At 44.4% G+C, this 288,358-nt stretch overlaps 1 protein-coding gene across 6 annotated transcripts; it reads right to left on the bottom strand.

The window, feature by feature from the left end:
* Nucleotides 1-50,073: 50,073 nt before the first annotated feature.
* On the bottom strand, nt 50,074-282,182 carry ZBTB46 (zinc finger and BTB domain containing 46). 6 transcript variants are annotated; one of them, XM_069243263.1, is made up of 8 exons: nt 281,989-282,182; nt 251,547-251,661; nt 238,577-239,536; nt 138,118-138,204; nt 118,575-118,723; nt 118,340-118,544; nt 79,166-79,341; nt 50,074-57,793 (listed from the first exon to the last, which is right to left on the bottom strand). In XM_069243263.1, exons 2-8 carry the CDS (start codon nt 251,620-251,622, stop codon nt 57,395-57,397), a joined length of 2,052 nt encoding a protein of 683 aa, XP_069099364.1. In that variant the 5' UTR covers nt 251,623-251,661; nt 281,989-282,182; the 3' UTR covers nt 50,074-57,394. The 6 variants fall into 6 exon arrangements, with proteins under 6 accessions (XP_069099364.1, XP_069099365.1, XP_069099362.1 ...); XM_069243264.1 differs by having other exon boundaries at nt 118,340-118,723; XM_069243261.1 differs by having other exon boundaries at nt 118,340-118,723; nt 281,930-282,181.
* Between the last annotated feature and the right edge of the window lie 6,176 nt (nt 282,183-288,358).

Below are 288,358 nucleotides of genomic sequence, written 5' to 3'. Positions count from 1 at the left end.
AGCACTTATTGTGCCTTCCTGAGTGTGGAAAAGTAAAACATGTCTCCCAGCTTGCACCCACAGAATGGCAGAGCAACTTTAAACTGATAACCTGAATTTGCCATTTAAATTCATCACAAGTCCAGACCTTCCTATTTAATATCTAGAACCCCCTCCCTAAAGTAGGCCTATTGAGCCCTACTGCAGGGCGCAGTAAGGTAAAAGGTTCAACATATTTTTTTAGTGCCCTGAGAGTAAAACCCTCAAATTGTAATTATTAAGGTGGAAAGGATAGTAGCCCCATTGACGAGTACAGATTTACACGCTGACAACTCAGATGTGCTAACGTCTGAATGGGATTACTAAACTTGATTATTCAAGGTATCAAAGAAATCATTACATTAAACCCGACTTAATGCCCATGTTGAACTTAATGTAACTTTTGAGTAAAAGGCAACTAAAGAAATGTGCCACTCTGTTGTCCAGGTTTTCCAGTGGTATCTCACAGATGCAGGCCACAAGACAGCCATTTGCCCTTCTGGGGAGAAGTGTAAATGATTCCCAGGAAAGAAGGAAGTCACACAAGGTGTGATACCAAAAGGTGAGCTTCAAAGGGGAAGCTGCCTTTGAAGGGTAAATGGTGGACACATGTCAGAAGAGTTGCTCTTTTGTTCTGGTAGAGTGGTTGGCATCAGGGACACAGAGGGGAAAACAATTGCCAAACCAGTTTCCTGTGGCCTCTAGGGTGAGCTACAAAGCTCCACATACTGAGAGAAGGGCTCTGCCTTCTTGGTGGTGTTCACAATAGTGCATCCTGGGATATCTCGATGCCACACTTTACAGGAAGTCAGCATCAGGTGGGAGGGAACCTGGTAGCCCATTGGCTAGTAGTTAACACTTCTCTGGAGAGCACAGTATGAGCATAAATGTGGCACCCCTGGTACCCAGAACTCTGATCACTTTCTGCACTTTAGGGAAGACCAAAGGAGGGCTCCCCTGCTGTTCTCTAGACTCAGGAAAGAGAGGTTACACCCAGTGCTTTAAATGGTCCGGTACTGATTACCTGCACCTCTTTATTTTTAGAGGGAGAGTACCTGCACTTCTCAAGAAAAACGTAATACTTTTAATTGGAGAGTACCAGCACTTCTCAGAAACAAACAGGTACTCTGATACAGAGTACCTGCACTTCTATTTTTCCATTTCAAGCACTGGTTGCACCAAATACTGGACTGCACCTACTGCTCCTGAGCAAGCAAAGAGAGATCTGTGTCTGTATTGCCTTGCTGAGGAATAGTTGTCCCTGAGCTCCAGACAGAAGAGGTGAACTCCAAGGGTCAGCTGGCTCACCTCCTGTTACAGCTCCAGGGCCACAAAATCTGAAGAAGCCACTTTGGCCAAGTTCGTAACCACAATCACTTGTTTGCCACTGACCACCAAAGTGCAGCCCTGGAGACCAAACTCCGATGCTCAAAAGTTGAATCTGAGTCTGCTGGATCTAGGAGGGTCATTGGGGTGCAGTTCGGTTGCCCATTACAGACCCTCATCAACTGGGTCAGCATCCTTCAGCGTCTTCAGCATCCTGTATCCCTTGCATCAGGATCACTCCGTTGCTGTCTATGGCAGTTTGCCATAATCAATCAATCAATCAATGCATTTATAGAGCGCGCTACTCACCCGAGAGGGTCTCAAGGCGCTGGGGGGGGGTTACTGCGGCTCGAAAAGCTAAGTCTTGAGGCGCTTCCTGAAGGCGAGATGGTCCTGGGTAGTTCTTAGGTGTGCGGGGAGGGAGTTCCATGCTTTGGCTGCCAGGTAGGTGAAGGATTTTCCTCCTGCGGTGGTTCTGCGGATACATGGGACGGTGGCAAGGGCGAGACTGGCTGAGCGAAGCTGACGGGTGGGCGTGTAGAACGAGAGGCGGCTGCTGAGGTATTCGGGGCCCATGTTGTGGAGAGCTTTGTGTGCGTGGGTGAGGAGCCTGAAGGTGATCCTCTTGTTGATGGGGAGCCAGTGCAGGTGTTTCAGGTGGGCGGATATGTGGCTATGGCGAGGGATGTCGAGGATGAGGCGTGCGGGGGCGTTCTGTATGTGTTGAAGACGTTTCTGTAGCTTTGCGGTGGTCCCTGCGTATATTGTGTTTCCATAGTCCAGACGGCTTGTGACAAGGGCATGGGTAACTGTCTTTCTGGTTTCGGCGGGGATCCATCGAAAGATTTTTCAGAGCATGCGTAGGGTGTTGAAGCATGACGACGAGACGGCGTTGACTTGCTTGGTCATAGTGAGGAGGGGGTCCAGGATGAATCCGAGGTTGCGTGCGTGGTCTGAGGGGATTGGTGCGGTGCCCAGAGTCGTGGGCCATCAGGAGTCGTCCCAGGCGGAAGGGGATTGTCCGAGGATGAGGACCTCCGTCTTTTCTGAGTTCAGCTTTAGGCGGCTGAGCTTCATCCATTCCGCAACGTCTTTCATTCCTTCCTGTAGGTTGATTTTGGCGGTGGTTGGGTCTTTGGTGAGGGAGAGTATCAGCTGGGTGTCGTCGGCGTAGGAGATGATGTTGATGTTGTGTTTGCGTGCGATGTCGGCGAGGGGGCTCATGTAGATATTGAAGAGGGTTGGGCTGAGCGAGGAACCTTGGGGTACGCCGCAGATGATCTCGGTGGGTTCTGAGCGGAAGGGCAGGAGGTAGACTCTTTGGGTTCTGTCGGAGAGGAACAAGATGATCCAGTCAAGGGCCTGTCCTAGGATTCCAGTGGAGCGGAGGCAGGTTATTAGGGTGCGATGGCACACGGTGTCGAAGGCAGCCGAGAGGTCCAGGAGGATGAGGGCGGTTGTTTCTCCGTTGTCCATCAGAGTTCTGATGTCGTCTGTGACTGCGATGAGGGCGGTTTCTGTGCTGTGGTTGGCCCGAAATCCTGATTGGGAAGGGTCGAGCGAGTTGCTAGCTTCAAGAAAATTGGTCAGCTGCTTGTTGACGGTCTTCTTGATGACCTTGGCCGGGAAGGGGAGAAGAGAGATGGGGCGGAAGTTCTTCAGGTCATTGGGGTCAGCCGTGTGTTTTTTCAGGAGGGCGTTGACTTCCGCGTGTTTCCAGCTCTCGGGGAAGATGAGAACGAGCTGTTGATGATGCTCCGGAGATAGGGGGCGATGATGGAGTCGGCTTTGTTGAAGATGTGATGGGGGCACAGGTCCGAGGGGGAGCCGGAGTGGATGGTGATTCTGGTCTCCTCAGAGCTGATGGGGGTCCAGGCGTTGAGTGTAGTGGTTTGGACTGTTGGTTCTGTGGTGGGCGGCGGGGTCTGGGGTCCGAAGCTGTCGTGTAGGTCTGCGATCTTTCGGTGGAAGAACGTAGCGAGGGAGTTGCAGAGTTCTTGTGAGGGCGTGATGACGTTGGCGCTGGGGTTGGAGAGCTCTTTGACGATGTTGAAGAGTTCTTTGCTGTTGTGGGTGTTCTTGTCTAGTCGCTCTTTGAATGATGTCCTTTTGGTGGAGCGGATTAGCTGGTGGTGTTCATGGGTGGCGATCTTGAGGGCTGACATGTTTTCTGTGGTGCGTTCTCTGAGCCAGGGTCCATAGACCCTGGAACCGGGCTGGAGACTGCTTTGATTGAAAGGTAACTGTCCTGCTATATTATACTGGCCCCTTTGACTTGCTGCCTGCCACAGGTGGTTGTCCAGGGTGGCCCACAGTAGCAAAACACAATTTCTCAAAAGTTTTCCAAAGTAACTGCAGTAGTTGCCAATGCTTGTTTACATCTTGAGTGAAAAGCTGTGATTCATATCTCTGTAACCCTCTGGTGGACTCTGTGTTTGTTTTGGTGTCTACAAATGAATAAAAATAAGATCTATTTTTCTAAATTGCTGTCAGATTTTCTATTTTCTCTGTATCATGTTTAATTCTTATTCAATTGTGTTGGTGCTTCTAAATGCTTTGCCCTTCTTCCTCTGTTCAGGGGAGGACGTGGGAGTGAGTGCAACATGGAGAGGGGTGCAGAAATGCACACATGCGACAGTGAGCAACACGGAGTGCAGGGAAAGAGAAGTAGACAAGGGAGACATCTGGAAAACACATGCACTTTCATGGAGTTAACCAAAAGGAAAGAAGTAGTGCTTGTAAAGTAAGCAGTGGAATGACAGACGTCAGCCCACCAAAAGACATGGTAAAGAGGCTCCACTCCATGGGGCAGAAGATCAAGAAGCTGTGTCATAAATAGGTAGCAGAAAAATGAAAGTGACAAGAAAGACAACTAATGGTAAGCTGTGGGTGAGCTCGATGCCCCTGTATGTTCTTGTTAAGCACAGAATATGAATTTTGCAACAAGGCAGCTGCACTGTCTGGTAGGCTCAACCGAAAAACATATGTTCTGTAGGCGAAGAGGAAACCGCAGATCTAGTACCTTATGTCGTTTAGTGGTAATAGCTGTGTTTGGTGCCTCATAATTAATATAGATATATCAGCATTGCTAAACACCTATAAATACATATGTTGCAACATACAAACCACACCCTCAAAAAGAGAGGGCCTGGGGAATAAAGTCCCCTCTGTCTCTCCCACACCCTCTAACAGGCCTGTGCTCTTGTTCTTACCAGGCATTCTTCTTTAGAGACTTTTTGTAGAACTGATGCCTTCTTTGCACAGAATATTGGCCCATATTTATACTTTTTGATGCAAATCAGCGCTAGCGCTGATTTGCGTCAAAAAGTTTACCGCCGGCTAACGCCAATCCAACGCACCAGCCGGGCGCCTTATTTATGGAATGGCGTTAGCCGGCGCTGCAGCCTGGTTAGTTTAAAAATAAATGGCTCTAACCGGGCAGCTGAGGCATAGGGAAGACTGGGGGTTGTGCGTCAAAAAATGGTACAAGTCAGGTTAGAGTCAAAAATATTGGCTCTAACCTGACTTGTGCCATTTTTTGACACACAACCCCCATGGAAATGACTCCTGTCTTAGCAAAGACAGGAGTCATGCCCCCCTGTTCAATGGCCATGCCCAGGGGACTCCTGTCCCCTGGGCATGGCCATTGGGCACAGTGACATGTAGGGGGGCCCAAGTTAGGCCCCCCATGCCACTAAAACAAATAAAAAAAATATACTTACCTGCAGTCACCATGGGAGGGTTCCCCCCATCCATGAGTGTCCTCCAGGGGTGGGCTAGGGTGGGAAAGGGTTTCCCTAGGAGCAGGGAAGGGCACCTGTGGACTGCTTCCATGGTCAGAGACCATGGAAATGAGCCCACAGGTCCCTTAACGCCTGCCCTCACTCAGGTGTTAAAAAATTATGCATATCCGGCTGGGCGCCATTTTTTAAGGCCCGACTCCTCCCGTGCGTCAAAATGATGCGGGAGTATGAAAAAGGCGCACATGCCTTAGAGTAATTTTTTGGACGGGAACGGGAAAGGTTCTGGTGCAGTACATCTGTGACAGGAAAGAGGATGGCATATGGGTGGTCACAGTTAAAGGCCCTTTCAAAATTCAAGTTTTTATTAATAAAGACTGTCCAGCCTGGCAGCATCTGAGGGAAAAGCTCCCAAAAATGTTGTGAGGGAGAGATAGCAAAGACTAACGGATCTGATTGCTGCTAATACTGTGAAGCTTGTAAGGACGGCGCTAAATTTGTGGCCCCTTTGCATCATTGTGCTGGGAGAAGGTAAAACTATAAAAAATCGATATGTTGAAACGCAGCCAAAAATACACATGTTGAGCCATATTTACTAATTTTTCTCGCAGCAACCAAAGTTTCTGCTCTCCGTGGCGTAAAAATCAGAGAGGGCAGCACCATATCTACTACTATATGATGCCCTATCTCTCTCTCCCCCCTATGCTGGGGTACATTAGGCTACCTTTTACTCCGCACACACCCTTGCACTTTAGTGCAAGGGTATGTGCTTGATGTCTTGCATAAGTTTTATACTGGAAGGGTACGCTTCCAGTACAAAATACTATGTCTAGACATAGTTTAAACTCTTCCAAGTTTGTATGTGTGCTTACAGTACAGCACCCATGCGGTTTGAAGAGTTTAGAGAAAAGAAAACTTTTCTCTAATGTGAAACTAGCCTCAACAAGGTGTACATTTTTGTTTCAAAGCCTGTCTGTACATGTTAGTTGTTAGGTCTTTGCAACAAAAACCATGGGTGGCCAGATGGGAAGCAAACGTGATACACCCAGTACACCCCCATTCTTTAGCACAGGGGTCTCCAACCTTTTCTGTGACAAGAGCTACTTCTGTTCAATGAAAATCATCCCGAACTACTAACATTATTGGTATTGTAATAGCAACCACATAGACAATAGTTCACTAGTAGCTACTACGTGCAAGATTATTCGCAGTGATAACCTCAGTGCATCAGGAAGGGTTGCCAGAAATAATGTAATAAAAGGCTTTGTCAATTTGGAATGCCTCTACAAGGGTAAGACATATCAGCTATATCTGCAATAGCCCTAGCACCAAGATACTATTCGTACGTTTCCTCGGTGTCATCTATTTTATCACTCAAATATCTTGAAATATATTTTGGAAGTACAGCAATTTGTCGTCAAACATCAGCCTATCATTTCTGAAAATACACATTTTTGTCTTGAATACACACTTTTCAGTTTGGGAATGGATACATATATAGCCCAAGTAACAGCTTCTAATTTAGTAGGCTGGGCTACACACGAGAGCTAAGCAGCTGCAGAATTACCAGTAGCACACAAGCTACTCTTTGGAGATGCCCTGCTTTAGCATATATCGCTACTTTGTTACTTTAGGGCTACTTTCCAGTGCAAAACGAGTTTTACCACTCTACTCTACTCCATTCCACACTAGTCTACTACGCTTCCCTCTACGTCACTCTACTCTGCCACCTCACTCTAGGCCACTTCATGCAACAACACTCAACTGTACTATACAACAGTGTTTTAAAACTAACTTTTGATAATAGGTGCAAGGTCAGACACAATGTAGCGGAAACATGCTCCCCAGCTGTGCAGCGGTCCGCTGCAGAGACAGACTGGCTATTAGCTCAGTCTGGTAAATGTCATATTGGTAAGTGTTTACATTCTTCCTTGTTATAATCTGTAAATGTAAATATCTTTCGAAAACTATTGTGCAGGACACCTGTGGTACAGCTCCTGTCTTCCTGTCACTAGTGATTTAAACAATCAGGCACTGCCAAGTACCGGGTACATGCACTTCTTCAATTTGAAACGGAGAGTACCAGCACTTTTCAGCAGAGGTCCAATACTTACAATGAGAGAGTACTATTACTTCTCGTTCATAATTAGGTACACTTGGATAGTGAGTACCTGGACTTTGATATTTCCATTTCAAGCACTACAGGCGCCCTGTAAACAAACCCTGGCCCATCACAGCCCTTCTGCTTTGTCCATGTTCAGTAAGCCGGGTCGCCTGAAGGTCATCCGACTGGGCCATTGGAGGAGTCCTTTCCCTCCTGGACTACTATTGGACAATACAGGGGGTGTGGCAACAGACCAGCGAACCTAAACCATAAGGCTTCACTTACAGCTACATTGTAATGCCCTTTAAAAGTGCAAACTCTTAACACTATTTAACCTTCAGCCTTACAGACCGCAGTAGATGCTTCTTGCTTTGCAAGATCAGCAAACCTCCACAGAAATCTAGGCACTGAGATGTTAGAGGACCATCACTGCAAACTCAATGAGAAATTCTACAAAGGATTAGATCAAAAGGAAAACCCACTGATCGAGAAACTTACTGACATTTCTGCAAACCCTTTTGACCGCTATCCTCGGCACATCAGAGCTGACCATGTGAAACAACTTCATCTGTGACGAAGTGTCACACATCAATAAGTAAACAAAATGGCGACAAACATTCAAAATGAATGTGGCGTAATGAGGCTACGGCCTCTCTATCCAAGATACACCGCTGTCAGAAGGAATCAGATAGCCAGAGAAGAAGACGACTATTTAATGTGCCAGGTACTGCCATTTTGCACCTTTAAAAGAGGATAAACATGTGAAACTATAACTTCTGCATATTTTCCCCATTTTAATATCATGAATACTGGTTGCAGTAACGCAGTTACTGAAAAAGTAGTGTTACCACGAGGTAGTTTAACCAAAAGTCCTGGATTTACCAGGACAGTCCCGGTTTTTTAACAGCTGTCCTGGCAGATTTCCGCAAATTTGGTTCATGTCCCGGATTTTAGAGAGGGTCGACTGAAAACTGTGCCAAACACTTTTTTATGTGTTACGAAGAAGGCTAGTTAACAGCAGTTATAAGTAAACAATGTTATTAAGAATGACATTGTATTTCTGTACTTAGTTCCTGTTCTGTGTTGCTGAGGGCTGTCATTCTTTCCCAGGTCTTTGATGTAAAATTGTCGTCCTTCCTCTATTTTTGCACAACGTCCCTGTTTTTGGGTGCATTATCCGGTCACCCTGCCACGAGGGCCCGTGTATTGTTTTCCGTGCAGGGCACGCCCGCGTTTCACCTTTGACTATCATTTGCTGACGAGGTACCCTCGTTGGGTTTCAGAAACCTGCTGTGTGGTTTTGCCCACTTCCCACCGAGCACCGGGACTGCAGGGGCGTCCGGATCTGGTTACACTTCCCGGGTGCTCATGTGTCTCGCGCGGGGACACCCTGCGGTCGGACCAGTTTTCTTTTCAGCTTCCAAACAATCTATTGTACGCCCAGCCAGCCCCGGCCTGCCTGCTTTCTATGGGTCGCTTTGTCTGCTTGTACCATGGGGGCGACGCGCGGGGGAGGGCAAAAAATCCCCTTTATTTCCATCCGCCTCCCTTCTCATGGGCCTTCCGAGGCTTGTCTGATAACATCTGCAGTGTTCCTGCCTTGCTGGGGAAACCAGGCCTGCAGATGCTCCCCTCGCCCTCGCTCCTGGTGCTCTGGTGTTTACAGCCAGGCAATAATGTCTAGAAAATCAAATAGGTAATTTACCCCCTCCCCCCAGAATGTGATGATAACCCTTGTACCGCAAGTAGCTTAGAGACATCCTTTGGCGATTAGCCCCCTCCCCCCCACCCCTTGAAGGGAGTGAGGTGGGGGCAGACGGTTGGGGGGGGGGCACCACTTGCAGGGGCTTGCTTCCCATACGCCCCTCGTAAAAAAGCTGAGGTAAATCCGATTTATGTATAGGAACTATTTTGACAACAGAATTTTCTAAACAGGGAACTGGCGTCCCTAGGACAACAGGGGTAGTCGAACCCAGGCCCAGAAATAGGAAGGCCGGCTACACCCCAATTATACCTGCCTTTTGTTAACCGACCCCGGTGCAGGAGTCAAATATCTTTACTTGCTTTATGGCCATGATATCCTTGCAACACATTTGATTCGTTACACAAAGACTATGATTGGATCTAGGGTGGCCAGATTTTAAAAACGAAAAACCAGGGTATTTCAAGACCCCCTAAGTAGAACTCATATTTTGCTTTCAGGGGCCCAGAGTGACTTAATTGACACCACTCGCCAACAAAGAAAAAAAAGCTGAAAATGAGGGGATTAAATGGAACTTTTACAGATAATATTGTACGTGTTTGCTAAATTGCATTATACTAGGGGTTGCCCTGTACAGCCCTGCCAACCTGCAAAAAAAACCAAGCATTTGCAATGCAACGGGTCTCGCGTTTGCTCATGTTAGAGCTGATAGCGTTGTAAACTCCTAACCTGACTTTTCGCCTATCGGCAAAAGTGCATTTATGTACTTAACCTGAAAAAGTGCAATTAACTGTGTAAAGCGCTCAACTTCTGCCAAGCGAAATCGCACTAGGAAAAGTCAACAGCTTGATCTATCGGGTGGAGGTGGTTCTGGGGTGGGGCAGGCAGTGGTGAATAATGGGATGTTTCTAAAAAAAAGCGCAATGAAGTGCCCAGCAAACAGCAGGGGACGGGGGGGGGGGGATGTTGTGACCTAGCTGTCAGGGAAGATGGCCACATGGGTTTTAAGCTCTGACAGTTAGCCACATAACGATGGTATGCTTGCGCCTCACCCAGGCTCTCCTGAGTCCGGGTGCAGATTGTGGAGTCCTGGAGACATGCAGTGCTGAGAAAGGGGGCGAAAGGGCAAAGGAAGCACAGTGGCCGTGAAGTGGGCACCGTGCTGGGCATCCACAGTCTTAAATAAATAAATATAAAAATAACATTACACGAAGAGTGTACATAAATAAAAAAAAACATTACATCTGTGAAGAGTGTGCCACGACGGAAGTGATCGATTACATTGAAGCAGGGAGGCCGTGCTAAGTGGGAAGTGCTGGCTGGATGTCAAACTTGCGTTAGATTTTGACTGGAGCGTGTCTCTCGCCATTCGGAATATGAAAATGAGCCAGACCGAAGGAAAAATAGTATGCCGACAAACACATACATTAAAGATCAGAGTAAGCTTACATGTAACTACAGTAGTCTCCTTGGGAGGAAACGAAGCAATGAAAGGAGAGACCAATACGAGTAAAAGACCAGTAAAAAAAACACATTTATGAGGGGCACTACAAAGAACCAGTTAAAAGCAACAGGCAGCAATGGGTGTGCACTTATTCCACAGAATAGGTAACAGCATGTCTCGAAGACACAGTACATGCGCTGCCCAGGCGAGACCTAAAAAGAGCTGGAAAGCCATTCTGAGCAGTGCTTCCCAACTGTCTTTCCTGCTAACGTGTGATTTCGGCTCCTCACTGGGTGACTGTGTGAAGGGAGCCGAAATCGAGTGGCACCGTGTGAGTTGGCAAGTCTGTAACACACAAAAACTTGTCACCCTCCCTGTTCAACCAACCCTCACTGAATACCAGAATATAGGCTAAATTCATTGAAGTCTACAAGAAGAGATGGTGAGAAACTGTGATTGTCTGGCAATTCTGACCTGTTTGATCCTTGTTTAAGCAATCCCACTAATTGGAGTGTTTTCTGCAGAAACCAAACTGCATGTCAGGCCATAAGTGCTGTTGAGCAAACCAATGTGTGGCAGATTAACTGACTACTAAGTGAGATATGACATGCTCAGGATCAGTGTCAAGCGGCTGAGCCAGCAAAGGCCAGAAAACTGTATCAGATGAATAAGACACAATTAGCCTAAAACTGCTGTGTTAGGTGGCAGCCAGGATGTCCATATTCTATCTGAAGTTCCCTAAGATTGTAGTCCTTCTCCCTTCCCAAATGCCACATCTAAAATTTAGCCTATACCACTATTAGTAGATGAGACAAGGGTAAGTAATCCAGGCAGACAGACCAAGTAGACGTTCAAAAATAATAGTTATTACCTGCCTTATTTTCCCATATACACAGATATCAACACATTAGTCTTAGTCTTGTGATTAAATAAACGGTTATATTTACACTTTTATGCATTACGTTAAACTGTTGGATTATTTACTTAGTTGGATGCTTATTATTAGTAAGGGAATATTATTTTATTTGAATTGTGAGTTTAATGGTGTACTGAATGTGTTTGAAAAATAAAAAAAAGTTACTCGAGGGCAGTTCTGTAAAGAGCTACCGGTTCCACCAGGATGTGAATCTAGAACTTAAAATACTCATTCGAGTTAATAACTCATGGGGCATGTAAGGAATCTTTCACCATGAGATATGATGTGCATTCCTTGCATTTGCAGAAGATTTCAAAGGAGGTTAAGGGAACCAATGGGCAGCCTGCGAACTGACACAGTATACCAATGGTCTTCTGGGGGATTACTCAATCACATGAAGGAAAAGGGCTTTAGATTTTCACATACCATCTTCAAAAGAGGTATTTCAGACTGGTGGAGGCACCTAGTTGTTTTTCTAGATTTAGAGTCTGTGTTCGCTTGTTGTCAACACTGGGAACTTCCAGTGTCCGTGATCAATGTTCGTTCCACTACTATCATGGTATTGTACAGTAAATGTATACAACCATGCCTTTTTAAAACGCACAAAATCTGTTGCAATTTGGTATTATAGATAAACAGATAGATACATTCTGATGAATGTTAACATTCATTCTAAATGGTGTTATATCACAAAATTGTATTTTAAATTATTGGTTTACAAAAATGTTGGATACAGAATATAAACAAGTGTAATAGCACGTGTACAGACCCTGATTAAATCAAATTAAGCTTGCTAAATTTATACCTACCTGTATTACTTACTTTCCTGATATTGTAGTAGATGATACTGATGATATTTATCTTCAAGTTATGTAGAATGTGGAGTTAAAGCGATTGAATCTGTACTTATATATACGTACACTCAAGGTGTCCTGGTAGTCAATATTCAAAAAATTGTTTTTATAAAACTGTGGTGCACACACAGTTTTTATTTAACACTGTTCTCGATAGAACAACCAAGTATAAAAGAAAAATTACTTTAAAAAACCCTTGCTTCATGTAATAAAATGTAGTTAGGCTACATCAAAGGCTGTCTTGAAGGAATAATCCTGTAACTGATAGCCCCATCAAACGAACTCTGAGATACTTTTTATTTTCACCATGAATGTTGTGAAGGCTAACCCTGTAAATTATCCAAGAGGCTCAGTGAAACAGTAGGACCCTAGTTCTCTTCACATAACACCTCCAGGAAGGGAACCTATGGAGGGGGCTTATTGGACACTAAATGGTGGCTGGAATAACCCACCTTATTTCATGTGTTCCATCAGGGGCCCCTTGACGATGGAAATTAGAAAAGTAACTACAATGTGTGTAGGAGGGTGATCAGCCTGGTTTAAGTTTGTGCACGAAGGATCTTGCAGTATCAAACTTTGTGAACAGCAGCATTGAAGTGCGTTCCCTTCTTTCAAAACAGGCCATTCAAATTTAATCACCAGACCCTTCCGGGTTTCTCAGCTCGCTCTTTTTGTTTCAAAAGAACAAAAAGTTCAGACTGGTCATAAATCTAAAACATTTCCACCGGTTTGTCGTGTATCGACATTTCAAAATGGAAACAATTCTACATTTGAGGGACATTCTCCTCCCCTTAGATTTTATGGTTCGTTTAGATCTTCAGGATGCGTTCCTTTCCGTCCCCATTCATACAAGTCACCAAAAGTATCTTCAATTTCAATGACTTGGTCAAACTTACCAGTTTTCTTCCCTTCTGTTTGGCCTATCATCAGCACCCTGGTGCTTTACAAAGCTGACAAAACCGATAACGACGCATCTCAGGTCTTTGGGCATCAGGCTTTTAATTTATCTGGACGATATCCTTATCTTACATCAGAACCGGGACATTCTTCAATCCCATTTACAAACAACTTGTTCCCTTCTTTCCCTGTTAGGTTTTCTAATCAACGAAGAAAAGTCAAGCATTATTCCCTCTCAAAGGATAGATTTCCTGGAGTTCGAAATGGATTCCTCCTCTTCCACTCTCCATCTTCCTCAACAAAAAGGTGCATTCCATCAAATCGGATATTCTAAGAACTGTCCGCAAGTCTCAGATTTCTCTAAGGACTCTGGCCAGAATAGTGGGTCTCTTGTCCTCTTCGATTCAAGCCATATTTCCCGGCCCATTGCATTATCGAGCACTCCAAAGGCTAAAAATTCGCCATCTCAAGAAAGGTCTTTCCTATTTGGAAATGATCATTCTCGATCAAGAATCCCACCTAGAACTCCAATGGTGGATAGACCATTTAGATGCTTGGAACGGCAGAGCTATCTTTCCATCAGCCCCAGATCTTGTGTTAGAGTCCGATGCAAGCCTGACAGGTTGGGGCGCCCGCTGTGGTCCAATCTCGACTGGAGGTACATGGTCGTTAGAGGAGTCAAGATTGCACATCAATTATTTAGAGATGCTTGCGGGCTCCTTTGCAATCAAGAGCCTGGCAAAAGACAGAGTGCAGTGTACCATCCTCCTCCGGATGGACAATGTTTCGGCTGTCCATTACATAAACCATCTAGGAGGAAGCAGATCAAAGCCGTTAGCAGACCTAGCAAAAAGGCTATGGGAATTTTGTCTTCGCAACAAGATATCTCTCGCTGCAGAATACCTCCCGGGATCTCTCAATCAGACGGCGGATTGGCATTCCCACTTGCTCAGGGATTACAGCAATTACCATTTTTGGGGCTCATTCTGCTAGGGGAGCTATGGCTTCCAAAGCTTTCGGAGTTGGTTCTAGGTTAGAGGACATTCTGAGATCAGCCGGCTGGTCCAATGATAATGTTTTCAGGACACTTTATTGTAAACCAGTTCATACTGCAACTTCAGTAGTGATTAATATGCTTTATAACAGGATAATATGAGCCCCCGTTCATGACATAAAATGTAGATTTTCCTAGTATATTATGACGGAAAGTCTTAATTTTATTAAAGACACGGAGGCGAGTATTATCCCACCTCAACAAGGAGAATTTTCTGATTCTGTCTTGTTTTTTCCCTCCCTCACAGCAACCTCCACTCCGTCTCAATCTTCTACATGATCGGAGGATGGTTCTGTCGGACCCAGGCGTCTCTTCTGGACAATCGCCTCCTTACCAGCGGAGTCCCTCTACTACCTGCCGAATGTATTCTTCACTCCGTATTTGTCTGGACTTAATTCAATATATCTGTTCATTAACTTTAGCAGTTGCAATAATTCTAGCTATTTTTCCGGTATTTTCTTGCACTCGCTAGCCTTCTCGCATTAAGAAATAGGAATGGTCGCAGTCAAGCTTAGTGATTACATACCTCCTATCGTTTTGATTGGTGCTTCAATGGTTAAGTTTTTGTCTCCCATTGGCTTTCTGTGTTCAAGCCTTATGGGAGTTGTAGTTTCTTGACTGCTGCTGTTTGAATTAAAGCAAGTTAGAGAAAGCATAATACTCGCCTCCGTGTCTTTAATAAAATTAAGACTTTCCGTCATAATATACTAGGAAAATCTACATTATACTTGAATATTCAGACAGTAGTGATCTATAATGATACCAGAGATGAAAAATGAGACAGTTACTAGAGGGAGTTATTTTACATCTTGAAGAATTTTCTTGACTCACATGATGTATCTTACTCAGTCATCTACTGTTGGGTCCTGAACTCTTATTTATTTACTTTTTTCCTCTTTTTCTTTCTTTTGGGTGACAACCAGTAGGAGTGTTTAGTCTTCTCTCTCGGACACCGGAAATATGCCCACAACATCCCTGTTTAAGGCTGGATATGAATTTGCTGCTGCCTGGTGTCACCTTCTAACCGTAGCCGTTGGAGGCTAGGTTGATTCTGATCCTCAGAGGCGACAAAGGATGGTGCTCTAGATGTTGACTTCCTCAGAGCTGAGTGAGTTTTATGGGTTGATAGCGCTGAGCTGGAGTTCGGCACCAAAGTCTTCTGCACTGAGATCAGCTTCAAAGGCCGTTGTGAGAGCAAAGCTGAAGAGTATAATGAGGTGAAAGGGCATGTCTTGGAGCCGTGCTTCGACTCCCAGCGGTGTACACCCATCGGCTCCAACCTGGTATCTAGGTGTCAACCATCGCTGAGAGGCAGCAGTGGATTGGAGGCCTGCGAGCTTATGCTTGACCCTTTCGAAGGCAATGTTCGGCTCCCAAGTCGTTTTGAGAGATGGAAGGCGAGGCAACGGTACTCACTGCAGCCATCTTGGTAGAAGGACGCTGGGTGGGTGGAGGGTCAGCGACGTTGGAATCAGAGTCTTCTTCCAGCTCCAAAAGATGGATCTCTACTGTGGAAGCCTACAGTGTTAGACCTGTAAGCTTTTTGGCGGGTCTCCCCTGTCTCTTTGCCTTCTGACCTCCTGTTTTTATGGTATACTGGACTCCGTTTTTGCTGGTTTATTGTCTCTGCGCACTTTACCACAGTTGATCAGTGATAAAGTGCAAGTACTTTCTATGTAAATTGTATTGGTGATTGGTTTATCCATGATTGGCATATCTGATTTACTAGTAAGTCCCTAGTAAAGTGCACTAGAGGTGCCCAAAGCCTGTAAATCAAATGCTACTAGTGGGCCTGCAGCACTGATTGAGCCACCCACATGAGCAGCTCTGTAAACATGTCTCAGGTCTGCCAGTGCAGTGTCTGTGTGTGCGGGCTTGCACTGCCAATTCGACCTGGCAAGAGTACCCACTTGCCATGCCCAAACCTTCCCTTTTAGAACATGTAAAGCACCCCTAAGGTTGGCCCTAGGTAGCCCCAAGGGCAGGGGCAGGATGCAGTGTATGGCAAAGGTGGGACATGTACTGATGTGTTTTACATGTCCTAACAGTGAAATACTGCCAAATTCGTTTTTCACTGTTGCAAGGCTTATATCTCTCATAGGTTAACATGGGGGTCTGCCTTTAGATAATCTAAAAGTGCAGTTTCCCTTTGAGAGCAGATGGAAATGTGGGGTTTGGGGTCTCTGAACTCACAATTGAAAAATACATCTTTTAATGAAGGTGGTTTTTAGATTGTTAGTTTGAAAATGCCACTTTTAGACAGTAGGCATTTTCTTGCTTAAACCATTCTGTAACTCTGCCTGTTTGTGGATTCCGTTCCTGGGTCAGTTTGACAGTTGGGCTATTTACATCTCTCCTCTAGACAGTGAGACAAAGGGAGTTGGTGTGTAGCCTGCATATCCTGATGAACCATCTGAGCAAGAGTGGAGGAAGGAGTGGTCACTTACACCTGAAAGGGCTGTGCCTGCTCTCACACAATGCTGTCTCCGATCCCATGGACTGTATCTGGGGCCAGGCCTAGACAAGGCAGGATCTTGTGAACAACAAAGACTTTCCTTTGAAGTATGCATAATTCAAAGGCGGAAACGGGTATAAGTAGTGGACCCAAAACCCCAGACTTTTAGAATCTTTCTGGAACATATAAAACACACTAGTACATGTCCTACCTTAAACATACACTGCACCCTGGGGATACCTTAGGGGTGCCTGACATGTAGTAGAAGGGAAGGTTTAGGCCTGGCAAGTGGGTACACTTGCCAAGTCGAATTGGCAGTTTAGAACTGCACACACAGACACTGCAGTGGCAGGTCTGGGCCATGTTTACAGGGCTACTAATGTGGGTGGCACAACCAGTGCTGCAGGCCCACCAGTAGCATTTGATTTACAGGCCCTGGGTACCTCTAGTGCACTTTACCAGTAAATCAAATATGCCATTCATGGATAAACCAATCAACAGTACACTTAACACAGAGAGCATATACACTTGAGCACTGGCTAGCAGTGGTAAAGTGCCCAGAGTCCTGAAGGCAACAAATACATGTCAGAAAAATAGGAGGAAGGAGGCAAAAAGACTGGGGATGACCCTGCAAAAAGGGCCATTTCCAACAGAGTAGACCTTGCCTCCTGTTGGAAGTCTCGGGGACACCAGAGACTTCAGTTTCCTCGACATAACAGCACTGGGAACTGAGGCCCATATTTATACTTTTTTATCGCCGCATTTGCGTTGTTTTTTGATGCAAAATTGGCGCAAACTTACAAAATACAATTGTATTTTGTAAGTTTGCACCGTTTTGCGTAAAAAAAATGACACAAATGCGGCGCTAAAAAAAGTATAAATATGGGCCTGAGTATTTTGTGCTGTTCAAGGAGAAAAACCATTGCGACACCGTCAACCATGCCGCTGGCCTGCACTGTGACCTGCCGACTTGGCAAGGAGTCGTACTGCCCTGCTTCGCACCGCAACCCTGTTCTTTCCGACACTGCCACTGAGCCGCTGCTTGCAACATGACCTGTGGGCCCCACACTGCTGCAGCGCCTTGCTCACACCGCAGCCTGGGCAACTCCAACTATGCCACTCCTGCTGACACCGGTGGCGCGGTCTGCAACGTGGCCTGTGGGTACTGCCCGTGAGGAGCATGAAGCACCTTCCCGTCCTCCAGAGCAGCCCCGGTCCACCAACGGCAGCACCATCAACTTCAGTGTCGTCAACAGGCGTCCCTGTCTGCACGTGACCTGTAGACACCATCCTGAGCCGTTCCATGCCACACCACCGACTTCGGCATACCGGCGACAGCCCTTCAGCAACGATGACGCCGCTGCCTGCACCGTGGCCTGGTGACACTGCACGCCACACTTCACATTGCAGCCCTGGTCTCGCCGACACCGCTGGACACCGTCACTGAGCCGCTGCCTGCACCGTGACCTGGAGGCACCGCTCGCCGCATTGTCCCGCTTTGCACTGCAGCCCCGACGCCATCCATGCCAGCGCTCCTGACTTCATCAGCCCAGATCTGCAAAGGGCCTGATGACTCCCACACCAACTCTGGAACCGACACCGCGACGCAGACGATGCCGTTCTCCGGAGCTCACCGGGAGGATCACCACGCCCTGCAAATCCAAAGGTACAGTTTGTGGGTCTTCCCAATACCATAGCTGGCCCACGATGCTGGTCCAGCCTGAACTGTTGGTTTTGTTGATCACAACACTGTGATAGCCCCAGGTGGAGCTATCGACTTAAAGGAACTGTATTTTTAAGTTAAAGCTTGCAAAATTCATATCTTTATTACTATATGTTGGATTTTTATCATATTCGGTCTTGTTTTATATAGATAAATATTGGCTATTTTTCTAAAGCTGGTGTGGTGTCCGTTTGTAGTGTTTTCACTTATTACTGTGTGCTATGTGCAGATGCTTTACACTTTGCTTCTGAGATAAGCCTGACTGCTTGTGCCAAGCTACCAAGTGGGTGAGCAGGGGTTATCTGAACGGGTATCTCCCTTAACCTGACTAGAGTGAAGGTCCCTACTTGGCAGTCGGTTTGCACCCTGTCCAACTAGAGACCCCATTTCTAACATATGGCTATTGCACAACAGTTTCCTGCTCCCCGAACAGGTCTGGTGTGTCTTCTGAAGATCAGTGCGCTATGGATGCTGACACAAAGTGAAGATCCCAATGGTATTGAAGTGTCTTTTTATTATGGAAGGCAAGGCACGCTGAGCAAGAGTATTCTTGAGGGTCTGGGGTACTTTGCTTGACACTTCAAGCAGTATCGGAATGGATTTTTTTTTTCCATTATGGATGCATTACCTGATGTCAAGTAATGGAAGGAAGCCTAAAGGGACCATGCCTCATACGGGGCGACAAAGTAGTTAACTGTGGAGGGAAAGGAGAGGCAATTCAAATGCTAGGAATCGATAAGGATGCACTGTTTCTTCAACCGATGAGGTAGATGGAGCCGAACTAGCCCAGTGAGAACACCATGTGGCATTGAAACAGAGCACAAGGGAACAAGTTTGAATCTAATGGCAGAAAAAAAACAATCTAACACTGGAGCCGTTGCCCATGCACATTACCGGCAATAGGTGTAGCCACAGTACTTCGCTATTGGCCCCTGATCTTGCTGTGCCTCCTCTGCTTCTTTTATGACTTCATTATTCAGCGGTCTTAGCTCCTCAATGGAAACATGTTGCGACTGCATCATTGTGTAATGTGCCCACCTTTGTTATTCTTGCACCTCAAGTGTTCTGCAGAGGAACTCTTTGCATGCCTTACAGCCTGTGACTTATAGTCCTTAGGCAGACACAGATTGCTTATTCCATACCCGACCTTTTGTACAAGTTTGTGGTAGCAATTTGGTCAAAATATAAAAGGGGCATTTTCCATCCCTATCAACTACGATAGCTGGCCCAGAGATGCACTCCACTTGCCCAGTGAACTAGGCATGTCCCAGCTATGCATTCTCCGACCACGTAGTCGTAGCCCAAGTGGGGGGAAAAAGATTTTGGGTGGTATCGGTTCTTCTTCAGGGTTCACAGCAGTTGTGGTATTTCTTGTTTCTGGTGATATTATGAGTAACTTTTGGTGTTTTTCTCTGACTGTTCAGCAATCATGACCAAAACCTGTTGACCGTGCTTCTGAATCCAGCAGTAGAAAAACAATCTGAAGGCAGCCCCAGAGGCACTGTGGATGTGCATTTGGGCCCGTATTTATACTCCGTTTGCGCCGAATTAGCGTCGTTTTTTTCGACGCAAATTCGGCGCAAAACGAACGCCATATTTATACTTTGGCGTTAGACGCGTCTAGCACCAAAGTATGGGCAAATAGCGTCATTTTTTTGCGTGAACGCCTTCCTTGCGTTAATGAGATGCAAGGAAGGCGTTCCCGTCTAAAAAAATGACGGCGACGCAAATGCGTCGTATTTATACTCCCGGGCAAAAATCACGCCCGGGAGTTGGCGGGTCAAAAAACCCCGCATTTGCGCCACAATTTAACGCCTGGGTCAGGGTAGGCGTTAAGGGGCCTGTGGGCTCAAAATGAGCCCACAGGTGCCCTCCCCTGCCCCCAGGGACCCCCCCTGCCACCCCTGCCCACCCCAGGAGGACACCCAAGGATGGAGGGACCCACCCCAGGGACATTCAGGTAAGTTCAGGTAAGTATCATTTTTTATATTTTTAAATTTTTTTTGGTGGCATAGGGGGGCCTGATTTGTGCCCCCCTACATGCCACTATGCCCAATGACCATGCCCAGGGGACATAAGTCCCCTGGGCATGGCCATTGGGCAAGGGGGCATGACTCCTGTCTTTACTAAGACAGGAGTCATTTAAATGGCGTCTGGGCGTCGAAAATAATGGCGCAAATCGGGTTGAGGCGATTTTTTTGCCTCAACCTGACTTGCCCCAGTTTAAGACGCCCTAACGCCATTTTCCCCCTACGCCGGCGCTGCCTGGTCTACGTGGTTTTTTTCCACGCACACCAGGCAGCGCCGGTCTGCTAGCGCCGGCTAACGCCATTCCATAAATACGGCGCCCGCATGGCGCTTCAGAATGGCGTTAGACGGCGCTAAATTTTTTGACGCTAAACTGCGTTAGCGCAGTTTAGCGTCAAAAAGTATAAATATGGGCCTTGGTATCATAGGGGAAGACTGAACTAAAATACTAGTTTATGCCCAAAGGGAAAAAAAAATGAAAAAAAGGGAACAATTCCAGGACCAACCACTATATATCAGAATAATGCACAATATGTGAAACTGTAGAACGTTCACAATGCAAAACACCAGACCGCGAACCTTCGATATGAAGCACATATACAACAGTGCAAATACTGTAAATCTGCCAACCTCAATTTACATGTGTTTGTTTTTATGGTATCACAGGATGTTCGCATTGCAAACCTGTAGGTATCTTTACACAAGCCTCAAGGGAAGAAGGCTGCTGTGGTTGTTATTTTTCTAGGACACGCTTTGACCACACCAAAGAGAGGTCTTTTAGAAGGATAGTGGGTGATACCGGCGCAATCCGGCAGTTTCTAGTTTTGATAAAGATAGGGATTAACAAAGAGAAAAAAAATAGGTCTGACTAGCAAGAATTCTTTGTTCTGTTAAAGTGAGCTTCAAACATCTCACTGCGTAAAGATATTTCCACAAAAGTCGTCAGATGCATAATAAAGTTTAGCAACATGACTTTTTAGTTCAAGTGCAATTCAGTGGGTAATTTTGTTCTTAAGAGAAAACCACCTTTTATATCAAACATATCTTTGTGAACTACGGTTCATTTACAGCAAAGGCTGGTATCTCACTGACCTTTCTCACCAATGTTAGCACCAATAAAAGTTTTCTGAGATAAATATTTTATAAGCTTCAAAAGAAGAGCTGGATCCATGATGCAGTAATAGTAATGAATACAAAAGAGAAGAGATGGATTGTGGATTTTCTTTTCTGGACAGGGTGTATTAATGAATCGATTTAACTCTTTGTGTCACCTAATGGAATGCAAGTTGTGCTGTCTCGTCTAGTATGAAATCACTGCTAGATAGACTCTGATTATATTCTGCTAGGCCAAGAGGTATGTAAATATTTTGCAGGATTTAATTGATAAAGAGTTCATACTCTTTGATCAATAAAGGGTTCAGACCTTTGCGCATGCCCCAATGCCAAACCGTTCCACTTCAAGTATCAGTTTTCCATATGGAACGTGCCCTGGTTGCTCTTGGAATTAGGATCTCTAGACATTCCTGAAAACTGCAGATGCATTGTAAGGGCCTAATTACGAGTGTGGCGGTCCTAGGACCACCAGACCTGCAGTGGCAGTTGGACCACAGGTGCTGTGGCAGTCCGACTGCCACATTACGACCCTGGCAGTCCGACCGCCGTCTCTGCTGAGATTGGTGATCCCAAAGGGCTGACGGCGGGTGCAGGTTGCAATCAGCCAGGGCGGTGCTGCACGTAGCACCACCCTGTGGATTACAACCTGGTTCTCTGCCAGCCCTTTCATGGCAGTTTTACCATGAAAAGGCTGACAGAGAACAGGTACAGGGGGCCATGGGCAGTGCAGCAGTTCTCCTGCCCAGCACCCTCGTAAAGCGCACTCTCTGCTGTGCAGTCTGTCAGTCTACTCACATATTCTACAGGTTCATCAGCCCATCATGTCTGGCCCAATCTAGAGTTGCTTAGACGTTTTTGGAGCTCTTTTTTGAATTTTTAAAAGCATGCAGCTAATCCGAGGAAGTGTAGACAAATATTCTGTACTGTGGTATAGAAAACATTTGCTTACCACCAATCAGATTTTTGGCATACCACCACCTGCTAGCATTTGGTGTTCGTTCTGACATCAAATTAAAATCCGGAATGATGGGCATGATTTATGGCTTATAGTGCAATGAAAAATGTCCACCCTCCGTAAAAAAAGACAAGAAGGGTGATAATAATCAACCCAATTTCAATCTGGTACTGAAGGCAGGCAAATAACATGTTCTCTATTCCTGAACAATTTTAGTTGTTCATAAGCAACTCAGGTGTGAAAAAACAGGCTTTTGCAGGTTTGCCCCATTTTGGACTAATATCTGCTGAGAGTACACTGAGGCCTGCTGTCCAGACCTCAGTGACAATGTTCTTTCCTTTTCAAAATAGGATGTTTAATTGGGTGAACCCAAGTGGCATGTGCTGACTTACTTATAAGTCCCTAGTATCGGGCATGTAAGGCTGGCTGGCCACACAAGAGCTGCAGCACTGGTTGTGCCACCTTGTGTGACAAAGTGAATACATGACTCAACTGCCACTGCAGACTGAAGAGACTGTGCATGCACTGCACGCCTGACTTTGCCATTACCACTAATGTCAAAGTGCACAAGTCCCTTTACTGTGTGTGTGTATATATATATATATATATATATATATATATATATATATATATATATATACACACATATATAGACTCTCAGGCAGGCCTATGAGCTCTAAGGCAAGAACCTGTATATTGTTAGGTTAGACACATATTTGATATGTCTGTACAGCAAAACCCTAAAGTGTTGGTGTTTGCTGAGGACAGTTAAGTAGTCTTATAAGGTAATTGCAGGGTAACGGTTAGCACACCAGAGCGCCTGACTCCTAACAAAGGCTACCTAACCATGTCATGTAAGATATCAAATTAAAGGGGACATTAATTGTGTCTCAATTGTGCAGTCGACATTTATGTCAAATTCAATGTTGGCCACTTTTGCTAAAAGTTGCCACTCTTTGACCCAGCTGGCTCAGTGACTTTGCAGAGGAACTGGGACTGAGACAGCCGGCCTGGGGAGACGTGTGATCGACTTCCAGGCCAGGATCAAAGGTTGTTGCTGTGCTGTAGGTGTAACCCCTCCTCTCACAGGATAGGCTGCAAAGGGTGTTAGGTCTGCATCACCAGCCATTTGGCCCCTGCATAGAGAACACTGTGGGTTTCCAAAGGTCCGAGGCCGGAGTCGACCCCACTCACTTGTGGACTCGAGCATCTGGAGCATCCATGGAGCATCTTTAAGCCTGTATCCCTCTGCATCAGGGCCACTCCATAGTAGTCAAAAGGGTTGGCTTGTAAAGTGTGGAACTCGCTCCTGAAACACTCTGGTGGCCAGGTACCTGTCCAAAGAATTCTTTTAGACCTGCCTGACCACTGTCCTGTTGGATGTGGTCACCCACCCTGGGCGAGAGTCGCCGAACTCAGTGTTACATCTCTTACAAACTTTTCAAAAGTTTTGACTAGCCAATGCTTGTTTGCAGTTGATAAAGTTTTTAAATGCTTAGAGTCATATCTCCAGAACCCTCTGGTGGATTTTAGTCATCAAGGACTCTAAAAATTAATAAAAATATCCTCTATTTTTAAATAAATTGTTGTTGTGTCTCTTTCCCGTGTGGCTTTCTTATTCTGTTATTTGGTGTTGTTAAATTCTTTTCACATTGTTTGTTCCTTGGCCAAGACTTATTGCTCTGTACCAAAGGGTTGCACTTATGTTAAGTATATAACTCTGACCGGACCCAAAGAAACAAATGTGAGTGTACTGCATGATAAGGCTCCAACCCTATCATATAGTACACCCATTTCCTAACAGCAGGTTGAAGATGACAGTTGCACAGAAGGAGCTGATGATATGGCACCTCATTTAAGAGTAGGTGGCAAAAACACTGGGGACACAGAATATGGGCAAACCCCTTGGACACTTCCATCTTACATCAAGTACCACATTTTGCAAATTGAAACTAACGTGCCAACTAGGTAGCCACTGATGATGAAGCATGCCTGAAGTGAGGGTTGTCATCCTTTTCTTTTTCTTTTTACCTTGAATGAACAATGAGGATATAGCTTGGACTGGGTTACGGAGTGCCTAATGACAACTAACAAACTCTCATATCCGCGGCTCAAATGAACTAATATTAATACTAAAACTGTACTCATTATTTCCAGATACTAATCCATCACTAATTCTTGTTGGGTTCCAGAGTAGCGTGCTACTCACCGAAAAGCGATTCGATGCCTCGTCAGGGGTAGTAAGCGCTATATAAATACGATTACAATACAATATGTTCAATGTACCAGGCCCATACCACTGCTACGTAAGCCTTACACTCAAGGCTGTAGTGGTTGTATCATCCCTTTCGTGCAGGGAAGAAGCTTTCAGTTGCCAATCATACAAGTGCGAGTTCATTTGAATTACAGAGCAGCAGAGGTGGACTGAAGATTTTGTAGAAATAAAAAAAATGTAGAGGGGACAAATTTACTGCGGAAAATAAGAGCCTTAAATGTGTCATTCATCATAAAATGCAGGTAACAGCAATGGTTGGGACAATCTGGAAAGCTGACACAAGCCCCAGAGAGATCCAATGAGGATTGAAAATTGCCTTAATACACCTACAGCATTATAGAATGACCATCTTGAAAACCTGTTTAACCGAGAGTAGGAGTCATTTTCAAAGGTCTCAGAATAATTGCAAACAAACTTGTTTGTCTTCAAAAGAAAGTATTTAAAATAAAATCCTTTTGTCTCTTTAAAACATCAGAACCTCCTCTATCACTTCCTTTACCGGTATACCTAGAATTTATTCTTTAACAGAACAAACATGCAGGTTGTCTCCTTTCTTGCAGGCCAGGGGAGTGTTTTGAGAGTTTGAGACAAACGCCATTTTAAATGACGTCCCACACCCACCTGAGTAGAGGTAACGTCCGGCCAAGCACCCTCATTAAATGTGTTATGTTCTTTTAAAGTGTGAACCTTGCCAAAAGCTATTGGAAGCTGTCCAGTAGTGATGTGTGCCTGTATAGTAAGTTTTGTCTTGGTTCAAAACTTAACAAATATGGCAGAATCGGCTATCAAATGTGTGGTATCTCTGAAGCAAGCAAGGTAAGCCAGGACTGAAGCTGGATTTTATTTAGTTTGGTAGAAAAAAAATAAATTCTGTCTGACAGGTGCTGAATTGAGACTTGCATTTGCCATCCCAGTCCCAACTATTTGAAGGCAACCTTGCAGCCAAGAAATGTCGACTTGTGATGACATTGTAATATAAAGCCATAGAATGGATCAAACTTACTCCCACTGTGGAAGTTGAGGAGGCAGTGAAGTAGTGTAGGTCATGCCTGCCCAGATTAGTCATGTGATTTTAGCAGGTGGTCCACCTAATATATCTCTGTGCCACATAACATCGTGATAACATTACACATTTTTCTCTAGTATTCTCCACCAGGGGAACCATTTGTTTTATAGTTATGTATATATTTGTGTGGAATTTTGTAATCCATTTCTCCTGTTAAATATTGGTTTTCTTTGGTACAGAACTACTGTAGGACATATATTCCCAATCAATTTTAAAGTTTAAGTCTTATCACACTAAAACTTTAAATGTATAGTTTGGTTACTCAATGTACTTTTCAATCTTTATATTCAGAGTGCCAACCATTTACAAAATTAATCTAATTTGATGAGTATTTTAACGGTATGATATCTTTGCATTATAATTTATCTGATGACTATACCTTACTAACTCACAATAATTATTTTATAAACTGTGCAGTGCCAGCACTCTCCTTATTTCTTTATTTGTTCTCGATTTCTCATATTCCTTAATCTTTCATCTAGTTAATCATCCAAAAATATACTTTTTTAACAGACGGCTATATCTACACACCTTTAACTAGATACAAACTATGTATATATGTACTATTACCTTTTTCAATAATCAGCACAATTATCAGGGTTCTTTTGCTTTCACTTGTTCTTCTATATTTTGACCTTGCAAGACAGGGTGCACTTTTGAGTGGTCCTCACTGATACTCTCTTCCTTGAACTTGAATAATCCTTTTTCTGATTTACTCTTACTATTTACAGCCTTGAAAAAGCCCAAGGTGAATGCACCACATGGGGTGAAACAGGTGTCAGCTGTTCACTTATGTTATCTTCAGTACAATTACGAGCTTGGAATCAATAAACAGACTTGAACACAATACCAAAATCTGATGGAATATTGCCTGTCTGTGATTAACATTCTCAGCAAAAACTTTCTTTAAAGAAATGACCTAAGAGAGTTTTCAACTCTTGTATTTCTTGAGGTTTATTTACTCTGGGGAAAACTGGTCCAAACCCCCACTTGATCACCCACAGTCTAATCTTATACTTCAGGACATTAATTATTGGAAGGGACCATTGGACCTTGACTATTTATATCAGCCGGTCCACCTAATAGAAAGCCAGATGGTCAGGGGTTCACTGCCAAGATCTTCAGTAGCCTTGCTGACAGTTCTTCTGATATTGTTGGAATAAAAAAGTACTATGTTGAGACTGACAGTGTGTGACTGTCCTCTAGGAGTATGATGTGCATATCGTGTTTGTAGTGAGATTAATGATCTAGAAGATCTTGTGCCCATCTTGATGCTTCATCCCCAAGTTCAACAATTAATGGCCATTAAACTGCTTCTCAAAATTCTGGTCTATACTCGTAGCTCATCATAATGTTGGAAGACAGTAGCATTTGTATTTTAGTGCAGCAAATGTTTCCTTTTGGTTTTCAGCTTTCCCTTGTTCTGCTGGTAACACAAACATAAACTTTGGTATGTCATGCCAAATATGTCACCATATAGCCCCAGTATCACAGTGACATTTTCCACACTAGCATAAGTCACTTTGAAGACTTTCACCTTTTCCCCATTTCATGTCCACTTTGCTGCCTTCCAAAACAGCAAAGGAGGGCGGAGGCTGAGTTTGATGTAGGGAAGGAAGGAACCTCTTCATGGGCGATAGGTTGCATGGCTGGATTTTTGAATGGACATCTTGCGTCATCTCCTTTGCAGTATCCTTATGGAGAATATCAATGGAATATCTCACATATACCTCTTCATCAAACCTCCTCTCTCTAGAATGAAAAGGAAAATGTTACCTGGAACTATTGGTTTGCTGCCTATAATGCTGTAGCTGTATGTTCTGTGCACACTCTCCACCCCCCCCCCCGTCACCTAGGATTGGGCTCAGAACGTTACAAGCGGATTTTGATTTTCAGAAGGACCTTTCAGTTTCTAGGTGACTTGTGATACCTTTCCCTGAAACGTACAAAGCACCAGGACATTCCACCTCAGATTGTATTTTTCCCCTCAGGAATAGTTATATGTGCAGTGAAATGTCGTAATCTCAGTGTACTGCCATTTCTACAGTACATGTAAGGTAAATGATACCCTGTAAGCATTTGTTGTAGTGCTGTAGATTCACATGCTTTGCATATGCCAGTCATGTAGTGATGGGCTCAGATGTTTGCAGGTTGTTTTTCTTTGAAGGAATCTTTCGAGTCACAAGGGTTATAGTAACTCTTCCCTTAGTTGGCAATATGTAAGGGTATTGACTGCATGTTACTGGTTTTCGCAAAGCGGATGAGAGTAGCATGGAGTGGCGAGAAAACACAATATGGTGCACATGAGGATTGCAAAACGAAGCTAGTTAATAAAGGAAGAGATTTGTGATTAGAGCTGCACGCTTCAAGGGAGGAGGGCAGGCACATCTGAATCTATAGCAAACGCTACAAATAGAAACCTATCTTAGTTACATTTGTTATTTGTAGCATGTGTTGCCGTAGATACAGATGCTCTGCATAGACTGTAAAGCAGTAAACCCCTACAAGCAGTGCCTATTGGGTGGATGATGCAGATGTCTGAAATAAGGTCCTTAAGGCTGTCTGGCCAACCAAATCCTGTTGCCTGGCTAGGATATCTACAAACTAATACTTATATGTCACCAAAAGCCTATGGTTGCTACCTTCTTGCATGTAGAGTGTGCCCCAGATATGATAGGGAGGGCTCGTTTGACTTTGTGATAGCATGTCTGGATGCATTTGACTATCCATCTGGCAATGCCCAGTTTGGATATAGGGTGGAGCATATGAGGTTTAGCAACAGCTATAGACAAGCGGCCTCCCTTGTGTATAACCTTGTTCCTACAAATGTAATACATGGGAGTGTGTTCAACACCTAGGTGCATATTTATACAAACTACTAACACAGTTTTGCAGCAAAAGGTTTAGCTTGCGCCATATTTATGGAATGGTGCAAGCAAGTGCAAAGGGTGAGCTAGCTTTAAAGAAAATTACGTTAGCCGGGTAGTGCTGGCGGTGTGGGAGAAGGGGGTTTTGCACCAAAAATTGACATTAGGCTGGTTAGAGTAAAAAAAAAAAAAGATCACTCTAACCAGCCTCGCATCATTTTCTAACTCAAAACCATCCATACCACATGACTTCTGTTAAAAAAAGACAGGAGTCATGCCCACCACCCCAATGGCCAGCATAGGGGACCGGTTGCATGGCACCCTGTGCCATGCAGGGTGCCCAAGTTGGGCCCCCAATGGCACTTTATTAAAAAAAAAAATTACTTACCTATACTCACCCTACTTACCTGGGATAGGGTCCCCCATCCTCCGGTGTCCCTCTGGTCTGGGTGGCGGTGTTCCTGGGGCTTGAGGAGGGCACCTGTGGACCCATTCCATGGTGCTTAACCATGGAAATTGTCCACAGGTCCCTTAACGCCTGATCTGACCCAGGCGTTAAATAAGCAAGCTTTGCACCATGATTTAGCCCCTCCTCTCACCCGTGTGTCATTTTAGCACAGTGAGATAAATATGGGGCTAGCACCATTTTTAAAATGGGAACGACTACCTTGCATCTCATTGATGCAAGGTAGGTTCATGCATCTAAAAAATAGTGCAAACTTCAATATTTTGATGTTAGACTGGTCTAACGTCAAAATATAAATATGGAGTTCATTTTGCTCCAAATTTGCATAAAAAAGTGACGCAAATTTGGCACAAATGGGGTATAAATATGCCCCTAAGTACCAGAGAGAGGCCTACACATCTCGAGTTTAGTTGGGGCGGAAAGACTGTGAGCTCTGTGGTTGGTACAGATGAAAAGGGAAAACCACCTTGGGGAGGAACTTAATTTTAGTTCTAAGTTCTACCCTATCATATGAACCGGAAAGAAGCAAACTTGGAGCGTAAGGGCCTGTAGCTTACTAATATGCCTAAGAGAGGTTATGGCAACAAGGAAGGCAACTTTCCATAGGAGGTACTGGAGAGTGTAAGGGTACCAAGGGAGGCCCCAGAAGTCTGGTGAGGACTATGTTAAGATTCGATTCTAGGGCAGGGGGAACCCTGGGAGTGGTGACGCCTTTGAGGCCTTCTATGAATGCTTTTGCAAGGGGTGTGTGAAAAAGGAAGCAGTGTTCCTTAGTTTGCATAAAGGCAGCTATAGCAGTTGAATGTAACCATACTGAAGTGCAGGTCAGGCCAGATTTTTAGAGATAAAGTAAGTAGCATATGGTGTCCTGGACTGAAGTATTAGGAGGGAATAGGTGTTTGGTGATGCAGTAATGGACACATTTCTTTGATTTTGCTGCACAGCAGGCTTGAGTGGTAGGCTTTTGTAAAGAGACAAAACTGTGGTTAATGCCTAATATTCGCAAATCCGTACATGAAATGAATGACTAGTAAATCCAAAATCACTGAAGTTCTTGTGGGTGCCGAACCTGGTAATAATACCCAACCACCACGGGTATTCAGTGCACTGATCAAAAGAGATTTTGAACTGTGCTGGAAAGTATTTTGAAAAATGGTGCCAGGGCACTCCAGAAAGCAGTCCGAACAACATATTCCAAAGTGGAAATAAGAGTCCAAAGTTCAATCAAGGTTATTTTCCAAACTGGGTAGGCTTTAATTCCTTGCGAGTATATACATTCCACAAAGAGCCAACAAGTTTTTTGGACTTTTTCAAGGTGAAATAGTGCATATATGAGATTAACATGTATAATGTTGAAAAATCAGGTAATCCAAGGGTATCCTGTAGTGGTCCAAAGTGGGGTGTTCAAGTTTGTTATGATGCAGTGACCGATAGGGAAGGTCGTTATGACGTCATGTGATTTAAATTAGGTTTTGCAGACAAAGACCAGGATAAGCCCATCAAAAACCATATCACAGTATCGGTCAAAGTGCTTGGACGTTTCGGGAGATGTTTGAGTGGTAGGCTTGCAAGATTCTCGTAAGATGCCCATGTATGCCTGCTGAAGACACAAGTAAGCAAACTCTAGGATCAAATGTGATTGAGCTGCTTGATGTAAAGATGCCTGATTTAAGCTTGGCACCTGGTGAGAAGTTCTGGCATGTTGGGGAGCTTCTCTTGGGGGCTGATTGACATCTTGAGGAGTGATGAATACTAAATGTACTGGAGCAGGACTTGTGGGTGGAGTTTCCTCTCATGGACTTATTGGTGTGTCCTGCGCTGCCATCAACTGGATGTGGTAATGGAACACTCAATGTTAGGTGGTCTGTACCAGGAGAGGGAGAGGAGGGGAGAAGGATGAGGAGGGTAGGAGTAAGACAGAAGGAGGAGGATTGAGAGAGAGAGAGGGATAGGAGGAGGAGGAGGAGGAGCAGGAGCAGGAGCAGACACTGTTTCAGGAGATAATACCTAGTCATGTTATCCATCCTGATGACTTCTTTGCCCTGAATAAGCAGAAGGGAGGCTTTGATAGCAACGAGTACAGCTAGAAGCTCAAGACAGTTGATAAGGGGCAGCTGGTAAAGAGGCCCACTCTCCCTGGACTGTAGCATTGCCAAGATACGCTCCCCAGCTGGCTTGAGAGGCATCCGTGGTAATGGTGATTTGCAAAAAGGGTCCAGAAAGGCCTGCCCTGCAACATGCTAGTTCTGTTTCACCACTGCAGAGAGCGATAAGCAATGACTTTTCTAATACTAGATTCTCCATTTGACCCTTCATCTGTGACCACTGGGCTGACAGACCTGGGGTACTGTGGCAATGCCACAGTACCCCAGGTACTTCAAATCTAGAAGACACCTTACATTTTGAGATTGTGAGATGGTACTATGGCTGGAAAAGGCATGTGCAGCTGATAAGCCAAGACCCTTGGTAAGCTTTGACCATGACAACATTCAGTACTATCCCCAGGAGGTGGGAGTTGGTGGGATTTATGGTAAACCCAAGGCTTTGAAGGAGTGAAATGGTTGCCTTGTTGTGTCCTAGGCACTGGCACGCGCTCTAGATCAGCCAAATGTCTAGGTCAGAAAAGACATGAACCCAACCTCCTCCCCCCCCCACCCCCCCCAATTCTTAAGTGGGCAGTGTCAACTGCCAGGCACTTAGAGAAGAACCTTGAGGCAGGTGATGCTGAATGGGGGTACTCTGATCTGATAATGATGATCACTTACTATGAAGAGTGGGTAGCGCTGGTGGACAGGATGAATGGGAATTTGAAAGTAGGCACTCTTGTGGTCAAGTGCTGCCATGAAGTCGCCTTGTTGAAGCAGAGGAATGACATCCTGCAAGATTACCATTTGGAACAGTTCAGAAAGGATATATTAGTTCGAGGCTGGAGGTACAGAATGGGCCCAAGGGAGCTGCCCTTCTTGGAGGTGAGGAAGTAAAGGGAGTAAATCTCTGTCAGCGCTGATGATGGGGCACTGGTTTTGTAGCCCATTTTTTAAGGAGCTCTTGGACCTTTTCCTCCAGAAGGTCGAGATGTTCTCCGATGAGGGTATGGTTGCGCGGTGGGATTTTGGGAGGAGTCATGAGAAGTTCTAGGCAGTAGCTGCTTTGAACCACTGCTCAGATCCACTTGTCTGATACAATTTCCTGCCAACGAGGAAATACATTTTGCAGTCTGCCCCAAACAGGTGCTGTCCGATCTGGGGGAGGTGGGGAGAGTCAGTGTTTGGAGCTCAAAGCACCTTTGCCAGACAACCAAGCACCTGTGGGCACCCCTGGTGTATCCTCTTTGTACCTGTTTGTGTTAGGACTGCTGCTGCATCAGAAAGAAGGGGGTAGTGTCCAAGAAAATGGCCTTGAAGCCTGCCCTATACTGGTATCCCTGCAAGGAGATTCAAGGGGATGAGGTCTAAAGGGCACCCATGGCTTTGGCAGTGTTAGTGTCAATCTTTTCTAGCATCTGGTCGACCTGCAGACCGAAGCATGGCATCTGATGATGACACTAGTGTTGATCCCTCAAGAGGCAGTGTTGGCAGCATCTAGGGCAAAGTGGATAGAGGCAATGGATCAGTCTTTCCCTTTGCCACTAACTCCAATTCTCTCTTCCTGAACTCTTTGGGGAGATGCTTCACTAACCCCTGCATTTCGCCCTATTGTGCCATCCATCTTTGGCGAGGGGGCAGACAAAGTTTGCTATTCTCAAGTGGGTGGTGGTATCAACCAACATCCTCTTCCCAGCAGCATACAGCTTTTTTGCTCTCCTTTTCAGGCAAGGGAGCATAGCCCATGGCCGGGCGCACAATGTACCACAAGGGGGAGAGTGTGTTTTTTTTTTTTTTTTTTTAAGTGGAAGGTAAAAGTGGACCCCTGATGTAAGCTGGATAGTTTAAGGAGGGTTTAGATATTTTTTTTTTCTCTCTCTCTCTCTTTGAAAGTGTATGTGGCTGACATCAACATACCCTTTAGCAAAGGGAAGAACTGTACAGTCGTCTTTGACCTAGACCAAGAAATCATCTCCCCTGTGGAGAACATGCATATGCACCTTGTGAAAGGTGTCCGTCCTTTACATCACCTTGTGATGCACCATGGTGCGACCTGGGGGCTGATGCCCTTACAGGATAGTGATCCAGATCATGATCTCACATGGTATTGACATTATAGTCGTCCCGCGAGTAGCTGGTGGGCACCAGAGTTAACATTGCATCACAGGATCTGTGGGGTGGCAGGTGTTGCCTTCCCCTTGGGATCCGTAATGGGGACGAAATGTGGAGATGGAGACAAAGGAGGTAGTAGTGGTTACACAGAAGGAGAAGGAGGGAAGAGAAGGCACATGTGGAAGGAGGCTAGTGCTCCTGTATTTGCCTCTTTTATGCTTGGGGGTTGAGGGAGGATTCAAAGCAAGATTAACCTCAAAGGTCAGTTTCCTCTTCCAAAGCAAATTCTCAGTGGGCGTAGGAGGCAGTTTCATGTGGATCTTCCCCATCTGGGGATGGATGAACAGTCAGTTTGGCTTCATATCTAGCTCCTCCCAAACCTGCTGAAAGACAGGCTGCTCAGAGTTGTTAGGAGTCTGCTGTTGAAGAGATTTTCAACACCAATGGTGTCCTCGACATCAACAGAGTCTTTAGACACAAAAGGATATTTGGAGACTATGGTGGCTTCGAAGACGGGTCTGGTCTCATTGCTGGCATCGAGAGGGCCTTTGGCCTCAAAGGCCTGTGGAATATGTTCAGGCTTGATGGCTATGAAAGGTCTGTGACTACTGAAGGGAGCATTGCAGGCCCTGAGGCCTTTGCTCGGTGACACCTAGAGCTGAAAGGCTACGCAGGTCCGGAAGGCTGTGGTGGAGTAGATGGACTCGATGCTGATGTCCTGGGGGGCAGTTTTCTCCCCCAACTTGAAGCCTTTTTTGGAGGCCTGGTGAGTGCTTGGGTGCCTACCATACCCACAATCCTCATTGAGGAGTTTGGGAACCTGAGTGTGGTGGCAAGAGGAGCCTCCTGGCCTTCTTCCTCTGTGTTGGAGTCGGAACAGAAAACCACTTTTGGCCAGTAAGGCAAGATGCTCAAAGAGCTGGGTCTTCGCCCTCTTTGATGTCTGTCAAGGGATATTCCCTGAAGAAGTCGAGAGCCTAGTTGGAGGCTTGCCACTGCATCCACTGAATAGGACATCTCTCCTGTTGAGTCCAAAGAGTTTTCTTTGAGGAGGTCAGATAGGCCTCACACAGACTCATTGTGGTCAGGGGAGAGGAGGAGGTTTAACATCTTGGCAGTTAGTCCACAGGAACTTTGCATGGCATTGAGGATGATCCTGGAAGGACGTTCATTCCATCACCCTGTGTGCATTCAAGAATTTGCCAAGGACATTGTCAACATCGAGGTGCATGTGGGCCATAAGAGGCCCTGACAGGAGTTCATTGTGGTTGGTTGCCAGGAAAAGTCACAGAGCAGCACAGGTGACGAAGGGTCTAAACCTCAAACCCCAACCAACTCTCCCAACTCCCTGAAGAAAGAACTTGAAATGTAGTGCTTCCATAGACAATTCACATCACTCAATTACAAAGTGGTCGCCGAAATTCAGTTAATGACTTATCCAGTAATGGAAGTTCTCAATTTTCCAGTCCTTGAAGCCGAACTACTAGACCAATGTGCAGTGATAACAGATCAATTTATGCACATTTTAACCAGATGGCTAAAAGTAAACAATATTCGAGGTGAAGTCTGTGTCCTGGTGCATTGTGGACTTAAGAGGAGGTGTGAAACGCCTTCAAACAAAAACCTGTAATGTCTGAGCCCTGCATTGGATGGCCAAAGTGTGCATAGATTGTGATCAACAGTTACACATTCTCCCACATATATAGGTCCTGTGACCATAAGGATTCATCAGGCTCATCACCCTCACTGCAATTAGCTCTCTTCTTCCCATCCATCAGTCAGTCTGAAAGAAGGTTCTTTCAAAATCTGAGTTGGTGTAAGAGGCAATATTCAAAGGCATGATGGACAGATCAATTGATCATACAGTGGAATGGCGGACATAATAATCATTCCACTACATGTGGAACTACAAAATTATAGTTGGAGCTGGTTTTGTCATCAACTGACAAAGTATGATGGCTGTCTGGGTGGCATTCAAGATGATGGTTGTCAAGAGTGAATTGCTCATTAATAATTGATAAGATGGTGGAGTGCTTGGTGAACTACTAAAGTGATATTATTTATGATAATTTCTGAGTTGAACAAGAGTGCAGTCAAAAAAACGAACAGTGGAAAAGGCATATTTAGTTGAGGGATAAGTACTTTACAGGGCAGAATTAGAGGATGCTACAGTCAATGTAGTGCCCAATTGTATTTTTAGCAGGCAACCGCATTTCAGTGCATTTTAAAAAGGCACAGATGGTTTTGCATTCGGGAAGCGATGAATGCTCAATGAGGAGGTCAGGGGTAATTTTCTAGACTTTGCCAATTTTAGCTCCTGTTTCTTGATGACTTTGGAGGAAAGAGAGATGCACCATGCATCGGCTCCTAAACTGCAGCACTTTGTAAGGAGGAATCTAGGGCAGATTTACTATTCTTTCAAGCAAAGCAGCTAGGAAAGGGCAGAAATGCTCGGTACTTACAAAGATGTTGAACATTTCTGCTCTCTCCCAGCGTAGGCACACTATATGCTGCCTAGTGCTAAAGCATGCACCCTTGCACCTTAGTGCAAGGGTATCTGCGTTACAGGCAGGATTGGTTTTGTGGTTTTGCACAAAAACAGTCCGTACAGGCATATTTTTCTATGTGTGCTGCAGAATGCAGGATATGCGGAAAGAAGAATTAATGAGGAGAAATAAAGATATTTCTCCTTGTTACACCTCTGTTGGGTAGGTGCATCATTTTGGTGAAAACCCAGGTTTACAAGTCTTTGTAAATCTCAGTCTGAGTCAAAATACACGGATGGGTGCATGGGAACACCCATGCTCCACTCATGTAATGCCTACCCAACGCATAGTAACACAATGCAGCGCTATGGGCTGCGTTACTTTGTATTTACTGAACCTTGCAAAGCCACGCAAAGTGGCTTCATGTGGCTTAGTAAATCCAATTAAGGACTTGCGTCACACAAGGAGAAAGCAAGTCCTAAGTAAATCTGACCCCTAATTTCTTCCTGTCAGACAATATTTGCACAGAGGGCAGTGCAAATGTTAATAGCGGTGGCTTTTGAGTGGAGTGCAGACAAAATAAACATTGCACCTAAGTAACATCAGCAATGATTTTCTTAGAACCACGAGTCTGTCCCGAGGTTAAAGTTGTTTTTAAAATATTTTGCTGGGTAAAGTAGACACGGTGGAGACGAAGATGAAAGTGATTGATTAAACAACTTCACTGAGGGTTCAACATCCAGAGACTTGAACTCAGGCAAGGCAGTGATTCCCCCAGAACGTTAAAAAAAAAAAAAAAAAAAAAAAATACAAGGACAGGGGGGGTGGGGGGGGTACGGGGGTGGCGGAACCCACCAAGAACCGAAAAAAGGTTCCACAAATGTCCTCATCTGTAATTTTGGAGTTAAAAGTCCTTCTCGCCATACCTGAGAATAATGGGTGTGGATTTTATTCAGAAGGAGCAGGGCTGTCACAGCCTTTTCAATGGATGTGCAGTAGAATATTTAAGCAATGGAGGCCACTGTGCAGCGTAGCTTGGTGCCTCTCCACCTCACTGGTCTCATGGTGTAATGCTAAAAAGAGTTTTTTTTTTCTTTTTCTGTCAGCGTTGTTTTAATATTTACTAGCAAGGTTTCTGATCGCTATGAAAGGAATTAATTCAATCGTGCAGTATGTGAAAGATCCAAAACTGAAGAACAACATATTTATTGCATCACTAAACATACCTTTCCTGCCACCAACTAATCTGGATCTCATGCTGGGTGGAGAGGAAAGACAGCTACATTCGAGGTGGTGAATTAAACCATGCTCAAGCTGGAATGTTATTTACGTGGCTGGAAGAGGTGCGTCTTCTCCTGCTTCTGAATGCCACAAAGATTTGACATGGACTGTCATGGGATGCTGCTTAATTTTATCAATCTTGATTAATCAAGGGGGGAGGCTTGCCTAAGAGATGGTGGTCTTCGTTCACGTTAGAATATTCTCAGTACATGCAAGTGATCCTTCACGTAAGGCCCTATTCCAAGATATGCCATCTACCTACAGGGCTATACAAGCACCCATGTTTGACATGAAGCCATTAAAACATCTGTTGTTTATGTGGAAGACTTCCTTCCACCAGTGAACCAATGACACCGAATTACATTTTAAGGTGTTGCTTTTAGGTGGCGTAATCCAAGAAGCACTGGTGCCACTGAACACTGGGTGTTTCTGCAATCTTTAATCAGTCAGTCAGGGAATTTGTAAAGCGCACTACTCACCCGTGAGGGTCTCAAGGTGCTGAGGGGGTGGTGGTGGTGTTCGAACAACTTGTCTTGAGAAGTCTCCTGAAGGTAAGGAGGTCCTTTGTCTGACGTAGGTGGGTGGGAACAGTGTTCCATGTCGTGGCGGTGAGGTGTGAGAATGATCTGCTGCCGGTGGTTATTCTGCAGATGTGTGGAACAGTGGCGAAATCGGCGGAGCTGTCGGAGTGTAAAAGAGCCATCTGTTGAGGTATTCTGGTCCAGTGTTGTGCAGTGCCTTGTGAGCATGGCTGAGGAGTTTGAAGGTGATTCTCTTGTTGATGGGGAGCCAATGCAGGTTTCTCAGGTGGCCTGAGCTATGGCAGTGGCCGGGGATGTCCAGGATGAGGCGTGCAGAGGCGATCTGGAAGCGTTCCAGCCTTTTCTGGAGTTTGGCCATGGTTCCTGCATAGAAGGCATTGCCGTAGTCCAGTCTGCTGCTTACAAGGGCTTGGGTGACTGTTCTTTTGGTTTCTGTGGGGATCCATTTGTAGATCTTTTGGAGCATGCAGAGGGTGTTGAAGCTGGAGGAGGAGATGGCGTTGACTTGCTGGGTCAGATAGTGAGGAGTCCAGGATGAATCCCAGGTTGCGTGTGTAGTCAGTGGGTGGGTGTCGGACCGATTCCCAGTGTGGCAGGCCTCAGGAGTCATCCCATGCGGAGGGGGTGGAGCCGAAGATGAGGACCTCAGTCTTGTTGCAATTCAGTTTAAGTCACCTGTTCTTCATCCATTAAGCTATGGCCTTCATTCTTTTGTGGAGGTTGGTCTTGGTGCGGTCCTTGGTGAGGGAGAGGATCAGATGGGTGTCATTGGCATATGAGATGATGTTGAGGTTGTGAGATCGGGAGATGATAGCGAGCGGAGCCATGTAGATGTTGAAGAGGTTCGGGCTGAGGGACGAACCCTGTGGTACGCCGCAGATGACTTTGGTGGCTTCAGAGTGGAATGGAGGGAGGAGGACTCTCTGAGTACCGCCGGTGAGAAAGGAGGTGATCCAGTCCAGGGATCTGTCACAGATTCCTGCATTGCTGAGGCGTGTGCATAGGGTGTGGTGGCAGACAGTGTCGAACATGGTTGAGAGGTCCAGGAGGTTGAGGGCTGCGGTTTTGCCATTGTCCAGTATGGTGCGGATGTCGTCTGTGGTGGCGATGAGAGCAGTTTTGGTGCTGTGTTTGCTGAAGAATCCAGATTGGGAAGGGTCCAGAGTGCTGTTCTCCTCGAGGAAACAGGTCAGTTGTTTGTTGACCATTCTCTATGACTTTTGCCGGGAAGGGGAGCAGGAAGGTGGGTCAGAAGTTCTTGAGATCCTTTGGGTCCGCCTTAGGTTTTTTGAGGAGGGCGTTGATCTCAGCCTGTTTCCAGCTCTACGGGAATGTGGCAGATTTGAAGGAACTGTTGATGATCTTCCGGAGTTGGGGTGCAATGATGGAGCTTGCTTTGTTGAGGATGTGGTGAGAGGAGGGGTTGGATGGTGAGCCGGAGTGGATGGTGTTCATGATAATGATGGTGTCGTTAATGTGGGTCCAGGAGAGCAGGAGGCTGGTGGGTGGGGAGTCTGTGGGTGACGGCGGGGGTCTGAGTGCTGAAGCTGTCATGGATGTCTGCGATCTTGCAGTGGAAGTAGGTTGCTAGAGAGTCGCAGAGGTCTTGTGATGGAAGGATGTTGTTGGAGTTGGGGTTAGAGAGTTCCTTTACGATGTTGAAGAGCTCCTTGTGGCTGTGTGCATTGTTGTTGTATTCTTTGAAGGTGGTTCTCTTGGCGGTTCGGACGAGTTGGTGGTGTCTGCGGATGGCGTTTTTGAAGGCTGTGTGGTTGTCCAGAGTCTGATCTTGGCGCCACTTCTTTTTGAGTCTTCAGCATGTTTGCTAAGATTCTTGGAGGCCGGCGGTAAAACAGAAGTCCTTTCTGTCGGTGCATCTGTTGGAAGGATTTTTTATGGGGGCGAGAGTGTTGGCATAGTCAATCCATTGCCTGAAGTTGCGGGCAGCTGTGTTAGTGTCGGTAGTGTTGATGGGTGGGTTCGGGGAAAGGGTAGTGATTAGTTGGTCTTCGGTGACCTTGTTCCATCTGCGGTGTGTGATCCGTTGTGGGTGATGGTGTGTTGTGGGTTTCTTGAACGAGAAGTGGATGCAGCTGTGGTCTGTCCAGTGGAGTTCAGTGGTGTGGCTGAAGGAGACGTGTTTTCTGGCAGAGAAAAGTGGCTCGACTGTGTGTCCTGCAGAGTGGGTGGGTGTTGTGACGAGCTGTTTGAGGCCGAGGTTGGAGAGGTTGTCGAGCAGGGTGATGGCGTTGTTATCGTTGGTGTTCTCGAGGTGGAAGTTTAAGTCTAAGTAGTATGTAGTCTGTGGTTGTGAGAGCGTGCGTGTTGATGACGGCGGTGATGGAGTCGCTGAACTACTGTCGGGGCTTGAGGGGGTCTGTGAACGAGGGTCCCTCGGAGGGTGGTGTTTGGGTCAGAGTGGATCTGGAGGTGCCGGTGTTCGGCGGTGCTGAAGGTGTCTTCGGTGCTGGTCGTGATACTGAGGGTATTATTGTGGACGATGGCAATGCCTCCTCCTGGTTTGTTGGAGCAGTCTCTGCGGGTGATCTTGTAACCGTCCGGGATGGCTATGGCGATGTCTGGGGCTGAGGAGGGGGTTCATCGAGGTCTCGCTCAGGAAGGCGACGTCTGGGGAAGCGGAGTCGAGTAGATTCCATAGTTCGACGGGATGTTTGTGGACAAGCTGGTGTTGAGAAGGCTGCATCTGAGATGGTTGTGTCCTGCCTTGGTGGGTGGGTTGTTGGCAAGGAGGGTGGTGAAGGTGCAGTTCTGGCAGGATAAAGGTCGGGTGATCTGTGGGGTGGCTTGATGGCAGGCGGGTGAACGACCAGTGTTGAGGGCGCTGAGAGTGGCATTGTCGTAATGAAGACGGGTGTGGCGGCGGTGAGGGGGGAGAGAGCCAGGGGGTTTCGGCACTAGGCGCAGTCCAGGCGCAGATGGGCTTGCCTTTGGTGTGCCCGCTGCCGCACTGCGGCCGCCATTAAGTAGGGAGGGGGGGAAAGGAGAGGACAGCTGGGAGGCGGGAGTGAAAACGGCATGAAAAAAGGGGCAGGCCCGCCATTTTGTTGTTGTGAGGTTGTGTAAGAAAAATAGGTTTATCACCAAAAATGTTAAACATGAAACAGACTCATGGCGGAATCCAAAAGAGATGAACAAGAGGAAAAGGATCCAGTGGGCATAGATGAGAGAAACATGGCGGCCAGCTAACCACGTCGGTTGCAAGTCATCTACCTCTCTGGGGCAACACATCACTATGGGAGCCCCACACCTCGGCCTACCTGTGGGGAGCCTCCTGACATCGGTGGGACCGGCTTGCTATTTTGTGGATGGGTTTGCTGACCCTGGTATTAGTGGAGTCCCCCTCTGTGAGGACGGAAACCTCACTGCCCCTGCTGCTGTGGTCCCAGGCAGCTCTTCGGCTCTGGTGAGGAAAGAATGCCTCGGCCAGGCTGGGCTTCTGGGTAAACACGCGCAGAGTCAGCACAAGCTGCCCGCGATTCTCTGAAATCGCTCCTTTTTCACACATTGCTGCTTATTTTAGTTTCCAGGCGCAGGATACTCTGGGTTTACGGGCTGTCCGGAAACATTTTCATATGACCCCAAAACGAATACCGGGGCTTGGATCCAGGACAAGGCAGCAAGGACAAGGGCCAGGGAAATTGCTGGCAATTAATTCTGTTTTAAATTCAACTGCAGAAGTCCCTGGTCCAGTAATTTCCAAAACCCAAGTGTTAACTAGTCTTGGCGAAAGGAGCAGACAGGTAGGACTTCCAACCTGTCTAGATTGCAACACGAGGATCGGGATTTCAACCACAGCAGTCAAGGCTTTTTAATAACATCTAAGAACGGAGATGAATTTGGGCCTGCGGTGGGGCCACCCACTGAGTAAGTAAAAAATTACACCCTCACTTAGATCCTTTTTTAAGATTCACAAGAGTCCAGGGTATACTAGGCAGTCCAATGCACAAAATATGACAACTCCCCTAATAAATATGGAACTTATCTCGCCACCCCAGCCAAATGTCTTGGGAGGAACAGGCTCTGTACAGTTTAAGCTCAAGGGCTCAGTCAGAGCTCATTCTTCGAAAGTGGAAGGGGCCTCCACTTCAACAGATGAGGCAGATAGTCTACAACTCTCCACTAGCATTACTGACTCTATACTACAGTCATTGTGGGACGAGATGAGAAATACATTTGCAATATCTGAGTCCAACCAACCAAGCAAAAATTCAGAGGGTCTGTGATAATCTAGACATAAAAATAACCTGCTTAACAGAAAGGCTAGGTGCCATGGAGGCTTCTTTGGGGCTATTACAGGAAGAAGTGGAAACGAATAAGAATGAAATGCAGGCATTAAAGCATAACAAAAAAGAACTATATGAGAAGCTGTAATACCTGGAAAATAACGGTAGGCTGAACAATTTAAGATTACTGAATATTCCGGAAGGGGTTTCAGGTGAAAAAATTAAGAAGTTTTTTATAATTCTAATTAAGGAGCAGATCCCCTCTGTGGCCCATATTAATTTGGACCTAGAGATACAGAGAGTTCATCATGACCCCTTTAGAAGAAATTCTAAAAGAGAAAAACCCAGGACAAACCTTGTTAATTTTGATTCATACTCCGTAAAAGAGCAGATCCTCACAGAAGCCCTTAAGGTGAAATTCTTTAAACATGAGGGTTTGTCTTTTAACATACGATCAGACATTTCCAGGACTACTCAAAACCGGCAGTGGTAACTTGGGAAGTTCATTCAGGAACTCAAATCATTAGGTGCTACCACACAGTAGAAGTTCCCGCCACCTTGAGAGTAATGTGGAGATATAAGTGCGAAATGTGAGGGATCTCCAAGAGGTTGCAAGATTAGTAGAACAGATTAAGGCAGCAAACTAATTGCCCCAGAGAGGCGGGGCTCTAGGGTAGGATGGACTACCCAGTTCAGTTAAAGGGAGGGTTCCCCTGGGGAAGGGAGGTAATTTGGTTGGGGGGGGGGGGGAGATTCACTTATTAGGATGAGTAGATTAAGTTTGCACAGGGTGGGAAACATATGGGAAAAAAATTAAGAAAAAAAACAGAGTCCTCAGCCTTGATGATTCCTTGGGCGGGAAGCAATCACTAGGAACTGGAGTAGGATGAAGGGGTCTGGAGCTGATCATAGATTAAAAATACTCTCTTGGAATGTAAACAGTCTTAGGGTAGGAAGCAGGAGAAGGAACATTTTCTAATTCTTGAGGCTTTCAGATAACCTGATCATCTTTTTACAAGAAACACATCTAAGACAGAAGGAGTGGAAGGAAATCATTAAGGGACAAAGATGGATTAACCAGTTTGCTTGTACAAATCAAAATTGTAATGTGAAGGGGTGGCAATCACAGTAAAGAATTCAACTCAGGGCCATCTGGGGGATGTTATGGTAGATTCCAGGGGTAGGTGGCTGTTTGAAAATATTAGGCCATATGGTACTGAGTACACCTTAGTGTCTTACTACGGGCCAAAATACGGATGACGAGACCCGCTTATGGACCTTTATAAACAATTGGCAGTGACCAGGAACCCGATTATTCTAGGCGGGGACTTTAACGTCCTGCTAAATACTACCTTAGACAGAGCCACCACTAGACCCATGACCAGGGCAAGGTAAGGCGTTTACCTTTTGAAACAAGAAATATGGGCATGCCCCAAGAATTGTTTTTTATTTTTTATAAATGCTAGGCTTCGAAACAGGCTAGTAAATGTTACTTATCAGCCGAGCCATCTTTCAGATCACTTGGCAGTACACGTGGAACTTCTTTGTCTGGCTTGTCTGTATGTACTAGATGGACCCTTGATAGGACTCTTCTGGGAGAGCAGGAGATCATAATGCTTCTAAAAAAAATGACACTACGGAATTCTTTGAGGTATTTAAGGGCTTGGCCCCAATAAGTATTATTTAAGACACGTATAAGGCTTTTATTCGTGGGAAATTAATTAGCTATGCTGCACTTAGATGGAAGTGATGTAAAACTAGAATGGAGAAGCTGGAGGGAAGGATCGGTAAATTACAAGTTCTTCTTGATGTATGTAGCCAGCCTATAGAGCAAGTGGTCCTGCAGAAGTGGATCTGGGAGGTCAAAAGCTCTCTCAAGGAATTTCTAGAGGGAATTGTGAGAAATAAATGGGAAGCCAGTAAATTGGTGCATCATGAATACAGTGAAGGTTGTGGGAAGTTATTAGCAAGGAAGGTTAGGACAGAGTGCAAGAAATGTGATTAAGGGAATAGTTAATGAGACTGTTGAGCACAGTGCAGAAGACATGGAGATTGAGAGGGCTTTTATTAGTTTCTTTCAAGATCTTTATAAGGGCGACATACCTGCTTCTGAGGAGGAAATTGATAATTGGTTGAGGGAAGATAAACTCCCCAGGTTAGATCACTATACGAGTATAATCCTCAATCAGCAGATTAAGCTAGTAGAATTAGATAAACGTATCACTGGCTTGAAGAAGGGAAAGGATCTGGGCCTGGATGGCATAGCAGCTGAGCTGTACAAGGTTCTAAAAGAGGAACTTACCCTAGTCCAAGCTCATCTGATGAATTCCACATTTGTGTAGGCTTCTTCGATTCCATTCTCCTGGAATTTAGCTATTATAACCTTAATTTTAAAACCACAGAAAGACCCAAGGAGATGCGAACCATACAGACCTATCTCACTGCTTAATAATGATTATAAAATCTTTGTCCAACATCTTGGCCAGCAATTGTGCAAAGTGATTGGTAGGCTGGTCCATGACAGTCAGAAAGGCTTTATAAGAGGGAGACATATAGGGGAACCAATTCATGACCTGGTCTCTGTAATTGATGTCGCAACAACTACTAACTCTCCTCTGTCCATAATGACTGTTGATACCACAAAGGCCTTTGACAGAATAAGCTGGCCTTTTCTACAAGCAGTAATTAATCAGAACAACTTAGGAGACAATATTCTTACAGCTATTAAGACAACTTATAGGTCTCCCATGGCTAGAATTCTCATCAACTGTAACCTTTTGCTGCATTTTCAGATACAAAGAGGTACTTGACAGGGATGTCCACTTTCTCCTCTCCAATTTATATATTGAACCACTTGCTAGGAGGAACAGGCAAGACAAGATGATACATCCTTTTAAGCATCAAGGTTGGGTTAAAAAGCAAGCCATCTATACGGATGATTTACTAATTTATATGCAAGATTTTCAAAGTTCTTCCTTAGTAATTTCAGAAATTGTAAATGACTTTGGGATGGTTTCAGGTTACTCAGTCAATGTTGATAGGTCTGAGCTCATGACCTGGAATGGTCCACCGGATAATCCCTTAGAAAAGGAAATTCCATACCTAGGAGTTCAGGTGGTGAAGAACTTGGGAGATATGGCTCAGCTCAGGTAAACTTTACAAATCTCTTAAAGGAAACAAAGAGACTTATTCATCAATGGTCGCTCCTCCGGCTTAGCATTCTCGGGAAAAATAACTTAATAAAAATGATGACACTACCTAAATTTACCTTTGTATTTAATGCCTTTATACTTCAAGGTTGACTGGTTTCAAAAGCTCCATGGTGATATATTGAGCTTCATCTGGTCACACAAAACCCCAATAATTGCTTGGAAAAAACTGCGTAAGAAGAAGCTAGATGCGGGGGGTGCACTTCCAGGTTTTCAGTTACATTGCTGGGCCTTTCAGCTGAAGAACATGAGATTATTGTTATCGAAGGATTACACATCCCCCGATTGTGGGCATGAACAGAAGACTTCCAGGAGCAGGGCTCTTACTTCCTCTTCAAATTTGGTCATCCAAGGTACTACAAAAAAGTTAGGTTGTAAGTCCTAAACGCAGCCTGCAGGACATGGTTCTAGGTGAGGGGGGAAACTAGGAATTCCCTATTATAGTGAGATGGCCCCGATATGGAACTCCCCCGGCACCCTGGCTTGCCTGAAGGACACCTTGGCAACTCCACTAACAGATGCGGGTGTTATACGATGGGGTCAATTAGTCACGGGGTTCTGTGATCTCCTGGGACTCTTTATTGAGATGCACCAATGCCAGACTATCCAGGTTTAAATACTTACAAATGAAAAGCTGGTTACAAGAAGAATCTGAGGTTGGATTTAGTACAGACTGGGAAAATGAAATAATAGATATGTGGGCATTAAAGAAGGTGGTATCAAGATGGTATTGGTCACTGGTTCAAGCAGAAGATGCCTCTCTCCCATTTCCCAAAGTTGTTTGGAATTTGGACCTGCCGCCCTCCAACCTTTCGCAAGTATCAATGCGTATACTTTGGTTGACTGAAGTCTGCACCCCCTGAGAAGGAACCATTTGTTTACTATGTACAGGGCTTACTGGGAACCGAGAAAACAGGCAAAACTAGGAGGTCTGAGAACAAATTCTTGCTTGAAGTGAGTCCTGGAAGGTGCAGATGGTATACACTTCTGGTGGCAGTGTCCGGAAATCCAGACTTTTTGGCACAAAGTGGTTAACACAGTTTCAATCATAATGAAAAGAGGAATAGAGGTCAACTTATTAATGGTTATATTGGGTCTGCAAGAGGGGGTTGGGACGCAGCCAGGTAATGAAGTGGGAAAGCACCAGGCGCATCTTATTTTTTATTTGGTCCTAATAGCGCACAGGGAGATTTGTATTAAATGGTTATCTAAGTCTCCTCCTACCCATACAGCATGGTTACTCGCAGCTAAAAGAATCGTTAACTTAGATTGCATCAACGGTGCAGAGAGAATATCTTAGAATATGGGAACCTTTTTATCTTTCTATTTAGCTAGGTTTCCTGTTCCTAGCCCAGTAGACAACAAATCTGTTCTGATAATTGAGTACATGATTGTCCAATGATTAAGAAATAAGGTCCAAGGAGGAAGTGTGGGTAAGGGATTGATCTCGCCCTTTTACTTCGCTTTTCTTGTTGGTGGAGTTTAGCTATCTGGGGCTAAGCCCATGGCGGAGGTGTAAGCCGTAGCTCGGATATAAGCTTGATACCTCCAGCCTTACTAAAAATGAGGACTAAAAAAAAAAAAAAAAAAAAAAAAAAGATCCTGATCTTCTGCCCAAGTAGGAAATTATTGGATTTAGAGTTTGGCCGCTTATTCATTGCACCAAATTAACATATCAAAACCACAGGTATATTTACTTGAATAGTGCTTTATACCTACACAGACAATTTTAAGAAACTTATACCTACAGACAATTTTAAGAAACAATCAGTTGCAATTCTTGCATGATCAGCAGTTATCCCTATCATGGCAAACTTCTTGAAAGCCAGTTACAAACATTGACACTTCAGCTCCAGGTTGATATTGGCCGCCTTTTAATGTTGTCACATCGCAATACACATGCTCAGGAAGTGAGGCACTATAAAGGAATGCAAGGGGCATACTTGTGCATTGAACTGCATCTTTGCAGAAGTGAGCGCGAGGACCAGTAACTCTGTTTCACCCTTTGTCATCTACAGTTTTTTGCCTTATCTTACCCAGACACCACGATACATTCTACTTAGCACCCACAGCTCCAGCGCCCATTACCAGAAGTCCCTGACAGTCCTCTTAGAGCAGGTCCATGACGAAGCTCATAACCCAAAAGCTGGACATCATAAATGGAGGGTGGGTGTGCAGGCAACATCTCAGCTGCAGAGGGGTGAGGGCTTGATACTCTGGTTTCAGATCTCTGCTTCACATCTCACCATGTCATTCACACTTGAAGAGCACAGGAGCAGAAAGTCAGGTGCCACAGCTTGTACTAACAGCAGTGCTTGGCACACACTGTTGAAACAACACCAGAAGCTAGCAGACTGTGAAATTCAGCACATAAGCGGACATAAGTGGTTTTGCAAATTGTCAAAGACCTGGCTGCTTTGACTTATGGTGCAATGTGGATGTGAATCTGTATTAACTGTGAAATAATGAAGGTTTGTGAATTTTATTGCTTTAATGAGCAATTACAGCATAAACATACATGTTGTGCCAAATATCAACTGGATTACTAATATCTGGTTAATAGCATGGTCCCCATTACAACCTAACAACTCTACACTGTGGATCGAGTGACAATTACTTTACTCAAGTATTTATTACATACCTATTAATTTCCTATGACCATGCTTACCCGTCGTCATAGTGACAGTCAAGGGCTCCATGTGTATAAGGCAGCCACAAACAGCTCCTAGGGGCACACTTTACTCTCAACGAAGCCAATGCGGGCAAGCAATTCAAAGAACAGTAAAGAAGTAGAGAACAGGGATCATGCTAAATAGGGTTGACACAATGAAGACTACACAAAATATGATACAGTGGAATGCTTGAACTAATCTTTACTACTCTTTACTTAAACTGCATCCCTATCCATCAATTATTTTAGCTGCCATGCATGCAAGACCAGTTTTGGCCTACTTGGGCCTCTTCGGTTGGGTACAACTTGGTTCTGGTGGTAAAGTGAACACAAGACCCACGCCAGGTCATACCTGTCCCACTTATGTTGTCGCAATGAAGAAGCACAAAAGTGATAGATGGAAAGCTGGAACTAATCTCAGACATAGGAAATTACTCAGGCCCTACACAGTCCAATTTGTTTTTTTCCACCATGCTACCTCAGATTAGACTCAGTCATATGCAAAACCGCATTGATCTTGCACCAACAGGAATAGTCCAGCCCGAACATAACACAAGCAATGCAAGCCAGGTTTCAACCTGTTTGGGCCTCTTCAGTTGTGTGCACAGGACCTGCATCTGAGCATACCTGTCACATTTAGGGCATCACAGTAGAGAATACAAAAAAGCAACAGACGGCAATCTTAAATTAATCTCCACTACTGGTATGATGGGTATACCCAAACGTGGGTCATGTGCTCCCTGTGCCATAGGACACAAGCTTTACCTCACAGACAAGATCTAAGTAGGTCGAAACCTCTCTGGGTTGCTAGTGTTTGCATCCAGAGGGGATCTGACCTGGCTGTTCAGACTGAACTTTTGCTATTAGAGCAGGGCCACAACTGATTTGCACAGAGCAGGTCTCGTTACAGAATGTCACAGAGTGAAAAACAATTGTCTACAATGTAACCCCAAGCAATCGTCAGTGGCTGAGACTCATTCAAGCATTCTTTCCATCACCTCCGCAAACATGGTTGACGGGCACAAAGATTCAGTTAAGCACAGCCATGGTTATGAGCAGATCAATTCATTCAGGGTTTAAAATTCACAGTGGGACTGGATGTAGAGTGTCTGGTTGGATGAGGCTCAAAGGCCCGACATGAAGCACATGTCTGTTGATCAAGGGGGTGCAGAGACATGGACAGCTTACCAGACATACAGCACTACCAACATCACATATAAACCAGTAACTCTTCCCTGTCTGGTTAGTGCTACAGAAAGGGGGTGTCTCCATTTTCAAGTGCTTTAAGACTTGGGAACTAACCAAGTCCTAGGGCAGCGACAACCACCTGGTTGCTGATTGTGCAATGGCTAATTTAACATAGGCCAGTATTACCAGGACCTCTAGGACAGGACATATAGAAGAGTTTGTCTGTACAGTAATTATGGCAATAGTCCAGAGAAATTAATGATAGTGTGAGACGCCAGCTGTGCAAGCAGATGCATTAGCCACCGTCACAGTGTAAACATAGATACCAATTAAATGTAGCATTGAGTAGCAGGTGACACCTGACTCGCCCCTTGGTAGACACCGCATTACCCTTGGTACTTGCTGGTTTCAGCCAGTGGCATCAATAGAATGTAAGCAGTCCAGTTTCATACTTTTGTCCAGTGCTTGCCCTTTTTCATAGCCACTCAGCAGCAAATCAGAAACTGCTGAGGGCGTAAGGGTAATATACAGTCATTGTGGAATCGAAGGCTGCTCTATGTTACCTCGGGCAGTGGTGAATCGATGCCCATGAGTTAAGACAGATGCATTGGATTGCAGTTGCAATTGTATAGTAATTCATACTTCTGTAGATGTACTAAGGCGAATTTGCAGATGGGTAGCATGCAACTCTGGGCTTGTGCTGAGATTTAAGTGTGTTACGCTGGTTTGGCCTATGAGGTAGTGTTTCAGTATGGCGCAGGAGAACTGGAGACATGCTTTTACCATGTTTTTTGCTGTTGCACCCTGGAGTGTAGTGAATCAAAAGGAGTGATGGGAGATTGGGCTTACTTGCGAGCATATGAACAAATCCAATGCATACCTATGGATTTGCTAGGCCTTCCTGTGACCATGCTTACCCCTAGTCATCTTAGTGATATACGCATGGAAACCCTTGACTAAGGCTGCTCCCAAAGGGTCCCAGGTGGCACACTTGATCTCAACAACGTAAATGAGGGCAAGCAATTAAGTAGAGAACAGTAGATATAAATGAGTTTAAAAAAAAAAAAAAACCAAATACTGGGCATCGGTCTTGCCCCAAACATAATCACAGCTACCATGTGCCGTACGCAACATAGACCCATGCTTACCTCACTTCAATTTGCACAGTGGTCTTAGAATTTCTGAACACAGGGCAGGTACACCCAATGGGTGTAGCTACAGCATCTAGTAGTAGGAAACAGACCAGCACTATGTTTTAGCAGCAAACTCCCGATTTATTGAAACTGATTGATTTGCGAGTATACTGAAGCTAGTCCCACCACATAAAGTAATTAGATTCGACAGGCAGGCCTTTGGCGTGCCCCAGGCAAACGAGGAAACTGTGCGATCCACTAGAAAAGAAGAAAAAAAACGTGTACAACATTTACAGAAAACCAGAACAACAGCCAACTTTCTCCCACATGATTTGTCATTAGTAAAATCTCTTCCTCTGCCCGCCACCCCAACCCCTCGAATATTAAACACATCTCCAATACAAACACAGGTTCATAATAATATAAAGTCAGTATAATATAGAATATTCCCAGCAAAAAAGTTGTTTTCCCAACAACGTCTTCCAAAAGTCTTTTTCGTAGGAGGATTTGAAAACGTGTTAAAGAAAATAAATAATATATTTATATATTTATATATAATATATGAAAGCATACACACAGCACTCTTACTGAGCATTAAATCGAAATAAAAAGTACAAAAAGGCAGATGTCAGAAACAACAACAGAAAAAAATCTAAAAAAGGACAAAACCATTAGTTATGGCTTTCTTAAGATTTGCACATCACAAAGTGAGAAAAGTTAGCCTTTTCGAAATATTGGAAACAAATTCCAGTTTTTGCATTTTCATGTACATATTTTTTTTTTGCATTTTTAGCTGTTGTGAAAGTGAGGTGTGCGGATCGTGAAAAAGTCGCGAGGGTTGCTGATTAGACAGAGTGCAGGACACAGCTCTCCAAGACACTTGCTTCAAAATTGAGAAGTCAAGTTCTGCACTTTTTTGGTTGAATAAGTCCAAGTCGCACAGAATTAGTGTGAAAACTAAAGCGACAGACAACCCCAACAAAGGAAAAAAACGTTTGCACTGGTGACGTCACAATGTCTTTCACTGCATTTTCTTCAATGGCAATAAGTTTTTAATGCATTGCTAAGATACTTGGGTTTTTAGATGCTTCAATGAAAGTTTTCCTTCCCCGACTGAGTAGCACTCTGTGCAACTACCTCAACAGAATGAATGGATGAATCAAAACCTGCATCTTGAGGTTACGCCCAGATTTCTATGCAATGAAACCTGCAGCACAGTGAGCTGTCTTTGCAATGATTGCAAGTGCACTATGTACTCTGGTTGATCTAGGGGAAGTACAACTTGTGTGTCAAATGTTTTGAAGGTACCTCTTTTCCTTTCACAAAACACAGCCTGCTCACGTGTGTCTTCCTGGCTCAATCAGCCCCAGGCACACGTCTCACTCCATAACCAAGAGCCTCCATGCAGGGGGCCCGATCATTTATCCATAAGAACGGGGAGGCAGTGTCTGAATTCTCAAAGTCCATTCACAACTGGGAACAAGCATGCTTTCCACGCAATGTTTAATGCAGGGTTAACCCTGAATCCAGTGCCCAAGACCAACAAATTTTTGATAGCCTTATAGAAAAGTGGTTGTCTACTTTTATGGGCACTAAGGACTGAATTGCTTGTAGGCACTTGTGTGAGTTTGAGCGAGTGCATTTAATACCCAAGACAAATGGCAGATCCAAGACACCAAAACTCGAAGCTTCCCAGTTCCTGACTTCGTGCATCCATCATGCTGCTTTACAACATAGGAAGGTCCTACGTTCTGTTCACTCAGTCCTTAATTTGAGTTCAGACTGCCTATAAGAGGGGCGCTAAGTGTCAACTGTGTAGTGTTTGTTTAAATTGGAAACTACACTCAGGCTCACTCATTCTCCTCAAGAAGATGACAAATATGTGGTTATCTTCTGAGTCGGAGCGGAGTCACAGTGGGTGAACAGCCTATATGGCAACCAGGACAATTTCCTCTCAAACCTGCGCCTCTGAAAACCACGATGAGCTGGCTTGTGGGGAAACCTCTCCACACCCTGATGGCCAGTCCACCTCCAGAGCCGAAGTACAAACAACAGGTGGTAACTCCAAGATGCACGTGAGCCCTGGCATTTCTTAGTTGATTTCCAAACTATAAACACCGGAAACCCTGATGAGAGGGTTAGGGCGCTCAACAGCCAGAAGAGTGGAGTGTCTTAAACATGAACACTCTTGTTCTCAAATTATTCAAAACGGCACAACTATGTGAGTAGAAAGGGGAACAATAAGTATTCTTTAAGGCATAACAAAAAATTATGTCCTCAGCCTAACTGGTGCTTGCAACAACTGATTTGCCAGAAATGCCAAAGATGGGGCTGATTTCGCCATTCACTGACCAAAGAGAAAGCTTCTGAAAGGTCTCAATGTTCAAATCACGAGACACATTACACAAAGGCTCTTTATGACGAAATGTGACATCTGCACAACATACAACACCTTACAACAAAATACCTTTCAGTGTGTGCCATTGTTGAGGTCCCTTAGTCGACGTCTCCTTAGTTGCTCTCTCTCTTCAGCACTAACCAAGAGTACTTCATGTTTGGCCAGATAGTCCACTATCTAGAAGTGTCCACTCCACAAAAACGAACTGTGTTTTATAGCTCTTCATACTGTAACTGATGCTGTGATAAATACCAGTTATTGCTACTGCCCTTTATAAAGATACTATTACCAAGCTTGCAAAGATGACCCACAAGTTTCCCGAGGTCATTATCAACCACTTAAGTCACTCAGCCACTTTGCCAAATAAGTGTTTTTTATTTGTTAACTATAATGGATTACATTGATAGAGCAATACCGTGTAACAGGAGTGCACGTCTAGATCTCCTTACCTCCAAACCATCTTTGGGATCACCAATTAAGCCACACATGAGGTCAATTATGACAAAATGTTCTTGTTAGTGGTTGCCTAGCACACTTAGGTAATAACTGCTATTGGCAATCTGCATTACCGAAAGTGTTTTGCAGCTACCAGCATTAATTTATTCAACTAAAAAAGACATGGGAGACCTAAATCAATCAAACCGAAACGTATATAAACAAAGCTTCGGTGCCAGATTCCATTCAACAGGACTGTCCTGAAACAAAACTTTGTTTATATCTTAATGACACTTTTTCAGAGGTCTCCACCATCATGTGTTCAATGCTGGCGGCTTCTCACAGCTGTTGGATGCTCTAAAGCCAGCCATCTTGGTCACCTTGGGTCCCTGTGGACCGGCCTTTCAGTGCACAAGTTCCTTGAACAATGATTTGAAAATGACTATCCGCTAAGAGCAGACAGGTTCCAGTGGTTGAAGGTTTCCTGAACGATTAATAAAAAAAACCTTCAACCACTTACCTACGATGGTAAAAGAAAGTGACAGCTTGATTGGTTCAATGAAGATTTCCTCTTTGATTAGCGATGCCAATGTCCCTTGAATAAATGTTTGATTTGTTTTCTGCACAATAATTAGAAGAGATCTTAATAAAATTACAAATATGTTTAAGATAACAAATCATTTTAAGGAAGTGCTAGGTATAGCTAGCTACAGTTATATTGGTAACAATGACTGATGATGTGCTACTGCAGACCTCACTGAAGAGAGAATCGGACACCTTTAATAGTCAATATTTCCGCTCCCTGTATGGAAGAGAAGTCCTGGGGTTCTTCAGTTTGACAACCTTCCCACAAACCTGCAAAGCACTTACAAAACTCGTCATCTGTGAAAGAGGTATACGATATTCATATCTAGGTAATGATTTATGTAAATTATAAAGCTATCTACGCCTGGAAAGTAATCTTGGTCTTCGCTGAAAGACAACCATGGGAATTCTTCAGCCTATCATCAACAAATCCCTACCAAAGTCAGTCACTCACTGTCAAAAAGAGACTGATAAAATATAGAGAGTAAACCAAAATAAAGCAGAGCACCACATAAAACACAACAGAAAAGAGGTTTGCCTAACAAGTGTCTCTTTAAAAGCTACAGCTCCATCATGCCTGAAAAATCTCACGCTGAATAGAGGAAGGCAGGTTCTTGTTGGGGGTGAAGAATGGAATGTCTAAAAAATTAAACTTTTTTGCTTTTTTCCAAATGTAATTACTATGCCTATAAATGTCAGGAAACAACTCTCTTTTGAATTCTCCCTAAATGACTTTCTGATGCATTGTGTGTAATGTGGAGGTCACTTTCCCGTGGAACCATGTAATCTCTTGAAACTTGTCACTTGGGTCTTCTTCAGGCGCTTTAGAGCAAACGCTCCCGCAGGTCCAGGTGTGCACATCACAGATTACTCACAATGCACCTCGGACCTTCTAATCAACATAGTCTTTTTACGTCTTAGCCTGGAGAATTACAAAAGAGCCATGAAAAAAATAACATTTAAATCAATATATACAATATACACGAACAAATGATTTTAAAATTAAACTAGGTTACAGAGGTCCGATCAGTGATTCGTAAAGGCAGACTTCTAGGAGTACAGGTTACAGTTCAATACATAATACACAGGAGCAGGATAGGGCGAGGGGAGAGGGAAGGGAAAACTTTAAAAAGTACTGAACTTTAAATGCATTTGTCTAAAAACAAGTGTGCAGGATAAATAAGAGAACAGAAGAGCTAAAGCAAGTACAAGAGATAAGCATGGAGGATCTGCAGGACTACAGACGGGCAGTAGCATCTGAGAGCTGTTGCAAGCTTGGACACTAAGAAATGATTGTGTTCTGCGCATGGAAAAAAACAGGCTTAAGTTGAAAAGATTTCAATACAGCTATTAGGATTTTTAAACACGCTAAAATTAAGAAAACAAAACAAGCTTTCATCATTAAAAAAAATCCTTTCTAAACTCCAGCTAAGTTTTGTTTGCACAGTTTGGCTTGGAAACGATGAATTCTCCTTAAAGATCAGCACCTTGGTCCCCAAAGGAGACCGTACAAAAGTAAGATATTTCCTCCGGTCAGTAGAAGAAAGTTTGCGGAGGATGGGACAGACCCTTATTTTCTTGCAGAAGCTCTAGCCACAACTGAGCTACCCAATTTGAAAGTTCAAACGACTAAGTCAGCTATCAACACCTTTAACCAGCTCCTCCAGAAAGCAGTACAATGCTTTTGGTAGTACAGAACAACAAACTTCCACTACTAGTCTGGAGCTCCTAGTCAATGGGTCTTTGCAAAGCAATAGGATTCTGTGGTCTTAATGCGAGCTGAGGACCCATGCACAAAATTTACCATCCATATCTTCAACCATTAGGGTCCTACTAAATCACTACAATTCCAGGAAATCAAGATTCCCAGGGTCAATAAAAGCAGCTTGTAGGAACAATAAATATATATATTTAATTCATTGGTTGTCACTGTTAGTTAAGGCATGATTGCACTCTGTTCTATTGCCTCCCTGTTTATTGTTCAAATCACCGGTCATCAGTCTTCATTAATTCATTCAAAGCAATCCTATTTCTTGGGGGCGAAGTGGGAAGGATCTCACACTCAGGTTTCTTAACATGAAACTGGCAGGATGCAACCCTGCCTGAAGGCTGTAAGGTACAGATCATTTTACCCTATGTGGATAACATGACAGCAAGTCATAAGGAGGAGCAAGCGCGTCTTTGGAGAAATAATGTGATTCACAACCAAGTGAAACAGTCAAGCTCTTTTCTTCTACCACCCAGGGGTCCTGTTCACCAGTGTCTCTTGGTCTGGTTAGGTTTTAATATTGAACAAAGACATTATTATGTTTGAAGAAATGGCCTGGCAGAATGAAGCAAAAAGCAGTTCAGATCTCTTCACCTAAGTCCAGAAGAGACATGATGAACACAGACAACTTTTTGTCGATCTGTTCAGGAGTGTTCCGAGACAATGCTCAGTGCTCATAGTTCAGCTTCATTTCTGGTTAAATGAAACCAGTATCACGTCAATCAAACACACTCTTCTAGGAGGGATAAAAATGACTAACAGCCAAACATGCCACAGAGTCTAACCACAGAGAATCTAGGTCACTAGCTCATCAAGAACAGTAGGAACCCCCTTCTAATCCAAAAGTTGCAACCACGCACAGTTTTCCGTGGAAGAATGACTGAACCCTACTGCAAATGCCAGATTAAAAGTCGATGCACAGAAAATCGATTAGCATTCCGAGAGCAGCAGAACACTGATGGACTGCTTCTGCCTGAAGCTCAAGGGATAAAGACACATACCTCCGCTAACTGGAGCACTACAGGCTTACAGCTTGTGACATTGCACGTGGAGTGCCACTAACACACCCAAAATTAATAGGAAAGGGAGAGGAGGAAAGTGAGCCCAAAGCGGGCTGCAAACCCTATAAAAGTTTTAGGTGGTCTGGGTAGTTATAACTTTGGATGACACAATGAAGCACTGCTACTGGTCCCAATCACAGAACAACAATGTACTTATTCCTCATCAACAGAAAGAACAAGGTCTTCCCAGATAGTCATGCCTGTAACTAAAAGTGATCCTGCGAAGAGCTGGATTTCAGTTCCGATGTACAGTCTCTACTAAGACTTTACCTTGCTGCATTGATTAGAAAAAGACTGCAATCATTTAATTAAATCTTCTGATTTCATTTACTGGCACACTTAGACTCACTGGCACTGGGCCCGTGACTTCTCACCACCACCACCCTCCTCCCCCTTTGCGCACTACCAACAAGAATGTATGCCTCCACATCTCTCAGACTGACCTGTAGCTATCTCAGTGAGATATTCACAAGGCACAGCTCCTATAAACAGGGGTTGTTGCAGTGTGTGACTGATAATCCAACCTCCAGATTGGGACCCAAACGAGCAAAGACTCCTCCTAAAACACTCAAAAGACAAACTGGTTGCCTTTTCGCGCGCACAGCCTCGAACACAAAAAATAAATAAATAAAAATAAGATGATTCAATTTCATAGACGCTTTTGAGCCAGTGACGGGGACAGGCGTTGGACAGAGGAATCATGCCTCCATCCCTGCAACCTAATCACTGGTGCTGCAGTACACTCAAGTGTACCTAGCCCAATGCTGTTGGGCACACCCTATCCCACTGCCTCACTACAACATGAGCTGGAATCATTCAATTAAAAATGAAACACAATATGATGCGTCCCCAATATGCTAACGAATTAGGAGCTCACGCTCACCACAAATACTCAGTGCTTATACTTTCACACACTTTGGGGACTATTTGCATAAATCTAACCGGCCTCCACCTGAGCAGGCAGTGTGCAACCAATCAGATAATGGGTTGGGGGAGAGTTGGAGGGAAATAAGAGCCATTGCGAAGGGAGCCCCTCACCATTTTCTTCATGGAACAGGAAAGCTTATGTTTTGTTTTAAAACAAAAAAAAAAAAATCCATCAAGACTATTTTACTCGTCTGTACACTGACAACGACAAGGCTACCTTGTTTCTCTGTCTTCCATGGCGCCCCTTAGCTACTCTAGCCCAGCTCCCTAGGTGATCCAGGTAAAATCCTTATCGTTGTCCCCAGAGTTTTCGTGTTCCTGTTGAGAATCGTCCTTGTCGTCCTCAATGATGATATCATCTTGGGAAATCTCAACGTCGTCCTTCCACTTGATGTCGTCATCATCGTCATCGTCGTCCCCAATGATTTCCTCATCCCCATCCTCTTTCATATCATCTGTGTACTCGAGGTAGCTTCCCTCTCCTGGATACATCTCATCCGGGGAGCCCTCCTCTCCATTCTGATCCATGTGGCCAGGCATTCCCCGTCCAGAACAGTCCAGGCAAACACCGTGGCGCCGAGAGCCGTGCTTGATGCCCACGCTGGCTGCAGACATGAACACTCTGCTACACACCTTGCACACATACTTCTTGTCTTTGCTGTGGACCTACAAAAGATTAACACAAAACGTTATAGCAGCAAATTATATTCTAGCACAGCCAGCAGTACAGCACAAATGCTTCCCAAATCCCTTTTTTCCCGTTACTGCCATGATGCAGATTATTTCCATGTCTCCCATTCCAGCCATAGCAATCAACCATGATGTATAGACAAATGTACCACATATAATAAGAGTTTGACTTTGTAGCATAAAATGCATACGTGTAAAAAAACCTTACATCACAGGAACCTGTGAATAACGGAAACGATTTCATGGATCCCTATGAAATATTGGTTTCAGCCAGCCTAAACCACTCAGAACTCTGCCACTGACCACTGTTTAATCAAAATTCTATTCAGAAAAAAACCCAAACATTATAATTCCTATCAGTGCTCATTATTAGTTGTAGCTCGCATAAAACACATTTAACTAACTCTCCCTGCAGACAAAACGTGTTTTTTTTAGAAAGCTGAGGGTATTTTTCTTAAACCTCTACATTCCTAACTGCATACTTTTTCAATTCATTTTAGTACAGTGAACCAAACAGTGTTTTCCAATATTTTACTTACAGCTTTCAAGAAACACTTCCCTATTTGAACAAATATGCCTCTTTTCAAAATGACCGGCTTCAAAATAAGTATGTAGTATACAAAGATAAAATACACATCGGTTGCATGTATAATATGGCCCAATATTACCATCAGACATCTGCAAATAAATCAGCTTTGTGGTTTATGATGTTACCAGAACTCCTCAATGGCAATACAAGACTGAGTTCTTTCAAATAACTAAAACTTGCACCCTGCGGTAACTATAACTTGCACCTTCGCCAGTGCAGGGGATGTGCAGATCCTGTGCTCCACAAGAAAACCTTTTGGGCAATTTCTTGCCTATGAGGGGTCCCTCACAGACCCCTTTATCAGTCCCAGGTGGTCAGGGTACCCCTACTCTGTCCCCTTTTATCAGTTTCAACTTCAGATTTTTCTTCACAGGAACAGATTCGATGGACATAATTTCCCAGGTTGCAGCCAGCCAATCACGCCATTGCTGCTGGCGCATGGATCCGCCACAGTGGATCTGCGTCTCTAGATAGAGATAGAGATCTAGATAGAGATCTTTTCTTGAATAGCTCCAGAAATACTAAACAGGTTTACAGCAAATTACAAAAAAAAGGGCTTTCTGGGCCAAGATCTAGCTTGCTGTCAAATATGGTGTAGTTATGTTCTGTGATTCGGGCTGTATTCCTGTCTAAACTCCCTATGGGAAATTGTATGTGGAAAATGTGTTTTGCCCTCCCTCCCCATTCTTTCCCAGCCCCCGCTTGACAAATCGCCCCCAAAAGTTTGCAAACAGCAGCTGAAGTGGCTAGCACACTAGCTTTGAAAATCGTGTGAAGGTTTGTTAAATGGCGCCAAAGTAATTAGCAAAACAAATACTTTTCCTATGGAATATAGGTCATAACTATAACTACCTACTGGGGACCGCCAGTAGGAGAATGAATATATATATCCTCCTCGGCTGGTGCCTGTGTCAGGGATGGACCATTTCCCTGCAATTAATTCCTTTCAAAAGTAATTCCCAGCACTCCAAAAGACTTTGTATCAATATTTATTCTTCTTCAGAACAACCATCCTCATCACCAACGCATTTCGACTATTACAGTCTTGATGACGTCAAGTGAGTGCGCTATGCTGCCTATATATAGGTACTTCCAATCTCTGCCATTAAGCAGTATTCTGGGAAATGTAGTGCAACTAAACAAAATACAACCTAAATACACCTGAACACATAACAGTTAACATACCACTTTTGCAGTACCCAATATCTTTCAACAGACATTGATATTCATAGTCCCTTTCCCCATGAATATTCAGTAATATACCTGTTAAAGAAACCATAAAGGAAACAATAAAAGCCCCATTTAGCCAGTGCCCCCCCACCCCCTCCTTTATGAAACAGTTATGCATCACCAGTGTCTGGGAAGTTCGAAGTGTTGAGAATCTCACCCATCTACCCCGCAGCCATTTTTCGGGCATCTGATCATGCCAGATAGTACTCAAAGTGTCACCAATATTCATTAAGAGAGAACACCAATGGTGCTATCGCTGCCTGTGCCTGGGTCACTTCGGCATCGGTGAAACTGATCCCTGGAGTCCGACAATCCACCAGTGTCCATAAGGGTGCCATCTGGACGGACCACAATCCTTTCTGTCAGGTTGGAGGCCTTGTGGTCCCGTACAAGTTTCTTCCATTTTTTACAGCTGGGCTGACTGTCTCACCGAGCTTGCACCCAGACCATCTTTCTGCACAGTCTCTTGGGTCAAACCTCCTGTTAATGTGTTGAGCCATTCACAAGCTGTACCTGGGGTGAAGATGAATAGGACTTTCCCTTCATAGACTACCCTCAGATTCATTGGAAACAGACTAGATTATAGGTTGAGGTTCTGCAAACGTTTCTTGACTCCCAGAAACAATTTCCTTTGAGTCATTACCTTTTGGGTGTACTTTGGGAACTTTGAGATTGGATGTCCCTCAAATTGAAGGGGGCCATGGACACGTACCTGCTGTAGTATGGCATCCCGATCCCTGAAGTGAAATAGGTGGGGAATGAGTTCTCGCGGAGGAGCACCCAGACGGGGCAGAGGGACCAATGCCCACTGGGCTCGCTCAACCGTGAAGAACTTGGAAACCTTCTGAGGGAGCAGGGTGCTAGTAATCCAGTCTTCTAAAAATAGTTCAGCTGACGGACCGTCTGCTTTTTCTGAAAATTCTACAAAGCAGAGATTATTTCTCCTGGACCTTCCCTCCAAGTCCTCTATACGTTCCTCCATGCACACCGTAGGCTGCTGTAATGATGACACCCTTTCTAGTAACTGATACTTCCTGTTGCAGCACGGCTACATTGTCCTCTGTGCTGTGACCCAATAAACCACTTTCCGGACATCCATTAGCAGTATATTGACATCTATGCCACTGAGTCAATTTTAGTAGCCAGTTTCGCGCAGGCGCTATTAATGGCCGTTATCACATCAGATAGCAATGGGGCTGGTTCTGTGGCATCAGTGTGTCTAGCCTCAAAGTCTTTAGGCTCCCCTGTCTTAGTTATAGCACCCGGGGCACCAGCTGAGTATAATAATCAATTTTATTGGACTGACCGGGATGTGATGTCTTACCTTTCCCCATGATTGCGGCTGCAAGGTTGTGTGAGTGTCACTTCAAGCCCTGTATCTTTCCTCAAAGGCCCCTGCTCAAGAGTTCTTCCCTATAGGAGATAAGGTTCCACGGTCATGATCATCCCCACAGCTGCGCAAGGGGTTAAGTAGATAGGGTCTGGCAGGGAATGCAGAGACCATCCTCCAGGATCATCACCATTACTGCCACATAAGGGTCATACATGGGTGCCAGGCATCGGGTGTCCAACACCATTCCTAATCCCCTACCCCCTCCCACCATAGATCCAGCATAAGAGAGACAGTACCTGCCAAAGGGGAGTTACCATAAAGTTCCGGGGGCAGAAGATTATTGTCCTGTGTGGTGGTTTATTCTTACTGTAGAACTGGCCTGGATATTAAAACATTGAATCCCCAGTGGGGGACCAGAGGGTGATGCAGGCTCCAACAGTCCACCTCCCAGGACTTTGAGCCTCAAGACCGCACCACCCTCAGGGATACTCCAGGTAAAACAGCAGGCCAAGCGCCCCCAGGGCAGGCGGCCTAGAGCCGTGGTCCGATGCAGCACCAACACAGCACACCAACAGCCCTAGGAGGTCTCTCCTTCGCTCCTGCACTGAATCCAGTCACTCTCGCAGAGCAGGGAAGCAGCCAGCTCAGCAGGATCCCACTGGTGCTCCTCCAACGTTGCCCTGCTCCCTCCCACTCGGTCAGCCAGAGAGAGCTCAGGCTCAAATTGCCTCGCCTGCCGATACCAACCCAAGTACAGGGGCAGATAAACGGGATTTTATGAGGCGCAGTCAGAAGCTTGGTAAAAAGCGAGTAGCCAGTCATCTTGGTTGGCCATGCCACCTGTTCATCTTAGGTTACAGCTGCAGCTTGCACCATGTGATTGGCCACGGTGTCATCAGGGTAAGAGGCACTTACTGGATAGCATTCCAAACCAGATCACCTGAGGAGGAAGGGGGGGTCCCATTATAGTTAGCTGAGGGATCATCAGTGGGACCTGAGGCCTGAGTATAGGGGTCAAAAGAAACCAAAGGGTAGCATATGTCTGAATAAGAAAGAGGACCTCTGTGGCAACTCTGGTGGTGGCAGTGGAAGTTATGTGTATGGACATGGTTGTTGTGAGGGAGGTGAGGTCGTCAAGGGGGACTTTGTGGCAGAGGAAAGAGACTGACGGCTCTGTACTTCTGCTTTTTTTTATGCTGGTTCGGGGAGGGAGCTTTGGGAGAAGGTTACCCCTTGTAGGGCAATCTCCTCTTTCAAAGAAGAGCCTGAAGGCACCAGTGGAGGTGGTGTTGCTGAGATTTTGCCCATAACTGGGTGGATTAACAGGCTCTTCTAGCTGTCATCGAGTTCCTGTTGATTATTTTGAGTATCATGGCTCCAACATCCTCTGGTCAAAGCATCAACAGGGGCCTCGAGGTCTGCATCAGTTTGATAAAGGTTTCAGCGTCTAATAGAGTTTAGCAGTTTGAGCAGAACCTTACGGGTATGGAGAGCCTTCTGTGTTTGTTTTCACTGGGAACCAATTGGTGTTCTGTGCCTTTGGAGCGGGGTCTGGGTTGATGGGGTCAATTCCCATCGGGGAAGGCTTGCTCGGTTTGCGCCCATGCCCAATGTACTCAAACAAGAGTAGTCATGCCACAATGTGTTAATCTAGGGACTTCCCCAGAGAAAAACAACTTGCAAACCAACGTCCAAGCCAAACACTACTTGGCAGGAGTATGCCGAGCAATAACATCTACAGCCACACAAGCAATGCCGATCCTGGGACACAGTTGTTTTCCTGTGGCTAATCTCATGTGGTTGGATGTTGCACGCCTCCTGTCCCTTAATATAAATATTTTGCCACTGGGGATGGGTTGCCTGGGGCCTGAAGGCCAACCCTACACTGCACTAACAAAGACTGTGCGTGTTATGAGGTTGGTAGGCTTCTGGTGGGTTTGCGCAAACATGTTGTCTGATTAGTCTAGAAAGGAGCGTTCATTTTCGAAGAAGAAAGCGGTTTTGGGTGGTATGGAAGGCAATAAGCATTCCCATTAAGAATGCCATAAACTATTTATGAGAACAAAGATTTCTTTTTAAACCAGTCATCATTTGCTGTGCCTTTAACGATGGACAGTCTAAGTCTGTCTGCCCTAACAGCATGTAAAGTAGCACCCAATGGGTGAAATACTCATATACCAGTATTTGAATCTGTACCATACACAAAAAAATCGTAAATTTTTGTTTAGTCTTTCAAAAGCTGCCCTGATATTGTGTGTATTTTTTTCAGTAAAGGCTAGACGCTTGATTATGATTAACTTTTGATCCGTGCGAGCTAGATTTTTTAAAAATTGTTGTTGATATATCCGAAGATTTTGTAGTAGCTATACTATATTATGTGGCAAATAAAATGAATCCATAACTTTGTAGAAAGGCCATGGTAAAGACGGAAATTTTAGAAATTAGCTTTTAACAGGATTGTTTTTTTTTTTTTTTTTTTTTAATAAATAAATAAATATGTTCTTCCTGTTAAAGACTTCTAAACTCCAGCAAGCGGAGTATTCAGGTGGAGTTTTAGGAGGCCCTTGGCTAGAAAACAGCAACAACCTGGTTAGAATAAGTATATTGTCTTTGGGGAAATGTTCATAGCTCTATGCTTGCAGAAGGCACATGGGGTTCTGGAGAATTCGGCTTGACGACCTGAAGAACTATCACGTGCACTCTTTCATGTTTTTCACTCTTACACAATGTGTGGTAATGAAGAACATATTGTGTACCAAGGTCCACTCCCAAATTTCCATGGTGCAGCGGCAGAGAAGATGGTTCTGGCTAGACTGGTGCAGCGTGGCAGAGAAGATTAATACAGCCCTTCCTGGATTGCTGACTGAAAGTCTTTGAAAGCCTGGAAAGGGGGACAACAAATACAGTGCATCATCTCTCCTCTTGACTAAGACTATACTGCTGCAAAGGCTGCCACAAAAAAAGGAATTTGGTGGCATCCACTTTTTTAATTATTTTAGTCGAGAACACAATGCCCTCCCATGTGGTTATTTTTCTACAACAAAACTGTGCAAGGACTTGGAGGACAAAAGAGTGAGTGGATTAGTAGCTCGACTCCCAGAAGGTGAGCAAGATTACTTTTATGTAACAACCAGTTGCCATCGCTGGTCCTTTCTATGGGATTCACAGGATTGGTAGAACATAGAGGTGTAAATCAAAAAGTCCATGCATTAAATGTTTTTATGACCAAGTTGCCAGCATCGGTTTTTAAAATTCCCAAATCAGAGAAAAGCATTGATCTAAGCCATCTCTTGAGGGACATTTACTCAATATCAGTCGTCTGAGGAAGTCTCTGATGAAGCATAGTTCTATCCAGGACACCATGAAATAGGGACTGAACCAATACTTCAGGGTTGAATCAGGAATAAAAGAGCTAGACTGGTCACTACAAAAGCCTGCTGAGAGCAGACTAATCAATGTTTGAAGTAGTAAAGTAGTAAATAAGAAATGGGGATATTTTGCATTTTTGTTTTGTCCAATTTCAAACGAAACTGGCCGAGGAACAAAAAACTATATGCCAAAGTAAAGACGGGCAAAGACAAAACAATCAGAAGTGAAAATGAAGCATATTTCAATCCAACAATTCCTAGTAGAAGGCAAAGGGTGAGTCATTAATGACTGTTAGAAAGATAAAAGAACTGCCACCATTTTACAGGAATTCCCACAACTTCGACGAGGATCCAACAAGCACCTCTCCCAACATGTCTTTCCCTTTCTCATACAATTTTACACCATTGCGAACATGTGCAGCTCGTTGAAAGCGCCACAATCCAGATGTTTGGGCGTTTACCTGCCTATGGTAATGTCAATGTCCCTGAACGGTAAAAGACAAACATGATCTGCCCTCTGAGCACCGACTGGCGCACTCCTCAAGTCGAATTGGCTGATGTAGTCACAGACAAGACTAAAAGTGCACCTTTGGCAGAACTCCCTACTACAGTAGTGCTGCGATTGTATATTCGCAACTGGATAATGCATAACCTGCGCTTAATTCGACACTGTAGTGCCTTTCAGTAGTCTGGACCCCCATCACCTTATCGAGGGACCTGGATGTCACAAGTGACAACGTAATTCTGAGAGATAAGTTAACATGCCAAATTTACAAATAGCAGAACGCCTTTATCTGCAGCTCAAGAGTACATGAATTAAAGATACTCGAAAAAGACAACCTTCCTCGCCCAAGCACATCTAAAAGATTCTGGGAGACAGCTCACGGAACAAAGACTTCTTCTGCAGCATCGCTAACCCTATTTCTGGAGCAATTAAAAACCAGAGGCATAAGAGGATGCTAGTCGTGGGGTGCGTGTGGGGAGATTATAAGGTCTAGAAGAGGGAGCAAGGGGTCGGTGCATGGATGTGCCCACAGAGCACTTCAGATTTAACCCCAAAGGGGTATAATAGTGGGGCTTGTGAAGAAACAGGCAGCGGCAGGACCAGATGGCCAGGCGGTCACATGAGAAGACAAACGCTTCAGGATGGGAAAGAACGGGGAGCACGGCTTTGGTGCCATGGCAACAGATAACATAAGCCCCTTTGGATCACTCTAGTTTAAGTAATTTGGGCTAATTGCCCGCCTTGAACTGAAACACCCCCTTTTGGCAAGCTGAGAAATGACAACGGCATCTGTGGCCCTGGCAGACAGGCGCCTGCCAGCTGATGCATAATCACTGCCCAAGAAGGGGCAGGGACTGAAGGAGGGGTTCACATGATGTTACACATTGACTGAATATGACCTACTAGTCGCTAAGAGAATCCCTTCGCATCTTGAAGGACAAGCAGCTGAAATATCAAGCGAGTAAACAGTGCCCTTTGGTGGAATCCCTCCGGGGAGGCAGAGCATCCAAGCCACTCCACAGAGGGTGTAAGAAGGGGTGCCATTACTACTCGTGCCACAGGCAGTATAAAGATGCACGGAGGACAACACAAACCCAACCCTCCCCCTTAAGTGATCGCCTCTGCAGAGAAGTCGGTCAGAAACTGCACCCTAAAGCACATTTACCATCCTCTAGGCACGCGAAAGGGGCATTCCCCTATTCAAAGATTGGACTGGACTGGATGGTTGGAAGTTCCGCAGGGTTTTAAGGAGACGACAGGGTGCCGGGCCTGTTGATGTGTAAGGGGAGGCGAGGAGTGGAGGGCAGTGCAGAAAATCAGAGGGCAGTGCAGAAAATCAAAGGGTAGTGGACACCACTAGAGTCTGTCGTGACCACATAAAGTGGTAGGGAAAGAATGCTGAAGGGGGCCATAACTGTGATAAACGGTTCACAAGGCTGTTTACACGAGAACTTGCAAACTGTTTTGCGAACTGCATAATCGGTGTTAATGTTAATTTCTTCGGGGGAGTGGTGGATAGTTCGTGCCATTAAATACAAGGTTTGCAATTCGATGTAAACAGGAAGTATCGGAACTGACCGAGAAAAAAAAAAACAAGGGTCCTTTTACCGACAGTGTAAGTAGGTCGCTAAAAGGAAACGGTCACTGCTGTTAACCACAGCTTTTATGTGGAAGACAGAGCAACTATGAGTAACCTGTAAACAGTGAACTGATGGGTGCGAACATCAAGCCGCAGGGCCTGCAGGACACAGCCACGAGGCGGCGGAAGCTCGTCCCCCGGCGACCCGGAATTCCACCCGAGGGGAACCGAGAGGACCTCCGGGGCCCGGACACCGCGGGGGCCCGACTCCGGGGGGGGACAAGGCCCCGGGCATAAGAAACAGCACAGGCCTGCTCCCTGGGAATGGCGGGGCGGGGGAATGACCCGTACGACTTAAGAGGCCGGGTATCAGGGGCGTGGAAAAGCAGACGACGCCCTCAGATGATGCACAGGCCCGGTGAACACCGGCAGCAGGGGGCCCGCCCCGCGGGAAAGGAGAAGGCCTCAGCCCGCGCGGCCCCGGGGTCTGCGTCGGAGACCGCGGCCTACGGAAGTGAGAAGCGCTCGCCCCGTGGGATCGAGAGGCCTCACCTCAACGACTTCAAAGCCGGGCGGGTCGTGGGAGACTCCGGTCTGTGGAAGTGAAAAGGCCTTGGTCAAAAAAAAAAAGCACAATGCAAAACGCACATGCAAACGAGAGGCCTCAGACTGTAGTCTGTAGTACATCATAGACTCGGCCTCAAAGCACTCGTCCTCCGGGAATGAGAGGCCACAACTGCTCGACAGCAGCAGCCTGGTCGGACAGGGCCGCGCTCTCCTCGGCTGCACACAATATAGGAACCAACAGTTGGCTCTGATAAATCACTCCATTTGGTCAACTGGAGAAAAACGTGTTTGGTCGACAACGAAGGGCGCCCCGCAGGCCTGCCTGAAAACCGAGGGCAGAACATCGCAACGGGGCGAGAAAATGGAAGTTTATTCGGCTGGGCAAAAGGATGCCATCTCAGAATAAACATGCCTTTCCTTGAACCTCGTATTGTTTACAGGAGTTTGACTTTTTTTGGCCACTGAATCCTCTCATCACTAATTTTAACAGTTCAACAAGTCCTTATCACTGGTCCGTGCACACGGCCTCCTCATTTTCCATGCAAATCCACATACAAGTGCGTTGATCCCCTTTATTCGAATGGTAGAGTTGGTGGCAGAGCAGCCCTCCTTACTAATGGAGAAATGAATAGCACACGCAGCCCCATAAGGCTCTGGACACAAAGAGGTCTGTCCTCTAGTCTCAGTCCCATGCCTTTTCTGCTGCAATATCAAGTTGGACAACAGGCTGGATTCGGGGTGGGTGCAGTTCTCTCTCCCAATGGAGATCCGAATGGCACAGGCAGCCACCAAGGTTCTCGACCCAACGAGGTCTGTCCTGCAGTTGCAATCACCCCTAGAGTGTGTGTCGTCTGCCGCATTGTCCAAGCCAGACAGCGAACCGGAATTATCCACTACTACAGAAGACACGAGGGCCAGAAAGCTAAAGGTTTGCCCCACTGCATCCGTGTTATCGAGAGAACCATTAGCATCGCAAATTAACGTGCAAAGTCTCCTTCCTGCGCCATTCTTCGCAACATCTCTGCCCTGCAGTGGATACGGAAATGCACTGGATGGAAGGTTGTAAATGTGTATTGATTGCAGCCCTTCTGCTCTCTCAGGTCCACATTTCCGGAGCAGCCAACAGCACCCTCGGACTGCAGCAAAAGGAGACTACTCAGTGCAGAAGGACGATGAAGGTAACAAGAGCCGTACAGAGCCTCTCCTCATTATTTTGAAATGTTTAGCCCAGAGCACATCCCAGGGAACAGTCAAGGTTGGGAAAATTGATCCCAGCAGACAAATCCATGGGGTTATGAAAACGAAGCAAATAGGAATCAGGACTCAGTCTACCTGGGGCTGAGGCGCCAACAGCAGCAAACCGCCCCCTCCTTCTCTACAGGGACAACAAACATAACAAGATCCTGACACGTACAATGAAGGGTATTAAAGCACTGTGCTAGGAAAGGCTGCCAGGGTAACATGGCCACAGGATCCGTTGGCTTCAAAACCACCACCTATCAACTATAGGACCATGCAGCTAACGGGCACAGGGACAAGGTAGTGGGAATGAATCCAACACTACATTCAAACAAGATTATTATTTTTTTTTAATTAAAAGACGTGATGTCAATGTCTCCCAAAACTACTACCTAAAATATGTGAAACAAAGGTTATTCGGCAACCAATATCACACCAGGACAGGGACAGATGGCATCTTGCAAGTGATGCAATCTGTTGCATACCTTCAACACTCCAAATCTCGATTAGATCCTCACCTCATACATTTCCGCTTGGAACAATGCTGCACTGTATAGTCTTGCAATGTCCTTTGCTGAGAAACTGTTCAGGCCCTGTGTCACTGCTTATCTTTTTCTTTTCTAACATCCTGCTTTAGACTAGAGAAGATGAGGGCTACAAAATAATGGTGAGAGTTCTGTAGTATTGGGCAGGTAGATGTGGAAGAGAGTATAGCCTGGAAAAACCATCTTAAAACAGCCCTTCATCACGGATTCTGCAGCTAGATATTTTTCTATTTATTTTCAATGCATGGAAACATGTGTCAGTTGCCCCTGCTTCATACACACTTTAGCCAAGCACAGCGAGGCCCTCTGCCAACTCTCAGTGGGAAGCTTATACTTGCGAAGCATGTCTTCTGGCAGTGAGCTGCTGGGGTTGAATGTCCTCTTTCTTTGACTGCGGGCAGCAGTGGTTGGTCGCAGCACCAAGTCTCCAGCCAATAGCTGCATCGAAACGTCTGCAAGTGATCAACCCTTTTAGCATATGATCTTAGCACTGCAAGAGTAAGCCACTGGCCCTTGCCTACGGCATGCTCTAAATCACACGCTAACACAAAACGTCCTACATATGGCCATATTTCTCTTTTGAATAATAAAACAAAAATATATGGTTTGCAGTCTGTTGTCAATAGCACTGTTCTAGATTATGTCATCAACAATATCCTAAAAGAAGTCCATTTAACTGGCCATGAGTGAGGTCATCTGCGAGGTCATAAGCAGTGCAACAGGCAACAAATCCCTCAGTTGAAGGTCATGCACAATGTTGGTTAGACAAGACAGCTATAGCCCATCAAACTCTAATGTTTTTTAGGATCCTGTGCTGGATTCACAAATCCTGACAGCACTAAGGTCTGCGGGACCCTGCTGTGAGCATCTAGAATTTGTAAATTCTGCAATAAAGTCTTGCAACAAAACACATTTTTTAAATATTAATTTTAATGCTAGAAGTGTCTCGTCTTAAGGGCTGCCCCAAAGGGCTTGGGAGTCATGGTAGGCTCACCTACTGCATATATACCCTTCCAGCCAACATGGCGCTCAGTACACCATGCTGGGAACACTGCTTCAGAAATAAATCGTTCTATGACAGCCAGCAATCAAAGCATGGTGAATTTCTGAATCCGAAGAGAAAAAAATGGTGTGCCTTTATTTTTTGACAAATTCACGAATTGTGGAGAATACGCAGATTAAAACTGTAGACAGTGCTAAAACTTCATACCCAGATGGAACACTTTTTCTAACACAAATTTCTTGGAAACCACTAAAGAGATTTAAACCAAGCCAAGCAAAGACAATTCCTTGTGTAAAACTCTCCTTTTAGGTCTATAGTTTGGTGTAATTGCGTTAAACCATGTTTTTCTGTATCAGTGAGCAAAGAATACTAGGGGGTATAAGATCTAAAGTGTTACTTTTTGAACCCTTCCCAGTTTTGTTTTTTGGCCCAGTTTGACGATCTGAAGAAAATTTGCAATGAAGAATTCAACACAGATTAATTTTACTATGGACAAATTTTATGCAGATTCGTCAAATGGCCCCAAAGTTATTTAGAAAACAAAATATGTCTTTTTAATAGAAACTCTGACCTAACCACAATTGCACGTGTGTGTGTGTGTGTGTATATCATACTGAGCAACAACAATCAGCTGCAGAATGTTTATATTTAACTTCAATAATCTCAAACAAACCAGATGTCCGATGACAAGTGAATTACGGGGTTCATAATTTTTTTTCTGGTAGTTCAAGTTCAAAATGTTTTATGATAGTGGTTCTTAATATATGGTCTTAGGACCACACAACTAAATAATATTACAACTGATATATTCAAGTTGGGGCTTGGCCAAGATGACGGTGATGTCAGATGCTCTGTGAAGAGCTCTGCTGTAGGTCCCACATGAACAATGCATTATTCTGTAAATCTGATGGTGAACAGAGCTGTATTCCCCCCTGCCCAAAAAGCAGTGAGATACACTACAGGTGGACAGTCGATAATCGAGACCCCCGATCCCGCACGGACTCTGCTTGGGGTGAGGAGGAACCGATGATGGAGCGGCCTGCCACGAGGTGAGAGCAGCGGCCATTCAGCCAAGACTCGCACGTCGCCTCCGACTGGAGTTCCGGCGGCACTCGAGGAGAGGGCCAGTTGCCGCATCACCTAAGTAATCACCCCCAGCGCAGGCTGACCGGCAGACTCAACGGCTCTATGCAGCAGTATGGTGGAGTGAACCGCACTGCGGGTGAAAGGGCCCTCCCTTAAGCGCCCCTGGGGCGAGAGAATCACCCCTCCCCCAAACAGAGGCTGGGGGAAAACAGGCCTGCCCCAGGGGCCCAGTGCAGGCAAGGCTGTGGACACCTGGACCTCAGGGGAAAAGAGGTACGTTACACAACAGCGAGCAGCAGAGAAGACCCATGCTGAGGTCTGGGATCCGGATGGCAGGTGTGGGCGCTCAGGCCTTTCTAGGAGCTCCCCCTAAAGAACGAAGGGTCTTGAGGGGCGCAGAGGGGGGAAGGCGAGCATAGAGAGAGGCAACACTAAGGGCTCTGTTCCAAGACAAGGAAGCAGACCCAGTGTCCACAAAGAGAAGTCGCCCTTTTGTTCCCTCTTCTCCCTAATGACTTACATAGTATGGACCTGCAGGGGGTTGGGATCGGAGGCACCTGAAATAAGAGCGGACCACAAATAATGTGCAAGGGACATCTGGCCTGCCAGAGAAAACACCAAACAGAATTCCCAACAATGGGACATGTACCCTGGAAGAGAGGGGAGGAGACCAAGGAGAGCCTGCGGCTCCTAGAGTGCATAAAGGAGGCACGCAGTGACCCCCTACAGAGCAGCATGGCGTGGTGGCGTAGCCATCCACCTCGTGCCTACAATCCAACAAGTAGGGACAGGGACCTGACACTTTGTGGAAGACCGACATCTAAGGAGAACTATCACAACAGCGGACTCAACTGTGGTAGGTCGCACTCACCTTTTCTCTCTTTCGCATGTTCGGAGGGGTACCGGATCATGCTTCGCAAAGATATCAGCACCAACTGCGTCAACCTATGAGCGTTTTACTGAACATCCAGACACCATGACAAAAGACAAGGACCAACGCCCACACCGCCAGGGAAAACTAGACAAATATGCCAGAGTGGTTTCCTCAGTTACAAGTGAAGAGGGGCAACCACTTGTAAAGACCGGTTCTGATAATGCTGCATGGGTACAGGTCATGTAATCCTCACGGGCGGCCTTGGAGGGTTTGATTGGCGAAGTCCTATCAAAATTCTCTCTCCTCCAGCAAGACCTTAGAAATGTTGCTGAGAGAGTGACAACAACAGAAACAAAAATATCGAAATTTGAAGACAGTGCACACCCTCAGAAAAGAGGTCACAGAGGTCTGTGCTCTCAACAAAGACGTGATGTGGTGACTCTAAGATGCGGAAACCAGAGCCAGGAGAAACAATCTATGTTTTGTGGGATTCCCAAAGGGAGCAGAAGGCTCAAACACAGTTAAGTTCCTGGGAGAATGGCTTATCAAATGTTCCCTAAGGAGAGGTTCTCGCCCTGTTTTGTGATAAAACACGCTCACTGCGCATTGAGCAACAAGCCAGCACCTGGAGCCCCACCAAGACCAGTGATAGTGCAGTTTTTAAATGATCAAGACAGGAACCTAATCCTATCTGACGCCAGGAAACTGAAAGAGGTGCATTATGAAAACTTGCTGATACAAATCTTTCCTGATTACACACAGGCGGTTCCATGCCAAAGGTGCACCTTTGATTCAGTAAAAGCCAAACTGTGCACACTCCAACTGCAATACATGCTCCTCTTCCCAGCCAAACTGAAAGTCCTTTTCCAAGGCAAGGCTTATTTCTTCCAAACTTCATACAAAGCCTGGGAGTGGCTTGAAGAGAGATCGCGGCTGACCAACAGTGAAACGAAGAGGAAAGCTGTCAGGGGGAGGTGTTCACCCTGAAACACAACGGCCACCCCAAAATAAGGAACACAACTCTTAAAAATGCTGCAGGCCTTCTAAACGACACAAATATCGGTCCACGGCGCAACTGGTCACGCAATCCTCAGGCTCTATGGCTGCCATGAAGAGAAGTAAAGCGACTTGCCTACAAGCTCTGCTGATATGTGATACACCAAGAACCGAAGAGACACAGATTCCAGACTCACTGCACCCTCTGGCATCAGCGATAGCTCGAATGGAAGGAGCCGCAGACCAGGAAATGTCACAGTCCACCGGAAATTAACTTGCTTGAGGGAGGTCAACGCCATTCGGTGTCAAACAATTGATTTTCTGGCACTGAACTAGAATAACCAGCACCCCTGCCCCACCAGCAGCATCTGCTCGATCCACAGACACTGCACAAACATTAACTACACCAAGCATCAAACTGCTGCCCTTTGGAGTTCTGAATTTTCTAGAAGTTGATATAAGCTTTAAGTTGTGGTAATTAGGAATAGGTAAGATGGGCATACAGACCTCTGCCGAGAACAGAGAGGGGGTGTTGGGGCTAAAATGTTTGAGGGTTACACCAAGTTCAGGGGGATTGAGACAGTGATTGCACAACACGCATTGCAACATTATGGGATCTCATGAAGCTATCCACATCAGAGAAGTGTCTGCACAGAACTATAGATTCCAGGTACACATAGCTAATGGGTGAGAAGAGTAGGTACACTATGTTGTTCTGGAATGTCAATGGACTAGGCAACAAAATTAAACGGGGCTGATAGCGACGTATATCAAAAGACATAACCCGGACATAGTCTTCCACCAGGAATACCATCTCAAGGGTCCACACTGTAGCTTTATTGGTGGAGGTGTATACTCTGTGGTAGCGCATGCAGGCTTCACCTCCGGGTCAAGAGGAGTAGTGATCTTGCTCAGGAAAACCCCCCAGTTCCAGATAACTAGAACCTGGAGAGACCCCACCGGAACATTCATAGTGGTCCAAGGACGATGGGGTAGGCAAGAGAAGACATTAGTAAGCGCCCCACCGTAGCTCCAGCAACAGACTTACACTCAGGTGGCAGAGATCCTGCTTGAATCTAACTCGCCCATTCATTTAATAGGGTTGCCTTTAATGTCGTTAGTCCAGAACAGGACCGCTCACAATATACAGCACCTTCCACGTGGGTAACTCTCTTAACCAATATGGCGGCCTCACTAGGTCGGACTGATCTCTGGTGCCGCCAGCATGAGTGTAAACAGTTCTCATACTTCTCCAGGGCCCATAGGGACTTCTCAAGACTGGATTATATCCTGGCTCCGGCAAGGGAAGTGGCTGTCATGGATGAGGCAGAATATAGCAAGAGGCTGTCGGTCACTCCCTTCTGTGGCTGCGATCAGAGCCCGGTCCCATAAAGAGAGGTTTTGCTGGAGACTGGAATCCTGGGAGTTAAAGGACCTGGAGGTAGCTTAGGTAGTGAGGGCTGAGACCAAATTATACATTAAGGAAAATAAAGACTCTATGACTTCTGCAGTTAAGATCTGAGGGGGCATGTATGGCAGCTCTCAGGGACAGGGCCCAAAATATCATAGCACATATACAAAATGAGAGGTTACAAGTGGAAGTAACGGAACAACTGCTCCACCTAGAAAAAAGCCCTAGGGCTACAGTGAACCCACATATCCAGCGTAAAATCATGCTCCTGAGAAGAAAGTGCTGCACAGTAGTGCAGCAAGAGGCAAAATACCAAGACTTGGTGATGCAACACTGCCTATATGAGGCACGGGATAGAGCAGGCAGTCTGTTAGTCTGGTTGGGGAAACGCAAAATGGAGGTGCGCTGGATGCATAACATTGAGGGGAGCACTGGCACTTGTCACAATACGGACTTTGAGATTGCTAATGAATTTGAAGAGTTATACAAGGAACTTTATCGCGTACATACATGTTTTTAATTGAGAATTACTTGGAAGAGATACCCCTGCCTCGCCTGTCGACAGAAGACTGGGACTCCCTAGAAAAAGAAAAAGACCTGTCTGAAGTGAAAGTGCCCATTGACGCAATGCAGACATGTAAGACACCTGGGCGAATGGTCTTCCCATAGTACTCCTTAAGAAAAAAATGAATATTCTTAGGCACTAACTTCTCAGAATGTTTCAGGAGGCCAAACAGAAAGGCACGCTCCCATGGGACTTGTGCAGGGCCACAATAGCTGTGATTCCAAAGGCCAGAAAGCCCCCATGGAATGTAATTCCTACCGTCCGATCTCACTTTTGAATATCGAGACGAAGATCCTTGCGAAGGGACTAGCCACACGCTTAGTGGCAGTCATACCATCTCTAATTCACCAGGACCAGACGGGGCCTTATGCCCAAGAGATCGATGAGGTTTAATCTTCGTAGCTTAATGCCTGGATTCATGCTGTATGGAAGTGGGAGGAATCACAAAAACTGATAGCCTTAGACACCTAGAAAGCATTTGATACGATCCATTGGCCATTCATGATGAACCACTGGTCAAGTTTGGATTTGGACCAGTGCTTAGAGAATGAATTGCATAGTTTTATACATACTACACAGCTGTAGTCCGTGTGAACAGGAGACAGTGAATGGAATTTCACATAGCGAGAGGTAAACGCCAAGGGTGCACCCTTTCACCATTGCTGTTCGCCCTCACAATTGAACCACTAGCCTGTGTTATCTGCTCACATTCAGATATTTTGGGCTTTCATGTACAAGAGGGGACAGGGGAAGGTGAAAACATACTACTCTATGCAGATGACATCCTCCTGTATGTCCCCAGTCCAAGAACAACACTGCCCTAGATTCTAGCTACATTTGAGGAATACAAGACCTACTCAGGCTACAGAATGAACTATGCCAAGTTGAGTCTTTAGCAAGTGGGAGGCTTCCACAAGCAGCTAGAACCTCCAAATAACCTACGAATAGTTAAAGAAGGGTTCACTTACCTGGGAATCTATGCAACACTCACCATGATAGATGTAGAGAACAAAATGTCCTGAGGGTCTTGGCTGAACTCCATAAAGACGTAGAACAATGGGGGAAACTCCACTTAACATTTTTTGGCATAGCAGCTATGTACAAAATGATGATCTTACCGAAATTATTATACTCCCTCCATATCACCTACATGCGAATATCCGAGGATGTCCTTGATAAAATAGACGGGGAAGTCCGTACATTCCTATGGGGTGGTAAACATCCCAGAATATCCCTGCAGATGCTGCAATGCAGTCCTTACAATGGGGGGATGGGGGGGGAGGCGGGGGGGGGGGGGGGGGAAATCGCTTTGCCGTATATTAAAGCGTATTATTGAGCAGCGCACTTTATTGGGGTCAATGACTGGGAATAAACACCTGGGGGCTAACCTACATACCGTTAGAGAGGATCAATTCACGAGCAAATCCCACTTACATTTCCTGTATGGCAGAAAAGGGCCACAGACACTCTTATTGCCAACTCAACCGACGACAGAGGCCTGGAACAGAGCAGTGAGAGATCGGTTGGCATGCGAAGCTCACATGAGAAACCCCGTTGTGGGAGGGTTCTTACTTGAGAGAATTGGGGAAACTCCAGGGATTCAAGGCGTGGGACTGCAGGCATCTCTAGACTGGTGGAATAAGAGAAGGGATACTCAAGATCTTCACCACCCTACAGGAGGAATATCACCTTTCGCATACAAAACAATACCAACACACATAGTTGGTACACGTCTGGCAGGTAGAGAACCTAGAAATAATCGATCTTTCAGACTATGCCTGCTGGAAGGTAAACTCCTTATGGGACAGATTGAGGAGAAAGCAATTTCATGGACATACAAAACCAGGAATATTATCACGCCTGACATGCTACAATACTCGAGAGTGAGGTGAGAGGAAGACCTGGGATCCCTAGACGACATTGACTGGGTGGCTGCACTTATGCACCCACGCGAAGTGGCCATACACATCCGGCTACGACTCATTCAATTAAAAATCCTACATAGGATCTATTATCGCAGGGCACGACTTCACATAATTGACAGGGCCCAATCGCTGACTTGTGTAAGTTGCGGGACGAACAGGGGCACTTTCATGCATACTTTGTGGACATGCCCTCATATTCAAATGCATTGGTCCAGTATTCCGGGAGAACTCGGGAAGGTACTCGAAGTGCAGATCCCAGCTGATCCCCGGTATGTGTTACTGGGCATTTCAACGGATGTAGACTTGCCGTGCCCTAAGCTTCTCTTTAGTAGCCAACACCTGGTTGTGGCCAGGAGGGACATGGCATAACACTGGGGGCACCTGAGGCCCCCTCACACTGAAGCAATGGCGGTCAGGGATGGACCTGTTCATGATGGCAGAGAAACTAACCTATCAAGCCCGCGGTTGGGCAAGGAAATTTATCAAGAAATAAGGTCCCGGGAGGGAATTTTATTGGCTACAGGACACGCAAGACTAAGTTGATAGATACGCTTTATATAAATACTGGGACTCTGAGCTGTTGGTGCGATGGACGTGGCTGCCTTGTTAACACAGCACCCAGTTCACATGACAGACGAATAAGCCATACCTGTAAGACCTTCCTCTGTAAAGCTTTGACATGTTTTTGCTCTTACTGTCTTTCTGCCCTACGGGGTATGTTGTTTTGTTCCAATAAAATGTAAATAAATAGATTTACAAATAAAGAAATTAAGTATGCACAAAAAAGCACAATTGAAAATCTGAAAACTTTTTCTATAATTTGTGAATAAAAGTAAACGTTACACTATTTGAGCATAACTGCAGAATGTGCAACTAGAAAACCTGGAACCAATCCCGCCTTTCCCCAGTTTACCAATCTTTGTGATCCTAGGCAAGTATTTTATTTCATCCTGTCTGCTTTTTCTACATTATTGCATAAGAGAACAACTTGAAACACTTTAGCTCAGGATGTGCGGTATACAAAAACCTCTTTTGAGTTTGGTTACTATCTCTTTAATCTTGCTCCATGTATAACAAGAATGTAGGTCACATATATGGTGCCCATGACAACTTACTTGCCTCTTAGTTCACTGATGGCATTGTCAGTAGGGTAGAGAGAGGCATGGATGTTTCTAAGTTGATCTTTAAAAACTATCACTTTTAATAAATGCCGCTCAAAACAGTAATATATTAAGATGTACTAAACGCTTCTGCATGTTAGACATACCTTTTAAAAAAAAAATAATAATTTGAAGAGATTTTTACCATAAATGTTATGCGGTGTGTGTTAAACAATTTACATGCCAAATATTGTCATGGATTGGTTCAGGTACAATTTCCCTCAGCCAACTCAGACCCTTGGCTTCAGTTCAGGTCTCGCCATTATTTGTTTGCTTGCCTTCTTCTAACTTGAACTGCATGAAAACCAAATAGACTAGATGTGTACATGTGATCTGTAGTTTCTCTAGAAGTGCTTCTAGCTGCAGACTTATGGCATCTGGCTCTTGGTTGGATGGCACTTCCGCTGCATGTCACCACTTGAGGCTTACAATGAAAGGGCAGACTACGCAAACAACCCTTGCCTACCTCCCTGGGGTCAGGGATGCTCTGCAGTTGGTATTTAGAGGTGGGTGATCCATAGAAGCTCAAGCCTATAATAAGCTTTCAAGTGGCTTCACCCTCTACCCAAGATGAGGCCTTAAAGCCAGAGGTGGCAATTTTGGAACGGGGGAACCACGTTTGAGTCTCTGCACTGGCTCAACATCCTGTGATTCTGCGCAAATCACTTAATCTCTCTGTGCCTATAAAAATGAATGTGATCTTGTGTAATGTAACTGGGGCTGAGGTAAGGCTCTCTAATCCCTTTGGGTAGAGTTTGTGCTATATAAAAAGTGCACAAAGGTAAAAACGAAGTGGTAATATAAAGGCAAGACAGGTGGTTGATCTATACAAATTGCAATCAGAAAACCTGCATAAAACTCAACATTCCTGCTTAAAATGTGAGATGTTGGGCAAATATTTTACTTCACCAAAACTCCTTATTCTTCATTATGCCGTATGAAAGCACTTGCAAATCAGTGAGTTCAGAATTCCAGTTGTACAAAAACCTACAGTGTTAGATTAAATATTCTGTCATAATGTTGATCTATAATAATCTGGACCACGTACAGGGTTTACATGACAACTACCTTCCCACTTATTTTAGTAATAATGATTTATGTTTAAAAAACATAACTTTTCAGTCCAGTGCTATACTGTGACGTAGTAATGTCAAAGCTTCTACATGTTAAAGAAATACACTTTTTTTAAAACTTTGAAGAGGCTTTATCATATATTATGTCTTGTTTGCTGTAGGATTTACAAAGCAAACGTTTTCAGGGCTTGAGTTGTGCACGGGTTCCAAGAGCCGAAACGGACCCTTAGTTCTGGGGCTCCCAGTTAATTTGGGGCTCATCCACCTCTGTCGGTATTAAGGGGGAGCCCATAAGCTTACCAGGGTGTGCCGCTTCATGTGCTCGCGCCGGGTGAACTTCTTGCCGCAGATCTCACACGGGTAGGGCCTCTCGCCCGTGTGCGAGCGCATGTGCCTCTTCAAGATGCACTGGTGCATGGCAGAGAAGCTGCAGTACGGGCACCTGAACTTCTTCCGGATCACCGTGAACTCGTTTACTGAAAAATAAAGCAGGAGATACAGGTCAACAGGGCTGCATTAACTCGATCGTATGCACAGGTAACACAACTGTCTTCATACAGGAAATGTCCTAAACAACGTGGACGTTTACCACGCAGGCATAACAACGCTTGAGGGAACAACTGCCTTTTTCTGAGCCTTGATCACACGTGCCAAACTACGCATATGCGTGGTTAAAGCACAGAAAAAGGCAGAGTGGATCGAGAGAGGACCCAGTGAGTTAAGTGGGGCTGGAGCAGGGTTGGATGGGGGGTATTTCTTTCCTTTTTTTTTTTTTTTTTTTAAAGGGCAGGGTATTTGAGGAACTTTAGTTTTTAGGGCTTAGGGTGGGTGGGGAGGACTGAGTAGTTATTTTTTTAGGGGCATGGTGGAGAGTTTGGGTATAAAAAAAAAAAAAAAAAAAAAAAACATTTTTCAGGGTTTTTCTGGGTTTCGGGGGGGGATTATTTTTCAGGGGTGGGGCGCGGTTTAGGGAACGGCCAGAGGAGTGGAGGAAGGATCGGGAGAGGACATGGTGAGATAAGTTGGGTTGGAGCAGCGTTTGGTGTAGTTGTTAGTGGTGGGGGTGGATTTAGGCTTAGGGTGGGTGGGGGGGTGAGGGTACTTTATTAGGGGGGAAGGTTTTAGGGCTCAGGGCGGTTGCAGGTGTTGGGGTAGTTTAGTTTTTGCGGGTGGGTCAGGGCTGCTTTTTTTTTTAGGGCAGGTGGGGTTATGGAGGTAGTTTAGTTTTTAGGGGCAGGGTTAGGGGATTGAGGTAGGGTGTTTTTTTTTTTTTTTTTTTTTTTTTTTAGAGCTTAGGGTGGGGTGATCGGGGTAGTTTAGTTATCGGGTGGGGAAAGGTTTTAGGGCTCAGGGCTGGTGGGGATGGCGAGGTAGTTTAGTTTTTAGGTGCAGGGGTAGCTTTTTTTTTTAGGGCTTAGGGTGGGTGGTGGCGTCAAGGTAGTTGGGTTATTAGGGGTGGGGAAGGTTTTACGACTCAGGGTGGGTGGGGGTGTTGGGGTAGTTTAGTTTTTAGGGGTGAGGTGGGTGGGTGTTGGGATAGTTTTTTTTTTTTCCAGGACTCCGGGTGGGTGAGGTCGGGTAGTTTTTTTTAGGGCTTAGGGCGGGTGGGGGGGGGGTCAGGGTAGTTCAGTTATTAGGGGTGGGGAAGGTTTTAGGGCTCAGGGTGGGTGGGGGTGTCGAGGTACCTTACTTATTAGGGGTGTGGATAGTTTTGGGCCTCAGGGAGTACTTTTTCAGGTTGAGAGGAGGGGTTGTATGACAGAATCACGCATGCCCTTTCCACGTATGCCTTTACTAAGCATGCTTATTTATTACAGCTATTACTATAAGGGCAGTCCCCGCAGACAGAGCGAGTTCTGCACAACTCTTGAATTCACTAGTTAGAACAGGGGTCTTTAATCTAAGGGGGCCTCAAGTGATTCCAGGGGAGGCACTAGACTCTGGCCAAACAAAGCATTATTCTGATAATGGGGCTTTGTTTTAAGCCGAAAAAATGAGGAGCAGTAAAGCGCTCTGTAATGGGCCATCACTAACATCTTTTGTCATTTACATCCAAGCTGGGAGTATGTGTCAAAAGGGAAGGAACTCAAAATACTCTTCAACCCGCCCGCCAAACACACACCAACACACTTCTAAGTCTACACATATTTAAACATTGCCAATTTAATAGAATTGTGAAAAACTCGTAGGGATGCCCAATATTGTTTTCACCACGAGTCGGGTTCGGGGGTGGGGCGGGGGCACAGCATTACAAAGTGTTAGGGCTCAGTCACAGGTGTAGCAGGAAGAGCTGCACAGGCTACACCTTGAAATCCCTGACACAATTTGAAAGGACCTATCTTGACAAAGAACTCTGCTTCTCTGTTCACAAAAGGGTTTTAGAACCTTACAAATGCAGACTCACATTCAAAAAACAACTGTAAAAGTTTGTCATCAGAGTGGATGATATTTGCAAATTGGCTTGAAGAGAACAGGGAAACTGTGCTATAAAAAGCCTGAGCCATACCAACTGGGTGTTCACTAGTAGGATGTAAAACCCAAATAATCACTGGCAAAACCAATATAGGTCTGGTATTTGGCTGCTAGCCTTTTGCGGATGAAAGGACAACTGAATGACATAATAAAATAACAATAAATGAAGAGGACTGGCTAAAATCTTCAAGTACCGTATTTTCCACACCATTAGGCGCACCGGATTATAAGGCACAGTCTCAATTAAGGGATCTATTTCTGTACTTAACCCATACATAAGGCGCACCGTATTATAAGGCACATACTAAAACATACGGTCTACAAAAAAAAGGTGTTCATAGTGTTGTAAAAAGGTAACGGAAGCAAAACAGTGAGTTTAGTTGATCTTTATTCTACTATTTAACAATACACTCACATTATTTTTTAATCAATCTTCTCCCACAAATCCATCAAAGTCCTCATCTTCTGTGTCTGAATTGAACAGCTGGGCAATTTCGCCATCAAACATGCCGGGTTCTCTCTCATCATTGTCGGAGTCAGTTTCGTTGCCAGGTGGCTGTTCAGCAATGATGCCGGCTTTCGCGAAAGCTCGGACAACAGTTAAAGCAGATACCTTAGCCCAGGCATCCACAATACATTCACATATGGTGGCGTAACTCGCCCGGCGCTGCCTCCCAGTCTTAGTAAAGGTGTGTTTACCGTCTGTCATCCATTGCTCCCACGCTGTTCGCAACTTCACTTTGCACGCCCTGTTTACACCAACGTCCAGCGGTTGGAGTTCTTTTGTTAGTCCTCCAGGAATGATGGCAAGCTCCGAATTCATTTGCTTCACTTGGTTTTTCACAGAAGCAGTAAGATGGGAACGCATGGAGTCGCAGATCAACAGGGACGGTGATTCGTGGAAAAAACCATCCGGTCTCTTTACATACACCTCTCTCAGCCACTCTCTCATTTTCTCCTCGTCCATCCAGCCCTTTTGATTTGCCTTAACGATGATTCCAGCTGGAAACTTTTCTTTTGACAGCGTCTTCCTCTTAAAAATGACCATAGGTGGTAGTTTCTGTCCATTACTGTGGCAACCAAGAACAACAGTGAAAGCAGACTTCTCATGCCCCGTTGTGCGTATCGATACCATGCTGGTCCCCCTTTTCTCCACAGTATGGTTCACGGGGATGTCAAAAGTGAGGGGGACCTCGTCCATGTTGGTGATGTGGTTGGGCTAGATCTTTTTGTCGGTAATCTTGTTACTGCAGTAGGTGCGGAAGATGGGCAGCTTTTCTTTGTAATCCGCTGGCAGTTGCTGCGCCACGGTAGTTCTTGCGCTGATGGAGAGATGACGCCTTTTCATAAAACAAAAGCACCAAGACGGACCTCCTTGAAAGTGTTCGATCTTCATGTCTTGTGCTATTGTTGTTGCCTTCAGTCGAATGGTGACTGTAGTGACGCTTCTCCCGGCTGTTCTTTGTTCAATAATCCATTGTTCAAGTTGGTCTTCTAACTGTGGCCACCTCGATTTGTTCCCGCGGAAACTGTTTCGTCTTCTTAACTTGGCGCGGTTAATTTTCTTGCTTCCTCCACTTCCGAACCATAGATTCATTGATGTTGAATACTTTTGCAGCTGCTCTATTCCCATTTACAACCGCGTAACCGTGAGCCTGTAGTTTGAAATGTGCCTCGTAAGCATGTCTCTTCACTGGTGCCATTTTGGGGGGGTCCTTAGACAAACAAATGTGGTTTTGCAACATACCGGTAGTCAACCTACCGGAGGAGTGGAGAAGGTAAACGTACGTACTGTACGTATTACATAATGTTCTCTGATTAGTTTATCGCTGCCAGCTTACGTATTACGTCCCTGTGTCAGCGAAAAATGGTCCGACAGTCAATTAAGCAAAGCGCTTACCAAAGTCGCACAACAACATTTTGACAGATTTTGGAACTCAGTGCACACATAAAGCGCACCGGATTATAAGACGCACGGGCAATTTTTGAGAAAATTTAAGGCTCTTAGGTGCGCCTTATAGTGCGGAAAATACGGTAGCTAAATCTACAGTGTAAATGCGTGGTCTTAACAAGCATATGTTTTGGCACAGGTCACCTCGTTGAAACTGCAGTGTCCCATCTGCGCTGCTCCTCCCCTCAGTTTTATGAAGGCTAGGTCCCGCCTTTTTTCTCAACGCCCTAGTTTACTCTAGCCCACAAAGACGGAGTGGCTAATCAAAATCAGCCCCAGCAAAAATGCTAAAATCAGTCCTGCCTGGTCTCCTTGAGCAATATCCATACATCCATCCCTCCCTCCCTCCCCTTGGTCACTTCCCCTCTTCTCTTTCTGTAAGTATCCCCAATGCCCTCTGCAATTAACCTTGGGGTGCTGGCGAAAGTGACAGAGGCACAAGGAGTGGCTCTGGGCCTTCAAAAGCAGCTTCCAGCCCACAGGGGAAATGTCCGGCCCTGCTACCCCATCAGCTGTAAGCCACAGGAGTGGTCTTTTGTACTCCATCTGCAATCTGAAGTAGCTGCCCCTCTAATAGGATTTGCCTCCCTCTTACTTCGAAGTGGTCTTCTTACGGATTTAGGTGAGGTATTTATAAAACAGCTGTTTTCCGAGCCTCAATCCCTGTTTTAGCTCCCAGATGACTTCACAGGCCCCTGGGTTGTCTCCTCCTCCATTTAGGATAATCCAAGCCGGTTTTAGTTCTGAAAACTTTGGTGTGTCAATCTCAGGCCGTCCTTGGATAGCAACTGTCGAGTTTCTCTGTCTATCAGACCCTTCTCAATCTCACTTTTGTTTCACCCATTCCTTCCATAAACACACAGGTGTGACTGTATTGTCATCAGGTGTATTGTAGTTTCTATAGTTAGCCATGGTGAAACAGATAATCAGTAGTTGTTGTGAGGGAGGCCAATAACACCATTGGATGCCCTATGTGAATTAGAAAGGGTACCTTTGCTCAGAACAGATAATGTAGTACGTCGTCCAGTTTACAAGCTTTTATTCTGAAGCGACCTTCTATAAGGGGCAGAGCTAACATGATGAACAGAGATGCTTCCAAGCAGTAAAGACCAATGATCCCTTCTAGCGTTCTGCATTTTCACTTCAATTTATCCAGAACCGACCCCAGCATTTGAAATTATTTATATCTACTCTGAAACTCAATTGTGTCCATAATGCCTCACTGTTACCTTCCACTTGCAGTAGCACTTTTTTTTTACGGTCAGAATGTCACCCAAATTTGTATCCCCATCTATTCCTGCCGTGAGCTACGTTGATCCTCCTCCGGCAGGTAAACACGTCACCTTGCATACCACACAACATGCGGTATTCTCACCTTCTCTTTAGCCACACCCTAGGATCAAAAACTAGGCCTCTATACACCCATTATTCCTTATTTCCAGGGCCAAGGCTAACAGCAGAAGAGAAGGAACAAAACTGTTGCCACTGCAAAGTGAAATAAATGAGATCTAGATCGATTTACAATTGTTTAAATGAGCCATCTACAGAGCAATGAAAAGAAGAGGTAATGCACTTTGATGGTTGCACACAGGACTAAATTATGGCTTTTTTTGAGGGAGATATGAAAAGATATTATATTTTCTTTCGCTGTAGACCTGCTGGTCATGGGTTTTCGCCCAGAAACAGATCTTCTGTTCACTATATAGATAAAACCACAGGGATTTCCACACTTTAGCTGTGAAGAAGCTTTACGCTAGGAGTATGTGTTGAAATCAGGCGACTAAGACATGTGTAATCAAGGCGCGGGTGCGCAATTATCTGAAAGAAAATAAATATGCAAAAATAGGGCCTTTCCACAGCCAGTAACAGAAAATCATTGGTAAAACCAAGAGGGATTGCCTTTTGCATCCACTGGCTTTGCTGATATTTGTTGCAAATACTGTTCAGCAGCGGCAAAAAAACAAAATGCAAAGTTGAGATGATGCAGCTGTTGTTGCCAATCATGGCATTGCACAGGCGCCATATCCCCTTTTCTTTTAATTGATTGGTCTTAGATGGCAGACACCACGTACTTCAGTAAATAAAAAAATAATGCTAACCATGCATAGTGTTTTTGATGCAGTGGAGCTCCCTTCAGTAAATCCCAGCCGCTGGACCTTCCAAATACAAAAAGTGAACAAAAAAAACACCTGAAATGATTGTAAGGGTGGGTGAGCAAAGAAGAATGGGTTGGAGAGAGGCAGGAAGAACATACAATTAAAATAAAGTCAGGTGTGAGGGGGGAAGTGAGAGGGACAAACATCACAAAAAGCAACAGGAGCGCACAAGGCAGCGGGTGTTTGCAGAGGGAAGCCGCACAAGACGTCACAAGGGAGGGTGCTGGAAAACATGTAAAGTCAAGAATTGCTGAAAGAAAAAGAAAAGAAAATAGTTCCCTAAACATGAACAATAGAAGCATACAAGCCATTCAAACAAAAGTTTGGTAAAGATGCTCCTGGGAGGAACCAACAAAAGAAGACTAAGGCAAGTCAACCAATAAGAAGTAAGCAAATGACAATGATCAGTTTGCACTGCCTGGTAGCCAAGACCTAAAAATATTTGAATACTGAGCTATGCACTTGATCTTCGTAGATAAGCTCATCAGACCATAATAGAATTAACGAGCAGGATAAATGGACACAAATATTTTCATTTTCCTCCCAGAGAGTTAATAACAAAAAATATCCCAATAGCACAAAATAAGGTTACAAAGAAAACAATAAAATGAATTCCTTGGGTGTGGACGTCGGCCAGTGGCCGATGCCAGCACTACCTCCCTGGTGCGGGTCACGACAAGTGGCCGTCACCAGAGAGGGGGATAAAAAAAATATATATGTATTTTTAAAAAAAACAAGAGACACAGAAGATCTTCCGTGTCTCCCCCCACCCGCCTCTTTGTGACGTCACGGCCGCTTCCTGCTCCAGTGGGGAAAACGGGCCTCCCCAAAGTTCAGGAAGGCCTCGTTTGAAAGAGGAGATTCCCCCCCTTTCAAGCAAGGCCTTCTTGAAACCCCACTAGACCCTAGTGATTTCACTTGGAGTGGGGCGGTCAGCCCCCTCAGAAAACGTGTGTGGTTTCCCTGTGGGCTGCGATCGGCCCCCAGGAAAATCACACCCACATATAAAAGTGATCAATATACATCTTCAAAGCAACGCACATTCTCCAACTGATGCTTTTCAACTGCAGCTTTTAGGCAGCAATAAAAAAAGTAAAGTAAGTCTTGTGATTATGTTTTTGCTACAAAAGGATCTGACTTTTGTCTAGTGGCAGTTTTTATGCCTTAAAGTAGAAGGTTTATATGCCTACTGCAATGATCAAATCTGTATTTTATGTGAACAGCCGAGTGGACTAGTAAAGCCAGCCATTACCTGCACTATAATACAAATGAAATGTATGTGTTAGGGGGGCCATGGAGAGATGGAGGGCACTTTTGCTGGGTGGTAGTGAGGGAATCTGAGGAGGTGGTCAAGGGAGCTGGCGTACCAATAATGATTATTGGACTGGGCGCTAAAGACTGTGACGATTGGTATGTAACAAGGTGAAGTTAATAGTGTGTCTTTTTTTTTTTAGTGTCTTGAGATAACATGTTGATTGAGGGAAGAAGCGAAGGTAAGGTGACCTCTACTGTTGCAAGTATCACACACATACCCACCAGCAATTTTGTAACTGTCTACGTAGGCTTGTGCTCTAGAGGGTCAGTTTAGCCAGTAGCGGAGATGGCATCTCGTTGGATGACTGCTGATCATGCCCTAACATGGGTTACAGAGGACAGCTCTGACATAGGATCAGAGACTGAGACAGCAGATACTGAGACAGCATCTGAGGGATAGGACAATGGTGCAGACCCTGGGACTGTTTTTTCAGTCGTCTGAGTCCCATTTGATAACTCCTCTTTCAGTGATTCTGAAGGAGGTGATGAGGACAGTCCTGCTGTCCCTTCGCCAGCACAGTCTGTGCAGCGAGACAATAGCAGGTTAGCCCAACTCAGAGAGCAGGTGCATGAGGCGGCAAGCACAGAGAGAGTGCTCACTTGGGAGCTTCCCAATTTAGTTCAGCCCCAAATTCCACTGCCCAAATCGTATTGTGGAGACATGAAAATTATCTACCACAAAACAACCTGTTTTTTTAAGTTAGGCACCTGCGTTTTTGGTCCTGGGCTTGGAGGTCATGTAGGGAAACCTACCAAACCCAGACATTTCTGGAAACTAGACACCCAGGGGATTCCACAGAGGTGTGACTTGTGTGGATTCCCCAAAGTTTTTTTTTTACCCAGAATACCCTGCAAAGGTGAAATGTTGAATAAAAACTCTATTTTTTCTTGCATTTCTGTCACACAAACTACAGGAATATGCTGGGATCCACAAAATTCCTACCACCCAGTGTTTCCCCACCTGTCCTGATAAAAAAAGCTACCCCACTTGAGAGCCTGTACCACAGAATTCAGAGTTATGCAAATAACCACTGCTTCGCAACACCTTACGCCCATTTTGGAAATACAAAGGTTTCCTTGATACCTATTTTTCACTCTTTATATTTCACCGAATGAATTGCTGTATACCCGGTATACAATAAAACCCCACTGCAAGGTGCAGCTCATTTATTGGCTCTGGGTACCTAGGGTTTTTGATTAACCTACAAGCCCTACACATATCCCCGCAACCAGAAGAGTCCAGCAGACGTAATGATATATTGCTTTCAAAAATCTGCCATAGCTGGAAAAAGTTCTAGAAGAAAAAGTTATAGAAGAAAACGTGACAGAAATGGCTCTTTGTTTTTTTTTTTTACCTCGATTTCAATATTATTTTATTTTAGCCGTTACTTTCTGGTGGAAGACCTTGAAGGATGTACACAAATGACCCCTTGCTGAATTCAGAATTTTGTCTACTTTTCAGAAATGTTTAGCTGTCCGGGATCCAGTATTGGTTTCACACCCATTTCTGTCACTAACTGGAAGAAGGCTGAAAGCAGACAAATATAGTAAAAATGGGGTTTGTCCCAGTAAAACGCCAAAATTGTGTTAAAAAATACGGTTTCCTGCTTGAAGTATGCCTGTTCCCTAAAGCTGGGAGGGTGGTGATTTTAGCACCACAAACCTTTTGTTGATGCCATTTTCAGGGGAAAAAGCACATGCTTTCATCTGCAGCCCTTTTTTCCAATTTTCTGAAAAAAAAACGAAATTATAACTGTATTTTGGCTAATTTCTTAGTCTTCCTCCAGGTGAACCCACAAACTCTGGGCACCTTTAGAATCCATAGGATGTTGGAAAAATAGGACACACATTTGGCATGGATAACTTATGTGGACAAAAAGTTATGAAGGCCTAAGCGCGAGCTACCCCAAATAGCCAAAAAAGGGCTCACCACTTTGGGGGACAGCAGCAGCTGAGGGGTTAAGAGACACTGCACCAACCTTAATTAGGACCACAAGTAACAGAATACCACAACCGTTAAACCAAAACTCTGTCCCAATTTAAAAATTTAAAAAGCATGTACACACAGCAGAAGAAGCCTCTTTTTGCAAAATTCCACTTAACTCCTTATATGGCTTCATCTGTAATTATTTTTAATTTAACAAAAATACATCAAAGGATTACATGCATCGGGCAGGAACAGCACCAGGATAACCTTTGTGTAGCGCCTCCAGGACTCCATCCCAAACTTATAGACCAGTCCCGCAGAAGGAGGTTGCAAAGCACAAAGCTCTTCTCACCCCTCATCAACAAGTTCCTTTAGGGCACGTCCACATAAAGCCCTGCTCAACTTAGGGAGAGGGTATTTAACTAAGCTTGGGAAAGGAATCTCTTCTGCTTGTGATATAACATCCCGCGAAAAATCCCACTCTAGGGACTACTTTCCAGCATACTGCCGGGTGAGCACCCCAGACTCTCTGGCCCTCAACAACCATTACTTTCCAGTGGGTATGGTAATCCGAATCCAGACGTTTACCTTGATTTTCAACCATAGAAGAAACTGTAAACTAAGTCACAGACCATCTATAGAATGCAAGACAACTCAAACTGCACTGTCTGTCTCTTATGGTGCGTCTTGCCCCATATATTCTTTATCCGCTTGAAAATTCAGTTCCCAAGATGGAAAGTAAGCTCAGTAGTACTAGCGAAGGCCTCAACTGACAAAGTGGGCAAACTGAGAGGACTTCAGTAAAGGTATAGTAATGTTTCCTTATTACTAGGCATGCCTCCCATTCATTTCAAGCCTATGGGCAGATATCCCCAAGTAAATTAACAAACAGCAGAAATCAAGGTCGAGCTTCAAGCTAAGAAGATTTCCAAGTGCTCCTGGGGCATGTTAGCCATTAGCACTAAAGCTAGCCTCCAGACAATAATGCTTTTAGATGGCATGATGTGGAGCCCAAGAGGCTGCTGATGTCACAAACAAGGGACACAAGTTTCCTAATACATACAGTTAATAATAGAGATGAAAGTTAGAGGATGGGATGTGCGGGATGACAACAGCCATTGTCATTCATTAACGGAATATATGCTTCTAGTTTGCACTAATCCCAAATCTGGAAATAGTATCATGTGAAGGCTTGGTGAACTGCAATCGGAGGTCAACTCAGATTTACATGTACTGCTTGGTAGATAGAAAGGACATACGTTTTACAGGCTCTGCTAATGATCCATATCCTTGATTTAGTGCAATTGGAGATTACTACCACAGTGACATAATATTTTGCCCCAGGCAAATCATGAATTATATATAGTGAATGGCTATCCATCTTGAGGAACAGTCACAACCTGTGTCAGGGTGAACCCTCAAAGTCATTAACATCACCGGAGCTCAATTCTGTTGTAGCTATGGCATAGAGCAGACCAGCTTAATTTAGGACAATCTGTAAAGTATTTATACAGTATCAAAACAGTCAAAGTTGAAATGCAAAACAATAAACAAAATGCAAATCAAATTAGAACAAAGGAGTAAAATGTATAAACAATGACACCAAAATGTAAAAAAAATCCAATAAGGTGGGGGACAAGAGATATGAAGTTTTAAAGCTTTATGCAGTAATGGTTCAAAAAGTGATAAGTGCCAATGAAAGTTTATGGATGCAGTGGACTGGGACCTGGGTACAGCTTCAGGATTACCAAAATGGAACCAAGTTGGTCCTGGCCAAAGATTTTACTTTCTAGCATTAGTCCGTCAAAACCCAATCCATCACGGAACCACACTTCCAAAGCCATCCAGGACTTCAGGGGAGGCACTTAGAGACTTAGAGTGTCCAACAAGTGTCACAGCAGAGTTCAGTTACCACTGATCAGCTGAGCATTTACAGGAAAGGTCTCTTGCAGCTTTATCTCTGCGGCTTGAAGAGGAGGTCAAGCCTTATGACCCCTGGAGTCCACTTCTTTGTCCTGAGTACAATAAGAGCAGGTCTAGGCCTTCAGGGATGATCTCAGGTCACAGACAGCAGGATCAGTCCTCTTCTGATCTACTTCAGGACCAGAGTGTTTTAAAGTGGGTAGAAATTTCACATATTGTCTAGCATGAACTAGTAGATTGAAATGACGTCTGGGCACACCCTAACCGATGGGGTAGAAGTTCCCAGCGCCAACTCTACACATTTTGGGCATTCGAGATGACAAAAGCCCTCTGCTAAATAAAACTTGGACGCTGAGTACTGGGTTGTTTGTGTATAGAGTATTCTATGGTAATCTTAGAGCCCTCCCACATCTAAAAACCAAAATCCAGTCTGAAGCAGCTACGACATCCACAATAAATCCCAAGACAGAAATCTGGTGGGTCAAAGCAGGTCCATCAGCAACCAGACAATGGGTACTCAAGAACCACAAATTGCTTTTGCATCATGTTTACATTCAAGTGCACCTTCAGTGTTATAAAGGTAGCAAACCGGTCAAGCAGGATTTGACACTGAAACAGGAATTTACACTAAAGTAAAAAAAGATGCTAAAAGCCCCCCCCTTACATGTACTTCTAGGTTCAGAGGAGTCATCTTGGCCTAGTCAGATCAGCCTACTGAATAGCTCTTGGCAGGAACATCACACCTATACAAATGCTAATTCCCGTCTGGCAGAAGTGGAAAAGCAAATGCACATTTAGACTCCAGGAACTTCTGGCATGGAAAGTTAACTTTTAAAAAGTTACTTTTTCTTCATTTTTATTAGAAGTCTGAGGACACGAGTTAATTTGATTTCCAATAACTATTAAAAATAGTTTATTATTTTTGTAGCTAGTCTTATTCTTGAATTAGGATTTTAATCTGTATTCTGGTCTCCTACATGGTCAGCTAGGCTCACCACAGTGATAATTAGCTTTTACGCATCAGTCACAGTAAGAGCATGTTAATATTACGTTTATACATGTCCTACCTTCAAATATCATGCACCCTGCCTTGTGGGTGACAAGGCCTACATAGATGTGACTTTTTAATATTTAAAATGGAGGATTTGACTTTCCAAAAGGGTTTAATTTTAGATGTCAACTTGCAGATTTTACACTGCTACGGACAGGCTGCACTTCAGGCCTGAAGTCATGCTTGCACTGCCACTGTAGAGGATAGCACAATAGGTGATGCAGTCCACTGGGGGCATTCACCTCCCAAGCCCAGGGTACACATTGTACCATATATTATGGACGTATGGCAAGTTAAATATACCAATTTGGAGTATGCCAGTTCAACCATGTTAAACAGGGGAGCAAATGAACTTTACTATTGGTTAGCAGTGGTAAAGTGCACAGAGTTCTAAAGCCACCACACATACAGGATACAGTGAAGCCAAAAAATCTGGGGTAACCATGCAGGTAAGGGCAGCTTTTCTTACATACAAGACATCTAAAAGAGGATATACTGAGTTCAGGACCTAAAAGCGCCTAGCTATTTGAGGTCGCGGAATCTCAAAAAGAAACCACCAAGCCCACAAAACCAGCTTCCAAAACTCAGGGCTAGGATGTTCTGGAAGCTTCTGGCACATAGCAAGCCTCAGTTGACTTTTCTGGCAAAGACGGTTACTCATCAGCAAAAAATAAATACCAAATCCTCTCTTCTCTAACATGTGGGAGCTGGAAATGTTCCATTCTCACCATGTTTACCTCTCTGAAACAGCTACCCAGCAGTGTACAATAGGACGCATTCAGACACTCAACCCTCTGTGTGCACACTCACAAGTACCACATGTATAAAGCTGTATATATGTCAGCCCTGTGAGATGAAGAACCTCGAGGAGAACACGTTAATTTTATAAATGTATGAAAAGAGCGAAACATCAACCGGGCATTTACGAATCGGGCCTCGAGGTCCTGGGCAGCACGCGGCCACAGAAACTATAGACACCTCTTTAAACCTGTCAAAGATCTAAGGAGAAAAAAAGTGAACCATTATGTTTCTTTATACAGACACATGAACATTTTAAACTTTCGGGGAACTTGAAATTTAAGAGCACCGAAAAGAGAATGGCAAACCAGGAAAGCAAAGATGGCAGTTTTTAGTCTTACACTACCGATTTTTCTTAAATCGGTCACAGTTTTCAAAGTTCACTGAAGGGCGCAGACTAAGCTTTTTAAACCTCAGCGACACTGGCTTTTTAATTCCCAACCGTTTTAAAAATAAGTTCTTGGCAATGCCCTGTGGACAGATGGGGCACTTTCTGAAGAGAAAAAAAAGAATGAGAAATCGTGTGTTCAAACGTTTTAATAAAAAAATATATATTTTCAGTTGAGCATGTTTTTACATTGTGTGTGACAATGCTGGTGAAAAGGTAGCAAGAAAGGATTACTTTCTTTACATAATATGCACAGCAAAGGAACAACTGAATGTGACGAGCAATGTGAGTATATTTTTCTGTTTTTCAGGTATAAAATGGTCCCTCGTGTATTCGAACGGAATTACTTCCTGGAAAGCTGAAAAATACCTTAAAGAGCCAATAACATGAGGACAGCGACACTGCTCCTTTGTAGCCAAAGCCCACTTGGTGTACTTTTTAAAGCAGTGGTGACAATACGCAAGAGTGCAGAGGCAAGGTCAAGCCAGGTCTCAAAAGTGATCGCGTCCCAGTGGCAGTAACACATGTCTACTAAACTTCGAGTTGTCTGATGTTGGCCTGCGATTTACTGGTGCTCAACATGTGCCAGAGGCCTGGAAACATGTTTCCATCTTTAGGGATTTCACTTAGTGGGGACAGGCACATTTCATAAATCAATTTTTAGGAAGACACAAAATCCCACCTCCATGTGCTCGTATATCTCAAGGGCAACAATTAACTAAAGTCCACCAAAAAAAAGTCAGTATGGCATCTGTAGTGTAGAGAAGCACTCGGGTTTAATGAAAATAAGTAACACACTAGTCTTAAACGTATTCAATGAAGTACGGAGGCTCCCGGGGCAATGGAAGAAGCACCTAACTGCACACGGATGACCTAAAAAGCAGAGCTCTGGGTTATCCGCATCAAGCTTAAATACTGACATCTCTTTCTTCACTATCTTCAGTTTGCCAGAGACAATGGACTGCACGTAGAGAAACCTTTAGGCTCATACAAACAACAGGATTAAACAACTGCTGAAGAGACTTAAAAAGCGTAATAGGTGCAATTCAAAATCAACCAACTGATAGCCCGTAGAAAAAGCACTTCAAATGGGTAGCTGCTGTCAGGTACGTAGTAATTGTGCTTCCTAAATTTGAAAGGGCGATTACCTGCACTTCTCAGCATCGGTACAATACCTATAAATGGGAGATCACCAGGCCTTGAAAAAAATGAAAAATGTTACCAGACGTGCAGGTCTACTGACACGAATAATGTACTCAACATAAATGTTAAGCGCTTGACCAATAAACTCATCTCAAATTGTGTAATCCTAGGCAAATGTTTTACTTCACTGAGTTGCGTTTTGCTTCATTATCACAAATGAGACCACCTTCATATGTGAGCTTAGAAGCATATCTGCTGTACACAAAATTATATTTGATTTAGGAGACTAAACATTTCTCCATGTACAATAAAAATATAGCCCACATTTAGGATACACATGACATCTGACTTGCCTCGTCATCAGGGCTGGGGGCAGGAATGCTTCTCAGTTCATTCTCAAAAACCCACTCTGAATAAATAGATTATTAAATAATGATGTTGTGGCTCCCAGTCATTTGCAGACAGACATTCCATTGGAACTGCCGTAAAATTGCCACTTACATGTACTTTTACTAATAAAACGACATACTATACAAACAATGTGTGGAAATCGGGTTTCAGCAAATATTTATTATTTGCACATCACTGAGTAAAATATCACCAAGTAAAGATTTGTTTTGATCCTATTAACCCCTTCGCTGCCAGGCCTTTTCCCTCTCAGGTGCCAGGCCTTTTTTTGGCTATTTGGGGCAGTTCGCGCTTAGGCCCTCATAACTGTTAGTCCACATAAGCTACCCACACCAAATTTGTGTCCTTTTTTTTCCCCAACATCCTAGGGATTCTAGAGGTACCCAGTTTGTGGGTTCCCCTGGAGGAGATCGAGAAATTAGCCAAAATACAAAGAAAATTTCGTTTTTTGTAATAAAGAAGAAAAAAAAAGAAGAGGGAAAAAGGGCTGCAGAAGAAAGCTTGTGTTTTTTCCCCTGCTAAAAATGGCATCAACAAAGGGCTTGCGGTGCTAAAATCACCATCTTCCCAGCTTTCAGGAACAGGCAGACTTGAATCAGAAAACCTTTTTCAACACAAATTTGGCATTTTACTGAGCCATACCTCATTTTTACTATTTTTTTCTGCTTTTAGCCTCCTTCCAGTTAGTGACAGAAATGAGTGTGAAACCAATGCTGGTTTCCGGACATCTACACATTTCTGAAAAGTAGACAAAATGCGGAATTCAGCAAGGGGTCATTTGTGTAGATCCTACAAGGTTTTCCAACAATAAATAACAGCTGAAATGATAAATATTGTAATTGAGGTGAAAAAAAGCCATTTTTCTCCATGTTTTATTCTACTTTTTCCTGCGATGTCAGATTTTCAAAAGCAATATACTGTTACGTCTGCTGGACTCTTCTGGTTGCGGGGATATATAGGGCTTGTAGATTCATCAAGAACCCTAGGTACTCAGAGCCAATAAATGAGCTGCACCTTGCAATGGGTTTTTATTCTATACCGGGTAAAAAGCAATTCATTTGGTGAAATATAAAGAGTGAAAAATAGGTATCAAGGAAACCTTTATATTTCCAAAATGGACACAATGTAAGCTGTTGAGAAGCAGTGGTTATTTGTACATCTCTGAATTCTGAGGTCCCCCATAGCATGTGAATTACAGGGCATTTCTCAAATAGACGTGTTTTTTTTACACTCTTACATTTGGAAGTAAAAAATGTTTGAGAACGACAAGAGGCAATAACACTTGTTCTGCTATTCTGTGTTCCCCCAAGTCTCCCAATAAAAAGGGCAACGCAACATGGACACATCACATTTTTACACTGAAATCGGACGTGTTTTTTTTTTTTTTTTTTAACAAAGTGCCTAGCTGTGGATTTTGGTCTCTAACTCAGCCAAACCTGTGCATTTATGAAAACTAGACATCTAGGGGAATCCAGGATGGGGTTCTCACTAGGTTCTGTTACCCAGAATCCTTTGCAAACCTTAAAATCTGGCAAAAAAAAACTTTTCTTCTCACTTTTCGGTGATAGAAAGTTCTGCAATCTGAAGGGAGCCACAAACTTCCTTCTACCCAGCGTACCCCAGGTCTCCCGATAAAAATGGTACCTCACTTGTGTGGTAGGCATAGTGCCTGCGACAGGAAATGCCCCAAAACACTATGCGGACACATCAAAATGATCAAATACAAAACTACCTGTTTTTTTGGAGGGTGGGGGTTGGAACACCTGCGTGTTTGGTCCTGGGCTCAGCAGCCAGCTAGGGAGACCTACCAAACCCAAACATTTCTGAAAACTAGACACCCAAGGGAGTCCAGGGAGGTGTGACTTTCGTGGATCCCCCAGTGTTTTCTCACACAGAATCCTCAAGTTTAGCTAAAAAAAAAAAAATATATAATTTTGCCCACATTTCTGTGTGGGATCACGGCACTGTGACAAATTTCCTACCACCCGTCTCCCGGTAATAATGATACTTCACTCGTGTAGGTGGGCCAAGTGCCTGTGACAGGGAAGAGCCAAAAACAGGTCGAAAATGAGGGAGAACCAAAGTGAGTCCAAAAGGGCAGTTTGAAAAAAAACGTTCTTAGGCTGACAAGTGGGGCAGAATTTTTATCGATATAGATGCAACAATGCTGGGTGGTAGGAATTTTGTGGGTTCATGCAAATTCTGGAAGTTTCCATCCCAAAAATGTGGGAAAAATGTGTGATTTCAGGCAAAGTTAAAGGTTTGCAGGGCATTGTGGGTAAGAAAATGGTGCGGGCATGTGAAGCACGCCTCCCTGGACTTACCCAGATGTTTAGTCTTTAGAAGTGTCTAGGTCTCGTAGATTTTTCTACATGGCAGCGTCCCAAAGTCCAAAAAGGGCAGCCCTCACCATTCCAAGTGGGACAATTTTGAGTTAACAAGCTCTCATGACCCAAATGTAAAACTGAAACACAAAATAATCAAATTTCCTCTTGCTTGCCGACATAAGATGTTTTAGTGTGCGGGGAGAGAGCTGAAAGATTGTTACCCCCTTCAGTTGGGGTGGGGGCATAACCATGTCCATACTGGTTGCCACCACCACACTATTATTTTTTTTGTAATCCCTGCCATCTAGTAGGCTTTCTGCCCCGACGCCACCCCAGGGGAGTGGATCAGGGGTAATTGCCCTATCTGCCCATCGGTGGGCAGAGCAACTTTGTTTCCATTTTTCAGGGTGGGGCGGATGGCCATACCCCAGTTTATAAAAAAAAAAAAAATCTTCCCTGGTCTCTGGTGGGCTTTCTGCCCCCCCTTGGGGGCAGATGGGCCTTTCAAAAATAGGTCAATCTGCCCCCAAGGGAAGCACAAATAGCCAACAGTAATGTGCCCCCCCAGGGGAGCGACCCTTGCCTAAGGTGTCACTGCCCTTGCGTGAAACTGATGTAAAAAAAAAAACATCCTTTAACTTCGCAGTGAGAGAAAGAAAAGTAAACACCAGTCTTCAAAATAAAAGACAGAAGCTGACATTTGACCTCTGTCTTTGAAGGCACAAACTTGACAAGATAAACACAAGATTTAAAGGCATCTTTATTGCTCATTCACTTTCTGAATGAACGGACGAGTTCTCTCCCAGACCAGGCCAGAAGGCCTAAAAAAAATACCTTGCCCTAAAAAATGTCTCTCCATAATGATTTCTCAAGGCCTGAACACGTACTCTAGGACATCAAATACAACGAGGGGAAGCCTAAGGAAGATGATTAATAAAAAGTAAGCAAATATGAGTGGCAATGATACTAACCAATGATAAGCAATGTGCGCCCACTAAGCCCACTGTAAGATAACAATAGGTGTTGCAATTTTTTTTTTTTTTAAAACAGTACAAGCACTCTCGTAGGCAAAACCTAAAAAGAGAGAAGAAAAAAAATAAACAAACTGCCCTTCATGTAACTCATCAATACAAACATTTGGGCTGGTGAGTCAGAAATCCAAGTGCTTCCTGTACTAGACAACTTTTACACTCATGAAGTGCATTACATATTTAGTTAGCATTTGTAATGTGCAATTTGCAAAGTAGACAAAGGCTACTTCAGAGGGTGGAACAAAGGGGAGCGTGTGGAGGACAATGGGAGGAGCAATGGCAGAGATTGAATAGAGACACTGGAGTCCATTGAAAGAGGTTTAGTTCCTAAAGCTTACCAAGGCCCCAATGACTAGAAAGGGATTTAATGGGAACAGGTTTGTATCTTCTCAGGGAGCCAGGAGCTGGCGCCACAGGATGGAAGCTTGCACTGTGTAGCCGCGCACTTAGTCTCAAATAACAGACAAGCAACACAGCCAAAGTCATAAATACAGTTATGAAGCAACATCTAAAACTACCATTAATACACCATTTAGGTTGGCTAAGCAACATTAATCTGCTGTGTCTCTCAATAACCTCATGGCTAGCACTGTAAGCACCCATCACTAATGACAATTAACCCATGCCTACAGCCGCTCTCAAGCTTCTACCTTTGTTTCCATAGTGTAGGTGTAGAAGACTGAGCATGGCTGTGATAATCTTTGCAAGCAAGTGGTGATCCCCAAAACAGATTAATGGCCTTGTACTAATGTACCAATCTGCAAAGTCGGACTTCAAGGTCGAACAGTGTTTTATTGTAGCTTTGTGTAAAACTCTTTTGTAATTACATCTGAAGTATCTAAATAAATATGATGGCCAGAACAGCAGGCTGTGATATCTACCACTTCCTGCACCAAGAACATGTACCACCATGAAAGAAAGTACACTTGAAAAGTTAATAGGTCTGGTGTTTGCACGGTGGTACGAGATTATATATTTTGCTGTACAAACGGCAAAAGACAGTTTTCTAGCTTGGCATGGATGGCACTGTGCCAATCCTATGCTTAACAACTTCGCTAGAAAAGCAGAATTTAAGGTGAGCAAATTTGGAGTGTCACTGGTGTTACAGGGTGCTCTTTACTGGAGCTGCTCTCCACCTAAACTTGAGAAGTACCCAGACTGCTCTCTTCTGGCTTGCATAATTTATGCATCACTGTAACCCTAAAAGGGTTTTGTTTTGACTTAAACTGGGTGCTCCCTTATGTCTGGACAAAGCTAAACCTCTCTGAAGAGATGTAACATCAAAACACCTGTCGGGGGTTGCTTTGGCCGATATTTTACCAGTTTAAAGCTGTAATACTGTACCTGGAGTAGTGAAAGGCTTTTATCATTTTACAGCTTGGCACTGGGCCAATCATATGCTTAATAAATTTTGCTAGACAAACACAGTTGAGGTGAGCAAATTTAGAGTGTTGCAGCATGCTCTTTACTGGAGCTGCTCTCGACCTGGGATGGGAGTGTGAGTGTGAGTGTTACCCGAAATATCGAGGCTCAAAAGTGGCGGTCTTCACATGGTATCGGGAATCCCATTAACATATAACCAATATTTCCTTGTAAATATAAAGGAAAAGTCAAAACACCAACGGATAGTTGCAAAATTATATTGACAATAACAGAAAAATGTTCCTCCAAACGCGTTTCAGCCGTAGCCTTGTTCACGGATGGTGGAGGGCTTAATACAAAATGTATAAATACAAAATACCTAAACATAAAAGAAGGACTCAAAACACACAATATACACACAATAGTTTGAAATGGTAGGCGCCATTTTGGAAGGGTTCCTATAACTCAATAGGTACAAGTAAGTGCTAGAAAACAATCAGTAATCCTTTCACAGTTTTGATCCATTACAAATATCATAACAATTTATAATCCAAAATCTAGTTATAATTCAATGTTTCCAAAATCCATATTCAATATTGATAATAATTAACTAGATCAAAACAAAGACATAGCCCATATCACAATCCATCACTATTGTTGGTATGATGTTTCCCACCAAAATGTATATTTTGAGTCCATCAACCCCCACAAAAATAAAAGAAAATATCTTTATAAACACCTGAATACCTTCTATTTACACCAAACATTAGAGAAGCTCGATGACCTTATAAAAAAGAAAAAGGCAGAAAAAAGTATTTAACTTACAAGATGTGTGTTCATCTATTCACTTAAATTCAAACCACTTGGGGAGAGAGCCATAAAATTAATTATGTACTTAGATTCAAAAATGCGTAACATTTTCTGTCTGTCACCTCCCCGAGAATTTAATCTAAACTGATCACACACCAAGTAATTTAGTAATCTTTCATCCCCTTGATGCATCACATGAACGTGTCGTGCTACAGGGTAACTACAGTCAAAATTCCGGATGGCTCTGACATGTTCCAAAATCCTCTTTTTCGCCTTGTGTATCGTACTTCCCACGTATATCTTATCACATGGGCATCTCAAGCAGTATAAACAAAAGTCTGCAATGCATGTAAAAAATCATTTGATCTCATAATCTCTATGTCCATTACCCAATCTTACATTTTTACAATCCTTGCTGTATTTGCATGCCTTACATTGTTGGCAGCAGTAAAAGCCCGTGACTGTACATCTCACAGTGTCACAATTATTATTACTCATCACCAAGTTACAACTGAGATTATCCCGTAACGATCTGCCACTACGATATGTCACTGATGGGGCATTGCACACAAAAATGTGTAGGTCTGGATCAGTCTGTAAAATATGCCAACTTTTAGTAAATGCCTTCCTCAAATTGTACGCTTGATTGGAATAGGTCATAACAAACCTAATTTTCTCATCATTAGTAGTAAGATGTTGTGTTAGATATAATATATCTGATATCAAACATCCGTCAATCTTCTTTACAGCCTGCATGATGACACTATTGCTATAGCCTCTTTCTTTAAATCATGTACACATGATATTACATTCCTGCTGGTATTTCTCATCCAAACTACAGATACGTCTTGCTCTCAATAGCTCACCGTATGGAATACTCTCAATCAGATTTGGCGGGTGAGCACTCATAGCATTTAATAAGCTGTTCCCTGCTGTTGGTTTCCTGTATAATCTGGTATGCACCATACCATATTCAACATCTAAAAACTGATTAGATGTACTGCTATGCTGCTCACTTAGTTTCAGATTGTACTCATTATTATTTAAATTAGCCACAAAATTCAGTGCTGATTCAGCATCACCTTTCCAGATGATAAAAATATCATCTATATACTGGCACCATAACATAACTGTCCTCATAGTCTGCTATATCAGATGCCACCTGTTCCTCCCACCAGCCCATGAAAAGGTTAGCATAGCTGGGAGCAAAACATGTACCCACAGCAGTCCCTTGGACTTGCCTGTATATTTGGTCATCAAATAGAAAGAAGTTGTGCGTAAGACAATACCAGATCATATCACAGATCATGTCACTATGCAATAAATATGATATAGATCTTGCTCTCAAATAATGTTTAACCGCTTTTAGGCCTGGATGCATGTATATAAACTAGTGACATCAAAAACAGGAAGTCATCCTCCCATCCCAAACCGTCCAACATTTTCAAAAAATTGTGTAGTATCCTTCACATAAGAGTGTACATTTTCCACAAAGGGCCTGAGAAAAAAATCTATATATCTTGAAGTATTCTCAAGTAATGATCCCATTGCTGACACGATCGGCCTGCCAGGTGGATTTTGTTTATTTTTGTGTAGCTTGGGTAAAAGGTAAAGGACCGGAGTTTTCGGATGATCACATTTAAGAAACTGGTATTCGTCCCATTCCAATAAACCCCTATCTCTCCAATGAGCCAATAGACCATGATACTGTATAGTAGATATTTTAAACTCCAGCTGATTGGCTTGAGTGTAGCATTTAGAATCATTCAATTGGTGTTCTCCTTCACATAAATACTGACTTGTTCAGGAAAACTACATTGCCCCCCTTATCTGATTCACAAATAACAATGCTGGAGTCATTCTTTAAACTATCCAGCGCCCGTTTCTATGAGATCGAAAGATTATCATACTTTATGTTCTTCAAACTGTATCTCATTTTCTTGAATTGATTTATCATATCTCTTTCAAAAACTTGAATAGCTTCACTCTGAACAGTTGGCAAGAAAATAGATTTAGGCTTAAGTGGACTGGGACATGAAATATCGATCTCTATACCCAAATTGTCTAAATTTACAAATGGATCATCATGCGCAATTGTATCATCATCTAACATAGATATTGTATGTAATAAATCAATATCTGAAATGCACAATTTACTGATGTTATCTGTTTCTGTCAGAGCAGTTTCTCCTGTCACTTTGTTTTTATACCATTTTTTCAATTTTAATTTCCTTACAAAGTGAAAAAGGTCAATCCGAGTCTGAACATAGTCAAAATTATTAGTCGGACAGAAGGATAAGCCTAAGGCTAGGAGACTTTCTTCCTCCTTAGTCAATACTCTATTACACAGGTTCACCACAGTCATTGTGGTGCTTTGCGTGCTCTCATTGTCATTCCTGTTGTTATAGGACCTTCTTTTCTTTCTTCGAACCTTCGCTGCACGATTCCTCTTCCTCTCTGTCCTCGTCCCCTGCCCCTGGGTTGAAAAAAATATTTTCTCTGTTCTGTCCTTCCTGGGTTTAAGAGGCGGAACTGCTTCAAAAAATTCGATCTGCTCACACTCGTATCCACATCACAATTCTTCCCTAAAGGAATATCGAATAATGAGTACAATCTGAAACTATGTAAGCAGCATAGTAGTACATCTATTCAGTTTTTAGATGTTGAGGTGAATGTAGAAAATGGTATGGTGCATACCAGATTATACAGGAAACCAACAACAAGGAACAGCTTATTAAATGCTACGAGTGCTCAACCACCTAATCTGATTGAGAGTATTCCATATGGTGAGCTATTGAGAGCGAGACGTATCTGTAGTTCGGATGAGAAATACCAGCAGGAATGTAAGATCATGTGTACAAGATTTAAAGAAAGAGGCTATAGCAATAGTGTCATCATGCAGGCTGTAAAGAAGATTGAGGGATGTTCGAGATCAGATATATTATATTGAAGACAACATCTTACTACTAATGATGAGAAAATTTGGTTTGTTACGACCTATTCCAATCAAGCGTACAATTTGAGCAAGGCACTTACTAAAAGTTGCCATATTTTACAGACTGATCTACTTGTTTCTGCCTTTTTCTTTTTGATAAGGTCATCGAGCTTCTCTAATGTTTGGTGTAAATACAAGGTATTCAGGTGTTTATAAAGATTTTTTCTTTTATTTTTGGGGGGTTGATGGACTCAAATTATACATTTTGGTGGGAAACATCACAACAATAGTGATGGATTGTAATATGGACTATGTCTTTGTTTTGATCTAGTTAATTATCAATATTGAATATGGATTTTGGAAACATTGAATTATAATTAGATTTTGGATTATAAATTGTTATGATATTTGGAATGGATCAAAACTGTGAAGGGATTACTGATTGATTGTTTTCTAGCACTTACTTGTACCTATTGAGTTATAGGAACCCTTCCAAAATGGCGCCCACCATTTCAAACTATTGTGTGTATATTGTGTGTTTTGAGTCCTTCTTTTATGTTTAGGTATTTTGTATTTATACATGTTGTATTAAGCACTCCACCATCCGTGAACAAGGCTACGTCTGAAACGCGTTGGGAGGAACACTTTTCTGTTATTGTCAATATAATTTAGCAACTATCTGTTGGTGTCTTGACTTTTCCTTTATATCTACAAGGAAATATTGGTTATATATATATATATATATATATATATATATATATATATATATATATATATATATATATATATATATATACACACATACACACACATTTATAGCCTATGCCTCGCTCAATGCAGCATCTGTGAATAGTTAGCAAAATTTATAAAACATCTCCCAGTAAGAAAAGAAGTTAACACTGTACTTCCTCAACAACTGATAGCTGTGGATAACGTTTTATTAGCACTGGGAATGCAGGCTAGGTTTAAAACAAGCACAGTGAGACTTAACTTCACAGCGATGTACTCCAAAATTAAAAATATACTGATGTGAATATGCCTTAAGAAGCAGGTGCAAAGAACTTGCAAACTACTACTGGTTCTTCCTATTCCTTCATTGACGAATATAATACTTAGAATCTAGGTCCCACGCCCTTGCCTCTCTTAGCCAAAAGGGCGACATCTAAGTACCAGCTCAAATCCTAACTATGTCTGGTTTTAAAGAGAGAAGGTGTAGTCATTTCAAAACTTGTGTATACTGAATTAGCATTGCCTTTATAAGCCACTAATCAATGGAGGGTGGTCAGGTTTTCCAGTGTGCAAACTATAATGCAGGTGAAGAGGTGTTGGTCAGAGTAAACAGCATTTTCTTGCCATTAGAGTGGGTGGTCGTCTCGTGTTGGTCCATGATCAATTTTTTTAAGGGGGAACCTGGTGGAACAATGGAGCACTAAAGCTGTTGAGGTGCCCAGGAAGTAGGTTTCTTGCACAACTATTGAATACTAGAAGAGAAATATCTGGAGCATTAAAGAGGATCAACATGGCCAGGGCATATTCATGAAGGTGCTTTTTCAGACACTCTTTTCAACCAAAATCCCTGGCAGAAGATGCATGTCAGCATCAGATGCAAGCACAAATCCTAGAGATGAGCCTCAACATCTGGTCCCTCTCCGTCTACCTTCCCTGTTGATTTTCCATCTAAGTATGAAGAAAAATAAAGCAGAGGAATACAGTAATAATCTTTAAATCCCGTAGTGTGGACCTTTACCTATTTCTAACGTTGCCAAGGACAAAAACAGTCCACTGAAACTTGCTTGCAATAGTCAATGAAAGGGGACTTATGAGCTAGCCTCAAATTTCTAAGCATAGAATTCATGGTTGAGTGGGTTGGGCAAACACAAAATGCCTCAGCCGAAGGCAAACACACTGGTCAAAAACAAAAATGTAATAGCCAACTTTATGTGGCAAATACTGTGGGGTGGGTGGGAGTTGGTAGGGTTGCCACAGCTCTTTTGATGCCCACAGTATTTCAAAAGAAGTAGCCCTCACTTTAAACAAACAGGGACTTTACTACCAATCAGATCAAGCTGAAATATAGGCAAATGTTGGCTGACACAAATTCAGTTACAGAAGACTACAAAAGATTTCAAATAGTCACACCTGCAACACAGATCTCCATAGTGCCTGCTTTAAGCTTCTGTTGCATTCCACAAGATAGCGTTACTACAGTGAGCTTTCAGCCTCTCACGCAGGATGCTAACCCTATTCTTGTAAAATGGAATGGCTAACCCACTTCATTGAATTTCTCCACGTCCATTTTTCTCTATAGTGTCAGTTGAACTGCAGACTTAAATTAAGCTGAATTTTCATACCATCTCCTTATTTGCGGACACTGTACTGCCTATCAGATGATAGCCCTGTATGAGGGAGGTAGCAGGCCGACCAAGGGAAATTACCTGAACGCTTGTGCAACTAATAAGTGCAATAGGGGATGGTAATTTGCAATAGGATTCAAATAGTACATCCAAATAAAAACATTTGATGAACAAGCCAAATAGCTAAATAAATTGCACTGGTTCATGGACAATACCATTTAAAACTTACCAATGGTGAGATAATTAGGTCTGAATGGGAGCCAATGAAGCTGCCAGAGCAGAAAAGGTTGATTATGAAAAAAAAAAAAAAAGATCAGGTCGCTGCTGAAGGATCTGTGCACAAGCTGCCATATCAACTAGAACCCAGTGGTCCTGGGGTCTCTGCAGAAAGAGGGTGGGAAGGGTTGGAGGATCTGCTCTAACTTGGAATGCAATATGGAAGCATGTGTTAACCACTGTACAATAGTGACTGAGCATCCAATACAATAAAAGGCACATGAAGCTTCTACCAAAGCAAGGCAATTTGCCTGTAATCAAGAACACAAGGCATCTCACTCATTTGCCACCCAAGCCTCCGTGTTTTCAGCATAGCTGAGGAAGGCAGGTCCCAGCATGGGAGAGGGCACATGTGCCATTATGACATTGTGGTAAGACTAAGGCAGCCACAATTGAACGCTCTTCCCCTCCACAGATATGAAAAGTTGTGCTGCTCAAAGTTCTGCTTATCTGACCTATTTTGAGTATTTCCAGGCCACCTTTGACTCGTTGGAATGGGAAATTCTAGGCCCAAAATGAAATTGAAGAAGATCCCAGCTACTCTTCTGGGGATATTAAAAGAATTTCTTAAGAAAAATTTATCAGAATTGAGGAAGCCACAGAATACAGGTATCTAGGCGTGGTCTTTAATAAATCATTGATGTGATCTTCCCATTCTGATTCATTAAAGACACAAGCAATACTGACCATGGACGGCTTAAGAATATTCAAACATTTTTATGGTGGACCCTCGTTCCACACAGCAGTAGTAGCTTACAAAGCACTGATCCCGCTCCAAGTCCTACATGGAGTAGAAGTGCTGGGTTTATGTAATGTTTTAGACTGGGATAAGTTAGAAGGCCGTTGTGTAAAAAAAACAGTTCTCTCTCCCTAAATGTACAATGGCTCCAGCTATTAAGATTGAGGCTGGGCTACAATCCTTGTCCATTATTATAGTGATATTCACATTAAGGTTCTGGAGCAAACTGGTAACATCCAAATAACTCAAAATAGACACTTTATTTAAGTGCTCCCAATTCTCTTAATTTATTCTAAGGAGGAACTATCTGAATCGGGCAGGATAGAGTCAAGAGAAAGAAATCTCCAGTACCTCAGGTCCAAGACCACAGCTGCAGAACTTTCGGAAGTTGGGGAAGCCAACATGTCCTTTCCTTAGCTTCACAACCTCCCAAACTACCAAACACATAGCACCATTTTTAAATCCTTCACCAGAGTTTCTGGTGAGGTATCAACAGATGGAGGAGTCCCGCGGTCACTGCCGCGGAAGACGTGGCAGAGGCAGTGGAGCAGTTCACGATTTCATAGACGAGTAAAGTTGGTGCCAGGCTCTGGGAGTACAGGAAACTAGTTTCTCTCACATAAACTACCACCAGCTGGTGACGTAAGATGGGCAACTGCGAGAAAGAGGGTAGGAATGTGTGATATACTGTCGATCGGGGGGAGGTCGGTCAAAGCGTGCCAGAAGTTGCATCAGAGCATTCACACAGTCCTAGACCATGACAACATGTGTTTATCGAAAAGGTGGCAGAACAACACAGCTCAAAGATGCATTTGTTTGTCACGCATTCGTTAAGTTTACAAATACATGGCTCTCGTGCAAAAAAAAAAAAAACCTGTAGGGGGATGGGAGCTCACTCTGAAGCAAGATTATATAACATGAACCTCAGTAGGGCTCAGCAACCCAGAAAATACTTTTTTAGGGAATTATTTTTGTAGTAATTGCTCAGACCACTGTAAGAAGCAAAATGGAAGTCTCTCGAAACTGGGTCTCTCAGCTCAAGAAGCCCAATAAATGAGGACAAGGAAACTGAGAAGGTGCAATTCTGTTGCTGTAAGCCAAATGCTGTAGAAGCTCAGATGATTATTAAAATACAAAATAATCAAGGAATATCTACAAAAACGGTACAATCAAGATACAGAGACGCAATGGAAACTCGAGAAATGCTCAATATATACCTATTCAATAACATCAAGGAGAAAAGGGAGAATTTCCCAAACATAAAAAACGGACATCTAATGTATGGCAAGAATGGGGTGGAAAGTTAACAACAAGATGGTCACAGTAAAGTGAACTGGGTCACATGCAACAGACTAAACGGAACAGCAATCAGACCCTCGAGGCAAATCAAATGAAATGGCCTGCCTAGACATCATGGACTAGACAATGACAAGTATCTTACCCATCAAAGTATAATGCAACCCACTATAGAACCAGCAGCCCTAACTAAAGAAAAAAGAAAAAAATGAAGTCAGACCAACTAGAGAAGAACCTAGTCCTTTATAAAATCAGGAGCCACAGCAGGACCAAGGTAGCAAAAAAAAAAAAAAAAAAACTGTGGTCTGGCAAGCCAGCCAGATGCAGTATGCAGAATACGTGCATGGGCACCTAACAAACCAAACTAAACATATGATTTCAGAATGGTCTACCCACAGAGTCTAAGGTAGTAGCCACGAGCATGTGTAGTGACAGCATGGACACACAAAAGTGCTTCAGAAGGTAACATCCCTTCAACCATACCCCTTGAGCAAACCCTAGAGGAGAATGAACACTTGGGAACAGCATCATCTCTATCGCCAACAACTCAAGCAACTCACAGGCCTAATGGTTACCAAGAGAAGGTCAAAGCCCCAAATTCCAGTAACCAACATCAAAACTACTACCCATTTAGGTGTAGAATGGGAAAGTATGCCACCAAGTTTGACAAATAAGGACAAAAAGCATTAGCAATGCCACCAGGTCTGGCTTATACCTGAAAGTGCCTCTTCAGTCACTGATAAATTTAAACACTCGAAAAGTAGTCAGGCACGCACTGTTACTAATCTTTGAAGTCATGCATAATTTCAACCACCGCTTACTCATTCTAGATTTCACCCACCCGCATTACAACAGACAGACAAACTCAAGAAGCATATGCAAAGTAAATTGAAAGAATACAAGTAGAAAAAAGAAAACATGTCACCTACTAAACTTGGTGAGCATATGACATGCAATATGTAACAAGCATCTGCAATTCAATGGGTCTCGCGTTTGCTCGAGTTAGAGCTATTAGCGCTGTAAATTCCTAACTGGACTTCTCTTGCTACATAAAAACAGCTGCCATAAGCAAGTGAATTGAAAGCGCCATGGCCGCCATGAGGATGAACGCAAGAGTTATTGGCTCCCTGTGTGAATGTCAAGAAAGGATCGCGGATGGGATGAAAGGCAAACTGAAACCGGAGGAGGGGCCATCACACGCTGTAACAGGAAAGTGTGACGTAGTTGTAGCTGGCATTGTTCCCGCATGCAAGGAGCAGTTAAAAATGATGCTCCCTGCATGCAGGAGCAATTTTTTCTTCTGTTTGAGGAAACAGATGAAAAGTCTGCTCCCGCTGGACAGGAGCATTTTACCCGACCACGCCCACTGGGAGCGGACTTACTGTTGGCTTGGTGGATGCTGTCAAATCGCTACCATTAAGCAGGAGCAAACAGTTATGTCCCGAGAGTGGACACCTTTTGACATAAGGAGCCTGCGGGAGGGGGGGTCCCCAGGGCCGTTAGAGAGGGGGTAGCACAACCGCCCTTCATACTTTTAAAGTGCACAGGCTGGGCCTGTGGAGGTGGTGGACACTGGGGCCGAAAGCAGCCCAGGAAGGGGGTGAACCCCCCCCCCCCCACCCACCCCCATCCCTTCTGAAAATTGGCATTGTCGTGGGGAGGTGGAGTTCCCTGGGGCCCTAGACGGCCCAAGGGAGCGGCAGATCGCTTGCTCGCTCCATTTTACAAAATACTTGTCTACAAGCTTTAACAGAATTTAATGCCAGCCCACAATTAAAGGCCTATTTGCTTCATAATTTGCTTTTCACATAAATAAGGCAGGTCTTTGCCTGTGTCATAAAATGTCAAGGCCTAACCTTGAAGATTGGCTAGGAGCCACACACAAGTCAGTCCTGCTGTATTGAGCATACGTTTTCCCACAAGGCAGAAAGAGCACTACAAGCACTATTTCCCAGGAGAAGGACACCACTTACATCCACCAAACCCGCACTCAAGACATTCAAAATTTAAGCTGAGAGAAAGCCACTCTCTCCCTCTCAGTAGTGCTTCCAATAGCTCTTCCTGTTCAACACGAAGAGGCTTGCACCTGTTATGCTATCAAGCCAGACCTGAAAACTGCCCATCACCTTTTCAGAAGGACCCAAGGGTGCTTAAGCCCTGCAGGCTTTATTAAATGGACAGTTCAAGGAAAAGGGGCACAAAATAAAGTAAGCAACGTTAACATTATTACTGGTAACTGAAAGAAAGTCACATTAAAAAAAGACTTGCAAAACTCACGGCATAAGAACAGAAAACAAATGCCCATTCACAATTTTCAAAGAAACCAGTTTTGGAGATGAATCAATCACAATTCTAGATGAGCTTCTACCCTGAGGTTATAAAATCATCCCGAAGAATGGGGAGAGAAGATACTATTCACCAGGCTTCTCCAACGAGTAGCTCGTGTGCTACTGGTAGCTCTCCAGCTACCTGTAAGTAGCTCTCCTGGGTGCAGCCCAGTAAATTAAGCTGAAAGATTTTGCTTGGTTGAATGAATGAAAAATATATATATATATATATATATATATATATATATATATATATATATATATATATATATATATATATATATATATATTTTTTTTTTTAATTTAAAACTGTATTTCGAGTGTTTGAAACAAAATTGCTGAATTTCCACAATATGTTTAAAGCTATTTGAGTGATAAAAATCTAACGGTGTTGGGGAGAGTTCTTATTAATATTAACTAGGTTCTAGTGGTAGTGCAGCAATGGCTGTTCTGTGTTACACATGTGAAGGAATTCCACATTGACAAAGCATTTATCACAGCACTGCTAGCACCCATGGCTGAGGTGATCACAGCTCATAATCTTGTATATGGTGTCCACAAATGTCATCTTGACTTATGTGGTTACTATTACATCTCTAATCATTTTAGTAGCTCTGGAGGATTTTCATTGAACATAAGTAACTCATTCCAGAAAAAGTTGGAGACCCCCGATATACACTAATAAAGTGCACCATCATAGAAGCCAGCTGCTGCACCCATTTCCTTCATCTTAGATTTAGAGACCAAGCTGCAATATTTCCTTGCTGGACAAAATCCTCAGGTTGGTTCTACACCTAGAAACAATGGGTCATTAAAGATTACCAATATAGGATTTTAAATTGTGCACATTTAGTCCCAAGAACAAACTGGGAGCAGATTATATAGTAAACATGGGAGCAGTGGGCTTGAACTGTTTCCCTGCTAGGCCCCTTTCCCCTTTGGCACCTAGGCCTCCAAAACATTTTGCCTGCATAAACTATCCACGAAAATCCTTAGTAAATGGAACCCAGGGTTTGTGGATTCCGCTGGAATGGACTGAGAAATTAGCCAAAATATAGCTACATTGTGTTTTTTTGGTGGGGGTGGGGGGAGGATGGGAAAAGGGTGGTGCAGAAAAAAGTGTCTTTTTTCCTGCAAATTACATCAATGAAAGATTTGCTGTGTTAAAACTATAATCTTCCCAGCTTTCAAGAACAGGTAGGCGTAATTCATGAAACCAATTTTTTTTTAATCACAAATTTGGCATTTTATTGGGAGATGTCAATTTTTTCCCCATTTGTTGTGCTTTTCAACATCCTTCCAGTCTGTGAAGGAGACAGGTGTGAATCCCAAGAAGGTTCCCAGAAAGCTATACATTTCTGAAAAAAAGACAAAATTCTGAATTCAGCAGTGGGTCATTTATGTAGATACTTAAAGGTCTTCCCAAAGAAACTAAGTGTTGAAATAAAATATTGAGAATTACCAGGACAAAACAACCACTTGTGAGGTTTTCATTTGTAACTTTGTCACGACGGCCAATTTACAAAAAGCAATATACCATTACATCTACTAGACCCCTCTGGTTGAGGGGCTATATAGGGTTTGAAGGTTTTCCAAGAACTCGAGGCACCCAGAGACAATAACTGTGCTGCACCTTACAATGGTTTTTCACTGTGTACCAGGTACAAAGTGATTCACATGGTAAAATATAAAGAGTGAAAAGCAAGTATTAAGGAAACCTATGTGTTTCCCAAATGAGCACAAGAAATGCATTTAAAAATAAGTTGTAATTTGCACATCTCTGAATCTGTGGGTACCCATACTAGCATGTGAATTAGAGGGGATTTCCCTTTTTTTTCTTTCACAGTGGCTTACAATGGAAGGCACAAATGCAGAGAAATACAATTGGTAATAACACTTTTTTTTTACTATTCTGTTTTCCCCTAAGTTTCCTGATAACAATAGGCCCACACTTGTGTGGGTTAGGCTAGTACCCGCAATAGGAAAGGTCCCAAAAAGCAACACTGACATCAAATTTTTCCACTGAAAACAGACCCTTTTTTGGAATGTGCCTACGTGTGGATTTTGGGCTCTAGTTCAGCCCACACCTATGGAAAACGCTAAGGAAACCTAGCAAACCTCTGCATTTTTTTTTTTTAAACTAGGCACTTAGGGGAATCCAGGATAGGGTGACTTGTGTGGCTCTCATCAGATTGTTTTACTCAGAATACCTTGCAAACCTCAAACTTTGACCCAAAAAAACCAAACATTTTCCTCACATTTCTGTGATGGAAAGTTCCGGAATCTGCAGGGAGCCACACATTTCCTTCCATCTAGCATTCCCTTAAGTCTTCAGCTAAAATCAGCTCACTTGTGTGGGTAGGCTTAGTGCCCGCTGCAGGAAACAGCCCAAAACGCAACATGGAATGCATCACATGTTTTCACTCAACACTGACCCTTTTTGCAATGTACCTAGCTGTTGAATTTTGGCCCTAGCTCAGCCGACACCTAGGGAAACCTAGCAAACCTGTACATTTTTTAAAACTAGACATCCAGGTGAATCCGGGGTGGAGTTACTTGGGTGTATCCCATGAGATTGTTAACCCACAATGCCCTGCTAACCTCAAATGTTGCCTGAAATCATACATTTTCCCTACTTTTCTATGATGGTACGTTCTGGAATCTGCAGAAATCCACAAAATTCCTACTGCCCAGCATTGACCCCTATGTGCCGATAAAATCACTAGTCCACTTGTGTGGTTGGAGCTAGTGCCTGCAACAGGAACGGACCAAACCAAGTGCAATGGGAGCCCTTGCATGGGGACTTACACACCCTTGCAGTGGTAAACTCAACAAATATCCAACATTTTTGCACAGAAATTTATTAACAGAATGCAACACACAGAATCAGGCAGGTAAACTTTTCTCTCAGTTTAAAGAAAGACTAGCACATTAAACCACTCTCAAAAGTTATTAGTTAGTCTTGGAAACTGGGAAGGAACTCGGAGTTATGGAACAGGACAACACATGTTGCAGTCCAAGGGACTTATTCAACAGGATGGGTCAAGTAGGTTAAACATTTGCCACTGATACATGCACAATCTTCAGATCATAATGCCGAATCCTGTTAAAGCTAGTTCAGATCTTTGTCTGTTCTAAGTGAACTTAATTTCATTAATTTGGGTATATACCTGCTATTATTTACAGAGATGATAAATGATTTATAAAAATCAATTACTATTTCATGCAAAAAATGTCTATCTACGAAGCTCCAGCCAGGAAGTTCTGATCAGCCACTGCATAGCTCATTTGCTACTTTAAGTTAAGAAGAAAAACACACGGTCAAGAGCTCTAAACGCCCTGGTCTACAGGAATGCGAGCTCAAACTTGTCATCTACTCTTCGGGAAACCACTGAAAAATAAACAGTGTATGACAAAGATTGCATACACCAACATTCGTGGGTTAACGCCATATGAAGACTAGCCGTGTGCTAGTGATAAAAACCACCTACATCCCAGACGCTATTACTACTGCATCCACCAACAACCCTCATCCCAGGAAATCAGCATGAATTCAGGAAAAGCAGTTTCTAATCGTTGTTTTACCTCTAGTTAAATAAGCTACCAAGCTATTACAAGGGATTCGATATAATACAATACACGCACTTGCCACTGAAATGCGATCTGTCTGGCATGCTGCATATCCGTGCATATCCGTGCATGCTGGCAATTACATAACTGCTAAATAAAAACGAAACCTTCAAACTTCATCGCATTGCGGACTGACACCACTAAATCCACCCAAGCACCTTCATCTTCAGTCAGACATACATACATACATACCATTTTTTAAAAATATATAATTTAATTGTATTTTCTCAAACAAAAGAACTGCATAGTATCTGTTGTAACATGCTGCAATATTACACTATTTAATTTAATACTCATTGATGTTCATACATAAAACAATCCAATTTTTACTCTGTTAGAACTGGAGAAATGAAAGAGTCCAACAATTTTTACAAAGAGACCAGTGAACCCAAAACGGACTTAAATCTACTGAAATTATCATCTGACGTCAACAGTACACATGCGGGCATTCAAAAGGGGATATTTCAGATTATGTAAGTGAACCACACATGCTCAATAAGAACATTCATTACTGGTGATACAAGACATTTTGTAATTAACATAGCAAGTAAGAATTTGCTTGTCTGCATGGACGAACAGCAAAAGACATTCAGAATTTGTACAGTTACAGTGATGCCTCCATGAAACGCATGCAGAACTGAGAGATAGCGTAGGAGCCTAGGATACCGTTGCACACAAGCCAACAAATTCAGAATGATCATACTTGTGTAGGGAAATGCAGTAATAAATTTACAACCAACTATGAAGCCATACGCAATACCAGTTATTTTAGAAAAGCAGCATATAATTTCAAATTTCTAGTAGGTGGCACGTTTTCTAACCGCATTGGATGGGTACTGCTCAATGATAACACAAAGTGTTGCATAGTATTACAAAGAGCCAGCCAAAGAGATGGTACAGCCACGAGGCAGGCAAGGCGACAGTCTCAACTTCACAGCTTTCTCAATCAAAAACCGGAGGAGAAGAACAGCACAAACATACATTTTCGTGCATGGTGTTCACGTTTTGTGTCTGATGAGCTGAACACTGTAAAGAAGATGGATTACTTGGACCAAACATGCTGTCTAGGCAGAACCCTTCCTCTCTGGCAGTCTGCCTTTGGGTCCCTAATTCCCATAGTGGTAACCTTCATCAGTTCCCTATATCAGTATAGAAGGGATTCACAGATGCCAGAGTAGTAGATGGATCATACTGGGAATAGCACAGCCTGTCAACTAAAAGTAGCTGGAGTCGCCATTATGGTCACTTGGACTCACTCTGGGGTCCTGGGTCTCTTATTTCCAAGTTGAAGTAAGATCGGGAACACCGAGGAGGAAAACACCAGCACAGGCTGCCATTTTTTTTAAGCAAATGCATTTCTTGAATCCTCTTAACCAAACAGTGCAACCCCTCAAGGAGCATTCGAGTTTTAAATGACCACTGACCGCGTGAATTATTACTCACACAGCAAGCCTGTATATGCAGCCAACATGAGCATCCAAGAATAATGCAATGTAAGCCACTATGGCCCTGGCAACATGTTCACGGATATTCAACAGAAGTGAAACAGACCGTGACGAATTTGGCATCTGTGGTTTTCCACCTTAAGAGATAAGAATGCAGATTGAGGATTCTGCCCAGACAGAAACAAAGGGCATGCTGGAGATGATGCATCGCATTTACAAGGAGGGAGAGCATGCAAAGAGGCTGACCTAAGTCTCCGTGATCAGATGAACATGCCTGGGATGAAAGCTGGGTAAGTAGCACATCTTCGATCCAACAGAAGCCTATGCGGTTCAGAAGCACTTAAGGCATGCCACTCATTTGGCACCTCGCAAAAAGGAAGACATTCAAGAGGCTTTTTTACCTAAGAGTACTTTTATGTCAAAAGGAGCCACCAGTTTGTATTCTTGCACATCTGGCAAAAGGACAATAATAAATTGCTTTTATGTATCATTAATATAGCAATTTGAGATTTCAATGACTTTAAATGATAGATGCTACTATTACCCAATATAGTAGTAAACTATTTTTTGATCTGACATATGGAATCCTGAGCTAGTCAGGCCAGGATTTAAAGGCGCTGTCTGCAGATCACACAGATGCCTGCAGCAAATGCCTAATTCGCTGAGGCCTCTTTTTGACATATTAAAGTAGAATGTGCACAATACACCAAGAAAGCCTACTTTAAGCAGAGGTAAACTATACTTCCCACAATATGCTACGCATGGCCTAAACAACGCCTACTATATGCCACCATATGAAAGAGACAACAGAATGCTCTGCCTCAATCCAGACCCGTCACTGCTGTCTGCACATCCATCTCACTTTTGATCCCCTCCATTTCTCAGCTTACCTCTAGCAATCAGTTTCCTTCTAATTGCTCTCACGCTACAGTGTCTGCCAGGTGACACCAACTTTTTCAGGCACTACTTTTATCTTTTTGTTTACGAACTTCACGAGGGTGCATGTATTTTTCAGCTGGTTCCTTTGTGCGATTCTTTTCTCCCCGTGCTGCTCTCTCTCGCCCTTGCGTACTTGTGCTATTTTCTTGCTTGTGCGCTTCTTCCTCCTTGTAAGCCCACTTTGCATGCGCTCTCTCACCCCCAGCCCACGTATTCCTTACCCCAGCTGCTTTGTCCCACCTTGCTTCTGAGTCTCCCGCCCGTCTCACTTCACCCCTGCCCCTCCCACAGAGTTTTAAGCTAATGTGCTCAAAACGTACTGGCTATGCTAATGCTTGTTTAGGATTTTCATTCCTCTCCCTTCTCAATTTCTCCCTTCGCACATAATGTCTTTGCTCCCATCTACTTCCTCTTACCCAACCTGTCTACTCACATCCTGTCTCAAACCATCCTTACCACCTCCTTATCTCCCTTTGTGTCTACCCGGAATTTCTTCATCCCATTTTTCATCAATCCCTCTTACCCTATCCAATTGTTTATTTCCCTTTCAATAGTTTTCATATTCTTTCACTTTGTCTATTTTCTTTTTTACCTGTTCTTCGTTTCTTTCTGTAATTATCCGTTTATATTTACATCGTCATCTTATATGTTCTATCTACCTCCATTTAACACGTTCCCATGTTTTTTTTTTAACCTACTAATCCATTTCCTCCTCCACTATTTTGGTTTTCAATGTCTTTACCTTTTCAGTTTTCACTTTTTCAGTGGTATACGTTATACCGAAATCCCTCTGTCTACTTTGCAGCTTCTTTATGCTTCTATTACCATAATTTGATACTTTACATTTTCCTCATTTTTATGTTCTGCTTTCTCTTTTAGGTCTCACAATTTTTCATTTTTAATCCATAGTTTGCTTCCTCTTCATTTTCTTTCCATTTACCCCTTTCGTCTTCCAATTTCTTTTTCTCCTCTGACTTTCATTGGAACTCCCTAGTCCCCTTTTTGTCTGTTCACTGTCCATTTCTTTCTCGGTCCTTCACTTGTTATTTCACCCTTTATTTCCATACTCCTATGTTACTTGATTTGCTTTCCTTTGTTTTTCCAATCCTTTGCTTCTCTTTTCTATCATTATCTTAATCTTTTACTTCATCCCTTACTTCCTTTCCTGTATATTGACTATCTCCCCTCTGGATGGCTGACTATCTTCTCCAGGTGGTGTGTGGATACTTGCATCTGGAGTGCTCTCACACTATGGGCACTTTATCAGTGCACGCCACATGGATGGAGAAACTACCTCAATCCTACAGTGCAGTGCCACTCTGGGACCACTATGACAGACACCGATCCAGGCCCAACAGTACACCTGAGGTATGAGAAGGTTTGGTTCCTTTTTGAAGATATTACGGTTAAGGGGAAAGTTACTCTCCTAGATTACGGATGCTTCTTTACTGACAAGTATATCTGATGTCTGAAACAAGTTGCTGGGTGTCCTCACATTACCAGAGGAAACCAGCTCACGCACTCTTGGTCAAAGAGGAAAACCACATGTGAAGAGAAGGGACAATGGATAGGATGCCTCATTTACTCAAAGGCAGGTAGGTGTTCAGCACCAGGCCTGGGTGCTGAACAGCTTTACTTCCCCACTGGCTGGTCGTCTTCTTTTTAATGAAACCCAACACCTCCAGCAGTACACGGTCAATGTGGTATGCATATACTTTGACACTTAACAGTTCTATAATGACACTTTGCACTGAAGGCACACAGACCACAGGAGTGTACAGGATGGCTGGTATCACCCAAGATAGGAAGACACTAAGGACAGGTAGTTGCTAACAATTGTAACATGAACTGTGGACCTTGCAGCATTACCTGCCTGCGATGAAGAAACCGATTAAAAGGCCATACACTGCTTGAAATACAGAGAAAGAGATTGGTCACGTGTGTTGGGGAATAAAAATCGTTGAGCAAGAAAGAAAACAGTAGGTTCCAGTTAAGACCTAACACCAGGAAAAAGGAGAACTGAAGATGCATCCAGAAATGAGAAAATGGGGTATGAAGACATAAGAAGCATGAATGACAGCGACCACTATTTTGGTTATAGTGTTTTAATTTACACCAGCAGGATCTGGTCCCGCGACTAGGTGGCTGGGTGAACACGAATAAGCATTTTTTAATTATTTTTTTTAACGTTTTCAGTGGGGTTCTTCTATTTCGAGAAGCAAAAACATTTGCAAAACAAATGTGAAAAGCTTGGCTTTCATTCCAGTGGTATCTTGGATTCTGACTTCTTCAAACAATTGTAGACAAGAATTGAAATGACTGGATTTTATAGTTTTAAAAATCCAATAGTGTTCTTAGCATATTTGATAAGTGGATAAAAGAACAACACAGTGAAAATCAGTTTTATCTCTACAATGTGGTCATCAATGCCAACACAAAAAAAACTCTCATAAGTAGGGCACATGAACTTACGTGACAGAGAGTGGGTTCCCTTGGGCAGGTACTCGAAAAGCATGGAGCTGTCATCGGCCAGCATTTCTGCTTTTAGAGACAGCAGGCTGTTTTTGCTCATGAGCGCCGCCCGCAGGTTGGCAGCAGACATTGCGTGCGGCCGAACCTCATGCGACCGAAGCTCATGTGGGCGAACCTCGTGTGGGCGAACCTCGTGTGGGCGAACCTCGTGTGGGCGAACCTCGTGTGGGCGAACCTCTTCCTTCTCCAGGCCTAGCGTTTGCGTCAGGTAGGTTGGCTCTCCTCCCACAAGCACCTCTTCTGCTGTAGCGTACACATCAGCCCGCTCCTCTCGACTATCTGAGCTGCCAGGTTCGATGACTGTCACATCATCATTATCATTACCTACAGGAAAGGAGCAGAAAGGAAGGTTAGGCAGCAGAAATCCCCTCATCCACAATAAAAGCAGGCTTAGGAAGGCAACACTTAACTTTCTGACCTTTAGCTCTCCTAGTGGCACATAGACGCCCTAAAAACACACATGAAACATCCTAGTCCACAAAAAGCTGCCCACCAAATCTTCAACTGCCAAGGCTGGCCCCACCCTAAAGACAAAATCTTTCACACTAGGAATGTCATCCTTTCACAGTGGAGAGGGTGGTGGCCAGAATAGCTGCCAAGTGGCCTGATGTCTAGTGTGGCACCTTCAGTTGGCTCTGACATTTTTAAGTTTGAAATTTGAAGTTCAGTTTTTTTTTTTTTTAAATCAATTTTATTGATTTTGTAATACATCGGGTCACAAACACAGCAAGATCACAGTCACCACCGCTCAAGTATACAAGTAATGTAAGATTCAATACTGCATCATGAATGAGTCTATAGGATAGCCAATTACACAATACATGGTACAGAAGACACCACAGGGGCCCATCAGTCTCGCCCCAACATGTGTTCCAAATTTTGCCAAGTTTAGCACGGTTTCCCCAGGCCTCAGACACCTGCTTCTCCTGCTGAGCACACCAATCCACTCCACGGTGCTACTGAGCTATCGTAGGAGGATCAGAACTTTTCCAACAGGGTGTTATGCCTCTTTTCGCCACCATGAAAGCCGTATCAAGTAGGATACTGTCCATCTGTGTATCTCCCACAGCCTCAAGCACTCCCAACAGCGAGGAAAGGTCAACTGCCAATCCCAATAACACAATAGCTTTGCAAACACTGCTTCCCAGTATTGCTGTATATTAGGACAGGACCAGACCATATTAAAGAAACTTGCAGGTTCATAGGAGCAACAGAAGCACCCTGGGTGTCCCAGGAGACCTGGCTTAAGTAGCCAGTCTGTAGTAAGATATGCATAGTGGAGGTAGTATGTCTGAAGTTGGGAGGATATCAATGATTCTGGGGGGAGTTCAATGCATCTCTCCAGTCGCTGTCCTCTAAAGGACCCAAGCCAGCCCTCCCATCAAAGTCTGAGGTGATTCATCATGACTGGGGTGTTAATGCTAAGCGTGTGAAATCTGGGAGATGCCCCCTTTCCCGAGCTCACCCATTATGGTCTTTGCCTCCAGAAGACTGAACTAAGGGAGGTATATGCCCTGCTTTATGTGTGTATTCAGCGTGCTGCATAGCTGCAAGTGTTTGTGGAACAGGGTCTTGGATAGTGCATAGGCAACGTAGCAGCCTTGGAAGGAGTGCATATGTATACCTGACCAGACATCTCCCAGGTGTGTAATGCCGATACCATCCCAAAGACCAAGGCCCTCCAAGGATGCCATCTCCCTCAGCCACAAGCCCTGCCACAACAGAGTTTGTTGCGGGTCACGTTCCATTCTATATGGCGCAGTGCAGCCCTCCAACCGAGGAAAACTATCTGGGTCGCTTCTGGTAGTGTAGTCGCGACAGTATCACCATGCTGCATAGCCATTATCTGTGGGAACCCCATCATAGTAAGTTCGACTCTGTAAGCCTGGTCAGACCTCCCCCCCCCCGCCAACCCCCTCCCCCCCGCCAGTAAGAATCATTTATTACTAGAATCTGGGATGCCAGAAAATACAAATATAGATTGATCATGTCATGGCCTCCGTCATATGGTGGATGTTGACACTGTGTAGGCCAAGGGCAGTCTAGATTTGTGGCACAGGAAGGTAAGGGCCGTTGAGTCCCATTCCTGAAACCAGTGTGGGGGTAGCAGCAGTGGAATAGTTTGAAAAAGGTACAAAAACCTTGGCAGCATCTTCATTTTATGGAGAGCTATTTTGTCCACTACATTCAATGGCAGAGACTAAGATCCATTTTGACCCGCCTGGTCAGGGGAGTAATGTTAAGTGACCAGGTTAGTTCAGGGTGTAACGCCACTTGGATACCCAAATTGCAAAAGCTTAAGCAGTGTACAGGTATAGTAGTCTACCAAAACATGCAACAACGTGAGGATGATCGTGGCATAAGGATCAAATTGGCGGGACTAATATGCCATCCAAAGGCTTCGGCAAAGATTTGTAAAACTTGAAGACTGCGAGGATCGCTGGTCCGGAGATCTGAAAGATACAGGAGGACATCATCAGCGTATAGCGCGACACAGTCTTCGGGATGGTGTCCCATTCCCACCCACTAACCTGCGCATTGCACCGAAAAAGTTGGGCACGAGGATCAATCACTTGCGCAAACAACAGGGGTGACCAGAGGGCAGCCCTGTCTGGTCCCCCTAGGCATGGGAAACACATTCAAGACCACCCAGTTAATTTGTACTTGGGCAGTGGGATTAGATTATTGTATGCGTATGAAAGTTCGGAAGCGGGGACCGATTCCGACCTTCTGCAGGACACGCCCATTCCACCATATAGAAGACTTTCTCAAAATCAAAAAAGAGTAAAGCCAATGGGGAGGGAGGAGTCAAACACGTTGTGACCTCGCTCATTTGCCTCTTATTCCTATATATACAGTGGCTCACAGTTCGTGTGTCAGCAGGGGGATGGGGTGGTGTGAACAGTCTGTCACGCACCCCTGGTCATGCCGGCTTTCTACCTCCGTCTTGCTCTAGTTGGCCACAGGAGGATCTCCTGGCTTGTGCGCACCTCGATCGCAGGCAATGGGGTGAGTGTCCCGGACGTTTTCACTAGGCTCGTGCGTCCCAATCAAGGCTGGATAACTAGCTCCGCTATGCCCCCATTTTGAGCACAGGCTTGGCGGTCGCGATGCCTCTTGACTCCCTGAGATAAGCCTCTGCATTTCTGGCTGCGCCAGCGGCTGAAGAGGAAGGAGTACTGGATCTGCGAACCAGGGAGTTTTGTAGAAAACAGTGGCGGGCAGCAGATGACCGAGGGCTTGGAGCACTCAGAGTGAGACTGCCATCTTGACACCCCAACCCAAAAAATCGAAGTTTAGTTGTTAACGTTAAAATATAGAATATCAAACATTCCATAATGGGAGGTGATGCTACTGACTAATAAGTGAGGACTTTTTGAAGGTGTTTTATTTAGTTCAAAGGGGGATCTTTAACCACCCACCACATACAGCTCTAGTATTCAATTAACTAGCTAATAAGGAATCCATCAGCACTTGTCAACTATTTATCACACAGTCATACATGACAAAATGTCACTGGACAGCAAAAGCTGGCGGGTGGGGGATTTCAGAGGGTATTTTAATAGTAACCCTGCTTTTGGGGGGGGGGGGATTAGGAGCAGATGTATATAAGATTTGTTGCGTATGCTTCCACTGATTTAGGATTTTCAAATTGAGGTCGACTTCCATCTGATGAGATATCCTCGGGGGAGTGAGGGGGGGTTTCGGGGGTGATTCAGTCTTAAACCTTCTCTAAAACAGCAGCAAGGTTTTTAATTCCCTGACTTCACTACATGTTGCAGCATTCCTGAATATTTTTCCTGAAACAGTTAAAAAGTTTTTTTATTTTTTTATTTCAACAATTACTTGAGTAATTTGTTTGGGATTGGAATGTAATCTTATTTCACAGTTTACGATATGTTTAGAATTTTCAGTCTGGATTCCTGAAAATTAAAAGATTTATATTATTCTTGTTGAACATTTAATTTGAAATTGGATTATTGTACAGTACTTCATGTATCATTTTTGACAAGAATGATCTGTTTAGTATATTCAATTAGATGCATTCAAACGAAATGAAGGTTGGATTGAAAGCTAGCCTCTGAAACATCTGCTCCACAGCTCGGTTAATTAACTGAAGGCATGACAAGGCGGCACCTTCTCCTGGTCACCCAAGCAGTTTCACTGTGGTCTGCCATGGCTTTAATGTCCTACTCACAATCCCGAATGCTAAATACTGATGTGCTTCCGCCTCACTGAACTCGCAAAAGGCAAAAGGAGGTAACACAAAAGTTTAAGTGTATACAACATCGTGGCTATGACTAAAGATCTGAATGAGGGATTAACCATAAAATTAAGCATCATTGCATAGTGTATAAGCAATAGTAAAATTAAGCATCATTGCATAGTGTAGAAGCAATAGTTAAAAGTGCTAACCATTAACAAAAGAACAAAGCATGGGTTAGGGATGATTGAGCTATAGAAGCAAGGCTACAAGGAGGTATTAAATTAAGCTGGGGCAAGAACCCAATATCCTCAACAGAAAGGATCTAGCATACATCTTTACTAAAGTGATTCCTGGAAAAGAGCCTTGACACTTTTTAAATGCAGAGACTGGACAATTCTAAATAAAGTGTTTCTATCTGATACTTGCAATATAAAAATAAAAGTAGATGTTGTAATACATACTACAGACTTGGCTTTGTTTGTTATTTTAACACTTTATGGAAGTATCCAAACAATACCTTCACAAGGCAGGTATTCCCTGAAAGGCGGGCTTCCCTATGAGAGGAAGATGTGTTTAAAATGCAAGCAACAACTATCTGCAGGAAATAAGTGGGCAGCCGTGCGAGACCTTGATGTGACTTTGTCCACACAAACAAACAAAAAATGCAAACACACAAAATATAGCCTTAGGGATAAGTAGCACCAATAACTGTTAGCTAATTAGAGAAATGAAATGTTACATGCATTAAAGAGTGCACTTGTTTGAGCAGGATATGCGCACAGGGGTAGGAAATAAACTTAGCCGATCATCTACTGGGTCTCCTACAAAGACTTCGGCTTGTTATAAGGGCTTTGCAACAAGGTACACCGCCACAGTGGCAAAACGTCCAGCTTTGTGGGTGAAGTAGGTTCACTCCTGCAAACATTCTTCTGTCTGCACTTGAACATAACCAAAAAAAGAAATAAAGGGTTTTGTGACCAAACCATAAGCTCGCAGGTCTCTCCTTCCCTTATAAATTATTCCAGCTCTTCAAAAGTAAACATTAATGTTTTCACACCTTCCGAGGGACGGTGCATTTGGTGAGCGCCTATTTTAACATGCCTACATCTAGTTTGTGTACTGAGGTTATTCTCAGTATGCAAATCTAACCTCCTTTGCTCCGATTTTAAGCTTTAGGTACATTTAGGTTGTGAAACGCGGCATCATAGTCGTACTTGCCAGCCTGTTGGTTCATGAATGGGGTTAATTTGGAAACGCTGATGCAGGTTTCCAATAAAGGCGACTCTACCGAAGCTTAGAGGGTGGGGAAACACCCCAGTCAAAGACGGGCGAGAGGACAGGCATGTCCGGTGCACTGAGAATTTTCTCTTGAACCACACCGTGCGCCCCTTTATTCACACCCAGAAGTGGCATCGCAGGGTTCACATACTATCACCTGTCCTTTGGTATGTTTTGTCCTTTAAAAATCTAAAGTTCATCACTGCCACAAAATGTTTAACTGGAAACTGAATAAAATTTCAGTTTGCCTAGGAGTCCTCCGCCTGCTGAGTCTTCGGATCTTTTTCCGGTGAACTGAAGAGACGCTCCTTGAGAAACAATGCCATATAACCGGATGATTCCCATAACCCCTGTTAGATTGCTCATGCTAATTTAGCATCAATTTCCTGAAGCAGTTTCACTGTGTTCCTGTTCATTTATTCTCTGCTTCGGATCTTACTCGTCTGCTTCTCTACTGTTTAGTCCAATACCTTCTGTTATTCATTCTTATGGTTCCTTCCCTCCCTGATAAAACTGCCTTTAATTTGATGATATGTTCATAATGACCTTTGTTCAGAAAGTGCCACAGCTCTTCGACGGACCTTCCTTTTGTACTTTTCCATCAAGATGCACTGGGGTGAGACCTCAAAGCTGGATGGTGGAACCAAGCCTGGACTCAGCAGCCAGCACTCCTTGTTACCTTAGTTATCCATGTTTGTTTAATTGAGAGTTGATGCTGTTCAGCCAATTTAAGATTTGATGTTTTCAACTTATACTGTACATATATGTTTATCTAGGTAGTCCGAGCTTAAGATTTTACAGTACGTGTCACAGGCAAGGCAGGAGTGATTTTCTACCAAGCTGCAATTTGGTTTTCAACTTTTAGGAATTTGTGAGGGTTAAGCTTTGCCTTGATGCCTCGCTACCCATCCTCTCATTAATTGTATTTCCTCAGTTTAGCATATACCCCATATGTCCCTTCTCAACCATATTGTCTACTGTGCAAAGATACAAATCAGCTTCACCGTAACACTTGTAAATTAACCAAAAGAACGAGTTACTTACCTTCGGTAACAAATTTTCTGGTGGATACATTAGCTACCTGTGGATTCCTCACCTAATGAATACTCCCATGGCGCCAGCATTCGACGGAAATCTTCTTCCTAGCTTCTGCACGTCGACAAGGACGTCACATTTGCCCACGCGACGCCGTCTGACGTCATATAGGCAATAAGAAGTCCTCGCCGACGTGCCAACGTCAGTACCAACATTTTTTACGTGCCTGAGAACAATAATCTAATGTGATGAAAGACAATAGCAACATCTCATAACATTGTAAACCACACATCATTGCAAGAAGATGGCTATAAATTTAATATATATAATAATTATTATTATTATTAAATAAATAAATATGTACAGTAATGAAAATGTCACTTACCCAGTGTACATCTGTTCGTGGCATCAGTCGCAGTAGATTCGCATGTTCTGCAATAGCTCGCCATCTGGTGTTGGGCCGGAGTGTTACAAGTTGTTTTTCTTCGAAGAAGTGTTTCGAGTCACGGGACCGAGTGACTCCTCCTTTTGTCTCCATTGCGCATGGGCGTCGACTCCATCTTCGATTGTTTTTCCCCGCAGAGGGTGAGGTAGGAGTTGAATTGTAGTAATAGTGCCCATGCAATGGAGTGACTAAGTATGCACTTATTTAAGGTTGAGATGATACATATATAAATAATTGAAGGTAACTTCCAAACTGCTACAGGCTCCCGGGGAGGCGGGTGGGCACATGCGAATCTACTGCGACTGATGCCACGAACAGATGTACACTGGGTAAGTGACATTTTCAGTTCGATGGCATCTGTCGCTGTAGATACGCATGTTCTGCAATAGACTAGTAAGCAGTTATTTCCCCAAAAGCGGTGGATCAGCCTGTAGGAGTGGAAGTAGTCTGAAATAATGTCCTTAATACAGCTTGACCTACTGTGGCTTGTTGTGCGGATAACACGTCTACACAGTAATGCTTGGTGAATGTGTGAGGCGTAGACCATGTGGCTGCCTTACATATTTCTTGCATTGGGATGTTTCCTAGAAAGGCCATGGTAGCACCTTTCTTTCTGGTTGAGTGTGCCCTTGGTGTAATGGGCAGCTGTCGTTTAGCTTTAAGGTAGCAGATTTGGATGCATTTAACTATCCATCTGGCTATACCTTGTTTTGAAATTGGGTTTCCTGCATGAGGTTTTTGAAATGCAATAAAGAGTTGTTTAGTCTTTCTGATGTTCTTTGTTCTGTCAATGTAATACATTAATGCTCTTTTGACATCTAATGTATGTAGTGCCCTTTCAGCTACGGTATCTGGCTGTGGAAAGAACACCGGAAGTTCCACTGTTTGATTTAGATGGAACGGTGAAATAACCTTTGGCAAAAATTTAGGATTGGTCCTTAGGACGACTTTATTTTTGTGTAGTTGTATAAAAGGTTCCTGTATAGTAAACGCCTGAATCTCGCTTACTCTTCTCAGGGAAGTAATGGCGATGAGAAATGCCACCTTCCAGGTTAGGAACTGTATGTCGCAGGAGTGCATGGGTTCAAAAGGTGGACCCATAAGTCTAGTTAGGACAACATTTAGGTTCCATGAAGGAACAGGTAGTGTTCTTGGCGGTATAATTCTCCTAAGGCCCTCCATGAATGCTTTAATGACTGGTATTTTATATAGGGAAGTTGAATAGGTAGTCTGCAGGTATGCAGATATTGCTGCAAGGTGAATCTTAATGGAAGAGAAAGCTAGGTTAGATTTTTGTAAGTGAAGCAAGTAACCCACTACATGTTCTGGAGTTGTGTGTAATGGTTGTATTTGATTAATATGGCAGTAGCAAACAAACCTCTTCCATTTACTTGCATAGCAGTGCCTGGTGGATGGCCTTCTTGCTTGTTTTATGACTTCCATACATTCTTGGGTAAGTTGTAAGTGCCCGAATTCTAGGATTTCAGGAGCCAGATTGCTAGATTCAGCGATGCTGGATCTGGGTGTCTGATCTTTTGGTTGTGCTGTGTCAACAGATCTGGCCTGTTGGGCAATTTGATGCAGGGTACCACTGATAGGTCTAGCAGCGTTGTGTACCAGGGTTGCCTTGCCCAAGTTGGTGCTATCAATATGAGTTTGAGTTTGCTTTGACTGAGTTTGTTTACCAGGTAAGGAAGGAGAGGGAGAGGAGGAAAAGCGTAAGCAAATATCCCTGACCAGTTCATCCATAGGGCATTGCCTTGGGATTGTTTGTGTGGGTATCTGGATGCGAAGTTTTGGCATTTTGCGTTCTCCCTTGTCGCAAACAAGTCTATCTGAGGTGTTCCCCAGAGTTTGAAATAAGTGTTCAGTATTTGGGGGTGAATTTCCCATTCGTGGACCTGTTGGTGATCTCGAGAGAGATTGTCTGCGAGTTGATTTTGTATCCCTGGTATAAACTGTGCAATTAGGCGAATTTGGTTGTGAATTGCCCAATGCCAAATTTTTTGTGCTAACAGGCTTAACTGCGTGGAGTGCGTCCCTCCCTGCTTGTTTAGATAATACATTGTTGTCATGTTGTCTGTTTTGACGAGAATGTATTTGTGAACTATTATTGGTTGGAAAGCTTTTAGTGCTTGAAAAACTGCAAGAAGTTCTAGGTGATTGATATGCAGTTTTGTTTGATGTACGTTCCATTGTCCTTGTATGCTGTGTTGATCGAGGTGTGCTCCCCACCCTGTCATGGAAGCATCTGTTGTTATTACGTATTGTGGCACTGGGTCTTGGAAAGGCCGCCCCTTGTTTAAATTTATGTTGTTCCACCACAGAAGCGAGAGGTAAGTTTGGCGGTCTATTAACACCAGATCTAGAAGGTGACCCTGTGCTTGAGACCACTGTGATGCTAGGCATTGTTGTAAGGGCCTCATGTGCAGTCTTGCGTTTGGGACAATGGCTATGCATGATGACATCATGCCTAGGAGTTGTAATACCATCTTTGCTTGTATCTTTTGTGTTGGATACATGCGTTGTATGATGGTGTTGAAATTTTGAATTCTTTGTGGACTTGGAGTGGCTACTCCTTTTGATGTGTCTATTATGGCTCCCAGGTATTGTTGTACCTTGCGTGGCAGAATTTTGGATTTTGTGAAATTGACGGTGAACCCTAGTTTGAAGAGGGTTTGTATGATATGATTTGTGTGATTTGAGCACTCTATTAACGAATGGGCCTTGATTAGCCAGTCGTCTAGATATGGGAACACATGTATTTGCTGTCTTCTGATGTGTGCAGCGACTACCGCTAGACATTTGGTAAAGACTCTTGGTGCTGTTGTTAATCCGAAAGGCAGTACCTTGAATTGGTAATGTATTCCTTTGAATACAAACCTTAGGTATTTCCTGTGCGATGGGTGTATTGGTATATGGAAATAAGCATCCTTGAGGTCTAAAGTTGCCATGTAGTCGTGCAGCTTTAGCAATGGCAATACTTCTTGTAGTGTGACCATGTGGAAGTGGTCTGATTTGATGAAAGTGTTGACTACTCTGAGGTCTAGGATTGGTCTCAGTGTTTTGTCCTTCTTTGGTATCAGAAAGTACAGTGAGTAAACTCCTGTGTTTATTTGTGTGTTTGGCACTAATTCGATTGCATTCTTTTGCAATAGTGCCTGCACTTCTATCTCTAGGAGATTGGAATGGTGTGTTGTTAAATTTTGTGCTTTTGGTGGTATGTTTGGAGGGAACTGTAGAAATTCTATGCAGTAACCATGTTGGATAATTGCTAGAACCCAAGTGTCTGTAGTGATTTTCTCCCATGCTCTGTAATAATGACCTATTCGTCCCCCCACTGGTGTTGTGTGGAGGGGGTGAGTGACATGTGAGTCACTGTTTAGTAGTAGGGGTTTTGGGGCTTTGGAATCTTCCTCTATTTCTAGGGAATTGCCCTCCTCTATATTGTCCCCGAAAACCTCCTCTATACTGTCCTTGGTAACTGGACGGTGTGGCTTGTGAGGTGCTGGCTTGTGTGCTTTGACCCCGAAACCCCCCTCGAAAGGGCGTTTTACGGAATGAGCTGTAATTCCCTCTGCTCTGCGGGGAGTAGAGTGCGCCCATGGCTTTGGCAGTGTCCGTATCTTTTTTGAGTTTCTCAATCGCTGTGTCCACTTCTGGACCGAACAGTTCTTTTTCATTAAAAGGCATATTGAGAACTGCTTGTTGAATCTCTGGTTTAAATCCAGACGTTCGGAGCCATGCATGCCTTCTGATAGTTATAGATGTATTAATTGTCCGTGCAGCTGTATCTGCAGCGTCCATGGAGGAGCGGATCTGGTTGTTGGAGATGGCCTGTCCCTCCTCAACCACTTGTTTTGCCCTAATTTGGAAGTCTTTGGGCAGATGTTCAATGAGATGTTGCATCTCGTCCCAGTGGGCTCTGTCATAGCGCGCAAGTAGTGCCTGGGAGTTCGCGATGCGCCACTGGTTTGCAGCTTGTGCTGCGACTCTCTTACCAGCTGCATCAAACTTGCGGCTTTCTTTATCTGGGGGTGGTGCATCTCCAGATGTGTGAGAGTTGGCCCTTTTTCTAGCTGCTCCTACAACAACAGAGTCTGGTGGCAGCTGTGTTGTGATGAAAGCCGGGTCCGTAGGAGGCGGCTTATACTTTTTTTCCACCCTTGGTGTGATTGCCCTACTTTTGACCGGGTCCTTAAATATGTCTTTTGCGTGCCGGAGCATACCAGGGAGCATAGGCAGGCTTTGGTAGGAGCTGTGGGTGGAGGAGAGTGTGTTGAACAAGAAATCATCCTCGACCTGTTCTGAGTGGAGGCTTACGTTGTGAAATTGTGCTGCTCTAGCCACCACCTGAGAGTACGCGGTGCGGTCTTCTGGTGGAGATGGTTTTGTAGGGTATGCCTCTGGGCTGTTATCTGACACTGGGGCGTCGTATAGGTCCCATGCGTCCTGGTCTTGGTCACCCTGGCTCATGGTGGTGTGAGCTGGGGAGTGTGATGGCGTTTGTGCTGGTGAAACGTTAATCACGGGCGGAGGAGAGGGTGGTGGTGTAACTCTTTTCACCACTTTTGGTTGTGGTGCTTGTTCCGTCTGGAACTCCAACCTTCTCTTTCTCCTAATGGGGGGAAGGGTGCTTATTTTTCCTGTCCCCTGCTGAATGAAGATACGCTTTTGCGTATGGTCCGCATCAGTTGCTTGTAGCTCTTCCTCAAACCTATGCTTCTGCATTTGGGAGGTTAGCGAGTGCTCTTCTGTATAAGAGCCTGAAGCTGGGTCGCTTGCAGTTTGTTTCGGCATCGAAACTTTGTCTGCGTGTTTTTTCGGCTCCGAGGTGACTTTTTTCCTTTTCGGGGCCTAAACCTCTCGGCGTCGATCTGTTTCGGTGCCGCTGTCTCGGCGTCGAGCCGTGTCCACACCGGCATCTCGGTGTCGAGGCTTGTCTCCAGCACTTTCTCGGTCCCGAGAAGGCTGCGTGCCGGTGTCTCGACCGGAGTCGGACGATCTCGGCACCGTTTGGGCCTTTTTCGGTGCCGACGGTCGGTCACCGATTTTATGGGTTGAGCCATGGCCTGGTGGCAGTGGCGTCCCCTGGGCCTTGTAAATGTTTCTTTGTGTGGTTTTCGACGTTTTACTCACGGTTTGTGTATCGTCGAATCCTTCGGAGTCTGAGTCTTGGATCGAGAAGGTACCTTCCTCTTCCTGTTCCTCGAACTCCCGTCGGGCTGTCGGTGCGGACGCCATTTGAAGTCTTCTGGCTCGACGGTCTCGGAGTGTTTTTCGGGACCGGAACGCACGACAGGCCTCGCAGGTGTCTTCGCTGTGCTCAGGTGACAGGCACAGGTTGCAGACCAAGTGTTGGTCTGTGTAGGGGTATTTATTGTGGCATTTGGGGCAGAAACGGAAAGGGGTCCGTTCCATCGGCGTTCCTCAGCACGCGGTCGGGCCGACCAGGCCCCGACGGAGGATCGAAAAACTACCCCGAAGGGCACCGGAGCTCTTCGATCTTCGATGCGGTGTTGAATGTAAGTACGCCGATCCCGAACGCAACAATACCGACGAAAATCTTCCGAAATTAACTATTTTTTCTGTTCCGAAACTCGGAGCGACAGGAACACGTCCGAACCCGATGGCGGAAAAAAAAACAATCGAAGATGGAGTCGACGCCCATGCGCAATGGAGACAAAAGGAGGAGTCACTCGGTCCCGTGACTCGAAACACTTCTTCGAAGAAAAACAACTTGTAACACTCCGGCCCAACACCAGATGGCGAGCTATTGCAGAACATGCGTATCTACAGCGACAGATGCCATCGAACATATATATATATATACAAATATATATATATATATATATAAATATATACACATATAAACATATACATATGCCCATATATACATAATCTATTGTAGCCCTCAGGACCAAAAGGAGCACACTCAAGAATTACTTGGTGAGACCAGAGAGGCAACGGGGAGGCGGGTGAGACCGTGAGGAATCCACAGGTAGCTAATGTATCCACCAGAAAAGTCGTTACCGAAGGTAAGTAACTCGTTCTTCTGATGGATACAACTACCTGTGGATTCCTCACCGAATGAATAGAGTCCCAAAGCAGTACCGCTCTCGGTGGTGGGTGCCTATATGGTCAAACCAAGAAATCCTGCAGCACTGACCGTGCAAAATGGCCGTCCCTTCTGACCTCTGAGTCCAAGCAGTAATGCCTTGCAAAAGTGTGAAGGGACGACCAAGTTGCGGCCTTGCAGATGTCAACCACAGGAGCACCTCTAGCCAAGGCCGAAGTGGCCGACTTAGCCCTGATGGAATGAGCTCTAATACCATCAGGAGGATCCTTCTTTGCTAAAGAGTAACACATTTTAATGCAAAGAACAACCCACCTGGAGAGTGTTCTCTTGTGGACTGCCTTTCCTCTCGCCCACGTATCCGATGAAAAGCTGATCCTCCAGCCTGAAATCCTTCGTTCTGTCTATGTAGAAGCTTAACGCCCTCTTTGGGTCCAAGCGATGTAGTCTCTCTTCTTCCTTTGAAGGATGAGGCGGAGGATAAAACGTGGACAGAGTAATTGTCTGGGCCAAATGGAAAGGTGAAACAACCTTCGGGAGGAAAGCAGCCTTGGTCCTCAACACCACCTTACCCCCGTAAAAAGTTGTATAAGGGGGTTTCACTGACAAAGCCTGCAACTCACTCACTCTCCTTGCAGATGTTATAGCAACCAGGAAGACTGTCTTAAGAACTAACAATCTTAAGGGGCAAGAATGCATAGGTTCAAAAGGAGACCCCATAAGGAAAGTTAAGACCAAGGACAAATCCCATTGAGGCATAACAAAAGGATTTGGAGGATATTTATTCATAAGGCCCTTTAAGAATCTAAGTACTATAGGAGATTTAAATAACGAAGGTTGGTCTGGAAGACAAATGAAGGCTGACAAGGCAGACAAGTAACCTTTAATAGTAGCCACTGCACAACCCCTCTGTGCTAAAGACAAAGCAAATGATAAAACATCTGACAAATGAGCATGTAAGGGATCAATCTGTCTCTCTCCACACCATACCACAAATTTAGACCACCTATTAGCATAGATAGATTTAATGGAGTGTCGCCTGGCCGCTAAGATAACATCCACTACATCAGGCGGGAGAGAGAAGGAACTCAGGTTGCCCGCTCAATCTCCAGGCATGTAGGTGCAGACTCTGGAGGTTGGGGTGTAAAACCTGCCCCTGCGACTGCGAGAGGAGGTCTGCCCTGAGAGGGAGACAGAGCGGAGGGCACAGTGAGAGTTGGAGAAGGTCGGAGTACCACACCCTCCTTGGCCAATCCGGAGCGATTAAGATTACTTGGGCCCGGTCTTGGCGAATTTTCCTCAACACTCGAGGAATCAAGGGTATGGGGGGGGAAACGCGTAAAGCAACTGGTCGCACCAGGTTCTCTGAAACGTGTCCCCCAAAGCTCTCTGCACCGGATACTGGAGGCTGCAGAATAACGGACAGTGCGAGTTCTCCTGGGTGGCAAACAGATCTATCCGAGGAAACCCCCACAACTGAAGATTAGACGGACTTGATCTGGATGGAGACGCCACTCGTGGTCGGCCGAGAAATGGCAACTGAGACTGTCCGCACGAACATTCAAGACTCCGGCCAGATGATTTGCTAGCAAGCAAATCTGATGGTCCATTGCCCAGGACCATAGTCTAAGAGCTTCTCTGCAGAGAAGGTATGACCCCACTCCTCCCTGTTTGTTTATATACCACATCTCGGTAGTATTGTCCGTCAGGACCTGAACCGACTGACCGCGAAGGGATGGGAGGAAGGCCTTGAGAGCCAGACGTACAGCCCGTAACTCTAACAGATTGATATGAAACATCTGTTCCTCTGGAGACCAAAGCCCTTTGATTTCCAGGTCCCCCAGATGAGCTCCCCATCCTAGAGTGGAAGCATCCGTTATGACCGTGGTCACTGGTGGAGGCTGCGTGAACGGCCTTCCCCGGGAAAGATTGTCGTCCGCAATCCACCACTTCAAATCCGTGGCAGCATCCCTGGAGATCCTGACAGAACCTTCGAGATCCCCTCTGTGTTGAGACCACTGCCTTCGGAGGCACCACTGAAGAGCCCTCATGTGCCAGCGAGCATGCGTGACCAACAGTATGCAGGAGGCAAACAGACCGAGCAGACGAAGGACCTTGAGGACTGGAATGACCGCTCCACTTTGAAACATTGGAACCAACTCCTGAATATATTGAATCCGCTGTGGCGGAGGAAAGGCTCGATCCAATGTTGTATCCAGTACTGCCCCTATGAACAGGAGGCAGTGAGGGCTATAGGTGAGATTTGGGCACGTTCACCGAAAAGCCCAGGTCGAACAACAACTGAGTCGTCAACTGCAGATGATGCAGCGCAAGCTCCGGAGTCTTGGCTTTTATCAACCAGTCGTCCAAGTAAGGGAATACTGCTATCCCCTTCCTTCTGAGCTCTGCCGCAACCACCGACATCACCTTCGTGAAGACTCGAGGTGCTGAAGTAAGACCAAACGGGAGGACCGCAAACTGATAGTGCTGCGACCCCACCACAAACCGGAGATACTTCCTGTGCGACTTAAGAATCGGGATATGAAAATAAGCATCCTGCAAGTCGACCAACACCATCCAGTCTCCCTTGTTCAATGCCAAAAGCACCTGAGCTAGGGTCAGCATCTTGAACTTTTCCTGTTTGAGGAACCAATTCAAAATCCTCAGGTCCAGGATTGGTCTCAACCGACCATCCTTTTTGGGAATCAGGAAGCACCTGGAATAACAACCTTGACCCTTCTCCTGCTCTGGAACCAACTCCACTGCACCCTTTGAAAGGAGGACTTGAACCTCCTGTTCTAACAACAGGAGGTGTTCTTCTGAACAATAAGATGGGCGGGGCGGGATTGGGGGAGGAAACTCCCGAAAGGGAAGGGTGTAGCCTTTTCCCACAATGCTGGTAACCCTGATGTGATGACCCCCGACTTGTGAAGAAAATGCAGTAACCGTCCCCCTACAGGAGAGGAGTGAGTGGGAATTGGTGGAAGCCTAAGGCTGCTTCCCCTGCTGCACCCCTCCAGAGGAAGAGGCAGAGTGCTGCTGAGAGGCTTCTCTGGTAGGACCCTACCCCTCCCTCTAAATGATCTAAAGGTGAGAGAGGAGGTAGGTTGTTGGAATCTCCCCCGAAAGGAAGAGGAGGATGAGCCACGACCAAATCCTCGAAACCTCCTAAAAAACCTGGAGGAGGCAGAAGAAGCGGCTTGCAGTCCTAACGACTTGGCCGTGGCCCTACTCTCTTTAAACCTCTCCAAGGCCGAATCTGCTTTGGCACCAAAAAGCTTGTGTTGCAGCAGCCTGAGCATCAGACACGAGATTCAAGAGTCCTTGAGGAAGCTCTGTATGCAATGATGTTATCTCGTCCATAAGAGCATAGATGTACCGCCCCAAGATACACGTAGCGTTAGTGGACTTTAACGCCATGCTACAGGACGAAAACACTTTCTTCGACTGGGAGTCCAACTTTTTGGAGTCTCTGTCCCCCGGCACTGTTGGAAAAGATCCAGGCGCAGATCTAGCAGAACAGGAAGCCTGGACCACCAAGCCCTCCGGCGTAGGGTGTCTGGAAAGAAAGCCAGGGTCAGATGGTGCAGCCCGATACCTCCTGGCCACCGACCTATTAACAGCTAAGGAAGATACCGGCTTCTTCCAGACCTCCAATACCGGTTCAAGCAGAGCCTCGTTAAATGGCAAGAGGCTCTGCCGATGTAGAGGCCTGATGTAAGACCTCAGTTAGTAAATTCTGTTTCGCCTCAGCCACCGGCAAAGGCAGTTCGAGGAAGTTAGCCGCCTTCCTTATTACAGCATGAAAAGTGGCTGCCTCCTCAGTATACTCCCTTGGAGATGACAAGTCCCACTCAGGGGAAGTATCAAGGCCACTAGCTGTATCCAGTCCATGAAGACCCTCGCTAGAATCTTCAATTTCCCCTTCCTCCAGAACTCGTTGATATTCCTGTTCCTCCAAGAGGCGGAGAGCACGTCTCCTCGAATGTAACCTCTCCTCAATACACAGCGTCGACATGGCGTCTGCAGAAGTCAAGGAACGACGCCGATCACCGGATCCGTCCAACGCCATGTCAGGCGCCACGGGAAGCTTCGACGCCGAGCCAGGCGCCGGACGAAGAGAGGTGCATCTCGGAGTCTCAGATGGTCCTGCCGGGGTCACTGGCCGATAACCCCGAAGCCGATGGAGCCGAAACCTCCGGGGCCGAAACCTCTGGAGCCACCGGAGCCGACACCGGCGTCGAGCCCACATTTCCCAAGGGGAGAAAGGGCATGAAGGGTGCTGGCCGTATCAGCGCCGGAGCACCCAAGCTGAAAGCCAACAGGCCCGAAGGACCAGTCGGAGCACTGCCTGGAGCCATCTGCTGGAATATGGTAAACATTGCATTAAAAAATGCAGTATTATCGGCTCCAGGAGCCGGGAAAGCCGGATACTGGGGTGCCTGGATCGAAGGTGACCCCGACCTCGACGTCTGAGACGTCGGAGAGAACACCTAAGGCTGTGGCATCTCAATCACTGAAGACGTCTGCCCAGGCAAAGCCGGAGAGGGCAACAGCGTCGATGGATGAGGAGTGACTGTGGGACTGACCTCCCAAGTCTTCCGACGCCGAGCCGATGGCGACCTCGATCGAGACCTCTCCTTGCTCGAATGGCGCCGTGAGTCCCGACGGGAGTCTCAATGACGTCGATGCGACTTCGGCGAGGAGGATTTCCTATGATGTTTCTTCTCCTTTCTTTTCGACTTCGCCATAAAGAGTTTGCCTTCTCTCTCCTTCAGGGCTTTCGGATTCATGTGTTGACATGAATCACACGTGGCCACGTCGTGGTCTGAACTTAAGCACCACAAGCAGTCCGAATGTGGGTCAGTAACTGACATCTTGCCCCCACACTCCCGACAGGGCTTGAAACCAGACTTCCTCTGAGACATAGTAACCTCAGAGAAAAAGACAGGCAGCAGAAAAAACACACTGTAACCGAAAGGCAACAGTAGCTCCCTCGAAGATAACCGTTTCGAATGGCACGGAAAAAAGGGAACGGACGTCGGCGAGGACTTCTTATTGCCTATATGACGTCAGACGGCGTCGCGTGGGCAAATGTGACGTCCTCGTCGACGTGCAGAAGCTAGGAAGAAGATTTCCGTCGAATGCTGGCGCCATGGGAGTATTCATTCGGTGAGGAATCCACAGGTAGTTGTATCCATCAGAAATGCTTGTTTAAATGTTGTCAATTAATATGTTGCTGACTTTATACTTTGAATGCGTGTTGTAGAACACTGAAGTCCGGTTTAGTAGAGTAAGTGCTATATTAGTGCTATATTACCTAATAAATAAAATGTAGAAACAAACCATGCAACTGAGAGCTTTAACTGACAGATGAGGGCCTGACCTACCAATGTGTGGCATTCAAAGAGGGGAATTAAAACCCCAGTGTGACGGTGATGTAGGAAGATATCATCCTTTGCTTTAACAAGCTTTTTTCATGCCATATGGCTCTGGTCAATATGAAGGCTGTGAAAGGAGTGGTGCTCCAATCACTGCAAACGAGAAGGCAACAAAGTAGCCAACGAGGGTGAACCAGGGTAGCGTTAAGGGTGGCAAAGCCAATTACTGGATCTAAGGCTAAGAGGCCTGGCTTTTACAGGTGATCAGTTAGGCCAACAGAAAGTGGATTATGACAGTGGGATGATGGCGTGATGCTGGCCGAACTTGCTTTAGAACAATCCGAAATTATAGCCAGAGGCACTGGTAAAAAAAAATGGCAGGGGGATCAATTTTTATAACAGTATCACTGTATAACAGTAGCCTTAAGAGAGCAGCAGTGAACACATAATAATCACAATGGCTCAAATATCTCAGCAGCAAATAAAGGCCATGCAAGACTTGAGTAAGTTGATTGACTGATTAGAACTCCTATGTTTAGGAAGAACTTTCATCTGCAGATGGAACTGAAAGCGGGGGGGGGGAGGGGGGGGATTTCCCACAACCAACAGAAACTTCATAGAACAGATTTTCAGCGTATTTTGAGATCAAGGTAATAAAGCATTAACCTTTAAAGCTGCTATCACAATGGTTGTCTAATGTCTATTGCTCAGGGGTCTTTCCCCATTAGATTGTATCATCAACATTCTAAAATCAGGGTGCCCAATGTAGGGCCAGGATTAGAATATACACAGTAGAAATAACTTAGCTGTTACCCTGAAAACCTGGCATGAATCCAGTCCTCCTGGACCTACACTGAACGTCGCTGCCACAGATGAGGGTTGCTCCAGCAAGCCTCTTCTCTAATGAAATCAGCCATGCACGGCTGAAAAGACGACACTCACCTCTGCAAAATGTTCCCTCTCTCCTGCCTGGTTCAACCACCATCCGGGCATGCCCTTCCTAAATCCCACCCTCTGATTTCATTCAAGTAAGAGGAGAGTCACCCAAACCGATAAACACAACAAAAAGACAAATGTGTTCTCTTATCAATGTCTCCAGCAGACTGGTACATTTAAAGCATCAAAGCACCCACTACATCACTTCATTTGAGGGAAACCTGAACACAGACACTCTAGAGGGGGCTGAAAGCACCCAGTAATCCCCGAGTTGTTAATGTACCAAGTAACAACCTCTCAAAAAATATCACTCACAAATTCGGAGTAGCGTGCATTTACGGATGATGTACATCTACTTACTTGGGTTTAGTCTGTCCACGTTTGAGATCGTAGGAGAGGCGTGAAGAGGGCTCAGGGCGGGAAAACCTGCTCTCAACTGGCCGGTTCCTAGGAAGAGACAGAAGGCACAATCACGATGTTAGAACTGAAAAGGCACTGTAAGCACCGGAAAAGGTGGCAGGCAGGATAAAGCTATAAACGCATCATGGACCCTCAATAGTGTAATAGCTGATGGGAGCTCAAACTGAGGACCAGGTGAGCAGTTTCTATAAGCGCCATTAAAGCAAACAGTTTGTCTGAGGATTTTGTGGTGGCTGCCCTCTCAGCTCACAACCATCTCAGAACTCACAGCATGTAGCCACCTCATCTCACAGCTATCACAATACACAAGGCTCCTATCAATTGTAAAACTCAAGTATGGTGCACACTCTGCTCACTTTCACAAGACTCGAAGCACACTACACCATCAAACACAGACATGAAGGTGAGAGGTGCCCTCAGATCACAACTGTTGTAACATGCAACACTCCAAGCACAGCTCACCTTTAGGTCACAACGTTTGAATGACTGTACACACCACTGCAAAACCCAAAGTAATGCAACCGTGCGGTGACAACTGTTACAAAACCAAAGCCACAAGGCATCATTGTCTCCCTACCATGGCAACACAAGATGTACCCCTAACTCGCAACCGTTGACACCTGAAGCATTACACACGCTCAGCCACACCAACACAAAAACCTTGATGCACCCCAGTTCACAAACAACGCAGGAGCATGCCACACCCTCACCTCACAATCAAACCGTGATACACCCTCCGTTCATAAACATCACATCACCAGGAGAATGATGCACTCTCAGCTCACAGCAACACCCAAACCATGATGCACCCCAGGAGCATAAGACACCCTCACCTCACAACCAAACCATGATACAACCCCTGTTCATAAACATCACAACAACAGGAGCATGATGCACCCTCAGCTCACAGCAACACCCAAATCATGATGCACCTCAGTTCATAAACAGCGCAGGAGCATGAGACACCCTCACAACCAAACCATGATACACCCTCAACTCAAAGGCCATTGCAATAGCAGCAGCATGACAAACCCTCAGCTCACAACCACTGCAACACCAGATGCATGCCGCGCCCTCAGCTCACAAACACTGCAACACCGGATGCATGCCGCGCCCTCAGCTCACAACCACTGCAACACCGGATGCATGCCGCGCCCTCAGCTCACAACCACTGCAACACCAGATGCATGCCGCGCCCTCAGCTCGCAAACACTGCAACACCAGATGCATGCCGCGCCCTCAGCTCGCAAACACTGCAACACCAGATGCATGCCGCGCCCTCAGCTCGCAACCACTGCAACACCAGATGCATGCCACGCCCTCAGCTCACAACCACTGCAACACCAGATGCATGCCGCGCCCTCAGTTCACAGCCACTGCAACACCAGATGCATGCCGCACCCTCAGCTCACAACCACTGCAACACCAGATGCATGCCGCACCCTCAGCTCACAACCACTGCAACACCAGATGCATGCCGCACCCTCAGCTCACAGCCACTGCAACACCAGATGCATGCCGCACCCTCAGCTCACAACCACTGCAACACCAGAAGCATGCCGCACCCTCAGCTCACAACCACTGCAACACCAGAAGCAGGCAACAACCCATCTTTTCATGATTTCTCTATTTTATTTAAACAGATTTACAGTGCTCATTACTGCGAGGAGCACTGATGCAGCAAACACCGTGAATAAGGTCGGTGGCACAATTTCCAAAAAAGGGACACGAACTCTTAAGATGATTCAGCAACTATGCAAATAGCTATTTAGGACCGTAACATTGATCAACCACATTTTTTTAATCTATAACCATCACCTACGTAACGGGATTAAAGAGTAGATGTGATTTGCGCTTGTCTGCTTAGCAAAAGACAATACATACATAGAACAAATGAGGCTCAACTTGCTCTACCTTCTTGTAAAGCAAACTCCCTTCGCCACTGGAGATTTTCAATTTACCTAATTAGATTCTTTTTAGCCAGTACCTTGCTCCCCCGTGTTGCTTTAGCTAAATGCAATTTTATGCCTCCCTAGCAGAAGATCCCCAGGGTGCGCACACCCTTTTCAAACGAGCCCTCTCCAACCCTCCCTGGGTGCCTCGCCCTTCAGTGTTCACTCCCTCCTCCCAATTAACCTTGCTCTATTTTCACCAGCGCTCAAGGTTGGCATCGCTCTCACTACTCCTACCTCGTGGCCGAGCCACCACCTACCCGGCCAAAGCCCTGAGATAAAACCGGCACGGCATCGGAAGCGGGCCTAAGGGGAATGGTTTCTCAACCTCTTGCCCTGCACTGACATTTTCAAAGAATTGTGAATTGAAAATGATGAGCAAAAGAAAGGGACATATGCAAAGGACAACGGGCAGGTGAAAGAGGAGGCCAGAAAGAAGTAATGAAAGAGCAAGGGAGCTGGGACGGAAGCAGCAATGTGGGTAGGATAAGGGATAACCACATACAAATACTAGTTACAAGATACTAAAAACGGCAATATTTGAAACCAGGAAAGACTAAAAAAAATTAAAAAAAATAAAAAAAAAACACACACACCACTGGTGCTTATTTTCCCTTTTAGTTGCATTGAAGAGGAGGCAATTTTAGGAGGGAGACAAAAGTACTTTTTGGCTTACAAAACATGGAGACTTCTGCCCGAATCAGGAGCGCTGACATCAATGGATGACGTACCCCCAAAATGCACACAATTATAATAATTTTGATGGTTGTCTGTGTCCCTTTCCACATGAGAACGTGTCTAGAAAGTCCAGAGTCTAATCCCTGGAGAATGGTTTCTTGGGAGCACCAGTTAAGTGCAGCCTGGATGGAAGACCTGCTTAGGCTCAGCAGTACCAGTTGGGCCAGAGTGCTTGGTGCTCTTTTTACACACCCTCTGGCATTAGCTGTGCACCAAGGACTATGGGAGCCATACAGGAGAGCGAGTGAGCTGCAACAGTATTTGACGGAGGGGGATTGTGTGGTTTTCCTGGCCTTCATCTTCATGCTCAGAGCAACCATGAAGTAACAAAGGAGACCACTGAGAATAATATGGACCCAAACGTGGCAGCCACACCTGTAGGGAACTGGGAGCGGGTGATCAACTCCTGATGCAGCTACTCCTGGTGTCAGGGGTTAGCAAGCCCCATTTGTACACCTTGGAGTTCACAGAGTGTGAGACTGCCAGGGGAGAATCCGCAGGGGATATGTCCTGAGGATAAACACAGCTCCAGAAAAGACTCCCGGCAGGTTTGAGGGAAGAATATAACCATGTGAATAAGCTGCTGCTTATTGCTGATGGAATGTAACCAGGCTTGTGGTCTTTGCACTGCAAATATGAGCTTAAAACAGATCTAGAAAGAAGCAAAATAATTGGACTAAGCAGTCACAAGACTAAAGAGAAATTAAGGAAAAAAAAGTCGAACCAAACAAAAAGTTCCTGACTCAGACCCGAAGGCCAATGTACGTAACCGGCATGGGCATGCATTCACACAGGCGACAGAGCACCCTACTAATGACCTAAACTAGAGTACTGAGTTACTAATGAGTAAAGTTCCATATTAAAACAGCCAATAAAAGGACGGGATACTGTAAGTTGGGAATGTAAAAGAGCCATATCATAAGAGTACCCTCCCTACAAAACTCTCAGTCATGGACCTTTGGCAGAAGGCCTCATGTTCTAAGTAACAACTCAACTATAAGAAACCGGTCATACATTTTCAAAGCAACTCACTCATCCTCGATTAGGAAAATGAAAATGTCACTTACCCAGTGTACATCTGTTCGTGGCATCAGTCGCTGAGATTCACATGGTATGCATGAGCTCGCCATCTGGTGTTGGGTCGGAGTGTTACAAGTTGTTTTTCTTCGAAGAAGTGTTTTCGAGTCACGGGGCCGAGTGACTCCACCTTCTGTGCTCATTGCGCATGGGCGTCGACTCCATCTTCGATTGTTTTCCCCGCAGAGGGTGAGGTAGGAGTTGTACTATAGTAATAGTGCCCGCGCAATGAAAAATGTAAGTATGTATCTATTAAAGGATTAAGTAATATATATACAAATGTACAAAATTGAAGGTAACTTCTGAACTGCTACAGGCCTCCGGGGAGGTGGGTGGGTCCATGTGAATCTCAGCGACTGATGCCACGAACAGATGTACACTGGGTAAGTGACATTTTCAGTTCGATGGCATCTGTCGCTGTAGATACACATGGTATGCATAGACTAGTAAGCAGTTAGTTCCCCATAAGCGGTGGTTTAGCCTGTAGGAGTAGAAGTTGTCTGAAATAGAGTTCTTAATACAGCTTGACCTACTGTAGCTTGTTGTGCGGATAGCACATCTATACAGTAGTGTTTGGTGAATGTGTGAGGCGTAGACCAAGTGGCTGCCTTACATATTTCTTGCATTGGGATGTTTCCTAAAAAGGCCATTGAAGCACCTTTTTTTCCTTGTTGAATGTGCCCTGGGAGTAATGGGCAGTTGTCTTTTTGCTTTAAGGTAGCAGATTTGGATGCATTTAACTATCCATCTGGCTATACCTTGTTTTGATATTGGGTTACCTGCATGAGGTTTTTGGAATGCAATAAATAGCTGTTTAGTTTTTCTGATGTTCTTCGTTCTGTCAATGTAGTACATTAATGCTCTTTTGACATCTAATGTATGTAGTGCTCTTTCAGCCACAGAATCTGGCTGTGGGAAGAATACTGGTAGTTCTACCGTTTGATTTAGATGGAATGGAGAAATAACTTTTGGTAAAAATTTTGGATTAGGTCGTAGGACGACCTTATTTTTATGTATTTGTATAAAAGGCTCTTGTGTTGTGAACGCTTGAATTTCACTTACTCTTCTTAGAGATGTAATGGCGATGAGAAAGGCAACTTTCCAGGTGAGGAATTGTATTCCGCAAGAGTGCATGGGTTCGAAAGGTGGGCCCATGAGTCTTGTTAGAACCACGTTTAGGTTCCATGAAGGAACAGGTGGTGTTCTTGGTGGTATAATTCTTTTAAGCCCTTCTATGAATGCTTTGATAACTGGTATCCTATACAAGGAAGTTGAATATGTAGTTTGCAGGTATGCAGATATTGCTGCAAGATGTATTTTAATAGAAGAGAAGGCTAGCTTTGCTTTTTGTAAATGGAGCAAGTAATTTACTATATGTTTTGGAGTTGCCTCTAGTGGTTGTATCTGATTATGATGGCAGTACCAAACAAATCTTTTCCACTTACTTGCGTAGCAGTGTCTAGTGGATGGCCTTCTGGCCTGCTTTATGACTTCCATACACTCTTGGCTAAGTTGTAAGTGTCCGAATTCTAGGATTTCAGGAGCCAGATTGCTAGATTCAGCGATGCTGGGTCCGGGTGTCTGATCTGTTGGTTGTGTTGCGTTAACAGATCTGGTTTGTTGGGCAGTTTGATGTGTGGTACTACAGACAGATCTAGCAGTGTTGTGTACCAGGGTTGTCTTGCCCACGTTGGTGCTATTAAAATGAGTTTGAGTTTGTTTTGACTCAATTTGTTTACTAGGTAAGGAAGGAGAGGGAGAGGAGGAAAAGCGTAAGCAAATATTCCTGACCAGTTCATCCATAGGGCATTGCCTTGGGATTGCTTGTGTGGGTATCTGGACGCGAAGTTTTGGCATTTTGCGTTCTCTTTTGTTGCAAATAAGTCTATTTGTGGTGTTCCCCAGAGTGTGAAGTAGGTGTTCAGAATTTGTGGGTGGATTTCCCATTCGTGGACTTGCTGGTGATCTCGAGAGAGATTGTCTGCCATCTGATTCTGGATCCCCGGAATAAACTGTGCTATTAGACCAATTTGATGGTGGATTGCCCACTTCCATATTTGTTGAGCTAACAAGCTTAACTGCGTGGAATGTGTTCCTCCTTGTTTGTTTAGATAATACATCGTTGTCATGTTGTCTGTTTTGACAAGGATGTATTTGTGGGTTATGATTGGTTGGAAAGCTTTTAGTGCTTGAAAAACTGCTAATAATTCTAGATGATTTATATGCAGTTTTGTTTGATGTATGTTCCATTGTCCTCTTATGTTGTGTTGATTGAGATGTGCTCCCCACCCTGTCATGGAAGCATCTGTTGTTATTACGTACTGTGGCACTGGGTCTTTGAAAGGCCGCCCTATGTTTAAATTTATACTGTTCCACCATAGAAGCGATAGGTAAGTTTGGCGGTCTAGCAACACCAGATCTAGAAGGTGACCCTGTGCTTGAGACCACTGTGAGGCTAGGCACTGTTGTAAGGGCCTCATGTGCAGTCTTGCGTTTGGGACAATGGCTATGCATGAGGACATCATGCCTAGGAGCTGTAGTATTGTTCTTGCTTGTATTGTTTGGTTTGGAGACATGTGTTGAATGACCCTGTTGAAATTGTGGATCCTTTGTGGAGTTGGCGTTGCTACTCCTTTTGTCGTGTGTATTATGGCTCCTAGATATTGCTGTACTTTGCTTGGCAGAATGTTTGATTTTGCAAAGTTGACGGTGAACCCTAGATTGTAGAGGGTTTGTATGACTTGATTTGTGTGGTTTGAGCATTGTGTGAGCGAACTGGTTTTGATTAGCCAGTCGTCTAGATACGGGAACACATGTATTTGCTGCCTTCTGATGTGTGCAGCGACTACTGCTAGGCATTTTGTGAATACTCTTGGAGCGGTTGTTAAACCAAAAGGCAATACTTTGAATTGGTAATGTATTCCTTTGAATACAAACCTTAGATATTTCCTGTGTGATTGATGTATTGGTATATGGAAATATGCGTCCTTGAGGTCTAGGGTTGTCATGTAGTCGTGTTTTCTGAGCAATGGTAACACTTCTTGTAGTGTGACCATGTGAAAGTGGTCTGATTTGATGAATGTGTTTACTACCCTGAGGTCTAGAATTGGTCTCAGTGTTTCGTCCTTTTTTGGTATTTTCTATGGCTGTGTCGACCTCCGGACCGAACAGAAGTTTCTCGTTTACTGGCATGTTAAGCACTGCCTGCTGAATTTCTGGCTTGAATCCAGACGTTCTGAGCCATGCGTGCCTACGGATGGTAACCGACGTATTAATGGTTCTTGCGGCCGTGTCTGCTGCATCCATGGAGGAGCGTATTTGATTGTTGGAAATGTTTTGACCCTCCTCAACAACCTGTTTTGCTCTTTTTTGCAGATCTTTTGGGAGATGTTCAATGAGATGCTGCATCTCATCCCAGTGGGCTCTGTCGTATCGCGCTAGCAGCGCTTGTGAATTTGCGATGCGCCACTGGTTTGCTGCTTGGACAGCAACCCTCTTCCCGGCTGCATCGAACTTCCTACTTTCTTTATCTGGGGGAGGTGCATCCCCAGAAGTGTGTGAGTTTGCCCGTTTTCTGGCAGCCCCTACCACCACAGAGTCTGGTGGCAGCTGAGAGGTGATGAATACGGGGTCCGTAGGAGGCGCCTTATACTTTTTGTCCACCCTAGGCGTCACTGCCCTACTTTTAACTGGCTCCTTGAAAATGTCCTTTGCATGGCGTAGCATGCCTGGGAGCATCGGCAGGCTTTGGTAGGAGCTGTGGGTTGAGGAGAGGGTGTTAAATAAAAAATCATCCTCTACTTGTTCCGAGTGTAGTTCCACATTATGGAATAGTGCTGCTCTAGCCACCACTTGTGAGTAGGCTGTGCTGTCTTCCGGTGGTGATGGCCTAGTTGGGTATGTGTCTGGGCTGTTATCAGACACTGGTGCGTCGTACAAGTCCCACGCATCCTGATCTTGGTCATCGTGGCTCATGGCGGTGTGAGCTGGCGAATGTGACGGGGTGTAAGTTGGCGAAGCCGGAGTTACAGGTGGAGGCGAGGGAGGAGGTGTTACCTTTTGTGCTGTTTGTTGCTGAGGAGTAAACTGAAGCGTTCTCTTTCGTTTGACAGGTGGAAGGGTACTGATCTTCCCAGTCCCCTGCTGAATAAAGATACGCTTTTGCGTGTGATCCACGTCAGTGGATTGCAGTTCTTGTTCAAATCTATGTTTCTTCATTTGAGAAGACATAGAATGCTCTTCAGTGTAGGAGCCAGAAACAGGGTCTGATGTCGCTTTTTTCGGCTCCGAAAACCCTGTCGATTGTTTTTTCGGCTCCGAGGTAACCTTCCTCTTTTTCTGTGCCGAAAATTCTGGGCCTCTATGGTCTTCGGCGCCACTGTCTCGGCGTCGATCCGTGTCGACACCGAACTCTCGGTGTCGATGCTTCTGTTTAGCACTCTCTCGGTCTCGAGGAGGCTGCGTGCCGGTGTCTCGACCGGAGTCGGACGATCTCGACACTGAATGGGCCTTTTTCGGTGCCGATTGTTGGTCACCGAGAATTTGGGTGGAGCCATGGCCGGTTGGCAGTGGCGTCCCCTGGGCCTTCTTTCCTTTTTTAAGGTTTGATCTCGACGTCTTACTCACAGTTCTTGTAGAGTGTAGCTCGTCGGAGTCTGAATCCTGGATGGAAAAGGATTCCTCCTGTTCCTCTTCTGTCTCGAACTGTCGACGCTCTTTTGGCGTGGACGCCATCTGCAGTCTTCTCGCTCGACGGTCGCGCAGAGTTTTTCGGGACCGGAACGCCCGACAGGCCTCACAGGATTCTTCGCTGTGCTCGGGTGACAGGCACAGATTACAGACCGAGTGTAGGTCCGTATAAGGATATTTGTTGTGGCATTCGGGGCAGAATCGAAACGGGGTCCGTTCCATCGGCGTTGTCCTCCACGCGGTCGGGCCGACTAGGCCCCGACGGGGTGCCGAAATCTACCCCGAAGGGCACCGAAGCGCTTCGATGTTCAACGCGTCGTCGTATGTGTCTATCTCTAACCGGATCGCAACGATACCGTCGAAAATCTTCCGTCTTCAGCTATCTTTCCGTTCCGAAACTCGGAGCGACAGGAACACGTCCGAACCCGATGGCGGAAAGAAAACAATCGAAGATGGAGTCGACGCCCATGCGCAATGAGCACAGAAGGTGGAGTCACTCGGCCCCGTGACTCGAAAACACTTCTTCGAAGAAAAACAACTTGTAACACTCCGACCCAACACCAGATGGCGAGCTCATGCATACCATGTGTATCTACAGCGACAGATGCCATCGAACACATATTTAGTAAGTAGTGCTGGCTGTAGAAAGTGACGTTAGTGCACTCTGGGCCACTACATTTGCGTTGTCAGGGCTAGTAATTTCCACATAAATGCAATTACAATTAGCTTCATACTACAAGCAAAGGGTTAATTGGATAAAGAACAGCCCAGAACACCTCTTCAAATGCTAATGTAATTTATTTACATCAAAGGCAGGAAGGCCAGAAAAGGATTTTCCTCACCTGGATGAGCAGTTTCATTGCAAATGAAGAGGAGGCAAGGGAGTAATTTGAATGTGTGAGGGTGCTCACATTTTAAACACCCTGCCTAGGACAATTTGAGAATGTCCCCTTGTAATAAACTTTTATTTTCAGAGCAGATGGCAGTCTGAAATGGTAACAGGCTAGAGCGGTCTCAAACATACTCGCCCTCAGACAACACCACCATTTGGACGACATACTTCAAACCGAAATCTAAAGCTCTTTCTGAAGAGAGAGACTATATTTCAGTTTTTTCCTCCTAAGGCTTTTACGCTGGAGGAGGGGAAATCGCTCAAATAATCCTCCGTAGCAAAAGTTCAGCAGATTATATCGGACCCAAACAGAAAATATATGGTTGACCGACTATTCTTGAGGACAGAGTGGAAAGGCAGTTAGCTCTTTGGAAGGATTCAAATCAACCTGATATACCACACCGGGCTGTCACTGCACTGGATGATAAACCTTGACCAACATTTCAGGAGCTCACAGTTAGGACTACTATGACCTTCAATATCCGAGTACTGTAATAACCTGTCTACACTGCCTCTGAAGAGGTGCCTGAGAACACCAGCGGAAGGCAAGGCTACCGTTTTAAAACAACGGTCTGACTCCCAAAGCAGGTGCTGAATGTCAGTAACCTGCTTCTGTAGGCTTTCTATTATTCTTAGAGTAGGTCTCCTACTTTTAAGAGCTCCACAAAGAGCCCCAGGAGTACTCTATAGGTGTACATTCCAAGCAGCATTCCAACTTCACAAAAAGTACTTGAGCAAAATGTTCACTCAGAAGAATGCCTAATGACATGAAAAAAATGTGTTTACACATGTAACGTTTACCGATACAGGGAAATAAGCAATCCTTCTAGAAATACTGCTGCCCAAACCTGAAGTCACAGAATGGATGGGAAAAGGTTCCATTTTCTCTTTTAAGGATATTATATACTCAAGTGGGGGAGACCTAAGATCTAGATAAGTCGAGAACATTCCTCGCAAATACTAGGAAAGCCAAGAGATCCGGCTTTACAATACTAACAGAAATCGATAAATGCTGTTTAGCACGGTAAAGGCAGACCTACTGACTTTGCAAACGTTTGGGGGTGAAAAGTATAAAAAACGAATTGATCTGTGCACAACATGCACAAAGGAGTTCTGAATGTAGCGAACTGTGAAGACCAAGTGTACTTTTCAGATGTAAATGAGTTCCTCTGTTTTATCATCAAAAGACTTCATTCGGTTTGAATAAAATCACAAAAGAATACACAAACATATTTAATCCGTAAATAATAAATCATAAAAGAATACACAAACTTATTTAATCCGTAAATAATAAATCAACACCCAAGTACAATTTTCCATCCATTAGTATAGGGTCCTAAAGTTCCTTGTGCATAACAAAGTACATACATAAAAACTACCGGTGTTCCACTGTTAAAAGACAGACAGATTTATCCCTATAACATAAATCACATCATCTGTCTAATACGACTCAAATATGATAAAACACTGTGATAAAACAGGTTGATAAAACACGGTGTAGGGGCCAAAATCAATCCACATTTAGGAATATCACTGTCATATCATTTGTCCACCATATTTCTCAGTCTTACTGCAGTCGAATTAAATGTATAAATCATTATGCAAACAAACTCTAAATGAAGTAATCTGCAAATGCAAAAAGGTTGGCCTGCATTTTCTTATTTTAAGAAATGCCAATATATGGATTAAAAACAATCTCATTTGAATAGTATAAAGCTTGCAAAAGGAAAATAAATGCAACATTGGTTGCACTGACTGTCACAAAAACATTCTCATTTTCTTTCCACACCTTTAGGATAGAAGAGCAAGAAGTGAGCATATTAAACCGAAAACTAGATAGCGTCTATGATAATTAAATATAAAATATAGGGCTCCATACGATTTGTTGTGGAAAAAAGTTGATGAGCAGCCAACTGTCCTCCTCTTGCTGAATTCTAGTGCTTCTCTGTACTTAAAAAATTATTATGTCACTCTAATATAAGAATTAATACAATGGGGATTCTTAAAAATTTAGGCCACCCCAATAAGGTACATTTCTTCTTTATGTACGTCAGCCAAGTACGTTACATACTTTTTGGAACCTCAGGAAATTTGAAATCACAAGTCGGTTAAGATTTGTTTTAGTCTTTGACCAAACAGAAAGCGATAGTTTTAAAGGGGGAGTTTCACATAATCCTCCAAATATGAGAACTCTAATGGCAGACATACATAGGAGAGCTAGTTGGAACAAATAAGTTCCTTATGTATTTGAAAAGAAGCGTGGTAAAGAAAAAAATATATCTTTCTTGCTGGAGGCAAATCCCACTCTGTATAGCTTAAGTATTTGATAACAATAGATAAGCAATACTATGTCACATCTCTGGACTGGAAACAGGGGAGAGTTCTTCTGGTCGATCAATAACCCAAATCGAAGAGTCTTGCAAACTACCTTCTCCTAGAAACCTGCTGCAGAATGAGCTTTGCCAGCCAGCCCTTTAAGAATATAAATTAACAAACCTAAATAAAACATGCACAGCCGCTATGGAGAGAAGCTCTGTGAACATCCTGGTCCAAGACGAATAGTTGTTCTGTGTATTCAGCGCGTTGCTCCCAGTCATGTCATCCAAAATCTGGCTCCCAAGACCTGCGCTAGCACAATCGCACTGAAAGACTCCAAAAGGGAAACTAATTTAATCACACAGGTCTAATGCTGAACTGATTCCTCTGGTCTTCTTTCTCCAACAAGATGTTTTTCTACTACTTACAGGAGTTTTGTGAAATATTTTGCAATGCTAGAGGATGCACACAGGCCCTTTAGAGAGGCTTATGGCATATCCCTTCCTCTTATCAAGTTGAGGGCCCAGTGGTCCGATTGAAGACTGCCGTCAACTGTAGAAGCTGAATTTCTTTTAAGGGGGTTGTTTGGTACAAGATGGTTATCCAAGCCGCTTGCAGTCCTAGAGTAGATGCCAGTCTATGCTGTTGGAGGAATCTGTGGTCGTTGTAGAAAATGTGGATAACATGGATTTACAACTAAACCTACCCTTCCTTGTTGGAAGCTTACTGTTTCCCTCTAGACAGAGGTCTCCCCTTCTTTGTTTGTCTGACTCAGGGGGAACTTTTATAACCCCCGTTTTCGAGAGGGGCAAAAATGTTCACCACTTACCTTAAGTGCTTGCAGTGTCCCTCACTCGCGGACAAAGCTTGCCCCGATTTTGGAACTATTTAAAAAACATTTAAATAATCTCGATGTGACCAACAGTCCTAGGTACATCAGTTCAAAGCTGCAGTAGGGCACTACATCTACAAACCAAGGAGTCCTATGGATACCAAGGTTTCCATGGGTGCTGCTGCCACTGGAAAATTCTATAACCAGATGACTGATACGTTTCTACTTTTTGCTGTTGTAACTAGAGAGTTGTGCTCTTCTAGAAATATACCATTAACCTGAGATTGACATTTATTGTGCATTATGAATTTCCTAGAGTTTTAGAGTTCCTAACTCTCATTGCATAAGTAAGCCTCCAATGCTAGAATTCCTATGGCACTGTGATTCCAGTGGTAAGTTAAATACGCTGAAAATCCGGTCCATTAGCCCTTAACTACCCAAGGATCAGAGAAAGGGCTTTACACGTCCACCAACAAACGTCAGGATAACGGCAATGCAAGGAAAGAGAAATCCGGCATGTAGAATTGCGTTTCTAAGGCGCACAAAGACGATGGTACTTTACAATAAAAATAAAGATCAAACTAAACTGCTTCAGGGAAGGCTAGGTGAAACAAGACTATGATGCGAAAAGCTAAGGAGAATGCCATGTGGTCAAGAAATACACAGATTAAAAACGCCACAGCACATTAGCACAATAGTACAGAATCTGATGCCACTTGCATTCAAGTGGAATAGTTCGTAGTAAGCCTTAAAGAGTACGCTGAGCCTTGATTTCTTGAAAACAATAAAGTATTAGATTAACCTTTTACAAAAAATTATTCAAAATAGTCAATTAATTAAAAGACCTGCTGGCATCTAAAACCTGTATGATGCTCTCTTCTGACCTTTGTGAACATTTGTCAAGATATTTCTACAGAAAACATGGTTGTTGTATGGAACTAGTAGTTTTCAGTATTAGATTATCTCACAAGAACCACCGGTGCTAGAGGTCTTGGTGTTCCTGGACATCTCACCTGCATTTCATAATCAAATTCACAATATTCTACTTCTAGATATTGGCATAGAAGGCCTGCCAATCACAGGGCTGAAATCCTTTCTAACTGATAGGACACAACAATATTTATTCGTCTTTTCACCCAGACCATAACTTGGAATACCAAGGGGTCTATTATTTTTCCCATTCCTTTTTTATTCCTAAATGTGTCCCCACGCACTACTCCTAAGCCACATGGCAGCTAGGTTCTTAATGACAGCGTATGACACTCCACTTATTTTTTGGGTGTTGCTGGACCAACGCTCCCACGCAGGCACTAAATTTAATATATTTGCAAGCTTTAAAACAATTAGATGGTTGATGTGCTCTCCTTACTCTGAAGCAAGACCAAACTTCTGCTTCTTAATAGCAATGTGAAGATCCTCCACTGGCCGAGCTCTGTGGGCCCACTTCCTCATCCGGACAAATGTGTGCATAATCTTGGCATTCGCATGGATCATGATAAAGCTTCACATTTCAAACACATCAAAAGTATGCTTCTTTCTCCTCAAGATAGCCGAGCAAATGTTTCCTTTTTTTACCTCCACAGTGAGACTGCATATTATTACTGCCCCCATCCAATCAAGCATTGGTTACGGCAATGGCATTCTCCTCGGAGCCCCGGAGAAACAGCTAACCCATCTCCAAATCAGTTCAAAAGGCTCCAGTACCTCTTATAAAGTGGACTAACAAAATAGTTAAGTTAGAGTTAATAACAAGGGCTAATACTAATCATTCTTGGTGGCTCCTAGCACACTCATGTGTAAGGTTTAAGACCATGTATATTATGCACAATGCCAATACCCCCCAAAAACCTGCTTTTGGCAAAGACAATTTGATGGTGTATCACACAACATCTCAGACCTACTAAGCAATTCACCTACCTTCAATAATAGGATTGCTCTGTGGCGCCTTTTACATGGCAGTAAACAACATTGCAGGTAATAACTATCTATAAGACAGAATCAGCAACAACCCAACTGTCTGCAAAATAGTCCAGAATACTAGGTTGACGAAAAAAGTAAGGAGTGGCTTTCATGATCCCTATGGATTACAATCCTGCAAGTCTTGTTGCCAAAACATGGTCATCGGGCACTTAACCTGCCCAGAGCACAAATCAGCATGCCATCCATTGTTATTTACACAGACCACATTTCCAGGCACTGCAATTGGTCCTAGTTTGCATAAAACTACTGTTTCACTGCTGGCATATTTTTGTCATACACAAATAAGTAATATAACAAGGGTGACAAAATACAGCAATACTCAAATATAAAGTGGTCCTTAGTTTCCAGCTGGTATTAGACCATAAATCACTGGATGAGCAGGCTAGCCTACTCGCACCCCGACTACAAAGATAAAGCAAGCTCTTCTACGATGAGTGCCAAAAAGCATGAAATGTACAGATTTCCATAATTTACCAAGCAATAGTGAACTGTGAACATTAAATATACTGCAAGCACAAGTTGGCTAAAACTGCGTGGTGTGGCTAGTTTTGCAGTTGTGCACACTTGGTGTGCGATATTAGAGAATGATTCATTCGTGGTTTTTAACATTTAGCACTTTTTGCCCAGTCTCATTTAATTGCTGTCAAGATGCATCAAATTGAAAGTAACATAGCTCACAATCCAAAGCATTTCCCACTCAGGTCTCTCATGTTGTTCTACTGACTAAAGACCTCGCTCCTTCAAAGCACTACTCTATGCTCAAAAAGTGTGTCTATAGCCACAAAGTCAGAAAGCCTCTGTGCACACTATTGTGGAATTTTCAAACTTGACGTAAGTACAGGATGGAGTGTTGGATGCTGCAAAAGCTCAATTATAGGATACTTGACTAAGTGGCAAAGATGTATTTACTGTTGCTCACCAGTCATTTGACATGTCTATCTGAAAAAACAGGTTTAATAAACAAGCATTTGCAATGCAATAGGTCTTGCATTTGCTTGAGTTAGAGCTACTGGCGTTGTAAGTTAATAACTGGACTTTTCTTGCCACATAAATTGGTCAACCCTGCCTCAATTTCATCTTTTCCTGCCACATAATTCCAGTAACCCTGCATATAACTAAAGCACTTCCAGTTACCTTATTCCTCTAACTGCAGCAAAAAATGTAAATGTTTCCATTTAGCATCCTAATTTATTTCTGCCATGCTAATTGAAATAGAGTACCACTTTCACCACCCTACCATCAGAGTTGCTGGCTGGCTAACTCAATTCCTCTAAAAAAAAGACACAAGACAGCCACATAGGAGAAATAAACTAGAAGGGTCACCCAAACAGATCAAGAGTGTTCAAACAGTTATAGTGTAATACGGATGTTAAGTTGGCCTGAATCATGGTCATAACTGTAATAAGGAGAGATTGTTAAAACATATATAATCATCATATAAACCTTTATCAGAAATAAACTTTTGGCATTAGACTGTAATGCTCAAAACCACCCCTAGAGGGCACCATAACAAAAATATAATTTGTAAGGAACATGGTCATGTAACCATATTGTTAGCCCCTAAAGGGCATAACTCCATGAAAAAAACTGAAGAAAGTAATGCAGTGTAACCATATACTTTGCCTCCTGAAGCCGTTTTAGGCCTAGCAGGCCCACTGCAATGATATTACAAACAAGGCATTTAAAAAAAACTTCTCCCAGCTGTAAAACAAGCGTTCTAGCCATGAGAAAGCTTAAAAGACATTCAATGGTGGCAGGGATTATTATTTTGTGGTCCCCACTAACCTAGGTTGGGGACCCAGAGAGGTCCCCAACAGAAAGGACGTCTTGAAGGTGATCCCGTTAACCCAGGATCACCATAGGCTGAGTTATGAGTAAAAATGTTTTGTAAAAGTAATGCCTTTCAAAGCATTATGGGGTGAGTTTTCATGCTGCGAATATTATAGTATGTGGACTACAATGCTCAGAAGAGCCCCTAGAAGACACCACAATAAAAATAGCATTTGGAACAATCATGGTCATGTAACCATACAGTCGAACCTTAGCTAGCATAACCACATGAAAAAGAATGGGCGAAAGTAATGCAGTGTAACCGTATATGTGGTCCCTAGAAGCCATAGTGCACTACACATTGTCAAGGCTAGCAGGCCCATTGCAATGATATTACAAACAAGGCTCATAAAACATAACTTCTCCCAGGTGTAAAACAAAAATTCTAGTCATGAGAGCTTAAAAAGATAATGAATGGTGGTAGGGGTTATTACTTTGGAGTCCCAACTAACTTAGTGTGAGGACTCAGAGGTGATCTACACAAAAAGAGTACGACGTGGTGAATGTTTTGAAGGTGATCCTTTTGTCCTAGGACCACTGCAGGGCTGAGTTATGAGCAAAAATGTTTTGCACTATGGAAGAAGTTTCCGTGCCACAAATATTTTAGTATGTTGATATGACTAATGCTTAGAACAGCCCCTAGAGGACACCGCAATGAAAATAGCATTTGAAAGAAACATGGTCATGTAACTATATTGTTAGCGCCTAGAGGGCATAACCACACAAAAAGAAAATGGTAGAAAGTAATGCAGTGTAACCATATTTTTAGGTCCTTGAGGACGTAGTGCATTACATGTTTTCAGAAGTAGCAGGCCTATAATAATGACATTACAAACAAGGCCTTTAAAACACAAGCTATTCCCAGCTGTAAAACAAAAGTTCCAGCCATGACAGCGCATAAGACACTGAATGGTGGGAGGGGCTATTATTTTGGGGTCCACACTGACCTACTGTGAGGACCCAGAGATTACCTAGAAAGAAAAAGTGTTGTGCTGAACGTTTTGGTGGTGGTCCCATTGTCCAAGGACCACCACTGCCTGAGTTATGAGCAAAAATGTTTTGTAAAAGTAATGTTCTGCAAAGCATTATGGTGTAAGTTTTCCGAGTGCCGTGAATACTGTAGTATCCGCTATCCCGCTGTGCCGGAGAGCTGCTTTTGCTTTGAGGATTTCTGTTTTATGAAAAGCATCTACCAAATTCAAGTGTTTTAGGGGGAAAGCCACAAGAAATTACTCTGATTAGGTAACTGTGAACAATGTGACCAGCGTTCCAATACTGCCCATCGAAATCACACTGTTGTGCTTGTTCGCACGTTGAGCGCCATGGCCACCAGGCACCATGAAGGGAAGAGACAAAAGAAAAAAAATGTTTGCCCACGCTGAAGTATATAGGTAACTATGCAATAATTGAAAAGGGGGGACTCAGCACATATATGTATTCACTTGTAACAAAAGGACATTTCCTTATGTGTCTCAGATCATTATGAAGCACCATACGTAAACATTATTCCATCAACCTAGTCTTCTTGAGAATTTTTTTTTGTCTTTATTAATTCATTTAGGATTGTCCATATAGTCAAACTAGCCATAGCCAATGCGTTTCTGTCGCCAAATTCAATCATGTCAAGAAGAACACTGTATCAGACTTGTAAGCCCTGAAAAGTCAGTTGGGACGAAACGCGTTGGCTATGGCTAGTTTGACTAACATCGGAAGTTAGATATGGACAATCATAAATGAATTAATAAAGACAAAAAATGTTCTCAAGAACACTTGGTTGGTGGAATAAGGTTTACGTATGGTGCTTCATAATGATCTGAGACACAAAGAAATGTCCTTTTATTACAACTGAATACATATATGCGCTGAGTCCCCCTTTTTCAATTATAGTATCAGGAGTCCTGGTGGTTGAGGGGTAGGGGGCTGGCCCTCAAGACTCGTGCACTATCAATTCACGCTGACCATTGAGACAACTGAATGAAAAGGTGCGGAAGTAGTCGCCTCGGCCCCCGAGCTTTATTTATAAAACTATGCAATAATCCCTGTAACAGGGGCAAGTTTGCAAGGCGTGACAAAAACAGACTCAAGGCGGGACAAACAAAGCATTTCCCAATGACATCAAGTGATTTTTGAAAGGCAAGCCCAGGAACTAATGAGTGTTGGGCTTGAGATGTGTGTGGTTAAAAGCCCAGCATACTTACAACAGGTCAAAACACTTGCACGCTCAACCTAAAAACAATCACTTCTTACTATAATCATTTGATGCAACAAATATATACCTTTTAAAAATGTTGAACATTGCAACAAATATTTCACCATTATAGGCCACCTAAGCACCTTCTTGTCTTGCCAGCTTGGCAGTTTCTAAAATGGAGGGCTGATGATGGTGCGGGGAAAGGAAAGGGGTCGGTTGATTCAGTGAGTGGGAGGGTCCCTCAAGGGATGAAAGCAGTTCCAACTTATTAAATACTGCAGAACCCAATAACCACTCCACCTAGTGGAGGCCTGCAGGGAAAGGGATGTAGTTAGCAAGAGGCGAAAGGACAGGAAAGTCCGACAGGACTGGTCTGTCAAGTTAACTGTTCATGCCTGGCTGCTATTTTAGCTTTTTCAGCCTCGTGCCCTCCTCACCAATATTCATAAGAGGATTGAGGGAGCTGTAATATGGTTACCAGCAACAAAGGGCAGAGGGAGAAGTGCAGGACAGAAGTTTAGAAACTAACGAAGAATTTCCACAATTTAAAAATAACAACGCCATGAAAATCCTTTATCCACACTGTTCGCTCACATGCAGCCCAACAAAATTATATGGATACATAGTTAATTTAAAAAATAAGTAGAAGATAACATTCCAACCTTAAGTCGACAAAATATACAGCGCTTGACAACAATTGCATCAAAACTACTGTAAATATTTAAATAAAACTCCAGCTTGTCAAAACACACAGCAATTTTTACAAAAATTCACAGTAACGGTTAAAAAAATAACCGAGTAACATGTAACGTTCAGATGTTTGCAGCTAAAAGTCCCCCACACCCATTATCAGTTTCCACCCCAGCGTTGAGGCACAGGGAGAAGCTGTAGGTGTGTCACGGTTACACCCAACTAGCCCATTGTAAGATTCAGCGAGTCCACCCAAAAGTTGAAAATAGAAAAATAGAAAACCCACATCCCTTCAAACAGAACTACAGCAGCCTAGGGCTGATATATGCGAGAGTCCTTCGAGAGCGGACAGAAAAAACATATTTTTCCAATCCACAAACAAAATGGGCAATAACTTCGTAAAACTCGAACTTTTTAAGCACAATGCTTTGAAAGAGGGTTCTCCAATTCCAGGATATTCCAAACCTTTCCTTCAGGACGTGGATAAGATGTTGTCAACACCCTAGGATACAGTTTCATTGACCAATTTAATAAAAACAAAAGTGAATCGGACTCTTTAAAGCAAACGTTGAGCTGAAGAACGCAAACCATACAAAATCAGTAATGACAGGCAGAAGCAGTTCATGTAGCCATGATGTGTATATTCCAAGGAGAAAACATACGTATTAAAGAGGTTTTGGGAGTGGGAGGGTAATGCAGTTGGTTTCAAATATTCTACTTAAACAAAACATCGGATGGAAAAATTAAAGGCTTGTGTGGGAGCGGGAAGTTGCGTGCTGTGGGAACTGTGTTTGAGCAGCTAGGTATAGCTCAAGAAGAGGTCACAATAAACATTACAAATATGCCTGAAACGGGGTAAGGCAACAATACATCAAGTGCACACAAGGAACTGCTGTCCCCTCACTGGGCTAAAGAGGACTGACATCAGCAACAGTGATTCAGAGTTCCGTGAGGAAACTTTTTTACCTGTGGTCAGCTACAGAGATAGGCAAATTAAAAAGAGGTGGGAGATAACCAGTAGGCTATCAGTCCCCTGCAACCACGTACCTTCACCCACTGGTGCGGGAAGTGAATGCGGCATCCGAATGCATATGACTGTACATGGAGCATGTGGGCTTGGCTACAAGGGCTTCCATTTTGAGTGTAACAAAATCTAGTGGTAACTAGGATGGAGAAAGTAAGAAGATAGAGCGAGTGTGAATTGAAGGGGACTCTACACATCATAGAGATCTCAATAGTGGACCAGGCTAAAAAGGGTTGCGTGGAGGAGATAGTGGGTCCCTTTAATCTCTGGGAAGAGGAGATCAACTCACTGATTAACAGGTAGCTGAATAGGACAGTTTGCATGTCTATAGTGTCTGTTTTAGAACTCAAAAAACAGCAGTTCCACCTCACTGCTCCCTTGCACTTATACACTTTTGATGAAAACCATAACCAGACCAATCTAGCTTTAAATCGCAAAACTACAGAACTGCCCAGAACCTCTCAGAGAAGTAAACAACTGGAATACACACAGTCTGTCTACTTGTTCTAGCCAGAGTACCAAAATTACCAGATCAGATGTTTGGGCTACCACACTAGTAAAGCTGGGAAAATCTTTAGAGTACTAGGACTGGGACTGGGACCAACTCCCTTGCGACTAGTAACCTGTGGAAACCCAACAAGTCTGCCAGGAGAGGCTGTCTGAACTCTACTCAAGAAATGACTAACTTTTTAGAGTGGGTGTTGGAAGCATCACTGCATGGGAAGTACGCTGCTATAAAGGAGAGGGGCAGAGAAAGGTCCTAGTGAGGTGACTTGAAGCCACCACTGAGATATCGAGAGAGACCTGCACCTCTGTGAGGCTCAAAATACTGAACGCATCCCCAACAAAGGCATCCATACCATCATCTATTTTGGAAGGTTTGGCATGGAGTTCAGAAGAGTGAGTTCTGAAGAAGCTAGTGCAACAAAGATCTTCAGAGCTTGAAGACGTCAACTGCTGTCATTGATGAATCACAAGAAAAGACAAGCAGCTGAGAATGGTATAAATGCTGTGACCTGGAGTGGGCACTTCGCTTCTCTGGGTGTGACTGAGGCTGAGAAAGAACCCAAGCCGCAAGACTGCAAGAACCAAAATGCATCTTCATCACTCATGCTGTCGCTGCAGTTTCTAATCCAGCAACAGGCGCTAGTGGAATTGGTACAGAGCACAAATATGTCAGCGGGCCTGTGTCACAACACTAACCTTTCTACTCTGTGGGCAGTACTGGAAATCACCTTCCAGTGCAGTGTGCTCCTGCCAGCAAATGCACTGTGCTCCAACAAAGCTGTACAGAGTTTAATGGACAGCAAAATAGTCCTTTGAACCTTATCAAGAGGATCAGAGAGGAACTACTGGAACAGGTGCAGCACAGTGAAAGGCACTGCCTTTAGTACTCTAGAGATTCCGTAACCTCTGGGCATCGGGCCAAAAAACAGTTGCCTAACCTGTCCCCATAGTTATTGCGGGTACTGTTACCATGAATACCAGTAAGATTTTCCCACTATTAACCCCTTCTGTGCCGAGGATGTAATGGTTACTTCAACCGGCACAGTGCTCCTGTGCCGAGGACGTAACCATTACGTCCTGGCACAACTCCCTCTGTGAGCTTCCCAGCTTCCCTTCCCCCTCCCCTTCCCCCCCCCCCCCCCCAAAGCAGGGATGGAAGGGGAAGTCCTTCCACCCCCGATCTCCCCGACCTTCCCACCCCCCAAGTGATGTCTGATGACGTCAGCGTGACCTCATCAGAGGCCACCTCTCATCGCCCTGGAAGCTCAGCTTCCATCGGAAGAGAAATGCAAAGCATTTCTCTTCCGATCATGTGATGGGGGCCTGAGAGGCTTCAAAGAGAAGGAAAGGAATTTCCTTCCCTTTGAAGTCTCTCAGAGCATTTCAGAAGCCAGATTGTGAAGCGATCTGGCTTCTGAAATGCCCACTAGACACCAGGGATTTTTTGTTATGGGAAATTGGCATAAGGGGAGCGACCCCTTGGGCAAGGGTCGCTCCCCAGGGGGGCAAATTTATTTTAGCCCTTTTCAGACCCCACCCCGCCCTGGGGCAGATCGGCCTATTGTTATTAGGCCGATCTGTCCCTTTTGGGAGGAGGGGGGTGGCAAACCTCTAGGCACTTTTTTTGTTTTGCTGTTTTCCCTTTCTTAGAAGTGGGGAGCGACCCCTTAGGCAAGGGTCGCTCCCCTAGGGGGCAAATTATTTAGGCCATTTCTTCCCCACTAGGGGCCAGTTCAGCCTATTATTGTTAGGCCACTCAGCCCTCAAGGGGGGCAGAAACCACTAGACACCAGGGATCTTTATTTTTTTGTGTCAATTTCACGCAAGGGGAGCGATCCCTTAGGCAAGGGTCATTCCCCTGGGGGAGGAGAGGGAATTATTTTAGGCCATTTCTGCCCCCTTGGGGGCAGATTGGCCTATTTTTATTAGTCCGATCCGACCCAAAGAGGGGCAGAAAGCACTAGGCACCGGGGATTTTTTTTCCCCCGCCAATTTCACAGAAGGGGAACAAATTTATTTTAGGCCATTTCTGCTCCCCTGGGGGGCAGACTAGCCTATTTCTATTAGGCCGATCTGCCCCCGGGGGGGGGGGGGGCAGAAACCACTTAGGCACCAGGGATTGGTATGTGTGTGTTTTCTTTTGGGGGCGGGGGGCAGCTCCTTGGGCAAGGGTCGCTCCCCATGGGGGCACATTAATGTTGGCCATAATTGCCCCCATTGGGGGCAGATTGGCCTATTTTTGGAAGGCAAGTCCACCAGACACCAGGGAATTCCCCCCCTTCCCCCCCCCCCCCCCAAATAAGAGGGTGGGGGTATGGCCATACCCCCACCTCAAATCTCAAATAAATGGGGCCAAAGTTATTCTGGGCAGATGGGGCTATTAGCCCTGATCCACACCAGGGGATGGTGGCTACCAACCAGTACGAGGGTGGTTATGCCCCCACCCCAACTGAAGGGGGTAACAGTCTTTCAGTTCTCCCCCCACACACTAAAACATCTTATCCCATGGCAACAAAGAGGACATTTGATTATTGTGGGTTTTGGTTTTACATTTGGGTCATGAGAGTTTGGCTAACTCTCAAAATCGTCCCACTTGGAATGGTGAGGGCTGCACTTTTATGGACTTTGGGATGCTGCCATGTAGAAAAATCCACAAGACTTAGACACATCGGAAAACTAAACATCTGGGTGATTCCAGGGTGGTGTGCTTTACATGCACCTGCACTATTTTCTTACCCACGATGTCTTGCAAACCTCCAACTTTGCAGCAAAACACACATTTTTCCCATATTTTTGTGATGGAACCTTCCGGAATCTGCAGGAATCCGCAAAACTCCTACCACCCAGCATTGTCTCATCTACACTGATACAGATTTTGCTGCACTTGGCAACCTAATTTTTTTTTTTTCCAAACTGCCCTTTTAGACCTGCTTTGGTTCCCCCTCAATTTCGACATGTTTTTGGCTGATCCCTGTCACAAGCACTTGGCACACCTACACAAGTGAGGTATCATTTTTACCAGGAGACTGAGGCGAACGTTGGGTGGTAGGATATTTGTGCCGGTGCAGTGATCCCACACAGAAATGTGGAAACATTTTTTTTTTTTTTTAAATTTGATGGTTTGCTGAGGATTCTGGGTAAGAAAACATTGACGGATCCACGCAAGTCACACCTCACTGGACTCCCCTGAGTGTCTAGTTTTCAGAAATGTCTGGGTTTGGTAGGTGTCCCTAGATGGCTGCAGAGCACAGGTGTCCCTCCCCCCCCCCCCCCACAAAAACAGTTTTGTATTTGATAATTTTGATGTGTCCACGTTGGGGCATTTCCGGTCACGGGCACTAGGCCTTCCCACACCAGTGAGGTGCCATTTTTATCGGGAGACTTGGTGGAATTCTGGGTGGGAGGAAATTTGTGGCTCCTCTAAGATTCCAGAACTTTCTATCACCGAAATGAGAGGAAAAAAGTGTTGTTTTTTTATCCACGTTTTGAGGTTTGTAAAGGATTCTGGGTAACAGAACCAGGTGAGAGCCTCACACATAATCTCATCTTGAAATTCCCCTAGGTGTCTTGTTTTCACAAATGTGCAGGTTTGGTAGGTTTCCCTAGGTGCCGGCTGAGCTAGAGGCCAAAATCTACAGCTAGGCACTTTGCAAAAAAACAGGTCAGATTTCAATGTAAAAATGTGATGTGTCCATGTTGTGTTTTCTGTCGCGAGCATTAGGCCTACCCACGCAAGTGAGGTACCATTTTTTATCTGGAGACTTGGGGGAACATAGAATAGCAAAACAAGTGTTATTGCCCCTTGTCTTTCTCCACATTTTTTCCTTCCAAATGTAAGACAGTGTGTAAAAAATACGTCTATTTGAGAAATGACCTGTAATTCACATGCTAGTATGGGCACCCCGGAATTGAGAGATGTGCAAATAACCAATGCTTCTCAACACCTTATCTTGTGCCCATTTTGGAAATACAAAAGTTTTCTTGATACCTATTTTTCACTTTTTATATTTCAGCAAATGAATTGCTGTATACCCGGTACAGAATGAAAACCCATTGCAAGGTACAGATCATTTATTGGCTCTGGGTACCTAGGGTTCTTGATGAACCTACGAGCCCTATATATTCCCGGAACCAGAAGAGTCCAGCAGACGTAACAGTATATTGGTTTAAAAAATCTGATATCGCAGGAAAAAGTTACAGAGTAAAAAGTGGAGAAAAATTGCTGTTTTTTTCACCTCAATTTCAATATTCTTTTATTCCAGCTGTTATTTTCTGTAGGAAACACTTGTAGGGTCTAAACAAATTACCCCTTGCTGAATTCAGAATTGTGTCTACTTTTCAGAAATGTTTAGCTTTCTGGGATCCAGCATTGGTTTCACACCCATTTGTATCACTAACTGGAAGGAGGCTGAAAGCACAAAAAAATTGTACAAATGGGTTATGTCCCAGTAAAATGCCAAAATTGTGTTTTCTAATTCAAGTCTGCCTGTTCCTGAAAGCTGGGAAGATGGTGATTTTAGCACCGCAAACCCCTTGTTGATGCCATTTTCATGGGAAAAAACACAAGCCTTCTTATGCAGCACTTTTTCACATTAAAAAAAAAAAAAAAATGTTCGCTGTATTTTGGCTAATTTCTTGGTCTCCTTCTGGGGAACCCACAAAGTCTGTGTACCTCTAGAATCCCTAGGATGTTGGAAAAAAGGACGCAAATTTGGCATGGGTAGCTTATGTGAAGAAAAAGTTATAAGGGCCTAAGTGCGAACTGCCCCAAATAGCCAAAAAAGGCTCGGCACAGGAGGGGAAAAGGCCTGGCAACAAAGGGGTTAATTATGTCAGTAAATCAGGACTGACTGTGTGAGTTAAGGACTGGACTACAGTGATCTGTTAACTTCTATTCGATGCTTAAGGGCTGAGCGTCTAACTCCTTGGGTAAGCAGTCGACTAGCACTTGACTCTCTGGATAGCAAAATCGAGCAAAGGGGTGCACCTGGTGAGCAGTTCTGGGTCCAATACCTGGGTTAAGCCTTGGAACACCATTGGTAAACAGCCTAGTGACACAAACTGAACACAGTAACCCGGTCTGCCACAGGAGAAATTAAAAAGTACCCAAAAGGACGATAAACTAATTACAGGTGCACCAATCACAGGACGGATGGGTTTGCAATTTATTTAGGGTAACAGGGCGTAGACTAGCATTTTGGCTTCAAACACTAGTGAGTTCTGATTAGGCATTAAAAGGGCAAAACGTTTTGGTGGTACAGTAAAACCAATTGAATTTTCTAAGCTGTTTAAACACTTGCATATTACAAAAGACATGCAGTAAAGTGTTGCCATAAAAGAGATTGAGTTGAGTAGAAACCCACTCAAAAAAGTAGGCCAAACGAGCCTGATGCAGATCTGGGTCTAATGCTCCCGAGTCTCAGTCTCTCAGTCTCTCAGTCTCTCTCTCTCTCAGTCTCTCTCTCTCTCAAGTCTCTCTCATCTCTCTCTCTCTCTCTCCATATTTAGTGAAATCAATCACTTCCTTTCCGTAAGACTACCTATATCCTGGCATTAGCAGGAATTAACACACTGTGTCCAAATTCCATGAACTGGCCACATTTTCTGAATACCTTTCGATGGACACACAACTGTAAAGGAGTATCAGTGTTTTCAGTTACGTTTACATGTCTGCTTTATAAATTACAGAAGTTTTCTCTTTTCAAGCTATATTTCACTGAGCCAAGTTCTTAAGTGCAAACTTGATTGAAAATCTTCGAAAATGTGAAATATTGCTGCTTCTAACTTGATTACACCCCACGTAGCCCCCCCCGCACTCTCGCTCAGCATCACCAAGAGTGAGTTCTGGTGATCTGGCACTAGTGACAGCAGAGGTTCAATATCAAGGTCAATCAGCAAAAGAACAGCTTCAAATAATCAACAACTAAGGAACTGGAATCAAAAGTGCAAGTGTTGCAGATATTATAAGGCAAAGGGCTTCTGGAGATTGCAACGCTCCTTCGAATCAGAAGCAACAGAAAAAATTATTTGTAGGAATCGTCACTAATATTTTCACAAAGTTTTTAAGGCACTGATAGAGGGTCTGATGAAGAAGGTTGGAAAAAACTTTGCAAAGGACAGATAAAATGTTATGCTGGGGCTGCTGCTTAATACCTAAGCAGCAACTAATTTAGATAATATCCGTGTCAGTCTGCCTTAACATTGTCTCCCAAGGACTGGCAGTTGATCTGGTAGTAGTGTGGTTACTGTGCAGCATGTCAAATAAATGATGGCTGATCACGAGCAGCAGGCGGTTCAGTGTCCGTGGCGTAGTTTTTTCAGTGGCTGTAGCAGCATCTAGCTATGTTCCTCGCCACCGTGCCCCACCAAAAAGAGGGCTTACCGTCCTCTGGCGAGCACCTGAATTCATCATCAAGCTGGCTGCGCGGAAGAAGGGACAGGATGCAAGCCACAGGCAATGAGGTGCTTCCTAGGCACTGGAAGATGGTGTGCTTGGCCTGAACGCTGGAATGTAAGGCAGCATCTCATGTACCAGTGGTGGTGTGAAGTGCACCCTTTAAAATTGCTGAAATGGCAATGCTGAAGGTTAATCATCAGCACTAGGGCCCACTTTCAAGGTAAAAGACTGTTACATTAATGGTTGAACCTATTCTTTGCTGAAGCAACTTTATTTAAGGTGTGATGAAGAAAGATGGAAAGATAGAAATTCCGAGTGCACCCCCGACCAATCGGTCTGTAACAAGCAGAAAGACTCTCGTACAAGGCTGAAGTTTGTTCAGACATCATCCAAAGGAGGATGGGGTGAAGTCTGAGCAAACACTGCAGCCATTAAAAAACGGAAGCACTGCTTCACTTCCTGGACAGGTGCAACCACATCCAGAACCAAGTGTCAGAACTGGAAGAAAAAAAAGTAATAGAGAATGGGTCCCTCGACCGAGAGAGAAAGCCCTTCAATTATCCCCAAAATAAAAACTAAGATACACCCTCAAACAGAAAGAAAAGGAACCTGGAAAGTGTGGGTGCATTTCTCTCTAGAGTCACTGCCCACTCTCCAAAGGCATTCCCTAGAAAGACCCAAGGTGGCTTCACCTAACGGGGCAATCTGTTAATAAAAAAACAATACACATCCCCTGATAACTGGGCTGCGTTTTTCAAACGGATGTATGATAGCTCCCGCTAAAGCATGTGATGGGGTGGAGGGGGGTTTATATAATGGAACAGTGATGGTTAAAAAAAAAAAAAAAAAAAAAAAAAAAAAACTTTTAAACGCAGCAAACTACGCAACTATGCCAAATTGGCTTATGAAAGAGATAAAGTTAAAACTTGATGCAAAGCAATGAAAATACATTTTTAAAAATCTAGACAAACTTGAAAATAAAATGAAGCGGATACACAGAAGATTACAGTCTTCGCCTTTTGGCCACGATAACATCTCTACACACTTAAACAAGTAGAAGAAAGCGAGGGCAAGGCTGTGCCTTGTCACAAAAACGAGGTGCCCCCCGTTTTCATTGCACAAGCTTTGTAATTCTGGTTCTTGACGCGAGATGGCTCTGTTCCCACTAGCTCAGATAAGCAAATACGCAACATGTAGGTCGTTTGTTCCCCACAGGTTGACTGACACAGTTTTACAATCCGACATCGGGAGTTTTCGTGAACACCTGGTGCAAGATGCTGCTGGCGCAACCCAAAATGACTCCCATCACACACAAAACAAAAATGTGCCCCAACACACCCAATTAAGTCGTCCATTTCAACGCCCTCGGGACAATAGCGGAAGGACTGGTCGCAAACTGAAGAGGGGAAAAAAAAAAAAAACGTATCCTCGGCCACAAACCTTCCCCCAACCCTTGCACATACTGAGGAAGGATGTTCGCGTTGTGCCGACCTTGGAAACGCGCGTTTCCAGGGAAACGAGCGCAGTGACACGCTGTGGAGTAAAATGTCAGGTCTGAGCCTGTACGGTCCTTCGCGCACCTTCTGGGCCCCTTCAGAAGCGGCGGGGACGTCGGGGGCCAGGGGACTCGTGCAGTGAGGTCAGGAGAGGGAAACATGACTATGTCATCTTGACTGTAAAGCTATAGCCATGCAGCTCTGTATCCTGCAGCAGGCGTTCACTTTTGCACAGCGCAAACGAGGCCGAAACAATTTACAATGGACAGTGTGTAACAGAGCTGTGGCAAAGGGCGGATCATTAAATCGCCAGGCTTCAGGTAGCAAAACGCAAGAGCTGCACATCAGCCTTGTGGAGCACGGCAAGAGAGGTCGAGACGGGTCCAGCAGGCGTTTCTTCATCAGTAGGTGGATTGAATTCTTCTAGAAGGGTTCAAACAAAGGATCAGTGCGTAGTTCAGGCAGGTTCGAGGTCCAGACCTTGGGGGCCCTTTCTTGAATACGGTGATTTCTAGCGAAAAGATTCAAACATTCTGAAAGAATGATTGACTATTTTTAGGGTGTCAAAGTGCAGATCCTGAGGGCTAACGGAGGGTAATTGGCATGATATGGTTGAAACCTCTTACACCAGACAACAATCTTGAGGCCACTCCGAAAGGGTCTCTCGGTGACACAACCTGTATATTAAGGATTCCTGGGAGCAGCGTCTTCCCATACTCCAATATGAAGAGGACTACTGATTGTATCCTTTTTTAAGTCTAGCTCACGAATGAATGTTTTTCATACTTTGGAGATGTTTGCGAAAGTAGTGAGCATTCTTAGCAGAAGACTAGCTATAAGTTTGCAGGTTCCAACCCCTGTGCAATTGATTTTGTATATTCTTAGATTGTTCAGTTGATATTCCAAAAACAACGCAACCTTGGAGCGAATTCAGAATGGTGAACCAAAGCAAGCTTACTAATACAATAGCTAACACAAGAAAAGCAGTGCACGAAGCAGATCCATTCCCGTCTCAGTAAAGAGGCCTATCCCCACATTGTACCTTTCTGGAGTCGGGTGATCAACTCATCCCTGATCCAGGCCATAGTTTGCAAACTGCCTGAAAACAGAACAGGTTCCCCAAACTTGAAAAAATCTGATGTAGTCGTTTTCAGCAGCTTCCTTCAATCACCACAGACCTGTCTGTAGCACAGAAACAGTCTCACTATGTGTGGTGGACAATATTCTCCACTTGCATGACAAAAGACATCCCTGCTCACTCATACTCCTCGACAAGGTCAATCGGTGTTCTGCTTTACATCAGTTCCAAGCCTTCAAGGTGATTGAGGGACCACCAGGCTTGGATGTCACTTCCAACTGGATCCAGTAAGAATATGTCCTCCTGAGAGGACACTTTCAGATCAACGTACAAGCTGAAGGGGGTTGGAGATGGTATAGACCCACTGGATCCCTTGCCTTATGGGGGCCCTAGGAAATTATGCCTATAGATTGATATGATTTTCTTCCCTAACTCCTTTGATTGGAAGGACTTATTCGTTAACCTAAATGGGATGCACTCATCTGAAATCCTTCACGGCTTCAAACTCTCAGTAGCGATGTCTGTCCTTCTCAAATCAGGAGTGGCAGCCTCAATTTACGGCGATGGCAACATTATGATCCAATTCTCGCACTGTAACACAAAAACACCCGATCTGAAATTTACTATCTTCTTAACATCAAGAATGGCAGACAAAAACAAAAGCAATGTTCGGCTAAACGGTTCTCAGGGATTTTTTTCAGTAGTCTGTGCTTATAGTTTTAAGTGACAGTTTTCATGGTGTTGGGTGGAAAGATAATTCCAGAGGAATTAGGGCCTGATCTTACCAGACTAAGAGGATGTTTTGGATCTTATTTGGCTGGCCATTCTGTTCTCTCTCAGGAGTAGCAGAGTGGAGGAAGTAGCAAGTTAAATGATTGGGGTTAAAAACAGCATTCTATATCCCGAGCCAGAGTGAGACCGGGGACGGCACACAATGTACAGGTGAAGTGGGGACAAGTCAGACTGGCAACAAACAGGACCCATTAACAAACTTTCTGGTACAATACATAGTTTGGGTTTTTTTTTTTTTAAATAAGCAAGGCCCATGAAAATATAGTCTCCACCAGAAAATACACTGTTGAAGGTAAGTAGCTTGTTCTTTTAAGACAGGCTTCCTCTCGCAGATGTATCATCTTCAAAGAATTTCATAAAAACATAACCACAGAAGGAGATCAGCTCATTCACATTTGAGCAAAAACCCACCTCCTTAAAAAATTAAATAAATAAAACAAAGCATATTTTGTGTAAGACATTCACAACCAAATCAGAAATGTTGGCATTACAGTTTGGAAAAACGGGGGAGTGTGACTTGGGAGAAATAACAGACTAAACTCTAGTAATTAAGCTAGAAAATATCAGTCAATGGGCCAAACAAGAGTCCAGCGGACATTACTGGAGACAGATATTCTCAGTTGTAACTGGTGATCCAACCAGGCAGTATCTGGTCTGCTACTGTTCCAGGCTCTAGAGACGTGTTTGCTTTTCCTAGAGAGATTATTCTGCAGGACATGGCCTCTTTGGTTGCCCATTATTCACCAAACTGTGCTTGGTAATTTTTTCAGAAGCTAGTAAAACGACTGGAAGACCACCTAAAGAAATCCATTGGACAACTGTTTCCGTGCTCAGTTTAGCAATGTGGCACTTTTATTCACAATGACATGAATGATTTCATTATTTATTTTTTATGTTGCAGACTTGGTGTTGCCTACAAAAGTATTTAACTATTATGGAAGACCTACTGCATCAAATACATTAAAATATATGCTTGTAGTGGGTTTGGGGTCAAGCCCCTTGCTCTTGATTGGATGGCGTTCATCTCAGTCTAATTTACCTGCTTCTTATTAGATGGCTTTCCTCCCTATTCTTAATTCTCCTGCCTACGGATTATTCCTTCCCAACCACACTCTGGTGGGACGACTTGCATCCTTTCACTGCTTATATTCAAGGAACTACTTTTAAGATCTAGCATAGTCGCAGCTTTTTAGTCTGGCTTTGAGAGAGCTTTATTAACAAGCACTGGCAAAGTTAATAGGTCTTGCCTATGTGAGATCTATTGGCTTTGTCAATACGTTTTGTCATGATGTTCAGTCATGGCTGAAAGTTTTAAAAAAAAAAACAAGCGCTATGATGCGGTGAATGCTGGCCATGTCATGGCATTTGTGGCCTAATGGTCAGTGCTGCCGACTATGGGCCTGAGGAACCAGGTTCGAGTCCAGGCGTCGGCTCAACAGCCTTCGATTCTGTGCAATTCACGTAAGTAAAGAAAGAGGAATGTGACCTTCTGTAATGTAACTGATGCTCGTGTGGAGCACTCCAATACCTTCTAGTATTGGAGTGCTCCACACTCCATCATTTGGTTGATTTACGAAAGTTAAAGACAAAGAATAGCAGAGGTAAAGAAGAGGAGAAATCTGGAGAGGGGCACGAGACAGAGCAATATGGGTGCAGGTTGTGCAATCTCGTGTACCACCCTGTCTTGCTCAGGGATCTGAAGCAGCAAGTGGTGCTCACAAACCTGCCTCCTGCTTGGAAGCAAATGGCCTCGGTAGAGACTTTTAGTCAAGCTTTGGACCTCTAGGGAGTAGGGCAGAATTACTGGACATCCAGGACCAAGGCATCCTGGTAATGAGCAATCGTTGCAGGTAGGGTGACCACCCGTCCGTAAATTTCACGGACTGTCCGTAATTTCGCCCTGCTGTCCGTTATGAAAGCTTTAACGGATGGCATTTGTCCGTAATTTTAGCCTTTCATCTAAAGGGCAACGGAGGCAGGGCGAAATTACGGGCAGATCAGTTTCCCCAGCTGGACTGGAAGGCTGGGAGTCTCCTGCGCTCTGAGGGAGGGGCAGACAGATAAGAATCAGACCTTCTTGCCAGGGGGTCTCCTTCACTAAAGACATGCAAATGTGCCCAACTGGTAAATCTGCAAATACAAAAGGGCTTGAAAACCTGCATTGACTTTACTAAAAGGAGTCACTTGAAGTTTTCTGGTGGCAAAGATATTTCTTTCAGAGAGGTATTGTAATGGTGTTCCAAGGTGAGCTGTGGAGTGTGTGGTTTTAATGTAGTGTTATACATTTTTTTAGTACTAGGTATAAACTGTATATTATTCAAATCTGTATTTCAGAAGCACTTTTTTTTATTTAACCAAAATGTATTTGCGCATTTTGTAGCAGCCTTTATTATGATGTAATTGTATTTTTCACAGTTCTTTCAGGTACTTCAGTACCTCATAGTACTAACAAACATTGGCAAAGCAATAGGTCTCATCTACGAAAGAGTTATTGGCTTTGCTAATGTGTTTTAGCCATTAGCCAAGGTATACACCAGAGTAGCTGCTGTTCAGCATGGCTTAAAGCTAGTGGCATAGTGGTGTGGAGTGGAGTAGAGTAGCATAGGAGCAGTGGCGTAGAGCCCAGTGGTGCAAAGTACAGTGCAGTGGGGTACAGTGCAGTTGTTTAGAGTGCGTTAGCGTAGAGTGCAGTGGTTTAGAGTGCAGTGGCATGGAGTGGCGTGGGACAGAGTAGAGTGGCATAGAGTGCAGTGGAGTAGAGTGGCATACATTAGAGTGGCAGAGACAGCAGTAGCGTAGAGTGGTGCAGTGACATAGATTGCAGAGTAGACTCACGTTGCAGGGAGTGCAGTGTCCTAGTGAAGAGTGGTGCAGAGTAGAGCAAAGTGCTGTAGAGTGGAGTGATGCAGAGTAGAGTCACATAGAGTGCAGTGGCATAGAATGCCGTAGTACATAGTACATCTGTGTATAGTACCGTGGTGGAGAGTGCAACGCTGCAGAGTAGAGTGTCAGTGCAGTGATGTGGAGTAGAGTGGCACAGAGAGCAGTGGCGTAGAGTACAGTGGTACAGAGTAGAGGGCAGTGGCGTACAGTGCAGTTGTTTAGAGTGCATTGGCGCAGAGTGCAGTGGCATAGAGTGGCATGGGGTAGAGTTACATAGAGTGCAGTGGAGTAGAGTGGCATACAATAGAGTAGCAAAGTGCAGTAATGCAGAGTGGTGCAGTGTCAGAGTGCAGAGTAGACTCATGTGGCATAGAGTGCAGTAGTGTAGAGTGGTGCAGAGTGGAGTATTGTAGAGTGGTGTAGAGTAGAGTATAGTGCCTAGAGTGCAGTGGCATAGAGTAGAGTGGTGTAGAGTGCAGAGTTGCAGAGTAGAGTGTCAGTTTAGTGGTGTAGAGTGGTACAGAGAACAGTGGCATAGAGTACAGTGGTGCAGAGTAAAGGGCAGTGGCATACAGTGCAGTTGTTTAGAGTGCACTGGTGTAGAGTGCAGTTCCATATAGTGGCATTGGGCAGAGTAGAGTGGCATAGAATGCAGTGGAATAGAGTATATTGGTGTAGAATGCAGTAGTACAGAGCAGAGTGGTGTAGAGTATAGTGGCGCCAGTGTAGTGTTGCAGAGTGTCAGCTTGCAGTGGTGTAGAGTGCATTGAACTAGAGTGCAGTGGTCAGAGTGGGATAGAGTACAATGGTATAGAATAGATTGTTTCAGAGTAGAGTGCAGTTGCATAGAGTGGAGAGGTGCAGGGAGAGTGCAGTGGAACAGAATGCAGTGGCACAGAGTGCAGTGGCATAAAGTAGATTATTTCACAGTAGAGTGAGGTGGCTTAGAGTGGAGAGGTGCAGGTTATAGTGGAGTTGCATAAAGTGGCATAGAGTGTGATGGCATAGAGTAAAGTAGTGTAGAGTGCCGTGGCATAGAGTGCAGAGGTGCAGAGTAGATTAGAGTGATGTACAGTGTATTGATGTAGAGTGCAGGGGCATAGAGTTGAGTGTTACAGAGTAAAGTGCATTAGCATAGAGTGTATTAGCTTAGAGTGCAGTGGTGTACAGTGCAGTGTTGCAGAGAGTGGAGTTGTGCGATTAGATTGGTGTTGCCTAGACTGGAGTGGTATGGCGTGCAGACGAGCAGAGCGCAGTGGTGTAGAGAGGCATAAAGTGCAGTGGCATAGAGTGGAGTGGTACAGAGGAGAGTAGAGAGGCATAGTGTGAAGTAGCATAGAGTGCAGTGGCATAATGTGGAGTGGTTCCGAATGGAGAAGAGTGCAGTGGCATGGAGTGGAGTAAAGTAGAGTGATACAGAGTAGGGTGCAGTGGCGTGTAGTGGTGCAGAGCAGAATGGAGTGCAGTATGGATGATATGCTAACACACTGCCATTACAGACAACACATTTTTGATTGAAATGACCATTACATTTGCACAGATATACAGTTTTTCAAATCAAACTATACTGTGCACATATGATGATGTGTGGAAATTGCATCACCTAATGCAATGATTTGTTTTAATCATGTAAATGTATTTGTTTCCAGCACAGTTCAGAATTAACAAAAATGTGCTTGATTTGTACTTCTAATTCTGATATATTCTGAAGTTTATTTAAATGTTGTCATGTGATAGAAAAAACTCTTTCCTAACCCCAGTATCCAGCAAGATTGTCGCATAAATCCTCTCACTTTGAAGTCAGAGAAAGGAAAGTAAACACTAAGTTCCCACCGAAGACAGAGCCTGACATTTGACTTTGTTCTTTGAATGCACAGCAAATATGATAAGATAAGAACAAGATTTACCGGCCTGTTTACAGAAAGGGAGCACTTGGCAGGATACTGTAAGTAAGGTTTTGGCAAGGGAAGGGACGAATTCAAGCTGCATAGCCTAAAACAAATAAAGCCAGCAAATTGAAAGCAACAAATTGTGAGTTACAAAACACAAGGTCAATGGCAAGCAACGGGCAGAATGCATTCACAAGGAAGCACTATGAATTTACTTAAAGTGACAGCTGTGGGGTACTTTGTGGGGGAAAGTCCAGTATTTTAGTCCATATCTTGCAGAGGTTTGGCTACATCAATCACCCAGGTAGTATTACGAGAAGACCTGGAGTGGTTTCCATGTTGCAGGATAGGTCTGAACACCCATTCTATCAGTTTGCCACCATTTCCTATGGTACAGAGCTTCTGGCACACCTCTTGTAGGGTTAGTGCTAGGTGGCAGACATGAAATAGGGCATTTAATAATTATTTAAGGTGGTTGTAAGTAAGGAGTTGACCGGGGTGAAGATGGTGTTCTGCCACAAGGGTTTGGAAATTTAGTAGCTCACTGTTCAGAAACAAAGTCCCCAATTTCAAGACACCTGCAACATGCCACTAATGGAGTTGCTCTGAGCACAGCCATCCTGTGCGAGTGGGAAGGCTTAGCAAAGGTAGTGCAGGAGTATAGGGTTTCTTCGTGTCAGTGACTTTACAGGTTCTGGCAAGGCAAGAGAAAGCCCTGCATGATAACCCCGAATGGTGATCCGTAGAATGGTCAGTAGGAAACAATGAGCAGTGCATTAAGCCTTCCTTAAAAGTCTTTACTGGTAAACCCCATCTCATGCTGGGAGGTGGGCAGAAAGCCAGTGAGCCACTCATTGGACCTGTGCAGCTGAATAATAGCATTCTAAGTCCAGAAGACCTAATCCACCCGCAGTCACAGTTAGCTTCAGAGTGGAAAGAGGTCCCGATGGCGCCTCAGTGACCAAATCAGATGTGTGGCCTATCTGAAGAAGGAATGAAGGACGAGCAGGGGAAGGTTTGCAAAATAATACTATCATTGGGGTAGCACACCATCTTCACTAATGCCACGTGGCCTTTACAGAAAGCAGAAGAGAAGACCAAAAAGCAAACTGGGCTTGGAGGGACCGTTCGCTCTGCCGAGATTTTTATCCTGGAAATCAGTGTAAGAATGGTAGATATTAATCACTAGGTATCAAAAGGTAACTGGTTCCCAGTCCAATCTGTAATCTAATTGTATGTGAAGGTGAAAACAGTGCCATATGTTAAAGAAACACTAATTAAATTTTAAAATTTCTAAATTTTGTTTGTGCAATTTACATCCCAAATATTTTGAAGATTCTATGTGTACTTGACACTTAGAGATAACCCAGATCTCTAGTTTGGCTTTTGCTCAATTTCAAAACCATATAAAGACATAGACAAAGCGGGCAATTGCCTTGCACAACCTTGCAAGGGGTCTGGCCCCTGCTCACCCTTCAAAAGCACTAACAGCGGACCAATGCACCAGAAGAGTTTGCCAAGGTGGATGGGGTTTGCTTGTTCAACCACTTGACAGTGCCCCTTCTGTTTCGCTCCTGTGTGCAGATAGAACTCCCCAGGTACCCAATACCTTCGAATAGTCTTGCTGGACCCATCTTGTCTGATTTTAGGAATTGTCCCACCTTGTTCTTCTCTTCTTTATTTATCCAGTTTTTAGCAACAACCCTTTGAATTACTTGCCGTGGATCTCCCATTTGATCTCAATTTCATCCTCCTCTTTTATTATCTTTGATTGGTAGTCCGGGCTCCCATTTCTGAGATAAATGTAGAGTGCCATTCATACACTCTTTAAAAAAAAATTAGGTTGAAAGTCCATGGGCGGTTGGAGTAAGCCAGATGTTTTTGTTCAATTTGTTTAAACTAGCATAAGGTTAATTACCTTAATGTGTCCCAAACTGTTTGCCAGGGGTTTTAAAATGTTCAGAAACATAATAAAAATGTTGCTGTTACTTTCTCTTCAGGAAAGATCGGGTAGATTTGGGTAGGGGTGATACTGAAGGGCATTAATTTACTACTGAGCAAGGACGTAATGTGACACCTGAATGTAGCATACCAGGAGGCAATCACAAAAGGTCCACAGTGAATAAATAGTGCTATGTTAAAAAAGAGTAACTAAATGCACTGACAACTTAGTGAGGCATGGCCTCTCTTGTGTGTGTCTGTAAAACTGACGTTTGTTCTTGAGTTTTTGTCCTGAATTTTGACCCTTTGTCCTGAATTTTTGTCCTGAATTTTGACCCTTTGTCCTGAATTTTTAATAGTCCTGTCCAGAATTTGCCTCAATGCCAGGTGGTCACCCTAGTTGCAGGTTCAATCCCAAATACTCCACCGGGGCCCGTTTAGCAACACACGATCCTCAACATAAGCACACTTATTACATCATCACCGCTGCACTGACAACAGCCTACTTTCGCGCCCACATCTTTTCACTTCAAGCCATTGCATCCTCGCTAGCCAGCGCGTGGGGCATTGCTGGAAGGGAAGAGTTCGGCTTACAGGGGCATGTGAAGTGAGGAGTGAAGTGGTTGACGACTGAGTCGGAGCACCGTGTGCGGACTGTCACTAGCACATAGGCAGACTGGACAACTTACTATGTTACATGCAACAGACTCGAGAGGGAAGATTCAAGGGCGCAACGTTTAAATCGAGAAAATGCATATGAGAGATGATTGAAAATGCCCCGTAACGTTAGTGATTGGTTGTATAGTAGGACCACTGGTACATTGTAATATAAGCGGTCATAGTAAGTCACCAACACCAAGTAACAGCCACTGGTGCTGAATGATAAGAAGGGTAAAAGTTGTGAATGACAAGTGGTGTATTAATATTCTGAAACTGGGAAAGTTGGGGAGGTTGTGGGTATGTCAGGGAAGTGATGCACAGCACTTATTCTTACTGTGGTCCTCGGGCCCCTGGGGTCCTAGACGCCAACCCGGGGTGGAGGGGGAAATCAACGCGTGTAAAGAGAATTAGATATTATGATGACTGAAGTACATAGAGAGAGTGGAGAGGGAGGGTAGACGGCGTTGTGAGGTATGGAGATCGGCTGTCAGTCTGGCCGGGGTGACACGGCTTTTATCGCCTCTACACTCCTCCAGACACACACATGCCAGAGACAGACGTGTGCGAGCCCAGGGCAACAGTACGTACTGGCTGACTGCATAGCATCGGCCTCTGGCCGCGCAATGTTTGACGGGTGACTTAATTATGCAAATGACTGCATGTCCGGCTGCGGTCGACGAATCCTTGGCGGTATTGGCGAGGCCTGCCACGGTGTGTCACACGGTCGCAGGTCTGTTCGCCCAGGCTCCGGGTAAAGAGGCGCTCACACGCCGTGCGCCAGAAAGCGCTGCACAGAGTGGCTTTCCAGCTGGTGTCTGAGGCCCCGCGCTCAAAGCCCATTAAGAATTTTGCGCCATCACCAAGACAGCAGAAGAGGTCAAAGGTTTTTGTTTTGTTTTTGTAAAGGGGAAAGGAGAGGCTTCTTCGGTGCAGCGGGCCCAGTCCTAGGCCCTCCGTCAACTTCGTGATATACGGAGGCGCAGCTCAAGTTTGAGAGGAACACCGCAGCTGCAGGACAGCACACGTTTCTAACCCTCAAATTACAGCGTACTGAGGTCCAACGCGTCAGTCCAGAGATATGCGCACACTTCTGCATTTATTACGCAGTCTGCGCTAACATGTGGGCGGCTTAATCGGGATTCACAACATGACATCTTCGTGGCCGACTTGGTTTTTCTACGGTGACTGCAGCTGCCGAGTTACAGACCCTATGCAGTTGAGAAACAGAATTACTTAAAAAAAAAAAAAAAAAAAAAAGCACTTCTGCCAGAACCCCCCCCTCCCCGCGACTATTTTCAAATGGACTAGATTCCTTATTAGATTCTTGTTTGCAACATTTACACTACAAAAATGATTAACTGATGAACTAACAAACAGATATGTTAATGTTCGATTCAAATCAAACCATTACACTGTAAAGCCAAAATAAGAAGATTACAACAAATTATCATCGGCCTCCGAACTGAATATTAAGTTATACGAAACCTCGAAAATTCTTAGAAATCCAGTAAATCCGATAAATGAATTCTGCTGCTACAAGACCCCAAATTAAGGTGGCTCTCTAAAAGAGAAATATTGGAAAATAACAAAAGGCAGCGCAGTCCAGGTCAACCTCTAAAAGGCTCGTAGGAAGAGGAATAAAAATAGATTGGGGTAGACCCTCCTGCTTAGACCAGCAAAGGATGACCCCAGAGCAAGGTCACCGGATGGGGATGGGGATGGGGGGGGGGGGGGGGGGGGAGGGAGTGGGGGGAGTGAGCAGGACGACAAAAACGGCTTAGCAGCCCCAGGCGGGTACCCCAGGGAGCAGAGCTCAGGGCGGAAGACATTTTATGCCTGGGGAGTTGCCTATTCACCAGCCAGCTAACGCTAAACACGACGGTTGGGTTAATTCGGGGCCTGTTCACCTCTCTGTTCTAGTTAGACGAACTCCATGAGATCACTACAAGTTGGCAGGAAAACAGCCTTGAAAGCGTAGAGTCCAAGCTCTTAATGTGCGTTATCAAATTAAAAACGGGCAGCTGATGGGAGGATGGAAAAACAAAGGAATGGAATTCTCTTTAAGCTCTTGGGATGTGGATTTTGGAATAAACCGATTTATACTCTATACAGAAGTAATGCTAGGAGTGGCATTAGGGGTGGAGGGTCCTGTATTATATATGCATATATATTCTATATGCATTCAATCATTCACACATATATATATATATATATATATATATGCATGCCCCACAGAGGTGTCAGTGTACAGAGGGCACACAACACCTTTACTGACCAGACGTCTTGGTACCAAAAAAAAAAACAGAATGATAATCGTGCATGAATACACCTATCCTCACAATGATTGAACAGGAAAGAGCTCAGCAGGGCCAAAAAATGGTCGAAGTGAGGAAGTTAATTTGGTAGTGGGAAAATAGTGTCCCCCACCTGAAAACTCCAGTTCTTTAGCTATAGGTAGGTAGGAGAATAATATCACGTCCATCCTAATTTTGGCATAGCTGTTTATGTTTACATATGTGAGGTTATGTTAACGTGCTTTGTAGAACACCACTGATTGGGCCAAACCCCTTTTTGGAATCTTGGTGCCCTTTTCAGCTGTGGGACTGCTGTGGACCCAAGCCAAAAGGTGTCTGTAGGTTCTGTATTTAGACACATTTTATATTTTTGGGAGAATAATTATATATGATCGTGATAACAAGTGGGAATTCAGTTATTCATTATTTAGTGTTTGATTATATGAGTTAACAGCTGTCTAGATACATTATGGACTTGTGTGGAGCATTAGGCCTAGACTGCGAGCGACTAGGATACCAAGTCATGCCTTGTTCGCACAAACGCCTCATCTGAAACGAAAGTGATGCTGGAACTTGAGACGTTAAGAAAAGGGACCACACTCCCTGCTCTACAGCAGGTGAAGGAAAACATCCTCAGGCTCATAGGCCCATGTAAGATAACTCTCTTGTAGGCATCAATACTGGGCCAGTCCATCACCTACAAGGGCTCCATGAATGGTCTGCATAGTGCCCGTGCCCTTCGTTACATATGCTCTAAGGGGGACCATCTGGAAGCCACAAATGAGGGAAACGGGCAGCCTCTTCAAGTGCAATTGTTGGTTTGATACAGGTTAACAAGTTCACCACATATCCGGACACAGACTGATTTAAAGGCACCCAAATTGGTCAATTTCAGTTAACTGGAACTTGCAAGTTTAGTACTTGGACCCTTCTTCCAGGAACTAGTTTAGGCACAACTGTAAGTAACTACTTTCTTCAAACTACAGTGTTTGCTGGGGGTGGGGGCACACGTTTGGAAGAAATAGTGTAAATCATCTTGAAACTCTATCCTAGTGGTTCACCAGGGTACAGGGCTGCACACCTGGAACCAGAGTTGGAATTAGTCTGCAATGTATCTGCCACAATAATCTTTAAGAGATGGGACATTCAAGCACGGCAGAAGTTAGAGAGTATTTATTCTGGCCCAAGAAAGAAGCAGTACTGCGAGGTACCAACCAGAGCCATTTCACCTTGTGTTGGGCTGTGTCTACACGGTCTCTCGCAGGAGGGTCTCAGAGGGGCAGAAGTGAGCATGAAGACCTCTTAGGCGACCTAGAAGGCGCGGTCTGCCCCGGGTATACCGAGGTTCAGTGCATCCAGTCAATGGTGCGACGACCGCGAGAGGCTGCAGTTGAAGTTGAGTAGATAAATACTACTGGAACAGCTTGAAAAGCATTGTAAACACATTTGATTTCAGCAGCTCTGGCGCGGCCACTGCTCTCCTGCGCAAGCTACAAAGCTGCGCCTTCTCTGCAGCCGTCTTCCTTTGAACTTTCCATCGCTCTTCGGGCACACCAAGGGGAAATATCAACTTGCATCAATGAAGGACGTTCTCCGACTCCCTTTTTCTCCACAGTACAAACAGATCTCATTACCAGATAGAGAACAGTAAAGGTGGGAGCCACACCCAAAAGGGAAACAAATGTTTCCCAAGCACAGAAAGGCCGGCAGCAACTGCAGTGTTTTCCCCTGCGGCAAGCAGGCGACCTCCGAGCTCACGTCCCTGCTGCTGAGAAGACCAGGGACAAGTGGCCACACGAACCTCGAAGCAATCCGTGGCCACGCAGGTCTCCGAAGAGCGTCTGATGCACCAATGAGTGTGCGGGCTGGCCACCATCCTCCTCCGCCTTGTAGGAAGCATCCCCAGCACAGAGCAGTGCAGCTGGGGCAAGGGAGGGAAGGAGCCCTGGGGCAGGGGTGGGACCGCGAGGGACGGGGCCCCAGGGATGGGACCGCGAGGGACGGAGCCCTGGGGCAGGGGTGGGACCGGGAGGGAAGGAGCCCTGGGGCAGGGGTGGGACCGGGAGGGAAGGAGCCCTGGGGCAGGGGTGGGACCGGGAGGGACGGAGCCCTGGGGCAGGGGTGGGACCGGGAGGGACGGAGCCCTGGGGCAGGGGTGGGACCGGGAGGGAAGGAGCCCTGGGGCAGGGGTGGGACCGCGAGGGACGGAGCCCTGGGGCAGGGGTGGGACCGGGAGGGAAGGAGCCCTGGGGCAGGGGTGGGACCGGGAGGGACGGAGCCCTGGGGCAGGGGTGGGACCGGGAGGGACGGAGCCCTGGGGCAGGGGTGGGACCGGGAGGGACGGAGCCCTGGGGCAGGGGTGGGACCGGGAGGGACGGAGCCCTGGGGCAGGGGTGGGACCGGGAGGGACGGAGCCCTGGGGCAGGGGTGGGACCGGGAGGGACGGAGCCCTGGGGCAGGGGTGGGACCGGGAGGGACGGAGCCCTGGGGCAGGGGTGGGACCGGGAGGGAAGGAGCCCTGGGGCAGGGGTGGGACCGGGAGGGAAGGAGCCCTGGGGCAGGGGTGGGACCGGGAGGGACGGAGCCCTGGGGCAGGGGTGGGACCGGGAGGGACGGAGCCCTGGGGCAGGGGTGGGACCGGGAGGGACGGAGCCCTGGGGCAGGGGTGGGACCGGGAGGGACGGAGCCCTGGGGCAGGGGTGGGACCGGGAGGGAAGGAGCCCTGGGGCAGGGGTGGGACCGGGAGGGAAGGAGCCCTGGGGCAGGGGTGGGACCGGGAGGGACGGGGCCCCAGGGATGGGACCGCGAGGGACGGAGCCCTAGGGCAGGGGTGGGACCGGGAGGGAAGGAGCCCTGGGGCAGGGGTGGGACCGGGAGGGAAGGAGCCCTGGGGCAGGGGTGGGACCGGGAGGGACGGGGCCCCAGGGATGGGACCGCGAGGGACGGAGCCCTGGGGCAGGGGTGGGACCGGGAGGGAAGGAGCCCTGGGGCAGGGGTGGGACCGGGAGGGACGGGGCCCCAGGGATGGGACCGCAAGGGACGGAGCCCTGGGGCAGGGGTGGGACCGGGAGGGAAGGAGCCCTGGGGCAGGGGTGGGACCGGGAGGGAAGGAGCCCTGGGGCAGGGGTGGGACCGGGAGGGACGGGGCCCCAGGGATGGGACCGCGAGGGACGGAGCCCTGGGGCAGGGGTGGGACCGGGAGGGAAGGAGCCCTGGGGCAGGGGTGGGACCGGGAGGGACGGGGCCCCAGGGATGGGACCGCGAGGGACGGAGCCCTGGGGCAGGGGTGGGACCGCGAGGGACGGAGCCCTGGGGCAGGGGTGGGACCGCGAGGGACGGAGCCCTGGGGCAGGGGTGGGACCGCGAGGGACGGAGCCCTGGGGCAGGGGTGGGACCGCGAGGGACGGAGCCCTGGGGCAGGGGTGGGACCGCGAGGGAAGGAGCCCTGGGGCAGGGGTGGGACCGGGAGGGAAGGAGCCCTGGGGCAGGGGTGGGACCGGGAGGGAAGGAGCCCTGGGGCAGGGGTGGGACCGCGAGGGACGGAGCCCTGGGGCAGGGGTGGGACCGCGAGGGACGGAGCCCTGGGGCAGGGGTGGGACCGCGAGGGACGGAGCCCTGGGGCAGGGGTGGGACCGCGAGGGACGGAGCCCTGGGGCAGGGGTGGGACCGCGAGGGACGGAGCCCTGGGGCAGGGGTGGGACCGCGAGGGACGGAGCCCTGGGGCAGGGGTGGGACCGCGAGGGACGGAGCCCTGGGGCAGGGGTGGGACCGCGAGGGACGGAGCCCTGGGGCAGGGGTGGGACCGCGAGGGACGGAGCCCTGGGGCAAGGGTGGGACCGCGAGGGACGGAGCCCTGGGGCAAGGGTGGGACCGCGAGGGACGGAGCCCTGGGGCAAGGGTGGGACCGCGAGGGACGGAGCCCTGGGGCAAGGGTGGGACCGCGAGGGACGGAGCCCTGGGGCAGGGGTGGGACCGGGAGGGAAGGAGCCCTGGGGCAGGGGTGGGACCGCGAGGGACGGGGCCCCAGGGATGGGACCGCGAGGGACGGAGCCCTGGGGCAGGGGTGGGACCGGGAGGGAAGGAGCCCTGGGGCAGGGGTGGGACCGGGAGGGAAGGAGCCCCAGGGATGGGACCGCGAGGGACGGAGCCCTGGGGCAGGGGTGGGACCGCGAGGGACGGAGCCCTGGGGCAGGGGTGGGACCGCGAGGGACGGAGCCCTGGGGCAGGGGTGGGACCGCGAGGGACGGAGCCCTGGGGCAGGGGTGGGACCGGGAGGGAAGGAGCCCTGGGGCAGGGGTGGGACCGAGAGGGAAGGGGCGCGAGTCCATGGAGCGCGCTCCGAGCCTTCAGAAATCAATTCAACTCCTCCTCTGGAAGAGGAACACTGCACTCATGGATAAGAGCGTACACCACATATTCTAAAAGACTGGAGGGCGTTACACCCGGATACCTAGCAAGTCGAGTTACGCGTTTAACGCAACTGTTAAAGAAATAGACCCTTGGGTGGTGCAGTCATTGAAGGGAGAGTTCGAATTTAAGACTCGGAAAAGCGTAAATCTCGAAACAAAGTTGTCAGCTTTAGAAATTACAGACCATGTATTTATTTTGGAGGTTTATATAGTATACTTTATATAGTACAAATCAGGTTAATGTTAGCAACAGAATGCTTTGCAATGGTGAAAGCAGACACACAAAGAATCACCCAAAACAACATTTGTGCAGGTCAACATGCAATATCAGCGAGCAGGTGGATACAAACGAAGGGGATGTAAATATATAAAGTGAACATTATCCCAAAGTCTTGACGGAAGGGAACATATCCTAACAAGCGGGTTGACACCTCCAGTTTTTAGGTCTCGCCTTCAGGCAGGTTTAAACTGTGTTGATGGAAAGAGCACTTTCTGATCATACCAAAAACTTACAGTGGGATGAGAGTCAGGCCAGCCCGCTGCCTAGGATTGGTGTGCTTTCTTATCACTTCCATTTGCTTCCTTCTCATTCAGATGCTTTCCTTCCTCTTCTGGTGACTGTCCCTCCCTTGGGGCATTGCTTCTTTACCATCCTTGCTATGAGATGACAAGAGTCCTTCCGCTGCTCACATCCACTTCTGCCTTTCTGTTTCAGCTGTGTACGATAGCGCTGCTTTTCTTTCTCCCTCACTAGTGTACTACTTCTTTCTCCACCCAAATACCCACTTGTCCAAAGCCATCTCCTACCTCCTATTTAATCCCTCTACATTAAGCTTCTCTGTTGCTTTATTGCCCACTCTCCACTTCTACGCCTCCGTTGACTTCTCACTCCCTTGCTTCTCTGTTCGCTGCCCCAAACCATCTCATCACAGCCCTTAAAAATGTTTTTCCTTTACCTTTTTTTAAAATTATTTTTGGAAAGTTTAAAAGCTGGCACTTTCTGCCACCCAGGTTTTTTTTTTCTCCTTTAAATCAATACTTTTTTGGGCTTTGTAGCAAAAGGCAGTACTTTAAAAAGAAACACGAATCAGTAATTGATACAACAGTAGAATGACGGGAATAGTAAGGCCCTCTTGCCTATCAGTGGGACCAATATCGACAGCCTTCATTAAAACAAAAAACTAACAACTGCAAGGCATCTGGAGGTTAGCACTACTTTCAATAGCAAATCAAAGAAAGGGAAAAGGCAACCGAATTGCACCACTCATCCCAAATAACTCACTCATCCCCAACTCTGAACAGCATCTAGGAGACAAACGCTCCGATTTCGGACTCCCCCCAGATAAGGACATGGTTCCAGCTGCATCCTGCAGTAATCCGCCTAGCACTTCAAAATGTTCTATTATTTCTTAGAGCATGTCCTGGCAAGTAACGAGGACGTTCTAGGCCCAAGCAGTGATCAAAAAACCCTCCCTCCAAGCTTTCAATGAGGAAGCCAGAGCCTCCTTCCTGGCCCTTGCGATGTCTCGTTTACCTATAGTAAGGCCTAACCAAAGTAGGGGTCACCAGTACCTGTCCCCATATACCCCATCCGAAATCTTCAGTAAAGCGCATCTGAGTTCGCAGCAAGGTCAGTTCCAACACTCCTGCCAAACAGTCAAAGTCCCCGCTCCAGAAGGCAGCAAGAACCGCACAGCTCCAAACAGTGTGCAAAAAGTCTCTTGTCCCAGTCTGACAACGCAGACAACTGGTGGATTCAATAAATCCACTCCTCCACAACCTCACTCTAGTGTGATGAATCCTGTGTAGATGGCGCAGATGGATGAGTCAGTACTGGGAAGCTATGGCTTGAAGAGAGGCCAATGCCACTCTACAGTCATCCTCCTCCAAGGGGGCCCAGGTTGGGAGCCCATGCCTCCTGGAGGGCCGGAAATGTATCCAGGGCATTGACCACCAGAGAGTGGTAAATGACTTGAGATCTTATGCTGTAGGATGTTAGTCAACAGTATTGTGGCATTTAAGGGACTAGATTCACGGAGATCTTCTATGTGTGCGATATATGTGGGAGCGCATGGCGAAGCTGCAGGTACCGGTAAAACTGAGTCAGATGAAGTTGAAAATCCTCTTGGAGAGGCAAAAGACTTAATCGTATTTACGATGAGAACGTCCCCCAACCTGGAGATTCCAATTAAGTCCCAGCATCTGAACGCCTGTAGCTCAGTCACTAGGGGCACAGCTGTGCCCTCCTAGAAGCAGGCCTCTCTGGTAAGCCGACCCTTCCACCCCATGAAACTCTCTGCCATCCTTCAAGGCATAAGGACTACCCTAGCCCCTTGGGGTAGGTCCTAAGGGATCGTACCCCTATACAACAAGGTCAGGCACTAAGCGCCCATCCACTGGACGTGTAGGCAAGGTCAATTAAACCCCTGAACTACCAGCCATTTAGGACGGTCAACTGTGCAGCTCTATAATAGGACCATATGTCCGGAGTGGCGATGCTTCCATCCTATGTGGATTTGTAGCATTTGAAGAGGGCGATTCTGGACGGACCATAATCCCATAAAAACTCACAGAAGTTAGTAAACACAGGAGAAGATGGATGCAGGCAGGCATAAGAAACAGAAGATTTTGGAGCTGGTACAGAAGCCGGGGAAGGGTCCCTATCTTCAAAGATGGTCGATCTGCCAGGGAGAGAAAGGGGCAACGTCGTCCAGTGTTTCAAATCGGCTAACATTCGGTCTAGCTGCAGCTGGCTATTCTGAGCCCATGTGCAGGCGTCAGCTGCAGTAATACAGTCCTATGTAGCGAAACCCCTGCTCTAGGATCTGGAGCCTCAACGCTCAGGACAGTCCTGCCAGGCCCTCCTCCCCAGGTAAACCAAAGATTTACAGAGATGAATCCGGAAGCCCGAAAAGCTCCTGAAGATGTCCAGTATCTGGAGTGCACTCAGCCTCGAATTCCAGAGATCTGCTAAGATGAGCGTATCGCCGGCATACAATTACAATGCAATCCTCTCCTCTGCCCCCATCCCCACACTCGAACCCCTCAACTGTGCGTCAACCTGGACCCTACTCAGAGGATCTACGGTCCGAGCAAAAAGGATTAGGGAATCCTGAAAGCCTCCCAAACAGGTGAGGGCCCATAATTTCCCAAGTGGACTTACAAAACTCAAAGAGACCGTACAGACTCAGCGACCTCCCCGCCCACAGCTGCATCAAAGCCACCTTGATGTTTAACTCCATGGATTCCTTGTCCATTACCAAGAGAACTTGGGCCAGGAGGTCACGAACAAACTACCCCACATCTGAAGGGCTCTCCGCATCTTGGAAGCGTATAGCACACTATAATAGTCCACCACCGGAAATCAGTTGTTCACTGGTCACACATTCCCTCCCCCGACTCATGGACTGGGTTCCCGCAAGAATGCAGTAAAGCAGAGCCAGTGGAGGGGTTTGCTGGATTTATCTCCAGAGAGGGAAATGCAACTCAGTCACCACCTAAGCCAAGCACGCCTCCTCCATCAGGGATCTGCGTAAAATGGTTCCAATGTGCAGAGAGACAAAAAGGACCGCTGGGTCCGGAAGGTCAGGAATTGAACCTCCAGCTCAAAAAGTCTCACCTCCAACTCTTCCACCTCAGGGTGAGGGCGGCTTTGTTGGGCTGCACAATAGCCGTTAATGAAATACCGCACTGTAGTCTTCCATGTCTCCCACAGGAACCCAGGGAAGATAACCAAACCCAATTTAAGGCAAAGGTACTCACGGGTGGTATCATGAAGGGCTAATTTAAATTTAGCATCCATGAGGGTTCAATTACTCAATCGCCACTGAGACGGGCCTCCCATCGCCACTCACAACTCGACTGGCGAATGGTCCAACAATCTGCACAGCCTGACAAGTGTCTTGCTAATCATCTAACCCTGGGCCATTCGCAGGAGGAAATAATAAGTTGAAAGAAGGACCTATGTAACCCAGAGAAAAGAGTGTATCCCCTGCTCTGACGGGTGACAAAACTGCCAGGTATTAAGCAGGCCCTGTGTAGCTATGAATTGCACCAAGGGCATCTGAGGCGGGGGAGCCTCTGAGCGTCGAGAAGATCAATTAAGGTGAGTGTGAGCCACACAATTCATATTTCCCCCAAGCAGCCAAAGCCCCACGGGGAACTCCACAACGACAGCATGTATGCTTCATAAGAATGCCTCCGACAAGGGACTCTACTGATGTTCATGGGCAAAAGGGACGTTGCCCTGCCACCCTCCAGGGACAGGCAAGAACAGGGAAACAAACGCAGAGCGGCTGAAAATAAACCACTGCTGAGACATTGTGCTGACTCTCCTGGGTGAACTCTAGTGAACTTTACAGGCGTCCTACTGTGCAAGTGGGGCAAGGATTTCTTCGACCGGCATGCACAAGCTACAGCACTGACCTAATCGGAGAGGCAGTGCTGAATTAGAATGCAATGGATCCGGTTGCTTATGGGGCGCATAAACAGTTGCCCTAGGAGGAGTTACAAAACTATCCACTTCAATGGCTGTGGGTGGGGCAAGCCGATGAGATGAGGAGGGAGTGGGTGGGTGGCAACAATTTGCTAGTCATCACAGAGGGGCAGGCTTTAGGAGGTGAGCAGGGGGCTGCTCTTTTGGCAGTAACACGTTTAGTACTGCATTTGGTTTCACTTTGAAAAAAAGTTATGGCGCTGAGCATGACCGAATGCTCCTCATCTCGACTCTGTAGAGGCCCAAGAGAGAGAAGGAACCAGCTGCAGACAACAATTACACTAGTGGACTAAGAGGTAAGTGTGCAGCTGAGCCTCTGCTTAAGGGGCATATTGAACCCCCTTCTGTAGCAGCCTGATGGGCAACTTCCTCTGTCTGCAGGTCCACAGACAAAGACTTGAGAGGGTGAGTGAAAGGAAGGATGAATGGAGGAGTGAAAGGATGTTTGTAAGAATGGAAGAGTGAAAGGAAGAAAGATTTTAGTGATTTCAATTCGCAAGGGATTCATAACATGACATCTTCGTGTCCAACTTGGTTTTTCCATGGTGACTGTGCAGCTGCCGAGTTACAGACCCTATGGAGATGAGAAACAGAATTCCTAATATATATATTTTTTTTTTAATCCAAAGCACTGCTGCCAGAACCCCACATTTTCAAATAGGATAGAGCCCTTATTAGATTCTTGTTTGCAACATTTACACTACAAAAATGATTAACTAATGAACAAACAGAAATATAAATGTTATTGTTCGATTTAAGTTAAACCATTACACTGTAAAACCAAACCAAGAAGGTGCAACATTGCATGAGTGAAAGAAAGGGTGGATGAATAGATGCATGGATGAATGAGTGAAAGGATGGACATGAGAATGGAAGAGTAAAAAGGAGGATGGACGGAAGGAGTGAAAACATGGGTTGATGGATGAGAGAAAGGATGGATGTATGGCAGAATGAGTGGAAGGGTAAATGGATTGATGACGGGATGGATGGAGTGAAAGTATGGACGGATGAGTGAAAGGATGTATGTGAAGATGGATGAGTAAAACAATGGATGAATGAATGAGTGAAAGGCAGGATAGATGGGTGTCTGAGTGAAAGGGTGAATTCATGGTTGAATAGATGGATGAGTGAGTGAAAGATGGATGGCTGAGTGAAAGGGTAAATGGAGTATGGATGGATAGGAAAAAAGGGTGAATGGATGGGTGTAAGGATGGATGGAAGAGTGATAGGGTGGATATATGAATGAGCCAAAGGCAGAATGATGGATGGAGTGAAAGAATGGATGGTTGGAGGAATAGGGTGGATGGATGAGCGAATGGATGGAAGACTGAACGGATGGATGAAAGAGGGGATGGATAAGTGAAAGGATGATGGAGTGGATGGATTGGTTTGATGGGTAGGTGTCCCAAGCTGGCTCCTTTATGGGCTCCACAGCTACACTGCACTCTCCTTGTTTTGTGGTCCATTTTTACTGTATCAAGAGTATACAGTAAAAATAAAATACAGACCCACTTTGGGTCCAGCAACAAACTGCGGCAGCTAGGGACATTGATTGCTGACACAGGTGCATGAAGGTGCCTCCGCCAGCCAGAGAGATTGTTCAGAGCTATTGAAATCCCAGCACTGTGAGATGTCTGCGTGACTGTGCTTGTGAGTTAAAGTGCGAGCGAGTCAGTGAAGGTATGAGTCCAATAAGTGAGAATGACTGACAGCAAGGACAAGTATATGTGAGAATGAATGAATGAATGTGAGCGAGTGACCAAGAATGACAGTGTTACTGTGTGAGACTGAGGCACAGTAAAACGGAGTAATTCAGAATGAGTGAGAAAGTGGGACTGAGTGAGAGTGGGCCAGAGTTGAATGAGTGAGGGCGTGAATTAGTGAGACCAATGAGACTGTGCGAGTCAGAGTGAGTGAGTTAACTTCGTGCAAGAAAGTGTGAGAGAACCCTTCAATAAAAGTCTCTTTGGAATTCGAGTCAAGGATTATGCACCACCACTTTAAAAGGTCACCAGCCGCCATTGTGGTAAGCGTAAGCAGGTAGCCCACAGGAAACTTAGTGTGACCCACCCTGCACCCAGAGTCGTCAACAGCATAAACACAAGACAAATTGTCAGTGGGACATCATAAGACTAGCATCAGGAAGACTTGGCATCAGAAAGTTCACAGCAGCAAGGCAGGCCACATCTGATGCAGCAGTGACGGGAGTGGGGTATCAGTACCCCCAGAGGCAGTCCGAAGGTCAGAAGCCACCACTGTGCGAAAGCGCTGCGAGTCCTGCATGTAGCGCACCTTCGGACAGCGGGGTCACAACTGATGTCTCTCCAGTGGAGCCCCCGGGGCCACGGCTGAGTTGCCTCCCTGTAGTGTGCCTCTGTTTTTCAGACGAGACCTCTGCTTCACCCACTCCCAAGCCTCCTCAGGAGTGTCCAAAAACAACGATTCACCTTCGAACAACACCTTGAGGCGCACAGGGGAGAGCAGCATATATTGCACGGCCAGAGCCCCGAGTTTTTTTGACCCCCTGAAACTAACAGTCCCCTGCACGCTGACAAGCTAAAGTGGGGGCTGCGCAGATGAAGCGGGTTTGGTGTACTTGTCTATCTTCCCCTGTATGGAGAGTTGGGGGCAACTAATCCTTCCCCATGGTCGGCAGAGTTGCAGGAGGGCAACCCCACGCCCAGAGGGGACAATAGAGAACAATGGGACAAGAGGAGAGACACCCCAATGAATCAGGAGCTGATGTTTACCGCACCCCAGCCACAGGTGTGGGACAGAGGCAGTGTCACTGAAAGCCCAGCAGCACAAAACCCACACCAGGTGACCCCCGGCCCCCATGAACAGGTATGGTGCCCTCACCAGCCCGATCCAGACCCAGAAACATCTGTACGAGGAGGGGTGGGGCCCGATGTCCGACAGCCTCCCCTGTACAGTCCGGTGGGCTTGTAGCAAGCGTGAAGGGCAGTGATACCCTCGACTTCCGCTGCCAACAGGGCCAGGCATTGAAAAATATGTCGCAGGCACCACAGCCCTAAAACGGCCGCAGAGTAATCCCTGCCAGCGCTGCTGTGCACAGTGCACCGAGTGTCCGGAAGCAGTTAGAGCCCATGACCCCCTCCACTCCCATGCGGCACCAGAAGGTGGAGAGAGGCGGGGAACCCCCAAGCGTGCCCCCACACCACAAATCAGCCGCCGAACCCCTGGCAGGAGGCAGGCAAGAGCCAGAGGTGGGCACCTTCGTGCCGGTCTTCGGAGATGAAATAAGTCACCCCGCGGCCCAAGCGGACTCTGTAGGCGCTCCTCCCCAGACGGGAGCACGGCTCAATGCAGCCACCGACTCCACGACAGGGAGAGGCCGTGTGAAGTGGGAGCACCAGGCGACACACCAGGCACGGAACAAACCGTGCTGCCAACCAGCTGCTGTGGCGGGAAGAATGAGCCCCGAGCCGACTGCCGAAAGCGGTTATGGGGCCACCTCTCTGCCGCTACTTCACCTCCAGTGCGGCCCGAACCGACCACCGAGCCGCAGTCGGGGGAGTCCCACCCAGAGTGTCTGCTGCCTGGCCTTCCTTTGGCCAGCCGCCGCAGTGACTAGGGAGCCTAAGACTGTGAGTGTGTGACTAAGTGTGAGTGTGTGAGTGTAAGTGTGAGTGTGAGACTAAGTGTAAGTGTGAGTGTGTGACTGTAAGTGTGAGTGTGTGACTAAGTGTGAGTGTGAGTGTGTGACTGTAAGTGTGAGACTAAGTGTAAGTGTGAGTGTGTGACTGTAAGTGTGAGTGTGTGACTGTAAGTGTAAGTGTGAGTGTGTGACTGTAAGTGTGTGACTAAGTGTGAGTGTGTGACTGTAAGTGTGTGTGTGACTGTAAGTGTGAGTGTGTGACTAAGTGTAAGTGTGAGTGTGAGTGTGTGACTGTAAGTGTGAGTGTGACTAAGTGTAAGTGTGAGTGTGTGACTGTAAGTGTAAGTGTGAGTGTGTGACTGTAAGTGTAAGTGTGAGTGTGTGACTAAGTGTGTGAGTGTGTGACTGTAAGTGTGAGTGTGAGACTAAGTGTAAGTGTGAGTGTGTGACTGTAAGTTTAAGTGTGAGTGTGTGACTAAGTGTAAGTGTGAGTGTGTGACTGTAAGTGTAAGTGTGACTGTAAGTGTAAGTGTGAGTGTGTGACTGTAAGTGTGAGTGTGTGAGTGTAAGTGTGAGTGTGAGTGTGTGACTGTGAGTGGGTCTGTGTCTGTGGAGAAGGCGGAGGGGGGAGGGGGACAGGGGGGCCTCCCCCAGGCACCACCCACGAGGGAAGCAGCCACTCAATCCCTGGGCCATTGGCCCTCGTAGCTGCTGCGCCCCATGGCAGTCAGACTGCAAATATGCTTCAGGCCCCAGCATAGCACAGAAACTGCTCTGCTGGCAGTAACCGAGGAAGCAAGATGTCTGTTGGACCAAGGAGGGTCAGTTGCAACCGCACTCCTGGACCCCAGGGTGGCCTTCAGCACAGTTCATCAAGCCACCTTCCTTTGTCCAATAGCACAAGATGGCTTTGAAGGCCATGCCATCCTCCTTAATGGGGAACTGAACCTTTCAGTTCTTAGACCGCGCCTGTTACTCCGACCTCTCACCTATGAGGTGTGGGGTGCCTTAGGGATCTTCCTTGAGCCTCACTCTCTAATATTTATATGCACCTATTAGCTGAGATTGTTCGCACCCACGGGCTTCCTACGCCCATGACACCCAGCGGGTGATCTCAATCATCTCCTACTGCCAGCCCCTCTCACTCCAGGCTCGGTCTCCATGAAGTAGATAGATGGATGGCCAACTGCAAGATCAAACTCAATGAAGACAAGATTGAGGTGATGATACTGGGCAACAACTTTAGAAAGTTTTCCCCCTCCCTTCCCCCTGTACGCTTGGAGAATTTACCCAGTTCGAAGACTGTTATAAACAGCCTTGGTATGAGGATGACTTCCAGCCTTAGTAAGGAACACCAGACGGAGCAGGTCGCTGCCAACTGTTTCGGGATCCTGAGATTGTTATGAAAGGTACTTTGTCGCCTTCCTTTTTCAGCATGAAGACTTACCATCGAGCCCCTCATTAACTCCCGGATCTATATTAGAAATGCTTGGTAACCCTCAGTATGTGACTAGGAGATTATAGGTCACTCAAAATGCTGTGGCCCGCTTTCCTATGAACCTCCTAAAGCACTCATCAGTAAAGAAAGCCCTGAAAGAGCTACACCTGCTTCCCTTGAAGCAGCGAGTGCAATTTGAGGCCTTGTGCATCCAGCATAGAGCACTCCACAAGAGAGGCCCCTCATTGTTAGGCTCATTAACCACCTCACGTACTCCTAGGAGGCTGCTTAGATCCTCTGCAGCTCTCGCTCTACAGGTCCCCAAGTACAAGAAATCTTCTTGAGGCAGCCACTCCCTCTTATTTGGCTCCAAAACTCTGGAACACACTTTCATCTGAATTGCGCCAGATGACTAACGAATGCCTTTTTGGTAAGGCTTTCAAAACATTGTTATTTAGATACTAGTCTCCCTCCCCTGTAACATTCTTGCATTACTGATGACTGTTCAGCGCTGGGAGGCCTATGGGCAGCCATGCGCTATACAAGTATCAATAGAATAGAATACATCGCAAGGGAGCAATTAGGCATCACTGGCCATATAGGCTGGGACACCAACCCAGCCCAAAATAGGCAGCCACTGTCACCCCACAGAGTCTTGTGCTGGCAGCCTGCTGCACTGCCAAAGCAGCGCGTATCCATCCAGATTTAGTGTGGAGTGGCCGGAGCTCATCACAGAGCAACCACCATCTTTTGTGGCCGAACCACGCCCCCACTGCCACCCAGTTTTTGAAAAACATTAAAAGCACATTCACACTTAATTTGTTTAAAAAAAAATCACTGCTCAAAGTGGCTTTCACCATTTCATAACGGTAAATAAAAAAATAAACAAAAAAAGAGGTGGCATGACATGCTGAGGCATATGCGCACATAGTTCATCAAGCTAGGCTGCTATGGCGGCATGAAGTATGTGCACATACTATAGTGCTATTTTTTTCATTTTTTGTTCTTTTCTTATACAATGCACACCATCAGAGAGAACATTTCTTTAGGACGATGCTTCAAAGCATCCGAAAAAAAAAAAAAAAAAATTGCAGAGCTAATACGATGCCAGTGCTTGCTCATAGTGTTATCCAAAACCACATGTGGATCTAGGAAAGTGACAAAAAGCTACTTTGTGTGTACGCAAGGGTGAATGCACCTCATATTGTTCATTGCATGATCTACTAAAACCGTTCACCCTGTTCTAGAAGGCAGTACAAGAGGTTGTTAGTAGCACTCGTGAGTCGGTGTTGCATATTTCTGGTGCGGACCTCGAAAAGGAACGGATGAATTTCGCCCTTTCTAGGGAGATTTATTTTTTCATATCCTTTATTTCCTAGAAGTTTTATTTTCTTGGTTAGGTATGAGGGTGGGTTGGCTGCATTGCGTTTCTAAGAATGCATATCCTGTCCACTAGGTCTCAGTTCAGAGATCTTTGAACTCGACATGTGATTTGTCTTTTAATGTTAGATATAAGCCTAGCCACTGCGTTCGAGACAGCTTTCAGGGGTGCAAGGCTTTGGGGACCCCTGTGTGCACACCAATTCCGTAGTCATGGGGTGGGGATTGGAGGGGGGGGGGGGGGGGGGGGGGGGGGGGGGGTAGCGACTAACGATTATGTTTCAAAGCCTTGCAGTGGGACCAAATACTTCAAGTATTCTAAATGCATTCAATTTAAGAGCAACAAGTTTGACATTTACCAGTTTTTAAATGTTAAATATTCTTGTTAAAGGGTAGGAACCCATTTTGAAAGGTACATAGCTATTACCCTACACCTTAACACTAAATCCATCACTTTGCCTTTGCCGTCAAGTGACTTGACCTAAACCAAAACATCCACGCCTACACGAAGGAGTCAGCCTCATTCCGATCCATCAGTCACCCAGTTACCAATATTTATTTTTACCCTAAAATTAACCCCAACCCATAGGCAAAAATTGACCCTTAATACAAACTACACTTTCACTTCTGGCCCTAAAGTCCTAGTTAAACTTTGGCCTTACAGTGCCAAACTGTAAACACACTACAATGCATCTTTTCGTTTTTTTAATGTGTTTACTGTTATTTTCACGCTTTCTGCTCTCGTACCAAAGTGTTTTCAATTTTTTTTTGAGTCAAGCTTGTGCTCATTCTAACCTTTTTCAAACTTTTAAACCAGTAGCCGAATTAGGGGAAAAAAATGATTATAAATATTCGCGGTCTCTGCGTTCGTGCCATCATCATCGGATTTAGGATATTGAAAACAACCAAACAAGTTTTGACAAAGAAGGTAGGTCTGGATTTAAGGTACCAATGTATATAAATGTAAGCAATCTCAAATGCCTTTAGCACGCGTTTCATGCACAAATGCCGTTTCTCAAATGAAAGTATCCCCTGTTGGCTTTGCAAAAGCTGGAACAAACTAGGAAAAAAGCTTGCTTTCTCGATAGAATGCTTATAGGAACTAAAGAAATGAATAGGACAACCAAGATGATGACTAACTGCACTTTTCATATGTAAAACAGTCTCTCACTCATTTCAGTGGAAGCATTTAGGCTAAATGATGCACTAAACAGCCATAAATATAAGGTGAAATATCAGTAACCTGAATGGACCCAAAGCCCTCTCTGTATATTTTAAAGACCTGGTAACAATAAGCCAGTTTTTATTCAACAGTGGTTTGTAAGCATCAGTATCCACAATAGGAAGGGACAGAACAAACTGCCTTTTTAAAGCAAGCATGGGCAAACCCTATCAGCCTTGTATTGGCTGCCAGGCGTTTGGCTTTGCCGATGTTAGTTTTGTTTCATTATTCCTTTTATACATGTTTATTGTTGGGGGAGCTTCCACGCCAAGACAACAGAGATTTAAAAAATGTCTATAAGCAAAAACGTGTTTTAAGCCTCAAAAAGCATACCTTGTGGACAATAGCCAATGGCATACAAGGAACTACCTCGTCTGTGGATGTGCGTCCTGTGAAAGAGAATGGTCATTCACGAGATGTTAGCCAAAGGCTGGAGTAGGCTGACCAGCTGCCCCATGCTATATACTGTAATGGGCAGAAGAAAAATGTGGATGAAAACAACATCGGATCAATGAATGCAGAGTCTAGCTGAAAGCATCTCTGGGTATATTGAGAATATAATTATACACTCACGAGGTCTTGGCTAAGGACAGGCCTGAGAAAAACTACAGTGTAATAAAAAGCCAAGTCTGGCCAGAGACCGCTCTAAACCTCCAACAGCGTACTCTGCCAGCAAGGGGGCAGCCACCTCCCCAGGGAAAAGGCGAAGCCCAGAAACGAAAGCTGTGCCAGCCTTCTTGGCACTGGAAGCGGCCTGGCCGTTTTATGATAAAGAGACACACTTTGGGGAATCTTGGATCTGCACCTGAGTCCCAAATTAAGTTCAGATCTGCGGGCCAGCTGCCATCATAAATTAGAGCATGAAGGTGACCATGAATTTCGGCAAAATAGATACCATTGCGCATTTTGAAAGAAAATCCAAACAGTTGCATGATGCAGCATAGTAAATGAGACTGCTCAGCGGTTAATACTGCTGCATAACAAGAGAAGGCCAGAACAACATTAAACAAATACGAAAGAAATAGGACATCTAAAACATAAGCTAATGCCATATGACAACTCAAAATATTGAAGACAATTGCCTATAGCAAACCAAGTGAACATGGGCAAGAAGGGAGTACATCTGTGTAACTACTGGGTTGCTGCACTTTACATACAATTTCCCTTTTGGCTATCAGGAGTGTTAGGAAGTGGAAACCTAAATAGTCGAAGGTAAGCAATTGATATTGGATACCCACGCCCGGCCGTAGCAAAGACTTGAAAAGAAAGAGAATGTTTTGAATCTGCAATTCATGGCATGGAAACATGCTTTTACTTTAGGAGTCATCCCTAGTAGCTCAACTTGCATTTAATGGCACACTACAGAAGTAATATTTGGTTTAGGTGGCATGAAAAGGCCCTCCATGAGGGGACTGATTTAAAGGATGCCTTCAAAGAGCAAGTAAAGTAAAGAGCTGGCTAAACTCAGAAGAATAAATCTCCCTTCATGTAGTGTGTCCACATATTCTAGATGGGAGTGCCACTCCATCGTAAAAGGTGACAGTCCATTACCTAAGGTCATGTAAAACACTAGATTACCCAAGCTAATGTAATGGAAATCGACAGAATAAAGCAAAATGACAGCAGAAAACAGCGGGGGGGGGGGGGTCATACTCAACAGCAGAAATCACATTAAGCTCTCATGCATTCAGTCTGACAGCTTTGCAAAAGTTTACTTGCTATTTTTCATTCGTCTTTGTTTTCTGTTCTTAGCATAGCGATTTAGGTTGCAAGTTCTCAAAAATGGAATTCATTTAAATCGGTAGCTAAGGGGCATCCCTAAGATGTTGCCCAAGTGAGAGTGTTATTACGGAGCTCTGCTGTATGAGAGCCACATTCGGGCAGTCCCCAGGCTCCCCCGGGATTCCTGGCAGCCCAGACCATGGCCGGAGATGGCCCTAGCTGCAGGGGGTGCTACTCGACCCTGTTTCGCTGGCCGAATCACCCTAGAGCAGAGGTCTTCAAACTGGGGTCGGGCCCCCCTAGGGGGACCTCAAGTGATCCCAGGGGGGGCGCCAGACTCTGGCCAAAAGAAGCATTATACAGATAACAGGCCTTTGTTTTAAGCAAAAGCATGTTATTGCATTAAAAAAAAAAAATACTTAACTGCAATGTTTAAATAAGTCTAGACATATTTAAACATTGCCAGCTTTAAAAAATAATTGTGAAAAATTCTGTGGGTGGGGGGCAATGATTTTTATTTTTCAACTGGAGTGGACGCAGCATTAAAAAGTTTTGGAGACCACTGCCCTAGAGACTGGCAAGATGTGCACTGCTTGGGCGACTGCAGCAGGCCCTGGGCCTGAAATCCGTAACGGGCAGCACTTGTTGGCCTTGCTGTCTCTGCCTGCCTTCTCGACCCTGTGGAGTGTGGCACCTCAATGGCCCTGAGGTGTGGGGACTGTCTGCTGCTGCTCAAGCAGCTCTGAATTACCCGATGGCCCTGTGGTAGTCATGGACTGGAGCCTCATCCTTGGGCCACGAGCCGACTGTCTTGGACAGTCGCGGTCCTGTCTGGACAGACACTGCACTCTATTTCGCTTCTGTGCCACCCAGTGCAGGTTGGCACTTACAGCCTCCTGCTGCTTCCCCCTTAGAAACACTTAGGCTGATTACAGGCGGATGGACCTGGGGACTAGTGGAGACACTGAAGGCGACTCTGCAAGACCAGAGGTATGTGATTGCCTTGGCGTGGTCTGGCACAACTCCCTGACAGCTTTGAGCCTCCTCATGTGAACCATCCATAACACTGTACATGCCACTGCTGTGGCCTTTGAACAGCAACGCATGATTTCTAGTGCACTGTGATCACTGGAAGCAGCCCTTGGGCCTGGCCATCCAGTGGACACTTGAGTGAAACCTGAGGATTGAACAGATAGTAATGAGCCGCACTGTAGCCATTGTGTGCTCCGCCACAGGTCTCCCTTGGTGAGCAGGGCAACACATACAGGGCATGCATTCCACCTCTGTTGCCTGTTCTACATCACTCGGGCTGGGTTGAAACCTGAGTCATTGACCACCCATCGCCTGCCTAGCCCTGCCACTGGAAATCATGAGCTCTACCCTTCACCGGACGAACAAACGCATACTGTAACGATGACTCATAGTGGGCACTAGATCATAATCTTCGCACCTCACACGACTCCGAGGCAGACAACTTTGTGTGGGCAAGCTCAACTCCGATAAGACGGAGCTCATCATCTTCGGAAACCCCACCTCAGCTTGGGATGACTCCTGGTGGCCCACATCCCTCAGCCCCCCCACCCTCCCTGCACTGACCGAGCACACCCGCAATTTAGGAATCATCCTCAACACCTCCCTATCCATGACCCGCCAGGTAAACTCTGTCGCTTCCTCCTGCTGGCACACACTGCAAACTTCAGAGATCTTCATATGGATCCCAGCAGACTGGATGCGCCAGTTATGAGGGTATTCCTGGAAAATCTCTTTGGGACCCTCCGGAATAACACTGCAGCACTCAAAGAGCTGTTAGCGACAGATGTGAAGGACATCAGACGGGACCCTTGCGATCTGGGTCAACGAGTCGACTCCTTGGAACAAAAAACCAACTCCCGGAAGGAGGAACTGGATGGGCACATTGGGAACTCATGGAGCTGCGGGATAAGAACCTCGACCTCAGCCTCCAGCTAGAAAACAAGATACAGGCGCTCAAATGTTTGAATATGAGGGGTTCCACTGCAGGCCCCATCTAGACAGAGGACTATGACATCCGTCTGTTTTGCCACGTGGCCCCTGGATCTGCCAGACGAGATGAGTGTTTTTGACTGTACACACAGGGTGGGCCTCCCCACCCGTTCTCGGGGACAGTCATAAGACCTACTTATATGTCTCCACTACTACAAGCAGAAGGAATGCCATTGACTTTGAAGGCACCAAGGTCTGGCCCCATCAGGATCTTTCCCCAATAACACTACAGCGTAGCAAGGCCCTTAGGCCTCCGACTGACTTTCTCTGTGACAAAAGGATCAAATACAAATGGGGGGAAACCCTTCAGGCTCCAATTTGTCTGGAACAAAGAAACTAGGACTATTCGGACCCTGGAAGAAGCCAGTTTCCTACTAGAGGGGGTCACTCTCCAAGGCGAAATCCCCCCTCAATCATCATTGACACACAATGCATCCCCTCACTACAAAGAAGCACCAAACTACAAGTCCAACAAAGGAACCAGCTCACAAACCCTCAGAGACTGAAAGCCATAATGAAAGGGAAGCACTACTGAAACACCATGACAGTGCACTGGATCCAGACAATGAACACTGATACCCTGGGTATTTTGTGGACATTTGCATGCAAACATGCCGGCTACAGAGAAGCCCCGTCCGCTTGAGACCCATGGTCTCAGTTGTTGGGGGCCTGGGGACCAGTCCCTCCAACTCCATTGTCAAGTTTTTAACAGCGGAGCTCCCCTGCTACTACTAGCTGAAGGACTGCCACATTGTTGCTGACAACATGGACCCCAGGTTTTTGTTTCCTGTGTTTTCCAGGCAGGAAACTTCTGTTCTGTTTATTGTTCTTCCCCTACTTCCCTTATCTGTCAACTTGCACCTTGCCACACACCAATTTCGAATATCTAGACTAGCTCCTAGGGAGTACACACCTGAAAGCTGGCTCTTCTTGACCTATATGGCTCCTTACTACTCTCATAGCTATGATTAACATACTTAGCCTGAATGTTCCAGGCCTCAATGCCCCGCGAAATGGCTTGCACTGCTCTCCTTCCTTAAGTAAGCTAAATGCGGCATCTGCCTCATTTAGGAAACCTACCTGCTTAAAGTTGGCTAGCTGCACTTGCACTCCAGATGGTTTGACAACCAATATTTCTTCTCAGGACAACTGAAGAAGGCAGGGGTGGCAATTCTCTTGGCTACACATTTCCCTTGGAGGGTGATACATACACACACCAACATACTTGGCAGACTCCTATTACTACGAAGAGACCTCTACAGTCACATTTTTACAGTAGCTACCATCTACGCCCCCACCAACTCTCAACAATCTTTTCTTAAGTAGGCAATAGGCCCTATCCTTATCACCCCAGACAAAGACATTATAGTGGGGGTGGGACCTTTATATATGTTCAACACCCAATTGGATAGGTCAACCCAGAGAGTGGGACAAACCGGCGCCCTTATCCTAGCATTTAAACAGTGGTTAGCAGATGTGGGATTGGTAGGCGTGTGGCACCAGAGGCACCAGACTACAACGGATACCATTTTCTCTGCTATGCCAGAATGGATTTATGTTAACGTCCCCACGCAACACTAAGGCAGCTACAGCAGTGGCCGCCATCTCTGACCCTTACCCCAGCACTCTCAGATGTGCTTTCGCTACCTCCATGCAGACCCCCTGTATTTGGCACTTCAACCACAAACTCATTACCACATGAGCAGACCTTACAGCCACTATCAACTCTTTCTTAGCTATGGACACCACATACACACCTATGACCCTATTGTGGGACACTTTAAAGCAGTACTACAGGGCCAGTTTATTGCAATAGTAGTCCACCTCAATAAGGATAAGAGTGATACCCGCACTCAGTTATAATCCAACATAAGCGATTTAGAGGAGTCCCAAAAACAGACTGGTTCATTTGTGTTACGATGTCAACTTACGGCAGCTCGTAGTCAACTCAAGGCTCTAGATATGGACAGAGTGGAATACGCACTACTAACAGATATTATGCAGGTGGGAACAAAGTGGGGCGACTGCTGGCCCCCAATCTCCACTCCCAGGCTGTTCAGCAGAGGGTGGATAAACACATGGGTCCTGATGTCAACACAAACTACCAAGATGTGATAATCATATGGGAATTTGAGCAATTCTATGCCAGACTTTACGGCGGAGGAGCTGGACTCGGGGGAACGCTGACTCTTATCTGGCATAAGTCCCCTTGGCCCGTGTGCCCCTGACAGATGCCTCCAAACGAGATGAAGATATCTCACCCTCAGAGGTCCTCATGGCTATACAACGTTTACCAGCAGGTAAAGCTCCCAGGGAAGATGGTTATATTTCAGACTGATACAGAACCTTCGGGCCCCTACTAGTCTCCATATTAGCGTGCCAATACAACTCGTTTAGCGCTACGGGTATCCTGACAGATGCAAAGTAACTTGCAACAATAACAGTAATCCCTGAGCCCAGCAAAGACCCTACACAGTGCTCCTCCAACCATCCTATTGCTCTACTCAATGTATACACCAAGATCTTTACTGGGGCCTTTGCACATCGCCTTGCACCATCATTCAAGGCCTGGTGGACCCAGATCTGACAGGGTTATACCCGAGAGAGGCTGTAGTGATAGCACAAAGTATATTTGTCAATTTGTGGATAAGGAGCAGCGCTACCGTATACTGGCCCTTCTCCTCTCCACAGATGCAGAGAAGGCCTTTGACCAGATCCACTGCCCATATCTTCGATTGGTGTTAGTGAGGTTTCGACTTGGTGCACAGCTCAGTCAGTGGATCCAACGTAGTTACACATCTCCTAGAGCGAGGATGAGAATTAATGGGCTTAGGTCACAGCCTTTCCACATCTCCAGCTGTACTCGCCGGGTCTGCACTTTGTCCCTTACTTTCCCCCTTTTATATTGAGCCTTTTGCAGGACGGATACATGGCAATAAGGATATCACAGGTATAACTAAGGGCAAGAAGGAAACTAAGGGCAAGAAGGAAACTAAGGCAGCATTGCACGCCGACGATGTCCTATTGAACCCACACACTTCTCTACCTACGATGATGCAAGAACTGGCGGCCTTTGGGTTGGCCTTGGGATTTAAATTAAAAAAAAAAAAAAAACTACAGAAATCCTCTGCGTTGAACCTCACTATCCAGAAGGCCATTCAACCTCAACTGGAAGGGTGATTCCTGCTCGTCTGGACCACACAAGGAATAGGATTCCTGGGTTTGCAAATCTATTCCACACCTGGACGCATTGCTGATCGCAACTATGCTGTGATTTTGGTGACTGCTCGCCCAGATCTCTCCGAGTGAAAGGGACACGGCCTCTCTTGGATGGGGCGCTTAGCTGCTGTTAAAATTACACTTCTACCAAATGTTTTATATATAATGCAGCACTGCCACTCCACCCCTCTACGTACTCGATAAGCTACAGCCCCTCATGGAGTACTTCATGTGGGATGGGGGAAAAGGCATGCATGGCGAAGAGGCAGGCATATTTACCTCAGTCGGCGGGTGGACTGGGCATTCCTCATCTACTCTGCTACTATCAAGCAGCGCAGCTGCATTATATGGTGGAATGCCTGCGAACGAGCACTGAGAAACATTGGTATTTCATAGATCAAGCAATGGCTAGCATTCATATACGGAAGGTACCATGGCTTCCAAGACAGTACTGACCAGTGGGGGTCTATGTCTCACCAATACTCCGAGCCACGATGGGAATTTGAGAAAAGGTTCAAGTTCAATAGCAACTGTCTACCCCATTTCGCCCCAAGACTACTATTATAGGGAACCCAGACTTCCCACCTGTGCTGCATGGTACCACGTTTACTGCAAGAGGGTGGGTGACCTGTTTGTCATAGATGGCCTCATGAACTTTACGCAGATTCAATTTACATATGGTCTTCCGTCCACGGCATGCTGGCAATGTACTGCTATCTGACCTCTTAAGCCCTTTGAAAATTGGCTCCTCGGTTGCTCCTCCGATAAAAGCCTTCCGACATGTACACATTCCTTAATGCACCATTGACACCCTCTAAATCTCCTGCACAGCGATGCTGGGAGGAGGAATGCCAGTGTACATTCACCACTAAAGAATAGAGCGATATCCTCCATCAAGCCCTTGCCTCTGCCTACAGTGCATCTAGCAAAGAAATGCTTCTTAAAATGTTAATGGTAGGTAGACTTATAAAGTTCTCAAATACCCAAGAGTGTCTTGGCGCTGAACTACTTAACCAAAAGATTGAGCCGCATTTCAAGGTTAAAAAGCCATGATTTTAAGGGCTTCTGGAATGTCAGGAGACTGAGTAAGTCCTTAATTTCCAGGAGTAAGGCATTCCATTCCTTGGGAGCAAAAAGCCGGAAACTTCTTCCACCCCAAGCAGCTTTTTAAATTCTAGGGACACAGAGATGTTTAGATTTTGCTGACTGAGGGTTCTGGACGGAGTGTACCACTCAAGACATTCCATTAGCAATGCTGGAGCCGTTCCGTGTAAGGTTTTTAAGGAAATACAGAAGACTTCATAGATAATTATTTTCTCGATTGGGAGCCAATGAAGATCCATCAAGGCCTTAGAGGCTGACTGAAATTTAGGAATTTTTAAAAGAAGGCGTGCCACAGCGTTCTGAATAACCTGTAGTTTATTAGTTGTTGCTGCACAGAAGCATTCAGGCTATTACAGTAATCTAGTTTGGAACAAATGAGTGATGAAACCACCAACCTCTGCAATCCTGAGGGCATAAAATGCAGATGAAGTAACTCAACTTTATGTGGTCAGTGAACGTCAATCTATCATTTAGGACAATTCCAAGAAAATAGGCTTTCTTCACAGAGGATGGGAGCACCCCCTGCTCGTGGAGCCACCAGCTTAGGAACCAGAAGGCAGTTTGAGTACCAAATAGCAAGACTTCGGTTTTTATCAGAGTTTAGTTTTAGGCAAGTCCTATTCATCCAGCCTCTGACTGCTAACATGCAGTCATGGAATTTGGAGTCTATGCAGAAGTCATTCTTGGTCAAAGAGACGAAACTGAGCATGTCATCTGTGTAGGAAGTAAGGGAGAAACCCAAGGAGAGTATCCAGTCAGCCAAAGGAGTCATATACACATTAAAACAAAGGGGGGCTCGAGGAGGATCCTTGAGGCACCCCACACGGCAGCTGGAATGGGTGAAAATAGCACACTATTGTTATTATATGCCAGCCAGAGTTGCCCAAAGGAAAAAGGGTAGCAACAATACTTGTTGGGAGTACTGTGGTCAGATTGGCACTGAAACACTTTCTTTGGCATTGCTCCAAAATCTATCACTTCTGGATGGAAATCTTAGCAGCTGTAGATGAAATATATGACACAGACCTCCCTAGATTTCCCATCTATGTCCCATTTGGGACTTCTGAATCCCTTGACGTACACCCCCTAAAATCCACATATGGGCGCGTCATCACCTTAACGCTTGGTGCCGCCAAGCAACTTCTGCTGTCTCGGTGGGGCTCAGATAAAATCCCAATGAAACTGGATTGGCTGCATAAATTGTGGGAGCTACGTGGTATGGAGAAATTGATGGCAGTCGTTACTAACTCGCTACTGCAGTTTGAAAAGACATGGGGGTCTTGCATATGATACCGCTCAGACGAATTTAGAGAATTGACTTGCTCTAAATATCTGCATGTTCTCCGACTAATGCACTCCGATCATGCACCTAGCTGACCCACCGTGTGGCTGGCTACCCATCTTCCTCCCCCCACCCCACCATAGTGACTTAAGTCTCAACTCTTTGTAGTTTTTGGCGCATTTTTACAACACCCATGGTTACTCGACCCCTCTTTTTCCTGCTCCCCTTTCGTTGACTCTCCTGTTCTAATTTGTTTCATGTTTTCCCACCAGACAGTGGATGCAGGTGGGACATTTGTTGTACCTTGCTGATTAAAATCAATAAAAAGATTTAAACCATAAAATCAGAAGCTCAAGTCTTAGGAGAAATAAAGTTTGATAATGCAAACAAGGTAATTCATTCCAAGAATTTTGAAGTCTTTGCTCCATCATCAGGAATATTTTGATATACATTTATATGTATCTGTAATCAAGCGCTTAGTAAAAAGTAAACATTTTCTTATATCAGCATGGAAGTGATATTAACCATGCCAGTATTCTACACTATGTAAAGAATTTTATCGTTTGTATTATTCAACTTCATATCATGTAAACTTCCATTTATAACAATTTATATAAATGAAGTGGTTGAAAATTACAAAAATATCTAAGCTATGGACAGGATAAATATGAATGAAAAACTCCAAGCTAATGTTTTCGAAACTAGGAGCCTGAACAACCTGAATGTACGAGGCGAGCTATGGTGGATTTAGTAATCAGCAATTGTGTTTCCCCCCCGATTATTCAGCCTTATCCAGTGAGTAAGCAGGTACGCACATCCAAGCAGTACTACCCTTCTTTGTAAAGTTTTTATACAACATATCAATTTTTGGGTGCGGAAATGAATATATTTTATAGAAACATCACAGAATGTATCAGTTACAGTTGATGACAAACTAAAAGCGTTTAAATCCGAGATGTATCAGGGAGCAAATGGTTACTGTAAGCAAGTATGAGATTAGGCAACCAGAAAAATCAAAGGCACAAACAAGTTATTTTGCAAACACTAAATAATACAACATTACTTTTTTGGTGTATCATAGTATGTCAGCCCTTAGTCTAAAGTTACCTGAGAAATGGTTCATGACATGACATCATCTCAAAATTGGGGATAAAAAAATTGAAAGAGCATGTATAGTGTGACAAGCCTAATAGCCTCAGAGTAATGCTGGCACAGGATTACATCACAAAGCAGATATGATTCTGCAGATGTTCAGAGTTCACATACATTCAACTTGAAATTGACCCAAGCTTATATCTTTTATACCAACTAAAAAAATGAAAAACATGCCACCTGTTTATACAAAAGCTCCAAACTAAAGGAACTAGGGACAAATGGGGCACTTCTAGTCGATGAACTTAGAAATCAGGCAAGGCGCCTACCTTTGTTTCACTCCCCATAAGATAATTAATGTAAAAAAAAAAAAAAAAAAAAAAAAACATATATATATATATATATATATATATATATATATATATATATATATCCATATCATATAAAATCATGGTTTTCCTATTCCACTGAGAGAAACTGTTTTCAGAAGATCAGAATATACGGGGAAGTGACTGGGAAACACCCAGACAGACGCACTGAAAACAAAAGAAAAACATGTTAACTAAGCATACTATCCCTTGTGAATAAAGTCAGTAGGTTATTGGAACAACTGTTACCAAGTTACAAGAACAAAAAGAACAGATGAGTGACATAACGATGAACAAATCAAACATTCACCCCCAGTCACAGATCCAGGTTTAATCCACTGTTTCTTGCTCACCACGCCACCCCAGTTTGGACCTAGCCATATGCAAATCAATCTTGATCCTGCTCCCCATGGGGACAGTCCAGCCCAAACTGCCAGGTCAAGTCCTCCCTGTCAAAGGACCCACTTCTGGGCATACCATTCCCATTTATGGCAACAGAAGCAAAAAGAACAGATGATGGACGGAATGCTGAACAAATCAAACACTCACCCCCAAGCTCACTGTGCCACTGGATTCAAGCTAGCCTAGCTGATGAGGGGTAATACCCCGGAACCAGTTCCAGGATACTTGTTTCCAGCCCACATTTTTTATGTAAGATAAAATTGGGGTTTACTGGATAAAGAATAATATATATATATATATATATATATATATATATATATATTATATATATATTTTATTTCTCCAACAGCAGCACTAAGTAGCTTCATATTATCACTCACTGTTTGCTAATATGACAATCACTTGCAGCCACTATCAGACTGAACACATTCTTTCAAAAGATAGAGGTGAATAGGAAGGATGCACTAAAGGGCGACATGGATGAGCACACCAATCGTATGGGTGATTAACAGAGTTTCCTTACATATTGTAAAGTTGTACTTAAAAATGTAAACTCAAAGCACAACTGAACTATACCGTTTTTTTGTAGGTTGAAAATATCACCAAACCAATAAACTCAGGTATTACTGGGCAGGCAGTTACATCATAATAGCGAGTCCGTAAATAACATCGTACACATATGAAATGGAACTGCAGCTTCAACTTAACAAGAATCTGCAAGTAACATGGTAGACGTGTGTGATGACAATTTGGCAAAATAAGAAATGCAGATGAACCTCAACTATTTGTGGGATGAGACAGAGTGGTATGGTGACAAATCAAGGTACACTATTAATGTTCGCAAATATATTTGGGAGCAATGTTTTGTAAACACGGCTAGTGGATTTTATGGTCTTCGTTCTTTGACTCCAAGGTGGTATGTCCATGTTTTGGTTATTCTAAGAAGTTAACATGGACCATGGCTTTGCTTGTCTGGCATCATGGTGCTGTATGCATTCTATCCTCTTCAATCCAGAGACCTTCAATGGAGCCACACCATCACCACAACTTGTGCTTCAGAGTACTTCTTTCTTTGAAAATTCAAGTCATTGTTATAGAAAAACACTGAGGTACCCAGAATGTGGAACATCTACAAAGTGGGTTTTTCAAACTAACCTAGAGACTAGTCGACAGAAGGCTTATGTTTTTGTTTTTTTAAATAGTGCAGTAAGTGTTCAGTTCCTGTGCATCTTATTTTAATCGAAAAGTATCAGTATGTCCCAGTGAGAAGTTAACAGCATGTCTCATTGGAATAGCCTGCGAGTACTTTCACCTCAGCACTTCTAGTTTAAGCACTGTGTAATCATAAAGAAACCATTAGAATGGTTAATCATTTGGTACTTATAGGCAATAAAGACAGATACTATAGAAAATGGCAATAAATGTTACTCAAAAGATTAGCCTTTAATTTGCCAAGCCAAACAGTGCTTCCATGGCTTATACTATCACAAGGCATTCCTGTCTTGTTGTGGAACTTTGCTAACTTACCTGAAACAGAAATAAAACAATGACCCATGAGGTTTCTCTCCTCTCTTAGAATCCAAAAAGGTACTACAGAACATCCGTCCCTTATCTGCTACAACCAGAAAGCCAGTGTTCCAGATTACATAAGCACAAGTTCAGCATGGATATTGCAGTTTGCCACATTATGCAGAAGAAAAAAAAAAAGATTAAAATGGCAGTATTATCAATAAATTATGAGAATATGGACCATCTGAACCCGTAACTCACAGGCTGCTGAAAACCTCTTCACCTATCCACTGGGCTTTATGACTCGGTGGGGGCAGTGAACTCTGCTCTTATCGCAGAATTTTTCCCCACTCAGTTCCAAAAAACTCAGCCGAGCTTAGTTTTTTCACGCTCGCCAACATTGAGTTGGTGAGTTCAAGCAAGGAAAATCTTACTCAAGACAACCACCTGGCGAGATTTCTCAACACAGGCGGCCGTAGATGGTTGCTACCACTCGCGATGAGAAACCTTCTTTGCTTGCGTTGAGGAAGCTGCTGCTCGAGTAGAAAATCTACTCGAGCACCAGGAAAGAAATAGCACCCTCTTGCGCTGGGAGCCATGTGTGCTGATTTTTCAGTGCGGGACAAACACCTGGCCTTCTAAATCAGCATGAACGGCATGACTTAACACACTTCGCCACTTGTGGAACTACGCCTTGCACGGAGGTGTTTTTTGGGCACCTCGAGGAGCTCTTGCGTAGCAGAACTCCACCCAGGCCTATTTCTAACCAGCACTGGAGTATTAAACATTTGGAACGAGTAGGAAAATAGTGTGAAAGGAAGTCAGCAGACAAAGCCAAAGCAGAAAAAACAAAGTGCAAACACTTCACAAAAAGACCGTCTGTGCTCTTCTACACACTAGCATTATTTAACTAGGGCCCTACTCACCTTTATATGTTTCCTTTTACCAACATCAAACGGTTGTTCACAGCCGCTAACAGCTCTGCTCACCTTAATACAGCACTCTACGTTGATATCTATGGCTCTTCTCCATCTGTACAAAATGTGTTCACAAAATCCAGTACTCCTTACATTGCTGAACATCACACTTATCACTGGGGTGCTCACACACCCTTTTAAGGTAAGGTGTTCACCAAGTGCTACTGTACAAGTAAATGCATGTCATACATAACAGGCCCACAGGACTCCACAATTCAGAAATCAGCATCTCTAAACAGGCTGTCCAACAATACCACAGTTTTATGTAAGTACCTAGCAAACATCCTCTCCAAAGAACATGCATATTAAGCGTCACAAATATCACCAAGCAACACACAAACCTGTACCACAACCAGTTACTGAGCGGGCACCAAATACAAATACTACTGAACTAAAAAAGTAAACCCCAAAATTATGAAGTAGTGTTTTCTCAAACACATCATTAAGGTTGACCAAAAAATACCAAGGGAAAAGATCAAGGAGTGAGGGGCAGAATTACGAACATCAACTGGTGATTACAGTCAAAGGACAACATTTCCATGTGGGTGAAAGGCAGACATTTTCCACTGATACCATTACATCTGTGCCCTGATCTCGTGCAGAATACATTTTCCAGTGCTATAACATGACCTGTACAAATGAAGCTAAAAACAAAAACACGATGTAATCTCTCACTTGCATTTTGAACCAGAACCACCTGAGATTTTTACCCCGATCACCTGATTAAAGCTGTATAAAAATCTTGGGTGGCCCAAATCGCGCATACGATATATGTTAGCTGGCGAGCCTCTTTAAGAGTGACCGAGTACAGCTCTGAGGTCAGGAAGGTGGCTTGGGAACTAGTACCATACCAAATAAAAAACAAGCTAAATCTACTGGCAGATGAGTTACACAATTTTGAGTGGGTTGCTCAAAAGCAGAGCAGTCAGCTCTGCTGGAGATGGGGTCCACTCAACGCTCGTTCGAAAGCAGGTAGCCATCAGTGCCAAATGTAGGCAATGAAATGACTAAAGGCTGGAGACAGTTTATTAACTTCAGCAGTACAAGACCTTTGTAACTACATGCCAAGGTGGTGAGGTCATGCCCTGGCCCACACTGGTAAATGAATGCAGCATAATGGCAGGACCTGCCCCTGGGCTTTAAGTGGGGTGAAAATAATTGAGGGGGGGGGGGGGGGTCCTTAAAAAAGGCATAGCCTATGTAGTTCAGTGCATGGTTTAAACTTGTAAACTAAACTTGTTTCAAATAGTGTGCAACCCAACTGGTATTTTGCTGCTTCTGTGTTTGCCATTACTGCATCCAGATATACAACACAGCGACTGAGATACACCTGAAACAGCCAGCCAGAATGACTGCCTTGTTCAATAGTTGTTAGATGTATAATATACATGATGGACAACCATGTTGTTCTAAATGATACTGAAAATATAAATATGAGACTGACAAACATTACTGAGGTCTGCAGAATGTGTAGGGGTCTCCAATGTCTCAATCATTCACGTTATTCCATTCACACCGCATTCCTCTGCTGTCCGTGTTAGACACGAGTGCCCCTTCCCTGCTCACATCTTTCTGAAACCCTCCATCTGCATAGCTCACACTCCATACCTTTACCCTTCAGCACTGTTTTCACTTTCCCTGTATGTATTTATTCGTATCTCCCTCACTTCACCAACCCCAAACCCTCCACACACCTGTAAGCACTGCATTTCTTTTATTCACACTTTGTCAATATTGTGACAGCTTTGTACTTACCTCAGACACAGTGCCGCAGGATCAGTTACAACTGCCTTATCTGACCACTGCTTTATGCGCTCTGCCAAGACGCCAAGGACTGGGGAAGCTGTCATCGGAACACCTTCTCGACCCAGCGACAAAAGCTGTGGGAAACTCACTGCCTTCAGCCTCAACTGCGGAACTTCCAATCAATGAGAGACCCACGGGTGCGACTCAGGTCAAAGTACGCACTATACAAGACTAAATATGCTTTAATGACAAAATTAAAGAAATGCAACGTCCCAAGAAATAACAAGCACTCTTAGGGAATGGAATATTTACACGTTAAATATAAACAAGAACTAAATCGCTTACTTGGATTATCTTGATGTGTTTTACTTTCGTTTTTCAGAAATAGATCAGTGTTTTTGTCCGAGGGCCCTTCGATAACCAGTTTCAATGTTAGCTTTTAATTATTACTGGGTTGGGGTGGGGGGGTGGGGGTGGGGGTGGGGGGGGGGGGGGTCGGGCGAGGCACAAACTCCTGCCTTCATTCGACACAAGTGTGTGAGATGCGAGTGTCCGGTTTATAGTTACAAACTGACCATGAAAAGACTGTGTACTTACCTCACAGGCTCAGGTCAGTTTGGACAGGGCAGCCCAACATGGGCACTGTTAACCCCTCAGTAAATATGATGTGCCTAGTCCCAGCTCTAGTGGGAGAGGACTGCAGCCCAGCAATAAGAGCTGTAAATAGAATCCACAAACACTGTTGATATTATGGGATGACTGGCATCACAGGAGAACTCTCGCATAATGCAATATGTACCTAAAAGCCATACATTTTTACATAATAACTGAAAGAAAATATAAGGTCATTTCGAGGCTCGGAGGCAGAAGTGTGCCCTGCTCAGTACACGGACATGCTCTCCTGTCCTGAGTGACAGACTGGATGTGAAACTGGTAACCTTGTTTTTGGTCCAGCAAACAATGTACACACACCCAGGCCTAGTTCTGTGGGTGATAATACTGAGCTCTGGAACCTCACCTGTGACCTGGAGGAGCACACAAATCGTACATCGGTACCCCTCTTGCTTGACATGTGTAAACTGACCACGTCCTAGGAAACTGACAAAGTAGCTGTGGCAGTGTGCCATTTTTCAGTTATATAACAGACTTTCTATGGATCCGACGGAGTGCGGTGCCTACATGCACCACTCACAAAGTTGTGCTTCTGTGAGGGGGGTGGAGGAGGGAAGGAAGGAGTGTGTGTGTGAGTGAGTGTAAGAGTGAGTGCGTGTGATCGTGAGTGTGTTTGTGACCGCGAGAGAGGGAGTGTGAGTGTGTGTGAGAGAGCGAGAGCGAGATAGAGAGCGAGATAGAGAGAGAGAGAGAGAGAGAGATAGAGAGAGCGCGCATGTGTGTGCACACATGAGGGATACAATTTGAATTGCCCCTGGTTTTACAAGGCACCAGATAGAGTTTGGAGTGCAACTTCCCCAGACAGTAGATGCCTATTGTCTGCATCCCCCTTCTGCATACCTTTAGAAAATTAGAATATCTACCAGGACCTTTAAGGAGAAGATTGCTGATCAGCCCTTGCATAATACTGCCATTTGGCTACTGTTTGGGGGGACAGGGGGCTCTTTTGTTTGCAGAGTGGTCTTGTTTTTTCGATAATCCTGCTCCATCCAGCATTGTCACCTAACCTCTGCAGTGAGAGACATCAGTGTTCAAAATTTGAAAAAGAACCATTCGAAAGCGGTTCCTGGATGTGTATCAATATCCAATGTCTTGCTGGAAAATCAGGATTAAGAGGCCCAAACCATCCCACTTTGTTCAAGGTCCCAATTCTTCTTGCCAAGGAAGGGAGTGCTCTCATAAGTGTAAGAAGAACTAATGTGACCATCACCTGGTGTCTGTGCATCAGGAAGTCTCCCAGAGTTGAGGGTGAATCAGCTTGTAATGGGATATGGATGGTAGGCAATGATAATGAAATGCTCAGGAAACAGAGCTTGCTTCTTTACTGTGTTTATTCATATAGTTTTATCCTGTCTCTAATGTCTTTCTCCTCCTTGGACCAGGAATGGTGAGAAAGGCCAGGTTTTCCTTCATACTCTTCTTTTAATTTCCTCGTTGCAGCCGGCGAAGGATTTTCAGTTCGGTTTCCGAGACCTCAGAGAAGTGGAGAATTGAGGGTACATGTATGCCTGAACACTTTCTTAGAACCAGAGGGGTGGGCTAGTGAGGAGGGCAGTGTAAGGGTAAGGATTAGAGTGTGGGAGTATTTTCTTTCACCCCTTGTGCCTTGATAGCCTGTCACACCTGGTGCCAAACACACTGCAGCGTAGGTGCTTCCATGTGTATGGGTTGAGCGGGAACAAGTCAGTGTAATCATGCATCTTCTCGGGTGTTTATGCGACCCATTTACCACCCGTCGTCCTCTCAACTCAAAGCCAGTCATTCCGACCGCGTATGCAGTCACGTACCTTGGTAAGCCACATCCCTCCTGGGACGCTGCTGGCCAATGCATCCTCCTCGAACCCTTCGGCCTTCTGCGGAGGGACCGGTGATTTTCGGTAGTTGCCTCCCAGTTCGATGCTCCGCACATCCGCTTCCCTCGATCTCTCCTCAGATCTCTTCATACCGTTTCTTTTTCCCAGGACCCCGATTCTCTCCACCTCCTTCCCTTCGTCCTCTCTTTCTTCCAGGTTCGCATTCAGGTTTTCCTCCAACCTAGTCCAATAAGTGAATATTCCGTTCCCTGATGCTGAAGGAGGACTGTCAATTGTTCAGGCAATGGTACCCCCAGGGCACTCTCCATATTCCTGTAGCTGCCGCTCTTCAGCTATTGTCTGTCGGGACACAAACGAGCCCGTTACACAGCTGAAGTCTGAGAAACCTGATGAAGAGCTGTTGGTCTGTCTAGTGCTCAGAAACCAGCATGTCTGCTGAAAGAGGGTGAGGGAGTGCAGGAGCATGGGACACCCAAAAGAGCGGACTTGCTAACAGGGTGTAACCTGCACCAACCAGAGTTAAAGTGAATCTTCCCATCCATTTTGGATAGTTTATGTGGCAAACTACATGAGTATCATCCAACCCCCCCCAAGCAATAACAGGGCATCCAGAATCCAAGAGACCATTGCCTGTTAGTCAGATTAATAACCGCAACTAAGAACTCTCTTTAATCAAGATATGATACAAGGTGATCGACAAGTTAATGAACTGGGTAGTTTCTTGCACCATCCAATAGTTATTTTGCACCTTTGCCCGACTTCTGCTACAACTTGATAGTCTGGTGTGAGATTCCTAAAGAACTTGGCTAAAGTCTATAGCAACATTTTGTAGAACCGTGTAGCTAAACCCCTATTAATGGGTATAGTACTCTGATTTGCTGTAAGATTTAGGTTTGTCTTTTAATAAGACAAGCACCGGGCTGGAAGTAAATAGTGTGTATTTGACTGCCTGAGTTCAGATTCTCTATCCATCACGCTACCTCCCAGAGGCACCTCTGCCTGCTTACCCTCGCTACCCTAAAAGTCAAGTGTGGAGGGAGTGTGCTTTATCTTGTCTATACGATCATAGTTTGAAGGACCTAGGGGTACCAGAGGCAAACAACCCCACCACCACAGATGTTGCCTGGACCCCATGCATGCCCACAAAATTAGGTCAACAGCGCCCGACCACTTTATTTCATGTGGCTCGGTGTGAATTTTTTTTTTTAACACAAACATTGTATAGCGGTTAAAGAATGTTTTCTGGACGCAATGTTTGAGCAAAGCTCTGTCGCTACCTCATAACACAGGCAACTTTTCTCAGTGAGATAGACTTTGGCTCTTCCACTTGGAACTGAGACATCAGTGGTTACAAAGGTTCACTGGCACAGAAGGCAAAAGCTAAGAATGGACGAAATCTAAATGGGTGTCAAAGGAAGCAAGTCATCCAACCTAGAAAATGTAATCCAATCCACTGGAAAGGAGAATTCTGAAACTGCAGCAGTTAAGTAACTAGTTGTTAAGCAGATGAGGCCTCCCATTGAACTTTTTCTACTGGCGACAAAAAAACATATGGGCACTACCTCCTTATCTACCAGGCCCTTCATGAACCCTAATTCACTACTACATGCTGAACTTGATGTGAGAATAGAACTGCACATTGCCTTACTATGGTTTAATGTGTGTTGGTAGGCCGATTCTTAAGAAACATGTTCCTTACAACTAAACAATTTTGATAAAATCATGGAAAGACTGCGTTCTTTTACAGACAGCAGCCACAACAGGAGAGAAAGGGAAAAAGAGGGGTTCTCTCTGGCCCCCCCTGTCAAATAGAACACCAGTCCAGTATTGTATTTACATTTCCCAAACAAGCACAGAAGCATTGGCAACGCCAATAGGTCTCACTTTTGCCAATGGTTTTTAGCCATGTTGTACAGCACTCTAAATGCTGTGCAATAAGACCATAAAAAAAAACGTACAAAATAAAAAAAAAGTAAAAATAATAAAAAGAGAAAAGGTTTTATGACGTGGCACACAAGTCATCCATATGAATGCACACACCACACAAATCCACACCCACAAAAATAACACCAGCACTTAAAATATAAATAAATATTTTAAAAAAACTTACTGAGTTGCATCTGTAAAATAAAATGTAGTATAAATTATTTTCTTCTTTTCTCCAACAAGTGCGGGGGGACACTTGGTGCAGTCAGGAAGGAAGCATCACAGAGGACACTTAAGAGAAGTAACGAAGTAACGTGGAGGAAGGCAGGGGGGCAGAAGTAACACAGAGGGTGTGAGCCGCAGCAACACTGAGGGTAGCGGGGGGAGGGCGGGGGAGCAACAGGCGAGAAAGCACAGTAGAGCACATAGGGGATAAGCAAAAGGGTGAGTAAACAATGGGAGGAAGAAGTACACAAGGGCAAGTGCAACAAGGACTGGGTAAGGGAAGAACATACAGGTTACAAAGAACACAGAGTGCGACAAGGGGAGAGAAGTACACAAAGGAGAGAGTTGGAAGACACGTTTGCTCTCACTGAATACCTAACTCAAAAGAAACAAGCATTTACAATGCAATGGGTCTTGCATTAGCAAGAGTTAGAGCGGTTAGCTTTGTAAATGATAATGACAACCTTGCATTTGGGACCTTATATAGCCTTAGAACCCGCCGCAGCGGGCTCTACCAGCTATTAAAGGCCCGCTCCCGCGTTAATGGCCCTAGCCGAAGGCGAGGGCCTTTAGCAAGGGAGAGGGCCTTTAATAGCCGGTAGAGCCCGTTACGGCGGGTTCTAAGGCTATTAGAACATTCTGCCACTCAGGGCAGAATGTTCTATTAAATAAAACAAATTACTCACGGAGCCCGAGGGGATTAAAATCCCGTCAGGCTCCGTGAGGCTTTGTTCACAGCTGTTGCTGTGAACAAAGCAAACACTGGAATGTTGGCGCTGCGGGCTTTTACCGGCCAGTATAAGCCCGCAGCACTCCATTGTTTTCAATGGAGCCAACGTTCCAATGTTCTAATAAATATTTAGCCATGCAGCACATTAAACCTTTATCAGAAATAAACTGTGTTTGTGCATTCCTTCATACACTTAGCATTAGACTGTAATAGTCCAAACTGCCCCTACAGAACACCATATTAAAAATGCCGCCAGGGATGTGGAATTCCTATCGCCCGACGCCCGGGACATCTTGTTTGGGGTCAAGGGCAACAAGTTTTTATGTTTACATTGTCCTTGGGACAAGTAGGCCCAACCCTCTGCAGCACAAACCCTTTGGCTGCCTGTTTACAGAGAGTGGAACTCTCTGCAGTTGAGGTAATGTTTCCAAAAGATAATTCTGTTCCAACTTGTATTTATGGTTCATTATTTGAAAACCTTCAATATTAGGGTGAGTGCTGTAAATAAATGTTTTAAGGTCACACTTCACTACTGACGTTGGTTCCAGTACAAACAAAAAAACTTGTATACACATGTTTGAAAAGATTAGGCTATGAAGCTAAGTATAATGCTCCCAGAATGCTCTCTGATTAGATGCAAATGAAGTGTCATTTAGTAAAATGTGTTGATGCATGCTAGTATTTCCCCAAAATATTTCTAATGGAAAATCAGTGTAACCATTTTCAACACGATTATGGGAAGCATGAAAATAAACAAACACTGACAAAGCCAACTGATCTGACATTTTTATAAGTCTTTTAGTTTCATCAATGCGTGTCTTGTTTTGACATGGTTTTTGTAACACTTTATTGTTGTGGGAGCTACCAGGCCCTCAACATTGTAACAAGCACTGGCAAAAAAAACCCAAAAAGTTTTTGAACTCTAAAAGCACACGTTGCCACCAGTGGCATAACAAAACCCTGCAGCTGCCCTCCAGGGGGCCCCTTCAGCACAGCACCTGCCCTGAGTGAGTCTGGAGAGGGGGCTCCTCCATGTTCTTTACAAAGGGGCACCCTCCAGCTTCGTTACGTCACTGATTGCCACTGTAGTTCCCAACACTGAACAAAACTACTTTGTGTGCCAATATGCTACTTGTGGAAGAGCAGAATGCGATCACTCACAGTAAAGCCAGCCAAAAGAGAGAGAAATAGAAGTCTAATAAAAACAAAATGTCTTTAACACCAGACCTAATTAGGGACCAAGACCCACATGTAGGTAGCTTTTTGCATGTCGCAAACAGCGTCTTTCTCTGTTCGCGACGTGCAAAAAGCACACTGCGATGCACAAACCCAGTTTTGCGATTCGGTAACCTGGTTACTGAATCGCAAAATGGGTTTGCGACTCGCAATTAGGAGGGGTGTTCCCTTCCTAATTGCGACTCGTAGTGCAATGTTTTGCGAACGCGGGCACAAACCAATCGCACTTTGCACCCATTTCAAATGGGTGCCTACACTTTCGCAAACCCCTTCCCCATTGTGAATGTCATTGTAAACATTTTTTCAGAGCAGGCAGTGGCCCTGCGGACCACTGCCTGCTCTGAAAAAATGAAACTAAAACGTTTCATTTTTCGTTTTTGTAATGCATCTTGTTTTCCTTTAAGAAAAACGGGCTGCATTACAAAAAAAAAAAAAAAAAAAACTGCTTTATTGAAAAGCAGTCACCAACATGGTGGTCTGCTGTCTCCAGCAGACCACCATCCCCGTGAGGGCCACCATTCGCAAGGGGGTCGCAAATTGCAACCCACCTCATGATTATTCATGAGGTGGACATTTGCGAAGCCCTTGCGAATCACAGATGGTGTCAGGGACACCATCCTACATTAGGATTTGCGACTCGAAAATTGGGAGTCGCTCTGACTAGCAATTTGCGGGTCGCAAATCTGAACCTACCTACATGTGGCCCCAAATTCTTAAAGAAAGTCACAAAAGTGCACCCATGGTATCTGTCGTACCCCTATAAAATATTTGTGAACTGTATTTTAGCATGGGTAAATACGCATGTGTAGATTTGCTCATGTGAAAATCTATTGAGCATTTGCAAGTTCATTTTCCCTCCAGCCACTTTCTTTCCAACCCTGGAAGAAGTTCTAATTCTGCCATTGTCAGGAGTAAATGTCCAACCTTTCTTTTTATGAGAAAATATTAGAGAGAAGCTGGTGAAAATCTTTAAAACATGCAGGTTAGTAGGTTTGCGGACTCAAAGGCATTCCAGTCCTGGAACTATTGCTTACTGCTTCCTCCAGCCCCAGTATGCAGATCTGCAGAAAGGTGGCTAAATAAGGAAATTGCTACAGTAGGGATTGAAACTGCAAGTATTCAAGCCCTATTATGTTAGTAGCCCTGGCATAATCAGAGAGGCTATTATCAGAGTCCCTACATAATGAGATTGCTGCCATAATTTGTCGCCACACTACATGGCACCAAAGGGACAAGTAGATCTTTTTACAGGACAAGTAGATTTGAGAAGCAACCTGTCCCCTGGACAAGTAGATATTTTAATAAATTCCACACCCCTGAAATGCCATTCGGAAGAAACATGATCATGTAACCATATAGTCAGCTCCTAAATGGTATAATCACATTACAAAGAGAATGACAAAGAACATGGCAGTGTAACCATATAATCAGCCCCTTGAAGACTTAGTGTATTACACATTTTTAGGCCTAGTAGGCCTTTTAAATATTTAACCGTGGAGTCAGTGGCACAAGGGTGCAGTGCTGCAGGTTGTTACTAGATGTCCCTGTACAGTCAACATCAGAAGGTGCAGTATCACTGGTTGTGGCTAGATGTCCCTGTGGAGCCAAAAGCATTCACAGTACTGTGTAAAGTGTCAAAGAACACTGCCAGAACTTCCGACGTCAGAAGCTCAGAATGTGCCCCAAACACAGACACAGCTGGAGAAGAACCAGGTCCTCAGTGAAATGGCTGAAATATTTAGCCATGCTGTACATTAAACCTTTATCAGAAATGAAGGTTTAATGCAGGCACAAACACAGTTTATCAGAAATAAACGGTATTTGTGCATTAGTAGAAGGCGCAGAAAGAACTAATTGTTCTGAATGTTTTGGTGGTGGTTCCATAGCCCTAGGACCACCAAAGGCTGAGTTATGGTCAAAACTGTGTTGTAAAAGGAATGCAAAGCATTATGGGGCGAGTTTCCGTGCATACAGAAGGTGCACCAATGCTGGTCGTGGCTAGATGTCCCTGTGGAGCCTTGTGGCAATTATTATCCTTCAGCCCTTTGGAGAGCACAGTGCATTACACATTTGCAGGCTGAGCAAGGCTGTCAGAATATTATTACAAACAAAGCCCTTATAATACCAACTCCTCTCAGTTGTAAAAACAAAAGTTTCAGCTACAAGAGTTTAAATATGCATTGAATGTGCAAGAGGTTATGATTTTCGGGTCCTCTCTAACCTAGTGTGACCCACACAATGGCCTCGATAGAGCACATTGTTCTGAATATTTTGATGGTGGCCCCATTGCCCTAGGACTACTACAGGCTGAGTTATATGCAAAACTGTGTTGTAAAAGGAATGCCTGCAAAGCATTATGGGGTGAGTTTACCAGAGTGCAGTGACTATTGTAGTATTGGCTCTCCCGCTGTGCAGGGAGAGCCGCTATTGAGGATTCATACCTGGGTCAATTTCATGCTTCATAAAGGCACAAAAGAAATGTACATAACACACGCACAACACAATTACTTCTAATTACTCAAGTGAAGGGCAAACATGGAAAACGAACTGCGCGCATGAACACCTGTGCTTGCAGACAAACACGAGAAGCAGGAAACAAAGAAAAATAGTCCATCCAAACAATAGAAAAACTTTCCAAGCTTAAATAAACTGTACTTGGCCATTGCTCCTCAGCCAAGTACAGGAAGTGAAGTGTTGACTGCCAGACTGTTAGGAGGCAGAAAAACAAGAGCAACATTGCCTTCAACCTATGGAAAGCAGCGGGTGGGAGCAAAGTCCTATGGCTGTCTAGGCTCGACCTAAAAAAAGTACTGCTTGAAAAGAAAGCAGTAGACGGGACCAAGTAATTCATCTGTGCACCAGCGGTGGGGCAAACAAGTAGAGAAAGAAAAGCCCACACAAGCCACCAAATGATAAGCAAGCAAATGAGAATGAGAATGACAGGAAAGGCAACCAAAGGTAAGCAATGGCTGCGCTCTAACTCCATTGTAAGCTGACAAATAGGTCTTTTTGCCATCATACAACTTGTGCTGTCTGGTAGGTAAGACCTAAAAACAAGCACTGGAAAAGCTAATGGGTCTCACGTACAAGACCTACAAAATGTTTTGTATTTTTTTTTTTTTTTTTTTTTAATCCACGCTATACCTCATCGCAGCTGCTGTGGAGCATGACAAAAACAAAATAAGTGCAAAGTAGCGGTCACAGTGTAATTTTGTAGGCACATTCATCTGCCCAACACGCATGTGCACACTTAAAATAATTTTGAAAAAAGACATGGGGAGGGTGAGGAAGGGACATGTTTCAACATGCACCACGGAGGGAAGGGCGGCAAGCAATAACACAGGGAAGGGAGCAAGCAAAAACACAAGGTGGAGTAATGGAGTGCTGGTGGAGGCAAGCAACAGCACAAGAGAGGGCGAGAGACCAATACCATAGACTAGGGAATGTGGGTTTGGGCAAACAGCATGGACGAGGTAGGTGGGAAAGTACAAGAGTGAGCCTGCTGAAAGAGACATGCTGTTGGAGTGCTTTAACAGAAACAAAAAAACAGTAGCAACAAAAACCAAAAAAAAGAAAGAAAGAAATGGCGCACAGGAAGGACACAAGTAATGCGTCCATACTCTACACAAGAGCCAAACACACAAAAAGATAGGACGACTACAGCAGCTGACCAATAAGAAGCAGGCAAACGAGTGTGACACAAAAAGCCAAGGGTAAGAAATGTGAGATACCTACCCCCACTGATAGAAAACAAAAGGTCTTGAAGAGACAGCACATGTGCTGTGTAGGGGAGACCTAAAAAACTAGTTCCCTAAAAGCAAGCAGAGGAAGCACAGACACAAGCCAAATCATAGAGATGGTAGAGAGACTATGCTCCATGGGTGGGACAAAACCAAGATGGACAGGCTGAAACAAGGAAAGCCATCCAACAGAAACCATAGCACACAAGAGTGACAATAAAAGCAATCGTGGTTTGCAAGCTACTGAATGATCTTGGTAAAGTCACAATATGCATTTCGCAAATGGACAGCTTTGCAGGCTTGTAGATTTGACCGAACCAGGAAAGCCTTACTGCTCTTGTCAGGGCCAAGACACCATAGTAGAACACACTAGACCAGAAGAACTATCATTTCATAGGACAGATTTGTAGAGTGCTGTTTGTAAAGTCATGAAAACCCTAGTGAAATATTCTTGATTCTCCACTACCTTTCTGAGGGTGAATTGTAATTCCTAGCACCCGAACGTCCTTGGATGAATGTTCACGCTTTACGAGTAACTCATTCACTTAACTCAATCTCCTCCTCTAAGTGATAATAGTGGTAACAGAGAGGAGTTTGAAATAATTCAGAAACGACCTTGATTGTCCTGACCAAGGGTGTCGAGAGGCAGGCTAAACTCCCTATAAGCAGCAAAAGCAGACAGCAATGTTTATGAGCAAGCTAAGCTTTATTCCACGAGGCAATAAACATCTGTAGACCAACCGCCATTTCAGTCATGTATTCTTTCAAAGCAACCTCCCCATCCTTCCTCGATGCCAGTCCAAAAGGCAGCGAACGATACACCAAAATGATCCTGATGAAGGTTCCAGAGTCATTTCTTGGGAATTACTTTGGTTTTGAAATTGTTAATTACAAGTTTACACCACTTTCAGAATCTACAAAACAGATCCAAGGTGCTCCTCTGCATTCTTTGGTCAATTCAGTGGTGCTAGGCATTTCGCCTCTGTGGACAGCCTTCAACCCATAATTGCACTGTTCACCGGTTGTGCTGTTGGCTTCTTCAACTGTTTGGTATTGTGCTGCCTAAGGTAAACGGCACGAGCTATACTTAAAAACAAGTTAAAGTAATACCATGTCTTCTCTACTGAGACTGTCTAAACCGGACATGAAAGTCAGTCATATTCACTTGGTCATATGCCCAATGCAAATCTTCAAAAACTATATCAAAAATAATCTTCTACAAGAAAATGTTTTCAAATGGAAATCAAGACATAAAACAGAAGCAAATGTGAACATTTTTGCCCTAGCAGTTTCCAGTGTACCTATGAGGAATAGGATCATCTGGCCTTATCGTCACATTTCTCATAAACTTGCTGTGATGCTGCAGATCACTGTGTACCACCTTAGTATAGTGATGGAGAATGCATGAGGTTCTAGACTCCAGAGCAACCTGGGTCATACAGGCAGGCACAAAATGCATTTTAACCTAACCAGCAATGAACTTTTTTTTTTTTGTTTGTTTGTTTTTTAAACGAACAAATTACTCCAGAAAGGTCACAATGGAGGACATTTCGATACAAAACAGCATTTACAAAGCCAAGAGGCTTGACTTGTACTTTGATTCCTGGCTAAAACGTTATAAAAAGCCTTTGTCAATGTAAACCTCAGACAAATAATTTAACACGTGATGAATCAGTGTACTTTTGAGAAGTAAGTCACACACTGCAATGCAACCGCTTCAGGAGAGGCGGATTGAAAAAATAGCCAATACTATGAGGCGTGAGGGTGATCCTTCTCTCGGTGAAGGCAAAGACACTATTCATATTTTAAAGCATTATCCAAACATAAGTCAGTGGCTCTGGAGTCCCACTTCGTCAGCTGCATTAGCCACACAACGTCCTGCAGTCTTCAGTAGTTTAAGATGTCGGGGGTTCAGCGACCACCACACGAGTGTTCAATTCTACATTTAAGCTAGTCATGCCCAATCTTTCGATTTTCTCAAAACAAGGCAAACATTACAGAAGTACAAACTCGATCCATGATTCAGTGTTTTTCATATCATTTGTTTTAACACGGTAATAAGTATCTGATGGGTGGTTAATTGTTATGGCAACCGTTACAAATGTATATAACTTATTTATGTTGCATAACAGGGAAATGCCTTTCTGAGAGAACTGCGAACAGTTCTGCTCATGAACAAGGGGCTTTACATTCTTCTGCTCCGGGGGAGGCTGGGGATTTTTGTTTTTTAAGTGAAGCAACAAATCAGAGTTTCACTCCCATTCTGTTTGTGGGTGTGCAGCAGGGGGAATTCTTCAGGGAACCACCCTCGATAATCATCAGGATGCAGAAGGGTTGAATAATTACATTTCCATAGGGAAACAGGTCATCTTTATTTCAAAACAAAAGAACAAGAGAGTAACTTGTGAAGCTGGTTCACTGTTCACTTCTTGCTAACGTCACCGGAATTACTACCTCATCGGAAAATAACCAGGAACCAGTACTAAGAATTTTAAAGTGAGAAGTATCGTCTGAAGGAAAACATGTATGTGCAAAAGCAACTGAGGTCCTCACGTGACATCCCACCTATAGTATTTTTATAAAATAAAAAAAATATGTTCACCCTTTTCCTGCCCTTCAAACATAAAACTCCAAAAGTTCTTACCAGGAGCGGTCAAGTCGAATAATGCTAGTGGGCTAAAAATAATAATAATATCTATCTATATATCTAGATCTATATCTATATATCTAGATCTATATCTAAAGACAGACTTTCAGAGCAAACTCGATCAATGCTGAAGTTAGCTATGGATTAGTGCGTGGAAGCATGAGAGACACTAAATTCATCAATCAACATTTTAAAAAACATACTGCAGAGAAAAATACAAATGAAAAAAATAACTGGTTTCCTTTTCAAACGCATGGATTTAAACAAGGATTTGCAATGCAATAGGTCTCACATTTGTGAGCGTTAGAGTTACTGGTGAGGTAAATGACAATGTCCTTTACCTATCTGTTTTGGTTTGGAGTGTAGCGGAAGTATGCCAGGTGCCACAGCAACCCTCTCAGGACTGTCGCTGCAGGAGAGAGGAGACTGAAAGGCCGCCATCTTGGGAGTGTTTTGACTCATTCTTAGAGACTGGCTGTGATACCCTAGAGATGCAACCCTTTCTAGTGTGTTTACCTAAGCTTTTATAACACCAAACAAGCCACAAAGAGGCACCTTTGTGGCATTCAACCCAGAGAATGAGGGGGTCAAAAGAGTTAGGAGCAAAGAAAGGGGACAGCCATACATTTTCTGTGTGTTAAACTTTTAAATTAATTATTCCTCCACATTGGCAATACCAGCCTAACTTTTAAAAACACGGACAGTATACAAAGATAACAGAAGAGGCAGCTTAACTGCAAATGAATTATAGCTATTTTGATGACAATGGTAGCTGCTTTGCAGCGCTATGAAATGTCAGAACCTGTATTACCAAGCGCTATATTTAAAAAAAGGAGTTATTCCCAGACTGCTTCAACACACACCAGACAAAGAAATCTAGGGGAGAGGATGTGGCGTAAGGGCCAGAGCTGCCGGCTTTGGAGCTGGGGAACACGGTTCGAGTCTCGCCACCGGCTCAACACCCTGTGATTCTGGACAAATCGCTTAATCTACCCATGCTACCACAAATTAATGTGCTCTTGTGTAATGTAACTGGTGCTCAGGTAAAGCGCTGTAATACCTTTGTATCGAGTCTACGCTATATAACACAGTAAAAAAAAATATAATACCTTCGTGTTGAGTTCACGCTACATAAAACTGCAAAAAATATAAAATGAAAAAGACCCGCAGACATCGCAAAGAAACAGCAAGATGCCCGAAACCAAGAAAGACGAAGGAACAACATAACTTCATGAGAGAAGCATAATAATATTATTAAAAAATAATCTGTACCGTACCTGGTCCAGAAGAAAGAAAAAAAAAAAAAAAAAACACGACACCACAATAAACCTACATGATGGCAGTTTTTTTCCTCACTCTCTTCTGTCATTTGATAGAGACCACGATTGTCCCATTTACAGAGCAAACATTAACCTATCCCTAGCTCAACAAAAAATGTGGAAAGGGAGGCAAAGAATATATGGAACTAAAGCATCTGTTTCACAATCATCAGGATTAAAGCCCTTGAAAGAGCCCCAAATGTGTCCCAGGCAATATCATGGAAAATGCCCTCATCAGATGGAAACAAGAAATATCCCCAGAATTTCATCCTCTTTCCAGCACCTACAACTAAGTAAAATACAGTACTACTGGGAAAGCTAAGAGAATGTGATCAAGTCTGAGGTACAGCCTAGAGTAGAATGAATCCTTTCCCCCCAACCCAGGGATGTAGAATTCCTATCGCCCAACGCCCGAGACATATTGTTTGGGGTCGAGGGCAACAAGTTTTCATGTTTATTTTGTCCTTGGGTCAAGTAGGCCCAACCCATGCAGCACAAACCCTTTGGCTGCAAGTTTACAGAGAAGGAAACGGTTTGCAGTTAAGGTAATAAGGGTGACCATATGTTAATGCTGTTGGAACTTGTATTTATGGTTCATTAATGAAAATCCTTCAGTATTAGGGTGAGCGCTGTAAATAAACGTTTAAAAGGTCACACTGCACTGCTGACAGTGGTTTCAGTAAAAAAAATAAAAAATACATGTTTGAAAAGTTTAACAATATGAGGCTCTGATGCTCCCAGAATGCACTCTGACTAGATGCAGATGTTTGTAGAAGCTTGTAAGCAAGTGTGATGATTCTTTGCTTTCAAAATAAAATGTTCACCAAAAAAATGTGAGGGGGGAAAAAAAATGTTTGCTACTATAAAATTTTAGGTGCCATTTCTTTGAAGTGTCATTTGGTAAAATGTGTTGATGCATGCTAGTATTTCCCAAAAATATTCCTACTGGAAAATCAGTGTAACAATTTCAACAAGATTACGGGAAGAATGAAAATAAACAAGCACTGGCAAAGTCAACCGATCCAACATTTTTTGTGAGTCTTTTGGTTTTGTCAATGGCTTTGTAACACTTTGTTAGCTGCGACACCCTCACCATTGGAACAAACATTGACAAAAAAAAAAAAGGGCTTTGGTGTCAAGAACCACATATTGCCATCAATGGTGGAACAAAAGCCCTACAGCCCCCCTCCATGGGGCCCCCTCAGCACAACACCTGCCCCGAGTCTGGAGAGGGGGGCCTCTCCAATATGCTCCTTGTGGAAGAGCAGAACGCAATCACTCACAGTAAAGCCAGCCAATAGCTAGAGAGAGAAATTGAAGTTTAATAAAAACAAAATGTCTTTGTTAACATCAGATCTAATTAGGGACCAAATTCTTTAAGAAAGCCAAAAAAGTGCATCCATGGTGTATGTCTTTGAATTAGTGTATTTCATGAATTCACAAGAACTTACAGAAGTAGACCAGAAAATCGTAGTCCTAGAAAATATTTGTGAACTGTATTTAAGCACGAGCAAATATGCATGTGTAGATTTGCTCATGTGAAAATATGTTGAGCGTTTACGAGCTCACTGTCCCCTCCAACCTCAATTTTCCACACCCTGGAAGAATTTCTACTTCTGCCATTGTCAGGAGTAAATTCCCAACCTTTCTCATTATGGGAAAAGATTAGAGAAGAGCTGGCAAAAATCCTTAAAATATGCAAGTTAGTAGGTTTGCAGACTCAAGGGCATTCCCAGCCCTGGAACTATTGCTTACTGCTTCCTGCAGCCCCAGTATGTAGATCTGCGGAAAGGTGGCAAAATAAGGAAATTTCTATAGTAGGGACTGAAATTGCAAATATTCAAGCCCTACTATAGTAGTAGCCGTGGCATAATCATAGAGGCTATTATTAGAGTTTAGTCGCCGCACTACATGGCACCAAAGGGACAAGTAGATTCTTTTTTACAGGACAAGCAGATTTAAGAAGCAGCCTGTTCCATGGACAAGTACATATTTCATTAATTTTCACACCCCTGCCAACCACACAGTATACACCATTAATGCCACACCCATCTACAATTTAGGAAAGAGCAGAAGACACCTCCTTAAAGAACTGCACAGCACTGCGAACATAGTCATCTAATACTCCAACAACTCAACATAGTGGTAAGAGGCGCTAATATACAACTCTACGTTGGATATGAAGAGGGGGAGGAAGGAGCAAGAGCTTTGCACTCCTTTTAGAGTCTGGTTGGAAGTTTCGAATTTAAAATTTTCCTCCCTGGGGCCTTGATTGTCCGATGATTACATTGCTTTTGATCCTAAGTACGTTTTGTGGATCTCATGCAGCATACGGTCAGTGACTCAGCTCTGTTTTCCAGACAGGAGCCTCCCCATGGAAAGAGGCAAAAAGCAGTTGAAGGATGTCTGAGTTTTCCGGGGCCCCTTTGAGTCGGACTGTGGTAAATGAGGACTAATTATTAAAAAAAATTATAAAAAAAAACAACAACAACAACAAAACCACAACATTACAGTTCCCTTCCTCTCAAATAATGCTCTCCAACATCTAGGTTGCACAGTGCAATTGAGGCATACATGCATACTAGATGTAATTGATCGGTGTACCACACAGAAGATTTGGGGATTAGTGCACTACACAGAAGTATTAGGGGCGCCAGACCAGAGAGAAATGAAGGAAGCCATACTGCAGAGGCCATACTGAAGAGCCATTCCATGCAGGTGCACTGGAGCCAATACTCCATGGAGACACCAACCAACCAGAAATACACAAATTATGAAAAGGATGTACTATTACAAGAGAGATACTTGAATGTCATTTAAAACAAAAATTATAACTGGGGCGCGGTCAAGATGATGCCCATGTAGGAGTACCCAACAGGAGCTCCACTGCCAATGCACGCAAATAGGGCGGACCCAGGCGAGGCAGACACTGCCCCAGTCCAGAAATTAGTGGGGTGAGTGCCCCGCAGTCTGCCGCAATCCCAGAGAAGCCTGCGCGCCGCTGCTGGAACAGGCACGAGACAGAGGCCTTTGGAGTGACAGACGAGAAGCTCCCAAGATGGAGGCCGCGTCAGGCCTGGGGATGGAGGCCCGGGAGGATTGAGTGGACCCCCAGAGTGGCGCATACACCTTGCGAGGTGCCAGAGGCATCGGACAACGGCGGCAACTGATGGTGTGGCCGAAGCGACAGGGTGGAGACTGGGCTCTCGGAGAGCGAGAAAGGCAGGAGACGGCTGAAGAGACTAAAGGCGTCACCCAGGGGACATGAAGAAGACAGAGGATCGGCGAATCACAGCGGATCAGCGTGCAGCCAGGGCGGCTCTACCTGCACAGCGGAAGAGGACTCACGGGCTGCCCGGTGAGACTGGTGGTGTACAGGGGGAGTGACTGGAGCACCGAGAGAGAGGAGAAGGACTAAAGTTGAAGAGGCCTAACAAGAGGGTCCAGGTGGAGGCCCCAAGTGCAGCAGGGTGAAGAGTAGTGGCGCACATGCTGAGAACTTAGCACCTGGACTGTGGGGCTAGAGTCACTACCTGCTGGGGCAGATAGGGAGTGGTCTGCATAGGAGCATTCACTGGAGCTGGTGAGCAGTGGGTACCTGGTTCAGTCCTACTGCGCCAGGGGGCTGCTGAATCCAGCAGAGGAATGCCGAGGGCACCACTACAGTGGGAACGGAAGCGGGACGCTGAGGTCTAACCCCTGGGTCAGACTCAGTTGCGATGGTGACTGCAATGGTGACAATGGAAGGGGTTCCTGGCTACAGAAGCTACGAGTAATAGACAACAGGCGAGGTGGTGACCGCTTTGCGTCGGTGCCTGTTATCCTCCTTCACCCTCCCTCATGCCATAGGAGTCCTGCAGGACGCGGCAATGGCATCCCAATGCAATATAAAATAGGATGGCCCTCTTAAAGAACTATTTGCAAAAACCCCAGCTAAGAAAGCAGACCAACACAAAGATACTAACACAGGAGACAGAGGTGGCGGTAAAACTAGGTGAAGAGGCTGCACCCGTTACGAGAGCCTTCTTGGAGCAGCTGTTTGGTGTTCTCAGGGAAGACTTTGCCACACTTAAACAAGAAACAGGCAGGAGGTGGAGGATCTGAGGAGAGATATTGGAGACCTTGCTCCAGTGAGTCTACTCTTTCACCTAACATATGAATCTCGCAAAGAGGAACTGGAAGCACATAGCCAAGAGCTGCAGGACACAAATTCAGCAACACAATATCACATGGAGGATTTGGAGAACAGATTAACACTCTAATATCAGAGTTAAGGGAGTGCCCTTGCAAGCAATATCTGGGAGCTTGGACGAGTTTGCAATTCACCTATTTCACCACGTGGTCCCAGAACTCAAAGACCCTCTCGACCCGTAGGCCAGCCACAGGATATTATGACCTGCCTTCGCTATAATAAATAAAAGGAAATAATCCTGGCTGCTGTAAGAGACAAGCCCACCATAGACTTTGAGAGCTTTAAGATAGGGCTTTACCAAGCCCTCTCATTAATGATGCTGCAGCGCCACCGAGCCCTCAGACCCCTGACAAAGTTCCTCCATGAGAAAGGGATCCGATATTGATGGGGACATCCTTTGCACATTCAATTTGTCTGGAACAAGGAAATGCAGAGTGTCCGGACCCAAGCAGAGACTCAAGTGCTTATCGACATGCCTTCCTTCTGAGGAATCCTCTTCCCAACAGGCAGAACAAGAGATGAACACTAACAGGAGTAGGAGACAACGACGAGCACCACACATGGGCAAAGGGAAACTAAACAAGCCTAAGGAGACCGAGAGACGCAAAGACAGCGCAGTGCTGCTACGGCAACTTCAGCTCCATGAAAATGTATCGGATGCAGACAGTGATCATAGAGATCTTAGAGACCCCAAGTAGTCCTCTGCCAGAATGGAGGACACAATGGTCACCTGTGGGGGAGGCACCTCCTCCTATTAAACTGCCATTGGGCTCCGAAATAGATGGCTCAGTTGGCAGCAGAGCTCCCATCCCTTGAGAATTGGTGTCGAAGACGGGACTTCTTCATCCCACAAGTTTGATTACTGGTGCTCCAAGGCGGGGAGCAGTTTTGTTGATATGGTATCTGTTTAACCCTCCTTTTATTTGCTTTGACGATGGTGCAACATTAATACATATAGTGGGTGACACGCTAGAGGCCTGGTGGACACAAAGAGACATGTGGGCCCTCATTGACTTACACCTACCATGCAGTAATGGCTCATAGTCTGCCTTAATGTTGGGGCCCTAAATTCCCCAGTGAAAAGACTGGCCCTTCTCTCCCAGATTAGGGAGGCTAAATGCGATATTTGTCCGCTCCAGGAAACGCACTCTCTCAGGGTTGATTGGAAAAGGCTGCGTTCACGCTGGTTTGTCCACCAATATTTTTCATCTGAACTAGGGAAAAAAGCAGAGGTAGCAATACTGCTGGCAACACACTTTCTAGAGAAGGTGCTACAGGCACACACACAGATAACAGGGAGGCTTCTAACTCTGCACATTGATTTGAAGGGATATAGGTTCACAGTAGCTAATGTCTACAGCACAAATGATGGCCTAATGCATCACAGAGGAATAATTCTTGGCAGAGTGCTTACCACCCCAGACTTGGATTATCTGGTGGGAGGAGATTTTAATGTAGTACATGACGCACAGATGGGCAGATCGGTGCAGAGAAGGGGACACACTGGGGCACTATCTCCACCTTTTAGGGACTTTCTGGATGAAGTGGGACCGACGGACCTCTGGCGGCAGACATAGCCAACACAGAAGGACTACACCTTTTTCTCCACTGTACACCAGATGTATGTGCGAACAGACTTCTTTTTGACATCACCACACATCACTAAGACAGCATCTGTTGTAAACATTGGAGTAGTTGCCCTTTCCGATCATGCACCTATTTCCTTACGGTTTGCGCCCCCCCCCCCCCCACACAAGCACATTGCCTACACGAACATGGCAACTCAATAACGGACTCCTCACATGATGACACACTTACAGAAATTAAAACAACCACAGAGAATTTCCTAGCTATAAATGATACCCCTAATGTGACTGCTACATGACTTTGGGAGACCCTGAAAGTGGTGCTAAGGGGGCTAGTTATTGCAATTGCAGGACACATTAATTCAAATAGATGTGCTAAACGCACACAACTGGAAACTGGAATTAAAGATCTAGAGAATGCACATAAAACTACGGGCCACCTGGCGACTAAGCAGCAAGCAGCTGAGGGCTATTGACATGGGAAGGGCAGAATACGCTTTGCTACTGACAAAGCAAAAATACTAAGCGGGGGGAACAAAGCAGGACGCCTGTTGGCCCAGTTTCTCCATTCTCAGGCAATAGTACAGAGAGTGACTGAACTGGAATTGACGGCAGGTGAGTCGATTCAACTAAACAAACAGATAGCTGAGGAATTTGCCAATTTTTATACTGCCCTTTATTTGGCAGAGGAGATGACAGCATAGTAGAAATTTCTGGACACAGTCCCCCTAACTAGGATCCCACCCACTGGAGTGTACTACTTGTCTAGAGACAGGTAGAACATCTGCTGAAGTACTAATGGCCACACAACCTCTTAAAATGGGGATGTCCCCTGGTCATGAATGATGGCCTTGGTGCAGAATTTTATAAAGCCTTCAAGATAATACTGGCCCCAGTATTGTCGCAGCTGTATAATGAATTTAGCGCCACAGGACTTCTAGCACCTACCATGCAGATGGCAACAATCACAGTTATCCCTAAAGAGGGGAAGGACCCTAGACTTTGCTCCTCGTATCTCCTCATAGCTCTAATAATGTTAGATGCAAAAATCTTCACAGGCATTTTAGTTAACAGACTGGCTCTCTTTATGCATGGCCTGGTAGAGCCTGATAAGACCGGATGTATACCCGAAAGGTGTTGTAGTGATAATACCAAACGATTGTGCCATCTCTTAGACAAGACACAGCGATCTGGCATCCCTACGCTTCTCCTGTCCATTGACACAGAGAAGGCATTTGATCAGGTCCACTGGTCATTTCTTAAGGCTGCGCTGGGGCGTTATGGGTTGGAGCCACGCTTCCGTCAATGGGTTCAAAGTAACTATGAGCCTCCCAAGGGGATGAAACGAGTGAATACCCTACTATCTCGTTCCTTTCCTATAGCTAGGGCACAAGGCAAGGATGTCCTCTCTCGCCTTTGCTGTTCGCTCTGTATATGGAGCCAACAGCTAAACGCATTTGCAGGCACCCCGGGATTTCTGGTATTAAAATGGGCGGCAGGTCACATAAGATAGCGCGGATGATGTACTCCGCAGGATGCACTCCTCTACTTGATGGAACCAAAGATGTTCCTAACTGCAGTCCTTGAGGAGCTTACGGTATTCAGGCAGTTTAGAGATTTAAGACTAACCTACAAAAATCATCCATCTTGAACTTAAATGTCCCAGAGGTAGTAACCTTAAAGCCAGCCTTTCCCTTTACATGGGAAGCGCAGGCAGTGAAAATCTTGGGACTGCAGATCCAGCCTACTCCTACGTCGACAGAGGCCTACAACTATGCAGAGATTGCAGCAGCACTGTGCCTGGACATGTCTCGATGGAAGGCATACAGCCTTTCCTGGCTGGGCAGACTAGCAGCAGTCAAGATGACACTGTAGCCCAAAATACATTATGTCATGCAAACATTGCCACTGCCCCCCCCCCCAACGAGTCCTGGATAGGATGGAGAACCTGATATGGGAGTTTCTGTGGGACGGCAGAAAGGCGAGAATGGCAGAAGCACAGGCATATTTACCTCAAGCAGAGGGCGGACTGATGGTACCACACCTGATCAGTTATTACCGCGCAGCACAGCTGCGCTATGTGGTGGAGTGGTCTCGCCAAACAGAAAAGCACTGGTGCTTTAGAGACCTAGCAGCAGTAAGCTCATATTTGAATAAATACCATGGCTGCCAAAGGTACACCGTCCACTAGGGGTATACATTTCACCCATACTGCGGGCTACAGTAGGGGTATGGGACAAAGTACAAACACAGAAGGGTCTTTCCATTCCTCTATCCACTTAGACACCAATAATAGGAAACCCAGACTTCCCCCCTGCATTGGCAGAAACGGCTTATGATGTGTGGCAATAAGCTAATTGAAACTAATTGGAGACCTCTATGATACGGAGTTCCGACACTGAGTAACTCTCTCCTCAGTACGCCCCCACGCGGCTAGACCTCTTACGCTGTTTGAGCTATGGCTCCTCACCTGCACTTTGGTCCAACGTCTTCTGTCCGACATATATGTTTTTTTGCTCACCCCAGCCACACTACCTAGAATACCCGCGAGAAGCAGATGGGAGGTTGAATGTGAACGCATATTCACAGATAAGTAATGGTGGGACGCTCTACACCGCGCTTGTGTATCGACACGCAATTCCATCGGCAAGGAGATGTTCTTAAATATAGCCCATTATTGGTACTACACACCGGCAAGGGTTGCACATTGGAAGCCAGCACTAACAATATGTGTTGGAGACAATGTGGGCAAACAGGTACACTTACACACATTCTCTGGCAATGCCCTTAAATAGGTACCTTCTGGGAGAGGTATTAGACGCCACAGATGACCTGTATGATACTAAGACTACACATTTTCCTAGTTATGTACTATTGGGACTCCCAAACCCACTAACATATCCACTGAAGTCTGTACGAGGCAGGGCCATCACGCTGGCATTGGGTGCAGCTAAACAACTCTTACTTTTCTGCTGGAGCAAGGACACAATCCCCGAAGTTTAAAGAATGGCTTAAAAAAATGTGGGATTTGATGGGCATGGAGAAACTGACGGCCACAGCGACATCCTCCCCGCCACTTTTTGACAAAATGTGGAGCCCCTGCATCCGCTACCTAGCGGAGGAGTTTCGCTTATTGACATGTCTCGTATATATGCGCTTCCACTGACTGACACAAGGGGAAGGGAGACAGATTGCATAGCATGGTGGCTGGGGACAGATAGATGGCTGACCTTGTGACAGACAGGCCCCGGCTCTGGCCCTAGCAGCTCTAAATGTTATAATAATCGACACTGTAATCTATCCAGTTAACTACCCTTTCCTTGGTTGATATGGTTCTTGTTTTCTTTTATTTTGGTGTATTGCACAGTGCTGATTTAATGCTACCAGCCTCAGGATGTAGGTGGAACAAGCTGTATGTTTTGATTTCATACATAAAATAATAAAATAAATCTTAAATCTAAAAAAAAAATTTAAAAACTACGTAGACAGGAAATAGTGGCATTTTAATCAATTAGAGAACATATCCCATGAAAGAGAAAGTGTATGTAAAGCATCCAAGAAACCATGACACAGTAATAACACATTACTCGCCGTGGGTAATCCATTCATACCTGGGACAGAGTAAGCACAAGCACTACATTTCCTTTAGCTAACATTTTTTTTTTTTTTTAAGTCCAAGGCTACAACTGTGAATATTAAAAATGAACAATCTAATTGCTACCCCATATTAATTGTGGTCCCATGGAACACTTCTTACATTACAGGTACTGAGCAGACACCAGGAGAACGCGAGAACATCACTTTTGATGAGAGCCATAACTGGATCTCCATCGTTATAGAGAACCCTACAGTACAAGGACATAAATAACCCCCAGAAGGACATGCTAGGCTTTCTAGAAATGGATGGGGGTTGCAAAGGGTCCATTGTGATGAAACCTATCACTTGTAGTTCCCTCAAGCCTACTGGATAAGCAATGGAAAGAAAAGAACCTCAACCTAGAAAAAAAAAATGCTGCTTACTCATGAGGTGAAAAGAATTACTCATCCAATTACGCATAAAGGATACTGGACTGGGGATGGCACTTCCCAAACATGCATCATTTAAGAGGGATTAAAGCCCACTGTGGTCGAGGCTCTGCTGGACTGTGCTTTAAGACAGACCGGTTATGCTGTATCGCAAGTTTACTGCCCATAAACACTAGGGAGATTACATCCTAGTGGCCACCTTTAAGTAATTAGTGCTCAACAAAATACATATCAAAGAGTATCATCGTGCTTACTGAAAATGACAAATTAACTCAATTTAGGAAGTTAAAAATGCCTACTGTGGTCTTTATACGGTGTTTTCTTCAAACGTCTAGTGCACGCTGGATAATCAGTGATGCAGAAACATTTAGAGTCTTGGGGCATACATAAGGGGTGCTCTGTGCTGTAGTGCCTATAGCTGAGCGCTCCCCATCAGATAGAATAATTAAGGATGTCAACAAGAGGCTTATTCTTTAGCCTTGATGAACTTGACGAGTGCCAGAAAAAGAGCTCCAGGCGGAGCAACATCACGGGGAAAGAGCATGCACCAGACGACCCACTTGTCCCCAGGCCAGAAGGTAGAAGGAGAGCCTGCAGAGGTAACAGCTTGGTCTGTTCGCCCCCACTCTGACATGGAGAATCGTGCAGGGGCGGTAGGGAGAACATGTAAAATGTTCAGGTCAGTAAAATCTGTTCTTTTAAATGAAGGGCAGCTCATAAGGATGACTTTGCAACTTTTAGGCAAACAGGAGGCACAGGGGATAAGGGGGGTAGCTTCAACACCTCCTAGGCCTACCTCTATGATAAATCGTGTGCAATAAAACGCAGCCACCCCACCGCAATTAACAAAAGGGTGTTAGCATTAGTATTTTTCACAATAAATACAAAAACCCTCGGTCTCAGCTCGTAACAGACGTCTGCTTGAACGGTGTATCTCGCTAAAGCACTGCTAGCACTGTGCCTCCATCCTGTGCGCTTACAGACACTAGGACAACAATTATTTATGGCCTCTAACCAGCCCCAAGTACAGGCATCCTCTGTTTCCATGGTGCCCAAAAGGAGATTAAGACTACGAGGTCACGCTGACCCTCCAAGAGCTGGTACATTTTCTCGAGCAATTTCAAGAAAAGTATCTGCCAAAATCGAACGAATGAGGCGCAGTCACAAGAGGAGGTGAGGTGAGCTGTTCAAGCGTTTACTCCGCTGGATGTTTAAGGCGCCTGGCAAACTACACCACCGATGCGGCAAGTAAAGTAAAAGTAACAACCAGGGCAGCAGAAAGAAACATGACCTATGACCGTAAGCACCCTGAGGTGACTCCTACGGATATACACTCCGGACCGGCACTTCAGCTTCACAGATCCCACGCTCACTCTGGGGCCAGCTTCAAATTCAAACTAAGGGGGTCATTCTGACCCTGGCGGTCCGAGACCGCCAGGGCAAAAATGACTAAAGCACCGCCAACAGGCTGGCGGTGCTTTCTTCCCTATTCTCGCACCGCCGGGCCGGCGGTTTTCCCGGATTATGACCCCCTTACAGCCAGCCTGTTTCTGGCGGTTTGCACCGCCAGGAAGAGGCTGGCGGTAAGGGGTGTCTTGGGGCCCCTGCACTGCCCATGCCACTGGCATGGACAGTGCAGGGGCCCCCTGACAGGGCCCCGGCCAGCTTTTCACTGTCTGCCCAGCAGACAGTGAAAAGCGCGATGGGTGCAACTGCACCCGTCGCACGGCCGCAACACCGCCGGCTCCATTAGGAGCCGGCTCCTGTGTTGCGGCCTCATTCCCGCTGGGCCGGCGGGTGCAAACTTGGTTTGCGCCCGCCGGCCCGGCGGGAATGTCGGAATGGGGGCCGCGTGAGTGCAGCCGCATTGGCGGCCGCATGGCGGTTCCGCCCGCCAAGGTCGGAATGACCCCCTAAATGTCTTACCAACACAGTGGCTGCAAGGGGTGTCCTGTCTCCCCTGCTATCTGTTAAATCCCATTACTTTCTGTGTATTGGTCATCCTGTCTTCCAGTGGCGCCCAGGACACAGCTTTACACAGAGGCACTGCCCACAGACACAGATGAACACCAGTATCATTGCGGAAGCCGAGCAGAACAGGCATCAGAGAGCATAGAAGGTGATCTTTAACATTAGCAGAGGAAAGCAGCCACTTCCGTTTTAAATGCAGGTGATTTTATTCACAGGTAAACATGCCCAGAACATCTACACTATGGACAGACCAATGTTGCCAATGCAAGTGCCACTCATTCCTACGGTCGGTCTTCCCAAGGAATCCAATATAACCTCCTTTTGCAAAGCACTCTCATGCTCCAGGGAAACATTTTCAAATAGGAAGATTCACTGACACGGATGTCAGAAGAGTGCGCCAGGTGAATAAAAGTATGCCAGGGACTACATGATGGTCGACACCAGTGCCTGTAAAACATTCCCCACATAAGCAACCTGGCTGTGGTCAGGATGTTGGGTCAGTGCTTGCTAGCACTTTAGGCAGCCCTATAGACATTTTCAACAGAACAAAAAAAGAAGAAAAGAAAGTAAGATGACTTGTAAAATGAGCCACTTTCCACAAAGCGCTTTTAGAGTAATTTGGGAATATGCACCATGTTGGCACCGAGAAAGCATGAATCAGACGCCTAGGTAACATGAACTCCGGCACAAACAACTGAACAATTTCTTCTTACAGCGCATCTCTAGTCCACTAGGGCATCGGAGGGGGGGGGGGGGGGGGGGGGGTTGCAAGGTAGGAAGAGTTTAAGATAAGAGGAGTGGAAAAAAGAACCAAACAAAAAAACGACTGCTGTTCCTATTTCATTTTTGGATAACTGGACACCTCTTATTCTCACCAAGTTAGGACAAAAGGGGGGGGGGGGGACATTAAACTCAGCAGAAACACTCTCCTAAAGGGAAAGGAATGCTGCATTCCAAATGCACCTGGATTTGGGCAGCGCATCATGCACACCTCAGCCAAGACGTGCACAAGTAGATACAGGCTCCTGCTATCTGCGCTCTTAAACCTTTAAAAGGGAATTCTGATCAACAGCCGCCATGTCCCGGTGTGCTTACATCAGATCCACAGCTGTCTGGTAAGACTCCGTATCTGGTAAGAGCCGCAGTGATTAGCGAAGGGGTGGTCCGAGATACTCAAGATACCACTCCTGTGATCCACCTACGGCGCAACACCGCAGACCCAAGCAACCCTAAGTGGTCTCACTTGTGCCCTCTGCCAAACAGTAATGTCCTGCAACATCGATGACATGAACCTACGCTATAACCATCAAATGAAAAGCACCCAAGAAAAAAAAAAAAGAGCTGAAATGCTGTCCATCACCACTTAGAAGAGTAGTTTCTTTCGATAAATCAGCCAAGTTTTACATTGGGTGTTAAAGTGACCCGAGTCCAGCTCAGAAATGAAAACATTAAAACCCATCAGGAAACAGAGTACCTCCCAGGAGAATCGTACCACGTACTTGTCACCAGCAGTGACGGATCTTGCACATTCGTTTAACGGGGTGGTAAGGTAAGGCTTCCAGGGATCTAAAAAATATTCGCATTAGAAAAACGAAACAGAAATCAAATTCTTAAAGATGAAACATTCTGACTTGCCTACATCTGCGGGCCACTGGTTTTCAGGAGAGTGCTGGAATTCTAACAGAAGCAACAAGGTCCACTAAACCCTCCAAAAGTCAAAACGTGAGGTTACATTTTTTTTAATTTTTTAAAACCTTTGGTACTCTGTGGCATTTAATTTGTCAATGTAATGTGACTTCTTCTGGAGTACATTATCACAACCGTCACTATGCATTACGTTCATGTGTGTGAATAATGGACCCTTGCAAATTGTCCTGCCTAGTGCACGGTACGGGAGGCTAAAAACACTGATCGCCACCCACTTTAAGGTAACAGACAAAGTAATTACTACAAAAAATGCCTTTCTCAACTACCAGCAACCAGCAACAGCACAACCGGAGAAACAGGTTTGTCTGGTTAGATAGCTTCAGACCGCGTCTGAAAAGGTATTAATGCACAGCACACATTTTGTCTTCACAACTTATGCAGAGCTCCTTCTATTTGGTGAAAACAGTAAAGATTAACCACAATAAGCATCACACTCATCACAAAGTCAACTCACCCGTCTCATCTGGACCGGCGAAAGACCACACAAAGGGTGGACCAGGTGAACCTGTTGTGCTGTCTCCATCCACTTGCTGTGTGATGTGTCGAACAGTTTCTTTATTTTTCCGATTCTTCCGCCGCCCTCCTGATTGCCAGCCTTCCCCAGAGCCCTGTTCAGAGAACACACCTCCAGTGTCATCCTTGACAGACCGCAGTTCATTCCCATTATAATGGAAAGGAGATGTCTCCTCCTCTTTGATGCGCAGCGGTCCATATCCCACATCGCTGGACCACATGGACTGGGACGAAATGTCGTCATGGCTGTCTGCTTTTGGCTCCTGGTCCTCCTTGCCATAGCTGCTTCCACCCTCATGGCAGCTGGCAATGGCCGAATCCCCAGATGAGTTTGCTGGACTTGTCCGCCGGGCCAGCCATGGAGAAATACTCCTGCCGGCAACCACAGCAGAAATGAGGGCATCTGTACCTCCACTGGAGGTAGCACCAAGGTCATACTCCACAATCTCGTCCGAAGTCTCATTCTTTATGCTAATTTCAAGTGCTGCTTTGATAAAATTGTGGCAAGCTTGGACAATGTCTGTCATCTGAAGATAACTGGCAGCAGACATGACCTCAATGACATTCTTGCTAGTCAGTGCCAGATGCGCAGAGTACATGAAGTCAATGATGGCCTTGAAGCCTGCAGCAGTCACAATGTCTAGATGAGTAACTGTTGCCTGGTCAGAGGTCTTCTGAACCTGGCAGTAGAGTGTTTTGAAGTACCGACTGCTGCCAAGAAGCACATTCTTGTGAGCCTTAAAGATCTTGCCCTCCACTATGACACAGACATCGCACAGGATGCCATGCTGCCTCTGCTCGTTCAGCTCCTGGAGAAGCTGCCGATAGTGGGACGCAATCTCCATGTCTTCTTTGCGGTTATTCATTTGTAAATCGTTTCTTAGTTTCCCTTCCACAAATACTAAAAGGGGAAAGAACCAGAGAAAAAGGTGTTAACCAAAACAATGACAAGTAGATGGGGCTAGACAGCGGAGTTAAGAAACAACAAGAATACAAAAAAACAAAAAAACAAGCAGGAACTGAAGACACCTAAAATTACAGCCCAACAAACTCATCCCACCAACCAGGAAACAGCAGCACATAGCTAATGAATCTCTCTGGCAAACAAGCAATCACAGGGGAGAGGTTCTCTCTAATGATAGGGTTTTCAACACTCAAAGGTTGTGGGCAGCTGTAGGCTAGACTATGTGCCACGCAGGAGGATGCAGCGGTGTCATGGAGAAATATGTTCTCAAAATACAAGAACTACATCCTGCTCAATGTGGCGGCAAGCCCTTACTACAATTTCAATGCACTATGTGGCACACTGGTCCAAGTGCATTCTGTAAAAGTAATCCTAGAGCTAAAGGAAAGATCCTACCCCACCAAATTAAAAGATAAAAGCTATTTCATGATAGAATTACACTCGTTATGTCAGATAAGAGAATGCTGAAGCTTATTCATATGCACTAACAAGGCTCCCCCCCTCCAGAAAAAAAATCACATATAAAGAAGATGCAAAGAAGTAAGGATAAGGAACGCATGTACTATTGTCCCTTATTCCACACTCCAGCAGGCTAGACATTACTAATAAAATATTACTGAACGTTTAGGACCTGCACACCGCAAGATGATTTATGGATACCATCCATCAGAAGTGTTTCTGAATGCTTAACTAAAGGATGCAACAATTCAAAAAGATAAACAGTATTTTGTCAATGATGACCCCTTAAGTAAAGGGCAACTACAAACAAACATTCGAGCACTGCATTAAGGCACAAATTACAGAAGGATGTTACATATAAACTGCAAGATCACTTGGGGCCATATGTACAAACACATTTTCCCATAGACACAGAATGGGCAAAACTGCTTGCTACATCTGGCCCTTAGTCTTTTACACCGTTCAATACAGCAGCACACAGTTTCACTGCATGGAGTTTCCTCTCATGGACCCTGGCGGGAAACACTCCAAACTAGCTGATCATCTGTATATTGCTTTACTGCACCCAGAAGTGGCTTCAAGGCACTTAAGGTGTTCTGTCCACCGCTACTTTCACATCGAGTCCCATTGCCTGATGTCCGAGCACCTTTTGATCACTGCTTGCAATCAACACTAGACAGCACTGAAGAGTAAAAAGGAGGGAAGCGGCACTGGAAACAGGTCCTTTGGGGCCCAGATGCCACGTCAACATTTTCCAAGGCCATCATCACTTAGGGGAACAAACAAACCCAGCCCAGACGGTGATAAGATAGACTAGTGATTAACCATATCCTGTCAAAATTGTAATGAAAAACAGCATGTGGTTAATATCTGCCGCTTTCTTCGAAATCACACCAAAAAGTTAACTCTTTACTTGGATGTGGGCAGGACAGAGCTTCCTTATTGTCCGTAGCTTTGGTCTCTCACTTGAGTTATGGTAACTGTTTCCTATGCCAGCCTCCCAGCAGGACCATAACACATTGCCACATTATTACATGGACCCGCTGGACCTATAGGACCAGATCACACATTTTGAGGCTGTCAGTGCATAACAGGGTCCTCTTCAAGAGCTCGTGTCTGGCCCAAACGTTTCTCCAAGGATCAGTGTTCCACTCACTACCAGAAACCATCAATAGTGCTATCTATCTTTGGGGAGCTTTTCACGCAGCCAACACCGTCAAGCAGACATCGCCTTAATGCATCCCCCAGTCATTTGGAGGAAAAACCTTTGGTATGTAAGGCCCTATATGTTACGCAATGGGCTGCTCTCCCAGGTCCACGGTACTATGACCCACTCTCTCTTATCGACACTGCCCACACCAACATGTTTCTTAAAGCGGTAAAGAATCTGGCTAAAGATAATCTAAAGGAGTTATCAGGTTGCGATCTTCAACACGCAGAGGAGCATTATAAATTACTATAAAAAGTTGTGGCAGGATTCAAACCTGTGATCAAGTTACCAAAATACCTCGACATCAACTGCTCAACCCATAGCAAATGTTACTGGACAATAGCAAAAGTCGCTCGATGGAGCATTGCCCAGTGTAAAATAAGATTATTAAACAATATCTGAGCTACCGAAAGAGGGGCTGAAACGAGAAACTCAGCAGACATGTTTGAAAGTATAATTTTGAAGCAGAACACTTTGCAGTTTACCTGCAAATAAAGACTATTGCATAGGGTCACAACGTGTTCAGCTATTCCATCAGAAGGTCAAAATCAGAAACATCTGCATTTGAGTATTGTTTAAAAAAACTAACTCCGGTGAGGAATGACTTCTATTGGCAGGAGGCCTGAGACGCCATTTGACAACACACACCCCATTGTGTATTCCTCAGGAAAGACGTGGTTGGAGTGAAGTCAGGGTGAGTGCAAAAAGATGATTAAAAATAGGAACATCCTCAGAAAAAAAAAGGAGAGAGAGGGGGCAACTGGGAAGGGCAAAAGGAGAGCGTATAGGAGCAGAAACAACATTAAGGTGCTGGACCACCGTGTACTTCTCTCCCAGTAGAAAGCCCAAGGTTAAGTGAGGAAAAGGATAGCCAGATTGACCTCGTAATGCTTGCATCACTGATGCACACCTTGGAGTTCAATGATCAATCATCACATCAGTCAAGTAGGGAGCACCTATTCGGTATAATACAGGTCTGCACAAGATTAGGTTAAGGAAGGACAGAGCAGGGATTCACTACCAGTGGTGTATCAACCCCCTACTCTCCAACAACCCTCGAAGGTAGACCGCTGCGTGGAAGTGTTATTGTCTAATGAAGTCAAACCAGAATCAATACAATCTCTGCTTAAATGACAATTTGTACTGACCCTTCTGTTTATCTGCAAGCCGTATGATGCCCAAACTAATAATCTGGTCCAGGTGTTTCTTTTCTTTGATCACACTTTCACCCTGTTTGCTGCATACATGCAACATATTTGTGTTTTTAATATGGTTTTCTTGATTGTAAGAAAATCAATAAAATTAGATGACATAAAAAAAAAAAAAATGGTCCAGGCATCCAAAGGTACATGTGGCAACACGTGAGGATTTTAAAAAAAAATATTCCTAGTGCTGTCTTAACTGTGGAATTATAGTCAGTAAACCTGTTCGACATTCTCAAACTGAAAGAACTCCATTCCTAATAACTGAAGTAAAAGGGCACCAATCATGGTTCTTTTGTCAGACTAGCCTCTCGTTCATGGTGCAACAGGATCTCATTAATAATGCAACACACATCAGTGTCTTAGGTAGGTTTTGGCCTCAACACAGCATCCATTAATATTGAACAGGCTGGTTACCAAGCCCTTATGATGTTGGTTCCTGTACAACGATATACAACTCTTAGAAGTTTCAGAATAAGAAATCCAATTAAGCTTGACATCACAGCACCGATTTAAACCCGAAACACAACTCTATAGCTGAATAGTAGATAGCATCTATCTTCCAAAAGACCCACTTTTTCATAAGAGTCGAGTGTGCAAGAGCTCTGGCCCCTGTTGTAATCTCTCTGTGGGCTTTTAACCACACCCACCGCAAGCCCATCAGTTTTGTTGGTTCGTGCCTTTTACAAGTCGCTTGATTTCATTTGTGAAAAGGCATGCATACGTCATGCCTTTTCCGGTGTTTAGCCCTCCTCAAGAGCACCGGTAAACTACTGAAAACATACAAGGCTACATGTTTTCCGCATGGCTTCTGGGCTACTTTTTTCTTTTTATTTCCTACACAGCACGATCTCGCTGGGCAGTAATCGAGTGTTGCACGACATCAACCCTGTTACATAGATAATTGCATAACTGCCGATACGTCTGACTGCGAGCAAACGTCTGTTTCGTTTTGTGTGCTCCTTCACGCTCATGCTAATGGCGAGGTGTTTTAAATCAGCTCGCTTCTCTAAAACTGTATTACTTTTCAGTTTCAGTTTATGTGGCAAGAAAAGTCCAGTTAGGACTTTACAACGCTAATAGCTCTAAGTCGAACAAACGCGAGACCCATTGCATTGCAAATGCTGTTTTTTTCTTTTTATCCTACAGATGTGTGCAAAGCTTCTTAGTTGGCCATCCTAAGCTACCACAAAGAAGAGAGATGCATTCTTTTCACTACACCTTTATCCCTGGAGCCAGGAAACATGAACCTACACTGTATAATGTAGAGACTTCAAAAGGACAGATTACTGGCCTCAATAGGTGCAGAGACTACACAAAACAAAGGGGGTTTGAATAGGGATTCATTTACATCTCTATATACCAAACTATTAATAAAAAAAAAAAAAAAGAAACACAAAGGAGAGCAAAGGCCCTTTATCTGAAGAAAATAACTTACATTTTAACAATATGTAGAAAACTGGACTGAAGCAATAGGAGAGGCTCACATAAGATGTAAAGCTAAAAAAAACAAATTACAAAAAAAGGTAATTGATTTTCTTTTAGTCTTCAACCATAGGAAGTGAGCCAGGCATGTTGTGGCCGTTTTGTCTACTTAAACGGGTCATCTCTGAGTTCAGTATGTGTTCAGAGACTCAAAGAAGTGTAAATATTTTACTACAAAACTCAGTTGTGAGAAAAGTTAGATGTACAAAACTGCCTATTTTTGTATGATCACGCCAACATTTTTGGATTGATGCTGCTGGTTTTGTCGACTGAAGTGCACAGGGCATTACAGACCAGACCCCAGTGCATGGGCTCTGACCCTTATCGCATATGTACAATTTGTGAATCCCTGACTGGAATATATATCTTACCTACAAATCCCTAGAATATGGTACAAGGTGTACCTGGGGGCTAGTAAGTAAAACGTCACTAGTGTCCTGCCGCATGTATTGCAGTAACAAAGTGCAAGCACAGCTCTAGGTCTGCCATCGCAACCTATTCGGGCAGCTTTTAAACTACAACCCAACCAGGCGAAACATATCCTTTTCCAACTCAAAAACCTTCCTATTCAACATTTATAAGTCACGCATAGGAAGGGCCTTGGTAGCCCACAAGGCAGGGTGTTAATTACTATAGACAGGTACATGTTTGTTTTAAACCCTACATGTCTTGACAGTGAAAACTCAAAATTGTCGTTTTCATTATAGGAAGGCCAGTATTCCCACTAAGATGGAGTTTCCCAAGCCACGCACTAAATGCTAACTTATATTTGGGACCAAACTTGGTACTCTAAAGTATCAAATAAATTGCTATATTAAACCCAAATCAAAAGGTGAAGTCAGGGTTAAATCAACTTTTAATACAAAAGGTGACTTTAGAAAGTCACCACGTTCTTGCACCAAACCTCTATTAGTCGCTTTCGATAAACTTGATCAGCTGTCACCCAAGACAGCCTGCTATCAATCTGCTATATGGTGTGAAGCGCTACCACGAAGGAGAATAAAGGGTTGGCTGGAGGGTTGAGACATGCCCCAGGGCGGTGGCTACAGACGGCCCAGCATCAAAGGGGCTTCCACCTCTGAGAGGCAAATGTAGGTCACACCTTAGCTTTCCTACTCCTTTGTGTAGCTAAGCAGACTACCATCTCCTCCAGAGAGGAAAAACAGTGCAGAACCATTTTTCCAAGAGGGGTGCTAATTATATTGGACACATATCATGGGTATGCCTATAGCGCTGACCATGGATTTGGGCACTACAGGATTGTTTAGTTCCAACCCAACAGAAAATGATGTAAAAGTAGGGAGGGTTGCCCCATAGGAATTGTACTGCCATTGGCTAGTTAGTCCTCACCATTAACAAAATGAAAATTGTTATAAAAGTGGCATTCCTGATTACCATTCTCAACACTGCTGGGCTCGGAAAGAACAGAAGAAGGACTGCACTTACCAAACCTGTGGAACTCAGGATAATGGCTGTACCAAGGAAGACTGCACTTACTGAACCAAGACAGGACTTCAGAAAGAGAAGTGCTGCTCCTGCTGTTGTACCTATGATGAGACCCTAAGGCATTGATTTTCAAACTTTTTGATGTTGTCCAGGTCCTGAATCCTTGGGTTGGGCTAGAGTGTATTCTTTCTCCCAAAGAACATCAAATTGCAAGCCTAAGGCAAAAGATAATGGATTTTAGGCACAGAACAAGTTCAAGGGTAGCCTCAAACTCCATTGAGTAGCAAGACATCACTGGACCGCTAAACTCTGCCTGTCAGCAGACGTTGTGCCCAGCACTGGCTTCAAGCTGCAGAGGACCTCACCATCAACAAGAAAAAGAATCAGAAATGCTTCTGAGTGCCAAGGTAAAAGCTTGACCTGGAACAGCCTGGTACACACATCTAACCCAGGCTTCCATCACAGTCAGCCTAAAATTTTGACCTTGCCCATAAGCCTTGCGCTCAAGGATTATGGACTACTGCTAAGAGTGAAAAGCAGTGATTTACAAAACATTTGGAAACTTTTGAAAATGTTTAGAATGAAAAGCAGTAATTAAGATTTTGCAAAATCTTAATGCCGGTTCTCTTCATCTGGTTATTGTCATTTTGCCGACTACTTAAATAAAACAATATATATTATTTTTATATATTGAGTGGGATTTCTAATGGTCATTTTACTTATCAGTTATTTTGGTACTGATAAATCCTTTACACTTGTTATCATTTGAGTTAAGCCTGACTGTTTTGTGCCACAGCTAACCAAGACCGAGCTAAAGTTTGATTTAGAGAACCCTAACTGGAACTGACTCAGGGTAATGAAATTATTACTGAAACACCCCAACTAATAATCAACTTCTCATCCAGCACAGCAAACTAGGTCTTTACATGGTGCCATTGAAATCCAAACACTTCCAGAAATCTCTCAAATACATAATATAGAAAATGGACTTTAAACATCAGGAGAAAGACAGCATTGAGTAGCAGCTCGATTGTGAGGATGTCAGATGCAGCTATGATGGGTGCCTATTTTGATGACTCTTACAAGCCACTGGAAAGTTGTTTCTACACGAAAGAGCTGGCTGGCCAAGGTCAGCTTACAAGCAGAGCCCAGAACCAGCTTCACTGGTTCTGGGCTCTGCTTGAAGTTTGAGCGAAGGCCTGGTATGCAACCTGTGTGCAGAGGGAAAAAAACAAACATGAACATGAATGTAAAACATTAGTCAGAAAGCATGGATTTGTTGTTTTTTTCCTGAATCAGTTCAGTAGATTATGAGCTACAAGCATATAAAATGGTACTGAATGGGATTGAAAAGGTTAATAACGTATATTTCTTGTGTTATTAATCGTGACTCTTGCCAAATCCATGTGATATTAACAAACGTGACTAGCTGGCAAAGGGCTCTGTGGATTGTTTTCGCCATGGTAACAAGCATTTGCAAGGCAATAGGTCTCGCGTTTGCTCGACTTAAAGCTATTAGCACTGTAAATTTCTAACTGGACTTTACTTGCCACATAAATTGAAAATGAAAAGTAAAACATTTGACATAAGCAAGTCAATTCAAAGTGCCACAGCAGCCATGAGCGTGAGCGCAATACTTTTTGGCTCCCTGCGTGAATGTATAGAAAGGATTGTGGCTGGGATGAAAGGCAAACTGAAACCAGAGGAGGGGCCATCACACGCTGTAATGGGGGAAGGGAGTTGTAGTGTGATGGCCAACAAAAAAGGTCACTTAGTGAAGCAGCCTTGGAGAGAACTCAGCACACAAAGGATGGACATTTCACAAAATACTCCAATAAAAATGAAGCATTTAAAACAAGCACACCAAAGAATGAATAGCAAGAGTGGGCATGGTTAAAAGCCCACAAAGAAATTACAACAGCCCAGAGCGCTTGCACGCTCGGCCCTAAAAATGTGAATCACTTCTCATTCACAAGGTCGTACCCAATGGGGGTTGAGTGGCAGCATTACTGAGGGTGGACGGGCTGGCTGCAGGTCATGGCCTGCAAACCCATCTCCCCCACCCCCCCAGTCTCCCGGGAGCTTAGACATGGACATCTTGTTTGACTGCCTGCAGCTGGTTGGGTGCAGGGCCTAGTTGCAGTTCAAACACTGAAAACAACCCCCTGCTCACTGCCTATTTCACATAAAGAGGGAATGGCTGCTAGTAGGGGGTTGGGTGTTAGGCATGGCTGCAGGCAAGGTTTTGCCACCAACTCCTGCTGCACACTGTCAAAGGCCTTGTACAGTGAGGGTGGGCCACAATGGCAGGATGAGTACAGGTCCTGGCCACAGGCCGTGTGAGGTAGGGCTTGGTAGTGAACTGTATTATATAAGAAAAACAAAAACAGAAATTCCATGGGGAATTTTTTTTTTTTTTAATTAAAAAACCAACAACAACACTTAGCTGGGCCATGGTTCTGGCTCCAATGCACAGAACCACTGAAATACTGCCATATTTAAGAAATATATACCACAAAAGCCAATTTATGATCACCTTTATTACACATTACACTGCTCATGTGACACAGCCAGCTCACCTCCCTAATAATCAGTTCCTCCTTCACTTTAAGGTCACAAGGAACAAACCTGAAAAAATCTCGACACACCTTTTACGAAACGGGTGAAACTTCTTACACACGATGTTTTTTCATTTTGCTAGTTAAAAGGGGACTGCTCAGCCTCTTCTTCCAAAAAAACTAACAAACAAACAAAAAAACCAAACACACGCATTTCCCAAGTCCACTTGAACTAACACAGTATCTCCTACCTCACTAAAGACTTTAATCTCTACATTATTACTGCAGCACGCATTCTGATCTCTCGGTCAGACTTTTGCATCTTGCAGCGATCTACTACCACTGGGACAATACCCTTGCTTTATAGAAAAAGTAAACCTAATACACAAAGGGCTGACACAAAAGAGACCCAGTTTGCTCAGAGGCAAACATCAGTGAAATAACCAGAAGAGTCCACACCATACAGTCATCTCATCTCTCAGGCGCATGGAATATAGATGCAGCAATGCAGCAGAAAGGTGGTAATGGCCTGTGAACGTGTGGCAAGAATGGTACCCGAAGGTTGGTTTCGGAGTGGCAGGGAATGTCTAGAGTGCTTGAGAAATTGCTATTTCTAGGTTATTCATTTTGGGCATGTACATAAGAAAGTTAATTCCACTAGTCAGCCAATAGAAATTATTGTTTAATCTTTATAACCAACAAGAACCCTTGAAAAAATATGATGCTGCCTTGTTTTTTTCTACCAACTTGCATCTTTAATTCCATCTACCAATCGTTGCAGCCCACAGCTCTCAGTCTGATGCAATACATATTGTGGGCTTATCAAGAACACACAGGTGCTTGGAGCCCACCACAGTTTACCAATAGTTGCCTTTCCTCTCACTCATTGGCTTGCATCTTACTAGTTATCCCAGCTTTTCCTTTCGGTTAAGTACTCGGAGAGTGCATTTGTTTTTAGCCGTCTCCCTCAATTACTTCTCTCCTCATGTACTCTGTGTTGCCATCTGTCAAACACGTGATTCTCTGAGCCCCCCCCCCCCATGTTGCACATGCTCTCACACTACCCATTGCTTTCTCGCTCGTGAGCTTCTTCCCTGCCAGCTCCACATTACTCTTTAGCTCCCACCCATGTATTGCCCTGTTGCCTGCTCACCTGTGTGCTTCATACCCGGTTTCACGTTTCTTTCACCCGCTGCTTTCCCTTCCCTCACCAGCACCCTGTCTTACTTCTGGCTCTTCAACCTGTGTTTTCTCTCACCCGCTTGAAAGGAGGTAGGGAAACGCTGCAACACTTTCTTTTTTGCTACCATCCAGACCAGTAACTAAACAGAAAAAAAAACACCTTTGTCATTTTGTAGTCTGGAGCATGAGTGGAGTGCATGTCTACAAAATGACGCACGCGGCCTGGTCCTAGTTTTTAAGTCGAGCATAGCAGTGTGCAAGCACTGTTTTCCATCATGTTGGTATGTATCCGGGCTTTTAACCACGCCCACCACACACCCATCACCATCACTCGTTCGTGGGCTTGCCTTTAAAAATCCTTTGTTTTAGTTGGTAACTGCTTTACGTTTGTCCCTCCTTAGGGCAAATTTGTTACTGCCTTGGCCATAGATCCTGTTACACGTATAATTGCACTTTTGATGATAACTTTGACTGTGAGCGAACTTCTTTTTCCTTTTGTCTCTCTCTTGGCGCTCACAGCGGCGCTCTGAATCGGCTCGCTTATGTCAACTGTTTTACTTTTTATTTTCAGTTTGTGTGGCAATAAAAAGGTCCAGTTAGGAATTTAGAACGCTAATAGCTCTACCTCGAGCAAACACGAGACCCATTGCATTGCAAATGCTTGTTTTTTTGTTGGTGTTGGGTTTTCATTTAAGCCCTGCTGCACAGCATGATGAATGCTGTACAGCAAAGCTAAAGACAACCGGCAAAGCCAACAGGTCCCAAAGGCGAGACCTACTGGGTTAACCAATAGCTGTTAAACATGTTCCTTCGTGCTATAGTCTTAACAGCTAACACCCCACACATCCACAGTCCTCCACTTTCTCCACTGGATACTTCAGAGCAAAAAATGTTTGACAGCCAAAATTGACTTGTTACCACTACATAAACACAAATGTAAGTAACTATCTTTCTCAGCAACAAATATTGAAAAGATTGTTTTTTTCTAACGGGAACATTCTGCACCCCCTACTCTGCCCACGTGAATTGAGGATGTTTGCAAGCTATTCGCCCTAGGCCAAACCAGTAATAGCTGTGTGTTCTGCATCTTTCCAGAGCACAGGTGACACCCCCCAGCTAAAGCAAAGATGAGATCACAAGTGTCATTCCTAGAAGGGAAGTATATAGCACTGCCAGCACTCCATAAATGGAAACGATGGCTAAGAAACAAGATAGATTTTCTGAACAAGGTAAGTATTCGGATAGCCATTCCGATAAGCATCAAAAGGTAGGGGAGGCGTAGAAGTTGAGCAGAGTATTAATTGCATACATAGTAGAGAATTTTCAGATGAAAACTGTAGTGCTTGGCTCAGTTACTACTTATTATGGACGCCATTCCAGGAATGCTAGGCAAATCGGTGCCAGAGAATTTATTTTTCAAATACGTTTCGCTCAGGAAACAGAACAGAATCGAGAAAGTATAAGAAAGAGTCTACATTTAAAGGAAAATGCCAGTCTAGGTCAAATTTACTTTCAACATGACTCCGTGATGAAACAAATGCTCAGTCGTTTGATGGTCTGCTGCAGTGGCGGTATACCAAGGAGGAGATTGATTGGCCGCCGAGGAAGAGCCGTCTCCTTTTCAGTCATACTAAGTTTTGCCTTCAGCACAAACTGCTAAAGTGCAACAGCCAGCTTCTCCCAGCACCAAAAAAGCCTTTGTGTGCTAAGGTCTGCTCATTCACGCAGGATGTTAAATGGTGGAGATAAAACGTAAAAAATCCTTAAAGTCGGCTCTTCGTCCAAATAAATATGCCTACTGTCTACTTTTACAGACAACCCTGGAGGAAAGTACGGTACCGCTCGGAGTACAAGGGAGGGTATTTGAGGGGGTGGAGAAGTACATAAGGGAGAGAGAAAGAAAACACTTGCACTCTCATAGAGCCCTGAATGAGAAAGATGTTCCCCAACTGAGCAGTGGGAGGATAAAAGGCATCCAATCAAAATAATGGTAAAGAAGGTTGTTCCCGCAAAACAACAAATAAGAAGTGGAAGAAAAGCCATCACATAAGAAGCAAGCAAATAGAAAGCAATCGGTTGACACAAAGCCCACTACAAATATCTGGTATGGTCAACAAGAGGTGTTTTGATGATGGACAGCTAAAACCTGTCTGCAAGAGACCTAAAAAGGTACTCCAAAGAATAACTACCACGTTGGCAATCTCAAAGAAACTAAAACGTATGTACAAGAAATTGCGTAACAGACAAAAGGCAAAACTTATATTAATAAACATTATGGTTAAATGGGAGAACTAAAGGACTCTTTCAATGTAATACATGCAGAAAACTAACGTTAAAGCAGTGAGAAGTTCAAGGAGGGATTGATAACATCTATATTAGTAAATAACCAATAAGATGCAACATACCAAAAGGTGAAAAGTCAGTCTTCATTTGTAAAAATAGTGTTCGAAACAGCAGGCGCAGAGTTGAGCATTTTATCATGAGATTGGCAAAAGCCTCTGCTAATGTTCTTTAAACATCCTACATCGGAAGGAAAAGCAATAATGCAAAGTTAATACAACAAGCAATTTAGAAACTGACAAATTTTCACATTTCTTCAAAACAAAATAGCTACATGTGAAGAGACTGGTTCTGGCAGTATCCCAACGCCCAAATCCATCTACAGAACCAAGATTAGTGGAATAATAAACGTAAATCCACCATTAGGGAAATGATTTCTGGAGCAGCATACAGTAAGAACAACGTCTTTAGAAATTTACTAAGTAGGAACCAGATCCGTACATATTTTTATTGAGCTATGAAATGGAAAAAAAAAAAAACACACACACACACACACACAGCTATGGTTCACATTAACAAAACGACCTCCCGAGTCACCATCAAGCACATTGGGAGGAGGATAAACTGGGAGACAGATCAATAGGTTTACATGAAAATCAAGAGCTAGTACTGACAAAGGATCCTTGGCCTAACCTTGAACACTTTTACAAAATGGACCCCAACACTTCCCAAGACTCAAGCATTGTTTCAAATAAGCTCAGCTGGAAGGTTTTATTTACAAAATAATTGTTTGAAAATGAGCCATCGCCAAGGTTAACACACCAACTGGCACAACTGCCAACAAGTTCCCAATTCTTCTCAAAAAAAGAATTACCAGGGAAGCATACATTCATCAGTGTGGAGATATATATATATATATATATATTTTTTTTATAATTGGAGCCATACATCTCAAGTGATACTGAAAGAAAATGGAATATCTTAAACACCGAAGGTTATTACTAAATACCTGTGCCTTCAATTTAAATTAAATCTCTACCCCACTCCTCTTCAATTACTTTTTTTTGTACCCAGGTGACGATTACTTCCACAAAGATTACTCCCACAACCCAACTTCTTGTTTCCCTGGATAATAGAATGGTTAACTGAACAGCACCAACTAATCCCGATAACCAATAGAAACTGGACTAACCACTACCCTTGCATTCTGGAGCAGAGTGCTGCCCAGCGTAAAACATTCTGTCAAGCGCTCCAATGCCTCATCATAGGTAGTAAGAAAAATACATAAAAGTGATTACAATAAAATTTAATTATGAAATTCCTACGACAATGGCATGCATCAAAGTAACTTTTAACCTTTCATCATGGACTCTTGAGGATGTGTTGGTAATGCCAGCAAGAATACAAAAATATTGAAAGTCATCAAGTGTATATACACTACACTCTGGGATAGGATATATGTCTTGCTCATTTTTTTGTTGTAAGGTATGATCCATTTCAAGAAGGCCATAATGAACTCATTTTAATTTCAGGTTAATCAGACCATCACCGGGGCCTTTAAATACTCCCATTTCTTGCCTTCGCTATGTAGCTAGCATCAGTGGGAGGTGGTCCCACACCAAGCACACATTCTTTTCAATCAGGATTTTCACTAATGAAGTGGTGAGAAAATGTCTGCTACCTCTTGCTCTTGAGTAGTAGACTGAAAGCCCTGGTGGTATCTGATCTTTATCTGATATTTACTACTGTTACATTTATAGTTTGCATCACAGTTTTGGATACGGTAAAGAATGATCGTAAAACGGCTTTTGCTTATTAAAAACAAACTGTATAATGGATTGCATTGTAGTCCATTGCTTTGGTATTTACACAGCGCATTCCACACAGTTTGAGGCCTAAAGTGTCTCCTGGATTAGTCTGCATGCAAATTTTCTAGCCCTTTAACCCCTCAGGGGTTTATGAGGCCTTAATTATAGTAATGGTTTCTCTAGTAATTGTTTCTCTGTTGTACGCGCTTGTAGGGGCCATGGCAAATTATAGTGGGGTTTCACTACATTCTCATGGTCACCAACTGTTTGTTTGGTTTGTCAGTTTACATTTATTCGAGATCTATCTTGTTGGGAAGCAGCAATCAAGGAATTTCATGGCTAGAAGTAGATTTGGCAGTTTCGTACTCCTTGGGGATGGGAGTTCGTCATGAAGGACTTCATGGGTACCTTGGTGGACTACTGTGACAACTGCTGAACTTTGCAGCCAGTTGGATGTAAATAATGTTTGGGAATATCTCCTAGACAGCCTAGCTTTTCTCAAAGGTGGTTCCCCACTGCCTCAAAAAAACTGGTAAAAGAAATGAACAAAAGTCCGTTTGTTCAGTTACATTTTCATATGAATTAGCTAGCTGGTGACTGCTTTTACAGGGCACACACCTACAGATGGAATTTCCATATAATTTAATGAGGCCTCAAGCAGAGAGCTCCACTGAAAAACTATTAATAATATAGTAGAAAAGTGGTGGTTTTCAAAACATTTCTCTAAAAATCTCCGTGGCAGTTACTGTTTTTAACCCCTTAACTGCTGAGGGTTTTCCTGACTCAATGCGGAGCCTTTTTTTGATGTTGTAAACTTCATACTTAACCCTATATAGTTGATTTGTTTTTTACACAAAAAGTATCCTCTAGGCAATATTTGTGGCCTTTCTCACTCCCATCCATACTGCACATTGTAACGGTACCCAAACTTGTGGGTTCCCCTCAAGAGAACAGAGGAAACAGCCAAAGTATAGCAACGTCTCAGGCAGAAAAAATAACGAGGGGCGGGTGCTGTGCAAAAGTGTGCAAACATCTTTCTACAAATTGCATCAACAAGGGTTCGCTGTGCTAAAATGACCATCTTACCAGCTTTTAGGACAAGGAGAGTTGTACAAAAAAAATGTTACCACAGTTTTTGCAGGTTTCCTATTTTTGGTGGTTTAAACATACCTGCAAAGTTTGTGGTGGAAACTGATACGAAACCTGGCCGTAAACTTGGCTAAAGCCATACACTTCTGAAAACTAGACCACATTCCAAATTGAGCAAAGGGTAATTTGTGTACTTCTCATGGTTCTCCCAAAGAACCTAACCACTGAAATAAAAATATTAGAAAAATAGGAACAAATACAATTAGATGAAACAGTCTTAATCTGTGTTTTCTGTGCCTTGAAAGCAATACATAATTACATCTGTTACACACTTCTGGTGGCAGGAAAAGGTAACTATGATTTTTCATTGTGTACCGACCATGGTGAAATCTAAGGTGCTATTGATACCAAGTTTAGGAAAAGTGGCGGTTTGTACAACTTTGAATTTGGGGTGACTCATACTATCATATGAATCAGAAAGCATTTCGTAAAATGAGTCCTTAGATGCACATCTAAGGACACATTTAGATGGCAAGAAATTCTTTTAATAACAAACGCGTAACTACTGAGTTTCCACAGTTCTCTGAATAAAAACTGTACCCATTTTGATTGGTTATTCCCATCACCCGAAACAGGAAAGGCATCAAAACGCAGTGCAGAGAAATACAATTTTCAGTATTAGAAAAAAACTTTTTGGCTAAGTCCGTAGCGCAGTTTTTAGACCAGTGCTTGGCTTGGCCTAGCCCTAGAGTCTGCAACGAGAGCTGATCAAACAGGAAACCATGGTTGTCCCTGGTTTGATCCGCTCCTGCTGCACAGTGCTAGGCCCAGCCACACAGGCTTGGTAAAGTTTTCATCAGGATTAGTGTGGGAACGCTGGATGGTAGAATTTTGTGGATCCTCATAGATATCAACAAACTTTACCTCACAGAAATGTGAGGAAAATCTGTGGTTTTAGCCAAAGGTTGTAGTTTTCAGGTCATTCTGGGTAAGAAATAGTGGGATTCATGCCTGTCACACCATCCAGAACTCCGCTGGGTGTGTAGCTTTCAGGAATGTCTGTTTAGTAGGGTTCCCTGTAGCCATTTACCATCGCAGCAGAGAGGACATTGGGATCTACCCTATCTATGTCGGTCGTGTGTCAAAAAGATAAGCAAAAGAACCCACATTGCCTCCTGTGGATGAAGAAGAAGTTCCAGGACCTGACGGGAGGAGGGGGAGAGGGTTCTGGAGTGTGGGGCTTGAAGAGTGAGGGTGTGAACTGATATCAGGACAGGCTGCCCGCCATCCCATTATTTATTTTGTTTTTTAAAATATTCCTGCCATCTTTCAGGGCAGACTGGAAGCAAATCCTCCAATGTTTCCCCCCTGGCAGGGGATACGATGGTTGGGTGCTGTTGTGCCAGAAAAACAATTAGGTCAGCACAGCCCGATGCCCGGGCAGGCCACCTGCTCTTCTCCTACCCCCTCTCTGGTGTCTTGTAGGCATTTGCGCATCCCCCCCCCCTTTCCCATCCCTGGGCCTTACAGAGGGTAAGCTCCAGAAGGGGTCCAGAAAGCCAGTTGGTGCTGATTAGGGGGTGCATGCCCAATGTTCAGGTGGGGTTCCCAAACCCCTTCTTTTTTTTCTTTGACCTTTTCCCTGTGTCCAGTGGGCTTGTCGACCCAGGGGCTGGGAATCATTTTGGTGGGTAACTCCTTTAAATCTGCCTTAGGAAACAGAATACCTGTTGGTGCCTTTTTGGGTTGAGGCACTGCCCATTGCCAGAGTGTGCGGCCTCACATTTTTTTCCCCTAACTCCCTCATAGTTAGTAGGATTTCTGCTTCCATCCACCAATGGGCAGGGACAAATACGGGGGCACACCAATAAGCCTCTCGGGGGCAGAAAGACTGTTGGGGGCTTTTTGAGATGGCATCTAGCACTTTTTGCGCCACTTTGTGGTGGCAGCTGGGGGAGAGGGGGTAGTAGGCACTGAGGGGTAACTTCACCCAATCTCCCCACAGAGACAGAAAGACTGTTCAAATAGTAAAACCTATGGAGGGGGCACTTGCCCATACCTAGTGCCCTTTCCCTCCCAAAGGTGTCTGGTGGGGAGGATCCCAGCTTGGGAATAGTGGTCCTTTAGTGATCCAAGCAGGGATCCACTTCGGAGAAGTACCACAGGAAACATGATGTTGTCCTTTTTAAGCTATACCTCTCCTCTACACACAAGTGCGTGGAGAGGCAAGAGTTGTGACCCTGAACAGTGATCAAAGTTAAAGCAGAGTCCGAATAATAATAACGGAAGGGGGGGAGCTTTACTATGAAGTCAATGAAATGCGAGTCACACCAAAATAAATACATTAAAAAAAAAAAACTCAGGAATGCGAGCAAAGCTTTTCCCCTCACGCCTGGACTTTTTAAAATAGAAAATTATTCTAGTGTAAACTGTGAAAGATTTTGAGGAGCACTGGGGTTGACAAACAATTCACAAGCACTGCATCGCTAACACTGAAGCAGATGTAATATTTGTCCACTGCAGTGAAGCAGTTAAGGACAGTTGTAAAATTTGGAGTGTGCAATCCGACGACCTCCAGTTATTGTTTTCAATATGTTTAAGGGACCCATCTTCGCTTCTCCAATCCACTTCCTTTTTCCCATTCTGCCTCTTCTACGTCAATACTCAGTTATTTCCTGTGAATCAACTTGAAAGGGGTCGGATGGAAAATTGAAATGTTACTCAGATGCAAAAACGTCAATAAAAAGTCAATATCACTATTCTCAGGTCAGACTGAACTCAGAGGCTTAGACACTAGAACTACCACTCCGGTTATAGAGGAGGTAAACGTTAAACATCACACACATTTATTACGGGATACCAATCTTACAGGTTCAGGAAGAAAGACAGCGACATGATAATAAATGGTCATATAAAGCTAGGTCAGTAGAGATGCATTTTATATACTTTACGAAACAGCAGCCACAGCAAGAGTATGTTCTGGCACAGTGGAAAGGACATCAACAAAAAGGGCATCAAGCTCACTATGTACAACTGTCCCCTCCCCGCCCCCAACATTGGCCTATTTTCTGAAAATATAAATATTTTTCTTCTCGGATTGGTTTAAGATTTTGCAAAACAAATGTTTTTCTTTTAAAGTCAGCTTGCTAAATAGAGAACCTGTTCCTAAACAGCTTTTTTTCAGGTGCAATACCCAAATCAACCAAACAAAAGTTGTCATTGTCTGTAAATAACCATTTCCACAAATACCAGATTTGTTTTATATAACTACAAATCTGGTCTCACCCATCTGCTTCTTTACGCAAAATATACCCATGTAATAATGTCAGATATACACACACCAAAGAAGGCAGATTTTGCTTCATGCCCATGTATCACCATCACGTACCAAGACTACCCATCACGAGCCAGTCAAATCCCCATATTTTAACTGTATCCTCCTTTGCTATGTGTGTTCAAGAGAAGACAAGCATGCCCACTATATGTCAAGGGGTTTTCATTTTTATATCTGGCACAGCAATTTGGTAAAGATAGACATCACTATGTCTTATATGGGCACCATTATGCCATTGAGGCAAACAGTAGGTCTAGGAAGGCCAACTCAAGCACTGGTCGCCATTATGGACAAAATAAACACCACTGTTCCCCAGATGGTTAACATTACCACAATTATGCCAGGGATGGCTGTTATCCTACCTGCCATGACAAATACAAAGGCAATGATGTCTGCAATATGTCATGGCCATATTTAGGTAAGGAGTGTTCATTATAATTTCCACATGGTCATAATATCACAGGTAGGATTTTCCCCTAACGAGCAGAGGCGTTCATTATGACCGGGTTGGCTATCACAAAGCACAGACGGTTACAACAACAAGTGATGCTACCAGAATGCTGCCCAGATACCATGTGTGCGCTCCCTACCTTAGGCAAGTCTGCATACACACTCAGTAGTGCACCACACACACAGGCTGCCACATACTAAAAGACAGTCATACAGTCTCTGCCTTTCTCTCAAGCAGCCTGCTGTCCTATATTTCAGAGCACGAAATCAGAAAGAAGAGAGAACTACTGGGTACAGGTAAGCAGGCTGGCAGTGGAAAGAGCACCGACCTGTACAAGCAGCAATGACAGTCAGAGCCACTGCCCTTCCCAGGTCCAGTCATCCTATTCATTAGCTGCACCTATGTAGGGCCTCGCCAATTATGAGGGGGACTGAGCATTCCGATCACATCTATACATAGATTTTCTTGCCTTTAACCCATGCAAAAGTGCTGCTTTTAGAGGTGGAAGCCAGCCCTCATCAACAACAGACATACAGCATGCAAGTTTGAGTTGCGATTTAAGGCACAGGGCTATGACTACATACACAGGGGGTGCGCATTTCAGCATAGCAGAACTGAATTTGTTACGGTGACAACACAATGAGCAAGGTTATAAGCCTGATTGATTTACCATGAAAAGATACAATAAAGGCGGTAGGCCCAACAAATTTATTGTGAAAGAACATCACAATAAGAATTTAAAGGTAGATTGTTACTACTCTGAGTCAAAGACTACAGAAATTATTTCACTAGATGTAAGCTTACGGACTACCATAGAAGGCAAGGGCTTTGTAGTTTGTTAGCCTCTATGACAAATTGGAACAGAAAGTTTGCTCTTTGATAATCCTTGCTAGGTCTTCTTAGGAGAGAATGTAGTTTACTTTGCCAACTATAATGATGTATATATTATGGGAAAGATTGTGCTCAATAAAGTAGGCCTGAGTTGGCTATGATGACAAGCCAATGATAAAGGACACAGGCCTGATTGTTTCACTGGGTGAAGTTATATCGGATACCATAATTCTGATCCGTTTATTGCGAAAACATATGGCAAAAGGTAGCAGATCTGTTTTATTTATTGTGAAAATGTGTTAAAGCCATAAGGTCATCACAGTGGATCAAAGGCTGTTGGCTGGTATTTTGTTACATAAAATCTCATAGAATCCCTTAGTACCCAAGGGTTTTAGATTACTCCCCCGCTCTGACATACTCTTGGGAGTAGAAGATTTCATTAAGGGTGGGTTATTACACTATGCTAAAGCTTATGGGGGGAGTATTTTGTAACCTGGCATCGCCGAGATTATCGCAAAGGCAAGGATTTGACAAACCATGGGGAAAAGAAGATATAAACTATGATCATTCTAGTAAGGTTATCTCAGGATGCTGCATGTCTGATCTGTTTAGTATAAAAAATAAATTTTAAAAAAAAGTGATAAGCGCAGTAGGCCTGATTTATACAAAACACCAGATAAAGCAAATATGCCTTTAAGGGCGGATTGTTTGTGCATGGTTTTAAAACAAAAAATATCAAAGATTACCTTTGTAGGCAATGAGTCTGGTGTTGATTACGCTCTTTGTCAAATCCCAGGGACAGAAGATTTGCACTATAATAACTCTTGCTAGAATCTCTTGAAAGGCCCAACAGGCTTAGCTGTCTGCCTGAATCTTTTAAATAAACAGAAAAAGTTGTTAAAATGTCTGTTTGTGATGGTATATTCCATTTGAGATGTCATCAATTATCTCATTTAACAAACCGTGAGCGATATAATATGAGATGTCATAAACAGTGCACGACAAGGGTGCAAGTTGTAGTTAGCAAATTTTGAGTGGTGAATTTCTGTATTTTTTTTCCAACATTAGTTGTGGTTTTATTTCAACTGAAAAAGATCACCTAGATAACGTCACTTTGACCTTTGGGATTTTTTTCAGTGAATTTCTCTGTTTTTGTTGTTGTTTTGTTTATTTAAAAGTAGGCTACATCTCATTACCCTACCCAACTACAGTGTCACTAGCCTGAGAGAGCGGGGAGAGAGTGTTTATTTGTTAACATATAGGGATTTTAGGCCTATCCCGTCAGGTAATTGATCTGTAGAAGCTACTTACCCTGTGCTTCCATCCAAGAATCCAAACCAGTAAAAGATCATGAGGCAATAGGTCGGCCTAGTTATGCCACTGATTTTATGCCCTGTGGCAGCATTTTTCTGATCATACAGGCACAGCCACCTGAAAGAGTGCTTCAGTACCAGGGACAGTCCTTTAGTGTTACATTTTCTCCTTTCACATTCCACTGCTTATCCACTTTTTACTTTTCTTTGATAACCGAGTATTGATTATTAAGAGTATTCTTCAGCTACCCAGAAAGTGCCTACAGGCTACTTGCCACTGCTTTTCTATGCAGTGCACCACATCCTTCACAACCACTACCTCTAAACTGTGCTACCATCATGGAATGGAACTGTCCATCGCATCTCATTGTTCTACTGTTCCAAGATGGCCAACTAATTTTTTTCTAAACCTGACGCAATGCTGGAACTTTAAAACAAATACTCACAATGTACAATTACAAGATGGCAACCCGCTAATACGTTTAATTTTATCCATGCAAGCATATGCCCATAAAGGTTTAGGCAGCAGCATGTTTTTTCTACTTTACTTGTGGAAGTCTACCCCAAATAGCTAAGAATTATGCAGAACCAGTCATATACAAAATCAATACACCACACAATACACTGAAGACAGCCAGTAGCCACTTTCTGAGCTTGTCAAGCCTCAGGAAGCGAGGTCAGGAAGTGGTCCCACTGAAGCTTTCGAGCCAGGTGAACGCTTATAAAGGTGCCAATAACAAATGGTCATGCAGAGCAGAGAAAGAGTAATACAATTAAGGGCATGATGTGATCCTAGAAACACGCTACTCAAGCATGTGAGACAAAGGAGGAGCATTTGAAAGGACAGATCCGACACCAACTACGAACGATTACATGCACAGCATGCTGCACTATTATATGATGTAGGTGGGGTAAGAGGGCCTTCTATGTCCTAGGGAGAGCTGACAATACAGAATATTCATTATTTACATACAGTATCTGCATAAACAGCCACGGGGTTGCATTGTGCTATAAACGTGTCTCAGTAAGCAAACTCAAGAGTACTCATTTTATTCAGAGATAGAACTACAAAAGGCTCAGCAGCCCAACTTAGATTCAAAACGGATCTGCTAAGGACAGTTTAATCCAAAAAGAGGTCATGTTGGCATGCTCATTCAAGTGGGTTTCCTTTAAGTTTTTTATTCCATAAAAAGTGGCAATAAATAATGAATAATATACAATATAGAGCAGTAAACGTTAGCCTGCACTTCCTCTAAAGCACTGGCTGTTGTCTAAGAGTTGCTGAGGTCACCCAGAGAGAAATGAATACTAACAAAAGAGGAGTGTACTGGATGAGGTGGCCGTCCAGGTGTATAAAAGGAAGTACTTTTACAATGTTATCAATGAATGACTTTCAGCTGTTTTTAAGGCTACGTTTTGCGCTACTGCGATATACAGGGGCCTTAGTGGCATTTTGTTGTGCTAGGACATGGCAAATAAATGCACAAATGGTAGTTCTGGCAGAAACAGAGGAAGCTATAACTTGCTATGCCTCTTTATTACAAGAAGCATTGGACAAAGCCCATAGAAATGGCCTAGGCAACCGAGTGTGATGGTTATTTTGCTCTCCTTGTTTACAGTAAGTAAATGGCACACAAGTTTAAAAAAAAAAAGAAAATGCCGCCACCTAAACGTCTCAGCCATATGCTTCCAAAGACATTTTATATGTACAAATTATCCACTGCATACAATTTTAATAGAACAATACATGTGTTTGCTAGGAGGCAAGTAAACTTACATTAGGTAAATAAATAAACATTTTATTTTTAACGCATATCAATAGGGAAATATTTTTTCATTGGCACACAGAAAATGTTACACTATACATATGATCCGTGTTTAAAACCTGCATACATACAGCATACCGGACCAATAATATAGCATAAAACTGGTGCGGTCCATCCGCTTCCATTCCTGGGTAGGATCATATGTCTTTTGAACTGCCATTAAAGCTGGAGCATAGACCATCCTGCTTGGTCAGCCATCTTTTATTCACTTCGAGCAGTATAGCCCTAAACATGTACGCAACTTTTGAGTGAATAAACATCTTCAAGACATTACAACGCCCCACTAATGACAAATGTAGGTTATTGGTTCTGCTTAAATCCGGTCTAATCGTCCCAATAAGGGGTGCTAGATTAAACGCCGCCAGCCTAAAGGTGGGTGTTCTCCTCACTTCCAGGTAAGTTGCACCACCCACTCCCCGCTGGTTTCCCCCCCCCAAACCCATTTGAAACCCTCTGTGCAGACAACTTGAGTCTTGCCCTCATTTAGAAAGTTTCCCACAACTGACCCAAAGTTTTTGGCCTCGCTTTTGATCAAAGGCACATAGAAAATGTATCATTGGTTTTGGATTACTGTAATGTGAAGACCTAGTTTAAGCACACAAGCGATTAAATGGCTGACCCAAAGAATTATATATTTTTATTTTAAAATATTGTGTTTTTTATTACGAGGCCAGACCTAAACATTGTTATACTTTTAACAAGTGAATCTTGATCCTTTCTTGTACAAAACCTCCGTCGTAAACTGTGGAATGCTTCAAGGTTCACCACTCTCGCCAAACCTCAGGAACTACAGTGCACAGTCATAATGGCAAGCATTATTGAACCACACAAGCTTTTAGTCAATATGTCCACAAATAATGCTCAACTTCACCTAAACTCTTGAAAGAGCTCAAGAAGGGCAGAAAGATGCAACTTGCCTGAAACATGCCAAGGACTGAAAGTCTCAGAGAGGTCACTGCCTCAAGGGGACAGAGAACAAAATCAGATTAATGGGTCTATTTATTCCACCATTCACCTTGAAGTGACTAAACTTCATGAACCTCTTTTAGAAACCCATATAAAGGCAACAAACATTGGAGTATTCATTGACTAAGAATCTTTTAGGGCCGAATAAACTAAGATACAAAAAAAAAAAGTTTGCACTATATTCGCCAGTTACAATGGTTACTTATTCGCCAATAATGCTGCATCTTAACAAAACGCTCTCCAAATGTCCAAACCTAGTTGCCCAGCACATTCAGCTTTTTGATACATAATTCTTACAATGAAATTATTTAATGTAAAAGAAAGATAGCAATTCCATACTATTTGCATAAACTTGAATGGCCTCAAGATACGCAGCCAATGTACTGTAGCCAAATAAACTGATCCAATGCATACCATGTGCCAATCTCTTCCGCCTCTCAATTTATTAGATCAAATTTAGAATGTTCGGCAATGTCACTAAACATTCTGGTCCCCACCCTCTGAACTGCTCTTGCAGCACTAAGGATTTCAAAGAGTGCCCGCAACTGCAAAAATAATTAAAGACTTGCCAATATTGTGCTCGCAGCAATTAAGCCTTTTGCATCTTTAACCTGCCAACCTGTTGAAACCATTCTGCCACATAGATGTCCAGGTGTAAACCCAAGAATAGACTAGAATAAGTTCAGAAAAAACATATAGACATCAATGGGGAAATTTCCATCTCTTCCTTCCTCTGGCCCAAGCTTTTCTGTCAAAATCTTGGAGACCTCGCCGGGGCTCTTCCACCGACTCAACAAGCTGACCCACTGTCCACTACACAGAACCAGACCATTGCTGTGCTGCCTGGTGGGTCTTAATATTACATATCCATAGGAAACTAACATGGTTTTTAAGTGGCATAGACCACTGTACCAAAATACAAAAGTTGAACGCATCTTATAAACCCAAAAGATTTACACAGCTGGCATTGATCTCCCTATTAAAAATTTGATTGTATCCTTCCTTGGCTGGATTGGAGCCTAATTGTGAAATGCCCTAGATCCCCCAAATCAGAGCTGAAATGAAGCTTTTTAAAACTTAACTCAAAGAAGTCACCTGTCCGGAACCATTCCTCTGGTTATCAAAAATGAATAAAGAAGTATGACAATTTTCATCTTGCCGTGCTAGACTAACCACCGTATGACTACTATATCGTTTTTTGCTGGTTTTTGAGGTCTTTACAAAATTGCACCAGTAAGTTACTTCAAAATCACATCATTGGTTTACAAACCACCTAAATGAAATAATCTTATACAGGATGGAGATGGCAATGTAGTTATCAGGGCAAAATACAATTGCAGAATTTAATATATCTGCTTTGTCAATCAGCAGCACCAAAATGGATCACAGCAATTCAGCATTCTGTAGTTTACATGCGAGAAAGCTGGTATTTAACAACAAGCATTGGCAAAAACACAAGCTATTTCCCCATCTGATATCCATTGGCTTTGTCAATCTTTTCAGAAATGTTGCACAGCAATTAACAATAGTGTTTCCCAAGCAAGAGCGCGTATGCTGTTGCAGGCTCGACCTAAAAGGGCAAACACTGAATCACAGTTAAGTAACAAGTAAGCATTGATCTACAAATGCGGACAAGCTGTTTAGTTTTAGTCTATATACAAAATTGCTACTGTCTAGATTGTCTCACAAATTAGTGAGAGAACTGGAGAAACACATTTTTTGTAGAAAATAAAAGAGCTAATAAAAATAAAAATAAAAATCACAAAGCGCAGAGAAGCAAAAGTTGTTCCTCTAAATTGGACACCACTTATGCTGACTTCCTGGACTCCAAACAAATTAATATGTATTTGGAGTCACAAAATGAAGAATACCCATGCACAAGTCAAGAAGCTCTGATAACCAAACCTCTGTACAAAACAACGGACTCCTCTGTGAGTATAAGTCATACAGACCCCCCTCTTTGTTGAGCATTGAATGCCTGATACTAGGAAGAACTTCAGTCGTTAGAATAAAGGCAACACAGAAATAGAGGATGCACTGAGACTAGATAGGGGTTTGTCCCACAAACAAATATGGCTTAAAATATCAGAAGGCTAATTGATCTGATGGTGGGGTGCACCACCGAGAGTGATAGCTGTTAATATGATTAAAGATTCGTTAGATCTTGGATTCTTTACAGGATATTGCATAAAAGGGGATTTGTTGCAGAGAAACGAATAGATAAAACTCCTGCATGCCAACCCCTTTACTGGGAAGATATATTGGGGACATGACAAAGGCTTACCTAGGAATACATTCGGCCCATTGCTTACCTTGGGCTTTGTTTTAGTCTGTATCTTATATTTGTCCTGCTTGTGGAGCAGAGCCTATTTACTTTTTTTGGGAGCTCTTTTTTTTGCTTTCTGTAAATCACTCATATGAGAGTTCATGTTTTTTACAGCGGTCTTCCTCGGGTGCTTCTCTACTCACCCCAGAGCTCCAAGTGTTTTTTTTTTTCCCTTCCAACTCCATGCCCATCTGTTGTCTTTTGCTTCCTCCTCCTCCCACTCTTAACATTGCCCTTTGGTTTCCCCTCTCTTTCCACCTTCAGCTGCTGTTTGCTTTCCCTCACTCAGAAACAGGTGTGCTTTTGCGCTGGTATTCTTACCCGTTGGGTTTTTGCCCCTCACAGCTCATTTATTAACTTTGCTACACTCCCTATGCCCTCCATGTTGCTTCTTCCCACCTGGACTGCGCTGTCGCTTCTGACCAGTCTTCCTGGTGCTTCCTTCATCCAGTCACTGCAACTCCACCCCCACAATATTGCTTCTGCCTCCACCAACCTCTTCTGTTGTATCTGGCCTGTGTTTTTCCCTTTTGAGCTTCACTCCCAGAGAAGCGGAGGATATCTGCACCAGTTTTGAAAGGGAGCAAATCACCTGCACACATTTTGGATTAACTTGGCCCAGAGAACAAATACTGCAGAGCCACTTCTAAAATGATGTAGTGGAGCACCCCCCCCCACCCGTCCCCTAATGAAGTGCACAACTCGTCCCCTCTGGCACAAAATACCAGTCGTGTCCCTGTCCTCCCACAAACACTCCAAGTGAGTGATGCAAAGGAGAATCAGTTTGGATTATTCGCTTAGGGGCAGTGGAGCATGGTTTAAATTCTGACCATGAGTTAGAATATTTTCTTGGGGACAGATAGAAATGAGGTTTATGATATATTCCATCATGGATCAGGACACATATTTATGGGGATAACATCTTTATTTCCTTATGTTACAAACAGTCCCTATGCATAAACAATAGGCTATAACTCCTACACATAATTAGTGGATGGTATATGGTTGAAGAATGGAACACACATACATACTGTAGTTTGTATCTAGAATACATTATAGATGTCTTAATTTTTCCTTCTAAATTGAGTTGAGGTTTTGAGCACGCGCAAATAGCGCAATAAGATATATAGACTGATCTTGTATATATGTTTAAGGACAAATAAGAGATTAGACCTGTCTACTAGTGAAGGGTTTCCCACTTTATGTGTAACTTTCAGTAAGCACAGTAAAGTAAGATACCAAGATTAGTCTGTTTTCAATGTCTCAGGCTAGAGGGGGCTATCTGAACACGTTGAGAATGAAAGCGGACTCCACTTAGGTGTATCCCGTTATACTCGCGGACCTAATGGAGTACATTTGATTTGTTCAATAGAAAAGGACTACCGATTGTATAGCAACTACAAATTAGCGCGAGGATAGCACGTCATCAGGATGAGTCCGTCCTCAATGTTTATGGCCATAGGGGGCGGGCATTAAAATGCTGAAAAGCAAAACGCTCTCCTTTTACACATTTTCGAAGGCACTCGCGGACTGTAGGCAAGCAAGAGAAGGTATGAGTTCATACGGTGAGAAGGGAGAAAGTTTGGATTAACGTTTATACGTGGTGAGGATTAACTTTTGTAACTTTTTAGGATACGCTTCCTCCACATCTGGGGTATCCAAATAAACTTAGTACATGCAAGTAAATATACATAGTAAGGTAAGCACTGCAATTGGTGGACACTACCATACTAATTATTAAAATGGGACATGGCCTATAAAGACAAAACAAACATATCTTATACTTACAGATCACACATGGCAGCATAATAATTAATTGAATGATCATCAAAAATACAGATTTCGACTTATGAGACTGTCCATTTTGAGATAAGGTATTAGCCACCCCTTCTTTTATCGATATTGTTCAAAGGGTATACTCACAAGTATCACCAAGCATGATTTTCACGTATTGATTCTATCTAAAGAGGGTTTCGTTTTTAACAACTGGGTTATACAATTTTGGCTTCACACGAAGTGGTGTGTGCAAATAGAGATTTGATGTTTTGTAACTTAGAGATTGGTTGGTATTTTATTGTACAATGTTTTGAATCATGGTTTTCACATGTGACTGTACATCAAGTCACATTGGATGGTGAAGGGCCATTAGACAGATATTCATATTTTGAAAATATAATTATATTGTATGTATTGAAATTGTCTGTTGTAGAAAGTCCTGAAGAAGTCAAGGGGTATTCCCCAGACGAAACACATGTTGACTGGGACGGTGATAAGAGCAATTTTGGATACAAGAACTTTCAAGAAGAATAAAGAACACTACGGTTGAATTTATGGAGGACTGTTTAATTTATGGACTTTCATAATTATCAAAGTATTTTGTATTAGGAATAATTGATGAGTGCCGTTCATAAACATATAAACTTGACTGATGTGGTCAGTATTACAATTTTAATAATATTCAGAGCTCCGGGCGATTTTCATTTAACATAAATAGCTTTTACTACAGAAAAGGTTGGAGACCCCTGGGTAGACTAAAGCTCGTAGTGGTCACATCGCTTTAAGTGATATACAGAAGGTGTAGAGGGGCTCGCCAAAAGGGGTGTAGCCCAAGTCATCAAGGGCATGGTCTAAAAAGTGAACTATAACTCTGATTTGCACAACATGCAGCCTAGTGAATATTGAGTTGGCTTTAAGTTTTCTGCAGCTGCTCACAGATATACGTCATAACAGCAAGCATATGCCTAAAACAAGGAAACTTATTGGCTTAGAGTGTGTGTTAACAGTGTGATAAAAGTAACAATAAATTTGTTGTAAATATTTAGAATGCATAATTAAAGTGACACCACTGTGAGTACTGGAGAGAGGCCAATGATGGAATGAGTCTGTAATATGAACACTGTTAAAGGCCTACTGACGCATATTGTCTCCTGCAGCTCCAGAGCTCAATTGTGCCCAGTTATGAACAACCAGAACTCACCCTTACTCCTAAACATGACTCAGCTCACATGTACCAAACGCTTTGGAAAACTCAATAGATCATTGTTTTAGAGTCTAGGCTTTCTTGGCTTTGCCAAAACCTATTAAAATCAATTCCAACTACAAAGAAAATAACAATAAAGCAAAGAGTTTACAAATTCAAAGTCTTTACTTACCTACAACATGCAATGTATATACGGCAACCTGTTGATAAACCCACTGGCAACGCCAATGTGTCCCAAAGGCACAACCTATTGGCTTGCAAATGCCTGTTTCATTAGCTATCAAACCTCCCAAATTCCAGAAAATTGTGGTATTAAGGTGGGGAGAAGCGGGCACGCCATTTCCCTTTATGCTGATAATGTACCATTGAATTTCTAGGACATGGGGATGTGGAGAGTGCGGTGGGATCTCTGAAGACATAAAGCATGATGTCTGGCCAAGACATGAATGAAAAGGCCTGCTTATTCTTGCTGAAACAGAGGAAGGAGGTAGGCAGTAGGCAAATACCCTACACTCCCATTTCAGTATTGGAGACCTTTAAATATTTAGGGGTCGGGATTGATTGCAATTATTCTGACCTAATAGAGAGCAACTTCACCAATGATTATGAACACCTGGACCTCAATAGCCTATTGGAATAAACTACTGCTGCTAGTGGGGGGGCAAGATTACCACTGCAAAAAGTATATTGTTGCAGCAATTTTGCAACCCGTTTACCACTACCCTAGTCCCTTCCTAACACTTCTTTATCGAATTAGAGATACATGTGAAAGACCCAATATGAGGTAACAGGAGACAAACTAGCTATTTCCAAAATGCAATTCCCCATTAATGTAGGTGGTCCTACTGTTCCCGACTTCGAGACTTACTATCTAGTCTCTCAGCTACAATAGGTAGCACTTCTCCTGAGGTCAAACCCACAGATGAAACAGTGGATAGCAAATCAGCCCTGTCCGGTATCAGAGCAATCCAAACTCATAAATTGAATAGATATTTGCTAATGAAGGTGGCAAAGAGATGCTTGTGCAAAGTCCTATGCAAAACAATGCCGAAAATAGCATCCGCCCCTACATAACGGCTATATGATCCATCCCCAAAACCCAAGCTTAGACACCTAATGTTTGAGGTCAAACACTGGAATTAGCAACTTAACAGAAGTATATAACGTCCCTATGCTACTGAAGAGTGAAACATTACAATACAAGATCCTCATCTCAACTGGTCAGCTCAATGTTGTGATACACATGATTATGGAGGTCATGCTACTGTAAACTAAAGGTCTACCAACACACTTCGTCCTGGATACACTACTGGACTGGATGTCAGGAAAGGGTCTACAAGATTATATAATGCCTTAATGCAAATTACCAAATCCAACATTCAAGCACAAACTGGCATGTAAAATGGAATTCAACAGTGAAATATTGGACGACGAGGAAACAAAAAGTACTTGACTTATTTAAAAAAAAAAAAAAAAAACACGCTCTCCAGAAATGTGAGGTTCAAGTTAAATCACTATAATGAATCCAACATATGTATCTGACTCCACAAGGACTGTATAAATTATTTCATACCCCAAGATGTAAATCGGACACACATTACTCTCCTTCATGTTTTGGTTATGGAAGTGCAGCATCTCTCTGGAAACAAGTCACACAATCAATAGTAAAACCCACCACCATACTGCTGAATGGGTCTCCATCCGCCCAATCTCTGAGATTATTCACTTATAACGAAAAAAGTAAATTAAAATTTAAGTTTGTAGACCTGGCACTTTTATGTGACAAAAGGCTATTGGCACAAAAACAGGAGTCAGATAGCCCTCCAACATGGGTGCAATGGAAAAGGGAACTCCATAACTAGTTAGAGGCAGAAGAAAACACGGTCACGGAGCAGTAACGAGAAAACACAATCAAGTACAAATACAAGACTGAGACACAACAATGTTAAAAGTTCCCAAGGGGGGGGGGGGATTATAATAAACTCCACAACTCTGAAACTACTTCCTCTAGCCCATAAATAGCGTACAACCCTGTTTACTTCTCCATTTCCCCCAACATGTCTGTTGTTGGTCTGTGAAAGCAAGAAACAATTCTAAAGCCTTACCACACTCATTTGACTTTCCGAGTCAAAGAAACAGTAGCTTGTCAGACCTTGTAACAGGGAAAAAACTGTTATAACACAAACAATTCCGTTTATTTGTATTTTTTGCACATGCCTGTGTAACAAGGTTTACCGCCACTATCATTAAATAGTATCTCCAATTGTCCCTACTTTTTCTTCTTCAGTTATACTTTTTTTCCTCGCTTATGGCTGGCTCTTTTATACCCCTATTAATGTGAAGTCAAGTAGGGGTTTTGTTAGGCGGAAGCAGGCGAAAGTGCTACTTGTCCCAGGAAAGAACATAATTAAGCCTATTTTTTAGTAGAAATCAGTCGCTCATTTTTTAATCAAGTTAAAAATAAAATTAGTATTGAAAAGGATGGAAATCAACAGTGTTATAACAAGACTGCTCTGTAAACCCCACGTGTAACAAGATAAAGAAAACCTGTCCAAGAAACAAAACCATCTGCATCAATAGCGGGGCAAAAGCGATGTCAGGGTGCCAATGACACGTCCTTATTCACTAATGAATATACTATGAATAACATAAGACTGATAGCATAACCCCAACAACTGTAGTGACAGCGAGCTAAACTAATGACACCATTAAAGCAGATATTAATAGGAATGCTACGTACAAGTAAGATCAGCACAGTGTTATAGGGTTGAAAAAACATTTTAACCGCAAACAGAAGAAAGATAGCTTAGACAGCTTATGCATTAGAGCTGAAGGAGGTGGCTCCTCCACAAAGGTGGAGGAGCGTTCCCCTCTCCTGGCCTCCAGCCAGGAGATGAAAAATAAAACTATTGTTTTTTTTATTTTTCATCTGCTGGCTTAGCCAGGAGCACAGGGAGGGGGTGGGCGGGGGTGGAGTGCACCAAAGTGTGCATGTGTGTTTGGCCGGCCGTCTCAAGCTGGCCAAACACACATGCGCATTTAGGTTTTTCCAGCCCAGCTGTGCTTAACAGCTGGACCACCAAAGAAACTGCAGAGCCCATGGCGGTGTCTGAGCGAAAGTCAATCATGATGCTGCTTTCATGCTAGGTTTTGCATGAAAGCAGCGCCAGGATTTCTGGGGAGCCTGTGCTGGTGTCCCAGTGAATGCTGGGATACCAGAAGAGGAGTGAGGCGGCAGGAGGTGGCGGGAACGGCAACAAAAAAAAAAGTATGTTATTTTTAAAATGTATTTATTGTTTTTCCATGTCCTCATCACCTCCCCCCCCCCCCCCCCACCCCGCCACTTGACATTTGCGGTGCCCGCTGCCAAACAGCTGATATCAGTGAAAACTTGAAGGTTAGAGGTTTGAAACCCTCTGTGTGGTACTCAGATGGTCATTCCGACATGGTCAATGAAATCAACACCAAGACTTCTGGGTACGATAAGAAAGCCAGAAATACTGAACTAAAATTTGCCTTTGGCCTGGAAACTACAAATGAAACCAGACAGTTAAATGAAACAAGGAAAACCTATCCGACAGATGTACGATCGAAAGTAATGCAAGGCAGCAATAGCATCAGGCCAGTTCAGAGTTAGGAGAAAGCACGTAACACAAGGATAATCAAACTACAGGTTAGTTAGGGAGCATATGTGGCTATTCCCAACCTTGCTTTCTCTCTCTACAAAGATTACTGTGAAATACCCATTTAGTTTTGCTTCCTTAAGGAAACCACTACTTTCTCATAATCTTTCAACTTCTCTTTCAATCCTTTCTATTCATTGCCTCTCAATATATAGTTATACACCATAAATTATGAGAATCACAAGTCGGCCTGGTAACCAATTGTTTTCTTGAAAGGCTAGTTCTAACGAATATGTTTGAATACTGACTGTCTAGTAAGGACCTTTTGCTTTTTTTGATTGCCTCGTGATGGGGGACGGGATAAATAGTTGTAAAACAAATTCTATCATACTCCTCTTTTTGACACTCAAAATATTCAATACAGGAGCGTAATTTTTGGGTCACATGTTTTTCATGCTGTAAATGAATGTTGGCTAAACATGCAGTACAGGAGTATAAATAGATCAGTAAGCCAGTTAATTGAAAGTTCGCTAGTTGTATCAAAGCATGCATTTCACCCAAGTCTTTACTATGAATTATTTTTCGTAATCCACTGTGCTGACTTCATTTAAAGGGAATTTAGTTTTGCTAAAGAAATAAAGTTAAAGGAATGTTTACCACAGCAGTTCTCCTTCCTATGCTGTTATAAAATCAGGGGTTTGGGTGGGCACTAAACACATTATGGTGCTGCTCTCAAAGCATTATTCAGCACACCCGACAAGCTTACCCTTGACGGCCAAACATTGACACAAACCCTCTACCTGTGAACCCTCTCCAGTCCACGAAAACAAAACATCAAACCCAGAACCCCGTGAGCAAAAAATTAAATAGTCTCTCCCACACTGCACTTTTTTTCCATTTTCAGTCTTTTTAAACCTACTTTACAATGTCAATGTACTAAAAAAATATTATTAATAATAATTTCCTTAGGCACAGTTTTCCATACACAACTTGGCTTAAAATAATGCCTGTTGCATGGGAAAACACTTTAAATATTAGCACACTGCCTACTCTAACAAATAAACTCAGCTCTTAAAACTCAGAGACCTATCAGTAGTCGCAGGGAAACAGTGAATACAAAATGAAATCAAGGGTTACACCCAAATGGTCCAAGACTTCAATAGAATACTTAAATCAATACATAACCAGCAACATGTAATATGGTAGTATATTGCCATCTTTGGATTCACACGTCTATTATAAATCACTTTAATTGCCCGGGATGGGGGTTTAAGAAGAGAAAGTGAGAAAAAAGCCACACATATAATAAGGTTAGTTACGGTTCTGCAAATACTAACCTAGAAAACCTTGAAATTCACCCATTAATCCAGGCCCATCAGCTATGTTTTGCTCTTGCTAGACTGCCTATTTTTTTCGAACCAATAGAAAGTGGTGTATTGAGCATGGCAGGCAGCATGACTCAGACCTTGTGCTGCATAGCAAATCCTCAGAACCTTCTTCCTGGTGGGTATTCTTTTCTTTCGTTTCCTGCATCACCTCTTTTGGAACATTCTAGGGTATCTCTGAATGCTGATCTTCTGTTTCTTTCCTCTTCTGCTTCGATAGCAAACAACAGTACTTCTCGTAATGCTTCTATGTGAGGTCTTGTCGAATGGTTGTTCGAAAGAAGTATTGTACTCTCGTCACTATCGTAATTTTTTGGTCACAACTTACAGATGACCTTCTGAGCATACTTTACCCCGGTGGAGGAGTGAAAAAACTCCACGTCAGTCTCTTTGGTGTATTTCTCTACTCTCCCCGAGGTAGAGAAAATCCTCTTCCTGTGCCTATGAAGTTCCCGGAGCAGCCTTGACATCTGCCTCAGTCATCCGAATTCTGGCTAAGTAGCAAAAACTCTGTTTTGATCTGAATAGAAGTCCTGCTCCTTACAAAACAATGGATGCTCCGTAAACCACTATAGATTAGAATATTCACTTTTTTAATGACTGACGGTTACCTGAAGACTTGTGGAACAAGAAGCGCAGAAGGGTCCTTCTAATGTAAAACAGTGAGCGGACTATAAAGAAAGCCCTGCACTTGTAGCAGTCAAACAGTAAAGGGCACAGACTCAGTCAAAAAAATAGTCGAACTGCACTACAAACAATGCCATTACAATACAATTTGATGCCAGGGAACACTGAAGTGGCTCATTTATGTGGGCAAATTAGAGTTATTGAATTTTATACAGCCCCAAGATATAGGTAGCCCGCAGACTATTCCACAAGGTCATACACTCAGCTGACACAAAATAGTGCCCATAGTCGGCAGCCTCTGTATTAAGGCCACAGAGTATGTGTTCTAATTTGTGTCTATCATGCTGGGCGTGGTGGATTTTAACAATTAGTTAACACTGATAATCATGTTCTGAAGGCTGATGCCTTCGCTATAAATGTCAGTATTACTGGTGTTTATTAAATGTACTTTATACGTGTTTATTGTTTAATGCTTTTATTAATGTCAGTGTTTTATTATAAACTGAAAGGTATGTATATATTTTGTCTAATAAACACTGAAAAGATATACAAATGAAGACTGATTGGTATATTTAATTGAAATACAACTATTGTAGTTATTGTTCCCAATGTTTGCATACGTTTTATATTTGAAATTATGAGCCAGTAGAGTTATTGGCTTAGGAGTAGGAAGCCCAAGGTCACCATCATCAAATAACCCACTGTAAATACAATATTTCATGAACACGATTTACAGGTTAAAAAACAGATAAGGTATAAATCTGTGAAACCATTTTACCACACCCTTTATAATAAAATTACAAAAATAAAAATAAAATGCAAACATCTCAAAAACTATGGAAAAATGTTTTGGACAAAACCAAGTGCATGGCTTCCTTGAAAATAAAATCTACTCAAATGCCAAGTTTCACCAGATATCGTGTATACAGATGTTTGAATACTGCCATTCCCCTGAAGTGCAGAAGAATAGAAGATGCACAACTTGGAAGTACCAATGGCTTATAAAAAATAACACGACAGATCAAATTTGAAGTAAATTGATTAGCCCTGAAGAAGTCCTTTGTGAAAGGACGAAACGCATTGTCTGATGCGGTTATGAATTCATGTACTGTTGGATAAGAGGAAAAAAAAAAAAGAAGAAAAAGAAGATTTGCATAATTTCAAATCAAAGAACTGGACAATTAAATATTATTAGTGGTGGTGGTGCACTACCATTGTTCTAAATTGTGTCTTCCCTTTAGGTTAAAGGATTACACCTTGGCAGCAGGTGTTGGTTTGAGTGCACACAAAGAAGAACATCTAAATGTTTTTCTATATCTTAGGGACCCTTGGGTTAGATGCATTGATGATTAGCCTGCTGCTGCAGTTTTGGAGAATATTGGCATACATTTATTTCGATTTTTTTTTTTTTTTTTTTTAATACAACCATGAACAAAATTTTCCACAGAAAATAAATTGGCAAAGAAAAATGTTTGACACACCACCCCTTTTTTCAGAATGTATGGAACTGCTCTAAATTTGGCATGCCAAACTATTGCTGCTTAGGCTGAGTGACGACTGATGTAGATCCACCCAAGGGTACAAAGTTATAAGCAAATCAAAAATACCTTTCGATGGCAAGAGGGAAAAAGGAGGAAGAGAGGGGAAAGAGGAGTGTGTGTGAGAGAAAGAAAAGAGAGAAAGGAGAAAAAGAAAGAGAGAGACCACTGACAGTTGAAACAGTCACTGTCTCTTCTCATCTGGGAGAGGCAGAGCCAGGAGCTTGCCTGGTGGTGTCCATAAAAGTTTTGTATACATTGTCACCACTTCCAGCAAGTATTGCAGTGATAATGGGTTACAATTCAACATTGGTGATACATGAATAAATGAAAGGTTGGGTACGTTTGAGGGGGGTGTATAGGGTAAGCATCTTCAACGAGGAGTTGCAGTGAGAATGGAAAATAATCCTAATATACATGGCAAAAACTCGAGGCAGAGGAAACAATGAATAGGGCAAGCACAAATGTGAATTTGAGTGATATCATGAGCAAAGATTAGGGGGTGGTAGTAGTACTGCACCTCCTGGAGGTAATCACAGTGATAGGAGAATGAGAGTACCCAGATTTATGGCTGGTGCAGGTGGTCAGGTGCCTTACTACCCATAAGCACAGAAAACGTGTATGGATATACACAAATGACAATTAACAAGAGACCACAGCACAGAGAGCAGTAATGCACAAACAATAAAGTCCTAACTCCTCGAGCGCATCGCTGTTTTTGACTCGAACTACGTAAGGACTTACCAAGGTCCTTCTTCCTTATACTGAGTAGTTGATCTACACTTCCCACCTGGGCGTGCTTATCCACTTGTTTTTGAAAAGTTCTTACTCTGTGTACAGAATCCCTACTTGGAACTTTCGACAACTTTGCCCATATTTTAGCCTTGAAAAAGTCACTTGTGTGACGAAACACGTGTTGGCTGTATTTGACTGACGTTTCTTCTCACTGAACCAAACCGCGGTTGCTAAATAAAAAGATTTTTCTTATGAGGAACGTGGAATATTGATGTGCTTCACTTACCAACAAATCCTTCATACTTTGGACTTTATTGTTTGTGCATTACTGCTCTGTATGCTGTGGTCTCTTTTGTTCATTGATATCGGAATGAAGCAAACCAATTGCTGTCAAGAGTGTCCTATGCAGGATCACTTTTGCGAAGGCCAATGGGGTTAATTATTTTGTTATGTGTGATTGGTACTAGCTCACTTATGTTGTTTGTATTTATATAAAGAAAAAAAGTGTTATCTTGCAACAAGCACGCTATCACGTAATGTTGGCAGCGTACATAGGCCATGCTTCATGTATTACTTACATACATATAAAACTAAAACACACACATATATACCTGTTGCAAAGTGCAATATGCTATTTACTACTATTGTAGAGTGTGGGGAAAGGCTATGACTTGGATGTGAAGATTCAAGTGGATCACAAGCATCTCCACACATCAACAATCATAAAAATAGCATGTTACACTCATGTCTACATATATAATTTAAGCAATGACATTTTTCATGTGTATTTGCTTTAAATGTGAGCAGTAACAAAATCATATTAAACAGGCCTCCAGATTTTTCAAAGAGTTGGTTTCTGGGGTGAAGTCATTTTACCGCTGCGGTAATTGGTATTTTTCATGTCATTTTCAGTGTACTGTGGTATCATCAAATTGGACCTTTGAAATATAGTAATAAATGTGTCAATGAGCGCTTATCGAAACTGTTGCTATAAATAATGTATTATTGGATTACATTCATTTTTACTGGCATGACGTGTTTTTATCTATGTAAAATATACACATAACAATAACAATATAAGCAGTTACTGTTTCTTCTACTCAGCCACCAGTCCTAACTGCTTACCTCTCAGGTTCAATAGAACAACAAAATACTTTGTCAAAGCTTTCAACGTATCACGAAAGGAGGTTACACTTTATTTGCATGCATACTTTTTGACCGTAGGTGATCAGAGTGAGTACAAAATGTTTCTTAGGAACTCAAACTCTTATAAGCTGCTGCTAAGATTTGTTTCCACTTTAACCATCCTCCTGCTATCATACATTACTTTCATAAGGGAGGTATAGCATGAGATATAGGGTTTCAAGCAGACTACCAGCAATAGGTATTTTGCACAATATGCTTATTTTTTACATTAAAAATATGTTAATCTGACCACCCAGCGAAACTGCTAGGTGCTCCATGGTCATCACGTGTACCCTGCCTATACATCACCTCACGTAAGCAATGGCAATGTTCCTCAGTTGTACTCAAAGAGCTACTCTGATTCAAGAAGAGCAGAAAGTTAGGTATACACTTTTTTTTTTTATTTAAAAACGGCACTGTTAAAAACAAAAACAAAAACAACCGCTAGGGGTACAAGCTTTAGTTGCAAATTGTATGAAATACAAATATGCTCTGTAAGAGGTCGTGGGGGCTACAGAAGCAGACCGGTTATTACAAACCTGCTACTGATTCCTCACTAGGAAGAGGACAACAAATATTTTTGCTATTTCTGTGCAACCTTGATCAACAACAACACTAGCGTTCTTGGGTCGATTGTTGAATTTAAAACTGTTGCACAGAAAGAAAATAGCAGTGTACTATTTTCAATGAAAGGCCTTCTGCCAGCTTCTTTTTGTGCTAACTTTCTGTAACAACTGAAGGCAACAAATAATGGAAAGAACTACAAAAGCTAGGTTTGGGAGAATAAGCATTGCAAATTTTGTCAATTTATGGGATTGGTTTGTATAGCACTAGCTGATGGCAAGAAGCTTCTTCCTTGCGCAAGGTCCTTAAGAGGAGTGTGCAGAGTATTTCTCTTACAAACTTCACCTATTTTGCGTGAACACGATGCTTAAATCCATTAGTTCCTTAAGTGGGATATGGTTTTTAAGTTAAAATACTGGCTTTCCTGTGGCTTTTAAGACGTTTCTAAAAGCCACCTTAAAAGAGAAGGAGTATGGATCTAATAGCCCATATCTAAAAAGTGCACATCAGTACGTGGATCACAGTACCATCCCTAATTAATAATGCTAACGACAGAATTTACTTGCCAGCTTCTACTGAATGGCATCCAGGGGGATAAAGACTCGACAAAACCCAGAATATTAAAAATCAATGTGTTCCCCGAATTAGGGGTCCTCTCAAAACATGCCCTTTTCGAGAACAGGCATTTATTCTTCCTGCTTAGAAGCACTTCTCTCCTTTCTTTTCCACACTTTTCGTCCTCCTAACTGTCCTCTTTTTAGATCAAGAACCAACTAAGCAGTGCTCCCTATTTTACTGACATAGTTTGCAAAAGTAATGTCGTCTTCATATATCTACATTTCCCCAATGCTTAACACATGATGTAAAAAGTGTCCTTGACTAACATGGTATTTTAGCTGTTCCATTTCTAGCATCAAACTTTGTTGTGAGTCCTATATATTGATGTACCTGCACCTTCATTTTTTAACCTCAATAAAAAAAAGTTGTCTTTACTTCGTTGGCGACTTATTGAGAACAGAATTTTGAAAAATGAATCTGCTGAGCCACACCACTTAAGAACTAAATCAGCGCACCAAATTTGGTAGGAAACAGAGCTTCCCTCACACAACTATGAAAAATGCAGTTCAATTCTAGGGCTCTGCAAAGTTTCCCTCGCAAACTTCCTGTACTTTTCATGTTGAAAGCAGGACGTTTGCCTGCCTTTTAAATTTAAGGGGGTGGGAGGGGTTGTCGCAACATCCACCAATTGAACTGCAAACTTTAAAGGAAAAGGAATGCATTGTTAAAGTTAACTCCCATGAAAATAGTACGCCCATGTTCAGCATCAACAAGTACTTGCAATAAACAGGCCCTCATGAAGTAATAATTTCAGTCTGAAAGAGAAACTAGTCAAATGTGTGTGCTATCACACTGCTTTATTATTCAAGTGAATGTTTTATTTATATCTACATCGACCCGTTGTGTGTGGGCTTCTTATAGTTTATCAGTTTATGATGTACTTGAGTATAATGTGCACTTTCATTATTTTTTTGTTTTACTGAGATCGAATAAAAGATATCATGATGATGTAGGTTAGAAGTTTGAAAAATCTTAAGTACGGGAAGGGCATATAATAAGGAACTGCACAAGATTATGTATGCATAATAAAAGTTATGAAGCCTGCATGCAAATAGGATCTCTTGACACTCCTTACAAAATACCCATGACATGCAAGAAGAGATCAAGGAATAATAATAAGTCCAGATTCAAGGCAATCACTTATAAAATTCCGAAATTGCTTTTGTGGTTTCGACACCACTTAAAAAAATAAAAAAATAAAAATAAAAAAAAACACACACAAGGGGATTAGGGTAGAAGATGTGATAAATAAATGCAGTTAAGCGACAGAGCCTCATCCAAAGGAGCAGATCCGGAATAACTAGAATATGATATATATATATATATATATATATATATATCTCACACACACTGAAGGATTACAAGAAACCTACAGCCAGCTGAGTCAAAAATCCAGATCCCAATAAATAATGTAACGAGTCACGAAGAAATATATAAATATATTTACATACGTATAAACACACACATACATAAACAAAATGCACGTTATTGTTATATCATTAAAAAAAAAAAAAAAATCACCCCAATGGTATTTGCGCATGTTGCAGGACATCTGTACCCCAAATCACTGGAACAACGCGATACCGTTCCCTTTAAATGTCAGACACTTCTAGACAAACTGGGAGCTCTGTCAGATACGCACAGAGGCCACGGCGTACATTACAAATACTTCCACTATATCTTTCAAAGACTGTATAACTCTACGAAAACGGGTAGCAGAGCTCCCAGTGTGACATTCTAAATTGAGTTATCAGACATTTGTGGTAGTGCTAGAGAAGTTGCTATGTCAGCGACCACAGACAAAGGGAATGCCAACCACACACCTTTCCAGCTGCACAGGGGCTCCACGGCAGGTGGGGGCGATGCTCTGCACGCAGAAGGGAAAGGGAGGACCATAGCCCAAGCGCAGCAAGAGAACCTGCAGGTTCAACCTCTCCCCCACCCACCCCTGTAGTCTCTAATTAAAATGGAGGCGAAGCTGGGCAGATGTTTCTGGCTTCAAGGGAAGACATTTGCCCAAGAGAGGCCAGGCTGAAAAATACAGTGCGCTGGCTGCAGGCAGAAGACTGCCTGGGGATTATTAGCTCAGTTTTACCGCTCTAAATAGGTGGGGGTTGGGAGTATTTCCACGGGGTCACAGAAAGCCCTGGGGGTTGGGGAGGGTGCCAGACTAGCGCTGCCCCACCCCGTTCTCCACTTACCTAGGGCGATGGACAAGCTTCGGGCACACACAGGCCCTAGTGACATGGGCTGAGCCAGACAAGAAGTATAGAGCAGCCCCCACCCCCCACACGCCTCCTTCCCAGGGCTTGGCTGAACTGAAAGCAAGCGGCAGAGAGGCAATAGCTGCGGCCATCTGTGCTAACCTTAAACTGATGGTGCAGAGAACATCACTCCCTTTTCTGTGTGCTAATCTTGGGAGAGGTGATACGTACCGAAACAGGGTGTCGTGCCCTTCCCTTCTGCCTTTCTGGAGCGAAAACACGAGCCCGTCTCCGCCTCCACCCACTCTGAAGTAAGGGTTGCTAATTACTCGTTGCAACGGGCTAGTGCGGGTAGGGGTTGAAGAATGTACTAGTCTCCCAATCCTTTGGACTAAGAGGATTGCTTGTAGGTGTGGGACTGTCGCATTGATCCCAGGCTCCCACCTTTAATTGAAGGTGCCTCAACCCTCCCAGAGTCAGAATGAGGATTATATGAAAAAAAAAAAACTAACAGCACTATTTTCTGAAGGTCTGGTGTGACTGTGTGCTTAACCTTCATCTTAAGCAACGTTGGGTTGGTGCTCCCTAAACAGGGGCCCCACTGGCCACACTTTATATTTCATGAACTGGGGGAAGAGGACTGTCACCCGAGAGGGCAAGCAAAGCTCTATTTACCCAGTAAAATATCTCTTTTCAAAGGGGCGAGAGTGGAGTGGCGCGTGAGTGCATATTTCGGTGGTACCAAGACTACAGTCCCTATACAGGCCTCTAAACTAAAGGGTGCTGTAACACTAGAGCAGCAATAAACAACCCTTCCAGGCAGTCCATACAACCCCCTGTGGACCCTAGACAAAACCCTTCACACCTTGAGGAGCACCCATGATTCTTACCAATAACCTCGCAATGCCCACCTAAGCTCTATTTACCTCTGTGTGGAGCCCCTTGCCATGTAGACAGCCCCACACCGGAAGTACAAACGCGCCGACCCCTTCACACCTCCGCCAAGCCCCCGCCCCCCTCACCTGCACACTCTTCACCTCCGCCCGTCTGGGGCAGAACGGAATCTCGTTCGTGGGTGACCCCTTAAAAGAAAATCTCCTCTCACCTGCACCTCCTCCCTCAGCTCAACAAATACCATCTGTCCTCTTCCAGTCCCGTCCTCACCTGCGTCTCCCCAAGGACTCGTCGTTCCCCCTCCGGACCTCCCTCCCCCCCGGCCGTCAGTCGCCGTCGCGCCTCAGACTGTCCAGTCCCCACTGGGCCGTAAGCCCCCGGCGCGCACTCCCGACGCCAGAAGGGAACGCGCAGCCACGAGGGGAAAGGAGGGGTGCAAACTATGCGCGTCACCGAGGAAGACAGGGCGCGTGCGCAGAAGGGAGCACCCAGCGCGCACACAAGCCACAGACAGGTCACAGACATGACAGCTCTTTACGCTGCGCATGTGCCATGGACGAGGTCGTGGCCATGTCCTCAAAAGAGATCGTCTTATAGTCAGGCACACGTCACTATGTCATCAGCGTCCTACAGAGTCTGACGGCCAGTCCTAACCAATACTTATCGAGGCGTTCACGGCTTGCCTGATTCTAACATGGTCGTCCATTAAAGACAGAACTCCGCCCATGCTCGGTCACTGTATCAGACGGATTGTCACCGTCTAAAACGTGGTCTGAGGATAAACGGGGCGGGGCCAAAACTTACGCACGTAACGACTTATTTCTGTGTGTCTCAAGCCTCGTTCTCGGTTATTATCCGCCTGGAAGCCTACAAGAGGTTTATGAACTGCTCGTTACACCCTACCCTACTGCCCATGCGCAGTACATCAAACTCTCCCGCGAGAACGTGCTGCTGGCGTGTGTTTCTAATGAATACTGAACCGCTCTCAAACGGTGACTTAGACGCTGTCAAACCAACCCCCTGCCGCACCCATATCCAGTCTCAGCCAATCGCTATGAACGGGAAGATTTACCCAAGGTCGGCCTCCTCCTGCTTTGTTGCCGGAAGAAGCCTAATGCGCACACCGAGAAAGCGCACTACAACACGTCGAAGTCATTGCTACACGAGGTGTATCACCGTGTGTAAGGATAGCAAACGACACTAAATGCTATCTATAACCCCACCCATCATTTGCTCTGTACTATAAATTGGTAGGTATCCCACAACCCTTCCTGTTTTGTTTTCTTGCTGATGCCAGTGAGAGATATAGGATTGCCTCCTGGCTGTTTTTTATCGACATGACTAGTTTTTTAATCTCCTGGCCAGTGTGCAAATTAGTAAAATCACCAAAATACAGTATTTTCCCCCCTTCTATGTATACATTTTAAACTGTAATGAAAAGAAAGGACTCAAAAATGTGTTCTAAAGCTAAGTGATTCCCTTACTAATTAGGCACCTGGACACCTAGCCTGACACTTGTCTGTGGCTTCCAGTACCTGCTTGCTCCAGACTGATCAAGTGACACCACAGCTGCTTATGTTTTCCTGCTGGGGTTTTCCCACTCGCCATTCTTCCTGCCAACAGAAGCCCCGTCCACACCGCAACCTACTTAATGCAGGCCCCAGCAGACACACCAAAGACAAGCCTGTCCACGCTAAGTGCCACAACCCCTGGCATTCCCTCACCCAAAGGTAAACCCTCGCCGAGCTCCACAACCTTGACCCCAGATGCTACAACAAACACTGCCATCGCTCCGACCCACGTTCCACGTTAGGACCTTTCACCTGCACCCACTGCCACTTCACTTGCCACAGCACACACGCCAGCCGACAGTCCACCCCCACCTTCAACTCGCCACAGACACCAACTGAACAAAAACACCAATTTGCATGAGTTGTTCTCAAGACATGCTCACTATACAAGCATTCCCCAGAAATATGGGACCTCATCGCTCCCTTCACACCTGACCCGTGTTCCTCACTGAGACCTCGCTCAACCCCACATCTTCCCCAGACATTGCCATAGTGATCCCCAGCAGATATAACATCACTCACCAGGACTGCACAAACAATCTGGGAGGAGGAGCAGCAATGGAGACCAGGTTGGTGTTAATGGCCTGCAGGTCCTCCCTGATCCCCTGGTACTGTCCCTCCTGCAGCGGCCTGTTCTACTGCACGTTGGCCAGGATCTGGCCCAGCGTATCCTAGGAATGTTGATAGGCTCCTAGGATCCCAGAGAGTGCCTCCTGGAGAGTCGGTTGCCTGGGCCTGTCCTCCCCCTGGTGCACAGCACTCCTCCCAGTTTCCCTGTTGTGCTGTGCCTCTGTCCCCTGAACCGTGTGCCCACTGCCACTGATCCCAGCTCCCTGATTGTCTTGGGTATGAGGTGTGGCCTGGGGTCCTTGCAGTGGTGGACACACTGCTGATTGACGTGTCCTGGGGACAGAGGTATGGGTACGCTGGGTGGGTGCTGTGGTGGTGTTTCCTGATGGGGGAGGCTCAGTGGTGGTGTGTGACTGGGCCTGGGTAACCAGCTGTAATGGGAGTGAGGGTTGGGTTGGGTTATGAGATGGCATTCAGGTAAGGGGGTGATGATAGTATAGAGTTGACTTACCAGTGTCTTGTCCTCCTGCTACTCCAACCAGGCCCTCAGGATGCATGATTGCCAAGACTTGTTCCTCCCATGTTGTTAGTTGTGGGGGAGGAGGTGGGGCTCCACCGCCAGTCCTCTGTATAGCGAGTTGGTGTCTTGCTGCAATGGAACGTACCTTCCCCCGTGGGTCGTTCCACCTCTTCCTGATGTCGTACCCTTGTTCTGGGGTGCTGTCCCACGGCGTTGACCCTGTCCACGATCCTCTGCCATAGCTCCATCTTCCTAGCAATGGATATCTACTGCACCTGTGCTCCAAGTAGCCTTGGCTCTACTCAGATGATTTCCTCCACCATGACCCTTAGCTCCGTCTCTGAGAATCTGGGGTGTCTTTGTGGTGCCATGGGTGTGGTGTGAGTTGTGTAGGTGAGGGTGTGTAGGGTGATGTGTTGGGGTGTGTGAACTGGGGTGCGTGGTTGGTGTATAGGTGTAGGTGGTTTTGTCTGTAGTCGTGGTGTCTGTCTCATGCCAATGGTTTGTCATGGTAAAGGGTTGTGGGTAATGTGGGTGTGTGTTTTATAGTGGTGTGGTGTGTGTATGGGTGTCAGGTGTGTGTGTACTTTGAATTGTCCAATATAGTGTTGTTTTGTTTGTGTGTGTATTTTGAGCGCGGCGGTATGTGCTGCCAATGGTTTACCACCATTGAATGTACACTGTGGTGATTCATGGGTCATAGTGTGGTGGGCGTTGTTCTGTTGGCATAACGGTGTGGGTTTGGATACCACCAGTTTATCACTAACCTTTGGTGTGGCAGAATTGTGTCTGTGGCTGAATAGTGACGGAATGGTGTGTGTGTGTGTGTCATAATATGGTGAACAGGTATCCGCTGCGGCAGTCAGCATGACGGTAAGTGGGTTTTACTGCCAATGTCATAATGAGGGCCATAGTGATTTTCAGGAAAAGGGATTAGCCATCGCATAATTGCGGGCCACATGAAGGTGTAAATGGTATTAACCAGGCCTGAATGTGGAATCATGTGGATTTTCTTGTTTTTTTTTTATATTTGGGGGAAGTTAGGAACCCCATCTTTATTAATTCTAGAACTGTGATATAATGGCATTTTATTCACAATGGATTAACTTTATGATGTATGGATTTAATAATCGTTTATACCGCTGGCCACTTAGGTGCCCCAACTACCATTGTTGTACGATTTGAATAGCTTAATACAATGATGAGTTGGATTTTCTTATGTATGTTTGCAATTGCCCCTTTTTGGAAATAATAAAAAACGAAAAAAGTAGGAGCATAGAACAGTTTTGGTATGGGAGTATTACAGTTGGCAGTGATGTGAACAGTATTCTGGTTATGAGCTATTGGTTCACTGTGCTTGAGATAGCAATTTCCGAACTTACTGGAAAGCAAATTATATAGTAACTGATTGTTGATTTTGGGTCAAAGACCTTTGGCTTTTAGTATACCTCGTGTAGTAATGACTGGGATGAGGATGGGAATGTTAATGGTCATATTACTTACTGGTAAACTTCATTACTCTTAGTCCAACTCGTCCTTGTCCTAGTCATCATGAAGCTTCACGGTTTTGACAGAGCTTTGGATTACAGGAAGTGCTGGGGGTTGCAAACCTATTTATGGTACTGAGTTGAGGTTGTGTGGGGTTATAGTTAGCATTTCTTGTTTTGTTTCCTGTCCTTGGGAATGGTGACATTCCTCACTTAGTAATGACTGGGACGAGGACGAATTGGAGTAGAAGTAATGAAGATTACTGGAAAGTAATTGGGTCATTACAAGGGTCTTTATTGTCCTGACAAGTGAGTCAAGTATCGGCATAGTGAACTTACTCTTTTACAAATGTAAAATTTCCTCTCTTTTAAGAAGGCAACTATTAGTTCTATTAAGGACTCGATTGTAAGGATTATGCATTTCTTTCTTCACTTGATTATAAGAGCAGTTATTCCCCAGTTCATTCTTTTAGTATTAACTAAACTTAACTAAATTTCCCTAGAGATACAAGGAAATCATGTAACAAAATACATAGAAAGTCTGCCAGTCACCCAATCCTTTCCCATATTCTCCGTCACATCTGTTCCTTTTTCTCTTTCTTCATGCAAGGATAAAAAAAATTCTAGCATTCGCGTTAAGAATTTTTCAATTCTATTAAGGACACGGAGGCGAGGATTATGCTTCTCTTTCTATGCTTTTATTTAACAGCAGCCAATGAAAACGATCAAAACAAAAAACTACATTTCCCAAAGTCTCTACATCACGTGACGACCATAGAGGAGGACTCCTATAAAGTGCAGCCTCACCGAGATCAACTCCTCTTTCTTTGCCAAAACAATCGCAACAGATATAACAGTTCCAGTCTTAAACATGAATCTTGAAAACTCCTTATCAAGGAACAACCTGGAGTACCAGCAGGAGAAAATCCCATCCATCCGGGAAACTGATAATGAAAGAACGACGTGAGAAATTACTTCTCTTCATTTCCTAGAAAAAGAGAAAAAAACGGACCATAAAAATTGAACATCGTGAAATGATCCTTAAACATACTACCAAAGAGGGTGGGAAAAGCACTGAAATACAATAATCATGTACATAAAAAAATGCACAATACCATAATGCACAATAATAATAATAATATAATATATCAATAGGGCGGTGGGATAATCCTCGCCTCCGTGTCCTTAATAGAATTGAAAAATTCTTAACGCGAATGCTAGAATTTTTATTATTTTATGTCAGGACCGGAGGCTCAGATTATGCTTGTTCAAAGCTGATTCACCACCACTGATGCAATATCAACAATAGGTTTACAGTAACATGCTTTAACCCCTTAGCTGCTGGGCCTTTTCCCCCCCAGTGCTGAGCCCTTTTTTGGCTATTTGGGGTAGTTCGCGCTTAGGGCTTCATAACTTTTTGTCCACATAAGCTAACCACGCCAAATTTGCGTCCTTTTTTTCCAACATCCTAGGGATTCTAATGGTACCCAGAGTTTGTGGTTTACCCTGGAGGAGACCAAGAAAATAGCCAAAATACAGTGAAAATTTAGTTTTTTTCCAAAAAAATGGGAAAAAAGGGCCGCCGAAGAAGGCTTGTGGTTTTTTCCCTGAAAATGCCATCAACAAAGGGTTTCTGGTGCTGAAATCACTATCTTCCCACCTTTCAGGAACGGGCAGACTTGAATCAGAAAACCACATTTTCCAACACAAATTTGGCATTTTACTGGGACATACCCCATTTTTACTATTTTTGGTGCTTTCAACCTCCTTCCAGTTAGTGACAGGAATGGGTGTGAAACCAATGCTGGATCCCGGAAAGCTAAACATTTCTGAAAACTAGACAAAATTCTGAATTCAGCAAGGGGTCATTTGTGTAGATCCTACAAAGTTTTCCTACAGAAAATAACAGCTGAAATAAAAAAATATTGAAATTGAGCTGAAAACAACAGCCATTTTTCTTTATGTTTTACTCTGTAACTTTTTCCTGCAATGTCAGATTTCTGAAAGCAATATACCGTTTTGTCTGCTGGACTCTTCTGGTTGCGGGGATATAAAGGGCTTATAGGTTCATCAAGAACCCTAGGTACCCAGAGCCAATAAATGAGGTGCACCCTGCAGTTGGTTTTCATTCTATACTGGGTATACAGCAATTCATTTGCTGAAATATGAGGAGTGAAAAAGAGGTATCAAGAAAACCTTTGCATTTCCAAAATGGGATCAAGATAAGGTTTTGAGGAGCAGTGGTTATTTGCACATCTTTGAATTCCGAGGTGCCCATACTAGCATGTGAATTGCAGGGCATTTCTCAAATAGACGTCTTTTTTACACACTCTCTTATATTTGGAAGGAAAAAATGTAGAGAAAGATAAGGGGCAATAACACTTGTTTTGCTATTCTATGTTCCCCCAAGTCTCCCGATAAAAATGATACCTCACTTGTGTGGGTAGGCCTAGCGCCCGCGACAGGAAATGCCCCAAAACACAACGTGGACA

The sequence above is a fragment of the Pleurodeles waltl genome, chromosome 7, assembly GCF_031143425.1.
Source record: "Pleurodeles waltl isolate 20211129_DDA chromosome 7, aPleWal1.hap1.20221129, whole genome shotgun sequence".
Classification (NCBI taxonomy): Eukaryota; Metazoa; Chordata; class Amphibia; order Caudata; family Salamandridae; genus Pleurodeles; species Pleurodeles waltl.
Note: the sequence above shows the minus strand (reverse complement) of the source record. Positions and strands in the feature narration are given on the sequence as shown.

What these genes read in the sequence shown, in the direction of transcription:
- ZBTB46 (XM_069243264.1), bottom strand. Translation starts at nt 251,622, where the DNA reads ATGATAAAATGCTCAACTCTGCGCCTGCTGTTTCGAACACTATTTTTA. An exon ending in GACTGACTTTTCACCTTTTG is followed by an intron (nt 239,537 to 251,546) that starts GTATGTTGCATC and finishes TTCCCCTTTTAG; the next exon opens with TATTTGTGGAAGGGAAACTA. An exon ending in CGCCGGTCCAGATGAGACGG is followed by an intron (nt 138,205 to 238,576) that starts GTGAGTTGACTT and finishes GTCTCTTCCTAG; the next exon opens with GAACCGGCCAGTTGAGAGCA.